The sequence below is a fragment of the Polypterus senegalus genome, chromosome 17, assembly GCF_016835505.1.
Source record: "Polypterus senegalus isolate Bchr_013 chromosome 17, ASM1683550v1, whole genome shotgun sequence".
NCBI lineage: Eukaryota > Metazoa > Chordata > Cladistia > Polypteriformes > Polypteridae > Polypterus > Polypterus senegalus.
The window spans coordinates 109,224-366,269 of NC_053170.1; the positions used below are offsets into that span (position 1 = coordinate 109,224).

General features: G+C 53.4%; 20 protein-coding genes and 1 long non-coding RNA gene across 34 annotated transcripts; 10 read left to right on the forward strand and 11 right to left on the reverse strand.

Moving 5' to 3' along the window:
• The first annotated feature begins 4,336 nt into the window (after positions 1–4,336).
• On the forward strand, positions 4,337–34,750 carry mrc2 (mannose receptor, C type 2). Of its 3 annotated transcripts, none has more exons than XM_039740045.1 (30): positions 4,337–4,618; positions 9,281–9,676; positions 14,192–14,365; positions 15,979–16,143; positions 17,113–17,226; positions 18,889–19,032; positions 21,084–21,272; positions 21,352–21,506; positions 21,626–21,730; positions 22,296–22,411; positions 23,567–23,715; positions 23,884–24,101; positions 27,372–27,514; positions 27,608–27,704; positions 27,908–28,040; positions 28,184–28,216; positions 28,685–28,851; positions 29,306–29,373; positions 30,823–30,923; positions 31,016–31,158; positions 31,229–31,343; positions 31,496–31,659; positions 31,754–31,862; positions 32,059–32,300; positions 32,423–32,588; positions 32,675–32,818; positions 32,955–33,074; positions 33,475–33,654; positions 33,727–33,753; positions 33,830–34,750. In XM_039740045.1, exons 1-30 carry the CDS (start codon positions 4,540–4,542, stop codon positions 34,048–34,050), a joined length of 4,377 nt encoding a protein of 1,458 aa, XP_039595979.1. In that variant the 5' UTR covers positions 4,337–4,539; the 3' UTR covers positions 34,051–34,750. The 3 variants fall into 3 exon arrangements, with proteins under 3 accessions (XP_039595979.1, XP_039595978.1, XP_039595980.1); XM_039740044.1 differs by having other exon boundaries at positions 4,338–4,618; positions 31,013–31,158; XM_039740046.1 differs by lacking the exon at positions 4,337–4,618 and adding an exon at positions 9,145–9,175 and having other exon boundaries at positions 31,013–31,158.
• becn1 (beclin 1, autophagy related) lies at positions 34,670–45,528 on the reverse strand. Its single transcript, XM_039740047.1, has 11 exons — positions 45,334–45,528; positions 45,147–45,247; positions 45,014–45,072; positions 44,755–44,845; positions 43,443–43,579; positions 42,732–42,926; positions 42,501–42,647; positions 39,330–39,479; positions 39,183–39,243; positions 35,467–35,609; positions 34,670–34,965 (listed from the first exon to the last, which is right to left on the reverse strand). Exons 1-11 carry the CDS (start codon positions 45,458–45,460, stop codon positions 34,797–34,799), a joined length of 1,380 nt encoding a protein of 459 aa, XP_039595981.1. The 5' UTR covers positions 45,461–45,528; the 3' UTR covers positions 34,670–34,796.
• Positions 45,529–62,243: 16,715 nt separating this feature from the next.
• Positions 62,244–75,400, forward strand: LOC120517681 (breast cancer type 1 susceptibility protein homolog). Its single transcript, XM_039740122.1, has 20 exons — positions 62,244–62,405; positions 64,601–64,654; positions 65,735–65,815; positions 65,946–66,034; positions 66,125–66,231; positions 66,427–66,532; positions 66,636–66,675; positions 66,823–66,911; positions 69,666–71,390; positions 71,465–71,553; positions 72,800–72,917; positions 72,997–73,148; positions 73,319–73,406; positions 73,486–73,563; positions 73,648–73,688; positions 74,334–74,417; positions 74,540–74,597; positions 74,683–74,756; positions 74,914–74,977; positions 75,093–75,400. The coding sequence occupies exons 1-20, from the start codon at positions 62,326–62,328 to the stop codon at positions 75,191–75,193; spliced, it is 3,318 nt and encodes a 1,105-aa protein (XP_039596056.1). The 5' UTR covers positions 62,244–62,325; the 3' UTR covers positions 75,194–75,400.
• Positions 75,401–75,854: 454 nt separating this feature from the next.
• On the reverse strand, positions 75,855–77,959 carry rnd2 (Rho family GTPase 2). Of its 3 annotated transcripts, none has more exons than XM_039740126.1 (5): positions 77,813–77,959; positions 77,114–77,201; positions 76,896–77,005; positions 76,418–76,552; positions 75,855–76,300 (listed from the first exon to the last, which is right to left on the reverse strand). In XM_039740126.1, the coding sequence occupies exons 1-5, from the start codon at positions 77,822–77,824 to the stop codon at positions 76,052–76,054; spliced, it is 594 nt and encodes a 197-aa protein (XP_039596060.1). In that variant the 5' UTR covers positions 77,825–77,959; the 3' UTR covers positions 75,855–76,051. The 3 variants fall into 3 exon arrangements, with proteins under 3 accessions (XP_039596060.1, XP_039596058.1, XP_039596059.1); XM_039740124.1 differs by having other exon boundaries at positions 77,723–77,959; XM_039740125.1 differs by lacking the exon at positions 77,813–77,959 and adding an exon at positions 77,448–77,617.
• vat1 (vesicle amine transport 1) lies at positions 77,823–88,272 on the forward strand. The gene is given in 8 exon segments (XM_039740536.1): positions 77,823–78,166; positions 79,854–80,431; positions 80,434–80,600; positions 82,131–82,338; positions 86,092–86,262; positions 86,379–86,468; positions 87,359–87,600; positions 88,110–88,272. Coding segments are annotated over 8 exon segments (1,887 nt in total). The 3' UTR covers positions 88,197–88,272.
• A 983-nt stretch (positions 88,273–89,255) lies between these two features.
• Positions 89,256–92,766, reverse strand: mettl2a (methyltransferase like 2A). The gene is made up of 9 exons (XM_039740123.1): positions 92,623–92,766; positions 91,011–91,099; positions 90,748–90,941; positions 90,625–90,674; positions 90,084–90,144; positions 89,867–90,006; positions 89,667–89,773; positions 89,529–89,594; positions 89,256–89,459 (listed from the first exon to the last, which is right to left on the reverse strand). Exons 1-9 carry the CDS (start codon positions 92,724–92,726, stop codon positions 89,290–89,292), a joined length of 981 nt encoding a protein of 326 aa, XP_039596057.1. The 5' UTR covers positions 92,727–92,766; the 3' UTR covers positions 89,256–89,289.
• Positions 92,767–101,440: 8,674 nt separating this feature from the next.
• Positions 101,441–109,442, reverse strand: itgb3a (integrin beta 3a). The gene is made up of 15 exons (XM_039740816.1): positions 109,295–109,442; positions 108,364–108,449; positions 107,505–107,706; positions 107,166–107,418; positions 106,932–107,100; positions 106,686–106,847; positions 106,017–106,112; positions 105,832–105,921; positions 105,608–105,742; positions 105,087–105,510; positions 104,790–105,012; positions 104,603–104,703; positions 104,400–104,519; positions 104,156–104,322; positions 101,441–102,340 (listed from the first exon to the last, which is right to left on the reverse strand). Exons 1-15 carry the CDS (start codon positions 109,350–109,352, stop codon positions 102,269–102,271), a joined length of 2,358 nt encoding a protein of 785 aa, XP_039596750.1. The 5' UTR covers positions 109,353–109,442; the 3' UTR covers positions 101,441–102,268.
• Positions 109,443–111,728: 2,286 nt separating this feature from the next.
• rprml (reprimo-like) lies at positions 111,729–112,726 on the forward strand. Its single transcript, XM_039740818.1, has one exon. The coding sequence runs from the start codon at positions 112,080–112,082 to the stop codon at positions 112,416–112,418; it is 339 nt and encodes a 112-aa protein (XP_039596752.1). The 5' UTR covers positions 111,729–112,079; the 3' UTR covers positions 112,419–112,726.
• Positions 112,727–117,631: 4,905 nt separating this feature from the next.
• Positions 117,632–120,262, forward strand: LOC120518179 (proline-rich protein 29-like). The gene is made up of 6 exons (XM_039740819.1): positions 117,632–117,815; positions 117,934–118,024; positions 118,828–118,940; positions 119,170–119,351; positions 119,465–119,535; positions 119,720–120,262. The coding sequence occupies exons 1-6, from the start codon at positions 117,768–117,770 to the stop codon at positions 119,749–119,751; spliced, it is 537 nt and encodes a 178-aa protein (XP_039596753.1). The 5' UTR covers positions 117,632–117,767; the 3' UTR covers positions 119,752–120,262.
• A 6,093-nt stretch (positions 120,263–126,355) lies between these two features.
• Positions 126,356–140,334, forward strand: psmc5 (proteasome 26S subunit, ATPase 5). Its single transcript, XM_039740217.1, has 12 exons — positions 126,356–126,455; positions 126,737–126,808; positions 137,988–138,057; positions 138,147–138,244; positions 138,649–138,705; positions 138,823–139,053; positions 139,129–139,255; positions 139,343–139,533; positions 139,611–139,709; positions 139,799–139,909; positions 140,029–140,115; positions 140,205–140,334. The coding sequence occupies exons 1-12, from the start codon at positions 126,432–126,434 to the stop codon at positions 140,256–140,258; spliced, it is 1,221 nt and encodes a 406-aa protein (XP_039596151.1). The 5' UTR covers positions 126,356–126,431; the 3' UTR covers positions 140,259–140,334.
• An 863-nt stretch (positions 140,335–141,197) lies between these two features.
• Positions 141,198–147,886, reverse strand: smarcd2 (SWI/SNF related, matrix associated, actin dependent regulator of chromatin, subfamily d, member 2). 2 transcript variants are annotated; one of them, XM_039740215.1, is made up of 13 exons: positions 147,729–147,886; positions 145,688–145,857; positions 145,369–145,411; positions 143,830–143,952; positions 143,126–143,245; positions 142,925–143,020; positions 142,586–142,687; positions 142,302–142,463; positions 142,123–142,220; positions 141,896–142,031; positions 141,706–141,828; positions 141,524–141,625; positions 141,198–141,447 (listed from the first exon to the last, which is right to left on the reverse strand). In XM_039740215.1, the coding sequence occupies exons 1-13, from the start codon at positions 147,855–147,857 to the stop codon at positions 141,394–141,396; spliced, it is 1,458 nt and encodes a 485-aa protein (XP_039596149.1). In that variant the 5' UTR covers positions 147,858–147,886; the 3' UTR covers positions 141,198–141,393. The 2 variants fall into 2 exon arrangements, with proteins under 2 accessions (XP_039596149.1, XP_039596150.1); XM_039740216.1 differs by lacking the exon at positions 142,925–143,020.
• Positions 147,887–148,346: 460 nt separating this feature from the next.
• LOC120517749 (acid-sensing ion channel 2-like) lies at positions 148,347–165,579 on the reverse strand. 2 transcript variants are annotated; one of them, XM_039740214.1, is made up of 10 exons: positions 164,771–165,579; positions 151,323–151,473; positions 150,583–150,710; positions 150,260–150,410; positions 150,114–150,170; positions 149,349–149,502; positions 149,171–149,262; positions 148,714–148,793; positions 148,555–148,623; positions 148,347–148,472 (listed from the first exon to the last, which is right to left on the reverse strand). In XM_039740214.1, the coding sequence occupies exons 1-10, from the start codon at positions 165,338–165,340 to the stop codon at positions 148,371–148,373; spliced, it is 1,554 nt and encodes a 517-aa protein (XP_039596148.1). In that variant the 5' UTR covers positions 165,341–165,579; the 3' UTR covers positions 148,347–148,370. The 2 variants fall into 2 exon arrangements, with proteins under 2 accessions (XP_039596148.1, XP_039596147.1); XM_039740213.1 differs by lacking the exon at positions 164,771–165,579 and adding an exon at positions 157,505–159,796.
• A 443-nt stretch (positions 165,580–166,022) lies between these two features.
• On the reverse strand, positions 166,023–175,178 carry hrob (homologous recombination factor with OB-fold). The gene is made up of 10 exons (XM_039740642.1): positions 175,089–175,178; positions 174,324–174,374; positions 168,272–168,883; positions 167,818–167,901; positions 167,446–167,586; positions 167,262–167,370; positions 167,090–167,175; positions 166,617–166,739; positions 166,413–166,524; positions 166,023–166,332 (listed from the first exon to the last, which is right to left on the reverse strand). Exons 1-10 carry the CDS (start codon positions 175,089–175,091, stop codon positions 166,274–166,276), a joined length of 1,380 nt encoding a protein of 459 aa, XP_039596576.1. The 5' UTR covers positions 175,092–175,178; the 3' UTR covers positions 166,023–166,273.
• A 1,687-nt stretch (positions 175,179–176,865) lies between these two features.
• asb16 (ankyrin repeat and SOCS box containing 16) lies at positions 176,866–179,552 on the forward strand. Its single transcript, XM_039740641.1, has 5 exons — positions 176,866–177,220; positions 177,610–177,877; positions 178,289–178,781; positions 178,948–179,061; positions 179,243–179,552. Exons 1-5 carry the CDS (start codon positions 176,908–176,910, stop codon positions 179,426–179,428), a joined length of 1,374 nt encoding a protein of 457 aa, XP_039596575.1. The 5' UTR covers positions 176,866–176,907; the 3' UTR covers positions 179,429–179,552.
• A 729-nt stretch (positions 179,553–180,281) lies between these two features.
• Positions 180,282–182,199, forward strand: tmub2 (transmembrane and ubiquitin-like domain containing 2). Of its 2 annotated transcripts, none has more exons than XM_039740643.1 (3): positions 180,282–180,827; positions 181,027–181,540; positions 181,674–182,199. In XM_039740643.1, exons 2-3 carry the CDS (start codon positions 181,032–181,034, stop codon positions 182,023–182,025), a joined length of 861 nt encoding a protein of 286 aa, XP_039596577.1. In that variant the 5' UTR covers positions 180,282–180,827; positions 181,027–181,031; the 3' UTR covers positions 182,026–182,199. The 2 variants fall into 2 exon arrangements, with proteins under 2 accessions (XP_039596577.1, XP_039596578.1); XM_039740644.1 differs by having other exon boundaries at positions 180,792–180,878.
• Positions 182,200–182,435: 236 nt separating this feature from the next.
• atxn7l3a (ataxin 7 like 3a) lies at positions 182,436–189,988 on the reverse strand. The gene is made up of 12 exons (XM_039740645.1): positions 189,335–189,988; positions 188,847–188,956; positions 187,519–187,651; positions 184,648–184,819; positions 184,297–184,394; positions 184,185–184,207; positions 184,033–184,078; positions 183,921–183,955; positions 183,761–183,829; positions 183,616–183,659; positions 183,088–183,221; positions 182,436–182,975 (listed from the first exon to the last, which is right to left on the reverse strand). Exons 2-12 carry the CDS (start codon positions 188,892–188,894, stop codon positions 182,815–182,817), a joined length of 963 nt encoding a protein of 320 aa, XP_039596579.1. The 5' UTR covers positions 188,895–188,956; positions 189,335–189,988; the 3' UTR covers positions 182,436–182,814.
• Positions 189,989–191,435: 1,447 nt separating this feature from the next.
• On the reverse strand, positions 191,436–201,232 carry ubtf (upstream binding transcription factor). 5 transcript variants are annotated; one of them, XM_039739213.1, is made up of 21 exons: positions 200,813–201,232; positions 199,648–199,726; positions 199,391–199,566; positions 199,223–199,306; positions 198,981–199,136; positions 198,720–198,784; positions 196,720–196,840; positions 196,534–196,644; positions 196,323–196,456; positions 196,103–196,244; positions 195,668–195,709; positions 195,480–195,587; positions 194,944–195,099; positions 194,736–194,870; positions 193,740–193,850; positions 193,576–193,655; positions 193,306–193,495; positions 193,123–193,170; positions 192,828–192,896; positions 192,597–192,749; positions 191,436–192,388 (listed from the first exon to the last, which is right to left on the reverse strand). In XM_039739213.1, the coding sequence occupies exons 2-21, from the start codon at positions 199,697–199,699 to the stop codon at positions 192,290–192,292; spliced, it is 2,232 nt and encodes a 743-aa protein (XP_039595147.1). In that variant the 5' UTR covers positions 199,700–199,726; positions 200,813–201,232; the 3' UTR covers positions 191,436–192,289. The 5 variants fall into 5 exon arrangements, with proteins under 5 accessions (XP_039595147.1, XP_039595150.1, XP_039595148.1 ...); XM_039739216.1 differs by lacking the exon at positions 200,813–201,232 and adding an exon at positions 200,769–200,791; XM_039739214.1 differs by lacking the exon at positions 200,813–201,232 and adding an exon at positions 200,616–200,746.
• Positions 201,233–207,220: 5,988 nt separating this feature from the next.
• LOC120517531 (band 3 anion transport protein-like) lies at positions 207,221–216,934 on the reverse strand. Of its 3 annotated transcripts, XM_039739924.1 has the most exons (23): positions 216,832–216,933; positions 214,272–214,376; positions 213,275–213,404; positions 213,129–213,169; positions 212,700–212,761; positions 212,505–212,599; positions 212,033–212,079; positions 211,776–211,959; positions 211,554–211,689; positions 211,373–211,475; positions 211,257–211,299; positions 210,982–211,166; positions 210,406–210,598; positions 210,112–210,315; positions 209,882–210,030; positions 209,608–209,802; positions 209,361–209,531; positions 209,198–209,287; positions 208,949–209,115; positions 208,211–208,452; positions 207,956–208,125; positions 207,683–207,856; positions 207,221–207,565 (listed from the first exon to the last, which is right to left on the reverse strand). In XM_039739924.1, the coding sequence occupies exons 2-23, from the start codon at positions 214,284–214,286 to the stop codon at positions 207,485–207,487; spliced, it is 2,877 nt and encodes a 958-aa protein (XP_039595858.1). In that variant the 5' UTR covers positions 214,287–214,376; positions 216,832–216,933; the 3' UTR covers positions 207,221–207,484. The 3 variants fall into 3 exon arrangements, with proteins under 3 accessions (XP_039595858.1, XP_039595857.1, XP_039595859.1); XM_039739923.1 differs by having other exon boundaries at positions 210,112–210,598; positions 216,832–216,934; XM_039739925.1 differs by lacking the exons at positions 213,129–213,169; positions 213,275–213,404 and having other exon boundaries at positions 210,112–210,598; positions 216,832–216,934.
• Positions 216,935–222,394: 5,460 nt separating this feature from the next.
• LOC120517532 (RUN domain-containing protein 3A-like) lies at positions 222,395–227,503 on the forward strand. Its single transcript, XM_039739926.1, has 11 exons — positions 222,395–222,618; positions 223,719–223,834; positions 223,917–224,050; positions 224,152–224,237; positions 225,234–225,323; positions 225,437–225,517; positions 226,348–226,513; positions 226,614–226,771; positions 226,865–226,984; positions 227,075–227,178; positions 227,251–227,503. The coding sequence occupies exons 1-11, from the start codon at positions 222,539–222,541 to the stop codon at positions 227,391–227,393; spliced, it is 1,278 nt and encodes a 425-aa protein (XP_039595860.1). The 5' UTR covers positions 222,395–222,538; the 3' UTR covers positions 227,394–227,503.
• A 465-nt stretch (positions 227,504–227,968) lies between these two features.
• Positions 227,969–233,005, forward strand: LOC120517533 (glycoprotein-N-acetylgalactosamine 3-beta-galactosyltransferase 1-like). The gene is made up of 3 exons (XM_039739927.1): positions 227,969–228,523; positions 228,610–229,268; positions 229,508–233,005. The coding sequence occupies exons 1-3, from the start codon at positions 228,064–228,066 to the stop codon at positions 229,646–229,648; spliced, it is 1,260 nt and encodes a 419-aa protein (XP_039595861.1). The 5' UTR covers positions 227,969–228,063; the 3' UTR covers positions 229,649–233,005.
• Positions 233,006–242,836: 9,831 nt separating this feature from the next.
• On the reverse strand, positions 242,837–244,183 carry LOC120518028. The gene is made up of 3 exons (XR_005631162.1): positions 243,940–244,183; positions 243,370–243,479; positions 242,837–243,185 (listed from the first exon to the last, which is right to left on the reverse strand). It is a non-coding gene; the product is annotated as an uncharacterized LOC120518028 (long non-coding RNA).
• Between the last annotated feature and the right edge of the window lie 12,863 nt (positions 244,184–257,046).

Genomic DNA, 257,046 nt, shown 5'->3' on the forward strand with positions numbered 1-257,046 from the left:
GCGGCCCGCGGCAGGGCTGACGCGCATGCGTGATGACGTCAGACGGCTCTGGAGCCGAGCTTCTCAAACGTAGAGGCGCGCGCTAAGATCAAAGTGCGACGATCGTCCGATCGAGTGGCATGGCAGCAATCCTTTTGTTTCCCCGGCGCTAAAATAGAAGAAGCGTCCCCAGCCTCCATCACACAACCAGTGAGGCAATCAAACTGCGAAGACAAAGACACGAAGTTGAGAGGAGGACACGACAGACAGAAGGGCTCGGGAGGTGAAGCGACCGCAATGTCGTCGTGAGACAGCAGGTGCGGCTCAGGGATGTGTCGGGGCAGACTGGCATACGCTATAGCGCCATGGCGGAGCGTCATGCGAAGGGACGTTTCAGGGCTCGGGGATACCCGCTTGGTCCCTCCTCGCGTGTAGGCCTCCATCTCCAAGCCGTACAATGAATGGAAATCAGCAGTGCAGGGGCAACGGGGACTTGCAGAGGAAGAATCCCTTCTGGTCCCAGAACTGCGAACAGACCACCAGAAAACAGCAAAGGGGACACTTAAAGGATTTTTAATTGAACTGCTAAGTCGAAATTCAACTGTTTACAAACTCATTTAGAAAAATGTATTGCTAATGGTGGACCTCACTTGAAAAAAACGTTTCTATGTTATTTCAGAGAAGGTAAATCACGCGGTCTTTCAGAACTCCTCAAGTCCTCGCGCCACCCGTTGAAATTCTTAAACAGAGCAACGACTCATCTCAGAAATCTCGTCCTGTTGAATGATCAGAGCAGTTTTGGGTTCAGGTGCTCGCTGTGTGGAGTTTGCATGTTGTCCTCCCTGAGTCCTCAGACACACAGGTTAGGGTGTGTGTGTGTGTGTGTGTGTGTTCACCCTGGAACCCTCTCCAGAAGTCCGTCCTGCCTTGTGCCCAGCGGAGTGCTGATCTAACAACAGCCTCGTCTCCCGCGTTCCTCTTTTATTCACATTCATATGCTTGAAAGAAAAGTGTTATTATATGGCCATTGTTATTTGTTGCTTTTGTCACTTTGATAAAAATCCTCTTCTGGGGTCCCAGTACTGTGCCAGTGGTCTGTATAATTTGGGTCCTCAGATTTCAACGTGCCAAGCGTGTGGTGGCGTCCGTCCGATTTGTTCTATTTAGGGTTACATTATCAAAAATATAAAGCTGTAGCGACACATTTATATGCCAATGCCAGCCAGTCATCGTCCAACCCGCTATATCCTAACACAGGGTCACGGGGGTCTGCTGGAGCCAATCCCGGTCAGCAGAGGGCGCAAGGCAGGAACAAACCCCGGGCAGGGCACCAGGGACAATTTAGGACCACCAATGCACCTAACCTGCATGTCTGTGGACTGTGGGAGGAAACCCGTGGAGAACATGCAAACTTCATGCAGGGAGGAGCTGGGAAGCGAAACCAGACGGGTCTCCTTACTGGGAGGCAGCAGCGCTACCCGCTGCGCCACCGTACTGCCCATATCCCAGTGTATTCATCGGTATTGAAGTTGTTAGAAACTGAATATGTAAACATTATGTTCTAATGCCATAATCTGCATCATTGGGAATTAAAATGGCACAACCTTAACACAAGAGACATTCAGCAGGGTCACCTAACGCCATGTTGGACTGTTGAGTCAGGGACACGCGTGACAAGGACTTTTACTTACTTATTTTAGTTTAAATAGGAAGGTCCATGGGGCACTTCAGCTTTTACGAGAGGACATCTTGCCCATTTACTTGTACTTCTGCTTCAGTAAAATGCTTGATTAATTCCTCCAGCTCTGCTCTAAAACAACACCCAGTCGAGTTTTGAGGGTCCCTGAAGTCCTGCTGTCCACCACACTGCTTGGTCACTCATTCAAGCTGTCTGTGCTTCTCTTCCTAATGTTTGTGAGAAATTTCCCCTTAAGTTTCCAACTGTGTCCCCGTGTTGTTGATGAACTCCTTTTAATGTCACCGTCTCGATCTGCTGGTCTCCTCTTCATCACTGTGAAGGCTCAGCTCTTTTAATCTTTCCTCATAACCCGCCCCCTGTAGCCCCCCTCAATCAGCCTCGCCGCTCTTCTCTGGACTTTCTCTGTCACTGCTGCGTCTTTATGGAGACCCCAACTGCCCCCAGGACTCCAGATGAGGCCTCACCAGTGTGTTAGAAAGCAGATGTCAAGGCGCTATATGACCGCACACTCTGTCAGCTTTCTTAATGGCTTCTGCAGCCGGGCTGGCAGTTGATAGCGCTGAAGTCCTTCTCTTAAGGTGGACTCTCAATTTTCAGACCCCCCTCATATTTTTATTTCCTACATGTCATACTTTACATTTACTGACATCAACTGCTGATGATTTGACGGATTCCCACCTCTCTTGGTATCATCTGCCAACTTTACCAGCTTGTTCTTTATATTCCTATCCAAGTCCTGTTTAGATATTAAAAACAGCAGCGGCCCCCTGCTGGTCACCACTCTTAACATCAGCCAGTCAATTCTGACGAGGACCCTCACAGCATCACCCCCTGCTTCCTGAGATTAGAAGCCTTTATGTCAGGGGTCTCAAACTCCAGTCCTGGAGGGCCGCAGTGGCTGCAGGTTTTCATTCTAACCGTCTTCTTCATCAGTGACCGGTTTGTGCTGCTAATTCGCTTCTTTTGAATTCTTTTTCATGGACTCGCCCTTGAAGACTTCGCCCCTAATTGTTGTAGCTGCATCTTCCCAAAATTAGCAAAGTTCTGCAGCTTCAACTCAAAAAATGGGATTCAACAAAAGCCTGACGCGCAGAAAGGATTCCACAGACAAAATAGCTTCGTTTTTAAAAGTTTAGTTAAGTTTGAAAGTAAAACAGTTCACACAAAAAAAGGAAAAATGAATGTTAAGAAAATGAATTCTAAGCTTAATCTCGTTACATCTCAGATCGTTACTTCTTACTTAACATTTCTGAACCATTTCTAAACTGAAAGTGGGTCTATCAAGACCCTCTTTACTGGGACCAGTTCTAAAGAACAACTGAGCTTATTATCACACCATAAGTTATGGCTATGAAAGAAATTGATATTCTATTCAAATTAAGCAAACAGCAATATGAGTTTAACTCAAAACTTGAACTTTCTGAGATTGGCTCTTAGGATTGTTGTTCTCCTTCATTAGCTGCCAAAACACGACCAGCAGACTGTGTCCATCATACAATATCTGAAAATAAAGGAAGGTGAGGGTCCCCAAAAGAGAAATTAGGGTCAGGGATACAAAAGAGAAAATCCACAACGTCGGACGTGTCTGCTGTGGCACAATGAGAGCAGCGACACGCCAAGCAATTAAAGAACGAGTTTAATGAACGACGAGACTCGGCACCTCATTAAGTTTGAGGCCCTGACTTAGGTGGTCTTCTGTCGGCTCCCTCACTTCACATTTCATTTCTGTTTAAGGAAAGACGTGAAGCGATTCAGAGGAACAACACAAGTCCATTAAAATGAACTCACAAGACGTTAATCGGCAGCACAAACTGGGCACTAATTCTGAAAAAGGTTAGAATGAGAACCAGCAGCCACTGCGCCCCTCCAGGCCCTCAGACCCCTGCTTTATGGCCATTATCGCACGTATAAGGAAATGTGTCGGAGTCAGTTCTGCACCCACCTGTGTGCCACACCCTGAACTGCCACTTCCTTTAGTTTGGTGCCCACCATCTCATGTGGCACCTTAGCCAATGCTTTCTGAAAGTCGTCCTGGTAAATAACATCATCTGCTTCACTCTGATCGTATCCTGTTGTTCTTCCTCATAGAATTCCAGCATATTAGTAAAACATGACCCCCTCATCTGAGCCCACGCTGACTGTTCTTGTCCTGTGGTGTGCCATCTTATTCCTTAATAATTCCTTCCATTAATTTTCCTCTGATGCCCATTAAGCTTACGAGCCTGTAGTTGCTTGAATGAGGGTTTGGATGAGGGTCTTAGAAAGCTCGTGGGCCTCCGGGCACATGCCAACTGTGCCCATGCCGTAATCTGGCCGCTGGTATTCGATCATGTTTGGGGTCCCTTGCTGGCACTGGGACGAGTTCGGAGAAGGGCCATTTGTCACAAGCGGTCTAATGCTGAGGACGTCTGATTTTCCTAGAATAAAAGTATTTTTTGGAGGGGTTTTTGTGTTTTGTGAGCACTTAGCATAATGAAAGACCACCTTGTATGTCCCTGCGTCCCCTTTTCTATCGCGTGCCCTGCGCCTGTCGATATGACCACTCGGAACCAGCATTCCCGTAAATTCGCCTCCCAGCGCCCACCCTGACCGAATCCGCCGAGTAAAGAGCGGCCCACGCACCCCTTGCGCGGGCACGAGCGCGCGCGTCAACGTCTCCTCCTGCGGCGCGTGCTGACGCAGCGTCTGCTCGGCGCGCGGCCACTCGGGGTCGGCAGGGGACGTGGAGACCGAGAGACGCTCACTCGCTCACTTTCCTGACTGGCGCGCGGTCGGTCGATCGATCGCTCCTTCCTTCCCTCGCTCGCTCTCGCTGCTCGCAGGCACTCACTCGTCGCCCTTCGCCGGTGGAAGCGTGAGCCATGAGGAGTCGCGGCCAGTACGCCTTCGCCTGCGCCTGCTGGGGATGCGCCGTGTTGTGCGCGCTCGTCGGCGCCTCAGGTAGGACGGGCTCGATTCGGTGGGTTCGGGTGGGCGGGTGGCCGCGTCGGAATGTGACACGAGCTGAGTGAAAACAGATGTGCAGGGGAAGGAAGGGAGGGGGGATGGGGCCGGGAGGACAGGGGCGAGTCGAGCGGCGGCCGCGCTTCGCACATTCGGTGTCAGCGCGCGGACACTTCGCCTCTGATGCTGCCGCCGAGTCCCGTTATGTGGCTCGAGCTTTGGCCCCGTGCGGGGATGTGGTGGTGGTGGTGACGCGGAGGGAGGGACGGAGGAGAGGAGTGCAGGGCAGGGCAGCAGTCTCGGGGAGCGCCCCCGCTTGGCGAGAGGCAGGACTCGTGAGCCGCTGACTGACTTCGGGGGTCCCCCAGGGTTTAGGGTTCTCTCGGTGGGCTTCCTGCCCCAACTTATCGGAGAGTTGGCACCTAAGCCTCCGCTGCTTTGTCTTACGGCAGGCAGCGTGTCCTCCAGCTCCTCCTTCCACAATTCTTGCCATCCCTTATCTGCCCAAAGGCCTGCTAGGCAGCATATGGCATGCTGGGTGCCTCCTGCCCTGTGGAATTGTGGGCTGCTTGGGTGGTCAGTGACGGAGGTTTTTTTTTTTTTTTTTAACCGGACTTTGTGCTTCCCATTGCCATGCCATGTGCAGCCAGTCACTTTGTTGAGGTTGTGCCCTCTTATCACATGGCCCACCTTGTTATGTAGTGCTGCATGGCACCGTATTCTGGTTTGCCCAGTTAAGTGCCCAACAGGGCTCTCAAATATGGATGTCAACGTCCGCACCATTCTGTGTCTTTAGGCCAACTTTGGGCCAGTCCCCCGTGAAGGGCGCTGTACAAAACTGAAGGGCAGCGCGGGTACGGTGAGGACTGGACTGCCTGACGGTTGCTTGGCTTGCTGCTCGCCGGTGGTCCTACACCGGTGGTCCGACATGCCTGCTGCTTACAGTTCTCATTGCTCCTGATCTCCATTGGCTGACCCAAACTCGAGTGGACGTGCCAATGCCCACCGCGCGTCCTCCTCCATTGTCCGATGTGGCGTCCTGCACGTTCACTTGAAACGCGTCTTGTTTTGTGGACGATTGGCCTTCTCAGAGTTGATGAACCTCTAGTCCAAGCCAGGCTGCCAGAAAGGGTAGCTGGCACAATGGGCTGCCCAGCGTTGGCGGCCACCGCACGATCACCAGTGATGCTCAGAAGGCGCGAGGTTTTATTTAATTGTGAAACATGTAAGGAACAAGATGGCCGCTGCTTGAAGGAAGGCCTGGCAAGATGGCCATTTGTTATTTTTGTGGCCTGGCACGTGACGCTTCTTCTCAGTCCTTCACTCCTTGATTTGAGGCGCCATTTAAACTGGCAGGGTGAGAGGAGTCCTTCAGGGGCCTGGCTGCCTGGGCGGTGGTCCAGTAGGGACGGCAGTGATGCCCCACGACATGCTCAGCCGAGCGGCCCACTCCCTGCACCACCGTGGGGTCCTTTTCTATCCCATGCAGTGAAGCCCCCTGCCAGTGGACAATCAACAGCGGTCTCACGTAGCCATTTGAACCGCGAAGTGTGACAATGGTGGGCAGTGGTGTCATCTGTCGAGCAGATGTGGTCCTGGTGAGGGCGGGTGGTCATTCCGACCGATGTTCTTCGTGGACCACTTGTGTTAAATGTGGTGGTAAACACGGGAGCCGGCTGCTTGGCACAGACCACCGGCACACCAGCTCTTCTACCATCAGGCCCTGCAGCCTTCCTGGCATTCAGACACAAAATGGTTGGTAATCGTGCCATTATTCATCATCTTAGTGCCAATGGCCGAGAGTCGGGGAGCCAGGCTGGACGGGTCAGCTGTCTGATTTCAGGGCAGACTCAAACGCTCGTCTCATGGGCGCCAATCAGCCTACAAAAAGCAAGAAGAATCGAGAGCCCCCAATGAAAAGGAGAGTCCAACCTGCAGCTGGGAGAAATGGACGTTAAGAAGCCGCAGCCTGGCGTGTCACCCTGGCATCGGTCAGTCCTGAGGCTCCTTCACTTCAGGTGCCCCTCGTCACGTCATTGTGCCGAGGCGGACTTTGGTCGAGTTGTTCTCGTCCATCATGGTGTGGAGATGTGCTGCTGAGACCTTAGCCTCGTAGAGGCAGCTGTGGTGACAAATCAGAACTGCATGACATGTCCGGACATTCGGGCAGCAGTTCCACCTGCCATTAAAAGACATTTTTGCTTGTGGATCGTCTTCCTCGATAGTCTGCCTCACTGGTTTCTGGGCAGCCAGGCTGCTCCATTTGGTGCCATTTTTTGTGTCCGGGCGTTGAGGACAAACGGCACTCGCCGCACGTCTGAGTCCCCTGACGTTCTCCTCTTCCTCACCTTGGCTGATCTCTTGATGGTTTCGGACCCCACTGACGCCTTCTCCTTAAGTTATTGTAAAGCCCCTGCTGGTCTTCGTGTTGATCTTTTGTCTTGTTTTCTTATTAAGGTGCCATGTAAGGCCAAGGCTGGTTATTTGCTATCTGACTGGCATTCCCGCCGTCGTCCGTCCAGATCATTCGCCAACACGCCAGCCGCGGGACTGGGCAGGACCACCCGGGCCTTCATTCTCCTCGTTTTTTTTGCTGTTTCTGTCATTTTCCCCGCACTGTTGGAAGCGACGATGGAGGTACAGTTGTCATCTCGTCATCTCATCATCTCGCCGTGTCCTGCAGAACAAACTTCCTGATTTGATGAACCCGAGTGGCGACTCCGCCAGAACTCCACCAGACAACGTCAAACCGTCCACGAAGAAATCTCAGATGCCGCGTCCGATATCGAAATGTCCGCTCTACAGTCGTATGCTGTTTGCTTAAATGTTTTTGAAGAAGTGAAGTGCGCTCGGCTTCCGCCTCGTTCATTGGCCAGGAGTCCTGCGCACTCATTGGCCATTCTGACGCTTCAGCTGTCGGACTTGGGGGTTACTGAATGGCACTTGGGGGTCTTCTGCTTGTTGAAGCCCCACAGATAACTTTCAATCTCCAATTGCTCAGCTCTCAGAGCACCTTCCGCCATGTTGAGGTGACATGAAGAGTCACGGTAGCCAATGAGACGCTGTTACCGGGCAGAACTGAGCAATGGAGGACAGGAGTAGGCGGGGCCTCTCATTCCGAAGCGCGATCCCATTGGACACACTCCACTGCTGAGCACCAGTGTATCTTCTGGAAATGATTTATTTGGCGACATTCGACTGTGAAGCACATGGCCGCCGTGTTTTTCACGGACGCTTTTCTGTTCGGGCTGAGCCTCCATTGAAGTCCATTTTAGCAGGAATTGCATCATTGCTGCCGTCCATCACGCTAAAAGAGAGTCTACAAGATATGTTTGGCGAGCACTCAAAACCGCGAGGGGTGAGCAACGAATGCAGCAAAGACCACTTTTGGGCGGTGAGCCCCTTGAGTGTGGCTGGACAAGTCGCCGGCTCCATGGCAGAGGCCTCCTGTCCGCACTCCCTGCTGCTCGCCACTGGCCCTGTCTTTCTGTGGGACCCTCTTACTGTGGGACCCTGCTATTGGGCCAGTGCTCAAGTCCTGATTGCCCTGCCTTGTCTCCTTTGGTGCCCCGCTGTTTTGAGACAATTCTCTAAAATAAAGGGTGCGCAGCTTTTCTTGGGGAGATCCCACCTTGGCATCAAATCCCCACCGTTTGTGATTGCCTGCCCTGCAGCTCTGGAGCTTCTCGCCGTTCGGCTTGGCACACTTCAAGCTCTGCTCATATCGCTCTTCGGTGATGGAGGCCGGCGCGCGCGTGCAGAGATGAGAGAAGCGTCGGAGGCCACTTGGGCTTCTTAGCAGGGATAATCGTGACAGGACGGGCGCAGAGAGGAGCGGGCAGCACAAGGCAGTGAGGCGTCTTGTTGCTGGCAGCTGTAAGTGGAGAGAAGAGGAAAAGGAGCCAAGAGACTCCGGGGGCGGCCCGAAATTCAGCGCGGATCCAACCAATTGGGCGCCAAAGGGCGGTGAGAAGCACCCTGGGTTAACCCCTCGCTTTCTGGATGCAGCTTCCTTTGCTCTCTGGTATCTCTGGCGTCCGTGAAAGCGTTGGCCGCTCTGCAGAGCCTTTTGTCCTTCTGCCGTCCTACCCGCGTTTGAGGCACTTCTGCCAGGTCTCGTTATTCTTCGACTAACTGAACAAGAAAATAACTTAAGTAAACTGCGGGGTCTCCACTGGCCAGCGTCCAGGAGGGTCCCCAGAGAAGGTGAACCTGCAGGCTTAGGCCCAGTCCTGCAGCGGCTTCTGCTTGGCATCTGACGTTCCTGGGTTAGCATTGACCACCGTCAGGGCAGGCTAAGACCCCCGCAGGCCCCTGGGTGGCTGATCGTAGCTTTAAGAGTGCGGTGTTGGCATTTTAAACTCTCGATTGTGGCGTGATCTCTTTACGGCGGGTCCCCCGTTGGTCTCGCGGATACTCAATCGTATCATCGAACTTGGCACACATCCCAAACTGGCTGAGAGATGGGTGGGCATGACTGGCATACGCTTACAGCTCGAGATGCCCAAGGTGCAAAGCTTCAGCAAATACCCAAGTGAATGAATGTGACCGTCTGTAAGTGACGTGTGGCCCCACTGGTGACACTGCTGTCGGTGTCACTACTGCTGCGGTGCCAGCCGGGGCGTCCCATTTAACTGCCTTTGTTCCTTTCCTCTTCAGATTCAGGTGTCTTCCTCATCTACAACGATGGCATGCAGGGCTGCCTGGAGGCCAGAGATTCCAGCGTGTCACTCTCACGGACCTGTAACGCTTCGGCAGGTGCCCAGCAGTGGAAGTGGGTGTCGAGGAATCGTCTCTTCAATCTGGGCACCGCTCAGTGTCTTGGGGTCTCCGGATCCAATTCTACCTCGGGTCCCCTGGGCTTGTACAGATGTGACAAGGAGTCGGCCAATATGCGGTGGAGCTGCGGCACCCTGGGAGATGTGCTCACCCAGACTATTTCCTTACCAAGCGCTAACGGCTCCTTCAGCCCACCCGAGCGTGGGGACAAGGGACACGGCAGTCAGTGGAGGATCTTTGACTCCAGTCAGGATCTCTGTGCCAAGCCCTACCAAGGTGAGTGGTCCTGGTTCATGCAGGTCCAGTCTGCACATGTGCCCACAGCTCGGCCTCTTTATCTGCTGGGATGAGAGGGTTGTTCAGCTGGCAGCCTGTTGGCGCCTGAGGGGCGTGGGCGCTGGCAGAGGACCTGCTGAGGTGGAGGGCTTCTCGGAGAGTCACTGAGTGTGAGGGGAGGCCAGAATTGGTGGGATGGCCGCATTACGGACCCTCGCCTGCCCGCTCACAGCACTGCTAAGCAGCGGTGGCTGTTCATTTGCCCGCTTGGTGGCGCCGTTTCCTTTACTGTTTAATGAGTTTCGTGTTGCTGAGGCTGAACAATATGGCGGACACAGGCTGTTTTATTGCTGTTGGCGCATTTGAAACGACACAAATATGGTTCAAGGCTCTTTTAATGGTGGGCTCTTTTTTAAAGGTGCTGTGGGGGGTGTGTGTGTGGATCGGTGCCCTTTGGGACTGGTCAGCTGTACCACATCCAGCCTGTCCTGCTTGTTGGTTACACGTCCAGAAATGTTGCAGTATAATGGCAGCTGAGTTGGCATCACCACTTGGTTTTGTGCCAGGTGCTTCTCTGTGGCACGCAGCTCCTGCCATTCCCTGCCCACTAACATGAGCACTTACCAGGTAAACGGGCACCGTCTGCTGGAATCAGAAAGCTCCCTTTGTGGGACCACCATGTGCGGTGAAACATCAGTCACCTGTCCCAGGACAGCAAGCCACCAGCACCCGCTAAACTGCCCAGGGCTTTTCAGATCGGTGTAATAAGTGTGGCGCCCGTCTCCCAGCATTCATTTCATTTCTTTTTGGATTTGTTAGAAGGGACCCTAAAAAGAGACGATTGACCCGGAAGATGAGCGTCCTGAGCTCTGATTGCTCCTTCGTATCTAATTCATAGGAAGTTTGGAATGAGGGGATATGCTAATTAGCCTATGGAGGCCACCATTTCCAGCCTGTCAGAAGGTCCACATTTGAGGGTCCCCAGGCTGTGCTCTGAGCTCGTTCTGGGTGGGCCTGTGCAGTGCGGACCCCCTTGTCCAGTCTTGTATTTGTTAAGCATGACCCCTCTTGACTTGTAGTGCCCTCTGCGCCCCAACATCTGTTTTAATGGAGTGTGCACATTGTCCATTTGGAGAGCAGTGATGGTGTAGAGTGCCAGCTGAAGACCACCATTGTCCTGTGTAGGGTTGGCCATTATTGAGATAATCTCTCCTTTGTCTCTGTTTCGTTACGCTTCCTATTTACGGCCTTTTCTTCCAAGTCAAGAATTAACATTAAAAAGACGCACACTCACTCCCCCCATAGCGCCGGTGCCCGCTCTCTGCAGTCGTTCACGGTTAGGCTTAGGGTGGCACCGCCTAACACCTCCAAGTCCAAGTCTGATGCTGTTCTGCACACCTCTGTAATCAGCAGAGCGGCGCCGCGCCGGAGTCCATTGTGACGGGTCGCTAAGGTGTGGGGGGCTCGCCTTTTGTAACGCCGCTATCCCAAATCTTTTCATTTGCCAACCAAAACTGGCATGCATTTCCAGCTGGTCACCGTTTTTTAACGTTTGTCGGGTTTTTTTGCTTTTTTAGTAAAATTAGGAGAACGTGAAACATGTGACAGTAGACCGGAGGCCATTGGGTGCGTTTGTGTGCCGTTCGCTCCGCGGTGCCCGTCTCTCTTCGGGGTCTTCTTCAGCTCCACGTCTCAGCCGTCCCACAATGCTTTGCGTAAAGAAGCGGCTTCACTTTTAAACGCACTTCCCCTTCACGTCCTCCGATGTGCTCGCGTGTCTCATTCACCGTTAAGCTGACAGGACGTTGCTGGGTTGACGCCTCGGAGGACTCTGAAGACCTGGATGAGCTCTAAACGGGTTGAACTCTCCGAGGGGTCCTCAAGTCTGCACGTGGAGTCTTCACTTCTGCTCGCTCTTGGATTGTTTTCTTTACCCGTTCCCAGCCTTCTGATTGGCCTTCGGACTGACGGCTCAGAAAGGCGCTATATTTTTGGTCAGTTGGCCCAGCGGGCCTCCTTACAGCATTAGGAGAACTTGGCTAGGCAGCCATGTGCCTCCACCCGCCCACTGAGATGGGTCCATGGCAGCTCACTTGGCGACGAGGGTGGTCTGCATAATAAAGAGCATAAAGGGGGGAAACCAAGTTGTCGGCCCCCCGCTCTTCTGCTGCCGTGAAGTGTGGGTTAGCGGGGTCTTCTCAGGCCGTTCTCTGCTTCGCTTGTTTTCAAATTGGTTTGCTGCACTGGAAGGTTGTGTTTCTCCTCCTCTTCCTCCTTCCTCCTCCTCTTCTCACTCACACACATCCTTCTTAGGGTTCCTGAGATTCTCCTTAGAGTTGTCGTCAGAATCCATGATGGCTGCCAAGAGGAACTGCTGGCTAATTAAGGCTGCGTCACTGCGTCACCTCAGAAGATGGTCATGCGCTTCATGATGCGTTTTAGTTGGCTTCACCATTGCATTGCAGGGTCTGAAGTGGTGCCCCCCCCAATCCTCCTCGGTGCTATTCTTCATTCGCTGTGTCTATTATGCAGTCATTTAACATACAGGGCACCCAACAGCCCACTTGTGCCTTTATGTTCTTGTCATCCCGATCCTTAGGGTTCAGCCAGTCGAGGTCCCACTCGCCCAGATTGCAAGGGGCCTTCACCACCCTGTCAATGCGTCAGACTCGTCCCTCCTGCTCAAGTCGTTTTAAGGACCCCAAAGACGCACCTCTGCCCGCCTTCAGGCTGCCTCATTCATTTCATGCCGGGCTCTTGGCAAGCGACGTCAACTGATGTCAGGGTGTCCACATTTATAATTCAGGGCGTATTCCTGCACGTCTGTTTGTTTGGCGTCCTGCTGTCCCACAAAAACAAAAAGTTAGCTCTGAAAAGTTGGGCAAAAGTGCCATGGCCATTGATGGGCACCGTCGTGTACTGGGCAGTATTCATATCGCAAATCCAAGTGTGCTGAAACGGTGGACACTTTACAGCTGCTTAGACTTCTGTGGCAGCACAGCATAAATGTTGGTGGCCTGCCATCCGCGATGCCCGTCATTATACAAGTATGGCGTGATACCCACCTGCGTCGATGACAGGCTGTCGGAGTACTGTTAGGGTGATGAGATTAAACTCGATGAGATCAGCCAGCCTGACTCATAAAAATGGATACCAACACGCAGAACTGACATAACGTCGCTCACATTGCATGGTCGTGACTGTCGCCTTGGTGAGAGCCCCTCTTTGGGTGGCCAGGGCATCGCACAGACGCTGTAGGCAGTGATGCCCTTCATGTCCTCCGCAGCGTGGTGTGCGGGGCCAGATCTGTCTGTCTATCTATCTGTTATATAGTGCCTTTCACTCTATCTATCTATCTGTCTATCTATCTATCTATTGTGACAGGCGCCTGGTGTCCATGCCCAGCCGGGACGCCCCTGCACACTGTATTCAGGGGGAGCAGCCCTGGACAGTGCAATACCTCCCCCTGGACGCTAGATGGCCACCCCCCTGGGCTGGTGTAGTGCCTCGGTTTCCCACAGGGCTCCCTGGGAATTGGAGTTGGGGGCAGCCCTGTTGGATCCCGCAGGTACCGCCAGGGGGTGCTGTGTTTGGGACTCCTGAGCCCGTGTGGGCAACAGCTTCATCACACCTGGAAGTGCCGCCGGATCTTGGTGATCAAACACCTGGTGCCCTTCCAGGTGACCTATAAAAGGGAGCCAGCGACCACCACTCATCGGCCAGAGTCGGGTGGAGGAAGACAACGTTGTGAGGGAGGAGTGGTGGTGCCAGGGAGGAGAAGAGTGTTTGTGCTTGTGCTGTACTGCTGGTGTGTGGGACTGTGTTGTGGCTGGTGGGAGTACGGGGAAGACATGCCCACCAGCTGAAGAGGAATAAAAAATTCTTTTATTTTACACGTGCCTCCCGTGTCCAATCTGTGTCGGGTCAGGCGCTATATAGTGCCTTTTACACTATCTATCTGTTAGACAGAGTGAAAGGCACTATATAACAGATAGATAGAGTGAAAGGCACTATATAACAGATAGATAGATAGATAGATAGAGTGAAAGGCACTATACAAGTATAATAGATAGATAGATTGGGTGAAAGGCACTATATAACAGATAGATAGATGGATAGATAGATGGAGATAGTGCCTTTCACTCTATCTATCTGTTATATAGTGCCTTTCACCCAATCTATCTATCTATCTATCTGTTATATAGCGCCTTTCATCTATCTATCTATCTGTTATATAGTGCCTTTCACTCTGTCTATCTATCTATCTGTTATATAGCGCCTTTCATCTATCTATCTATCTGTTATATAGTGCCTTTCATATCTATCCATCTATCCAAAGCCCTTGTTAGTTTTCATAGTTTCCAAGCTCCTGATTGAACAGAAAGACATAAAAGAGGCAAACAGAATTTCCGGCCAGTTGGCACAAAAAGTCCAAAGGTTGCCGTCTGTCGAGTGCCCACGTTTAGAGGCCAGAAGGCCATTTTCTCCTCTCATGTTATGTCTTTGACTTTTCAGAAATCTACACCATTCAGGGCAACTCGCATGGGAAGCCGTGCACCATCCCCTTCAAGTATGACAATCTGTGGTTTCATGACTGTACCAGCACAGGCCGCGAGGATGGCCATCTGTGGTGTGCCACAACTATGGACTATGGAAAAGATGAGCGGTGGGGCTTCTGTCCTGTTCAGGGTAAGCCTGCATTGTATCTGTGCCATCTGTTTAAGCGTGCGAGCTGGCGCCTGTGCCATCAAAACCAGCAGTGAGTGTGGGAGTGCCGCCCATCTGCAGCAGGTCTCCCTGGACATGTGGATAGGAACTGGCAAGCCAGGTCAGTACAAGAGGGTGACACCACGGCTGTAACCAGTAAAGAAAAGGTCGGTGACAGTCAGGTGCCACCTTGCTAACCTTAAGAAGTGAATCTGTGAGTGTGACAGGTTGTTGATGGCAGATGGACCTTGACGGGACTCTGCTGGTGCTCCTCTCGCTCTTGTGAATGGCTTGTGCCCAGTGCTGCAGTGATGGTCTGGGTGCGTCTTCTTGGCACCATAGCAAGTTATTTATCAGGTGAGGCCATTGGGTTCGCTGGGCTTCATGGCACTATGTTAGTCTGTGCTTCAGGGTCAGAGCCAGGCAGGTGAAGTGCATTTCCAGCGGTGACAGACGTGACGTGTTGCCCTAAAGCCAGTCTCGCGGGAGTTCATTTTCTTTAGCGTGTCGGCTTTAACGTTAGTTTTATGTGAACAAATTGGAGTTTGTAGTTAAATCGCAGTCCCAGGTCACCGCCAGATGGTAAGAGTCCTGTTTAAGGGCGGGCACCTATAAGACATGCGCTTCAGGGCCCACGTTGGAGAGGGCAGCACACAGGAAGGTGGCTGATGGACTAAGCGGCCCTCGCTCCTTCTTTTAGTTTTAGGGGAGACTCCTTCTCGGGTACCTTGAGCTCAACATGAACATCAAGCGCCATGTCTGGGATTAGGCCCAGTAGCTCTGCCATATGTAGTGAGCATTTGGCGCAGTAGCAGGGTTACGGTCAGCCACGCTCTTGACCACTGGCACAGTCTGGGCATTAGTGCTTGAGTTGCCCTCCGGTGTCACTGGTCCCTCGTTGGATCAGTTAGTGTTGCGCCAGAGTGCCACCTCAAAGGCGTATTGTGCCCTACTTGAGTTGTGAAAGCCCAGCACAACGGACTGTTTGTCCATTTTAGACGACAATACGCTGGACCGTTGCCCGTGAGCTGAGAGGCCAGTCCTGCACTTAGCGGTTGTGCAAACTGCTAAATTACAGGATGAGGTGAAAAAGAAAGCGCGTTTTCTAAAAATGGAAACCACAAAGAGGGTAGCGAGAGGCAATTGCTGTGTTGGCGGAGGCGCAGATTCTCGTCTTCTACTCGCGTTCCAAATGAAGAGCAGACTCGAGGTCTCTCGGTGGCTTTGCTGGCCTGACATCACTGCCAGCGGTGGCTTCTCAGGTCGGCGTGCTCAATGGTAACGGGGACAGCTTTGCCAGCTGCTGTCCAGCCCAACGGCCGCAGCCGTAAGATGAGCCCAAAGCGTCTTTGTCCTCCAGGAGACTGTGAGCCCCTAAGACGGGCACCGGGCGCTCTCGGAGGATTCTTGTAGCTATCGGCTTTTATTAAAAGTGTGCCAAGCGAGGTGGCTGAGGCAGTGAAAGGGTTATTAGCAACGCAGCCCGTTGTCTTCTGCCAGGCTGTTCCTGAGAAGTGCGGAGCTCGGGTGGCACAGGCTAAGGCACTGAAGCTGGCGTCCTCTTCACTGTTTGCTCTCCTGTGTTTTGTTTTTAGGTTCAGGCTGTGAGGCCTTCTGGGATAAAGACCTCGTGACGGGCAGTTGCTACCAGTTTAACTTCCAATCGACGCTGTCGTGGAGCGAAGCCCGGGTCAGCTGCCAACAGCAAGGGGCCGAGCTGCTGAGTATCAACGAGATCCACGAGCAGACGTACATCAACGGTGGGTGGCATCTTGCATGTGACTGTTTGGGCTGGCAGGGAGTTGCCCCCGTCCTGTCAAGATGAAGTTCACGGAGACCACACTGCCAAGGCTATAACTGCATTTGGTCTGCAGACTGTGGGCGGTGAAAGGCGCTATATAAAGGTGATGCGGCTCTCTGTGCAGTGCATTGTGGGTCTGTTGCATGTTACCGAGCTGGCAGGATTTCTGAGCAGTGTGTTTGGAGGCGAGGCGACGGCAAAGGGAATCTTCCAGAATGTCTGAGAGCTGCAGGGCCCTGGCAACTGAATGCCCGTCTGCCCGCTATCTTTGTCAAATCCTCATTCCCATCCCAGGGAGATTCGCTTCCTTGGGATTTGCACAACACAGCGAAGAACCTTGGCAGGGCAGCCTGAAACATGCCTGGCACAGCCAAAAGGTGGGGGGATCTGTTGCAGCAAGTAGGCGTGGGGCGTTTCAGTGGCACGGATAGCCTGGCGAGGCCCAAACTTCAGGCTTTCATCTCTGAGATCAGCTCAACAGGGTGAGGTAAACGGCATTTTATTGCGCCGTTGCTGTCGGCTGTGCCCTCGCCACCATATGCCCTCTCGAGTTGGCTGCTCTGAAGAGAAGATCAGGGGGTCTGCAGGGGTAGCCATGTGGGTGAGCCCTCGCCCACGATCAAGTGCATCATTCTCTCCTTCTCCTCCTCCTGTTCGGTTTGTGGCTTTATCTGAGGGGAATGCGCTCACAACGGGTGCCCCTTTACCTCCGGCTGGCATGCGCTGACCACGAGATTCCTTGTGGCTTCAGAAGCAACCTGGCATAGCTTGGACCAGAAGACGGTCAAATCTGAGAGACTGGCACCTATACAGCAGTGTGCGAGGCAGGGAAGTGGCACAGACGGTTCAAGGTGTGAGAAAGGAAATGTGGTGGTGGCATTAGCGCCAGCCTAACTGCCATCTGTCTTTTGTGTCTGCTTGCTTGCAGGTTTGCTGACTGGCTACAGTTCCTCCCTTTGGATCGGTCTCAATGATCTGGACATCAATGGAGGCTGGCAGTGGGCCGACAACTCGCCACTGAAGTACCTCAACTGGGAGGCAGGTGTGTGGGGGTCACTATTACTGGGACGGGGAGCTGGCCTGGCACCTGGGACAATTTACAGCCAACTGAAGGGAAGATCTCAGCGGCTGAGTAAGGAAGTTGCAGAAGGGAGAAGCTGGCTGGACGACTGGTGCAAGTCCAGTAAGACCAGTGCCACCCATAGGCTGCAGGAGAGCAAATGTGAAAAGGGGAACCCGAATGGCAGGTGAGGAGGTGACGTCACGGGGAGGTGACGCATGCGAGTGACAAGGTGACATCTTTGTGAGGCCTTTGCCGTGGCAGCGTTAAACTGCAGGGGGTGGATGGTAACGGAGACTTGGGTGGCGCTGCCAGCCTTCTGAGCTTTAGCTTAAGTGGGGGTCCCTTAGGGACGGGTGGGGGGAGGGGCTTGGCTGCCATTTTAAATGAACCCAGTGGTCTGCATGACGATGTCGGCAGGAAGCTGTGGGAGTTGAGTGGAAAGTCAAGAAAACCGTCCGAGGTGGACCTGACAGGACGTGCGTTTGGCCGCCACCTCGTGATGAGCGAAGTTCAACGTTTTGGATGGCGAGTGAGAACATCAGACTCCACGGGGGATGTGCCCCCTAATGACAAAGACAAGCAGGTCAAGTGCCCTCCACGCCAGCCACGCTTTGGCATTGGGCAGGATGTTACTTTATATAGAGCCCTGCTGTGCTGTGTGTGCCAGGCTCTTGTGGCATTTTCCATTGGGATACGCCGGGGGTACACTGAGGGCAGAGGGGGGTCTCGGGGAGGAAGACAAGTCGACATGTCAGTGTGGAGGTTTGCAGCCCCTCGATGGGCCAAGAGATGCTACCAAAGTGCTAAATAAGGACAATGAAACTCGTACGCATTGTCACCTACTGCCAGCCAGCTGAACGTGTGTCTGCCACACCGACAAACTGACAGGATTACAGAAGGAGCCGAGCGGACCACCGGCCCGCTGTCAGAGAAAAGTCCCTTAGTAGAGAGGACGCAGCGCCCTTTGAAGCCAACCGTGGCTGGCATGAGAACGTTGACGATATGCCAAGGCGTCTGCGATAGCAGGGCTACCTGGCACTGAACCATCGGTGTGAGGCGACTTGACATAAAGTGACCTGGGGACAGTCCCCTAATAGCACAGGTGCCATCGCTGCATAGAATGATACTCCTGCGAAAATGGGGAGCCGTCCAGGGCGGTCAAACGCACATCCCTGGTCTTGTGGTAGAGATGGCTAAGAGACCCCTAAGAGCCCCCCAGTCCAGGTCAGCAGTCCCCAGAGATGGACGTGGTGAGTTCATAAAGCATCAGGCTCATGTCGTACTGTGAGGACTTCGTGTCACACCAAAGCAAAGCCAGGGGAGTCCCGGGACGAGTGACCCGACTGACCGACCGCAGGACGGTGGGGCTGTGAACGTCTGAGGAAAGACTGAAGCTCTCGAACCTTCTCAGTTTGCGTGATTTACAAATGGTGATGTCTGCATGTGAGGAGGAGGTCCGCCCTGAAGACCACCTTACTGATGCCAGCCACAGGCTTACTGCACCCCCTGTTAAATAAAGACGCCGTGCAGTGGAGCAGCCAGCAAGCTGCTGTGGGCTGACACGAGAAAGCAGGGTGGCAAAGAGAGTGGCACAAAGCGAAACGTGGCGACTTGTAACACTTCGTCTGCTTTTCTTTTCAGACCAACCCGACAACACCGAGGAGGAGAACTGCGCCATCATCAGAACCGAGTCTTCTGGGCGATGGCAGAATAAAGACTGTGGCATTGCTCTGCCCTACGTCTGTAAGAAGAAGCCCAATGCCACCCTGGATCCGTTTCACACTGGTGAGGAGCCTTCACGTGGCTATGCCGGCCCGATCGTCTTGAGCCACTGCGGCCGTGGTGCTTGGTAATTCTTGACCAGTCTGTCCCACAGTTGCCCTGCCCTACAAAGTCCTCCGTCTCCCGAATGTGTGTAATCTGACAAAGTCCTGAAATGGTGGCGGTAAGAGACCAGATGTCGGCACCCCCCACCTACCGGTATTTACGGCTCTGAGAGAACTTGAAGGGGTCCGAGCCCACCCTGTCACGCGCCCGCCCTGTCACTCTCAGCGTCTTGGTGTTAATACACACTGACATCCCTCGTGTCTGCCACCTTACCCGTGTCACCCAGCAGGACACTAAAGGACTCGACGGCTCTAATGGCTGACCGGTCCTTCTTGGAGACGCGTTGCCCTCGTGCTGCCAGGCCACAGGACCCCCCCAAGCGCCTACCTCTCCAGGGTGTTTGGTGGACCTACGGGGCAGCAGGTCTCCTTATCTTGGGAAGCTCCGTGATAGCCCAGCATTGTGTCACTGGTACTGAGATGACCGATTTTCTTCCAGGTAAATGGACGCCACAAATGATGTGTGTGGTTAGACGTAGGGGAAGGCACGATGAGGTAGAGATGCCAGCCGAGTCCCTGGGAAGGCAAAGAAAAACCTTAGAAAAGCAGTTGGGTGGCACAAGAAGCCAAGAGGTTGGAGTCCGGTAGGCAGTCGCAGAACGAGGAACGAAAGATCAACGCGGATTGTGTACAAAGATCGGACAGGAGTGCCCTGATAGCAGCGGGCAGAAGGAAGGCCGTGTGGGGAAGCAGTTAGTATTGGCCAACATCCGACGTCCATGTCCAATTTAAAATCGGTCGGAAATCACTTCAGCTTCTCAATTTGTGAAACGCCACGGAGCAGAGGCTGGCGGTGACTTGGCATCCCATCCAGGGTTGTGTTCTGTGCCCTCCTGTGATTCCTCTTGGATGAAGAATGTTATCAAATGGATGGACTGAGGGTACCATCGGCTCCCTGGCAGCACCCAAGGAGAAGTGCCCGCGAGTTTGACCAAGCGTGAGTGGGCATCGCCACAGCCGCACTCGCGTGGCAGGCAGGGTGAGACTCGCACTCTGCTCCTCTTGGCCTTTGGTTTGCCAGCTTATTTGTGAAGGCCTCTCGTGGTCCTCTCCGCTGCACCCGAGCTGGCCCCCCACCAGTTTACAGGTCGCCCCCTGCCCAGGCCACGTTAGATTAGTCGCTGCTGTTGGAATACGACAGATGATCCTTCGGTGGGACACGGTGACGTGACGAGTGACACTGTGCCTGCGGCAGACGTTCAGGTCAGAGGTCGGCGGTTGGCCCTTCCAGAATGGCGGGTCTCATTGACTGAGTTTGGATTCACGCCCCTCACACTACAGCGCAGTGCGGACCCTCGAGCTGTCCGCTCTGCACCGCCTCCATTTGACCCTCCGTGGACAGGAAATTGCAGCGTGAGACTGGCTTGGGGACATTGAACCCCAAATGGTTAAAGTCATCGGACATGGCTGATGACAGTGACGCTCAGTAAACTGAGCAGCGCATGAGAAAGTGACGGTGACTTCTGAAACGGGGGGGCTTGGGGGGCTCTGGACAGAGCTGCAAATACACAAAGCGGTCTCTGGAGAGGAAAAAGCTGGAGAAGACCACCTGGGTGTTGTGGGAAGTGAGACGAGCCATAAAGTGGTGACACAGCATTGGCGTTTGATCTCTGCCATGTCACAGACGGTGGGGGGGTACATAGTGTGGCTTGTCCCCTTGTTGGGCTGGGCAGGTCCGCCTTCATTGAGCCCGAGGGTGCGTGCATTTAAGTGTTTGGGGCACTAAGAGTGGCACCGCTGGTGAATGTGAACAATGGCGTCAAGTCTGCTCCCAGAAGAGAATCGGAGGAGAGTGGCACTCATGCCAGGCGGTTCACATCTCGGACTTATTTTACGGTGACGGTGTTTAATCGGTTAGTACGGGTCCAAGTGGAGCTGGGGGGCTAATGGCCTGCTGGACCACCCTTGAGGGGTCTGTCTGATGTGCTTTCACCTTCCATTCTCCTGCAGACTCCTGGGCCGACCAGAAGACCGAGTGCGATGGGGCCTGGCAGCAGTTTCAGTCGAGCTGCTACTACCTTAATACACAGAAGCTGAACTGGCAGGATGCAAGAAAGAATTGCTTGACCATGGCATCGGACCTGGTGAGCATCCACACCCTGCCAGAGCTCGAGTTCATCATCAAGAACATGAAGCAAGGTGAGCGTCAAGTGTCGGCGTTGCGCTTGTGGTTGCTGTTCCTCCTGGGCCGGTAACCCAGACCCCCTGCTTTCTTTAGGTGTGGACGAGCTGTGGATCGGTCTGAGCGATGCCAAGCAGCAGATGAACTTTGAGTGGGCCGATCACACGCCGGTGCTTTTCACTTACTGGCACCCGTTTGAGCCCAACAACTTCCGGAATAATCAGGAGGACTGCGTCACCATGTGGGGGCCGGTGAGTGCCGTGCGTGTGCCCCGCGTGTGCCACTGGCGCTCCGGCCAGCTCGTCTCGAAGGGGACCTTGCATTCCCTTCCGAGTTTTGTTCTCAAGAAGTCCCCTCTTGTTCTTCCCAGGAAGGTCGTTGGAATGACAGTCCCTGTAACATGAGCCTACCATCGATCTGTAAGAAAAGCGGCCGGCAGAGCGACAAGGGAGAGGAAGAGCACGGGTGCAAGAAGGTAAACCCCGAGGTCTCGGCAGAGTCCCCTTTGCAGTTTGCCTGCCTTTCTGTCATTTGCTCCTCAAGCTGACATTCTGGCCATCGAATTCCAGGAGGCACCGTTTCCCTTCTCGAGCCCCCTTCTGAACTCCTCTCTTTTGAAATGCGGAAGTGCGCTGATGTGGAAGCACATTCCACTTTCATTGACTCCATATGTGGTGCTACTGGGAGCTGAAGCAGAGCGCAGCACGCGTCCCTTTGGTGGCCGCTGACCCGGGGCACACGCTCGCTTCTTGTGCCATCTGCAGACACACTTGATTGGGATGCGCCGCGACGAGACCACCTGCCCGGGTCTCTTACAGTGGCACCTTGCGCTGATTTGCCAGGCTTGAGGACGAGTGGTGCCATTCAAAGGCCGACTGCCCGGTGGTTTGTTTTCGTCAAACGACACCAAATGCCGGCGTCTCTTCAGACCTGCATGTTGTCGGGCCGGGGGGCATTTCACACAGCCTGGCGAAATAGTCTCGGCAGACCTCCGCTGCTCTCACTTCTTCTTCTTCTTCTTCTTCTTCTTGTGTCTGCAGGGCTGGAAGTGGCACAGTCCATCCTGCTACCAGCTGGGCGAAGAGCTGCTTACCTTCGAGGAAGCCAGCAAGGTGTGCAATGGACAGGCGGCGGGACTTGTCACCGTCACTAACAGGTACGAACTGCACATCAGTCACTTCACTTCGCACTCCGAGCTCTCACCTTGAATCCCACAAACCTTTGGGTTGGAAACTGGAAAGTGTACAGAAAACGAGAACCAACCGATCGGGGGGCACTCGTTTCTTAGGGGACACCTGGCGAAGCTCAAGCAAACAGGAACCCAGCAGACTAAGCAGCCGCAAGTGAAGCGCTGGGCCTCGGGTCTGAGGGTTCGAGGCCAGGCTTTGGGTATCGTTGGCATTTTGAGCACAGAGGAACGGCGGTGGCAGGGGGTCTCCAAAAACTGAAAGAGTGCTGCGCTAGGGGGCCGCGGCTTTGATTAGCGTATTGGACTGTGTGGACACTTTTTCTGTGAGGTGTCGCTTGTGTTCTTGTGACTGAAGACAGAGAGATAATTGAAGTCAGTAAAAATCTTTTATTGCTACACACCAGGCAGAGGTTAAGTGACAGAGAAGCACAGTCCGAGGACACCACCCTTCGTCTGCCCCGAGGGGTCCGTGTCCCAAATTTTTATAGGGCCTTTGTCTTATGACTTTAGCTGCACAAGTATTTCAAAACATTACATCTTACGACGTTTGCCTGGATCAGCATTTACGATATCTTTTAAGTTCATCGGTTGGTCACGTAGACTATGGACAAGACAGGGTCTGCATGGCTTTTGTCACGTACATCAGATTGATCAAGCTGTGTGGTCAGGGGAGCGGCTGTGGCCATCGTGTCGTTCGGACAGACCACCGTGATCTGAAATAAGTGGCGCACCGAAAGACAAGAGCAGGGTGAAGATGGCAGGAGAAAGAGCGGGCATCCTAAAGTGGCAGCTCTTTATTGTGCTTCAGTGCCGCCATGTCAGTCAGTTGTGTGTTTGTAGCAGGGGGCTGGCGTGGTCAGGTGACTTGTGCCAGTTGAATGTCAGAAGCCGCAGCAGGTATTGAGTGACATAGTTGATCCCAGTGCCCCCCCAGTTCACAGCTCATTGTCACTCCACACGGGGGACAGATGGACGGGCCAGGCTGTCTAAGACAGAATTGCTGCATTTTGTTTCTGTCCTTGTACTGCACATTGAGACCTGGAAGGTTATGCTCAAGCAAGCAGGCAGGCAGCGGGTAAGTGCCCTGTGCCCCCCGGTGCTGACCACACGTCTCTTTGCCAGGTTCGAACAAGCCTTTGTCAGCAGCCTTCTGTATGGCCGCTCGGGTGACTACGTCTGGACGGCTCTCCAGGACCAAAACAGGACGGGGACGTTTCGGTGGCTCGGTGGCGATGAAGTCACCTACACCAACTGGAACAGAGAGCAGCCAGGTACGCTTTGCCCAGTCAAGGTGGTGCTTTTCTCCCACAGGGTAGCGGAACTGCTGCATTATAAAGAAGGCCGGGACGGACCTCCTCAGGGCTGTCAACTGTCATGTCTGCGCACCTGAAGGAAGTGACCAACGCATCTCCCCCCGCGTCTTTCTTTGTCTTCCTCAGGCTACCGCAAGGGAGGCTGCGTTGTCATGGCGACGGGCAGCTCCACGGGCCTCTGGGAGGTGAAGGACTGCGACAGCGCCAAGGCCAAATACATCTGCAGACAGACCCTGGGGTCCGCCACGAGCCCTGCTCTCCCAGTGCCAGCTCCCACCCCCAGTGTGTCGGGCTCCTGCCCCCAGGGATGGAGCAGCTCTGGCATGCTGCACCACTGCTACAAGGTACGTTTGGACCGGTGGGGGTCTCTCTGTTGGGGGTCCTCTCTGCTTTGTCACGTCCCTGGCTGACGGGTCATAACGAGGGCATCAGTGGTTTATTTGTGCCTGTGTGACTCGGGGTTAGGGTGCCCAGTCTGGGGTGGACATAGTGGTGATGCACAGCCGCTGGCCCACCCTCATAGCCTCATGTTACCTGCGTCGCTTTGTTCGCTGCCGTTGTGCCCAAATGTGTGCCAGTGCAGACCCCCTTGGTGTCTTGGAAGAGGAAAGACCTGATTTTTTTTCCATGTTGATGGGTGGTCTTTGTCCAATGTTCCCAAAAATATATTTTGTCAAAAATTAACCGAAACGCTGCTTTCAAAGCCCCCCAAAAAACCATCAGGTTATGCTGAGGGGCAGCGGACCACAGACCGTTATCTGTGCCTGTGGTGGCAGACCCTTGGACCGTTAAGAGGGTCTTCATGTTAGTAAAGATGAGGTGTAGGCTGGAAAAAAAGGACCCCCGAGGTCACTTCGGTTATTGGTGGCAGGAGGAGCTCTCTGTTCCTCGACTTTCTGTCCCCGTTTGTGTTATTAATGTGGAGCCTTCCTCCAATCTCTTCCTCAGGTGTTGTCCCATATAACGTTTCCCTTGTCCCTTCTCCATTTATACCCTCAGGCAAATAGGGGGAGTAAAAGATGAGCAGGAGTGAAGTTACACGTTAAATCTTCAGAAATATTAACAAAAAGCAAAGTACAAGTGAACACTGGCAGCCATGCCACCTGATGAATGCTGGTGTGGAGCTTCAGACTTGTTTGTTAGGACACTCTGGACGAGAGCAGGCCATTCAGCCCAACAAAGCTCGCCAGTCCTGTCCACTTGTATCCTCCAAGAAAACATCAAGTCGAGTTCTGAAAGCCCCTGACGTCTGACTGCCCACCACACTACCTGGTCGCTTATTCCGAGTGTCTGTCGTTCTTTGTAAAGAAAAACTTCCTGATGTTTGTGTGAAATTCACCCTTCACAAGATTCCAGCTGTGTCCCCGTGTTCTTGAGGACCTCATTTTAAAGTCACCGTCTGATCCACTGGACGAATAGCCTTCATCACTTTAAACACTTCAGTCAGGTCTCCTCTTCATCACTGTGAAGGCTCAGCTCTTTTAATCTTTCCTCATAACTCATCCCTGTAGCCCCCCGTAATCAGCCTCGTCGCTCTTCTCTGGACCTTCTCTAGTGCTGCTGTGTCTTTATGGAGACCCAAACTACACCCAGGACCCCAGATGAGGCCTCACCAGTGTGTTATAAAGGTTGAGTGTCACCTCCTGTGACTTGTACTCCACACGTCAAGGCGCTATATAACCTGACAGTCTGTTAGCCTTCTTCATGGCTTCTGAACACTGATGGGCAGTTGATAGCTTAGAGTCCACTGTGACTCCTAAATCCTTCTCATAAGGTGGACTCTTGATTTTCCGACCGCCCATTGTGTATTCAAACCTAATATTTTGACTTCCTATGTGTAATTCTTCACATTTACTGACATTAAATTTCATCGTCCACAAATCTGCCCAAGCCTGTCTGTTATCCAAGTCCCTCTGTGATGATATAACGGATTCCAAATTATCTGCTAATCCACCTATCTTGGTATCATCTGCCAACTTCACCAGCTTGTTCCTTCTATTTCTATCTAAATCATTTCTAGATATTAAAAATAGCAGCGGCCCCCTCACTGCCCCCTGCTGGTCACCACTCTTAACATCGGCCAGTTCTGATGAGGTCCCTCACACCATCGTCACCCTCTGCTTCCTGTGTCTGAGCCAATTCTGCACCCTTCTACAAGCATCACCCTGAACTGCCACTTCTTTTAGTTTGATGCCCACCCTCTCATGTGGCACCTCATCAAATGCTTTCTGAAAGTCCACATCAATCATCTCATCTGCTCCTCTCTGGTCGTCTCCTTTTGTTGTCTCCTCATAGAATTCCAGCCTGTTAGTAAAACTCGACCTCCCTCTTCTGACCCCACGCTGACTGTCCTGTCCTTGCCATGTGTTGCTCAATCTTCTCCTTAATAATTCCTTCCTTTAATTTTCCTGTGATGCCCATTAAGCTTACTGGCCTGTAGTTGCTCTGATCTGCCGTGTCACCCTTTTTATATTATGGGATGATATTTGACATTTTCCAGTCCTTCGGAATCTCTCCCGTGCTCAGTGACTTCCTAAAAATATGTGTCAAGGGTTTATATCTGAACTCACTGGCCTCCTTATGAACTCGAGGATAAATCTGATCTGGTCCTGGTGATTTGTGTGATTTCATCTTATTTAATCTGAGCAGCTCTTCTTGGTTTGAGGGAGGGAGGAGTAAAGCCAGGACATTTATAGGCCGTCTGTCCACACCCTACAGCCAATAGGATGTCACGGTACTTATCAGGCTTCTGATCCAAGCCAATCCCAGAGAGCCTCACTTCAGACCACAGAATACCCTCACGCCTGCCACACAGAACCAGGTGTTAAGGTGACGATTGCCAGCTGGGCAGCCTGGCCAAACTGGTCTGAGGCGCTTCGCCCAACCCTGTCGTAAAGGTCTCTGTCCTGACCTAGTCCAAGGGGGTGACACGATGAGTTCCAAATCAACAGATATGAAGTATTATCAACTTGTCGGCGACATTTCACAGTCTGATGAAGGGACTTCGCTCGCCCCAATTTCAGTGCCTTGTGGTCCCCGTCTCCACGCATGTCCTCCATTTTTAAGCCGCCGTTATTTGAAGGCTGCTGCTGGGCTTTTCTCTTCGTTCATTCAGATTCCTTTCGCTTGTGACTGGCACTGAAGCAGCGGTGGGCTCTTTGTGTTTCTGCCGCAGTGACTGACAAGAGGATATGATGAGCCGTTGTCGTCGTCCTCACTAACGCCGCTGCTTCTCTTGCAGCCCGAAGTGGCTGTGCGTGCGGACCCCTTAACCGAAGGATATTCTCGTGAGCGGCATAAAGAGACGCGCGTCTCCCTTGCACCTTGAGGCCTTGCCTTTTGTCGGTCACTCTGGAACCCCTCCTTGAAATTCTCCATTTAGGGTCCGAAAGAATTCCCATGATTCTGGCATCCGCGTGGCCTAGAAGGGGCTTACGGCAGCCATCTTTAAAGGACGGAGAATGGGGTCTTCTGTTTGCCGATTCACGTATCACATGAACCCAAGATGCGACACACCTGCGCTCCTTTCCGCCGGGCTTTGCAAGGCCGATAGTCGCGGGGATCCGGAGCTGCGAGTCGAGTTCTGACGAGCGAATGCGACTTGTACTCCGCAGGTCTTCCACTACCAGCAAGTCCAAGACAAACTCAGCTGGCTGCAGGCCCACCTCTTCTGCCAGGAGCGCGGCGCCCAGCTACTGAGCATCGCCAACTTCGAGGAGGAGCAGTTTGTCTCCCAGCTGCTGCACGACCTCTTTGGGTGAGTCTCGACTCCGACCTCGGGCCAGGCTGGGGTGACCGTCCCAATCTAAAGGCCAGGCGCCCATCCTGAAGTTCTTCTGCTCCAACTCAGGTCGTCGGAGGACCACGAGCAGCACTGGTTCTGGATTGGCTTGAATCGCCGGAATCCGCTGGACAACGGGAGCTGGAAGTGGAGTGATGGCTTAGGGGTGAGTGGCCTTTCTGAAGGGCGTCTTTAGGAGAAGGCGGCCTGCTTGGCAGAAGCTCTCTGAATGGCACCACTTGTTGTTTTTTTGCAGCTCTCGCTTGTCGGTTCACCTTAGTAAGTCTCAAGCTCCCCACGCGCTGTCTGTCTGTCCTGGTGGCTCCCTGTCTTCACCGACGGTGACCTGTCCTCCTTTGTTTTCCACAGTTTGCCTACCACAACTTTGGGCGCCACTATGAGTACGACATCCGCCAGTGTGCGGTGACAGACCTGGGCACAATGCAGTGGCTGCCAATGCAGTGCGAGTCAGAGTTGGACTGGATCTGCAAAATTCCAAAAGGTAGCGCCACTGGGGGCAGGAGGGATGGGTGAAGGAACCACGCAGGCCACTTTCATCCCAGGGTGGCGATCATAGACATGGGCAGCAGGGGGGGGGAATGCTGACTGAGGTGACATCATGCTGCCATCTGCTTGTCTTTGCAGGAAGCATTGTGAAAGAGCCAGAAGTGCCAGAAGGTACGTGTGTCCGATCCGCTTGTCACCGCACCTCCGCTCGACTGCATGAATGCGATGACATTTAGTGGACTTGTCACGGGAAGGCGTTTTGTAGAAAAGCCGCAACTTGAGGCCTTCAGTCCGCGGTGACGCCTTAGCAGCCCACGCGCCAGTGTCTGTTGGCGATGTGATGTGACACGTTTCGTAAGAGTCGCTCACGCTGTATGCTCTCAGTGCGGCGCCACAGCGGGACGCTTCAGGGTCTTCACGGACCCCCGCTTTGGTGTCGTTGAGGAGAACTTGTGCTGCGTTAGCTCAAGATTGGCGGTCCTCTTACGGTGACAGCAGTTATTGGTGACCACCTTCAGACCCACCGCACAGCCGAAGCTTTTATCCCACTGGGGACTCCGTGAAGTTCGTCTCCCGTCGTGCCGCCGGTCGTGTCCTTGTGATCACAGGACTTTGCAGCTTCTCCTTTTCCATCCTCAGACCCCAAGCTCAAGGAGTGGGTGACATTCCAGGATGCCGAGTACAAGTTCTTCGACCATCACGCCACGTGGCCGCAGGCGCAGCGCATCTGTACCTGGTTTGGTGCGAGACTGGCATCCATCCACTCGCAGCAGGAGCTCAGCTTCCTAGGGCAGACCATCCAGAAGGTGAGGACTTGGTGTGACTGAGGCATGGAGGAGCTTCTCGCCACTCCTCGCCGCTCTTCTCCTCTCCTCTCCTCTCCTCACCGCTCCTCTCATCATCTTCTCCTCTCCGCTCCTCTTCTCTTCTTCTCCACTCTTCTTCTCACCTCGCCACTCCTCACCGCTCCTCTCATCTTCTCTCTTTTCTTCTTCTCCTCTCCTCTCCACTCTTCTCCTCTCCTCACCACTCCTCTTCTCCTCTTCTTCTCCTCTCCTCTCCTTCTTCTCTCCTCTCCACTCTTCTCCTCTCCTCTCCTCTCCTCACCGCTCCTCTCATCTTCTCTCTTTTCTTCTTCTCCTCTCCTCTCCACTCTTCTCCTCTCCTCTCCTCACCGCTCCTCTCATCTTCTCTCTTTTCTTCTTCTTTTCTCGTCTCCTCGCCACTCCACTCATTTGTCAGACGCTCTTCCTCCCACAGCTTTTCCGGACGCAGGACCAGCACTGGTGGATTGGACTTCACACGTATCAGAATGACGGCCGCTTCAGGTAACCCTCTGAGTTACAAAGATGGCCTCCCTTCACCCGTCAGCGGCACCCTGCTCTGCTGTGCCGTTTGCCGTCAGTGAGGAGTGAAGTTGGCAGAAAGCTCAGAAGTGCTGCTGAACAAAGGCAGACCCGTTTGTGTGCAGCAAAATGCAGTTGACGTGGATTACAGCAGGGGGCAGTCGAGGGTCTGAGAGCAAAACTGGTGGGCAGGGGGCACACTGTAGTTTGGGGCCCTGGTGCCAGCTGGCATGTGCTGGGATTTGAGGTAGGCGGCCTGGGAAGGGGACTCTTCGGAATGATGAGGGTGGCATTAGCACAGGCTGCCCGTCGTAGTGGGCGACTGCTGACCACCCTTTTGTGAGGGTGGGAAAGTCTCAGTCCAGGCAGTGTAAGAGTTAATTAAAGAATACCCTAACCCTCCAACGCCAATGTAATTACAGTGAAGGGGTGGCATTGTGTGCCCCATCACCTGAGGCTTTTTTTTGATTTCATCTCCCCCTTTGCCCCTCACTGACCTGGCATCGCCCGCCCGTCACTCTTGCATTTTTTTTTCGTTTTAAATTTGCTCTTCTGGGTTCTTTTTTTGGCTCAGATTCAGAGGTGTGAGGGGCTTCGTGGCGAGCGTGCAGCTCCCGTCAAACACACGGGCTTTTCTGGGGTCCCGGGGTACTGCGTGTCATGAGCAGTCACACGAGACAATGACAAGTGACAGTCAGCGACCACCTCGCGCTTGGGAGATTGTGGGGGCTAATGGTGTAGTGACTGGAGCGTACGCATTGCTGTGCCCACCACACGCCGAACCACCTGGATTGGGACCCCCGGGTGACCCCCTCGGCACCACACCAAGTAGTCGAGCGTGATGACAGTGAGACGCGTAACGTGCCATAAGTGAAGAGCACGGGGCGCTCAGTGAAATATCAGGGGGGCAGTAAGTGGCAAACCGGAGACCCCCAGGTGTCCCGTTTGGCTCAGCCTGTCACGTTTACGTGCCATGTGCCTTTCTTGCCAGGAACCAATGTGGCCACTTTGTGACACGGATGGAATTGTGACCTAAATGTAAAATGTGTGACATGCGTTTGGAAGTTCACAGAGGACCCCCACATATTGCTGCCACGGGGTACACTGTGAAGAGGATGTGGCACCAAAGTCCCAATGACCAGCAGCTCTGTAAGATGGCACCAGTGCTTGTGGTCAACCAATCAGCACAATCCCTTGCCCAAGCCCCACCCAACAGAATAACTTACACACCCTGGGGGAGGAGCTACAGAAAGTACCAGGAAGTGCCAATGGGCCGAGTCCCAGCGGTGCCACATGATTTGGGAGTGTGGTGTGTGAACTCAGTAACGGGCCAAGATGCCCCGCAGGTCTGCTGCCCACGTGCATCTGTCCACGTCTGATGTGCGCCTTCTGGGGTCCTTCTGCCCTTCATTTGCTCTCCGCTTCTTTCAGGTGGTCCGACCGCTCCGCCTTGAACTTCGTGTCCTGGGCCTCTGGGAAGCCACAGCCTCCTGGCAGGGAGAAGAAGTGCGTCTACATGACTGCCAGCAGGGGTAAGTGTGCGGTGCCCTCCCTCCGGAGTGACGCCGTTTATCAAAAGCCGCTACGTTTGGGTCGCGCTTCACGTGTTTCTTGTTTGCAGAAGACTGGGGGGACCAGAAGTGTACGACGGACCTGCCGTACGTCTGCAAGCGCAGCAACAGCACCAGCGACGTCCCCGTCCTGCCACGGCCGGCCTCTACGATCCCCGGCGGGTGTCCACAGGGCTGGTCGCCGTTCCTCAGTAAGGTGCGTAATGCGGCGGCGCTGCCCACCCCTTGCCTTCAGGCTCCCATGTAACGGCCCGCTGTCTCCGCAGTGCTTCAGACTCCACGGCCAGATTCCGCACGAGAGGGGCACGTGGATGACCGCCGTGGCCATCTGCGAGAAACAGGGAGGAATCCTGGCGACCATCTCCAACCATCTGGAGCAAGGTGGGCTCTTCCGCGTGCCCGGTGCCTTACCTGGCATGGCCTTTGCCGCCGTGGAGGTGCTGGGATAGCAAAGAGGGTCAGGACGAGCTGGCCCAAGCATGGCTGCCGAGAGGACGGCCATCTTAGCTGTTGTGCTTTCTGCCATTCCACAGCCTTCGTCACCACGCTCCTCCCCAGCGTCACCTTCGACTTATGGATTGGCCTGAGGGACATCAACAACGAATTCCAGTGGTTGGACAAGGAGCCTCTGACGTATGTGAACTGGGCGCCCGCTGAGCCGTCGGCACATCGCACGGCTGCCGATGTCCCCGGTCCGGTAAGTGACTTTCAGAGACCCCCGAGTGGCGTGGTGGGCATGATGCGTTCTCTTCGTCGGCCCTCATCAACCCTCTCGCTCGCTCTTTTTGAAGACGACGTGCACTGTGCTCCGCCATGGAGACCCCCTCCAGTACACGGGATTCTGGGATGACAGGAGCTGTCAGGATGACAAGCTGGGCTTCATCTGTCAGAGGAGAAAAGGTGAGCCGACGAGCCCCTCCGAGTCGCGTCTGCGGGGGTCCACTCAGCAATGGGGCACCAAGACGTGAGGTTGACCACCCTTCTATTGAAGTCGGGCAGGAGGGCCCTGCGGAACTTAGGGCGGACAGCAGCTGGCATTGTGGGGGCACCTACGTGGGTGGCCATCTATTTACTCTGCTCGCTCTCCTCTTCCCAGATGTCTCCCTGCCCAGCCCTGCGACCACCTGCTGCCCACCTGACCTCGCCTCCCCACTGCGTTTCCAAAATCAGACCTACTGGGTCATCCAGAAGCCACTGAGCTGGGAGGAAGCAGTGCTGCTCTGTGAGAGTCGCAATGGCACCCTGGCAAGCGTGAGGGACCCCTACCAGCAGGCGTATCTCAGCCAGCTTGTGAATGTCCTGGACGTGCAGCTCTGGGTGGCACTGTACAGTGAGGGGGTAAGAGTGTATGGCCACCCCGATGATGATGAGGAGGAGGAGGGGGGGGGCAGCACAGTGTCTCACAAACCCCCCGCCCCCCCGCCTTGTTCATTTGCTTCACTTGTCTGTTTCACCCAAAGGCTCAGAGCTTCTCCTGGCTGGGGGGGCACCCTGTGACCTACGCCAACTGGCAGGATGGAGAGCCCGAAAGGTTCTCGGGATGCGGCTACATGGGCGTGGATGGAAAGTGGGTTACCACCCTTTGTGAGGCCAAAGTGGGTGGGGCTCTGTGCCAGAACAGCACAGGTAGGGCTGCATTTGTAAAGGTGCAGGGTGGGCAGGTGCAGGGTGGGCAGAGCGGCCCTGACTAACTGCACCCATCCCCCAATCAGGCTTGCCCCACAAGTTCAGCTATGGCGGAGTCTGCCCGCACTCGCTTGCCGATTCATCCTGGGTGCCGTTCCGCGAGTACTGCTACGCCTTCCACTTGGAGAAGCTGGTGACGCCCAAGGAAGCTGGCAAGATGTGCCACCGAGGTATGTGCCACAGCTAGGAACAGAAAGAAATGGTGGGACTGGGGGCACGGAGCTCAAGGTGCCATCTGTAGTACTGTCACCAAGTGCCGAATGACCAATCAAAATCGGCCCCCTTTCTCTGTCCCTTTGTGCCCAGTGGGAGCGGACCTTCTGTCCATCAAGGATGAGACGGAGAACCTGTTTGTGTGGGAGCACATCCAGAGCGTCCCGTCCCAATCGCAGGGCGCCTGGCTCGGCCTCGTCTACAGCCCCAAAGGTGAGTCCTGGGCCGCGGGTAGCGGAGCGTATCCCACAATGCACCTTGATCACCTGTGCAGCGTAAGCCGCTTCCAGACCATGCAGTGTGTGTGTGTGTGTGTGTTCATTCAGAGCCAGCAGACTTCTCGGACCCTCGTCCCCCGTCTGCACTGGGGTGACAGCTGGCAGCTTATCAGTTCTGTCTTCACAAAGCACTGAGTCCTGGACATTGCGACTGTACCGCCGCTTTGTTCAGCCATTGTTGGCGCGGCCTCAGGCCTGCCAGCCAGCCAATGGGATTACAGACACACGGTGACTCGCCTGGCGTGATCAAGGTGCCTTATGGGATGCGGTTTCCAAAGCAGCCGTAGTAAGCAACTGAGGACCCGATTCTTGGCTTCCAAATGTTTGTCTTGCAGAGGGCAACCTGGTGTGGCCAGACAGCACGGCGGTCCAGTACGTCAACTGGGCCCAGATGGACACCAATCCCAGCATGCTCAGCCCCAACACCTGCTTCTGGATTCTCCGCAGCAATGGCATCTGGGGCTTGGGCTCTTGCACCAACGTGACCCTGGGCGTGGTCTGCAAAATGCCACGTGGTGAGTAAAGCCTCCGCTGAGCAGTCCGCGGTGCACGGGCCCGCCACTAATCAGGATTCTTCTCTCCCACAGTTACGGACCCTCACTTCTCCCGATACCGTAAGTACCCGCCTCCTATTTGACAATTTGCACTCTCGCTCGCTTATGGTGGCACTCACGAGGTCTCCTCCTGCAGCCGTCCAGGACAACAAGACGGTCATCGTGGTGGTCGTCCTGGCGACACTGGCTCTCTGCCTCTTCCTATTGGCCATTATCTACCTGTACAGGAAGCGGGCGGGCACCAGGGGGCGAGCGTTTGAAAGTGCCCGCTACAGCCGCACCAATTGTGCCCCTAGTGAGGCAGCCGAGAAGAACATCCTGGTGTCCGACATGGAGATGAACGAGCAGCCAGAGTAAAGAGCACTGGGCACGCGCCCCCTGAGGAGCACATCCATGGCCTCCAAGACAAACGGGACACTTTGTGAACGTAGGGGAGACGACGCTGTGCCTTGGTGGTGACAGCAAGCGCCCGCCTGCCTGCCTGCCTGCACCTTCTTTCTTGCTCCAGTGTATAGAATGCATGCATAGCTTTAGACGTTTGGCTTTACCTGCTTTCTCCCAGATGCCCGTGGCATTCCCTGCTCCCAGGTGGCGCTTGGGGGGACGGGCCACAGCGCCTGCCTGAACAAGTCGCTGTGGCACAAAAAGGACCAAATAGGAAGAATTGCTGTGAATCTTGGCAGAGATGGCGGGCCTGAAAGGATCTGCGGCTGCTGCTTCTCGTTTTGCTCAAAGTGGGCATCCAGCAGGGCGTGCTGTGACCGTCGACCTACAGGGGCCCACTTCCCAGCTGCAGGCACCGATGGGCACAGTCCTCTCCCTTGGGCAGCACTGTCAAGAAGATGAAGTGCAATATAAAGCGCCTCCTCCTCCTCGCTTGACGCCACGGTGCAAGGCACACGCGTCCTTCGGCTCTCCTCGTTGTTCTGGTCGCTGTGACTTTTGTATGTTTGCTTAAACAAACGTTTCAACGATGTCGAGTATCAAAGTGTTTTAATGCAATTTTCTACATTTTTTAACTGATCATGTTTTTAATAAAAATGTAAAGTCCTGTGAATAGCAATCTGTGAATGTGAGTCAGTAAGTGGCACGTCCTGGCATGACTACTTGTTATAGAACTGGGAGGAGACCCAGGCAAGGCCCCACTTCAGGTTGGTCAGCATGAACTTGAGGGCCTTCGTCCACTGCTCCTCGGAGTTGAACTGGGTCTTGATGGAGTACGAGCCGCCACTGCCACCCGTGTCTTCAATTTTTCCTTTTTCAACGTCCATTCTATAGCAAGAAAGAAAGAAAACGGCAACATCAGAATGATGGAGGCACCTTCAAGGAGGCCAGCAGCTGGTATGGGCAGACAACTCTGAGAAATGAGGTGCCCGGGCAAGGCCAGAAGGTGGCACTCATGCCAAGTAAGAGCCGACACAAAAATCACACAGTGGGACTTTGCAGCGTCCTCAACTGCTTGGGGGTCAGCCCAGAGGACTGGACTGCAGCCAACAGCGATGACCAGAACCTCTGAGGAAGAGCGAGGAGGGCAGTCAGGACACACAGGGTGGGCCACCTGTGTTCTAGAACAGGAACGTGACCTCAGGTTCAGGGGTCATCCGACTCCACAGTCCAGAGTCGTGTGGGCTGCTGCTCACTTTACGCTTTCATCAAACCACTGCTGTAAAGTAAAACGCACTTACAAGAAAATAGCTCCGCACCACCACGGGGGTCTCGGTGACCTTATGGGATGAAAGTGCCCAGTTAGCCGCCACCGCACGTCCAGCTCACCTGTAAGGCAGGCAGAAGCCCGTGTCCCCTTTCTCCACTTCCTCCTTAAACTGCTGCACACAGTCCAGAAACGCCACCATGGCGTGGTCAAACTTGTTATCCCAGAAGAAGCGAAGTCCCCCTGAGCAGTAGAGGGGCAGCTCCTGAAAAGGCAGAAAAGACATTAAAACAACCCAGAGGACAGCAGGCCATTCAGGCCAACAAGGCTCGCCAGTCCTGCCACTTCATTCTTCTAAAATGACATCAGGTCAGCTTTTCAAAGTCCCTCAGGTCCTCCTGTCCCCCACACTACTTGGTCTCTTGTTATTCCGAGTGGCTGTCGTTCTTTGTGTAAAGAAAAACTTCTTAATGTTTGTGTGAAATTCACCCTTCACGAGTTTCCAACTGTGTCCCCGTGTTCACCGTCTCGATCCACTGGACTAACTCCTCCTTATCATTTTAACACTACAAGTACCAGAGCCTACGAGAAAACTCGTAAATCCGGCCCACCTTAAATCCCTTCGCACCTCTCGTCAGCGTCTTTTGTCGTGTAAATGTGTCGATAAGCAGCCTGCTATAACCGCAGTTCAATTCGCACAGAAGTTTCTCAGTACTCCGAGTTTATCTTCGATCGAGTGACGTGCTGGAGCTTTAGTTGGAATACATGCATTTCACGGGCGTTCAGCGGCGTCAACAATCTGTGTAAAAACGCCGTTAACACAAACGTTTTTCATGTTTTAGTAACAATTGACAAAATGTAGACATGAAATGCACAAGGTGTGAAGCCTGAAGTGCGAATATGAAATAAACACTTTCATAAAAGGTCGAATAAAAAAAAAAAAAACCAAATGCACTTTTATTCAAGAATTTCACCAAAGAAAAAGAATGCAGGTTACGGTAGGCGGTTGATACGACAGCTTGCGTGGCGATCTCATCTCATAACAGGCTTAAGTTTCCAGTTTGCTATTCTTCCGTCTGGCTGTTTTAGCTTAAGTCCATCTTCGATGTTTTCAGTATCAGGACACCCTAAAACGTCGAGATCCATCACTCACAGGAGATCAAACTTTTTTTTTTTTTGATGAATCTAAAGTTTTCACTCCGTCCACACAGATGATGTTATGGTGGGGAGGGCATAAAGCAGAAAATAGCGGCGGCCCCCGCACTGACCCCTATGGACCACCACTCTTAAAATCAGCCAATTCTGAAAAGGTTCCTCACATCACGCCCAACCTCTCATGTGGCACCTTACCAAATGACTTCAGAAAGTCCATAAATAATTTTTAATGATGTTATAAGCTCCACTCTGGTCGTATCCGTTTGTTGCCTCCTCCCAGAATTCCAGCCTGTTAGTAAAACACGACCTCCTCTTTGGACCCCACGCTGACTGTTCCTAATAACTCCGGTCCTTGCCATGTGTTACTCAATCTTATCCTTAATAATTCCTTTCACTCATTTTCCCGTAACACATGTTGAGCTTTCTGGCCTACAGTTGCTTGGATCTGCCCGGTTATCCTTATTATATAACGGGATAAGATTTGCCATTTTCCAATCCTTCAGAATCTCTCCAGTGTGCAGTGACTGCCTAAAAATATGCGTCAAGGGTTTATATCTGAACTCGCTAGCGTCCTTCAGAACTCAAGACTGTCTGCTCCTGGAGATCTGTTTGATTTCAGCCTATTTAATCAGAGCAGCACTTCTCTCACTACAACTTCCCAATAAATCTGATGCTCCTTAGTAGTCCCTGCTACCACTCTGAGGTTACCCACTTGCTCATTTGTGTTTAGAGCATCTGTCTTTACCTTTTAATTCCCCTTTACTATTTCTGATGTACTTCATCTCCTCCTTGACTGTTCTTTTACTATTTAAAGAGTCGTCTTTCTCCTCATCTGCTATTCCTCTCCAGCTGTCCCCGATATCCTTCTTAATGTTTTCATACGCCCTACGATTCACTTTGGAGTTGTTGCTCTTGTACTCCCTAGTCGTCTGTTTTTTCCTTTGCAGCCTCTTTTTTACCTCTTTATTAATCCTCTGTGGAGTTTTCCTAAATTTCCTATTAATTCCTAATGTCGCTCTGTATCTGTCCTGCATTACATGTCAAACATTTCTAAACCTGTTCCACTGTTCCTCGACTGCCTCCACACTTAAAAGCTTATCCCAGTCTATCCTCCTTAGTTGCACATTTGTTCAAAATTTGCACTACCAAAGTTCAACCTAACAATTTTAGTCTTTGCATCTGTACTCTTACAAAATACGGAGAATTGTTATATTACGGTCACATGACCCTAGTGGTCCAATCACCTCTACACCCTCAATTCTATCCGATTATTACAAAATACTAAATCCAGACAGGCTTCAGCCCGTGTTGGTGCTTTACCGATTACTTCTAAAAACTCCATCGGCTGCACAGTAATCCCAGTTCACATTCAGGTAGTCAAAGTCCCCCGTGACTATAATATCTCCCTGTAAACTTGCCTTTCTGATATTCCTAAAAAGATGTGTGTTGACATGACTGCCTTCATTGGGTGGTCTAACACACCCCTAACATAAGACCCCTTTCCCTAATGCTTTCCAGGTGAAGTCAGACGTCCTCACTAAGATGGGCTCATCGTCCAACTGAAGAGGACTTGCGTTTAAATTCTGTTTGACATAAAACAGCAACCACATCTCCTTTTTTGTTCTATCCTTCCTAAAAAATGTGCAGCCCTCTGTGTTATACTCATCCCCATCATCATCATCATCATCATAGCAATAATGCATTATACCGGCCTCATTGTTAAAATTAGGTTTACTGAAACTGCCTTAACTTTTTTGTAATTAAAATGAAACATGTAATGTAAGCCAAAGCAATTCGACTACAGATCTGCTACAACTAGTTTACACCTTCTGGGCCCTAAACTGCTGTAATCTTCTCCCTCCCGGCTGCCGGCTGTTTGTTCGTCTGCGAGGTTAACTTTACTTTTCTCGGTCTGTTCTCCTAACTCAGCGCTCCTCTTACTCCTCAGCCCAAAGCTCTCCGGTCACACCGTTTGTACTCCGTCATATTGATGTCGCCCTCCGTTACAAACTGTTCAATCTAGGAGAGGATTGAACAACAAGTGCCCAGTGGGTATCTGCGGCCAGTTCATTTCCTTTTTTGCCTGATCGGGGGTCTTAACGCTGGCTGCCCGCCTTCCCCTTTTTTGCTTTGAAGTCAGCCGAGGCCCCTTTTCTTAACTATGGAGTCAGTTTCTGTTACTTAAGACGCTGGTTATTTACTTACAGATGCCAGGGTCCACTACTGCTGCTTTCTGCCCGATAGTTTGAATACAAACAACAAGAACGAGTGTGTGTACCAAGTAACTTCTAGAAACGCACCCCCAATCACGGTGCTGCTTTTGCTCCTGTGCAGATGGAAAAAAAGCAAAAAACCCTTCTAAAGGGAAATTAAGCTTTAATATTTCCACACAGATACTTACCAGCAACCAAATCTCAAGTTTACAAGAGCAACTGTATTTTTGAATTAACATCTGGGGGTTACACAGATTCACATTACCACTGTGCTTTTCATGGGCATCAGCCCTTCTCGTGTGCCATCCTGGTACCCAAGATTAAACGCTGAGGTGCACAGTTTTGTCGCAGTGGTGTCTGCACCCTCAACATTCTGACCTCGATGTCCGTTATCATGTCTCCTGGATGCCATTCAGATGAACCCAAACAACAACTGATGCCAGGCTCTACACAGCCCGAGGCCTCCTTACCTTTGATTTGTCTGTGAGAGACTCCAAATATGAGTGATTTCCATACGGGACAAGATGGTACCTGCAAAAACAGACCAAGAGCACACTGATCAGTTTGGTCTCCACCATAGGCTCTCCATTCTCATGGGAATGAGGAGCTGCTCTTACCGTTCAAACGTGAGGCCCATCTTGTTAGCAAGAGCATGAAGCAGCAACACCGTCTGACCCCAGGCCGCATTGATCTCATTCCATTCAACTGGCACACTGGGAAGGCGGCCCAACCTGAAATTGTTAATAGTACCAAACTGGCCGCTGTGCCTGGAGACAAAACAAGGAGGTCACTTACAGAGATGGCATCACAAAGTCCAGGAGATCCAGCAGGCCAATCCCCTTAAGTGGGAATTCACATAAAAAAAAAAAGCAGCCCAGAGAAGACTAGCAATGAATCGCTTTGTAAGATGGCAGCAGGCTGCCTGCTTGCTCATCGTGGTCCCTGCAAAGAGTTGCCAAACAAACAGTCAATGTGTACAGATGCCTCGGTGCCAACGTACTGAAAGTCGCAAAGCAGCAGTCAGAGGCTGGCACATGGCTAAGCCATCTGTGGGTCAGAGTCTGACGCTCACGTCTTTGGGAATGGACTTAACCTTTTATTGCATTGGTGCCCGCAGATGGGCTCCTGCTCGCGTCTGCCTTCACATTTCCAAAATGACTCGTCTTAACCCTAAGGACTCTGCTTTGGCATTCCACACGGTGCCCTCTTGTGTACTTCTTCCTCACACTTTGCCAGGAGAATGTTTAGAAAATATGTGCCAGCCAACTCTGAGGAGTCAGAAGGGGGTCTGGCATGACAAATAAGAGAAACAGCTACTGCTCACACACACTTGGATGTTTCTGCTCAAAGGGTCCAAGTGAACAAACTTAAAACTTAATATCATAAAGAGCAGGAGAAAAACAGCACCAACCAAAGGTCCACAGCAGGCAAGCAGCCCACAAAAGTCGGCTCCCAGCAGAATACAGTTTCTTACGCTGATTCGGTTCATCTGGACGTAGTTCTTTTCCACGGGGAGAAGGTACATCACTCATGTCCAGATGAACCGAATCGACTTTCTAGAATTTCCTTCCCTGGATTATTGAGCAAGCATCGAGACACAATACAATTTACTTTTGAGCAGCCCAAAAATCACACAGGAAGTGCCACAATGGGGGGGCTCTAACAGCTCATGACAGCCCCCCAGCCTTGACTCTCTAAGACAAAGAAAAACTCATGTGAGCAGTTAAGAGATGACAGAAGGGTGACGAGGACGGAGACACGGGACACCACTGTGGACCATGAGCTGCCAGAGAACCACACGGTGACCGCAACGAGGACTGGCAAGAGACACGCGTGTCTCGTTTGCTCCGGTGCGTTACGTAACACGTTTTATTTTCTCGATTGTCTGCACAGTTGATCCCAATAGAAAGCTTAATGTATTCGCTTTTCATTTCTTAACCTTACCAAGTAATGGGCACCGCTTAATTCTGTGCTGCCACTGGCCATTCTAAAAAGCCGTTTGTATTCAGCTTTGTTGTAGTAACGCTTTTTATCAAACACCCTGTGGTGTTATGGGTCCACAGCTCGTGGAGAAAAGGCCATTGATTTTAAATAAATAATCACCGCACCCGAGGCGGCTTCGTGAGGGGGCGTTGTTAGCGAGCAGCGGGGCAGTCGTCGATGTGGGCGTTTCTCACCGTGTGCACAGGTGAGGAACTGCCCACATTCGTGATTGCTCCCGTGGCTAATGCTGCAGCTGTGATGGCCCCTCACGTTTTTAAAAGAAGCGCAAGTCGGTTGGGGGGAAAAGAAAGAAACGTTCGGCGAGAGAATCGATTGGAGAGAAAGGAAAGGAGAGGACGGAGGTTACAGGGAGCGTGGAAGCAAGCGGTGCAGGAGAGAGACGGACACGCGGAGCGTCTGGTGAGGGCGCGATCGAGCGCTCGTGGGCAGCTGTATGGAAGCTGGGTGTTAGGCCAACACCTAGACGTTTGAGTTGAGGTTGCTCCCGCTGAGTGAGCAGGTAGCGGGAGTGCCTAGAGGAAAGCGACGAGCCGCAGAAGGCCGTGGAAAGGCAGCGGAAGTCGGGAGGCTTGGTGGTGGAGTCCCCAATGTGAGCGTCCTGGCTATTGGGGTAATCAAGTCTCGGGACTGGGATGAGTGCCAGACCGGCCAGGGATCGGGAGGTCTCCAGTCTCGAGCGTGTGATGTAGGAGGGCAGCTGCAGAGAGCATCTTGCCTGCTGCTAAGCCCGTACGGGATAAGCAGGTGAGACGCATACAGAAAATAGGCACCGGATTGTGTTAGTGTTTTAAGATTGATTCCATAAGAAGATTTAACCTCCGATTTTAAGGATTGTTTTTCTATTGAGTTTTAACCCCCACGTGTTCTTTTTATGGATTATTTATTTATTTAATGAATTTGAAGAACTGCACTATTTATTTGAACACTGTTTTTGTTTTGTTGACTGCTTTTAATAAAAGCACTATTGCACTTTTTACCTTCCCCTTGCTCAGATGCTTTATTTGCCTCCATTGACTAGCTCACTCGGTTACATTATCGACGGTGTTGGGTTCGAGTGCTTCCAATAGCAATGGGAGTGTGGAGCCAGAACCCACATCGTCACACACCCAGGATTCTCAGGGTTTCCAGTCCTGGCGCGATGGGCAGCTCTGCTCTAAATAAGCTTACCGGGTTTCGTTTTGTGACCTCAACTCTGATACTCTGCTGGCTTGTGGGACAAGAGACATCACGACTTACGCATGCGTGCAATCACTACAGTAACTCTAATGACGTGAAGCTAAAAGACCCGAAGTCATGCAGCTGGGGCACCCAAGATGAGCTGTGCTTATCAGGCAGTCCAATCGGGGGAACTGAGCGGAGAGTCACGAGGTGAGCCAAGAGCGATTGTACCAGCGGGGCGGACAAGAGGGAACCCTAACCCTGAAGTGCAAAGGGCACATTGTGCGAGTCGGCCTGCTCCGTCTATGAAGACGATGCCCACATGCAGGGCGCTGTGCGTTTCTGCTTGAAAGCCAGGTTGACGTTTAAGGGATGACCATTTTTAAAATGGCCTCCTTTGGAGTGAGACGACCCCAGCCAGCCCTCAGTCCAAGTGAACTTCTCTTTATCTTACATTAAGTGTTCCTGGGACCATCAGGCTTTTCAGTTTCCATTTTCCTGGCTCTGTGATGGCGTTTTTCACAGTCCGGACAAACGTCATGTTTAGGTGGGCCCCAGAGTCAATGCAATGGGCCAGGGTCTGTGCACACAAAACACCGAAAAGGGCTGAAGGTGAAGAAACCTACCATATGTGAAAGGTGGCGTTGAAAACGTTGGTCTTCTTCAGCCTGTCCAGCTGGATCTGCGCGTATCTCATCTGATTATCCACACTCTTGAGCTCGTCGTCCAGCTCCAGCTGCTGCCTCTTGAACTCGCTGTACTCCTTCTGATACCTACGTGGGAAATGAACAAGACCTGAGATGGCGCTGCCCCCAGCGCTCTCATCTCCCAAAAAGCCCCAGCTTAGCAGCACCTACTGGAGCTCCTCGAGGTCGAGCCGCTCACTCTCGGCCCGCACCTTCGTCAAGTCTTCAGCGGCTCGCTTGCGCTCACACTCAATTCCTTCCAGTTCTTCAATGAGCTGCTCCTCCTCTGTGCTGAGCTCCTTCAGCTCCGCCAGTAGGCTTTCCTCCTCTTCCTCTGTCATGTGCACAAGGAGTTCCAAGCAGTTCCTTTAACAAGCAAACAAACACCAAAGTGGACCCTCGCCACACATGACGTGAGCAGCCTGAAGAGGTGAGACACAGCTCTAAAATAACGCTGGGTCCCCTGAACATCCCAGCTGCCGTCACTGGTGCTCCATGCCCACCACGCTTGCTCCCTGGTGTCGCATTTACTGTCTGCTCCTTTGATCCTCCTCCTCCTCCTCCTCCTCACTGTCTAACATGCCTGCCTCAGCCACACTGCGAATTCCAGTCATGCCATGCCAGGCCAGAGTGCCCCAAGTAATTCACCGTCCAATCGCTGGTTTTAGCCCCTTGCTGGGTTTTGGGCAGCAGTGAGCCCAACAAGACCCCCAGAGTCCTTTAATGGTTTACTCTGACTTTTACAGACCACATTACAAGTCAGACAGACATCAGCCAAAGGCCAATCAGATGTGACATCACAATCACTGAAGTTTAAAGTGCAAACTCAACATGTCATGCCAACGGGGGGTCGCCGCTCACTTACACGAAGACACCACCCACCTGTAATTCTGACATTCATTCTCCGTGATATTCAGTTGCGTATCCAAGTGATCGAGTAGGGTGTCCGTACACTCCTCACAAAGTGGGTGATCCACATCGGTCTGACCTGACATGATGTCAAACAGGTCACTAGTCACCTGTGGCAAAAGGCAGAGATGGCATTAAAGTCACTCGTCTACAGAGGAAAAGCAAACAGAGCAGCTGGCACAAAGTGTGAGGCATGAATGCCAAAGGTCAGGACAAGCCATGCCAGGAAAGTGAAAAAGCATCAAGAAACCAGGGCGGGGGGGGGGGCAAAGGGCATGAAGCTGCACAGCTCTGAACAGGTGACAATGCCCAGCTAGGGCATCACGGGGTGCCCAGGCCTAACCGTGAAGCACGTCAATCACAGCAGGAGCTGCTAATGTGCACCGCCGTCTGTACATGGAGAGTGTCACACACACACACACACACACACACACACACACACACACGTGGCTTGTAACAAAGCAGCACATCCTGAAGAGCTTCGGTTTGCATGCGAGGTCAGCCATTCTTCTTTATTTATAATAAAAAGCTCAAATCTGCGTCTGTGTGTGTCGAGTGCCTGCCTGTGGCCACTTCCACCTTGTTGGTTTGGTCAAACACCACCGACACAGAAAGTGCCAGGCAAGAGAGGCGCACAGGAGGCTCAGTTCAGGACTGTGACAAGTTTACTTTCCTTAAACGGAGTAATTTAATGACAGCAAAGCCGTCAACGCGCCGATCTTCAAAGTGGCCAGGAGGCGAGCAACACGACGACAGTCTGGGAAATCTGAGCGAGGACACGCAAACCAAGACATCTTTTGAAATGTGTTCCTCACCCGTCACTGCTCACATTTACACAACTGCATTGCCTGTCAAAGGACACTCACATGAAATGATGGGCCGGGACGTGAACCCTTACTGCCAGGTGGCACCACTACCACTGTGCCAGCCAGCCAGCCAGCCAACGGAATATACGCTTAACTCGGGGTGCTCTGCACAATGGCAATGAAACATCACGCCCACGTATTCTGGGTCCTGAACGTCAAGTCCGCATACACACATTTGTCTTTCTGGGTCCCCGGCACCACCACCACGTCTCTGCTCCTTACAGCATCCGGGCCACTGAAGCACCCGTCAAACGAGAACCACGAGCCGCAGCGGCTCACGAGAGGGCTCATGGCACAGCCCCAGGCGGAACCGCTGACGCGCTGGACAGCTCCCTCCATCCCCGGGTTCAAACGGCCCCACGCACGCCTGGGCACCGGCAGAGCTACCAGACCCCCGGGGTGTCGGCCTCCTGGCTTACCTTGAGCCGCCGGCTCAGATTTTCCATGGTGGCGCCGTCGGACGCCTCCCCGATCAGCGTGAAGCTGTTGGCGCTCTCCGTGGACAGCATTCTGAAAGTCAGACAGCTTTCGTCAACAAAGCGAACACCCCCGACGGACGAGCTGGCCGAAAACACCGAGCTGCGGGTTTGGACACTCGGGCCACGCAGCGCCCCGTCAACAGAGCCGAGCTGGTCCGCCGGGCAGGGTGGGAGACCCCCGACACGCCGCTTACGTTACCTCGCTGGTGGGATGTACTTTCGCGTGACTCCATCCTGCTTGTTCTCCACGAACGTCTCCTAAACGACAAGGAGAAGGCAGTGAGCGGAGACACGAAGCGCTAACCCTGCCGACACGTCCACCGTCCCCTCACCTCCGCCGCCGCCTCGCTCTTCTCTCCGCTGCTCTCCTCCGCCTCCGCCTCCGCCTCCGCCTCCTTCTTCACCTGCGCCGCGGTTACAGTGACAAGCGGAGCTGCGAAAAGCCACAGGCAGAAAAGTGAGCTGCAGCCTCTGCACAGAGACGGCACGCCGGCCCCGAGGCCCGTCCCCTCCGCTTACCGGTCAGTTCGTGGATGGTCACCCTGTCCAGCACGTTGAAGGACGTGTCCAGCTTGAGCGGCTGACTGCAGCGCTGGCACACGAAGCTCACTTGCATGGTTGAAGTCGACGACTTGGAGGCCTCCATGCAGCCGGCGCCGTTCGCTGTTATTGCGAGTTCGTTGAGCCACCCTTCTGTGGCCGTGCCTCGACGTGATGCTGCCACCTGCCGAGCAGGAGGCGGCACAGCTCATAAAACGGATTGAGAAATAGTAGGAGTGCGTGTGCACGCGTCGGCCGCCAGAGGGCGCACGTGATCGCTTCCACTCAGATTATTAAATGCTGCCGATCGATTTATTGGGTCCTTCCTGTCACGTGCACGAGTCCAATTACTATATACTGTACTGTAAATACAATATAATCCAAAGGTTCATTTATACATAGTGTCATTAAAATACATATAACAAAATATACAGGACACAACAGTGAATAATAAATATAATGCCAGGGGAATATTGTCATGCATAACAGACAAAAGGTACATATACATGGAGAGCAAATGTCATGCTTTAATTGTCTAACGATTTTTAATATTTTTCATAGAGTATATAAAATTAGTAAGGTCAACAATAAATATATCATAGTTTGGAATTCTGTTACTAAGTCATTTTGTGGATGAAGTATTTTGCAAGTAATAAGAACAATACCTTTTATTTATTTGTAGGCGCCTTTCTAAACACTCCAGGACACCGGACAATAGACAACGCAGATTCTAAAATACAAAAGTTAAAATCAGACACAGCAATTACAACCAAAGAGAGTCTTAAACAAATGAGTTTTAAGTTTAGATTTGAAAAGTGGTAGTGAGTTCTAGAGCTGGCAGTAAGACGGACGAAGGGGACAGTCAAGTGGACGGAGGAAGAGGATCTGAGGGTCCGGGAGGGAATGGCAACATGGAGGAGGTCAGTTAGATATGGAGGGGCGGCGAGTCTTAGAAGTTAACAGGAGAATTTAGAGTGGAGCTCAGAACTGAACTGGAAGCCAATGAAGCTGCTGCAGGACGGGGGTGATGTGGTGAATAGAGGGGGTCTAGTAATGATGAGGGTGGGCAGCTGAAGCTTAGAAAGAGATTTGCGACAAAGAAAAGGCAATTGCAATAATGGAGACGAGGCTATGAACGAGGAGAGCAGTGGTGTGGGGCCGGGAGATGTTACTGATGTGGGACTGAGAGGATAAAGTACTGTCATGGATGACACCTGTGGGGAAGGGGACACAGCGGAGTTATCAGCAACAAACGAAAAGTGAGCACTTTTGGAGAACGTGGATTTGTGCCAATGAGGAGAACCTCCGTCTTGTCACTTGGTATTTAATTTTAGAAAATTTGAAGAAAACCAGGATTTGATTTCTGCTATGCACTCAGTAAGTGAGGAGGGCGGAAAGGAAGCAGCAGGTTTGCTAGTGAGACAGAGCTGGGGGGCATCAGCATGGCAGTGGAAGCGAATGTTATATTTAGGAGGTAAATAATGAAGAGGAGGGGCCCAGGACAGAGCCCACCTGAAGTGACAGCGCTGGGTTGGCATGTGAAAGTCTGAAGCTGAACAAACGGAGTGCGGCCTGAGAGGTGAGATCTGAACCAGTCTGGTGGAGTGTGGGTGACGCCAATCGGAGATCATCTATTAAGGAGAGTCGTGTGACAAACAGTGACAAAGGCCGCACTCAGATCAGGAGGATGACAACAGTGTATGAAGATATTTATTAAGTGGGTACTTCACAAGACAGGATATCACGATTCTCTGTATTTATTGTACTATTCATTTTTTGTCCAAAATCCTTCATTAAAGGAAACCAAAACAGTTACAGAAAACACGTTCAATAAATTCATTGTTTTCACCACAAAAGCTGCATACAGATAGAGAGAGAGAGAGAGAGAGAGATAGATAGATAGATAGATAGATAGAGTGAAAGGCACTATATAATGATAGATAGATAGATAGATAGATAGAGTGAAAGGCACTATATAATGATAGATAGATAGATAGATACTTTATTAGTCCCAAGGGGAAATTCACAATACATTTAATCCATCTGGGATACATTTGGATATGAAACTGTTATATGGATGATATTCATGAATGAAGTTTTCTTATTTTCCAATCAAACGGCACAGCAGGAGGGTTTTTTTTTTTTTTGGAATTAGCAGATCCTTAATAAACTCGCCGTTCAACTTTCTTTCTGCTATCGTAATCCCATTGACAGGAACGGTGACAAGGCCTTCAAGTGACGGTGACGTTTGGTTAAGCGCGTGTCTCCCACCCTGTAGTTAGGATATAGCAAGTTGGATACTGGATGGATGATGACATGTTATAAACTCTAGTGAGTCGAGCCCACCACCACACCACAGTATTGGTTTTTAATTACATTTAGTTTGGATTTTGTGATCCATTGTTCCAAATTGAACAGCATTTTATTTAGAGGGCACAAGCTTAGTGTAGCGACGACACTAAGACACGGGAGACACGGGCCCGGAGTTGCCTCTCCCTTGAGGACACAACGCCTGCTTTAGGGTCAGCACACTGTTGGCACTTCGGTTTTAAGGAATGTCACACATTTTAGGTCTGTCACTTGCTTTATGCCCTCCACTGGCGCTGCCTAACAAAGAAAGTCACGTCATCTGCCAGCTGTGAGATCTTTATGTCTTTTTATTGAGATTAACACCTTGAAGTTCACTTTGAGTGACCAACAAACTAAGAATTTGAGTGTTAAAGAGAAAATGAAGAGGGAATAAGGGAGGACTTTGACGAATTCCTCTGTGAATTTCAAATCGCGGGGAGCTTCCATGAGAAAGTTGAATTGAGCTGCTGCTTCCCTAATAAAGACTCTTTTACAAAAAACATCCCTGCATCCAAAGGGCGACTCCACAGGGCCTACAGCAGAAGGTGGCATCGCACTGCGTTCCCTACTGGATTGTTTTTGGGAGTTTTTCTTTGTCTTCTTAGAGAGTTGAGGCTGGGGGGCTGTCAAGAGGCGAGGCCTGTTAAAGCCCATTATGGCACTTCCTGTGTGATTTGGGGCTCTATAATAATAAATGGCATTGTATTGTATTGTATTGTGTTGTGTTTATTGTGTTGTGTTCCATTGTATTGTGTTGTGTTTATTATATTGTGTTGCACTGTATTGTGTTTCATTGTGTTGTGTTGTGTTGCATTGTAGTGTGTTGTGTTTATTGTATTGTATTGTATTGTATTGTATTGTGTTGCATTGTATTGTATTGTGTTGTGTTGCATTGTATTTTGTTGTATTGTATTGTGTTTATTGTATTGTATTGTATTGTGTTGCATTGTGTTGTGTTATGAGTGGAGTTTGGGGCTCTGGAATTGCCCAGAAAATTGTCAACAATGTCTTTGAAGGCTATCCAGGCCCAACTAACAGATCTTCAAACTCTTAACATGTTTGATTTGGGGGCCAACAAAAATGCCCTCTTTGATCTTGGCGTCAGTTATTCTTGGGAACATCTGTCTTAAATAATGAAAACCTTCGCCTTCCTTGTTCAGTGATTTCACAAAATTCTTCACGAGTCCCAGTTTTATTGGAAGAGGAGGCAAAAATACCTTTGGCAGGTCGACGAGCGATTCATGTGCCACATCTTTCTGTCCCGGATTAGGAACTGACTTTATACAGAGTGGCCGGTTCTGTCGACTCTTTGGCTCGGCCGTCCCGTTCACAGATGAAACAACAGTACTTTGTGTAGCCGAGCTGCAGTCCCAGTAACAGAGTGACGACATTAAGATCTCCACAGATATTCCAGTTGTACCCGCTGTACTGGACGGGCGTCAGCAGCAGGTCCATATTCTCGTACGTTTCTTTCATGTGTGCTGCACAGCCAACAGGTACTGAAGGAGAGACGCTGCCATTGTGTAGCAGAGCAGCTTTCAGGCTTAACATCGATGAATCAATGAAGAGGCTGAGAACAACCGTTCAATGTCACAACAGGAACAGAGACCGTCGACTTGGTTATATCGCCATGTCGGCCTCGAAACACAGAAATGTCCGTACCGGGTGACAGCAAACACCATTCCTGCAGTCTCGAACCAGCAGCTCGGCTTTTGCTTTTGACAGACCGACATCTCTGACCAAATCGTTCAGTTCGGACTGTGGACCGCCTGATGAGCACGGTTCAAAATCCGGGTCAATGTCACTGTCAGTTTCTTCATCTGCTTCGTCTAAGGTCCAATCCTCTGGTGGTTTCGGAATTGGCAGACTGGCGTCATGTGGCACGGGTCTCATTGTTGAAGGCAGATTAGGAGATTCAACTGGCAGAGAAACCAGACACATTAGTCAAACAGAAGTAACAATCCGTCCGTCACAAGGTCTCTCTGTCCTCGCCATATCATCGGAACAGCAAACGGCATCGAGTGCCACTGAGCCAGGCTCTCAGACTGGCAGCACATGGCACACATGTCTTGATCACCAGCTGAAATCCAGATGATAGGCTTTCTTCACGAGAGCAGCCCTCCAACGTCTCTGAGGCACGAGTGTATATTCGCCACCCACAGATAGAGCAGAATGTATGGCGGCCGTTACGACATTGACGAGACACCACAACGTCCTTGGCATCGAGCTTACTTCCTGTTCTATTGCTACAGATACTACACTTTACTATACTGATACTCGACACACATACACACTGACTATCGACATTAACCAAATGAACCGAGTTCATGAGTCGGTGTATGCCAGCCACCTTTATAGCATGCTGAGACAGCGCCAAGCTCGTTCAGACCTGCCCAGGATGCCAACTTCCACAGAACAGCTGCCAACCTGGCCTGATGCCATGCCGGGACATGCCCAGGCTGCACAAACCATTGTTAATAAGTCACTGACGGGAGCGAAAATGTTTGGATACAAATAGAAGAAAAAATCTGAAACGGCCCGTGACGGGTACATTGGTGTGATATTGGTGATCAGCAGCCAAACATCTATAAGAAACACCCAACAGGGTTCAAGTGCAGTGCAATTATCACTCACGCCAACGACCAGAGGACAATGAAATGCATAAGACATCATCTAAACTAATTATTACGGATTGTAGATTACATAAAAAGTACACACAGAGCGGCGTTAACAAAAATAACTTAATTTTTGTTCCGATTACCGATAACACGCATAAAATTCAGCTCTGCCCTTCAGAAACATTAAATATGGCACTATTAAATGTTAGAGCTTTAACTAACAAGACATTTTTTATAAACGATCTTATTAGTGATAGAAACATTGATTTTATTGCTAAATGAAACATGGCTTAATTCAATGGGGCGGCAGTTTTAATCGAATCTGCGCCCGGATTACAGTTTTACTCGTGCCGACCGCCAGGGGAAAAGGGGCGGTTTGGCAAACATTTACTCGAGCCGATTAAAATGTAAAGATGTTAGTTTTGGTAAATTTAAGTCCTTTGAGTATCTCGCCGTTGTTATTCATGGAGATTCTCACGTTCTCGTATTATCCGTGTATAGACCTCCTAAATATAACGTCTTTCCTTGAGGAATTCTCTGACTTAATGTCAATTTTAGTTACAAACTATGATGCACTCTTAATAGTCGGCGACTTTAACTTTCATGTCGACAATCAGTGTGACCAAAAGGTAAAGGAATTCATGAACCTCCTGGACTCTTTTGATTTGAGGCAGCTCGTAAATCAGCCTACACATAAAGCAGGTCATACGTTAGACTTAGTGATTACTAAAGGACTTAAAGTTGATATAAAGCAGGTCACTGATATCGGTCTATCAGACCATTTCCTTCTACTATTTAATATAGAAATAAAGATAGAAAACGCTCATGAGAAGCATTTTGTTAAAAAACGCTTCTTTGACTCATCAGCAGCTTTAAAGCTTACAACTATTCTAAGCAATCAGTCCGTTTATAATGCCAGCTATAATAGCGAGGATAATGTAAATAGTAAAGTGGAAAACTTTAATTCTAAAGTAAGAACTGCTGTTGACATAGTTGCACCTGAAAAGACAGTTAAAAAATCCTCTAGTATTGTTATTCCATGGAAGACCCAAAGAGTGTCTGATTTAAAAGAACATGTCGTAGAGCTGAGCGTAAATGGAGGAAAACTAAACTAACTATCCACTATGAAATATTAAGTTAAAATAACAGAATACAATAACACTGTCCGTCTTGAGAGGCTGCTATTTCTCTAATATTATAAATAACAATGCTAGTAATCCCAGAGTCTTATTTTCAACAATTGACCGTCTGTTAAACCCAGGTAACACAAAGGAATGCCCCAGAATACTTCCAGTGAAACCTGTGAGAACATTGCTGTATTTTTCACTCAAAAAATTAATGATATTAGAGATAACATAGTATATCTCCCCAACACTGCAGAACCTCCAAAGCCCCGGTACTCCGTTATAAACAAATTAAATGCTTTCACCAGGATAGATTTACCTGAATTACATAGTATAATCTCTCAACTGAAACCTCCACCTGCGTCCTTGACCCAATACCAACCAGGTTTTTCAAAGAAATATCAGGCGTGCTAATTGACAATATTCTGGACATAGTAAATTGTCATTAGATACGGGGTCTTTCCAGACTGTCTTAAGACTGCTGTAGTTAAACCCCTTCTTAAGAAACATAATCTTGACCCCTCTGCCTTTGAAAATTTTAGACCCATTTCTAACCTGCCCTTCTTAAGTAAAATTTAGAGAAGGCAGTCATTATGCAGTTAAATGACCACCTAAATAAACATGCTATTCTTGATACTTTTCAGTCAGGCTTCAGAACAAATCACAGCACAGAAACTGCACTTGTTAAAGTAGTAAATGACTTGGGTAAATGCAGACAGAGGCCATTTATCTGTTCTCATCCTCTTAGATCTGAGTGCTGCATTTGACACCATTGATCATAATATTCTTAGAAATCGCCTTAGTCAATGGGTGGGCCTCTCTGGCAGTGTCTTAAATTGGTTTGAATCCTACCTGGCAGGGAGAAAATTCTTTGTGAGTTGTGGTAATCAAATCTCAAAGACACATGATATCCGATATGGTGTTCCACAAGGCTCTATCCTGGGTCCGCTGTTATTCTCAATCTACATGCTTCCGTTAGGTCAGATTATCTCAGGTTACAACGTGAGCTACCACAGCTATGCTGATGACACACAGCTGTACTTATCTATAGCACCTGATGACTCCGACTCTTTCGATACACTAACACAATGTCTTACTGGTATTTCTGAATGGATGAATAGTAATTTTCTCAAACTAAATAAAGAGAAAACTGAAATTTTAGTAATTGGCAATAATGGATTCAGCGAGGTTATCAGAAATAAACTTAATGCACTAGGATTAAAAGTTAAGACGGAAGTAAAAATTTAGGGGTAACGTTGACTGTAATCTGAATTTTAAATCGCATATTCATCAGACCACTAGGACAGCATTTTTCACTTAAGAAACATAGCTAAAGTTAGACCTCTTATATCACTGAAAGATGCTGAGAAATTAATTCACGCTTTTGTTTTCAGTAGACTAGATTACTGTAACGCACTCCTCTCAGGACTACCCAAAAAAGACATAAATCATTTGCAACGAGTGCAGAATGCAGCTGCTAGAATCCTAACTGGGAAAAGAAAATCCGAACACATTTCTCCAGTTTTGATGTCACTACACTGGTTGCCTGTGTCATTCAGGATTGACTTTAAAATACTGCTTATGGTTTATAAAGCCTTAAATAATCTGCTCCATCTTATATATCGGAATGCCTGACACGTTATATTCCAAATCGTAACCTTAGATCTTCAAATGAGTGTCTCCTTATAATTCCAAAAGCTAAACTTAAAAGAAGTGGTGAGGCGGCCTTCTGCTGTTATGCACCTAAAATCTGGAATAGCCTGCCAATAGGAATTCGCCAGGCAAATACAGTAGAGCACTTTAAAACACTGCTGAAAACACATTACTTTAACATGGCCTTTTTATAACTTCACTTTAACATAATCCTGATACTCTGTATGTTCAATTCTTCATAATAACTATTCATGGTGGCTCTAAAATCCGTACTGACCCCTACTCTCTTCTGTTTCTTTTTCCGGTTTCTTTGTGGTGGCGGCCTGCCACCACCACCTACTCAAAGCATCATGATGCTCCAACAATGATGGACTGAAAGCCAGAAGTCTACGTGACCATCATCATCAGGTCCTTCCATGAAAATATGATGATTTATGTTAGGTAGAATGCCCAGAGGGGACTGGGCGGTCTCTTGGTCTGGAACCCTACAGATTTTATTTTTTCTCCAGCTTTGGAGTTTTTTGTTTTTCTGTCCACCCTGGCCATCGGACCTTACTCTTATTCTATGTTAATTAATGTTGACTTATGTTTATTTTTTATTGTGTCTTCTATTTTTCTATTCATTTTGTAAAGCACTTTGAGCTACATTTTTTTGTATGAATATGTGCTATATAAATAAATGTTGATTGATTGATTGATATTAGTACTGAAGAACTGAAGTCCTGCTTTGTAGATATGAGATCAACTCAATTATAATAATGTACCTGCTAACCGAAGTGTAGTGAAATCGAAACAGAAATCAGCAAAAGGCAGTCTGAGCAAATCTTTCACTGCAACGTTGTGTGCTGACAACTGAACCAGCTTGTTGACGTAATGCGGTATATGACTCCTTATAGGACTATAGAAATCACCGGACAGACAATGTTTAGTAGTTTAGAAAAGTAATTTGAATGTCAAACAGTAACCAGTACATAAAAATTACTTCATGAAATCGGCCAGACCAGAGTCCATGGCCCACCGGGCACTGCCCATATGCCCTAATGGCCAGTCTGCCCCTGGCTAAAGAGGACCAGCTGATACCAAAGCAGGTTACAGCAGTCCAGCCGCTGCACAACAAGCGTCGATAACTGTTTGCAGGTGTTTAGCTGACAAAATGGCTTCATTTTACCTAAGCCTCCAAGATGGAAAAAAGTCCCCCTGACCACAGCATTTATCTCTCATCAGAACAGAAGGAAGAATGAAAAGTGGCACAAAAGTTTTTTTTTCATACATTTTAATATGTGGGAGAACAGGACCGAATTGACTAGCAAGCCCACCAATAAAAACCGGAGGACCACGAAGCAGCACTTCTCTCTGTTATTTTCATTTATCTGGAGAAACTTCTCACAGTCAGGCATTTTAGTGCTGAGCCCACAACAGCACGTCAGATCGTCAAATAAGCGATCACAGAGGGAGCATATAAAGGGCAAACGTGGGCCCTTCAGAGTCCTCACGGGTCACTTCCCTTAAACTTGACATTAACGGGCAGGAGTGTTGATCTAAGTAATATTAAGAGCTTCCCTGTGACCCTCGTCAGGAAAAGACCTGCTTGAGCCTGAATGGAGAACATATTGTCGCGTAGCCCAAAATCACACAAGAAGTGCCGCAGTGGGCTTTAACAGGCCCTGCCTCTTGACAGCCCCCCAGCCTCGACTCTCGAAGAAGACAAGAAAACCCCTGTAGGGGAAAAAAATGGAAGACACTTCAGGAAAGGCAATTCAAAGAGAGACCCCCTTACCAGGTAGGCTGGGCGTGCAGTGGGTGTCAAAAAGAAAAAGGGGGTCAATACACAGAACAGGACAAATCCTCAATACAGTATAAAAATAAAAAGATTAGAAATACAGAGTAGAATTTAACAGTAGATGACATCACATAATAGGATTTGGATTTGTTTAGAGTCCAGGGGCCTCATGTATGAATGGTGTGTACGCACAGAAATGTTGTGTGCTCCTGTTTCCACGTTCAAATCGCGATGTATAAAACCTAAGCCTAAACCTAAATGCCGCGCACATCTCCACGGTACCTCATACCTTGTCGTACGCAAGTTCTCTGCTCGGTTTTGCAGACTGCCGGCACCCAGCGTCAAAGCAGTGCTGCTGTTCCTGTGTGGTTTCCCTTTCTTTTTTAGATCCACATCCCTGACGCGGCTTTATAAATACACCGAAATGAACCGCATATTGTTTATTAGTTTAAGGCATCTGATTGTAAATATCCTGTAACAATATAATGGTCCAGGGAACAGCCATAGTATTCTAAATAGCAGAACTGCTTTAGCGTTGTTACTCTCACTGCACCTTCTTGTTCTTCTCTCAGCTGCTCCCGTTAGGGGTTGCCACAGCAGATCATCTTTCTCCATATTGCTCTCACTGCACCACTCGGAGTATTTAAGTCGCTGTATCTGAGTGTGAATCACAGCTCTACAGAATCTGAGAAAGAGTATTATCAGGTTTACAGCACCAAGCACACGCTGCCTCAGCCATGCACACAGTCTAATTGAACTGCTCCCATACAGCAAACACTTCAGAGCCTTTCCTGTACGGACCTTGCGGTTCACAAAGAGTTTCATCCCAAGAGCTCTAAACGCACTCAGTCAGTCCATCAGGTGCTCCTCGTAGACCTGTTGGTACTTAAGTCCAATCACCTCACTGGAAACTTGAGATACAGTTAGAATATTACACAACCTGCACCACTTTATAAAGTGCGTATTTACATATGATGACGAGATCATTTTAAGATGAAATGCAGTGAAATATGTTTATTATATCATACAGATAAAACTTGAACTTCATTTAAATAATCTATATTGTTAATAATTGTACATGTGAGGACACGGTGTCGCAGTGCTAGCGAGGATCTGGCGCTCCGTTCACGGATTGTTCCTGCCTCGCGTTGTATTCTTGCTGGTGCTGACGCGACACTGGGTGGATAGACAGATAGAATAATTAAACACGTACTACGAAGATATTTCAATGTTTTGAAGAATTGGCGTTCTCAGCTGACAGATGGCTTAATGTCCATTACAGAGCTGCTTGTGTGGCGATTGGGTACTTGGAGAAAGAAAAGGACGGACAGGAATTGGGGGTCAGTGTGTTTGAGAGAGACAGGACTGCTAGAGTAAAGTATTTCACACATGGCGCAGCAGCATCTGAGACATGAACACACTTTAACTCCTATGATCATGAAAATGATATCACGTATTCATCTCAGTATTTTAATTATTCAGAGGGCTGGAATGTCACGAATGTCATGGATTGTGTGTCCATTTGGTGGAAGAGAGCCGGTTTAAGAAGCACATAGTGATTGACACACACAGGCACATAGAAGATCAAATACGAAACAAAGCATTTAACGTGCGACTTTAGTTACGATGGGATTGAGAAACTAGTAAATTAAATGATTTTAAGATGAAGTTTGATGTTCTACTTTAATGACAAAATAAACTACCTGATTAAAGTGGAAGTTTCGAGATTAAAGTTGACATTTCGTGCTTTTTTCCCACTGTGTGCCTATTTATTTTTTTTCTCTGTACCCTAATAAGCTGTCATGTGACACTCAGACGGTGGGCTACGACTCCTCTTTTCACGGCGACTTTGATATGTGACAACTTCTTTTTATTTCAGGCACGGTGTGACTTTGTGAACTTGAGCTTTCGAGTTTCTCTGACACGCTGTGTCACTCGATCAACTTCCTTTTGTTGTTTATCCCACTGTTTACGTTTTTCTTTACCTCCACTTGGTATTCACTGATCTTCTTCTATTTTCCGTCTGTGCTTTTCCCATTGTCTTTTCACAGAATGCTGAACTTAAGGGCTCTTTATATTGATTTGCATATTCAAAGAGGCGTCATTCTGGGAGGAGTTGGGGCGGGGCAGCAGGCACGTGCACGTGTGTTACTTTTCACGCTGTCCGTGATTTATGGAGCGGAAGAACGTGGAAGTTGGCGAACGCACAGATTTATGCTTTTAGATTTTTTTGTGTGTTCACACATTTCCGCTTTTGTTCGTACGCCATGTTACACTGTGAGTTCTACGCACTGCGTGAAGCATGAGGCCCCTGGACACCTCGGCCATCAAGCTGCCTCCCCCTATTGGCCATTCCACAGCTGAGTCAGTGCTGGGCCAGCCAATCCGATGACAGGACCCCTCTACTCCACGATTCCTGCGACCCTCTATTAGAGGTGACTTTACCTTAGGCAGGCAAAACAACTTGGCAGGTGGGCCGTGTCACCAAGTGCCACATTTAAGTACCGAGACGAGAAACAGAATAGCTGAGGGTGAGTAACAAGTTACAACGATCATGTGACTTGTGTTTTAGTGCTAATGACAGTCTGCACAGTTAATCAGCAGCTCTAGGCAGGGTGTGCTAACGTGAAGTCGTGAGATCGAAGGAGCATCGCCTGGAAAATATTAGGGAAGGGGGTCTTATTTTAGGAGTGTGTTATGGACCACCCAATTCAGACAGTCATTCAGTCAACACACATCTTTTTAGTAATATCTAAAAGGCAAGTTTACAGGGGGATATTATAGTCATGGGGGGCTTTAATGATCCAAATATTAACTGGGATAACCTCACAGATGGAGGAGCACAAGAGCAGGAGTTTGTAGAAGTAATCAGCGACTGTTTGTGAACACAGCATGTTAAAGAGCCAACACGGGGTGACGCCTGTCTGGATTTAGGATTCTGTAATAATCAGGAGAGAGTTGAGGGTGAGAGGTGATTGGACCACTAGGGTCACGTGACCACAATGTACTTCAACTCTGAGTATTTTATAAGAGTGCTGATGCAAAGACTAAAATTGTGAAGTTGAACTTTGGTGGGCTAATGTTGAGCAGATGTGACAAAGTCTAAGGAGGACCGACTGGGATAAGACAGTCGAGGAGCAGCGGATCAGGTTTAAAAAAATGAAATGCAGGACAGACACAGACCTAAAATATGGAATTAGTAGGAAACTAAGAAAAACTCCACGGTGGATTAATAAAGAGTTAAAAAAGAAGTTGCAAAGGAAAAAAAACTGCTGTATAAGGCATATAAGACTAATGACTGCAAAGAGAATCGTAGAGCGTATGAGAACATGAGGGCAACCATTAAGAAGGACATCAGGGAGGCTAAAAGACCGTTGGAGAGGAATAGAGCAGATAAGGAGAAAGACGACCACAAGAGACTCTTTAAATATTAGGAGGACAGTCAAGGAGGAGGTGAAGTTCATCAGGAATAGTAAAGGGAATTAAAAGATGCAGATAGTGAAATAGCAGATGCCCTAAACTTACATTTGTCTGAGGTGTTCACAAGTGAGCCAGTGGATAACCTCAGAGCAGGAACAGGGACTACTAAGGAGGGACTGAGGGATTGTAGAGAGAGAAGAGCAGCTCAGATTAAATAAGATGAAATCACACAAATCACCAGGACCAGATCAGATGTATCCTCGAGTTCATAAGGAGGCCAGTGAGTTCAGATAGAAACCCTTGACACATATTTTTAGGAAGTCACTGAGCACTGGAGAGATTCCGAAGGACTGGAAAATGACAAATATCATCCCATAATATAAAAAGGGTGACAGGGCAGATTGGAGCAACTATAGGCCAGTAAGCTTAACATGAAACATCACAGGAAAATTAAAGGAAGGAATTATTAAGGAGAAGATTGGGCAACACATGGCAAGGACAGGACAGTCAGGGTGGGGTCAGAAGAGGGAGGTCGTGTTTTACTAACAGGCTGGAATTCTATGAGGAGGCAACAAAAGGATACGACCAGAGAGGAGCAGATGAGACGATTGATGTGGACTTTCAGAAAGCATTTGATGAAGTGCCACATGAGAGGGTGGGCATCAAGTTAAAAGAAGTGGCAGTTCAGGGTGATGCTTGTAGAAGGGTGCAGAATTGGCTCAGACACAGGAAGCAGAGGGTGACGATGGTGCGAGGAACCTCATCAGAACTGGCCGATGTTAAGAGTGGTGACCAGTAGGGGGCAGTGAGGGGCCGCTGCTATTTTTAATATATAGAAATGAGTTAGATAGGAATATAAGGAACAAGCTGGTGAAGTTGGCAGATGATACCAAGATAGGTGGATTAGCAGATAATTTGGAATCCGTTATATCATCACAGAGGGACTTGGATAGCAGACAGGCTTGGGCAGATTTGTGGACGATGACATTTAATGTCAGTAAATGTGAAGAATTACACATAGGAAGTCAAAATATTAGGTTTGAATACACAATGGGTGGTCGGAAAATCGAGAGTCCGCCTTATGAGAAGGATTTAGGAGTCACAGTGGACTCTAAGCTGTCAACTTCTCATCAGTGTTCAGAAGCCATTAAGAAGGCTAACAGACTGTCAGGTTATATAGCGCCTTGATGTGTGGAGTACAAGTCACAGGAGGCTCTGCTCAACCTTTATAACACACTGGTGAGGCCTCATCTGGAGTCCTGGGTGTAGTTTGGGTCTCCATAAAGACACAGCAGCACTAGAGAAGGTCCAGAAAAGAGCGACGAGGCTGATTCAGGGCTACAGGGATGAGTTATGAGGAAAGATTAAAAGAGCTGAGCCTTCACAGTTTAAATAAAAGAAGATTAAGAGAAGACCTAACTGAAGTGTTTAAAATGATGAAGCTAATTAGTGCAGAGGATCGAGATGGTGACTTTAAAATGAGGTCATCAAGAACACGGGGACACAGTGAAGGGGGAATTTCACACAAACATTAGGAAGTTTTTCTTTACAAAGAACGACAGACACTTGGAATAAGCGACCAGGTAGTGTGGTGGACAGTAAGACGTTAGGGACTTTCAAAAGTCGACTTGATGTTTTCTTGGAGGATACAAGTGGACAGGACTGGCGAGCTTTGTTGGGCTGAATGGCCTGCTCTCGTCCAGAGTGTCCTAATGTTCTATAGTAGCAGGCAGACCAGTCCACAGTTTAGGGGGTCCTGTAACTGAAAGCTCGACCTCCCACTGTTATTTTATTAATCCTAGGAATTCTAAGCAGACCGGCAGGTTTGTAAGTCACGAGAAGTTCAGATAAGTAAGTCGGACCTCCGCCATTTAAGGCTTTATATGTTAAAAGGAGGATTTTGAAATCTGCCCCAAACTTAACTGGGCGCCAGTGTGAGGACTTGAGGACTGGAGTTGTGTGTTCATATTTTCTCATTCTTGTATTAATTCTTGCAGCAGCATTTTGGATTAACTGTCGGCTTATAAAGAACAGTTTGAACATCCAGTGAGCGGCGCATTGCAGTAGTCAGTCCTACTAGAAATAAGTCCAGGAATTCATTCCTCAGAATCCTGTTTATTTAGAAAGCACCTTAATTTGTCAACATTTTTAAGATGGAAGAAACCCGATTTGGACAACTTCATGATGTGAGCTTCAAATGACCTGCTAGATTCAAAGAGAACTCCTCGATTCAGTGAAATGAATGGGGACTCCAACGGAGTTAAATGATGACAGAATATTGTTGTGATCAGCGTCACTCGCTCTAATAATTCACATCTCTGTTTAAAGACGAGTCGTTCTCATCCATTCACTCCTTTAATTCACTAATTAAAGACAACATCGGAGAAACTTCATTTGATCTAAAAGAAGGTAGAACTGGGTGTCCTCTGCGTACGAGTGATGTGTCCTAATGAGAGATCCCAGTGGACGCCGGTCAAGTGACAACAGTGACAGTCCGAGTCCTGAGCCCTGCGGGACACCATATCTCACTTCTGTGTGTAATGATGGAGTCCTGTCAGCACAAACCATCATGTCGAATGAAATAAACACAGCCTTTACAATTGTCTGCATTACCCAAAAGGCTTTCTATTGGCTGCATTTTGTACATTTGAAACAAAAATTACAGCAAACATTACAAGTTTACAATGACAAATATTCTGGGTGAAGGGGACGTCTTGTCATTAAAGGTGTTTCACGGTGACAAACCTCTTAGGTGTAAATATAATGAAATGTCTTTAAATGTAAACCAAGAATACCAAAGAGCAGAAAATAGAAAAGTGTGTGCACCAAAGTGCCAGAAGGATGGGTCCGGCATGGCGCCTTGTGTTGGAGCAGACAGCAGGACGATATTTGACTGAACGGCCTGGCAGGGTGGCCTTTTGAATATTTCACCATTCTTTTAATAGTCAGAATAAAGTTCACTTTCAGGCCTTCAGTCCTTGCCACTGTCCAAACAACAGGTTAGATTGAGAGCGCAGATGTGCTGTCAAAGCAGGCCATTATGGAGAAGCGGACCACCACTGATCGTGACAAACTCCACGTTTTAAGCTAACACTGGGAAAGCCTTTATTTGTGAGTGTTTTTAAGTGAATTTACATTCCCTGACTTGTTCAGATCATGTGTAAGAGCGATTGACGCTGGCATCACTTATAACTGGACATCCTTATCTTTTTGACCATTTTCAGGGTATTTCAGTCTGAACTGTTGAGGTCATCCAGTCTGTTAGTCTATCCCACCCCATCCACTATGGCGTTCATCTCTCTCTCTCTCTATAAATATATGTTTTATTGTCCCTCCTTTCCTGGCAACTCTCTGGTCACATCTGCTTCTGTCTGGGTTTGGAGACAAAGGCAGGAAAAAAAAAGAACTCCTTTTTGGTGTCCTACAGTAGAAGCAGGACCTGAATGAGTTAGTAATGATAACAAATGCCATTTTTTCTGGTGCCAGGCTTCATGTAACTTAAAATACTTGGCAGCGCAAACAACAAGCACAGCTTAACTCGTCCGTCCATCCATCCACAAGGTCAGTAACCAGGCCAGGATTTGAATCCCAAACTTCGGAGCGGTGAAGCTGCAGAACTAAACTGTGCGCCACTCGGCATTCTCAAGAACTGAAAGAGTGAGAGGGGGTGGGCGCTGCCAGTTAACTAAGTTCATGCCTCGTCCGCTAGTTTTATATCTTCAGGTGTCCAGTTCTGTTATATTCTAGACGAAAGTGTTTAACGATTACTGAGCAGCGTTGTTTCCCACGAGGGCGTCCGTCGTCAGACTTCTCGGGTGGCTTCAGTCAGCAGCGGCTGTAATTCGCTGTTTCCGGATAACCTGGGACGAATCCCGTCAACGATAGGAGGGTTAAGGCGTGACGATGACGTCACGACGTTCGTACGTAACCTTCTGGCGGGCGACTCGAAGTGCGCGAAAAAAGACGGAAGAAGAAAGGTAAACAAATCGGCGCATCGCTGCGTTCGGGCGGCGAGTTCTTTTGCACGATGCAGACCTCCAGCTGCAAGATTGACGATGTCAAGCTGCTCTTAGTGAAGATTCACCAGAACCTGCAGTGTCCAATCTGGTGAGTAGCGCCACCCGTGTAGCCGTACACGAAGCTTCATTCTGTACACGTTCGGGAACTGCTGCTCGTTGTCAAATTCACTCGCGAGTGGCGTATCGTTTTCTACATTTGTGACTTGTCTTTAAAAACTGATGCAGTTAAACGAGATGGTAAACACCCGAGGACTTTGTGTTGGCAACAAATAATAATGAAGCCTATCGACATTACTGCTTTTTACACAGAGCAGACAATAATATCCTACTTCAGCTTCGCAAGTCGGCGGGGCTGTGGGGGGCTTCATTTGAGTTTTTCATCTGGATGTCTCCGAAGTAATGGCATCAGTTGTATATTGTTGCTGAGGTTTATTTTACTTCTCCTAGATTCTTTTCATAAATGACAAGTCTTTATTTTGGTGTGGATGTGCGTATTTTTAAAGATGATTTCACATTTACTGCCCAGGGATTTCTTCCTGCCTTGCGCCCTGTGTTGGCTGGGATTGGCTCCAGCAGACCCTGTGTTAGGCTAATGGTTGGATGGATGGATGGATTTCACATTTAACCAGACTTTCCCATTTTGAAGCAGCGACGTTTCCAGTTTTACACATCATGACATTTCAGAGTCGTGCTTCTGACACCAAAGCAAAGTTCACTAATCCAATTCCAGGTTATTAGTGCTACATTTTCAAGATCAGGTTGCCAGTTTTCTTCCCAATTCACGGTGGCAATGGTGGGTCAAAATGTTTGAATAAACATCCGTAAAAAAGCTGGGATACAAATGTACCTTCTGTGGTAGAACACCACCAATAATCGGCAGTGAAAACCTGCACACCAAAGCTATGTAGCGCTGTGTAGCCGGGCACTAGAGACATGTCACATCTGCCAGGCCGCACCGTAACATGCAAGAGTAAGCATCCAAACGAACTGAACATGATCAGTGTGTTGCTGCTATAAAGTCGTCCATTTGGCCGTTTACGCTTGGTGTCTCCTTCCAGTTTATTTGTGGGAATTGGAAAGAGGTCTCCAGAACTGCAAGGTTACTGAAAGCTTGAAGGTCGTCATTAGCAGAACTCCGAGCAGAGGTAGCAGCACTTGACACTCATGGCTGCATTCCCTTTTGTATTCCGAGGACAACACCATTAAATGAGTACCTTTAGGTTTCACTGATTGAAATTGGACCCTGGAGTTAAAGGAAATCGCTCAAGAATAGTAATGAGGGAGGACACCTGGACTTGCATCAGTAATGGTGTAAAGTCTCACAAAAAGGGAACGTCTCTTATGACTGCACTTTAGATTAGCAGTAATTGAACATATCAACATATGCGGTCCATTTTAGAATGTATGATTCACTTTAAAGACAGCTTACATTCCCTGCTAATGAGATAGCATTCCTAAAGACTTGTTTTATAAACTTATTTAAAATACTGACTTCAGTCAGGAAAACATATACCTGGGGCAAGAGGCAGTGTGCTCCAATTAAGAGACAAAAATACTTGAAGGAATACAGAATGTGTCATTTAAAAGAACACCGCGGTCACACTGTTTTAGTCTACAGAACAGCAACCTCCCTCATGTCTGATTTGACTCGAATGTCAGGTTTGTCAGAATTTGTTTTTGTAAGGCCTGTGGGAGGAAACCGAGAAAGTTCACTAATTATTCTTCAATTAGGAATTTATCGCCTTTAAACATTTTGGATATTTTGGTTGAAAATAAGTGCTTATCATTAAAAACCCTGGTGCCCTACCTGATGTTTCCAGTAATTTTCAGTTGTGGACGTCATTTCAATAAGCTTAGCAAGTCCAGGGCAGTGTGACGTCCTCAGTGATTTCTCGGTCCTTCTAATCTGCAGGTTTGACCAGTTCAGGTGGTCTTCATTCTCATTATTTTGTCCAGCTTTAGTGATATTACACTTCAGTTACTGAGAATGAATTTTAATATTCCATACCTGGGGGGCAGCATTCTGCTGAATGGGGCCATTAGGAGCTCGGAGGTCTATGGTTTAGTTTTTCTTCTTTGGCATTGTGGAGGATAATAATAATAATAACTTTATTTATATAGCACCTTATTATACATTTACATGCAACTCAAGGTGCTTTCCAAAGAGTAATGAACAAAAACAATAGAAATATACCATAGTTACTTAAATATTATCTTTGATTAATATCAACAACTAAGCCTGTAAGCCCTTGCACTTCCTAAGTGTGAAATGTCTTGTTTCAGCCTGGACCTGATGAAGGAGCCGGTTGCCACACGCTGTGATCACCAGTTTTGCAGGTAGGTATTGTGCTACCCTGAAGTGGTTTGGTGGGCTAATGAAAATACACGAGTTGCATGGAGGCTTTGTCACAGAATTAGGTGAGTGTGATATAAAATGAGAGACTGGATGAGTGGCAGGATGAGAATATGGCCCCTCTTCATGACAGAGATGAAGTTAGGCTGGGTTTTGGGTGACGTAATCCTAGCCATGGAGCAGTGGAAAGCCAGGCATGGGGAGCCTTTGGCTGTAATGCTGCTGTGTGGAACAGACAGACGGACGGACGGACGGACGGACGGAGCGAGCTCCTGGCCAGCAGCAAGACATCCTAGTGGCTGTGAACGTTTGGCATTAGTTTTGACAGACATGGCATTCAATCACTAAATAATCATATTGCAGTTCTAGATGCTCAAGTCTGTATTGATTTGGATAAGCAGGCCAGGAGAAATGTCACCTTTCCTACCCTAAAGGACCAATGATCCTCCAGAGGTCTCCCTTTTATGGAGTTCGCTGTTAACTGTCTTCCACTCATCAATCTTCTGATGATTACAAAATATTCTTACTGTATGTTTAAAAGGATATTTTTGTGTTTGTACTGTAAGTCAAGCAGTCATCTCATCGTCCAGTTTGCATTTCCTGATGGGGGGCACAGAAAGAAGAATATCTTTAAAGAAATCGCACTGCCATGACAAGTCGAGCACATCATCCGCAATTACAAATATAATAAAATTATAACGAAAGCAGAATAGTAAAGTAAAACAGTACGTAGTATGCTCTGTCAGGAATGCATTCAAATGTTTCGTTGTTGTCGTATTATTTATTGATTTACTTATTATTTTTCATGATATATGATCTTGTCTTTCAAGACAGTAATCAGTGTGATTTGGGTACATTTTGTCTGTGATTAGCTGTACTTGCTACTCCATCTTGCCTGAAAATGATTGCTCTACCAAACAATGTGGATGTCACTGCATGCTTGCCACCCCAGTCTTCTGCACAGGGTGCCATCTGCTCTCCGTCTTCTTGCCTAAAATGCTTCACTGTGTGACCTGTTTGCTAAGAAACGTCTCCAACTTTGCTTGTTTCTTTTCCCTGTGAAGGTTTTGTATGTTGAAGCTTTTGAGCAGAGCCAAAGGAGGACCAGCACAATGCCCATTGTGCAAAAGCCAAGTGACGAAGAGGTAAGAATGCTAGCTGCTGGCGCTGCCATGCTTTGTTTCACTGTGGCATTAGTGACTGCCGATCTACCTTTAGGCTCGGCCACACCTGAATTCACCAGGACGGACACTTTTTCATTGTTTGCTTTGACAGGAGTCTTCAGGACAGTCCTCGCTTTAAATTACTTGTCGACGGTTTGTTGAGAACGATTTGTGCTTATGAGCGTGACACAGGGAGTGACTGTGAGTAGGCAATACTGAGGCGTGCATCTGCTTCACGGGTGACAGTGGAGTGAAATCGGCTTTCATTTTTGATCTGTCTTCTGTCTACAGTCCACATCGATGTCCGGAGCTGTCAGCATGAATCCTCTCAGAGCTCTCATGCCAACTTCAGGAAGCATGTGCCCCCCACACGTAGAGAGAGGAGTGAAGCAGATGGGGTGAGGTGTCATACCTGTGCACTAGTAACGTGTGTCAGGTGGGGTGCTTGTAATGAAGGGGATCCTTTATCTGGATGTGTTGGAGTCCATTGTTCTGCTGGGAAGATGTGCAACAGACCTCCTGAAATAATATACCGTATATTATGGGGCACTTGACTTGGTGCGGGCTGAACTTGCTGTATTTTGTCTCCACAGGAGATTCCGTCCCCCACTGTTGTTACAGAAGTGGTCAGTAGAAAGTCCTCCATTCAGAGAAAGAGGCGCATGCTGGAAACAGGAGGGCTAATGTACGTCGAAACGGGTGAGTGAGGAGCAGCTTCGACTTGTGCTTCTTTTGCCCACTTTGTCACACGCTCTCCCATAAGTTGTTCTTTCTTGTATTTTTTTCTGTTTTGTGCCTTCAGACTCAAAGGTGTTGCTCTTTGGAAGGAAGTCCTCTAAACCGTAAGTCTGCTGATTTATTTTCTGCTGTGGTGTTTGTGTGTGCGTCTGATCATTTTGTAAGCTTGGCTCTGCATTGGCAGGATCTTGGCGATCTTACGTTAATGTCTGTCTGTGCCCCTTCTGAGTGAACTCTGCTTTTATTCTCAGACGACAAGAGCCTGGCTTACAGCATGGCGGAGTGGATAGCGCTCGGTCTGCTCGACGAAGTCAGAGGAAGCCCCGACCTCCTGAAGTGGGTATGAACTTCTGTGCAGCTTATGCTTTGTGATTTAAGTGATACTCCGGTCATTTTAAATACTAAGTGACTACATTTACTTTATTACTTGCTGTGGAGATGCTAGGTTTGTTACTTCACATCCGTAGTCTGCAGCTCGTTGTTTCATTTGCACTTCCTTTTCTGCTTCTGCAACTGTTCACTGGTGTGTCAGGAAGGAATCTGAAGGTTCAGGCATGTCATGTCATGGTCTGGTTTGGTTCCTGGCGCAGTTTGATTGTTCTTGAGGAGAGACACTTGTTTACATCCGGGATTAACTCTAAAGCCTTGCCGTGGAGTTTGGTCTTGTCTTGCGTTTAAGCAGATAGAATTGTAGGAATTCATATGCTCTTGGTGTTTCTGATGCTCCTCCTGTACTTCTCTGATGCCTTTTTCTGTGGAAATCAATTGAATTCTATGAGGGACTAATAAATATTATTAGAGTACCTGTACATTTCTTCAACCTTCACACTAGTGTTGCACATTTAAGGCTGAGGTTTCTGTTAGCTTGCAACACCTCAGGGAGTCTTTATGTTGTGTTTGGGTATAAGAGATTTGTGTCCAGGTATCACTTTTGTGTTTGCTGTAGTACCTTCAAGTCAAGTGGACATAAGAAGAAATTCCATGGCTGTGTCCTGACACATCGTTTAAGTCCACCATAAAGCACAGCTTGGAAGAGAGGAAACCCCAGCGATTCCATCATATCATCATCATCATCATCATGTCCTGAATGCATACCCTGCCTCAAAAGGTTCACGTAACACTGTGTTCCCAAAGCAGCCTAATTCAGTTCAGGCCCATGGGAGCTGGAGCCTACCCTGGCAGGACAAGAAAGGAGAACAGGTTAGGATGGCATTGCATGGCCCAATCACAAACGCAGACACGCAGGGCCAGTTTGGACTGCCGATTAACACGCCGGTCTTTGGGCAAAACCCTACACTTGAACTACAACTGCGTACTCTGCATCTGTGATGGAGCAGCACTAATCACTGGGTGGAAAAATGACGCTGCTACATTCATGTTAGCAATCCTTCAGGATTTCATGTGTGGCCTCGCAATTTAACGATTTGAGATCATTGAATTAGTTTGTTAAGGGTGCTGTCCCTTTGTTGTGTCATCGAGTTATTGTTATCAGTACGCTGTTTTAGGTACACATTCTGTCCAATGAAAATCTACAGAAATGCGTCCTTGCCGTTCAAGTGTACTGCGCAGCGATTCGGTGCTGTTTAGTACGCTAGTTAGACAGATACGTACGAGCTCACTCAAGCAAGGCAGGTCTTTGTGAATTAAAGATGTCGTCTTCTTAATATTATTGCTGAATTTGGTGTGAGGCAACTATTTAGAATCATATTTTTTTTTTATATTTTTGAACAATTCTGACCATCTTCTAAGACCTGTTAACTGGTCGGACTGTAAGACTAGACTATCATTGAGTAATGTGCCAGTTACTAAACTGGAGGAATGCTTAGAATATCTGATAGCTTGTGGAACCCAAACTTGCGTGTCTGTGTTTCCCCCAGTGCACCGCAGTGTGGCTGCACGTCCCAAATGCAGTTTATGTCGCTTATTCTTCCAGCCCTAGTTACGCCCTCTCAAAGCCACCGGCACTCTCCTCGTGTCTGTTAGTCCCGATCCCCACCTGGCAGCAACAGGAAATCTGCCCCACTAGATGCCCGTTCTCTTCCTCAGGGCTGGCAGCCGAGCCTGTTGTTGCAGTTTTGTGCGTCTGCTTGAGTTGGCCATGATGATTTACTTTTAGCACAAGGCCAGTAGCTCAGTCTGCACTTGGCGCTCTCTGCGTGACTCTGAGGGAGTAAAAGCACTTTATCTGCGTGTGCTCGAGATATAAAATCAGAAATAATTGAAAGCAGTCATAACTTCATTCCATGTACTTTAGAAACTGTGGGACAGTGTTCGCTATTGAACGTTGGCCTGTGATTTAATTGCATAGCTGCAGTGCTTGTACTTTTTTTTTACTTTTAACGCTCAACCACATGTATATCGACACACTGTTAATCGCAGCAGGAAGGACCCGATGAAGAAATTCCTAATTGCAACAATGAAACTCAACTGTAAATTCCTTAAACCTACGAGCTTCCTCAAAATGTTAGCTTTATGCTGCATCTTCTCCCTTGAGGAACTGCACAGTGTTCATTCTGCTTACTGCTTTACCTCGATGTGTATTCTCTGCAGTAATGGCCACGTCTTTTTATTAGTAGCCGTGGTCTTGTAGTCATTTGTCAAGTTATGATTTCTGTGTGCCGGTGCAGTGATGATGATGATGATGATGAGGAGGGGCAGTTTGACATTCCTTTATTATGATGACAATACAACTGTGGATACAATAACTACCATCATGAAGCCTGCCAGTAGCCATGTTCAAAACGTCACCTGTTGAAAATAACAAGTTGTAATCAGTAAAACCAAAGGACTTTGCTGTACATTGCAGAGAACACAGCTTAGCGTAACGAGGAAGAGTTTTTATTGAAACTCTGGTCTGCAGTAGATGCTGCAGGGCTTTCAACAAGGCATACGATCTCTCAGTAGCCAAGCAAGTCAAACACATGGACAATCGACACACGCACAGAATGAGTGGCACCTATGATGAATGAGCGGCAATACTGTAAAGAGAGAAAGAACCTTAGATTTCAGATTTCGTGGGATTACACGAGTCCTTGCACGGCTAGCAACTGCTGGTTCCAAGTAGCTCCTCATTTGTTTGTCTGTGTTCCTTTAGAGAGCAGTGGTCTGCAGGAAGGACGCAGGGAGTGTGCTGAAGCAGATTCATTACCAACTACATGGGCAGATACAGATCAGGATTACGTCAGCACCCTGAAGCAGTCGGAGAGCCCACATTCTGCAAGTGGAGTACATGACATGGCCGGCAATTCTGATAGAGGAGATCTTCACGTAACTGATAGGAGAACACTTAGTCCAATGACTGACAGAAAAGCAGAGCCACTTGAATCCACTGGTGATGCCGAGGTACGAGTGAGGAAGAGCATCAAGAGAGTTTCTGAGTGGCTCCTGAATGCCACCGAGAGTCCTGCAGTCTCCAGGACAGACGACGACCGTACAGAAAAGAGGAATGATTGTGAAGCTGGCCTGAAACCAGGGGCTCCGGACCCCCGGCATCTTCTAGAGGATGAGGTTTTTGGGAGAGTTTATAGAAGAGAGAAAAGGCAGAGTACTCGTTTAAGCAGGACATCGCTCCCAGACACGAAGAGCTCTGCTGAGTCCTGCTCAGCTTTCAATGAGGAGGAAGCACAAACGCTTGATCAGGTGAATAGCTGGGAATATCTGGATGATTCCGAGAAACCATCCATCTTGAATACAACAAGCATTCAGGCAGCAGAGGGTGAAGATAATGTTTGTGGGGAAGGCGTCTCCACTAAGAACACTGATGCTAGAAAGGAAGGTCTGGCAAGTTCACTGAGGAAGACGAGAGACACTCTGAAGAGTGAGGTGAAGACTGCCGGAGGAGCCCGAAAAAAAAAGAGCCAAAAGTACAAAAAAAAGTACAAACTTACCAGCAGATCCAGCAAAGTTGTTCCACCTTTGGCACTGATTAGTAGGCAGACATCCCAAGGCAGTGATGCTGGCGCTGGCACGAGTGATGGGCACATTAGCTACTGCCCCAGAAGTTCACTGCAGACAGTTGCAAGTGAAGGCTTGAGTGAACATCCTGGCTATCGTATTCAGGAGGCAGCCATAGATGTGGAAGTGGCACATGTGCCGAATCCTGAGAAGACGCTAGAAGTGCTGGGCGTGGAGCAAGTCATTCGTATTCGGTCAGAATCCCAGCAGGCGTCTAATGAAGAGAGGGAGCTAGACCTTGTGGACAGTGAGTTAGACACAGAGCTGCTGTTAAAAGAATTTAAATCTGCTAAACGCAAGTCTTTTCACCTGGAGCCACGTCCAGCTCGGGAACCAGAATGTGGTGAAAACCCAATGACTCGAAACGTCCAGGCTAGTGGGACTGCTGCCCTCGGTCCAGTAGAAAAGCTGCCTCACGTCACCACGGAGGAAACGTCCTGGCCAGGGGCCACCCACTCCCCTGAGACATCTGAGAGCAGTGCAGAGTCCCGGCCAGAGGGTGAGCTCTGTACTTCTTTGACCCCAGATGGGTTGCTCCAACGTCAGTCCCCAAGTGTGGGCCACCGAAAGAAGGCCGCGCAAAGGTTACAGTCCTCCGATTCTGGCTGTAGTGAAGATGAGGTGCTCCCTTCACTCAATGAGCTGTTTGGAAAAAGAAATCAACAAATGTTGACACCCAGGGGTGAAAGGTCAAACCCTGAAGGAGGAGAGACGCAAGAATCTTGCAGGAATGGCTGTTTCTCTTCAAGTCAGGACCTCTTTTCTACCCCACCTCTTCTCAAGCATCAACAACATCTTGTCCCTCGAGGTGTGTCCCAAAATGACACAAAGGGTGGCTGTGCTGAGAAAGGACTGGAGCATGCAGGTAGGTCTGTGCGCCAGGTTGGTGGAGGCAAGTTTGTGCAAAGTACAGCAAGTCATGATGGTTTGTTTTTGCAGACGTCGAGACTCTGAAATGCGAAAGGTCTGGCAAGAAGGGCAGCACGCTGGTGGATGACTGCTCTGGAGAGGAGCTCCTCACTACCCAGGTAAACGGCTTTTCACAAACTCTCGCTCAGTTCTTCTACCTAATACTGATAACTAAACGCATGTTAAGGGCAATCTAGTGAAGAGGATGGCTCCAAATTATTAATGATTAATATGATTGGCACAGTAATGATTGATTGATGAGACATGTGGAGATGTTTCTGCCATCGCCCTTTAACGTTTACTCATTTGGCCGACCCGTTTATTCAAGGCGATTTTCAACATTTATGATACAGTTGGTTGCATTTCTTTTGGCTTTCCGATTGGAGCCCAGGCAGGTCAAGTGACTTCTTTATGGTCACACGGTGTCAGTCGTGGGATTTCAAGTCCAAAGCCTTACCCACTACAGCACTCTACCACTGTGATATGCGGCCCTGTCTCTGTTTCGAACAATGGAGTAGAAGCTTACCAAGTAAAAGATGAGAAATCGATTGTGCCAACCTCTAAATTACAGCCCCAGGTTCAAGTGCCAAAGAAAAAAAAAAAAAAGCCCAGTGTTCATCCTGAGGGTTTTCCACATACTTGACATGATACAAATGTTGTCTAAGCCCCCAGCTCACTGGAGGAGCATCTCTACATAAATATTTATTTAGGAAGAGCCACGTCATCCAGAAAGAGAGCCACTGACGGGCATCTTATTGTGGACTTGCACTGTGGAAGGAGGTTCCTTAATGAACAAATCATTCAAGGAATCCTTGGCCATAACCAGTATGGTTTCAGACATAGCATATACTGCGGTGGGCTGGCGCTCTGCCCGGGGTTTGTTCCTGCCTTGCCCTCTGCGTTGGCTGGGATTGGCTCCAGCAGACCCCCGTGACCCTGTGTTAGGGTATAGCGGGTTGGATAATGACTGACCGACATATACTGATCGATGTTCATTTTCCAGGTCCGTATATTTCAATGCAGAGCTGCCCTGGGTGTTGGATAAGAACTCCTAGTAGAGAGTGAGACGTTCCCATCTCAAGTCATGTGATACGAGTAGAAATGCGATGACGTCTTGGTCATGTCAATAATAACACCGGGGGGTAAATACTGCATGATCGGGGGGGTCACTTCAGAAGACTGCCCGGGCGTCAGGCTTGTAGAAATGCATACTGCGGGTTGATGCCACTCAGCTGGAGCTGCAGCCCACCGTCTGCCCATGTGCAGTTACTGAGGAGCAGCCCAGTGCATTACAGACAGCTGATTGAGGCAATGCAGTCGAATGAACGTAATAACAGTCCACTTGTGCTTGTGATTCGTGTTTAGCAAAAAGTCAAAATGCAGCAAGATTTGCGACAAATTGAGCTGGAGATGGCAGTCCTGGAAGCGGCACTCAAGGAACAGAGCACACAGGACGCCGAGGGCCCTCCATCTGGAGAAAAAGGTTTGACTGAAGTGCCAGGACTGAAGTGACCCATGCCTGACCATGCCATTCATTACTGACTTGATCCTTTATTTAAAAGGAGCCGACCCGAAGAGAAACTTGGCCCATGACGTGAAAGAAGGTGGAGACCCCCGTGCTGCTGTCCCAGTTATTCCTGCCCCTGTGCCACCCCCCTCTGTTGCCAAGGCTAGACTGGAAATTGTGACTTCGGGGCTGAACAGAAATGAAATGGTGAGCTGGTGTTGGAGTGCATGGCTGCTGTGGGCGAGAGTTCCGCTGTCACCCGGTGCCCCTCTGCCACAGCACACCATGAAGCAGACTGTTGGGCTGACGTTTTTTTTTTTTTTATCCTTTGAAGGTACTTGCTAGGCTCTAAGATGTTTTCTTCTCTCTGATTGCAGTTGATGGTACACAAGTTTACGAGGAAGGCTCGGTGCACCTTGGCACCTGAAGTAACCCCACAAACAACACATGTTGTCATCCAAACAGGTGAGATGCTCAGATCTGTGCGATGCCAGCCTGCATGCCGCTTCCCTGTGTTCTACTTACTTATTGATCCTCTTTACAGACGCGGAACTTGTTTGTCAGAGAACCTTAAAGTACTTCCTGGGCATCGCAGGGAGGAAGTGGGTGGTCAGCTTCCAGTGTGAGTAGTGGTGGGGACGGCTGGGGCTGAGGAGAAAGGGGGCTTCTTTGTGACATGTGGCAAATTGCGGCTTGTGTGTTGCAGGGATTGAGGAGAGTTTCCGAAGGGGCAGGCGTCTCCAGGAGGTGAGTAGTTTACACGCAGAAGACGGGCATTTACAGAAAATAAATCATTAGAGGAGCAGGAGGCCACATGTGGGCCTAACGCTGGTGCATCTCCTGATGTCAGGATGAAGAACTGTTTCTCACACTTGTGGAACACCTGCCTGTCAGTGGGTTCCATTCCTGTTCTTGGTGATGAGATCACCTCCTTCCTAACTGTAAAGACACTTCTTCCTTTCAGTCGCTCCTCATTACCCGGACCCGTAGGGCTGGAATTATGTGTAGTCGCAGTCCCTAGCACTGTGATGTCCTCCTTGTAACAAGGCAAAGCAAGGCTACACGTGGGACACTCAGGGCAGTTTTGGTCTGATTTACATCATCAGCAGAAGCCCCCCAATTGTACCCCATTCAGTGTGGACGTTATGTGGTCCTCCTCAATCCCGCTGGTCTTTAATGACGTCGGTGAGGGGTCCACTTGGACAACCCGCACCATCTTAAGTATACCTTTGAAGCCTTTCTCTATCTTGAGCAAAGTATGTGGAGCTAAACTTCTGTAGCAGGGTGTGCCTCATGAATAAATAATGTCCAGCATACCTGAGTAACTGAATTGCAAGCTGCACTGGCCACGCAGACCAGAGTGGACTCAGATACGACTCCTCTGTTTTGCAGTCCGAGTTTGAGGTTAAGGGAGACGTTGTCAATGGACGGGATCACGGTGGCCCAAGGAGGGCGCGGACCCTGGCAGATGGCACGGTAAGCTCCGGTGGGAGGCGATGCTCAGATCTACTTTGTCTGTATCTTCACATCTCCAGAGCTGGCGCAGGTGGTCCTGTCCTCCTATAGGAATCATTCACTGGGTCTTGTTTCCCTTTCAGCTGCCACTCCGTGCTTATGAGGTGTGCTGCTTTGGCCAATTCTGTGACATGACTGCAGGTAGAAAATGGAAAGTCCAGCTAGTGTGCGGTAAGAAGGTGCTGTGGAGATGTTGCCATTCACGGGTGTCTTTTCTTGGTTTTAGGCCAGCTGGAGCTAATGGCTGAGCTGTGTGGCGCCAAAGTGGCTTCAGTCCCCTCCCTGCTGTCCAGCCATCCTGTAAGTAAGAGCAGAGCGGCTAACGGGCCAGATAGCCTCGCTTTGGTGGGCTTCTGATTTTAGAAGGCTGCCACTCCATTGTCAAGTGCCTTGTGCTTCTTAAATTGGGGACTTTTTTTAATGTGTCTTCTTCTTCTTCTTCTTCTTCATAATCCAGGGGCTGATGCCAGTGGTAGTTGTGCAACCGGACCTCCAGGGCGATGGTGCAGAAGATATTCAAGGTAAGCAGAGGTAGTAAAGCCTGCCGAGTATCAGAAACGACTGCCTTTCACCCTAAAAGTGGCTCCGTTGCCCGCTTTTACATTTTGATTTCCTTTCCTTAATTCTTCTGTTCAGCTCTCAAGAGGAAATTCAAAGTGCAGGTTGTGTCGTGGGAGTGGATCCTGGACAGTGTGTCCTGCTTCTCCTGCCAGCAGCTGTCTGACTACGTCCTGTAGCAGAGCTCCTCCTCCTCCTCCTCCTCTCACTTGGACTCTACAGTAACAGTAGAACTGAAGCCAGCCACTCGGCCCTTGCTGCCATCTAGTGGACACACACTATCATTACTGGTTTCAGGTGACCTTAGCTGACCAGATGGCTCTAACAATGCAGGATTCTACGGGTCAGGATGCCAGTTCACATTAAAAAACCTCTTCCTGTGCCAACATCTGAGTCTTTCTTTGGCTTGGGCTTTCAGGACATGAAGGTGCATTTCCAGCCTTAAGGGAAACACTTGAGGGAAATGAGAAATGCAAAATGGTGATACAAGCATGGCATCTGGTCATGGCAAAGTGGGCAGCAGCCCCAGTGGTGGCTCTGGTACACTGAACTGCATGCATGTGTCTAATCCCACCCAGGAGACCGGGGGCTGTCCAGCCTCTAGTGCCCACCAATGGTTTGCCACCCAGAAGGGCAACCTTGGCACGGAGAAGAGGAATTAACCATTGGGCCAGCAACCCTAAAGCTGCCAATGCCCAGACCCTTTCCACTTAAGTGAGACCACCCTCGGTGGCTGTTGGGGGACACTGCTTGAGCAAACTGGGGATTTCTGGCCTTGAAGACACACCACCCACCTGCACTGTGGGCACATTGCCCACCACTAAACAGACGGGACGCCAGTAAGGAGGAAGTGCTTTATTTTGTCGAGAAGCTCTCATTCCAGCTGACAGATGTAGCGATGCAAAGCCGGGGGTCCTGAGGCTTGGCCACCAAGTTTAGGATAAAAGCCATTAGTCTCTGCCTCTCCACTGTCAACCAACTGCTAGCCCCCAACCTGCTTCAGGACGCGGGACCACCAAGGAAGGAATGAGGAGAAGTCACATCAGCAAGCAGCTCCGCGCCCGCTCCTTCCTCATCTCTCCAGCCTCCAGCAAGTCCACGTGTCCGGCTGTTTGTGGCGGCCGCTTTGGCACCCGCTTCGAGTGACTTCTCTTCAGGCTCTTCTGAGCCTTGTTGACAGATGCCAGCGTTGTGAGGTGGAAGACGTCCCTCACGCTGTTCTCCGATACTTTGGATGAGCACTCTGCGTAGGCAGCAGCCCCGATCTGCCGTGCCAGTGCGCTGCCCTGCAATGCAAAGAGGAGAGCGGGTAAATCCCCTTGTGGAAACGGTGCCAAAGCCATGCCCGTCACGTCACTCGTGAAAGGCACTATACGAAAGCCGCGGGCCTGGCCGGCACAAACCTGCTCGTGTGTGATGGGGATGAGCCTCTGCTTGGACAGCTCGCGCAGCGTGCTCAGGTCTGTCCTCATGTCCAGCTTGCAGCCCACTACCACCACCTTGGCACTGGGACAAAACTCCTGGGTCTCGCTCTGCCACTGGAACAAAAAGAGGACAAGCTGACGGGGACCAGTGGAGGGGCAGCTTGCCAGACAAAAGTGATTAAACTTGTCCGGGGGACTGTGCTGTGTCCGCTGGCACGGGCATCTAGGAACACTGGGCGCCTTTGACTGACTGCTCCTGGACAAGTTAGGCTTTCATGGAGCTGGCAGCTGGCATAGTCTCACAAGGCAGCAGTTGGCATACTAATTGGCAAGGAGAGCGCAGGGGTATACTGAGCTGTGCCACTGGCACCAACCACTCATGTGTGACCCTGTGCCAGCTCTGATCCCAGTACTATGAGAGTGACCATCATGGGGGTGGCCTGCAGCGCACACTGACCTTCTTGAGAATGCTGTCCAGGGTCTCGGGGCGGCTGATATCGAAACAGATGAGGACGGCATCCGAGTCCGGGTAGGCGAGGGGCCGCACGTTGTCATAATACGCCGAACCTGGAATAGAAGCAGGCGGGGTGAGACACTGGGCATCAGATACCGGGCACTGTCAAGGAAGGAAATCTGCCAAGCCCATACCCAGGATTCCCCAGCCAGGAGGTTTACCTGAGGTGTCCCACATGTTAAGTTCAATTCGCTGCTTCTCAATCTCGAAACTCGCGGTGTAGTTCTCGAACACGGTGGGCACGTAGCTCTGCAAAGAAAGCAGCAGTCAAACGAGGGGCATAGACGCGCCCCGTCTCTGCCCATCTCCTCTCCGACTGTTCGTTTCCCTTTTCTGCCTCCACCCTGCTGGATTTTCTCTCTTCCCAGCTGTACCTCTCCATCACCCCCCTTTACTCCCGTTCTGTCCCTCCTATCGGCTCTCTGAGGTGTCTTCACACTTCTCTGCCCCGCGCAGCCCCACCTGTCCTTGCCCCCCTCATTTTGTTCATCTTACCAGAACTTGTCTCCCTGCCTCGTCCTCCTTCTTTTCTTTACCCTCTCGTTCGGTCCATCCTTCCATCGGCTTTCCCTTTCTCATTTACTTCCATTGCGCCCATCGGATCTTCCTCTCCACCCTTCCATCTCTCCATCCCTCTACGGTCCGCTCGTTGTCGTCTCCTCATCCCCTTCTCGGCCACGTTTGCCCCTCTCCTCCCTTCCACTCCTCCGTCTCTCCATCCCTCTCTCCCCCATCCGTCACTGCGGATCCGCACCAAGTGCCGGCTGTACCTGCGGGTAGCACTCCTTCGCAAATACGTGCAACAAGGCGGTCTTCCCGCACTGCGCGTCCCCCACCACCACGATCTTGCAGCGGCTCACCGGACTGTCCATGCCGGCGTGCGCAGCCAGGATTTCCCGCAGAAGCCCCGGAGCCCCGGCGGGCTGCAGAGATTTCCTGCAGAGCCGCCAACAGCTGCCTCACTGGAACTCCGCTCCGCCACTGCGGCCGAACGCGTTCTGGGGCTCGAGCGAAAGGCTTGGGCGTCGCCCCGCCCACTCGGACAAGCAGCCAATGGCGAGCCTCGCTTTGCCACCAGGGGTGTGGTCAACACCAAGCCATTCACAAAGCTGTGAGCGGCTGGTGGCCGGACTGGAGCAGACACGCGACATTCCCGAGACGGCGGGAGGGCTCGGCGGGTCCACAGCCGGTAATGAGGGTCGCCCCTCCAATTGGTGCGTCCGCATGTTAACAGACCCGGATCTGACTGGCACACCTGCGGAATGGGAGTGTAAGGGAAACTCAAATCACCCTCGTTAATATGCAATTGCAAGGCGGATTAAAGACGTTTGGGCGCCACAGCCTGCCCGGGCAGCGTCGTGCTGGAGGCAGGAATCAGAAGCTGATGGGATGCCAGCGCAGAGCAGACCACATCTATGCATCTGTACTCAGCATTTAGGGAACACTGGAGAAAAGCAACTGGGCTGGGGTTCAAAGTCAGCCACATGGACTGGTGAAGCAGTGGTAATGCCAAGTAAGCACTTACTGAAGCCAGCAAGGGCAACGTAAGAAAATAAACATGATCGCTCTAAACAAGGCCTTACGTGCCACTGGCTAGTGAGCACTCCACGTCACCTTCAATCAGGACCGAGAGGTCACCCCAGACACTGCGGACTTCCAGTCAGCTGCCATCTGTGTGCCCTCTAAGCTCCCCCAGCCGCGTCCATCCATGTCAGGCGCACGAGGCACACGCAGTAAGAGCTAGCTAGTGCCCGGTGTGCCTGAGTGATGCGGTTGCTAGGTGCTGGGCACATTGTCAGTGTCGACGTAGGCCTGGGCTAACTGTTGCTACTGGATACCGGAGTGCGCAGCTCAGCGCCAGCCAACATGTGGGCTGGATTTGTGAGGTGGCCAATGGCCGCCAGGAGTCTTCACAGGGCCTCACCGAGCCCAGGTGCACAGCATGTAGGGCATCAATGGCCGACGGTCCACAAAAAACCCACTCTATCTACAGGGAGGTGGCAGGAGTGCCATGGGGCATGTTGGCGGACTCGGCATCTCGCTGCAGTTGCTCCACAACTCAAGCGGCACTTCACCAAATGTCACAGACACCCAGCTGGCTCTCTCCAGTCTACGCTGATCCCAAGCGCCAGTAGGAGGCGTTGCACAAAGACAGACTGAAGAAGGAGGTGACACGTCCAGCACAAGCGGTCAGGGCCACGTGGTGGCGTTGACATCAGGAAGCCACCCGCCCCTCTACTTCAGGTCTGGACCTCTGCCAGGAATGCCACTCCGGAAAAAAACATCCAGCTTCCGGCATTTGTCTTGTGCTTCCCGGTCTGCTGGGCGGGATGCTTCAGATGCCCATGTTTCATTTCTTGCTTGTCAGACCTCACCCTGTCTGCCCATTTAGTGGATGTCACGGGAAGAAGTTTGTCCAGCAGCTCCAGGAACACTTAGCTAAGGGGTGACAAGGGACAGACAGGAAGTGGGCCATCCAAAGCAGCAATGATGCCAGTGTTTTTTCAGCAGGGCGGCAAGCACTCAGACAAAGGGGACCAGTTATGTCCACTCGATGACATTTTACATTCACGCATTTGTCCGAGGTGGCTCGCCATATCTGAGATTCATGCACTTGGTTCTGTTTCTCTTGTTGTTCCACAGGCAGCAGGTGAAGTGACTTGCTCAGGGTCACTCGGCGCCAGTAGTGGGTTTTTGATGACATTTTAGGGCCACGGGGAGATCCGAGTGGCAGGAGGGCACCAATCCCCCCTCCCCCCAAACAACACAGCACATCCTTGGGAAGGAATGAGAAATCGACAGCGGCCGGGGGTCCTTTGATTGAATCGATTCGTGCGCCCCGGAATGGGGGGGAGGGGGTCTGCCAGACACCTCCCTGCAGTACAGACAGTCCTGACTCAGGAGCCCTGGGATTCAAACCTCTCGGCTTTCATCGGCAAACACACACACACACACACACACACAAACACACACACGCACAAGGCGCGGACGAGTGACCGCCGATATCGTCAAGAGCGCGCGCGGCGCCTTTAAGGTTTCCGGAGCGCGCGTCCGCGCTCGCTCTTCCTGCCGGCCGGTCACGCGCCTCATTAAGAGCCGCCTGAGAGCAGCGGAGCGCGCGCTTCGCCCGCTGGACGCCGAGTTTGTCCGGAGGCGTCACTCGTTCGCTCGCGCCTTCTTAAAGACGGCCTTCTGTCTTCGGAGTTTTCATCACTTGAGCAGGGCGTCCTCAGTGCAGGCAGCATGTCCGGCGAGCAGGCTACAGCAGCGGAGCCTCCCAAAGCAGCAGCAGCAGCAGCAGGAGGAGGAGGAGGACAAGAAGCCGCAGGACGAGACGAAGCTGGAGGACGAGCAGCAGCAGCAGCAGGAGCAGGCGACGGCGACTCCCGCTCAGGAGGAAGCCTCGTACCGCGCCCTGCTTCTCTCCGGCTACGGCGGCTACGACAAAGTGAAGCTGCACACCAAGAAGGGCGCGCCCGCCCCAAAGCCGGCGAGCTGCTGCTGCGGGTCAAAGCCTGCGGCTTGAACTTCGCCGACCTGATGGCCAGGCAGGGGCTCTACGACCGGCTGCCCTCCCCGCCCGTTACGCCCGGGATGGAGTGCTCGGGGGTCGTGGAGGCGGTTGGCGAAGGAGTGAGCGAGCGACAGGTGGGCACGAGAGTGATGATGACGGTGATGGTGATGACTGGGTTTGTTTGTTTGTTTGAAGGGGTGGGTTTGCCCGGGGAAGCCCGCCGGTTTGCCCCCATTGAACTCGGCCAGCGACGCCACCGCCCATCGTTTGTGTTGGGGATAAACAGTGGTCTCTGCGCGCATGCGCCCTGTGCGCCTGAGCTCCTCCCTGCACCCCCCCTTTCCAGATGTAGCGCCAGTCGGACACCCGGCGGGGTCCCTTGAAGTTCTATTTGTGGGACCCCCGAGCGAGTGGTGAAGTGTCGGGGTCTTCCTTAAAGCCCCTGCCGTTTTTTTGCGTGTGTGTTTGAGTAGCTGCAGACGGGGGGTCGCCTTTCAGTGACACGTGTGTATCTTTGCAGACCCCCGTGTTGCCCCCAATGTGGACCGGTGCCCCGAATCTCCTCGTGTTGCTTTGTGAGCTTCTGGAGGCCCAGACGACTAAGATGATGGTGGGGTGTCCTACTGTGGTGGTGATGATGATGATGGGGGGCTTACGCTTTGGTGCATCTTGGCAGGCTCTTCTGAGGTGGCAGGGTAGCTGGTGTGTGCTGGTACACTTTGTTGAGCCCATTGGCAGAGCCTGAGAAGTGACTGGCACTGTATACCTTGGATGTGCCCTCGGGGGTCCTGGGGTGAGTTGACGATTCCTGTTTGGTGTGGCTGCAGTGCCCCCTCACGTGGACCTCTTGGTCTGTTTGGCCAGTATGGTAACTGGACTGTATGGGGTCTTGGAGGGTCCCAGCACTGCTGCTATTTGAAGACCCAATGAGGAGTCTGCTTGCTGCTCCCCCCCTCTTCATTTCTGCCAACAGATGCCCGCAAGTCGACTTGATTTTCAACGTGGTTACCTTATTGTGTCGCCTTAAGATTCTTGTGGGGGTCCTGATCTGCTGAATCGAGCACCCCTCTGTTTGATTGATGCATTGAGAATGGAGTTTGATTGGAAGCCCCCCGGGCCGGAATGACGGACCCTTGTGCTGGTGCCTCAACATTTTGAGTGCAGAGTTTGGCAACACGGGGGCTCAGAGGTTAGCCGTGTGAATTCCGTACTGTGGTCTCCACTCCTAGAGATGGCACCTCCATCCAGGGTTGTGCCCAGTGTTGCCAAGGTAGACCCCGATTGGGCTTAAGCAGGTTTGAGGCTGCTGTTAAGTACTGAGAGCCCCCCGAGCCACATGGCTGGCAGAGACCCTTGTGGTCTTCGTGCCCCTCGCTCTCTCCTGCTGCTGTGACTTTCAGGTTTTTCTGCCCAAATTCAGTTGCTTTTTCAAACCTTTTCTTGTGACCAGATGTTTGGCAACTTGATGCCATCTGCTGGTCCACTGATTGACTGACTGGCAGAGTCGGGCACAAGTGTCTCGCCAGGAGAGGGGCTGTTGAGGCTCATGGGGCACCTGTAGGCTGCTGGGTTTGGTGCCCTTGGTGGTCGACTGGCATAGAGTGGTGCCCCCGGTGGACCATCGTCTGTGTGTCACCGACTCTCCTTCTGCTGTTTCCACACAGGTTGGTGACAAGGTTATTGCGATGAACAAGTTTGGCATGTGGCAGGAGCTGGTGGTTGTGCCAGTCAGCCACACTTTCCTGATGCCAGATGGCATGAGCTTTGAAGAGGCCGCAGCCCTGCCAGTCAACTATGTGACCGCCTACATGATGCTCTTCGACTTTGGAAACTTGCGACCAAACCAAAGTGTCCTGGTGCACATGGCGGCAGGTAAGGACGTGCCAGGGGTCTCGCCGTTTTCCTGACTGTGCATTTTGGTGGGCGCTGCACTCGTGGTTTGATGTGCCCCTACTTTTGGGCCCGATTGGTTGGTGTGTTTGTTGCGACGAGCGTCAGAGTGACGTTTACATCTGCGCCGTACTCGTCTATGCGTGGCAAGGCTACGTGGGTCACGTGAGTGACAGAGTGCGAATGCTCGGTGACAGGCTGGCACCCGGTGCCTCTTCCTGCTGTGCGTCCGGGCTCTCTGACTGTGAATTTGAAGATGGCGAGGTGAAATAAAGGGGTGTCACTTGTCACGTGTTGGGGGTGTCACTTATCACGTGTGTGGACGACCCTGGGATCCTCGGGCTGTTAAACTGGGTAGGTCAGCACAAGGACGTGTGCCAGCTGGTCATTCATTTCATTTCTTAACGCTCCAGGAGCACAAACTCGGATCAGCGCGGGCACCAAGGTGAGGCCATTGCTCCAAATCCTGCCATCCTCATGGTCTCTTGTCACAAGAGTGGCATGGTGTGCCAGAGGTGTTCAAGCAGGTCCTCTTTCAAACCTTCCTCATCACTGAAACCCAAAGCTTTGGGCACAAAGGGGTCCTGGTGGTGATGGTTGGTGAGTTGGTCACCGTGATAGGCCAGCAGCCACTTGAGTGCCCAGGGGTGCCAGAGGTTCGTTTCACCCACTTGGGCACCAAGGCCTCCCTTATGCTGTTCTGTGCCCCCGTTTAGCCCCCTGCTGCCATCTCACCTCGGCCCCTTTGTACATTAAAGCAGGGTGGCGCCTTCCTGGGGGGACTCACCGGTGTGTGCCCCCCATGGACTCCCCCAGACTGGTTGGTGTTTGTTCAGGATGTGGATGGCATGCAGTTGCCTGTGACTCTTTGTCTTGCATGGCGCTGCCCCGTCCCACGTTCTTTCACATTTTTACTGCGGGGGGTTTGCTTATTCCACTAGTTTAGCCCCCTTCCCTCGTCCCTGGTGGGCTCATGGCATCACTCTGCCTAGTCGTGTTATTTTAGCCCCCTCTCCGTTTGCCTTTTAGTTTTGGTGGTCTGTTTGGTGACGGGGCCCCTCTGTGGCCTTCACCTGCCCGCCATTGGCCCCTCAAGTGGGCCGCCTTGTTGCTTTCTGTAAAGCGGTGGGCCTTGAGGTCGGAAACCCGCCACCACACTGAAGAGTGTGAGGGGGCACAGCTAGATGGCACTGCTCTTGGTGGCACACTGCAGACAGAAGGTCAGAATGGGGTCATGCCAGCCCCCTGTGGTTACAGTGGAGAGAAGCCGAGCCTGCTGGGAGTTTCAGTTAAATGTTACAGTTTGGGGGTGGTGATTGGGGGGGGTCTCCTGTGTAGGGCACACAAGGGCGAGGCTTCAGTTTCAGAGCTTGAAGGACTGATGGGCATCTGAGGCCTGTGCCACCTGCTGCTCTGTTTTATTTTGTGGGTGTGGCACATCTCCTCTGGGCAGTTCTCATTGAGTCCTACCCGTTGACCACCGTGGGCACTTGCTGTCGCTGAAGGAGGTCGGCCCTAAGGAGTGCTTGGGATGTGGCATTTGGGATTGGGCTTGCAGACGCTGGCGGGTGGTCCTTGCCCATCTTGATGTGGGTGGGCTGACAAATGATTGATTGTATTAAGCCCTCTGTATGTACAGAGCAGTGCCATGTGACCCCGCTGGGCACTTGAGCTTTGAGGTGGCAACGCCCCATCTGTTATTTCAGTGGCCCTTTGTTTGTTTTAAGGCCCCCCTACTGAGTGTCGTATCCCGATGTCGCCCCCTCTTTGTTGATGTTCCTGCCATGTGGCATCATCGTCTTGATGTTCGTATGAATGACACCGGTGACACCATCACAACATTCAATACGGTAGCAGTGACAAAAAAGTAAGACAATAGGAGAACAGATTTGCCCGCTGCCAGTCGCACAGAAAATAAAACGCTAAATCGCCAAGCCCGAGATGGGCGTTACCAGCAGTGTGACTGCAACAGTCTGTGTGTCCAGTAGGGGTCGCTCTTAGTGACGGCTCCCTAACGTGTCCTCGATGGTGACGGGTGACCTCGGTTTCCTGACCCCCTGAGGTCTACGGCACCTTCGTGGAGTCGAGTTTGGCGTGAGACGATGCGCTGCGGCACCAGACTGTTATGGAGGACCCCCTCAACGGCAGTCGGCAGGGTGGTGAGGAGGTCCTCCTCAAATCGGCTGTCATTTCTGTGATTTTCAGACTTGGGGTGACCTCGGCAGTTTGGTGTGGGGACAGAAGATGACCCCCGAGGGGCCCGGACTGATATTTGGAGACCCAGAGACGTGTCATTTTGAGACCCCCGAGGAGGTGTTCATGGCACCCTCCACTGTCCTGTTGGCATGGTGGGTCAAGGAGACAATCGAGTGTCATGGTGGCCGTGTGCCTTGTGTGTCCGTTTCAAAGCTGCCCGCTGAGCTGAGCCAGGTGTTGCCCTGCCACAGGTGCCACCCCAGGCGTTGACTTGCGTTGTTTACATTTGCAGGACAAAGTCAAAGATGCCCTTCAGTTTTATGTTCTCTTCCCATAATGCCCTGCTGTTCATGGAGAGCCCGGCTAGGGGTCCCGTGATGGCGAGGGGGCCGGGCACAGCTGGAGGGTCCTGTGTTGTACAGTCGTGTTTATTGAATTCTCCCGGGGTCCGAAGGCTCAGGTGAGGGGAAGGGGCTGGCCGAGGTGGCGTGAAGTGAGCGCCAGGGTCAAACGTTCACACTGAGCAGGAATTCCCAAACAATGGCGAGCGGAAGTGGCGGTCCTCCCGCGGCGACGCGGCCGGTAACCTGATCTCCTCACTGCCGCAGATGTGTGCTGACGCGGTGCTGCCGGCCGCTGTGCCAGGACTCGTGATGAATTTTTCATGCCCGCTCCTCCTAATGTACTGCAGCGAGCAAACAACAATGAGGCATTGTTCCTTGGGGGCGCGTTGCCTGGAGCCAGCTGTGCGGGAAACCCACTTGACAGCTGTGCGCCGCTCTTCATCGGAGGTCGCCTGAGCGGCTCTCGAGTGGACACGGCGGTCCCGCCCCCTGGCACGGTGTCTGGCTTAGGCCCGCTCCGCTCAACTGTGCCGAGTGGGTGGGATTGCTGTGGCCGCCCTCCTCTGCGTTGTGAAGCGGACGTGTGTGGGTCTCCGAGGTGGGCCTCGCCCACGCGGCATGGCACTTCGATGGCCGTGTGGCCTTTTGGATGTTTGTGCACCCCCCCCAACTCCCCCCCCGGACTCCAGGGGCCCAGGCCTGGGCTTCATACCATGTGATCGGTCTGCAAAGCGAGAGACTAAATTTACGTGACTGGCCTCCATGAGACCCTCTAGGCTTGGAGGACTGGCAGAGACCCTCTTGTTGGTTGACGTGCCACAGATGGAGTGGGGCACAATTAGGGCTTGGGAAGGCAGAAAAAAATGAAAATGAAAGCCTGGCTTCATACCAAGGAGGCCAAGATGGAGGCCTTAAAGAGAGGGGCTCGGGGGTCCCATTGAGCAGCAGACCCCCTATGATGTTCTAAGGCCTCGTGTGGACAATTCGGCAGGGCAGAAGATGGAAGGAGCTGAGAAGGTGACGTGGGTGGGGTCAGACTAGCGTTACGAAGAACTGGGTGGGCGCTGGCACTTTGGGGGCATTCGCCTCTCCCCTTGATACTTGATGAACTCCGTTTGCCCTTTTAAATGGCAGCCGTTTTGCATGATTGCCCGTGATGGTGACGTCTCTAACTGTCTGCATTCGTGTCTCGAAGGTGGCGTGGGGATTGCTGCCACACAGCTGTGCCAGACTGTCCAGAATGTCACCGTGTTTGGCACGTCCTCCTCCTCCAAACATGAAGTGATCAAACAGAACGGAGTCGCACACGCCATTGACTACCGGACCATGGATTACGTGGATGAGATCCGCAAAATTTCTCCCAAAGGTAAGCCGGTGGCGCGCGGCACCCTTCTGTTGGCCTGGCACCTCGGTTGCTTGCCGTGCCATTGGCCACTCGGCTCCTGGTGTTTGTTTTGTCATCTTGCACTTTTCTCTTTGCAGGTGTGGATGTCGTTCTGGACCCTCTTGGGGGGTCCGACACCAGCAAAGCCTTCAACCTGCTGAAGCCGATGGGAAAACTCGTCACGTACGGTAGGTGCTGCCAAGCAGGGTGGGCCAAGTCAGTCCTTCTTGCTCAAGTGCCACTTGGGCGTTGATGGGGAGCTGCCCGCCTGCTGCCATTAAAAGCGAGAAGCCGTCGTTTAAGAGTTAAATAAGCAATCGGGCATCAGAGTATGAACAGGCGAAAATGAAGCCCGTCTGCCTTAATTCAATAAAATGAAGAAGGCACATCCGGAGAGAGACCGGACTGGCACAAAAACCTGCAGCCACCATGGCCCTCCAGGACCAACTGTGTCCACCCCAGTCTAAATGGCTGGCATTGCCATTGTCGGGCATAACTTGAGAGAAGTGATTTGGAAGGTGGGGGCATGAGCCGTTTGCCCACCTGCATATTGGCACACACTACACTCCTGGTTGTCTGTCTCCTGAGGGGAGCCGGGCACTGGGCTAAACGTCGTGCACCACAGGGAGGCCACCCAATGTAAACGGCACTTGTTGACTTAACTTTGGCGTGCCAGCAATAGGCCGGGCATGTGATATTGGAGGGCGTCGTATCAGGGCTCACTGGCAGACGTGGCGCACACAAATGCTGCTGTGTGTGACGACGGGGTGCTCACTGGGGCTTTTGTACCCGTTCTGATGCGGTGGTCGGGATTCTGTCTGGTTTAATGAAGGTGGGTATTGATGGCCCACCTCGGGCACATCTGTTGCCCTGTGGACTCTGAAGTGTGCTTTGCCACTTAGTCCCTCAGTGCTGGCACCACATTTACTCTGAAGCTGTGAGTGACAAGACCCAGCTGTCTGGATGCCACTTTAAGCCCACCCTGGGAATGAGTTCAGTTTGGAGACCACCGATTGGGCTGGCAGCCACTTTGAAAGGCCCAGCCTGCTGCTGACTCCCTCCCACTTGTCTCTTTCAGGTGCTGCCAACCTCCTGACTGGCCAGAAGAAGAACATCATGGCACTGGCAAAGACCTGGTGGAATCAGTTCAGCATCAACGCCATCCAGCTGATGCACTCCAACAAGGCGGTGTGCGGCTATCACCTCGGGTGCCTGGACGGCGAGATGGAGCTCATTGGCACCGTGATGAAGACTCTGCTCGAGCTCTACAAGCAAGGCAAGGTCAAGCCCAAGGTGGACTCGGTGTGGCCTTTTGAACAGGTCAGTGTGGGTGCCCCCTGGGGTCTCTTGTACCAATGACTGGACCCAACCGTAACCACGCAGATGCCAGGCGGCCATCCTGCTGTAGTCTTCATAATGTGGACCTGGGCGGTGATCCTCCATTTCAGGCAAAGGGCCGCCTGGCGTTGGGACGACCGGACCGGTTCAGTTTATGGGCACAGTGCCATCACCTGCGCTACCAAGAAAGCCCGTCGGAGGAGGTCCGGCCTGTTTGTGTTGAGCCCACCGTGGCCTGCTCTGGTTGGCCGCTGCGTCTCTTCACACTGAGGACGGGGCTGGCTGATTGGCTGTAGAGGTGGGCATCGCCTGCTCCAAACAAAGCTAAAAGGACGAGTCGCCAGAGCAGGTGGCACCCCCTCGACCGCCTGGGTCTTTCAGTGCCCCCCATCTCCTGTTCTTTGCATTGGTGTTTCTTGTATTCGGTGGTGTCCTCGTGTGTGGCGCCAATACGGCAAATTCTGATTTACCTGTGCCTTTTTGCCCTGCAGGTGGGAGACGCCATGAGACAGATGCAGGAGAGGAAGAACGTTGGCAAAGTCCTTTTGGTGCCCGAGGTCAAGAAGGAAGAGAATTAAAGCCAACTGAGTGGTGGTGTGTGGCTGTGGTAATGAAGGTTTCACTGTCGTCCGCTAATCTTTGGGACCCCCATTTGTTGCCATGTGCTTTACTTGTCCAGGTGCCAATTGTGACTTTTGTGGCAGGGGCACAGCAGGACCCCAACCCCCGGTCCCTGAAGCTTAGCAGCAAGCTGACTAATCAGATGTGTGCCCGTCTCGTGTTGTGCTGCATGTGGGTACTCCTGTCTTGGCATACCCACCAGTGGAAGCATTTGTCTTGTGGTGGGCAGCTCCGTTTTCTGTGCACGATGCCCTACTGTGTGTCTACTTGCACTCTGCTTGCCAACTGCAGAACCTTTTGCACTTAATGTTGTGTTGCTGTGGTTGAAGGTCCAAATAGTGTGCCAAATCGGGTGGTGCTTGTGCCCAGCCCATGGAGCCCCTGGTGCATGCCACCATTCCCTCTGCGTCCAAGCTGAACAGGAAGTGCCTTGTTGTAGGGGTAATTCTTGTGCCTTCTGCCACTGTGGCAGTTAAACCACTAAAGCCTTGCCATCTTTGCCAGTCACAAGCCCTCCTACAGGATGGTTGTGTGGCATGGATTAGGAAGCGCTGGGTGAGGAGTCTGTACCACTTGGGGTGCGAGTGTGTGTGAGTGAATGTGTGTGCACTAACTGCTGAGGAGGAATGGCAGAAGGGTGGTGCCACCCCAGATCAGATGGGAGATTCCACTTGGCACAGCCAAACCCGAGGGAGCGGAACTCTGCCTTTCACTGCACTGGCAGGACCTTGTGCCCTGGTGTCTGGGGCAAATTACAGCCGCTCTTAGTGTTGCAGATTTGTGCTTGTGCCAGTGTTGTGCCAATGCCGTGTATCACGTTTACTTCAACTTGTACCGCTTTCCTGCCTGATGTTACCATGAGCCTTATGCGTTTTCCAGAACGGATAAATAAAGAAATTAAATGCAGAATGCGAGTGCCAACGTCTCCTTACTCACTCGGCGCCGACCACCGGGGGGCACTGGTGGCTGATTCTGCCAAACCCATCGCGAACAATCAAGACAAGCGGGACACGACGCTTATTAGCAAAAATTTAATTCAGTTCAGTTAATTTATTGTCGACTTGCTACGGGGGGGGCAGTGCCCGGGGGCTTCTGGTACTTGCACTGGATCCACACGCGGTACATCTTGAGCTGCTTTCCACGGTTCACCTGGAGTCGCCTGTCCACCACGTTCTGGACCCTCGTCAGACCAGCTTGTGTCAAGAGCCCGTCGAGTTCATCTGAGGAGAGACCCCGCAATTAGGGCTGGCACTGGTGGCGCGTCAATCTGCGATTCGAGATGAACTCACCTTGCGTGAAAAAGTAGACCCTCGTGCCATCGCCGCGGGCATAGAAGTTCTCGGCCAGACAGCGTCCTGAAATGGGAAGGGGACACGTGTGGGTCAGGGTGGCAGGGACTCTTGGCGCCGCTGCTGGCGTCTACTCACCTTTCTTAAAGCGCAGCTGTGCCATGTCGTAGCGGCCGTAGTCCCGCAGCAAAATCAACCCACCGGGCCGCAGCAGCCTGGCTAATCTGGAGAGGGCAGCAGCCATCCTGCGTTTTGAAGTTTCAAAAATCAGTGAAGGCCCGTGGGCAGGCATGCGCTCAACCTGGCACACTGTGCCAGTCTGTGTGACTTGTACTTACTTGTCAGGGCGCAGTGCGGAGAGGACAAAGATGAGGATGACGACGTCCACACTCTGCTTTGGCACGGGAAAGCTGGAGGTCTCCTCGCACAGGTCGTGGACAAAAGCGTGGCACCGGCTGGCATCGTAGTCCGGATGAGCCTGGAGAAACGAGAACTCTGAGACCACGGGACGAGACCCCCGCCCAAGCGGACCCTCGCTTACTGACCCCTCCCTACCTTAAGCAGCTCCACTGCGGTGCTGGAGAAGTCACAGGCGTAGACGAAGAGCCCGGGGTCACTGCAAGGCAGAAAGAGCGGAGATTGGTGCCAGGCTCTGGGTGAGACCACCGAGCGCGGGCTGTGGACTCCATGAATGGCACTTTGGCCCAGTGCAGAACCTGCTGTGCCACACTGCCAGTCATGTGGGTGGGATTTATGGTGCCTTTCACAGCAACTGAAATTAGCAGGAAACTTCACAGGTGGAGCCCAAGTTAAGCCCCTCGCTGGCACTTTGGCTGGCGGCCAAAGGGGTCTCCATGGTCTGGCCCAAGCTCGTGTGCTCCAGAAGCGGTGAACGTGAGGGGGCTATGGAACCATCCAAATGAATGCAAAGACGAAGCAGGTGGCACCGTCCCTTACCAGGACGTCGGGTACTCCGGTGGGTATCTAAGCCCCCTCTTGGGATTTAACAGAAACAGCAGGCCCTTGAGAGCTCAGGTGGCCCGCTGTTACTGGGTTAGAGGGCAGGGGGTGCCATTCACCGACGTGGGCAACTCACTTGTTGGTCTGTAAAATGGGAAGGACGGTGTTTCCAACACCACAGCCGACCTGCGGGAGAAGCGAGCGACACGTTAGAAGAGCCAAGTGGGCTGTGCAGCCTGGACGAGGGAGCCGTACTCACTTCAAGGACGCGGTACGTGGCACAGCAGCCTGGGAATTGGGCATCCGCTGCCCCGTCCTGAACGCCACCCGCCCCGCAGGTGCGATTCAGCTCTGGGAACTCTGTGAACAGCCAATGGCGGTCCTTGAAAAACCGATTCTCGTGGATCTTGTAGAAGTCGTCCCAGTAGTCTCTGGCCCTGCTCTCGTACTCCTCTGAAACAAGTCGCGCAACCAGTCAGTGGGGGGCCGAAAGGGACAAGTGCGGCTCTGCGGGGGGCTCACCTTGCTTGTCGGCGGTCAGTGGCTGGCTGTTCTCCTGGACCTTCCTCAGGGCGGCCGCTTCCTGTTCTTCTGTCCACTCCACGCTGTCCCTAGGAGAGAAGACAATGGACAGCAGGCTGGTGCCACCATCAGGGGAATTGGCTTTTAACAGAAAAATAAAAGGAAAGGAACAAAGTGCAGGCCCAGTGTGGCACCACGAAGGGTGGGCGCTGGTGGGACGGAGGAGGCTCACCGAGAGGATGTGCCGCCGCCGCCACTTCAGTTTGGTCTTCATGTTCTCCTCCTCTGCCATCTCCAGCAGTGCCACGGCACATCACATAAGTGAGTTTTTGGTAGGGCATACAATGGGCATCACTGCCCACCTTACAGACCTTTCGTCTGTGGTGCCCCTGCATTACGAGATCAGTGATGTGGACCCCCAAGTACCTGCAGCTGTGTGCCACCTCTATGTCCACTCCCTGAATGGTGGCCCGGTGCCAGGGTTTTGCACTGAAAAACAAAGCTCTGCGCCTGCTTTCAACGCCACGGACCCCCAGAGGCAACTCTCTGAGTGGATGTGGCCCTTCCTCACAGGCAGACCCCAGTTGTCACCCTCAATACAGCAGCCCCTTAAGGTTGTGTTCCCTTAAAACTTATGATGGCGAGGCCACCCATGGCTCAATGTGAACTTCATGGGAGGCTCATCTCTAACAATGACGAGATGGATGGGCAGCCTGGCATCGTGGTACCAGGCACATCAGCAGCGCTAAGGAGCTGCTGCTCATGGATTGCAGCAGCCGGGCCTTCACTATAAATGGGTGGAAACGGAGCAGCCTCGGGTACCTTGGAGCTCATATGGCGTCTGTACCATCTGAGGGGCTCCCCCGTGGTCCACGCCGGACATCAAGTCCTGGTTTGGCAGCTGCTCTGTACTAAGGTGAGAAATACCAAAGCCCAGCTGGATGTGAGCCTCCTGCCTCCATGGATTTCTAGATCTTTCCATCTGCAGTATTCCTACTCGTGTGTTACTCAGTGGGCCTGTTTGTCATCATACGATAATCGCCGACTTACGCCTTGTACATTATTCATATTTAAAAGTGTTGAATGCTCCGAGAAGCCATCGTGGTGACATTTCTCTGCCTACTGGCCACACAGACGGCTGCCAAGTCCTGCCTGCTCAACACAAGCCATCAGCGCACAATCCGCCGAGGGGCTCTGCCGGTGACTCCTATTGGTCAGCGGTGTTTCCCTGCGCAAGCGGCTCTGACACCTTAACGGGGGCGGCTGGTTGATGCCAGCTTTATGGAGCCTTCACGCTGAAGGGGCTGCGACGGCCACGACGCCTCCAGCCGAAGGGACCTCCCGATGGGCGGCCGGCCGGCCCGGATCTGCGTTTATTTGCGCGGCCACACCGCAATTGGGACATGAAGTGACCGCCGGCTTGTCTGTATGACTAAAACAAACGTCCACTCGTCCCCGTATAGCGCCTTTCAGGAGCTCCGCCGGCCCCCTCCTCCTGCAAAAAGGCACGCGAGCCGAAGATCTACGAGAGGAGCCGCCGACGCCCGCCCCCCCTGCTCTGCTCCCCCCTGCTCTGCTCTCCCCTGCCCTGCCGCGGTGGGCGCCGACTTACCAGGCGTTGTGGCGGAACACGTGGCTCGGATCCACCAAAAGCCGACTTCCAAACTGCGGCCGCCGTTTACCTTCGTCTGCATCTCCGGCCGCGGGCGCCGCCATGACGATGATCGCTTCCCGCGAGAGTTCGAGCGGTGACCCGGAAGAGGAAGTGCTGCGGGGCTTCGCGTCGCCCGACTGCGCCTTTCTTATTTATTTCTTTTAATCACACAGCGATTCTCACACCTTTTGAATACACAGAATAACGAAAATAATATCCTGTGCTTTTGACAGTTTTAGTAAAATCCTAGAAACGGCCGTCATTACGCAGCTCAATGATCACCTCGATAAACCTGCCATTCTTGAGAAGCTCCAGTCGGGTTTCAGAACAAATCACAGCACTCGTTAGAGTCGTCTAACTGTCCTCATCCTCGGAGATAGCATTGATCACAACATCCTTAGAAATCGCCTCAGCCAGTGGGTGGGCCTCTCTGGCAGCAGGGTCTTAAATTGGTTTGATCGTTAGTTGTGGTGATTATACGTCAAAGACCCCTGATATTCTATATGGCGGTCCGCTGCTCTTCTCCATCTCCCTCATCTCGCCACCACCGCTCTGCTGACGACACACAGCTGTACTCCTCAGTAGCGCCTGAGGACCCCGACTCTCTTGGTTCACAGACCCCCGATGTCTTACTTGTGTTTCCGAAGGGAAGAGGAGGGAACAGAAATGGATATAATGAGGTTATTAGAAATAAACTTGGTGCATTAGGATTAAATGTCAAGACGGAGGTAAAGAACTTTGGGGTAACAGTTGACGGAGCAGAATTTTAAATCACATATTCATCAGATCACTAGGACAGCAGATAGCAAACGTTACAAGATGCTGAGAAATGAGTCCAGTCGGCTGGATGAGCGTAACGCACTCCTCTCAGGACCACCCAAAAAAAAAAAAAGACATCAATCAGTTACGACGAGTGCAGAATCTGAACTAGGAAAAGAAAATCTGAGCCCATGACGCCAGTCTGAGCGTCACTACACTGGTGACCTGTGCCATTTAGAACTGACTTTCAAGTACAGCTGATGGCTTACAAAGCCTCCAGTCATCTGCTCCATCCTGCCTGCCACCTTACACCCCAAATCGTCACCTCAGATCCTCAAATGAGGGTCTGCTTAGAATGACGAGAGCAAAACTTAAAGGAAGTGGTGAGGCGGGCGGCCATCTGCTGTTAGGCACCTCAGATCTGGAAGACGAGTTGCCAGGCTGGTACGGTGGGGCTCTTTAAGAAACTGCTCAAGCCCCCGTTGTGTTATCATGGCGCTCTCAGAGCTTCGTTTTAGGGTAGCCCTGATATTCATTGTTAGCGTCTCTCTGCACCCCCACCACCTGATCAGGGCAGAAAGAGAGAACGAAAGAAAGAAAGAAAGAAAGAAAGAAAGAAAGGCTGAGAAGTTGTGGGAGGTCAGAGGTCGCTGGGGGGCCGCCGTCTCATCTGATGGTGGGCTTAGTGGCTCTCTGCTTGAACAACAGGGGGATACGATGTGCTTTCAAACATGAAGGACATCACATAAGTGGCAATGGTAACGAGTCTGGGGGTCCGGCGCCCTCCTGCTTTAACTCCTAGTGACGTAAACGCCGTTCTTCAGTCTCTTTGTGGTTCTTGTGGTTGAGTTTCGTGTCCTGATCTGAAACTCGTCACTTGGGCCAACGCTAATAAAGCCCTTAAATCCCAATCCACTAACAGTGTGTGGTGGGCTCACGGAGGGGCCAGACTGCGACGGCCTTTACTCCACTGTTGGCACACAGGATGCCAGCCCACCTCGTTTAAGTCCCTTGGGGGGTCTGATCAGTAACGCTTTACGAGTCGCGTTTCAATTGGGGAGGCGGATGTTCTTCCGGTTTTCGTGTTTCCTGCCCTGCCCGTTGGCGTTGCTCTCCTTGGCTTTGTCAGGCTGACTGACCGATTTCTATGGAATGTTATTCAATAAAACGTTTAAAAAAAGGAAAGTCTTGTGGCTCACGTCGCGTTGTTTGAGTGCGCAAGTCAAGAATTCTGAAGCGGAGAGCGTCGAGCTGGCGAGGAAAACCCGTAGAGCTTACTGGGAAGCAAAGCTCAACTGGGAGAGCTGCGGCCACCGAGACGAGTCAACATTTAAATGAGAAGCGCGGAGAACAGGAAAACGAAAAGGATGTTTCAGAACGATTAGTAACTTATTAGACTAACAGCAGCGCCTTAAACCTTAGTGAGAGAAATCAAGAAAAAGCCGAAGGCGTCTTTGTTTGGATGAGAGCAAAATGGGGGACTTGGGGAGAAGAATTCTGCGTATTTCTTTAATTTGGAATAAACGCGGAGCCTTCAGAAGTGCAAGACGTCTTTATATGTCAGTGATACCCGAGCGGCGGATTATTCCAGAATGTCAGCAGGCATTTCTCATTTTGATCCTAAAGTATACGATTATCACAAAACGTTATAAGTGACGCATTACGAGAATGAAACGCTTATCATTCAAATGTGCCGAATCGCCAGGGAGCTTCACACGCACTTCTGGGATGGCGTCCATCCATCCATCCGTCCGTCATCCAACCCGCTATATCCTAACTAGAGGGTCTGCTGGAGCCAATCGCAGCCAGCACAGGGCGCAAGGCAGGAAAGAAACCCCGAGCAGGGTGCCAACCCACTTCAGGGCACACACACCAAGGACGCGCCAGGGACAACTTCGGACCGCCAATCCACCTGACCTGCACGTCTTTGGACTGACACCGGGAGGACATGCAAACCCCACGCAGGGAGGGCCTGGGAAGTGAAGCCAGACGGGTGTCCTTACTGCCAGGCAGCAGCGCTACCCACTGCGCCACCGTGCTGCCCTTCTGGGATGACATTAGAAGAGAAAATGGAGAGTTGTCTGTGGCAGTGAAGGCGGACGTCTGAAGTGAACTCACAAACTAAATAAGAAATGGCGACTATGAGCCAGTGGGCCTGCTTTGGGCCGAAGTCTGGGGGGCCTTCTGTCGGGGGGTCGCAGGTCACATGTCCGCGTTTCGCTTTTCTTTGTCGAGGACCCCAAAGCTTTGTCTTCGTTTGCTTTTGGAGAAACAAAATGTCAGGAATGAAGAGCATGCAGTGTGGCGGGTCTTACGGGACCACCGCTCAGGGGAGGAGGACCTCAGCTTGTCCTTATCTGTCATCGCACACAGCCATTGTGGGGACTTGGGATGAACATCAGGGGCCAAGTGCGTTAAATGAAAGACGTGTCTTTAAAACGGAGGGGCTGCTCAGGACTCCCGTGGGCGCCGAGACGGGCAGACGACACGCCACTTGTTCAATTAGACACATTCCAGGTGTGTGTGTTTAACGTATTCAATCGAGTGCCACGTTCAGAGGTCAGAGCACCGTAAACGAATAAGCGGGCGCTGACGCCGTCCGTGAAATACTCGACAAGTGCTCAGATACTCGTGTCAAACACAGACTGGCGTCGCTGCGCTTGGCGTGTTCTCTCCTATCAAACGGGCGTCACCGGCCGGTCAGTAAATGTGCTATTAGTCAGTGCGAGTGCGTTCACGTACTTCAGAAATCAAAATCAAAAGATCGCACAATCTTCACGGGTCGACTGCTTTCTGCATTGCTGGTCATCAGTCGAGAAACGCTAACTAAGAATACAGACAGCGACATAAACCACCCGCGTCGCCAAATCTGCTCGTGTATGCCAGGCAGCAACCTCTGCACTTGATGTTTTACTATTGCTTGACATTTCTTCTATGATATATCCAGTTACAGAAATACCAAAGCACGTGTTTTAACACTTTGTGTTCAGACTTAGTTCTCTACTGGCCATGGCATCCTGGCACCGCCAAAGCAGCCGTGTTGTTGTACAACGGGGGACATTTCAGCTTTTTAATGGGCATCTTTTGTGTTTTTTACCAAGTAAATCGAGTTTTAGTGAAAGCAGACGTCTTTATTTCTTCTTACAGTTTGTCTCAGTTGCTTTGCTGCAGTTCAATTCCACAACCGTTAGTCACGTGGCCCGAAGTGCAGGATCAGAAGCAATCGTAGAGCATTTAGACTTTCTGGACGTACGTATGCGTTGTTTTCGATGGCGTCTTTTTTTTCTTCTCTTCATGCATAAAGTATTGAAATTCATTTTCTTGCTGGACGCCAAGTGCAGCTCATGCTATGTCACCACAAAATACTCTTCTTGAATCAAACTCACGCAATCGTGTTTTGTATTTTGAGGTTTCCTGCTCTTGTCATTCAGATGTTTTGTGCATCAGAAAATGTTTAGATTGTGCCAGTTTTACATTGACAACGTGACTCGGCATCTTGGCATCGTGGACGATGATTCAAGGACTTGGCATTTTGATGGCACTGACATGTTCAGCGATGGAGATACTTGATTTTGAGGTATGGACTGAGGATTTGGGAGAGGTCACCTGCTTTTGCTGGCTTGTCATTCGTGTTTGGAGAAATGCAGCAAAGCAACTGAGAAAAACGGAGGAACTTTGAACTATAAAATGACACTGGGACGGAAAAAGTGACACAAAGTGCATTGTTAAGAAAACAATTCAAATTCAAATGTTCTGCGTTCTGGACGTGTTCATCTATAGTAATAAAAGGCAAAGTCCTGACTGACCAACTGACTGACCGACTCACTGACTGACCAACTGACTGACCGACTGACTGACTGACTGACTCACTGACTGACCAACTGACTGACTGACTCACTGACCGACTGACCGACTGACCGACCAACTGACTGACTGACTCACTGACCGACTGACCGACTGACTGACCGACTCACTGACTGACCAACTGACTGACTGACTGACCGACTGACCGACTGACTGACCGACTGACCAACTGACTGACCGACTGACCGACTGACTGACTGACTGACCAACTGACTCACTGACTGACCGACTGACTGACCGACTGACCAACTGACTGACCGACTGACTGACTCACTGACTGACCAACTGACTGACTGACTCACTGACCGACTGACCGGCTGACTGACTGACCAACTGACTGACCGACTCACTGACTGACCAACTGACTGACTGACTGACCGACTGACCGACTGACTGACCGACTGACCAACTGACTGACCGACTGACCGACTGACTGACCAACTGACTGACTGACTCACTGACCGACTGACCGACTGACTGACCGACCAACTGACTGACTGACTCACTGACTGACCAACTGACTGACCGGCTGACTCACTCACTCGTCACTAATTCTCCAACTTCCCGTGTAGGTAGAAGGCTGACATTTGGCAGCTCGTTCCTTACAGCTCACTTACAAAAGTTAAGCAGGTTTCAGTTCGAAGTTCTACACATGACGGTCATAACGGAGTCCCACTTACGTACATACATACGGCCATAGCCTGCAGCTCGGTCGCCGTGGGAGGCGGAGTTACGTCCCTCATCGTCACGCCTCCCACGTAGTTGAGTGCCTGCCCATATAAGGCCGTCCGTCAGCAGTTATCCAATAGAAACTCTGCCACTAAATATTCGCGGGTTTACAGCTGTGCTTATGTTCCGTTATTTTTAAAAGGTTTCCTTTTCACTTCCTCTCCGCTGTGAGGCGCGGGTATTGTGCCAGTTTACCGTAACGTGATTCATGAAGAGAGTTCTGTATCTTGTGAATGTTGTTCCAGGTTTATTATTAACCCTAATTCAATCATTTTGGGTCAAGCAGCTTTCTGATGTGCCACGGAGGTTCGTATTTTTCTGTCAATTTGCTTTACTCTCCTGTTTGTGGCTCGGCTCTCCTGTGCAGTCCTAAGGTGTCAGTGAAGCGAACGTCCGATCAATCAGACAGCGATGGCCTCCTCTGAACTTCGCGTGGACCACAAGGCGCGTCTCTGATGGCAGAGTCTCAAGGTTTTGGTTTCCCTTTTAAAAAACGTGGTGGCCTGAACTTGTGGCAGTCGTGTCCCCAACGCCCCAATTTTTGTGGTTAAAGATCTCTTTTCAGAAGGGGGTCTCGATGAAGGGTCCTGCTTTGCGTCTGACCTCTGCGCCCCTCGTCAAGTGGCAGCAAACGCGCGCGTGACGAAGGCGACTTTGTGCCCCGTGTGACGTCACACTCGCTGTATTCTCGGACTGAGGAGAAGGGTCCACCTCACATTTTAGGGGGCCTGGTCCTCACCTTAGCCCAAATCCTATGACCCAAGCGACAAGTCCATGTCTACGTATTGCTATCTTCATTCGGTGACCGACCGTCGAGAATGACGTCACCGGTGTGGCCCTGGCCACTTCATTGTTTGTAATTTTAAGACAAGATGGAGTGACCGTGTCTGTGTGAGAGCACCGGCGTGGCGGCCATCAGGAGAGATTGAGGGGTGAATGTGCGGCGAGGAGCCACTCTGGGGTGACGAAGATCCCCAGGCTGAGTGACGGTCCCTGATGAGGGGGTGACTGTCCCTTACAGATAAGCGGTGGGCTGCTCTTAATTAAGGAGACGCGCCAACGTTGTGCTGGAACGGGCGATTAGGGGTGGATATTCTCCCCAGATGACTGAAGTCTTCTCACTAAGCCCCAGTTCATCTGGCCCGCTGCACGTCCTTGTCACCCTCAGACTGGCCTGCTGTGACGGTGACAGACGGTCTCCTGTCGAAGATTCGTTTTGTGTCCGGAAGTCCACAGCAGCTCTCTAAAAGTAACTGTGAGTGCCAAATCAATCAAATCCGCGGAGCGAGGGTCACGGGGCGACACGGGCAGTGAGCAGGAGCCCACCCTGGGCAAGCCGGTTTGCAGTCGCCAGTCAGCGAGGCACATGCCCTGGGACTGAATGAGGAAACCTGGCAGGGTAAAGTGGCAAAGCAGAAATGGATGTAAGGGACGCTGACAGATCGGTAAGCCGAGACCCCAAGTGATCGGCCCCTCACTGCCAGTGTGCAGAAGAAGCAGAAATTAGAGAACAGACCCACCGTGGAAGTGACGTTTGCCCGCTGCCCGCTCACTTTGGGCACAATCAGATTTGGACGTCCCTCTCCTGCTCCTCCGCTGTCCCGGGTGGGCCCTCAATCCCCCTCCTGAGCCCACAGTCCCCTGGCCTAAAAACGGCCCCCGGTATTCTTCTGGGACATGAAAGACAAGCCCCCAGTGGTCTCTGTGTGCCATGTGGATGTGTTTGTCCTGCTCAGCCACACCAGGGGTCCTGCATCAGAAGGAATCGACAAACTCACTGCTAGTCATTCTTTGGTTTTCAAGTGAAAAGGCGGGCAAAGCCAGGGGATGCCAAGGCAGGACCAGCGTTGCAGTCAGTACCACTGGGGGTCAGCAGAGCTTCTTTTAATAAGGAATGCCCAGAAAGAAGACAATTTAGGGCATGGGCAAGGGGGATGTCAGGTGATGTCTGAGAAGACCCTGACACGGGGCACATGGTGGGCAGGTGACCTTTGAAAGGGTGCAGGGAAGTGTGGGCCCAGTAGGCAGAGCTCTAAGATATTTCGGGGGCATTCCTGGTCCCAGCAGTGGACACTGGAGGTGCCACTGTGGTACAGGTGGCATACATGAGGATGCCAGCTCCATCCCCATTTCCTGGTCCTTCATTTTCTTTGGGCCGATTGCTTGTTCCTCTGAAGGGGACTTGAACCCGAGCACTGGGCCTCCAAAGCCTCAGCAGAGCTGGAGTCCTGCATTCGAGCCCCAGGCTGGCGCTGGATTGTGAAGGACGATGGCGTAGTCGGCGGGATCCAAGGAGCAGACAGACGACTTGAGAGGAGTTCAGCTTTTTCACAGCCAGGGCCCGTTTATACTTGACGTTTAGAACGCGAAATGACCGTGACGTCACGATCAACGTGTGACAGACAGACAGCTGCTTTGAGGACCTCACAGGGTCGATGTGTGACATCGAGGTTTGATGAGGTGACGCCAACATACAAATGCTTTTATATCCCCGATGTAACGACGCGACACGTTTTAAAGTCTCACGTGACGTCTTTGGCTTTTAGAGTTAGGGACACAATGACAAGGTCAGCGTTGTGATTACATTTCGACCTCGTAGTTTGGCATTCAAGTAGAAGGTCGTAAACGTCACCTTAAAACCGAGCCACTTGTCGATGGCCTCTGGGGCTGAGCCGACACCCAGAACACGTCGCGCTTTCGATGTTCACCTCTCCTCAGTGACGTTTTCCAGACAATCGTCACCTTCATTTAAATAATGAATACTGATGTGGAGGTGACACGTCCCTGGAGGTCCCTGCTGGCAGTTTGCATGTTTCCTGGTGGGTTTCCACAGTGGGCTCAGGTTTCCTTCCAAAGACATGAAGGTTTGGCCGTTTGGTGACACTAAAATGACACCAGTGTGTGTCTTGTGTTCGCCTTGCAATGAGCTGATGCCCCAAGTCCACAGACTGGTTCTGCCTCACGCCCGATGCTTGTATCCCTGGACATATCGTGGCGAATGGACGTTTCAGGCGAGTCACAGCACAGCCAAGCCGAACAGCATTGCCACATAGCAGGAGCGCCCGCTGGAGCAGGCATCAAATCGTGTCACGTCACGTCACATGAAGTCTTCATGTCACGCATTCACAAGAGAAGGCAGCCAGCCAGCCAGCAGAAGCACGCGGGTGCAGAACATCCTGGCATCGTGTGGCCAAACACCTCATGACGCCAATGTGAGCGCAGCAGCAGGGGGCATTGTGGGCGAGGACATTCCCTCTCCCAGGATGACACCATCCCCATCTTCCCTGGGCTTTCCGGTCACTGCCCACACTGGGCTCTTTACTGATACTCCATGCACTGCATTCTAAAGGAACCACAAGCTGGCACTAGCAGGACATTCCAACATGGCAGCCACCTTCTAGTCACTCACAAGGACAATGCCACGTTCGATTACTCTTTTTTATTGACACACGTAAGATGGCACTTGTAGACACTGGAAGAACAGTTGCAAGTGTGTAAGACTGGCACCTCACCCCAACATGGCACCTTGGGAATCCACTGTGCAGGACGCCTTGTACTGGCTGTCACTTCGACAGGGCAAGGCTCTCAGACTGGCACAGGATGTAGACCATGAGTTGGGCATCACTGGCAGTGTAATGTTCCCAAAGTGGCACCTTGAGGAACACCAAAGCAGAAAGTACAACCTGGCAGGACAGAAGCTCCAGTGTCACCAGTAAAAGCTGGCAGGGAAAATGCAGTCAAATGCCAGGCAGTAGTTGGCACACATGGTTAGTATGAAAGGCTCTATATGGGAAGACCATTTGTGACCAAGCCTCCTTGTTTTCCTATTCCTGAGTTGAGGCTGGCCATGCGAGATGTTTAGGGGTCTCTGCTGGGGGCCCTTAGTTTTATATAGCGCCTTTCATAGTAAGTACCATTACAGTGACATTAAAAAAAAAAAAAAAAAGAAAAGCAGTTCAGTGCAAGGCTGACAGACAGGCCTGGTGGTCCTGACCAAGTGGCCAGTCGAAAGACACAGGTGGTCCGTGCAGTCCCTTGGTCAGCGGCTTCTGGTCCACAGTGCCACCGGTCACTCTGTTGGTCACCATTATTCATTAGGCAGACATGAGGGCGCCATCAACCGAAACAGGAGCAGCAAGGGGAGGAGTCAGGCCAGGCAGGTCAGGGGTCATCGTATTGAGCAGAGCAGCACCCTGTGGTCAGCAAGTCTCGCCTGGAGGGCAGGACGGTCACTTCCATCTGATGGGCCCGGTCACTCCGCATTGCCACGGTATGTCACATTCGTGAAGGTGGACGTCGCCCCCTTGTACAGCGGGTTGTTGGCCTGTGGGCAGAAGAGAGAGACGTGCAAACGGTCTGGTCAAGTGCGGAGGATACACACGTGCAGGTGGACTCGCAAAACACACACACACGGCCTGCCACGCTCACAAGCCCCCCTCGTTCGTATGCTGCACTACCTTTACCGGCCACCAGATGGCAACAATATCACAGCAGTCGGGCGCCGCGTTCACTGACGGGAATTCCGAGCCTCTTAGCGGGAAAATTCCAGGAAAACGGAGGCACCGAGCGAGTCGTGCCAGTCGTGTCCGGGCAGCAGGACATCACACAAGTCCAGCGGCTCTCGGGTCGCTTCTGGCGCCCCCTTGGACTTGCTCCGCACGTTTACTTCTTGGCAGGGTGGGACTGGACGTGTAAACTCCACGAGGGAGAAGGAGCGCGCGTGCCGGGTGGGTCACAATTCCTTCTTTCTGCCTTTCACCGTTTTGTTTTCTTTTTTACAGAGGTGACAACGGAGAGCATTCGCTGTCATTTGCACCCTGGTCTGCTCAGCTCGCCCGTCTCTGTCCGTATCGGAATGTGACCCCGAGAGCAAAGTCCGGATAAAGGGAACGAACAATCAGTTAACACGAATGCTGCTTACTTTATGACGCACCTCTGCGCCCTTCCAAATGCGAAACGAGGAGAAACGAAGTCATCAGGCGGGGGGGCATCGCAGTCAAGGCGTTCTGAGGCTGTCAAAGTGTCACCCTGAGCGAGTCACCAGAATGACAGAGCAGCACCTGCAGGGCCACCGCAGGATCAAAGGACACGTCCCCCTGCGGCGGCCTCGGAGAATTACACCTGATAAGAGGGGACTGCTTGGGGACCTCATCGATAAAGATGAGCCAGGAAGGGCTGATGGAATCTAAACAAGCGACTGGGAAACCTCGGGAGCCTTTAAAAAGGACCTGGAGGAGCTGTGGGGACATCTTTACAAACGAGTGACAAATGATTCATAAAAGAAAAGAACAACAAGGGGACCAATGAGAGGACCAGACTGGGAAACTGAAGGGCAATTGGGGGAGTTTGGCAGGGCGTCCGAGGACTGCCCAGTGCATGCTATGCTGATGCTGTCCCTGTGGCAGCCCACCATAAGACCCCCGTCCACATGTGCTTAAACCTTAAAAAGTAAAACACGTTGGACCTCACGTTGTGACATGGTCTTTGTGAACTTCCAGCTGCTTCTTTACCAGTGTGCCCCCCACTTAAATGGACCCTCGTTATCTGTCACTTGGCCCGTGTGGTTTGTAGTGGCTGAGAAGAAATTCTACGAAGGGCGTCCTGACGTTTGTGATCGAATTGGAGCCATCAGAAAAAAAACGTAAAAATGTCGGACAACTCGCGCCGCATAATCCGCGTGTCTAGTCGTCCAGTGACGTGTTAAAGGAAATCAGCGGCCTCAACTGTTATTTTGAAGCCCCGCCTCTCCCCTCATTCATTGGTCTCGAGTCCTGTCTGCTTTCATTTATGTGACATACACGACGAGACGCCTGGATTAGGCAACACAGTAACCCGCCATTTTTAAGTTTTTTGCCGTTGTCCAGCGCCGCTCTGTCATGATGTCCTTCCTCCACAAAAACACAATTTCACATTTTTTTCTCCGGGGGTACGTAGCCCATGAAGAGCTCATGTTTGGGTGGAGTGTCCATCCATCCTGTCACAATCAGTCGTGACTCCTAATCGGCCCTTGAGATCGGGCCACCGAGCTGTCCCTGCTGCGGCCCCCTCACTTGTCACGCTGTCAGCCTACGTGCCTATGCCAAAGTGAGATGGCAAACCCTTCTAAGGTTAACTCCCCAAACACATCCCTAGAGCTCACCGTGTCCCATTTGGCGCGTGCCCTCTCCTCCTCAAACTTGGCAAACTCTCTCCGGTCGTGGATTGTGATGAGCAACTTCCAGATGAGCAGGGCGGCTAAGCCAATGAGCAGAACGGCCGCCATCACAGAAAGTAAGACCACCAAGATGTCCGGACCCCGGGGACACTCTGCGTGACAACAGAAGTGGACAGTCAGAGACAGCTAGCCGCCACTCCACGCCCCACCTATGGTGCCCAACGCTTACCAGCCTCTCGCACGAGGTAGAGGATGGACTTGCCGCTGGAGTCCTCGTAGTACTGGAACCTCTGGACGCAGTCGTCCTCGTCCTTGTAGGTGCAGTTGACGGCGCTCCGGCTGTCCATGCCTGCGCACACACACAGAGCGGGTCACCCACCACCCTGCTGTACACCGCCTCCCTCCCCGGCCCCCCGGCGGCCCCCCACTTACTCAGCTCTTCCACCAGCTCGATGTCATCCCGGCAGATGCGCCCACAGGCCATGTCCTCCATCAGTTTGCCCCTCTTGAAGTTTTTGCATTCCACGCAGTCCCTGAAGGGTGAGCGACAGAGCCATGTGGTGACAGACTGGCACAGGTAACCCACCACGACCGGCTCCCCATTAGCAGTGACACTCACTTCTTGAAGGTGCAGGCGTCCGGGCAGGTGGGGCACTTCTCACAGGTGTCTCCGTAGGCCCCGGGCTGTGTGCACTGGCATCGGCCGCATTGGCACTGCCCACGCCCACTGCACAGGAGCCCAATGCCAGACATGCAGGTGTCGGTGCGAGTCGAGCAGTTGCAGTAGTCGCCCTTCCAGTCGGCATTGCATAGGCAGTCACCACAGCTGCACTTGCCGTGACCTGGGGAGGTGGAAGTCAGAGGGGTGAGAGTGGGCATGGCGGGTGGGGGCGGTGGGGTGGTACAGTTGACTTACCTGAGCAGAGCTCGCCCTTGTAGCGCACACATGAGAAGTCATCACACTCGCAGAACTTGCCCCAGATCTTCCCGAAGTCGCTGCCATAGCAGACGCACTGCCCGCAGATGCACTCCCCTCGCCCATTGCACATGGGGCTGCCAGCCCGTGGGCTGCACTGGTCCAGCTGGCTCGGGTTGTAGTCGCCCTCCGAGCACTCGCAGTGGGGGCCCAGCCGTCCCGCCGGGCACTGACAGATGCCACACTCGTACGTGCCATTATTGCAGACGGGGCTCTCGACTACAGCCTGGCTCTGGCACAGGCACTCGCACTCGAAATTGACGGTGATGTGCAGGGCGTCTTTGAAGCCCACCGGCTTGATGGTGAAGCTTTTGCTTTTGTCTTTAGGGCAGCCTCTGGCCCGGGCCTCCACGCTGAAGGAAACCTGCGGGGCACCGAGACATTGTGAGCACCCGTCGGCCCGTCAGGGGGTCTTGGGGGGTGGGGGGGGTGGGGTGCCATCCAGGCTGCTCACCACTTACCGTGTCCCCTATGGTCAGGCCCGAGCAGGCCTTCTGGCCGTGGATGACCTCTCCTTTCAGGCAGGTGGCATTGAAGGACAGCGAGAGCTCGTCAGGCAGGTCCAGGATCTCCAGCTCCACCTTGGAGCGAATTTTCTGCAAAGACAAGATGGGCCCATCGCCTTGTGAGATTGTGTGGTCTGATGGGCTGGTGTGCCAAGGAGAGGCAGTCCATGCCCACTCACCGCATAGGCATCGATGATGAGCTGGATGACATTGTCAGAGTTGCCCGACAGTGTGCCCACTGTTGTTCCTGGGATCAATTCGCTGTAATTCTGTCAGAGAAGGAAAGATGTGAGGATGAGCAGACAGACCGGTGGGTGGACGGCCTGGCATAGCCCCCGACTGCGGGACCAGGGCGCTTACTCACCCGATACAAGTCCACCACTGGGCTGGTCACGGCGAAGATCAGGTTGATGTTATTTTCGGACATCTTCTCCGTCAGTAGCGCCAGTGACGGGTAGTCCTGCCGGACATCAGATGGCTGAGTTAGCTGGGGGGCTTGGGTAACTGAACCCCCCCCACCATCCCCCCACACACCCAGCTGTAGATGCCACTCCTGTGCTCTGCCGCTGCAGCCCTCGAGTGCCGACTTGCACTGGCAGGCCTGACTCAGCGGCTCACCATCGCCTCAGGGGGGCTTGAGGTGGTGGGCGTGTCTTCAGCGCCCCACCCCATCCCCCAGCGCACAGAGGCTTCAGCTGCTCTGACTGGCGCGGCACACCTGGGCCAACCCCACAAAAGCGGAGACTTTCACACCTGATCTGGTGCCAGCTCAGCCCGCCTCACCCTCAGAGCAGGTCCAGCCCTCCGCCCCAGCATGTCCCAGTGTACCCATACATACGCAGCCCCCCCGACAGCCAGGCCACCCACACAACTGGGCCAGCACCCCATCACCTAAAGCACTGCACCCTCAGACCAGTGCATCGCTCTGATACCTGAACCAGCACACCCTCACAGCCCAGAGCCGGTCCAGCGGTGACACACTAGCAGATGGTCACTGCCAGGCCTGAAGGCCCATAATGAGAGAGACTCGTACCAGAGTGGTGGACGCCAAGTAGTTGTTATCTAAACCAATGTGGCATTTGCCATCATTGGGCTGCACGATGCCAGCCAGCCTGCCGTCCAGGGCCACGTGAGTCTTGGCATCGGTGGTGAACACCAGGAGGTGGGATGCTTCAGGACGCCAGCCAATCTTTTCCTGAAATTCATTGGAATCCAAGAGTCAGCTAAGCCAGATCTTTGGTGCGTTTGAGGACAGGTGGGACCTACAGGTGACACCTACCTTGCACACAGCCGCCTGGATGATGGCATCAAATCCCCCTTCGGGGGCGTCCCTGTTCCTGGAGACCGACTGCTTCTGCACCTCGTCATGGAAGAGGTTCACTTGGTCTGTCAGGGTCAGCACGTGCTTGAACCCAAACTGAGGCAGGCAGGTCTCGCCACTCATAAAGCTGCAGAGAGACACAAAGGCATCAGGACGGGCACCGTCGCGGGCAGCTGCCCTAGCCGGACGTACCTGAAGCAGGGGTTCTGGATGACCTGAGGGGGGGACATGAACATGTAGGGGGACATCGGCTTATCCACGAAGGCTCCGAATCCCATGCGCAAATTGGTGGTCAGCTTGCCCATGGAGGAGGCCAGTTCATTGGCCAGACTGCGCAGCTTCTCCAGGTCATCCTTCATGGAGTAGGAGAGGTCCATCAGGTAGTACAGGTCCACCGGGTAGTCCTCCACCTGCCGCACCTGCACTGTGAACACCTTGGCGTCATCTGTGGAGGAAAACGTTCCGAGATGAGGCCTGGCCTGGCCGCGCTCTCCTGCATGGCCTTTCTGCCCGCGGTGGTCCAACTCCTACCTGGCCGCAGGTTGATCTCCAGCCTTTGAGGGTAGATTTGAGTGACCACTCCACCTGCCCCTGACCCCTTGGTGCTGAGGGGCTTGTTCTCCTGCTGGGTGAAGGTGCTTGTGGGGAATTCAATGGAGTCTGGTGAGCAGCCCTTCTCGAGGAGGTTAGACTTCAGGTCACAGCGAGAGGAGGTGGTGGTGGTGCCAAAGTCCTGTAGATCAAAGAGACACTCTCACCCACTGATGGACCCCCACTACTCCTGCTCATCTCCCACACACTCCTTGGTCCATGGTGGCCGCACGACCCCATCTGTCTTTATTTCTTTCTTTCTTTCTTTCCTGCGTTTTTTGTGTTTGCTCTGAAGTTCTGCCCAGCTGCCCAGGGTGGTCCAGCACACTGTGCTGTCACCATCTAGTGATGGACCGTGGAGAACACGAGCTTGGCTGCTGAAGGCAGATCTCCAAAAGATGGAAGGTGATAGGACGGGGTGGGGATGTCCAGCCTGCGCTAACTTGCTGGCAGAGCCAGCTGGTGACCGTCCTTGTGTCTCAGTGACGCCGCTGGAGCGGACACACCTTTGCTGTTTATGGCCTCCCTGCAGCTCATTTTGTATGGAGACCCTCGACAGGTCAGCCTCAGTTTGTGCCACAAGTGCCCAATCACCAGCTGGCAGATGCTGCCCTCTACTTCTCTGCTGGGACCCCAAACGCGCTTGAGAAATGAGGCGAGTCACGTAAATATTATTGTTGGCAGCTTCTCGATGGAGCTGCGCCTGACGTAAGACAGTTAGGGCGCTGCTGAGCTCCATGTTAGGAGTGCACAGAGAAACAATCCTCCGCCCACTTGCCCCCCATGCCCCCCCTCTTACCTGCTGAAAGCACCAGGCGCAGGTGGGGTGCACTGCCAGGCACTGCTTGCATGTGCTCACACCCCGGGACGTGCAGATGTTGGCACCTAAAAGCGGGTAGAGGACACACACTCAGACCACCACAGGACAGTTAAAAGAGAGCGCCCGTGCCAATGTGCTGCCTTCCTGTTGGCTCTTCTGATAAAAGACCACAAGTGACAAGGGTGACAACAGGAAATGTGCTCTGTGCCCTTATCACCGAGCCGCTCCGCTGCTGATTCACCCTGACACAAAACCACTTGTCCCATTCCCATCTCAGCTAACTGCACCACCGACACTCACATGGGCAGTGAGGCATCCATCGGCGGGTGACGTCCACCGATTCACAGACCTGGCCTGACATACAGGAAGTGAGCAAGACGAGGCAGGTGACACACAAAGTCCAGCTGCTGGACATCACACCCGCGGGCCCCCACACCGCCTTAGTGGCCGGAAACCAACCACTAGGCATTGGTTTGGGGGGAGTCAGGTTTGGGCAAAGGGACCCTGAAATAAAACGGAGGCGCAGTCCACACGCCAGCCACCCCGAAGTGGCCCTGCGCTCTCTAATGTCCACACCCCCCCCCCATTTCAGACGGGACCACTTCCCGTCCGGCCCTCACCTCTCCCGCCCCGGGCCTCACTCTGCTAACTCGGCGCGTGTCCCGACAGGCTGAGTCTGAACGGGGCGCCGCCTCGGGATTAAAGGAGCAGCGAGCCGACGTCTGCCGGAGTCCACGGTGGGATGGACCCTCGACCACCGCTCACTTCGCTACTGGGACTCAGCGGTAGCGCCCTATACAGCGCCTTGCGCCGCGGGGATAGGACACCGTAGAAGGGGTCCGAGTGAGAGGCGCGTCGGCAAGGGCAAGAAAAACAAAAAAAAAAACAAAACGGAACGGAGGACACTCACCCTCGGCCAAAGAAACGGCCAGCCAGAGGAGCGCCGCGGTCCAGGGCGCCAGTCTCATCGTGTCCGGTCAGTCAGGCAGCTCGAACGTCTCAGGAGTGAGTGAGCGAGCGAGCGAGACGCGACGGGACGGGACGGGACGGGGCGAGCGGACGGGTGGGCGGGCCAACTTTAGAGCCGAGGCTGAGTCAGGGGCGGGGCGAGACAGGGCGGCTCCTCCCGCCGCGAACGCCCCCGCGCGCGCGCGCGAGCACGAAGACGAGGCGGTGGCCGATCAGGTGTCCAGGTGAGGTCAGCGGTGGGCGGCGGGAGTCACGCGCACGCGCACAAGCCCAAAGAGAGACACAGACAGACAGACAGACAGATGTGACACGCGGGACACACAGCCACACACACACACATGTGGTGTACCCGCACTGAATGACAAACTGAGCTGTACAAACACAGATGTGACATGCAGACATGGGGGGCACACACTGATCTGGAGTTGGGGTCCCACCCAAAAACATGCACACATACACACACGTGACACACAAAGAAGTTCTGATCTGGGGCTGTGGACACCCACCATGGGACACACGCCTACAAGAATGACATGTTACATATTAACAGGTACACGTGACACACACGCACACATATAATGACACAAAGCACACACATCAGTCATGAATACACTGAGCTGGCCACGCGCACAAGTGGGACACACACTGATCATGAACATATTGACACACACACAGCCATGTTCCTGTGCTGTCACATCTGTCCACATGACACACTCACATCAAATGTCACCATGTCTGTGACCCGTACCCTCCCCCATTCCTGCGTGGTCACACCTGTCCCCATGTAGCACACCCACACACACCGTCCTGCTCAAAGTCGCTGACCGATGCACACAGGCGGTCAGCGGTCACTCCGGACGGTCACTCCAGTGGCTCCTTCTCACTGATTGGCATCGCATGCCATTGCTGGGCTGCTATTTTCTGCTTTGCGGTTGCTAAGTTACCGTCAGAGCCACACTGGCATTGTGCTGCAGCCCCCCACCCTCCTGCGCCCCTCCGGCTCTAATTTTAAACTTGGCTTCTTCAGCGCACGCCTTCTTCAGTGAGGCGCCTTCACTCAGCTCGAACAAAGGAAGGCCGAGTCCAGAACGCGAGCCGGCGTGGGGGGCCTGGAGAGTCTGTCCAGGGGGTCCGGAGGCGGGGGCCAAAACACACTTAGGCAAGGTGAGAGAGACACGTGTGGCCAGATGAGGTGCCAAGCAGATCGGCGGCCAGCACTCCTCACCCTAACCCTAACCATGTCTGTTACGCACACAGCTAAGGTCCTCTTTCTTGGGCACCAAAGGCACTATATACAAGGCAGAGAGCCACACTGATATGCAGAGCTGGCATGTGGTGGCACTAACATCGGCCGCCAGTGCTTTCTGTTGCTAAGAAACTCCTTCCCTGAGGGCGAGGCGGCGCTGACAGGTCCCCTCGTTTGATGTCACTCAGATGTGTGGAATCTGAAGGAGAAGGCGATGAGTGGGCATCGGTGATTTCAAGGTGTCTCATCTGCCATGGTGGGAGTCACGCTTGCCACTCCTGAGCCCCACCATCTTCTCAGCTCCTGGCAGCTCTGGCCTTCAATACGTGTACCGTACGGGGGCGTTAGATGGAGGACCCTCACTGTGCAAAAGTCGGGGACCCTCCACATGCCCATCATGAACAGAAGCCCCATATAACTTAATAAAGTGTCCCCGAGTCCCTTATTAAAGGCCCAGAAGGGTTGAGCCAATGTCCATTGTGCACCAAGTGTCCTGCCCAACAGGACTGCTGCCATGTCCAGACATCCTGCCCACCTCACCCTTCTCAGTGGTAAGACCCCCAAGTTAGACAAAGACCTCATTGATTTTGTAGAAGAGCAGCTCGTGCCTGGTGCCAAGGGTCAAGGAGCAGCGGGCACTGCTAGACACAAGGCTGTCGTGCTGACCGTTCCTCTGGACATCGAGTGCACATTCTGGAATCTCCTTCTGCAGCACTGGCTCACAAGATTGTGCCCATGTGGTTCAGTACCATCCTCACCACTCCGTGCCCAGTTCCTGCTCCAATGCATGGCAGGAGGACCGTGGATGGGCTAAGGAGCCCAGATCTGGAGACCGCTCAGCCCACCGAGCTCCTTAGGTCAGCTCTGCTGTAAGGGGATTAGCGGAGGGTCCTGGACCCTCTCCGCTGGGTTCCCATGTGCCAAAATCGTGCCGACTGGATGGACTGCGACCACCGACGGCGTCCCTCCCGGGAAAGAAGCTCTGCAGGACGCGCGGAGCCAAGCACCGGGGTGCCCTTCGCTCTCGTGCCCTCGCCAGAGCCCCCCGTGCCGCAGCTGAGCCGGAGCCACCAGCCCCCTCATCCTCGGTTTGGATGGCTGCGCCCCGCCTTCCTTCCTCCCTTCCCTCCCCGCAGCTCCCACGCGCCTCTTCTTCGCAGTAGCAGCAGCGGCGGCAGCTGCCAGGCGCAAATCTTCAGTCCAACGCCAGAGCGGCAGCGGCTCGCCTTCCTTCGTCCGAGGGTGCCCAGAGCTCCGTGCCCGCCGCCCCTGCAGGAGACCACCGAGGAGAGCGCCGCACTGCGCCTCACTGCTCCCCCATCGCGCGACGCCCGAAGGTGCGAAGGTGGGCTATGCCAGTGCCAGTGCCCGCACCAGTGCCAGCCAGCAGCGCCGTCTTCCCAGGCAAACGGCTCGCGGGGTCTTCTCGTCGCCCATCCGCGCCGCCGCCGCCGCCCGAAAGTTTCGCCGCGCTGCGAGGATGAACGCAACTTTCTTCAACCAGTCGTGGCTGGCGCCGGGAGCGTTCGGCGACGGGAGCCACGAGCTGGCCGGCTCTCTGGTGGACTGCTGCAACGGCACGTCGGCGGTGACCACGAGCGACGGCGGCCCCCCGGTCCTCGTCCCCGACGAGCGCAGCCTCTTCATCACGCGCGTGGTGCAGATCGCGGTGCTCTGCGTCCTGTCGCTCACCGTCATGTTCGGCATCTTCTTCCTGGGCTGCAACCTGATGATCAAGTCGGAGAGCATGATTAACTTCTTGGTCCGCGAGCGGCGGCCGTCCAAGGACGTGGAGGCGGTCATCATCGGACTGTACTAGCGGCCGGAGCCGGACAGCGGGGTCCACGAGCGGCGCTCCTCGCTACTGTCGCATGTTGCATGGCTTTGTGCCGGCGGACCTTGTCCTCTGATGCTTCTCTCAGCATGGCCAGTGCCCGTCCACAAGTGACCTCTCCCTCTCACTCGTCCTGTGAACTTTTTCTGGATGCTGCTGCCGCCGCTGCATGCGTTTTGTAAGAAGAAACTTGAAAGCCGAGCCGGCGTTTTCAGGAGTCCCCCCGACGTTTCGCTCCCTTGTGTGGTTTACACGTTTTTGGGAAACCGAAATAAAGCCATTGGAGTGCCAGCCGTGTCCGTCTGTCTGTCTTTCTGTCTGTGCGTGGGTGGGTGGAGCCGTGGAAGACCACCTGGCAGACGGCCTTGCCAGGAGCTGCCCACTTCCATTCTTCAGGCATGGAGACTTGCTGGGCGGTGGGCTTGTGGTCAAGAAGAGCGGAGGGATGGGGTGCCCACCCCAGATATGGCGCTGTATTGATGCCTCGATTATGATGCAAGTAGGGAGTTGGGGGGTGGGGGGTTACCAGCGGGCAGCCGACAGATGGACACAGACAGACGCATGGCCCTGGCGGACCTTCACAGGTTCACTAGCTGCTGTCTGTCCATCTGCTGATCAGTTTTCTTTCCCCACCCACTGCTCAGTCCAGTTCTTGGGGTCACAGAGGCCTGCCCAGACCTGTGCCAGGAGCCACCTACGCATAGGGGACCAGGTGAGAGGGCAGGCTGCAGCCAGTCGGCCACAGGCCCCTGATTTTCTGCCTTGTTAATTGGCTGATTTATCGATTTGTTCCTCTCCTCGTTTTGTCCTTTGCTTTGATTCTCCCTTTCTTGAATGACCTTACATTTTGCAGTGGCCATTTGTCCCATGGCAAGTGACCCCCCTGGACAAGGCCAGGCAGTCCATGCAGAGTCACCTTTCAAGGTCCTTTGAAATCTTTCGGGGACATTTACAGGATGGGCCTGAGCTGGTGACTGGCATTTCCTTGCCCATGTGCCCTTTGCTCAACTCCATTTGTGGATTCTGGGGTCCTGAACTGGCACAGCTCTCTTAAAAAAGTCAATTCCAAATGCCAAACCAGGAGGCCCACAATGAATATGAGATGCCCGCCTGGATACAAACCCTGTGAATGTAATAATATGACAGGCGCTATATAAACCTAAGATGTATGTGTGCTTGTTTCATGCCATGAGGTGTTTTGACATTTGTGCCAAGCGCCCATGGGTGGACATTCATTCGGGGAGTCACACAAGATGGCCACCAGCTGTGGGCATTTGGCTGCTTCTTGGCAGGTTGGTCCCTGTACCACCACAAATGCCACTGCCAGCTCTGTCCCAACTGATGTCTCCTCACTCATTCTTTGATCGTTGTGCTCTGTTATAGCGCCTTTCCACAGTATCCAGCCATGCAGTGGACGTGCCTTCTGGAGCCCTCAGGTCATGAGATCACGGGGTTATTGGTTAGGGGTTATATAGCGCCCCTCCAGAGCTCAATGTCTCCGATCTGCAGGGGGCGCTATTCTCACAAGGATGGGTGGCATTTGACAAGAGCATGGGCTTTTGAACCTGGCATGGCTGCTGGGGAAGATGGAGGTGCCCACCATAGTGCCATGAGATGGCCAAGGCACATCGTTGTGTCACTTGAGAAGAGGTGATGATGAAGGGACACAAAGACCGTCTGGGTCATCATGGCCCTCAAATGACCCCCTAAGGCCACCTGAGTCTTTAGAGTCATTGAAAAATGGCAAACTCTATAAAAGGCACTATATAAAAACGGGGCAACCAGCGAGCGCTCGAGAGGCCTGCCAGTGTCCACTGAGGTTCGATTGGCTCTATTTGTACTGACTTTATTAATTGACTTAATTCAATCTTCATAAACATTCAAAGAGGCAGCGACAGGACGTCCGAGAGAAGACAACGCAGAGAAAAACAAAACCCCGCGGCGCTAAGGACCAGGGCAGTGGCAAGAGGGGAGTCACGGGATTGGATTATGGTGTCCCTTCTGTGGTCACTTGGCTCAGCGTGGGCACATGAGGAGGATTTCTGTGCCAGCTTGTCTTCTCCTTTGTATCTGAAGGACGTCAGCAGACCCGATAATGTGGGCAGATTGCCTGAGTTGGCTTTATGACCATAAAGTTGGTAAGACAGCCTGGCAACCTGTAGGACAAAATGGTGGGCATGACAATGACGGATGGGCAAGTCAAGCGGGACACGAGCCTTAGATGAGCCTGCCATGCCCGATGAGTGCCCATGTGAAGGCCAATCCTGGTGACGGGCAGCAGGGTCTGCTTGGGGACGCTTCAAATCCGCCAACCCCGTCTGGCGTTTAGTGGGTCCCCGGGTCCAGGGTCTAGTCCGGCTCATATAGCGCCATACAACTCCACGCCAGGTGTGACAAGGTGGGTGGCACAACCTCCCGAGCATCTCGAGGCTGCCCTTTTTGTGCCGTCAGTGTGCATATCGACCCAAAGTATTAGCTTTTGTTTTAGAATAATAATAAAAAAAAAAAGTTCGCATCCAGTTCGCGGTTTTCTCAAGCCCACCTGGAACGACCGCCGGCAGTCAGTGGGTGTGAAGCGACAAGGACGTGAATTATGAATGCATTTGAAACCGGAACGAGACGGGACTATATGACAAAAAAAAGAAAAGAAAAGAAAAGAAGACAAAAGAGTCAAGAAGTGCGTGTGGTGCAATAGAAAGGGGACCTTGATGGGCAGCGGGAGCCGACAAAAGACCACCTTCATCTCGAAGCGGACCTCCCAGAGAACTTCGAACCCAAACTGTTGGAGCGCCCAGTTTGTGACCTCCGTGGCTGCAGTGCAACCCCCCCCCCGCCCCCCCAACCCCAAACGTTCCCAGTCAGATTCCTGCCGTTGACGAGTGACGATTATTCATCGCTGCGGGCGGCTTGTCACCGTGTCGAGTTGAAGACGACAATCCTGCGGTCCCCGCTAATTGCTGCAGCAGATGGGCGCAGTTTGACGACCATATGCACCTTGGCTGTCGAGTGGGCGCTACATAGCGTGCGTCTGCTCTAACGGACAACCGGAGCTCGCGTGTTTGGGCCCGGAGAGTCCAGCCTCGCGGCCAGGCAGGCTCTGCCAAATGACAACACCCAGCGGCAGCCCCCCCACCAGCGCCACTCCATGTGGGTCTCATTTGCGCAAACACACACGCACACACGCGACACCGCGCCCGGAGTCACATCGGAGATTCCAGGAACATGACGACAAACAAGCCAAGCAAAAAACTCGAGCCAAACTCCACCGACGCGGACCCATCTGGCGGTGGTCACTTAGGGGGTCCTGAGCCCCTGCTGGAAAAGTGCGTCCGCCAGGAACTGTCATCGCGCACAGCCAACATGCCGTCTCCCATGCCGCTCGTTTCCCGAGGGGTTCACTCAACTGAGACTCGAAGGAGTCGGAGCCCCGGGAGAAAGGCAGGGGGCACTCACACTGGGCAGCTGAGGGGCATCAAATTCCCCACGTCAGTGGAGCGCACAACACGAGAGGTGTGGTGCGGCTTTGGAACAGCGTCACCTCGGGCTTCGGAAACAAATTTATTTTAAACACGCCAGGCACGAATGTCGCATTTCAGGTGCCAGCGCCAGTTGACTGAGTGTGACCCGGAGTCATTTCAGCCCCCCGAGGTGTCTCTAGCAGCGCGACAATGCGGCTCTTCACGAAAATGCCAGACTTGTGGGTGCCGCCGCCATCCGCGCGCCTCAAGCGATTATCTGGCGGGGTTTCCATAGTAACTGGTGCCCCTAGTAGGCACTGAGAAGGAGCAGCTCGCCACCTGCCAGAGAGCGCTGTGCCCTCCGCCCTCGGGCTCTTGCTTCTTCTTTAGGACCCCCGGGTCTGCTGCTCGGCCCCCGGTGGCTCCGCCATCCTGTAGAAGAAGCGCAGCGCAGCCCCGCCAGAAGGTGGCCTGCCGTCCAACTGCCTGTCACCGAGGCTCATTAGCGAAGCGACAGGGAAAAGCGCCGTAATGAGAGCCGCCAGCGGTGCCCCCACCCTCGCCCGGCGCCAAGGGGCACTTTAATTGACGGCAGAGCTGAGCCGCTGAAGCGTGGTGACCGTGGCCGGAGCTTCTGCAGTGCTGACAGCATAGAGACGAGCGGCAGGCGAGTGCCAATCGAGTGCCACTTCCAGCGCCAACTGATTGCCTTCAAAGCGCCTCTTGAGCACCAACTGAGTGCCAATCGGGGACCAGCCGAGTGCCGACTGAGCAGCAGCTTAACACCAATCGAGAGCCAATCAAGCACCACCAGAGCGACAACCCAAGTGCCACTCGAGCACCAATTGAGTAGCAACCAAGCGCTATACCTGAACAACAACTGAGCATCGCCCAGGTGCCCAGTTGAGTGCCAACCAAGCACCATCCAAGCTCCAATTGAGCGCAGATCTTGCCGATATCGCACGTCCACTTGTCTCACCGGTCCATATCAGAACAGTGTGCCACTGCAGACCAGTCAACACTTATACTGGGTACCTTCTGCCTGGCACTCATCATCTGTTGAACACCATGCGGCGCTCGCGCCGGCTGTTTGTGCCCGCTGCATGCTGTCTGTTGTTCGTTGCCCACTTTTCAGCACTTTGTGACGATGCCATGTAGCTCACTGCCTTCTGTGCCTGCTGCCTGGTATCCAGTGCCCACTTTTCTTAATGAAGCGTTCTTAGCCTCCAGCTTGCTACTTCTCTGCTCAGGGCTCCTGGCCCACCGCCGGCTTTGCCGTGGCCACGCCATTTGTGCCATTTCATCTCCACTAACGTGCTGATGTGGACGGCGACCCTCACCTTATTGTTAAAGTGGCAGGGTGCCACAGGGTGCAGGGTGCGCTGCTTGCTCATTTCAGTCTTTCGCCAACATTTTCCTTTTCCATTCATCCCAATTCTAAATGTGAAAGTCAAAAAATGGCACCACGATTGCTGTTGGCCACACAGCGGAAACCACGGGACAAGTGGCCCGGTGCCAGCCAGACCTCTAAAGATCCGCAGTTTGGAGCCCCTGATTGCCCGCTCAAGTCGGCCCTGCATGGCGTCTGTCAAATCATCCGTCCAGCCGCTCCGGGCCTGAGAGTGGACAGCTGCCCTCTGCTCGAGCGCTCCGCCTGGACGGGCTCCGAATGCCGACCCCTAAAGGGGGACCAAGACCCCCGAGGCACGCGCAGAGCCACGGCACCGAGAGCCAGTGAACAGGCGCCCCGTGCGGAGAAGCGCAGCGCAGCTCAGCGATCAGTCCGGCCACTTCCGGCTTGAGCGTCCATGGCAACCGCGGCCGCGCAGGCGACTGTGTTTATAGCAACGCGGCTCTCGGACTGGCAGCGGGCACCATGGCGTTCGGCGGACAGCAAGGCGCGTGGTGGCGGTCTGACGCGGAGGTGAGCTCCTGGTGGTGGCTGTCACTGAGCACGGGTTCAAACGGTGGTGGGCTTCCGACTGCGGCCGAGAGGGGGCAGCGGGTGACAATCGACGTGCTCAGTTCTGCTGTCTTTGCAGGTTCCCCAGCAGCCAACGACCATAATACAGCAGTTTCCTCCTGCGATGCCCCCGGCAGCTTTCCCTTTCAGACCAGGACAAGTGAAAGAAGGTAGGAGGTCGTGAGACCAGCGGGCAGTGCCACATCCTTTGGGGGGATTACAGGATTAAAGCAGACCTGAGTTCATGGGCATAGAAGTGTGAGGTGCCAATGACAATGGCTGGGGATCAGTGGTGCCCATCAATGTTACTGCATGCTGCCAGTGGGTGTCACCATCTTTACTCAGGGCATTTCTGCCATGCTTGTCGGTGCCTGGCATTAGAGCTCTCTCATTCTGCCAACTGCCTCTGCATGTTTTTTGCCCACCTGGGCTCATGCTGTCCTTTATGCCCTGTTTCGTCACGCTTGCCCAGATTACTCCTCACTCTCACTGTTTTATATTCACGTTTCTCTTTTTTTCTCCAGGCTTAGTTATGGGCTGCTTTGTTGGCACTGCCCATTGCGCTCTTTGTTTTCTGTCTTTCTTTCTGCATTGGCTCTTTGCTCATTGATACCCGCTCAGTATTGTCCTGGTGCCACTTGCCATCTTCTGCTCTCTTCCTCTTCACCCCTTGTTTACTGCATGTGCTCCTCAGGGAGTGACTCCATTTTTCACATCACTCTTTCTGCTACTCTTTTGTTTCTCTTTATGTCACTTTCATGGTTACTGCTGCTGTCACACTTCATATCAATCTGTGTATTACTGCATGTTAATGTCACTCTGTGTGACTCTTAGGCCACCCCTTATTGTATTATTCTTGGTGTCACTCCTCTTCCTCTTTCTTGGTGAGCACAGCTCTCTGAGGCGTTGCATGAGGCTGTGTGCCCACTCACCCGCTGGCACTGCTCTGTCACTCTGGCCCTTTGTCTTGCAGATCTGCTCGAGCTCATGATGCTCCAGAACGCGCAGATGCACCAGCTCATCATGAACAACATGACCATGAGCGCCTTACACTCATTCGGCTACACTGCGGCGCCTCCTGTTGAGGTGGGTGCCAGGAATCAGAAGTGGGTGGCATTGCCATGTGGTTAGAAGAGGTGCCATGTTGGGCTGACACGGTCCACTTCATACACTTGTTTGTCACTGACTGGTATGAAAGAAAGGAAGTAAAAGTTTATGAGGGCAGGATGTGCCAGAGGGGAAGTGGGCATGGGGCACAGGGGGCAGGTGTCCATTAAACAAGGAAGTCTTTGTGACTGGCAGTGTGTGTTTCCAGCCCCCTAGGGTTCCTGTGATAATTGAGGAGGAGCCAGAGCCAGTGTACCACCACCACTACCAGCCTGTGCCCTTCCCTGCCTATCCAGCATGGCAGCAGCCCTGGCGACCTGCAAAAACACAACCAGAGGCTGCAGTGCGCCACATGAATCAGGACTCACCCGCTACCACAAACAGAGACAGGTGAGTGTCGGACACAGCAGGTGAAGACACACTGGCACACTTTAGTGCCTGGGCGCAGCTGGCACAGATGGCTCTTGATCACTCATTGATTGTTTTGTTTTCACTTTTTCCAGGAAGGCTGTGCCTCCTCCACCACCCCCCAGTGCAACAAGGACTGTAGGAGCAGACATCCCACCGGCATCAGGTACGCCAGGGCACACATGGTCGACACTGGGCATTGTGTGTGTTCTAATTGGATTTGCTCTTTGATGAGCTTTGTGCTCACTGTATTAGATAAGAGGTTAAGGAGATTTGTGAGGCAGGGGATCGATGAGCTTGGCACAAGTGCCATTGATGCCCCTGACTCGTGTGTTTTTGGGTTCTTACAGAGTATTACGATGTTACCGAGGGGCGGCTGTAACTGGATGCCATCCCAGAGACTGCCGTGAAGGCTTGAGAGACAACGGTACCAAGTGTCCCTGGAGGGACATGCCAGCAGTGACAGTCCTTCACTGACAGAATCCAGTTAGATAGCTGGCATCATACCCAAAGGCCATAGTAGTGACATAGCAATAAGGACACAATGGTGACAATCCAGAGGCTCCTCGGTGACCCAGCGACTGTGGCAGCTGGATGGAAGGGCATGGACACTCAGCAGGGTCATCCTGCAGTGCCACTGTGCCAAGGAATTAGTAAGTGGGCATCCTGGGATAGTGTGCCCAAGCACAGGCTTCTCTGCCAGTGGCACACTGAAGGGCACAGTATCTCTACATGACATCTTCTCTCCTTTAAAGCGTCGCCCATCCTGCTTTTGCTGAGGTCTGCACTCAATCAGCAGACGTCCATTTCTCCTTCCTGGAATTCCCACCCGGCCATGGGCACAAGGAGACGCCTGTGGGGGTCTTCTTACCTTAATAAACACACAAACTGTCCGGCTTTGTCCCGCGTCTATTCATTGCCAAGCCCGTGGGGTTTGCCCAAAAGGTGGCACTCTTCTGTGGTGATGAGCTCAGAAATCTGACGTCTCCCAAGCCACAGCCTCATAGTGCCTGCTGGAGCCTGGCAGACATGACACATGTGCCACCACACATGCAGAACGTCACAGTCCAATGTGCTCGGGGTCACTTCGTCCTCCCAGTGTCTGCTCTACGGAAACAAAATGGCAGCTCAGCGTCCCAAAGCAAACGGCGTAAAGGTCGAGCCCACTGGTACTGAGAGGCTCCAGTCCAGCAGGGCCACCATGGTGTCAGAATATGTGCCATCTAGAATTGTCCAAAGGGAGGGTACGACGCGGTCCCAAAGTGTGTGGACATCAGGCTTTGGAAGTTCCCAAGAAGGTGGCCATGCTGAGCTGCTCCAAATGACACTTCACGTCATATTCACAATGGGGGCATCAGAAGGGGCTGCCAGCGCATCCCTCCTGGCCATTCTTGTGCTGACCTCAAGTTGTGGAGGGTCACCTGGCCTGCTCAGGGCTTTAAGGGCCAATGAGCCATGAAGAAGGACGCTGGCTTTAAGACCCAAATGTCAGGGCTGGAGAACCTTGACAGTCTGTGTAAAGTCACAATGGAATGACATACCTGGAAGGACACACGGACCGGGATCTCTTCATCCAAAGGGTGGCGAGGGCAGGCGTGGTCTTCAGCTGAAAGGGGCCGTTAAGTGGCAATGACGGGGATGGCCGCGGATCCAAAGTGCTAAGAGTTCCACATCGTTCACTTCACTAAGGGTGTCTGTCCATCTCGACATTCTGTCCCCACCTTACATGCCCCCCGTGTGTGTGGACATGTGTGTCCTTCCTGCAGTCTGAAAGCCCATGAGGGTCTGCCTGGCATGTTCTTCAGGCAAAACAGATGACTAACGCAAGACCTACCACATGAGCCAGGTGGCTTTGTGAGAGGTGACTTTGGGCCACAGGCTGCTGGGGGGTAATCTGGGGGTCCCTGAGAAAATGCTTGATCATCAAACACGCAAGGAGGCCACCGAGCTCAAGTGGACACATTGGCATTGTGACCCTTCAGGTGCTTTGGGTTTGACCCACCATAGCCTGTGGGGACTTTGCAGGATCTTCCTGTGACCATCAGGCTGTCATTTTCCAGGGCATGCAGGTCAGTTTGCTGCCCAGTGTGAACAGATGCACCATGTGAAGGATTGGCACTCCATCCTGGTTTGGGTTCCATTTTGAAACTGATGTTACAGAGTCGTGCAGATTTCTTATGCCACCTCAGGGTCAGCTACATGTTTTACCAAAGACCAGCCAGTCTGCGCTGACCACAACAGCGTTTCACTTCCAATGATTCTGCCTTCTTATAAGCAAACGATGAACTGGACATGCGTGTGACTGCGTGTGACAGGTGGCCTGGTCACGGCTGGCCCTGAAGTGGACAGAGCTGGCCGGCCGTATTCTGCTTGGATTTGACTCGGCCGCGGCTAGTGACCATGCTGAAGTGTGCACAGGGGCGTGGCCACTGAAAAGGGGGCGTGTTCTTATGTGGGAGAGGGGGCGTGTCTCTGAGCCATTCCTAAATACAGATTTGCATAACTGAAGCAAAGGCATCTTCACTTGGACAGATTGACCAGTCGTGAGGGGCTGAGCTGTGGCCCCCAGTGCCAAACTGAATGACAGGGAAGCACAATAGGGGATCCGAGGTCACCAGAAGTGGTCTCCTTTATGACAGCAGATATGCAGGCAGATATGCAGGCGGACAGCGAGGGGACGACTCAGGGGGATCTGACAAGATCAAGGAGTTCCTGAGCCCATAAAGGCGTCAAAGGTAAGAAACACAAGTGAGAAGGTCCTCACCATGCCAACACCTTCAAGAAGTGAATGCTGAGCCAGCGTGTGCCCAGTTGGCATCCTTTGTTACACAACAAGCCTTGCATGAACGTACGCAGGTCTTAATAAGAGATAACAGGAAGTGCGGACATATCTACAGTGGGGTCTGTCACGTCTGGCTGTGTGGCAGCCTTGTGCTAAGTTTGGTTTTTCTTTTGTCAAGCAACACCTCATCATGACAGAGCCAAGTCAGAATTTCAGGAATGTCTGCAAATTCATTAAAGATAAAAATTGTGAAATATGCCATTGGCACGAGCCCACTCTAGTGATCACCACCGAGATGTTTCTACACCTTGTCCAGGGGCCTACCTGTGGTCAATGCAATTGAGTGGCCTCATTAGTAAAGGTGGCACCCACCTGTCTGCCGAAGCTCCACCAGGAGGTCCAAGGTGGTCCGAGGATTGTGTCGAGGCGCAGATCTGCAGAAGGCTCCTTCTGGGACGGTGCGGAGTGGCTCCCTGCTCCCTCGCTCGACCTGACACAGACGAGCAGGGTAGGTGACATCATAAATAATCCAAAAAGTTAAAACCAAGTCAAGTCAAGTTGGGGAGCATACACTGGTACAGCGTGTTGCCGCACCCACCACACGTCGAAACAGCTCGGCATCCCAGTGGGCATCCCCCCCAGGCAGACACGCTGTCCAGTCCCACCCTCTATCTGCCGCAGCCAGGTGTTACATGGGCGACCCCTTGGCCTGGTCCAGCCACTTGGGTCCCCAACAATGAGGATCCTATGAGCCAGATCACCCTCGGGTAACACAAAGTCAAACCAGCGGCACGCAAGGAGACCCACATGAAGGAGTCCAGTCTTCGTCTCAGGTCATTGGATAGCGCCCATGTCTCACCAGCATATAGTAACACAGGAAGCACCAGGACTCTAAAGACTTGGACCTGAGACATTGGGATCACCGCACACCCCTATCCAGTGACCTCATGACCCCCCAAGCTCTCCCAATCCGTACTGACTTCACAGGAAGAGTCCCCAGAGTCACATGAATGTCACTGCTGAGGTAAGTAAACCTCTCGACGACGAGGTCGACACTCTCTCCGCAGACAGACACGCTGCTGATGGCCGTGCCCAAGAGGTCATTAAAGGCCTGGATGTTGGTTTTTATCGGACCCTCGCAAGCCCAGACACTCAGACTCCTTACTTAGTCTCTCAAGACCCCCGATCAGAGCCTCCATTGACTCCACGAAGATCCCAGCATCGTCAGCAAAGTCAAGATCCGTGAAACTTTCTTCACCTACAGATGACCCCCAGCCGCTGGACCCCACGACCCTGACCAACACCCAGTCCATGTGATCACTGAACAGAGGAGGAGCAGCACAGACCCCTGACGGACCCCAGAATCAACTGGGAAAAACACGGAGGTCCTGCCTCCACTCTGCACAGCACTCACAGTACCAGTGTGCAGGCCGGCCATGATGTCCAGCGACCTCGAGGGGTTCCCACAAACACTCGGGACGTCCCACAGGGCAGCTCGATCAACTGAGTCGAATGCTTTGCAAAAATCAACAAAGGCTGCTAAGAAACTCAGCCGATATTCGTGTTTGCGCTCCATGAGAACCCTCAGTGCCAGGATGCGGTCGATGGCTGACTTCTTAGGCGTAAAACCAGACTGTTCCGGTCACTGGAAGGTGAGCAAGTGATCACGGATCCTATCGAGGACGACCCTAACAAGGACCTTACCTGGCACCGAGAGCAGTGTTTTCCCCCCGTAGTTGCCAGGTGATCACCCTTCCCTTTCCAGATAGAGACGACAAGTCCCGTTTTTCAGTCAGTTGGGATGATGCCAGTCTCCCAAATGGAAGCAAAGATTGCTTGCAGTGCCAGCAGGACAGCCTTACCACCAACCTGGAGAAGGTCACCCCAGATACCACAGATCCCTGCAGCCTTCCCCCCCCCAAGCTGGTTCACCACCTGTGCCATCTCAGTGAGACTGGGGGGTTCACAGCTAATTAGAGGATCAGCCTCAAGGACTGTGAACCAGAGATGTCCAACGTCCTAGACGGAGGATCAGCTCTGAACAACGGCTCACAGTAGCCAGCCCAGCGGGTCACAACTGCAGTGTCATCCGTAAGGACCGTCCCATCAGCCACCCTGACTGCGACTCTCCGAGGATCAGATTCGGATGTGCGTAATGCTTCGATTCCTCTGTAGGCAGGACGTGGGTCGCTAGACCACAGATGGCGTGTCACCTGCTCACAGATTCCTCTAACAGACGCCTCTTTATCTGCCCTCAGGCCACTCGCAGTCGTCCTTCTCAGTTCCTGGTCCAGACCAGAGTTGCCATTGAGCCGTGCGCTGCAACTGCTCTCGATGATATCCAGGGTGCCCTGTGAGATGAAACACCAACACAACCCTCAGCAGCCTTCAGGGTCTTGTCACGGAGGGTCTCCCACATCACATTAGGATCGGGAGTCGTACCCAAATCTGAAAGTTCACAACACAAACTGCGTGCAGACTCGTTACAAACAGCCTGGTCATGGAGTCTCATTTTCCTAGTAGGTGGTCACCCACTGGACCTCAGCTGGATCCTAAGAGTAGCAGCAACAAGTCTGTGGTCAGAATTCACAAACTGGGCACTTCTGTAGACCCTACAGCGATGTGATCGATCTCCTTCATCGCACCACCAGTATTGGAGTACCAAGTCCAACGATGCGGTCCAGGGCACTGGAACCAGGAAATCATAAATATTCCATAAAGTTAAAACCAAATTCAAATAAATATCCAATAAATCCAGCATCAAACACTCGTTTAAAAACTCATGAGCTCGGGTGCGGCCCCCTAAACTCCGCCGGCTCTCCCTGTTAGGATCTTGAAGGGAGTGTGGAGAGACGTCAAGCAGCAGGTGTCCTGGCCCTGCTGCCAATACCCCCGAACGTTCCACGGGCTACCAGCGAGCCCAACTCCCTCCACCTCCCGCTGCCATCCCCGGCCTTGTGAGGGCGCCCACCTGGAGTATCTCAGCCCCTGCCATCCCAGGAGCTCTTTGCTCTCGCTCTTCTCCCGTCTTTGACCTCCATCTCTGTTTCTCTTTCTGTCCTCTCTTCATCTGGTGAATCTGCCTAACTGGGTGCAGGTGTGACACGCTGCCACCTCAGGGGCGCGAATGAGGTACCATCCCTGGAGTGGCACCCGCTCACACACCCGCTCATGTTGGTGTATTCAGAATCTGCCATTTATCACACCTCCGTAGTTCTTACATGGAAGAAGTCTGGAACGATTATAGCTTTACTCAGAGCTGGCCAAAGTCAGCAATTGGAGGAGAAGCACCTTGGAAAGTAAGATGGTCACTCAGGCCAAGCTCCAAAGAACCCGTGTAGAGAAGGAGGAACACACGGATGGCCATTTGGAGTTTGCAAAAAGTTACCTTAAGGACTGTCAGAGATCCTCTGGTCTGTTGAAACCAACGCTTGCGTTGTGAAGCACTGGTGTCTGCAGCCACAGGGACTGGGAGACTGGAGTGGGCTGAGGGGAAGCTGAATCGGGATCTCTTTGATGAAAACCTGCTCAGAGTGACGAAGGGTCACAAAGGAAACACAACTCAGGGGACAGCATAGGGACAGTTGCCCAGCCAGAGCCGAGACTTGAACCCCAGTGAACATCTCTAGAGAAACCTGGCACTGGCACTGCACCAATGGTGCCCATCCAACTTGCCAGAGCTGGAGATGATCTGCAGAGAAGAAAATCCACAAATCCAGTTGAGCGAAGCTCATGGTGTCCAACCCAACAAGACTCCATGCTGGAATGGCTGACAAAGGGACTTCAACTAAATGCTGCGTAAAGGACCTGAACGCTTTTGTCATTCGGATATTTCAGTTTTTGTATTTTTAATAAATTTGAGCAAATTCCTAAAATCCTGTTTCCTCTTTGTCAGTTTGGGAGGTTGTGTTGCTTGATGAGGGAAAAAAATGAATTGAAACAATTTTAGCAGAAGGCTGCAACATCCTTCATTCCTCAATATGTGTACAACGTGAAGGCTCTGAGTCCTTTGTGAAGGCGCTATATGCTCAATAAACCTTCTTTCACGATCACCGCCTCTGAGGCACCCGCCTCGCGCTTCGTCATCCAGTCAGCGGGCCTTTCTTAGCGCCCAGGTTGACGGACGGCTGCGCTAACAAGTTAGCCTCCCGCTCGAGCTCCTGGTCACGCCTCCAAGCCACGCCCCAGCCACGCCCCTGCCGCTCTAGCTCTTTCGGATGTCGCTGCTCGTCTTTGTTCCGGTGCGTGACTGAGAAGGCGGCGTCATTGCGATTAGAAAGATGGCGGTGGACGGGCCTGAACAGGTAACGCTGTGCTACTCGTCGTCCGGAAGTCTCTCGTTGTGACTTTCCTCCCGGTGTTTATCTTTTGGCAGCGGCAGATGAGGCCCTCGGTGCGAGTCGAGCTTGTCGCTGCCGCGCCAGTTGTAACGGAAGAGCCTAAAAACCCTTATTGCCGAGTCACGCTGCCGCTTTGGATGCGACTGCCGGCTCCTCGGCTCAGAACTCCTCCCGCCTCGTCAAATAAGGCCGGCACCGGCCCGTGTGTGGTGCTGACACATCTAACGACTTGCCTTCTGTTGCAGATGGAGCTCGAGGAAGGGAAAGGAGGCTCGGGACTGCGGCAGTACTACCTGTCCAAGATCGAGGAGCTCCAGGTAGGGAGGAGTTTGTGAGCGACCGGTCGGGGCACTGCGAAGATGCGGCTTGGAGGAAGTGGGCAGCCTTTCGCCTAGGCAGGGTCGCGTAAAGGGGGGTGGTGGGTTGTTGGACATTTGACTTTGTGGAACTTAAATTGGGCCAACGAGAGGAGCTCATTCTGTCCTTCAAGCCCGTTTGTTAAAGACCTAAATGAGGGCTCACGTAGTCTCGTCTGCCCAAGACTTGACAGATTCAATTCTCCGAGTCTTAGACATGTCCTCACGCTCCTGGTTGAAGTCCTCTGCGCGGCTTCAGGTGCTGCCGAAACCTCCCGAGACCTTTTCAGAAGTTGCTTTGTTAGCTCAGCGTCCCCCGTCTTGTGTTTATAGTTGACGTTCGTGTAGCACTTTGCAAGTTTCTCTGTTGTTTCGTGACCCTGTAGTTAGGATATAGCGGGTTGGGTGATGGATGGATTTCCCGAGTGTTCGTCCAGTTCTGCAGCTTCTTCAAATCTTTCTGAACTGTTTTTCCTACCGCCTCAGTGTCTGCCATGCTCTCCGTTTAGTATCGTCTGCGAATTTCACAAGTTTACTAAATACAGCCGGAATCAAAGTCATTAATGGAAATTGAAAAAAGTAACTGTGGTCTCCAAGACAGACCCTGAGGGACTCCACCGGTGACCTCCGCCCATTCTGCTCTTATCTGCAGTCTTTGCCAGCAGTGGCAGAACCAACTTGAGCTCCAGCTTTGTAGGTGACCTCTGAACCCTGCAGTTTCTAGTTTCAAAGTTAATTCTTGATAGGTGATCATCTGTCCTTTCGGGGTTTGTGGCATGGAATTCAAGTAGGGAGGGTTTTTTATACTAACAAAATAAATAGTTTTATATTTGGTGGTGTTAGGTTAAGGAACAAGTGCATTAGAGGGTCAGCTCAGGTTGGACAGTTTGGAGACCAAGTCAGAGAGGCGAGATTGTGTTGGTCTGGTCATGTGCAGCAGAGAGATGAAGGGTGTACTAAGAGAGCAGGATGATAAGGTTGGAGCTGGCAGGGAAGAGGAGGAGAGGAAGGTCTAAGAGGAGCTTTATGGATGTGCTGAGGTGGTGGGTGTGACAGAGCAAGATGACGAGGACAGGAGAAGATGGAAAAAGATGGTCTGCTGTGGCAACCCCTCACGGGAGCAGCCACAAGAAGAAGAAGAAGATGTTTTGTTGGTTGAGTACAAGTGTGCTCTAATATTCGGCAGGTGAATACCACAAAAAGCAAAGTATGAAAGAAAACCATGAGGCCCAGTATTGTGCACAAGCAGAGGGTTTCTTTAATTCATTCGATCCACCACATCCTCTGCAGCTCTTGATTCAGCTGCTCTGCCATTAAAGAGCCGTAATTACTGAGGTACAAATTACCCCATGTCATCGTGTTTATTTTGCATTGCGGGGTTCTGTCACTCGTCAGCCTACAAGAAATGGATGCAAGTAGTGGAGGATGAGTGGCGCCGTTTAGGATTTCATGAAACACTTTTAAAAGCAAATCTACATAAGAGCTGTTGTGTGGGGCATTTGACCATCCCTGGTGGTGGCGACGGCTTTGGTCTCCAAACACACGGCCACGCTACGCCAAAGGCACAAGCGCTTCGCAAGACGGATGGTCGACATTTGTAGAATGCAGTAGCTGGTGCTGAACTCGCTCTGTTTATACTTCCAAGTTCGTCTTGGTTGAAATTCTTTAAGCAGGTCCAGGGCACAATTGGCACACCTCAGATTATCCTGAATTGAAATTCCCAGACATTGTTGGGTGGGACTGTCTGGACTGATTCTCGTGTCTTTTTTTTGTTCCACCATCTCTGGCTATGTGTTGAAATCTAGAAAGCAAAATCCCGGTGCTTAGCCTGACTTGGCGCACGTCCTGTATGCTGACTTCGGCTTGCTGGATGTGCTGCTTTAGCTTCTGAAAATGGCAAATTAGTCCTGAGGATACGATAACGGGATGCTGAAGATGTTCATTGCTTTTGATCGCCTGAGTACTTGCTGACCTTTCCCAAAAGTCACTGGAGACTCCAAAGCCTACTGAAATTTGGAATAGCTTATGAGATGTCTGTGCTGACCATCTGCACCCGTGCACTGGCTGATGGGCTTTCTCGGGTTTGCATGGCGACGTAACTACATGAGCAGGAGCGAGACTCTGCTTTACCTGCTTCAGGTGTAGCTTTTGTTTGGTCTAAAATCCGATTGTTATCAGCCCAGCGGTATACTTTAGTCAGGCCGTTTGCAAAGGGAGTCATTGTCGTTACCTTTTGGTCTTATACAATACAATACAATACAGTACAGTTTATTTTTGTATAGCCCAAAATCACACAGGAAGTGCCGCAATGGGCTTTAACAGGCCCTGCCTCTTGACAGCCCCCCAGCCTAGACTCTCTGAGAAGACAAGGAAAAACTCCCAATAAAAACCTTGTAGGGAAAAATGGAAGAAACCTCGGGAAAGGCAGTTCAAAGAGAGACCCCTTTCCAGGTAGGTTGGGCGTGCAGTGGGTGTCAAAAGTAGGGGGTCAATACAACACAACACAATACACAGAACAGAACAATTCCTTAAGACAGCATAATAAAACATTTTAGAAGTATGGTTTAACAGTAGATGATTTGACATAATTAGGTTTGGATATTTTTAGAGTCCTGGAGACCTCATCCTTGTAGGCTCTGGTTGGCTGGAAGCCCTGCCAGGTCGCCTTGTGTCACTTGTCCTGTCCTAGTTTCTCAGTCGCTCCTTATTGTTTTTCTGTGACTTTCCCAAACACCGATGACACTTTTTTTCACCTTTAGCTCCAGTTGTTTTCTTTGGAAGTCCCCACACCCTGTGGACAACTGGGAATGCCTCAGTTAGGGACGGTGATGTCCCTGTCACCAAGTGTATACCATTCTAAGTAGCCGATACCAAGTGCCACTGTAGGCCAACATTGAACAAAAGAAACAAGAACAGGAAACAAGCAGTTCCCATTAATCAGAAGGGTTAACGTATTGCTGTTAATTTAGTAATAAAAATCAATCATTGTAAACGTATAGTGACAGCCGTAAATCGGGGTCTGTCTGTGGAGGAGATTGGAGCTCATTGGCCCTCTCCCTCTCGTGGGTAGAATGGCTGCTCTGAATTGGAATTCAGATTCTTCTGTTATTGTCGTCCTGTTTTGTTTTCACATTGAAGGCCAGTTGGTTTTATGGTGTTGTGTCTGAGCACCAGACACGTGGAACGCATCAAGAAAACAAGACCCGCAGATGCCCAGTGGGTGATTAACTGGCCCGCCCACCACAGTGGTGGTGATAAAGATTTGGACGTGAGCGTCAGTAGGCTTTGTGCCCAGGGGACCAAGTTACCCGACCTCTTGTCTGACATTTCAGTCATCATTTACTGCTCTGACGCTGATCTTCCTGATCATAGAGTCACTTGTTATGCTAGCGGTTGATGAGAAGAATTCAGAATGAATTAGGGTGTTTGAGGGGTCCTCTAAAAACTAATCTGCACGTCGTCCTCTCTTAACAGGCTTAAGTTTCCAGTTTGCTGTTTTTCCGTCCAGCCGTTTCAGCTGTGACACACACAGCCATCATCCAGATATCGATGTTTCGGTGGTGAGGGACCCTAAAACTGCGTCAGTCGAAAAGCGGAGATTGAAATTTTTGATGAATCTAAAGCTTTCGCTCCTCCTCCATAGATGATTACGGTGGGGGAGGGCGCAAAGCACAATTGGAAGATGGCTGGCGTTTTGATTTACATGGAAGATGGCTGGCCAATCCGAGCCTGGCATTTTGTGGAGGGGGCCTGTAAGATCAAAGGTCAGAGTCTGCATGCAAGTCAAAAAAGACAGAAACCGAGGCTCCAGTGTTAGAGTGGCTGGCTGCTCGACTTGCACTGGTCTTGAGTTACCCCAAAGATGCTCCACCATCTTGCACTGTTTTGTACCTCTGTTGCTGCATTGTCACTTTGTGGCCAGCGTGTTGGCCTTCTGCTTCTTAACACTGTACCTCTGCCCCTGGGTTTGCAGTAGGACTCGGACCCTATTTTTCAACAGGTGCCTGGGACCCTGAAGGTATTGATGGGCCGCTTATCCATTTGGGGTTCACTCTTGAACCCGAGATCTGTGCTACACATGTTCAGCACTTGTCACATCAAGCACAAGTTGGATTCTTTCTCATTAACTAGAATCCCTGAAGCCTACAAGAAAAAAAGCTCGTAATCCTGGCCCACCTTAAATCCCTTCGCACCTCCTCATCAGCGTCTTTTGTTTTGTAAATGTGGTGATCTGCACAAGCAGCCTGCTGTCCCATAATCCCCAGTGACGGAGCTCAAGTCTGTTTATCTGCGTGGTGTGAGGTGCCTGGAGTTGTAGAGGCTCAATGATATCTTGTTATTTGGAAGACAAGCATGTCATGTGAGCTCCGTGTCTACAACGGTCTGTAAATGTACAGTAGGGTGACCGGAAATGTGAGGCACAAATGCTGAACACGCAACTAAAACAACGTTTTTCATGTTACATTTACAGCGGTTGTTGCAGAGTCAAATCAAATGTAAGTTTTTATTCTATAGCAATAATAATAAGAGCAGTTCACTACACGAAAGGTTAATTCTGGGAGGCCACTGGACTCGAACCCGTGACCTCTGGATTACTACCCGGCAGACCCAAGCAGTTGTGTCGGCGTCGTAGCTCAGCCCAACTTCTTTTTCTTTGGTTATATTTTAGTGTAAAAGCGCACTTGTTTTGTTATTTGTGTACCTTTCGTGAAAGTGTTTGAGATATTTGGACTTCACTCTTCACACCTTCTACGCTTCACGCTAATATTTTGTCATGCGTACTGTAACATGAAAAACGTTGTTTTAGTTACGTGTTTGGCATTTGCGCCTCACATTTCCGGTCACACTACTGTACATTTACAGGCCGTTGTAGACACGGAGCTCACATGACATGCTTGTCTTCCAAATAACGAGATATCATTGAGCCTCTACAACTGCAGGCACCTCACACCACGCAGATAAACACTTGAGCTCCGTCACTGGGGATTATGGGACAGCAGGCTGCTTGTGCAGATCACCACATTTACAAAACAAAAGACGCTGATGAGGAGGTGCGAAGGGATTTAAGGTGGGCCAGGATTATGCATTTTCTCGCAGGTTTCAGGGATTCTAGTGTTAAAGTCGTTAGAGAATGGCTGCCAGCCTTGTGATTGTCCTTTTATTATTTTGAGAGGCGTTTCTGTTCTCTGCTGCCTTGAAGTGCGTGGCCTAAAATGAGGCGTATTCAGGGGTCTAGTGTTACATGAGGACTCGGCCCACTTCAGTCCCTTCTGTTATCGCTTGACTGCCCGCTGCTGCCCATGACACCCGCACTCAGTGGTCCCACGGGTGCTTCAGGCCCACCGCGCCATGGAATGCTGTGATCAGGCTGTTTAAGGCCGATCACCGATTTTAAGTTACTTGATTGGCTGAATCTGACTTTCTTATTTTTTTTTTTTCTTCCTTCTTTATCCCTTTTTAAACTTAACATTAATCTCCTGCATAACCAGAGAAGTTTTATGTCCAATATTATAATTCTACTATAGACCACGTGTTAACATTTTATTAACAAAATGAAGTTCTGAGACCATAAAATACTAAAATAAATCCAAATATCCTTAAAATACACACTTTAACTAATATGTACAAAAATATGTATCCATAATACGTGTGACATAAAAGGAAATAAAATGCGTCTCTTAATTGCAAGCTGACATTTTTTAGGTAATGTACGTGTGTGAAACAAGGCGTCTTCGTCACTCTATCGGTATCGGTACGTATTCGCACAGTCCGTGAATTGATGTTGGCAAGTAAACGTCCGCACCCCACACGTCTTCATGTGAATCACTTGAACTCTTTAGTTGCATGACAGCGTTTTGCTGTCTTTATTATATTTATACAGCTGTGCGTTTTTATTTTAGCTTTGTTCTGTTTATCAGTTAGACATTCGTAGTTCTTGCGGTGTTGTTATGAACATTAGGACCACCTGGACGAGAGCACGCCAGTCCTGCCCACTTCATTCTTCTAAAATGACACCAAGTCGAGTTCTGAAAGTCCCTCAAGTCCTCCTGTCCACCACACTACTTGGTCTCTTGTTATTCCAAGAGTCTGTTGTCCTTTGTGTAAAGAGAAACTTCCTAATGTTTGTGCAAAATTCACAGTGAACCAACTGTGTCCCCGCCACGTGTTCTTGATGAACTCCTTTTAAAGTCACCATCTCGGCCCACAGGACTCCTGGTCTTCATCATTCGCAACATTTCAGTCAGGTCTCCTCTTCATCCCTGTAAAGGCTCAGCTCTTTTCATTTTTCTTCATAACTCATCTTTCTTCTCTGGACCTTCTCTTGTGCTGCTGTGTCTTTATGGAGACCCAAACTTCACCCAGGACTCCAGATGAGGCCTCACCAGTGTGTTATAAAGGTTGAGCAGGACCTCCTGTGACTTGTAGTCCACACGTCAAGGCGCTATATAACCTGACACTCTGTTAGCCTTCTTAATGGCGTCTGCACACTGTCTGGAGGTCGATGGCTTCGAGTCCTCTACGACTCCAAAGTCCTTCTCATAAGGTGGACTCTCGATGTTCAGACCCCCCATTGTGTATTCACACCTCACATTTTGACTTCCTATGTGTCATTCTTTACATTTACTGACATTACATTTCAAATCAGCCTGTGCCTGCCTGCCAATCCACCAATCTTGGTATCATCTACCAACTTCACCAGCTTGTTCTTTATATTCCTGTCTGAATCATTTCTACATATTAAAAATAGCAGCGGCCCCTGCACTGCCCCCCTGCTGGTCACCACTCTTAACATCAGCCAGTTCTGATGAGGTTCCTCACACCATCGTCACCCTCTGCTTCCTGTGTCTGAGCCAATTCTAAAAACATCACCCTGAGCTGCCACTTCTTTTAGTTTTGATGCCCACCCTCTCAGGTGGCACCTTATCAAATCCTTTCTGAAAGTCCAGATCAGTGATCTCATCTGCTTCTCTCTGGTCGTCTCCTTTTGTTGCCTCCTCATGAGCTCCCTCTTCTGACCCCACGCTGGCTGTCCTGTCCTGTCCTGTCCTTGCCAGGTGTCACTCAATCTTCTCCTTAATGTTCCTGTGATGTTTCATGTTAAGCTTACTGGCCTGTAGCTGCTTGGCTCTGCCTGGACCCCCTTTTTATTTAATGGGATGATTTTTGACGTTTTCCAGTCCTTCAGAATCTCTCCAGCGTGCAGTGAGCTCCTAAAATATGCATCAGTGGTTTGTATCTGCACTCGCTGGCCTCCTTAAGAACTTGAGGGTCCGCATTACCTGGTGATTTGCGTGATGCCAGCCTATTTAATCTCCGCTGCTCTTCTCTCTCAATGATTTCCAAATCCCTCAGCACCTCCTTAGTAGTCCCTGTTGCTGCTCACTTGTGAACACCTCAGAATGATGTAAGTTTAGGGCGTCCGCTGTTTCGCTGTCTGTATCTTTGAATTCCCTTTTACTATTCCTGTGAGCGCCTCGAGCATGAGAAAGGCGCCATATAATGAAAATGTATTATTTCTGATGCGCTTGACGACTCCTTCACTACTACAGAATCTCTTAAGGTCGTCTGTCGCCTTCTCTGCTATTCCTCTCCAGCTGTCCCTGATATCCTCCTTCATGTTCTCATATGCCCTACGATTCACTTTGGACGTCTTAGTCGTCTGTTTTTTCCTTTGCAGCTTCTTTTTTAACTCTTTATTGGTCCTCTGTGGAGTTTCTCCTCCATATTTTAGGTCTGTCCCTGGCCTGCATGACATTTCCAAACCTGCTCCACTGCTCCTCGACTGTCTTATCCCAGCCGTCTTCTTTAGACTTTGCCCTACCAAAGTTCAAGTTAACAATTTTAGTCTTTGCGTCGGCACTCTCACAAAGCACTGAGCATTGTATGATGACGCGGTCACGTGACCCTAGCCGTCCAATCCCCTGGGCACCCTCAGTTCTATCGCCCGCCCTGCTCTGGCGCTTTAGCGTGAACACTCGCTGATTACTGAAAGACGGTCGAAACCTTAAAACGCCTATCGTGTACTGAGCCTCACTTTCACATTCGTCTTTGTCTTTTTAGTTTGTTGATCCCTTTGTTTAAGCAGGAAGTCCCATTCTGGCCAGGGTGGCGGCCGCCCTCACGTATTCGGTGTGACGCGCGGTTCATTCCCTCGCTCTTAAGAATATCAAGTCCATGTCTCCTTCGCTGCGTTCTTTATGATTTCCTTAAACTTAATTTTTGGTCTTTCGAATGACTCCCAGGTCCAGCCAGCCAGCCAGCCAGTCAGCCATTATCCATCCCGCTACAGGGTCACGGGGGTCTGCTGGAGGCAACACAGGGCCCAAGGCAGGAAACAAACCCCGGGCAGGGTGCCAGCCCACCGCAGACTCCCAGGCCTGTGCTGCATAAGGAGACGATGCCAGGGTGGAGCGCAACTGGGACCTACCAGGACTAAGAAAGAGCTGGACGTTGAGCCCGAATCGCTTTATAGATCCAAATATGCCAGTGGTGCCCAGCCCACCCAGTCCTAAAGGGGGGTTTCTGCATGTTCGGAGAGTCGCAGGCCGGAACGGCGCGTCCTCGAGTTGAAGTGACGTCCTGACTGATGCCACTCAGTGTACTTGTATCTAAAAGATCCTCGCTGGTATGAAGACCCCCTTCAGTAGATTTGTTACCATCAATCCTCTGACAAGTGCGAGGGACCCTTTAAAGGAGCCCACCCTGCAGAGTCTGCTGGAGTTCATCTCAAAGGTGAAGATCAGGGCCACTGGCGAAAATCAAGCTGGGGGGCTTCATTTTGTGCTTTAGGCTTTAGTCTTGTTGGGGGTCTCACTAATGAGATGGAAGGCATCTGAGGCAGCTGATAGCCCGTCTCGGTCTGTGAGAGTCCTTTGAGCCCCCCACTGTTCTACAGGCAGACAGACATTGGCACGGGTTGGCAGGCTCTCCACCTCCTGACAACAACCAAACCTCTCAAAACGTGTATCGTCATCGTCATCGTCGTCACGTGGAACGTTCAGCTCTGCAGATTGGAGACCTCGTTGAGCTGCTGATGTAGCCGTCTGGTGGGCCACAGGAAGAGAACGGCCCCCCGCCGTGTGCATTCAAGTCAATTCATCCTGAGCTACCCCAAGAATGTGAAAGAGCAGCTGGCAGGGGGTCTGAACTGAGCCGTCGTGGGCATCACATCCGTAGATCACGAGGCGTTGCTTGGCATTCTAGTCAAAGTCACGTGGTGTCATCACGTTGTAATGTGAGGGTCTCGTCTCTTTCTTGTCCTTTGCACAGGACCACTTGTCTGATTCCTTGTTCTGGTCTTACTCGGCCCCCGCGAAGGGGCTGCAGCTGGATTGGCGGACAGCAGCTTTTGTGGCCCCCCGTCGAGTCTTTTTACGTTTGGAGCGATGGCCTCCCTGCTTTGGCGGATCAAACACGTCAAGTCTCTGTCCGGGATTGGCGAAAGCTGCCACCCCGAAAGCAGACCCTGGTGGGCACAAGAACCCCGCCGAGCAGAGGTGCAGCACTTCACGGTGGACTGTCACCAGCTTACAGTCATGTTGTGGCTTTGCCATTCCCTGCTTGCCACCCAGCCGTGTCACCCCTCAGTGGTCCCAGCATGGCCTTCTGATTCCGTGTCACCGTCCGCAAGTGGGGGGCTTTGAAGCACACGGTCGGCCCACCCGGGACGCGCTGGGCTTTCATTTTAGTTTGAGATTTTCAACTCCACTCTTAACGTCTGAAGCTTTGCGTTCCCATTAGCAGACACTTTCATCGGACTTGGTGACTCGTATGGGTGGCAGCAGAGCTTGTTTGTTACCCAGGGTACCATTTGAAGTGAATGTCACACCCAACTTGTGCCCAGCGTGTGCCGTGCCAGCACTGATGAGAGCCGCGCCACGTCGGGCTCTCGCAACACTTGGTCAGCACGGCGGCGGGACGGCCGATGTCATCAGACAAACATCTTGAGGCTTGTGGAGTGGCAGACTGTGGGATTAAAACCAACCAAAACAACGCAGTGCCCACCTTCAGCCTGACGGGTGGCAGCACGTTTGAAAGGATTTAAGAGACTGGGAGTGGCGAGAGCGCAGCGCCATGGCAGTCACGGACAGTAATTACAAAATGACTAATAAAGGGTAGTCGGCACAGATCTGCACATGCCCGTGGACTGTTGGCAGACGTTTGGTGCCCACTAGGCCTTCACAGCTGCTTTTGTGACGAGACGGCAAGTCACCTGATAAGCAGTTTAGAGCTGGTGAGGCGAGTTTGTCAGCCCATGTGACCCCCAGTCCTGCCCGTCGTGGGGCCATTGCTCCATGCCAGGCAGTTGGGCACCCAGAACCAGAGCCCTTGTAGCTTTGAGAAAGTTCTTTCTTTTGTCACATTTGATTACTTTTGGCGTCTTTAGAACTGTGACAGCGCAAGTCACCCGTGACGGATTGAAGACCCCCAGCCCCTCGTCTGCTCAGAAAGGGGGCCAGCGTTTAGTTTGTGGGCGTCACCTCGGGAGCAGGCGGGTCACACACTCGCACTCGCTTACGTTTTATGTTAATATTTCCCGGTGCCAACCGTACCTCTCAAGTGGCGTTTTCTCCAGGAATTCCCGGTGGGCTCCTTTCCTGGTGAGTGTGGCTCCATTGACGTGAAAAGCCGAACATCTTAACAAGCGAGGACCCTGAGGAGGGAGTGGCATGCCAGCTCTTTGTACTGCCCGAGACCACCGAGGCGCCCAGTTGACGAGAGCAGACGTTTGAATCTCTCCCTGCCATTTCAAATATCGAAGCCGTTAAGACGTTGGGGTGACACTGTTGGGGTGACACTGTTGGGGTGACACTGTTGGGGTGACTGGCGTGTGTTGGTCCAGAGTGCTGCTCAGAGGACCTGCTGTGGTCTCAAACTCGGGTTTCGCCACCATGCCCAGAAGTGGTATCTTTGTGACGTGAGGATTGTGCCCTTTACTTTGTGCTGCCCCCAAACGGTGACCCCCCCCCATCGAGGTCCGCTGTCGGTGACGTCCCTGGAACCTTGGGGTGTGTAAACTGCTGCCAAAATACGCCTCCTGTATATGAAAGGGTGGCATTCGGGGGACACTGCGGTGACCTCGGCCCCTCGTGCCACCCGCTGTGCCCCTCGCGCTGACCCTCTTGTGTTTCTTTTTAAGTTGACAGTCAATGAAAAAAGTCAGAATCTGCGGCGTCTTCAGGCCCAGCGCAACGAGCTCAACGCTAAAGGTGAGACGACGGAGTGGGCACCAGCTGCCCGGCTGGCCTGACCCCCTCCCATGATGCTTTGCTCTCACCGCCTCTCTCATTTCTTGCAGTGCGACTCCTGCGTGAAGAACTCCAGCTGCTCCAGGAGCAGGGCTCCTACGTCGGGGAGGTGGTGAGGGCCATGGACAAGAAGAAGGTGCTGGTGAAGGTAGGTAGGCAGGCAGGTAGGCAGGCGCCACCATAGCGGGTCGGGCCAAAGTGACGAGACAAACGACCGCCATCAGCTGTGTGACTTGCTGGCACGCATTTGTGGTGTGGGTGACAGGTCCCCATACTGGGTTTTGGCTACCTGGCATGTTTGCCATGTGAATCTCCGCCCTAAACGGTGGCCCTGCCAGCCTGGAGTCATTCGTGCCACGGCAGGTTTAATTCCGTTAATCCGACTTGAGTCCCAAACAGCACGTTTACGACGTCGGCGAGTGGGGGCAGGCCGAGTGGCCGGGCGCACAGTGTGCAGAAACGGGGCTGGCATTCAGCATGGCGCCGACTGCCAGGTTTGTCTCCACTCCTGCCTTGGCGTCTCACGGTTGACCCCCTCGCTTGTCTTTCCAGGTTCATCCTGAGGGGAAGTTTGTGGTGGACGTCGACAAAAACATCGACATCAATGACGTGAGTGCACCCCAAGTACCTCTGCTGGTCCACTTTGGGGTGCCAGGCAGCCCGACTGTGCCCCCCCCTTACCCCTCGGGTGTTTGAGCCAGTGCCCCTCATTGTCTCTGCCCACAGGTAACTCCCAACTGCCGCGTGGCGCTGAGGAACGACAGTTACACGCTTCACAAAATCCTCCCTAACAAGGTGGACCCCCTGGTGTCGCTGATGATGGTGGAGAAGGTCCCCGATTCGACCTACGAGATGATTGGCGGACTGGACAAGCAAATCAAAGAAATCAAGGAGGTCATCGAGCTGCCAGTCAAACACCCAGAGCTGTTTGAGGCTCTGGGCATCGCACAGCCCAAGGTGGGTGCAGTGGTTGCCGGTCGGGTGGCACTTTGTCGGTTGCCCGCTCAGATGACTCGAGGTATCTTTACTTAGGGCGTGCTGCTGTACGGACCGCCTGGAACCGGGAAGACCCTGCTGGCCAGAGCGGTGGCACACCACACGGACTGCACCTTCATCCGCGTGTCGGGGTCCGAGCTGGTGCAGAAGTTCATCGGAGAAGGTGAGGGGTGCCAGCCTGTGCTGCCATCTGAACGCGTCAGGAGGCGGGGTTGCTCTCGTCTCTCTTGACCGCCCGTCTGTTTCGTAGGGGCACGCATGGTGCGGGAGCTGTTTGTGATGGCGCGGGAGCATGCGCCCTCCATCATCTTCATGGACGAGATCGACTCCATCGGCTCGTCGCGCTTGGAGGGGGGCTCGGGTGGCGACAGCGAGGTGCAGAGGACCATGTTAGAGCTGCTCAACCAGCTTGACGGCTTTGAAGCCACCAAGAATATCAAGGTACGTAGGTTTGTGACGCTCGGGCTTGGCACCTGAGCCGGGCTCATGGCACCGTCGCCACCCTTTTGTCTTTGCAGGTTATCATGGCCACCAACAGGATCGACATCTTGGACTCGGCGCTGCTCCGGCCCGGCCGCATCGACAGGAAGATCGAGTTCCCCCCGCCGAACGAGGAGGTGAGTGTCGGCCGTGGCCTGGCCGGTCGCCGTTTCCACCCCACGGGTGTCCGTCCAGCACTCCCCCGCCTTGTGTTTTTGCTCCGCAGGCCCGCCTGGACATCCTGAAGATCCACTCGCGCAAGATGAACTTGACGAGGGGGATCAACCTGCGCAAGATCGCCGAGCTCATGCCGGGCGCGTCGGGCGCCGAAGTGAAGGTAGGGAGGGAGAGGGAGAGGGAGAGGGAGGGGCCGTCGTGCAGTTCGGCGGGGGGGGCCAGCAGGTGGCGCCGAAGCACAAGCAGTGCGAGCTACCGCCTCTTCGTTTTGTCTTGCAGGGCGTGTGCACGGAGGCGGGCATGTACGCGCTGAGGGAGAGGCGGGTGCACGTGACGCAGGAAGACTTCGAGATGGCCGTGGCCAAGGTGGGTGCCAGCCTCCGAACGCCGCTTACGGCCCGCCTGGGCGCTCCCTGGGATGCCCGCACCATTTACCTTTTTTTTTTTGTGCGCAGGTCATGCAGAAGGACAGCGAGAAGAACATGTCCATCAAGAAGCTGTGGAAGTGAGGGGCGGGCGCGCGCGCTCGTGCTCATTCGTGTCTCGTTTCATTTGCTAATAAACGTCTGTGATGTCGGGTCGCAACTTTGACGTGTCGTTGTTGTTTTGCTGCTTAAGCAGTAAGTGATGCCCACTCACAGTGTGCCCGCTGGGGACCTGGCATTGCTGTCGTTTTGAGAGGGCCAGGTCCTCAAGTGGAGTTGAACTGAGGAATCGGCGCAGGCCAGGAGGTGACAGTTGCCGGATGTCCCCTCCGTGTTCTCTCGGCCGTCAGCACTTCCAGGTAACGCCAGCAGCAGCAGCAGCCCGATTTCAGGTGCATTGTGGGTACTTAGTTTTGACTTGGGCAGGGCAGTGACGTCCACTTTTGTCACCCGCCGTGCATCATGTGACCCAAGGGTGGCTCACACTGAAAATACATCCTAGGAATCGATGGGTGGTCTGAACTGCCCCTTCTGTGCCACCGGCGGTCCACTGGGTACGGGTCCATGTCACTTGTGGACCATGGCTGGTCAATGCAGCGCCTCTCTGTCTGTGTGTCTGCCCACTTCTCAGCTTTCAGGGGGTGAAGTGTGCAGCCAGCACATGTCTGTGCCAACCAATGCCCATGGTGCCCATCCTTTATTTCTGACATAGAGCTGTGGCACAACACTTCCTCGAACGTGTGAATCAAATTAGAAGGGGGCACGTGTCCGTCGCGGAGGGCACTCCAAGGCAGACATTTTCTAATGCCACGTCACTTGATTTCTGGCCTGTGCTACTGGACGGGTTGCTCTTCATTTTGTGCCCCCTTCCATGTGCTGAGGTGGCTCTTTGTCTCCATTGTCACAAGTGTCCCCAAGTAAATGGAGGGCTTGTACCAAACCCAAGGTGCCCACCAGACCCCAAGAGGACCTGAGCTAGTGATGGTCAGGGTGCCCACCCGATGGTGATGCCAGTTAAATGCATTTGGTTTCTTTCCATTTTATTGCCCAACACCGTTTTACAAAGCACGGCCCGGAGGCCACAATGGTAGCGCCATATTGCTAAAGATAGAAAAGGCTGTGCCCACGCCAGAGTGGCACAGGAACTTCTAGGAAATATCGAAAGTAAAGCCCAAGTGCGAATGAGAGAATGGAGACCTCCGTCATCGTCGGCAGGACTTCAGGTGAGTCGGATGCCCAGCACCTGCTCCAGTTCTTGCCTGCGTTGCTGGACCTAAAGCAGTGGACATGCGTCAGTGGCGAGAGCCCACGGTGGGCACAGGGCCCTCCCATCCGTCCCCCTCCCTTACCTTGGAGAAGATGTACCTGCCGACCGCCTCCTGCGCCCAGGATGCCTCGTAGAACTCGGTTCTCCTCTCCTCCTCGGCGTTCCCCGTGATGTCCGTCATGAGCTGCCACACAAAAGACACGCTGGTCACAGAGGGCAGAGGCCCGCGAGTGGCACAGCCGCGCCAAGCCAAGGGCCAGTTACCTTGAGGTCGTGACACTGAGACTTGAGCCAGTCTTGGATGAACTCCTGGGGGCTCCCGCTGAAGCTCAACATGAAGTCCCTCTGAATCTTCAGCTGGTTGATGGACTCGATGGTCTCGTGGATCTGGGACAAGAGATGAGGTCACTCGGTGCCACGGGGCTGGCATACGGTGCCCTCCACCAAGACATACCTTCATTTCGAGGGCCGCGATCTCCTGGTCCTTAGTGGTCGAGGACAGGAAGCCGCTCATCTGCCCCTTAAGCGGGTCATCCACCTCGACGTCGATGTCATAGCAGGCCGTCTTCTTTTGGTCATTGGGGTCCACGCTGAGGGCACCAGGGGGGGCAAAGAGAACATGGCAGGCCCACCATTACACACAAACCAAAAGCCCAAGCGTGTGCGGACCACCCGACTCACCTGATCATGTGATTGATGATGATGGGGTCCGGGTGCTGCAGGAGGCTGGCCAGCTTCATGGGAATCTCCGAGAACTTCATGCGCGTGCAGCTAAAAATCTACGAGAGACATGAGACGCGTGACAGAGCGACACGCAGCGAGCCCACCCGGTGCCCCCTCAGCACGGGGGTCCCGCTCACCTGTCTGAAGTAGCGGTTGCAGTTGATGTACTCTTTCTCGTGGCCGTCCTGCAGCTTGTTGGTCTTGATGTAGAGCCACAGCGCCTGCATGATGCTCGCCCGGGTCTGAGTGTGGACCCCCAGCAGGCGGGCCAGGCGGGGGTCCAGTTTGTACTGAGGGGGCTGCAAGAACAGAGCCATTAGGAAGGGGGCAAAGCGTCTTTTCTAGAAGTGCGGCACGGCATTGGGGACCCCATGATGGATTATATAGCGCCTTCCACGCCCGTGCCGCTTGGCACACCCACCTGGTGGTCCAGCATCAGCAGCAGGGTGCACTTCACGTTGACATCCCCGGGTCTCTTCACCTGAAAGCCATCGGTCTCCTGTGTGGTGGGCATGCGATGCCACTAGTGAGCAAAACAAAAGGGAAAAGGGTGCTGAAACTGGCACTGCCCGCGCGCTTTGAGAAATCACCTGAGGGCACCGTGTCATTGGGCAGAGGATTACAGGAAGTGACAAAGAGAGAAGGCGGTGCCAGGGTCGCCGTGTGCCACAGGCCTGGCTGCTCCTCTCCTCCGTTTTGGTAGCGCAGTGTGGGCGCCCCCTGGTGACGACCCTGGCACAAGTGGCGTGAGCTCGTCTACCTCCACCAGGTGGTTGTCGGGCCCGTAGAGGTCCTTGTCCAGCTCGATCACCAGGCTCTTGAAGAAGGACGAGAACTTCCTCTTCTGCTTTCCTGGCTGAGGTAAGCAAGCAAACAAACAAACAAACAGAGCAGATTTGTGGCCGGACCTCCTGGCAGGGTGCCAGTGTGCCCCAGCCAGATGCCACCCTTCAACACTCACGTCTTCCAGAAGTTTCCCTTCCACCCGGAGCTCCCACGACGAGATGCCCTCTGCCTCCTCGCCCTCCGCTTTGCCCGGGGTGTACGTATTCGAGATGTAGATGCGCAGCTTGCGCTTTTGCTGCGGAGGAGAGACCACCCGGGGGGTTACCACCTGCCACAAGGGGCACCGTCACGTGACTGCAGGAACACGACCAAGCGAGGCCCACTCCAACCCGGGGCGGACCCCCGCCATCTCGGGCGCAGCTGATGTGTCCCTCAGATTTCAAGAATGTCTTCGCCCCCATCCCACAGATGACCCCTTTCACGGACTTCTTGTTTAAATGGCAGATGGCACAGTGGGTTGAATTCCAAGCCCAGTTGCCCAATGGGTTTAGCTGGCAAGTTCTTTCTGTGCCCGCTTCAAAGGCTTGCATGTCTGACAGACTGCCAACTCTGCATGTGCTCAGTGTGCCCTGCAACAAACTGGCACGGCCTTGGGAGCCACCTTCTGCTTTGTCACCTATCCTGGTGGCACTGGGCACAACCCTCCACAACGGTAGAAGATTCCAATAAAACAAACCCAAGAATGAATGAATTTAACTTTGGGAATGCGGGGCGCTGGGAGCCGAGCGGGTGACGTTTAGGTCAGTGCCCACCTGCTATGCACCGCTACATTCACCCAAGCCGGACGGGTCCCTGGGCCGGTGGTCTGCCTCGACTTACCGTGATGGGCTTCTTGATGGCCTCCTGGATCTCCATGCGCTTGCGGGCGATGGTCTGGTCCAGTTTGCGCTCGAAGGCCAGCAGGTCCATGTAGGCCTGGGATTCAGGAACCAACTCTCGAATCTGTGGGCACAAGGAGCACATGTCTGGGGGTCTGCCAATGTCCGGTGCCACTGGCAGGCCTGGCAAAGGCGCCAGTAGCGACAAGAGCGGGAGGAGGGCACACACAGCCTCTGCTGCCCACCTTTTTCTAGGCACTCCAGCTGAGCCTACACTGGAGGGGCACAATGGTGGAGATGCCAGCCGGCACTGCTGTCAACGTGCCAGACTCTCAAGTGGACGTGACCTGTGTGTGTCAGGCTCGGGGGGCACCTTGAGGGGCTCTCATTATTAGCATGCCCACGTTTTTCATCCTGATGGCACCCGTCACGTGTACCGCTGCTCTAAAGGCTCGCCTGGCGATCACTTCATGCTTTGGGGAGCGTCACAGTGTCACAGCAGCCAGGACAGCTGTCACCTCACTCGCCTGACTGAGCGGTTTGTAAACGAGCGCTGAAACGACGGAAGCGAACTTCTCACTCCTTGGCTCGAGGGGCTGGCGCTCAGGAGACCACCGGTGCCAGCTGTCACTTTAAAGCAAGAGGTGACGATGCAGCTGATGGCTGCCAGGGAGGAACGCGATGACATCTCACGAGAAGCGCTGTGACGTTACACTGAAGAAAACGAGGAGGAGGAGGAGAAGACGATGGCGGGCAGACAGTCGTCTGCCACTTGTGACGTTTTGGCCATTGGTCCTCGGCTCTGCCCGATGTCTTTGATGGCTCAGGCAGAACAGCCTGTTGGTGACGGTGACACACGCTGGGTGCGCAATGAAGCACTTGGGACAAGTAAGTGAAGGGGGTGCACAGGAGCACGCGGCGGCCATCTTTGAGCGCAGCCCCTCATTACTGCATCAAGGGTGGGATTTGCATTCAGCTGTGGGGTCTCAACAAAAAGTGCAAGTAAAGCGGGTGACAGCAGGGACATCAGGAGCGGGCACTCGCTCAAGAAGGAGGAGGGCACTGATGGGCTGACATCACGTAAAGGCCCGGGAGACCACAGAAGACAAGTGTGCTGCACCCCTCTGGGACAGCAAGATGCCCGCGTCTACCCGGCCTGCCCACTTGTGTGACGGGCGTCTGCGATCAACGTGTCCCAGAATGACAAGGGCACACGGCAGACATGGCATTATGGCACAGGCCAAAGCAGGTGGGCCACAACTGGCACCACACAATCGGCACAGACAAAGGCTGCAAAACTGAGAGGACCGGCGGGCAACGACCCAAAAACACAACAACAAGAACCCAAGGGCCGCAGTGGAGGGTCCCAAAAACGGAGTCACTGGTGTCATGTGACTGTCTGTGTACACCGAGTGACAGTTTGGATAGGAAGTCCACGACGAAGTGTCAATCTGTGTGAGAGTGGCACACTAGTGGGCTAGAGTGGCACAACTGGGGCAAGGACCAAGAGCAGAGCAGAGCCTCACACACAGAACCTTACCCGCTGAGGAAGTATTCGGTCTGCCATCTTGCGTCGCTTGAGACTGAAAAGAGAAGAGGAGATGCAGACTGGTGACATGCCAAGCACACAAGGCTCACACTGGCAGCAGAATCGCAGGGGCACAACGCCAGCTCCCTTACAGGCTCCACCTGCAGGACTGGCACCCCCGGACAGGCCCAATCCCACCGGCCTTCAAAAGCCCCTCTGCGTGTGGCTCTTCACATCAAGCACTGCAGACATAAAGAGTGGCAGCCTGCCACACAAAGGGGCACGGTGGGTACCGGAGGGCCACTCCCACGGGTCACCACAGGACACTTACCCCTTCCGTTGGTTGGCCAGTCCCTGCTGCTGCTGCAGAAACCTCTTGCGGAAAGGATCCATTCCAGACTGCGGGATGCCAGCTCTCATGGGAGGCCCGGCTCCAAAGGAGGGCCCAGGGATTGTGCCCAAACCCATTGGCATGGCACGACTGGGGGACATCCCCGGGCGCTGAAAAGAAACAGACATTACTGGTGAGAAAGGCACACGATAAGAGACGGCCAACTAAAGAGATGAAAAGACGCGAGTGTCCTGCGAGCTCTCGGCCCGATGGCACCTCCTGAACTTGAGGGCGGCCAGCGTGGACGTGGCAGCACCTCGGCCCGCCGCCCTGCTGGTGTCCTTTCCCGCTCGTTTTATATTCCTGATGCTCCTTTGTGCCTACAGTTTAGTTCTGACACGGGGGCAACGAGCAGAGTAGAGGAGCGTAAAGTGTCATGCAGCCTTGGGCACCGTGCCACCCCACATTTGCAGATACCACACACCTGGGGCATGCAGCTCAGTGACCCTGACCTGGCACATCCTGCCCAGCCCCCCCAAACTCGACTGAGCAGATGCGGCCATCTTGGCTTCGCTGGCGCCTTCGATGGCTCCTCCCTCCTGTTGTCCAATCACAGCGAGTCACAGGTCACATGTTCAGGGGAATCGCAATGACGGACGTGAAAGGAAACAAAGCTACTAAAGGGCAGAGTCATTGTGGGCCGTGGAGGCGACAAGAAAGCCGTGAGGACAAACTGCCCAAGCGGACCCCCACCAGCCCACCCAGAGCTAAATGACAGAGGGTCCCCAATTTCTGGAGCCTCCTATCTGCCAGCCTTATCGAGGACGTGGCTCTGAACTGGGACCCCTCGATTGCAACGCTCAAGAAATGGCCACTTAAGGTCACCCACCGTGCTCCACTCGGCCGCAGTCGTCTCGTGTAAACTCAAGCCGAGACCCCTGACGGAGGGCACCGGGGCTCTCAGAATGTCACGATCGACGTCCCCGCGTCCACCACACGTACAGCCGATGTGCTCTGGCCGTCTCCATCCCATCCCACGGGACCCTCTAACTGAAGTCACCAACACGACTCGTGTCTGCATTAAGAGGACATCAAGGTCTCCTTAAATGGCTCTGCTTGACATTTGGGGCTCCTGTTGCCATCCGTCGCGTCCTTCTTGCCCACCTTCACACTCTCATCCCACGATGCCAGCTGGGTCATCCCTCTCATACATGGCGGCTCAACCGGACGTCTTCCAAGTTCTTCGCCCCAGGTTTATGGCATCTGAATGGGCACGTGTAGGCTGGCAGTGCCACTCACGCTTGAGGTGCACCAAGTGTAGACCAACAAAATCCCCGTGCCCCTCGGCTGTAGGTGGATGGGCTAAGATTTGGTGTCTTACGCCCCCCTGACCTTGACCCCATTTCTGCCACCCCCTCCCAGCTCGCACATTCAGGGGGCCACACGCATGGCTGCCCAGGGCCAGAGCTGTTGACCCCAAACCGCCCCCCATACCTCCTAAGTCCCTTCTGGCCGGTCAGCCCATTGACTGGAAGACGTGGAGCAAAAACACAAGACACAAAGTTATCATGAAGTCCAATTTTATAGGAAAAGTCAATGGGGGAAAAAAAAAACCAACCAAACCAAACCAGGGGAGCAAAGCAAAGGTGCCATGGCAGGAGCTCCGTGCCAAGAAACCCGTGACGGAGAGCGCGAAGCGGGCAGGAGCGCGGGGCTGGCGGCCGCTCGAGTCCTCCTCTTTGGTTTCATTCTCCGGCGTGTCGGCCCGCTCCGCATGGCGAGCTCACCAACGCGAGCCCAAAACGCGGAAGTCGACGGCGGCCACTTTCAGCCCCGTGCCCATCCAAAAGGCGCTGCGCTGCCTGTCTGTCTGCCCTCCGGGAGAAGGCAGGAGGCCAACCAGCCGGCCGGCCAGCCGACGAAGGCGCTATATAAAATGCCCACGGAGCCCAAGCGGGCGCCCGCTCCCTAGCTGAGGGTCCCCCGAACGCGGAAGTGCGGAGCTTCGCCCGCCTTTACGACTCGAAGCCCCCCCGTTTACCTGCTGAAAGGGGGAAGGCGAGGCGGAGGAGGGCCCCACGGCTCGGAATGCCGGACTCTGCTGCACACTGGGGGGCACTCGGAGACCCCCGGGCGCCGCGCTCATCGGGTACCCTCCCCTGGACGCCATCCGACTGCAGTTGCTGCTGCTTCTGTGACGTCGAGCGAGCCAGCGGAGCGAGCGCGTGCGCGCCCAGGCTTCAACTTCCCGCCCTCTGACGAGCGCGCGCGCTTCTTGCGCAACAGGAGAGGGAAGAAAAGAAAGAAAAAAAAAAGACGCCCGCGGAAGGGTCGCGCGCGCGCGCGCTTGCGCACGGTGGGCACGAGCGAACTGACCACCGGACCAGCACCGTCCTCTTCGTCGATGCAGGGTGCACGTGGATGGTGGCGGGTTTGGTCAACAAACGAGACGGACCTGAAAAGTCGGACACGGCGGCAGCCCAGCGTGCGCCGCCCCGACCTCATCATAGAAAAGTGTCCAAAGGAGGGACATGCAAGAGCGCCCCCTGCCGCTGCGGCGGGCGACACTCCAAGAGGACGACATCGGAGCCATCCGGTGTCCACGAGAGGGTGAGTCTCTCCCAGAGTGGGTCACAGTGCAAAGTGCCAGTCTCTTCCTTCGGCATCTGCCAGCCTGGCACCATCAGCAGGCGATTTCCTCCAAAGTGCCCAGTGTGGTCTGCAGTGGAACGCTGACTGTGTGGCTGATGGTCTCCGAGTGGTTTGGCAGGGGTTCACAAGGGCCCTGAAGTAACAAGAGAAAGATGTACAACATTACGGCCGGCGCTGGCATCAGAGCACTGGGCCCGGATGGGTACGCTCCTTACCACGTTCTCGTCCCGGCTAGCCTCCTCTTCCTCCTTGTTCAGGAAGTCCAACAAGCGCTCCTTCAGCACCTGGCAAGGAGACACAAGCGCCAATGAAGAGACAGCAGGGTAAGCGGGAGACGACTGGCTGGGCGCCTGGCACAGAACCACTGCACTGACCTCGTACATGTAGTCAAAGAGCTCCAGGATGGTCAGGATGCTGGCACCCACAAACAGGCCCATCTGCCCACCGATGTCACCTGTAAGATACACAAGCCACACTCATGATGGGCACGGCCAAGAAGAGCAACTTTGAAACACTAAAAACTCACAGAACAGTCTCTGCTTGGGCACTCCTGCTGTGGCAGTGCCCGGCCGACCATGTCTGAAACAGAGCAGAGGAGCACAAAGCAGATGGGCACCACCTAGTGGCAGAAGAGTGCATTGCAGCCCATTTACAACTTGAGGTTCATGCCAGCCGAGTGCCACTAGAATACACAAACACATGGCACACTGGGGGGCACACAGCAACTGACCACATCAGACCATGGCAACACCACGTGAAGGGAGCTGGCACTGGCAGCATGGTCGACAGCAGAGGCGTAATAAACTGATGGCGGCAGAGGGCACAACTTACCAAGCAGGCCTGCCACCTCGTAGGCCTTCTTCTGCTCGATGGTCTCGTAGTTGAGGGCCTCAAAGAAAACGTCCAGGACCAGGATGTTGTCCCTATGCGGGCAGAGAACACGCCCAGGGTGAGCATAACGAGCACAACGAGGAGCTCTAGTCATATAGCGCCTTTCGGGCGTACTCACGTGATGTACTTCTCCGACTTGTTGAACTTCTTCTCCAGGTACCTGGCCGAGGTCTTGCTGGGGATCTTCACCATGGACAGCTCCTTGTTGTACCTGGTCAGGTTGCACGGGGTCCTGCACACGCAGTAGTTGCCATCCTTCTCTGCCAGCATGACTGACAAGAGACAAGGCAGAGGTGCCAGTGAGCTCGGCTCTTGCCTGCCCGTAAGGGGCACTGCCTGCCACCACCAACACACTTCAATAACACAATAAAGCCCGGCGAGGCGCTGATTTTAATTCCCAGAATCCCGCTGCTCCCCTTCATACGACGAGCCGCCGAACGTGCCACCGAGACGTGAGCGGAAAGTTTAGGCAGAACGATCATTACAGATGCAGCCATGGAAACGGGCAGACGTTCACTTGATGCCTGGCGCGGCAGAGACAGTCAGCCGGCAGCTGGCAGCCTCGCCTATCAGCCAGCTTTGGGCGACACAAGTGGGCAGGGCAGTCAGGGATGAAGGTGGGAGACCAGCAGCTACCACTGACGTGGGGCCACGCCGAGCAGCAGCTGGCACCAGAATGTCACATAAAAGGAGGGCACCGGCGACTGGCCATTGGTCTGAGCCCCTCTACTGGGGACCACCAGACGGCTGTGATCGCTTCACTTCAGCAGGACGGTGGAGGACGCCCAGGGAAGGGCACTCAGACGAGCTGGGCGTCTTTAATTGGGTCACTCGTGGCATGCCGCACGAATGCCAACCCACCCCCCCCAAGCACCACACTCACCCAGAGTTGGCTCGGCGCACTCCTTGTACTGCTCTGGGGTGCAGAAGTCGGCATTTCCTGCGGGTGAGAGAGACGTGCAATGAGACCCCAGCACTTTGGGCAGGGGATACCTGGCAAAGAGCCCATAAGCGGGATGTGGCACCAACCTGGCATGTGCACCATCCTGCAGTTGCAGTTCTCAACGAGGTATCGGGTTTCACAGTCGATCCTGCAGGCTGTGATGCTGTAGACGCTGAAGAAGTCCGAGTCCGACGTCACCGACTGGCAGTCACCCCATGGCGGGGGCAGATAGGTGAGCTGTGAGGAGACCAAGGCAGGGTCAGACACAACGTATGGTAGTGCGTGCCATCGCACGAGGGCAACGAATCGGACTGAGGACACAGATCCACGCCAAGCAATCAGCACTGGCACAGCGGGCAGGTGCGGGTGTATCGACCCTCACGGCCCCGGCCTCGACTGGCATACGCACCCTTTGCTCCTGTGTGGACACAAACGTCTGAAAGCCCGGGGCGACCCCAAAGCCCAGCTCGTGCACAAAGGGGGGCTCCGCCTGGCTGTGAATCTGCACCCTGACGCCCGCTTCAAATGTCGTGTCTTCTGCAGAAGAGGAAAGAAAGACAAGCAGAGGATTCAGCAAGGGACACTCGGGCCACCGAAAGGACGGCCTAAGGCGCTCTGTCACTTTGCCCACGTCTGACACGCACACTGTGACCCACAAGGCTTCGCTGCTCTGCTCCATGCCCCCAGTGGGTGTCCCTTCGTGTTCTCCCGGCAGTGGCATCGAGCACAAAGCCGCGACTGAGAGCTTCTGGACGTGGCCGTCTACGCCACTGTGCCCACTGAAGGGACACACATGCAGGTGTCTGTGCCCATGTGACCTGCAGACAGATGGCATGTTTTACATTCTGGGAGACCACTAGTGAGGACCGGGTGGCTGCACACTCTGACGAGTCTCGTCCTCCTCCATCATCTCTGGCACATTAACAACCAGAGAAGCGTGGCACCGAGGCGACACACGCGTGCAGACCCCCGAGCCGTTACGCTCAGCTGACTGAGGGGCTCAACGCCCACCCGCCTAACTGCCGAGACGCCAGGTCAGCACGTGGACAGCAGGTATGGCGGTCACCTGAAGCTTGCAGACGAGGACTTAGAGGTTGTCTGTGTGGTCAAACACGACCCTGGCACCAACTGCCCGCCCCTGCCACTTACCAGTCTCCCCCCACACTGGGAGGTACTCGTCCTGCTGAATGTCCAGCATGATCTCCAGGCCGTTGCCTGTGCCACCCTTCACCGTCGTGTGGAGAGCCTGGCCGTCTTGGCCCGAGTTGAAGACGTAGCACTTGCCGTATCTTGTGAAGACCTGGAGGGGACACACGGGCAGAGTGGTCAGTGCCAGGGAGGCCAAGGGACACGCTGAGCACTCAATGAGATAACCAGACCGACCCACCCACAGGCTCCTGGTGCACAACAGGTGCCACTCCTATGCCAGGCCTCTGCTGTGCATGGCCAGCGGCCCACCACAGGCCTCACTCTCCGATCATGCCGGGGGCAGATGGCACAAAGTCTCAAGGCACCTCATTCAGGGCACAAACAAACGAAGCCTAAAAGCCACCTGACGTCAGCAACAAAAGCAATGCCAAGGGGCTGCCAAGGAGTTTGATGGGTGAACACAGAAGAAGACAAAAAGAGGACAAAGTGCCCACACCCGCCAGTGCCAAGAGAAGCGGGTACAAGCAGCCAGCTGGCCTGTGTGACGTCATGACTTGGAGTGGCAGCAGCACAAATGCACTGGGGGACTGAACCTCATGCCAACATTCTCAGCCACACTGAGTGGCATGCTGCCTAGTGACTGACTGGTAAGCCGACACATCGTAACATGGACTCAGGTACAGAGACCGAGGTGCCCCCTGCAACCCATTCTGCCAGTGAAGGTGAAGCGAGCGCCAGTGACGGCCACTCCAAATAGCAGATAATCATGAAGGCCCCAAGGAGACGAGGACAGCGGTGACATCTGCCACGGCCCCTCAACTTGCCTGTGCTCACCGTAGAAGATCTCATGACCGTAGCAGCAGGTGGGCTGAAGGTGACCCCCCACTAGATATGTCCAATCAAAGCGCTTCGTTTCCAACAGGCCCTCAGGTGGTCTTAAGCCAAGTCAAGTCACCTTTAGGTAAAACAGCAGAGGCTGCCCAAAGTGCCAGTGCAGCTGGCATGAATACAAGAATATGGTAAATAAAAGCACCAAAACGTGGCACCAACTTACAAACTGCAACAATGAACTGCAAACAGCCCCTTCACCTCACTGCACCAGGCCACGCCCCTCTCTCACTGCACCAGGCCACGCCCCTCACCTCACCACCCCCCCTCGCCACGCCACTCCCCCTGGCTTTGGCTTGCACCGATTTGGCCGCTCCTGTGCTCATTCGTCCCACACAAGGACCCCTCAGCCTGCCATTCCCATGTACCCGTTGTCCTTGGCATTCTGACTCCAAGTTGCCGCTTTCCATGTTTTGCCTTTCGTTAGCAGGCTTTGTTATTATTATGAGGGTTAGGGCCGGGGGGCTTTGGCAGCTCCCCTCTCCCTTTTTTGGGGTCACAAGCCTGTCTTTGAGTTTAGTCCTGGGCATACTTTGGGGTCTTTGTGTAGCCTGGTGAGTCTGATATGTGGCAGGTGTGACAGTCATTGAGAGTTTGACCACACTGGCACTCCGACCACAGGGCAGATGTGGCTGCTGGCAGAAAGGCGTCAGTGTGCCCAGTACCACATCCACCCTGATGTCCAGTTTTGTGAGCAGGTGGTGGGCGGGTGTCTGGAGCTCAGTCCCCCCGGTCTGACCTGACCTCATTACCCATCACTCAGATGAGCTGTCAGCAAGTGGCAGATGCTGGCACCAACACTGACCGTCATCTGGGTGAGCCTGTGAGGTTCAGATCCTGACTGAGGGCTCAGCTGGCAGTGGGTGCTCTGCCCTCGAGGACTGGGCACTCACCCTTGGCTTTTCTTGCAGCTGTCAAGTTTCACTCTACTGAGGATTTTGTAGGGTGGCATCATCGTTCCACATCTCTAAGTGGCAACTCTGAACTGGCACAAAGCCCATGCTGGGCTTCTGCCTTGCGCCAGTGCTGCTGGGACTGGCTGTGGTGGCCCCAAGTTGGTTAGTGGCTTTCACTGAACCCCCTCACGATTAATTTGAGAGTGAAACAGGTGGCACATCGTTGACTGCCACTGTCCCCTGCTCGGCAGTCCTGCCATCAAAGGGTGGACTTCCAATGCAGGCTGTGTTACTCTTCTGTAAGTAATGCCCACCGGGGGGCAAGCAGACTGGCAATCCACAACCACTTCTTCATTCTTTTGTTCCCCTTGTGTGCTGTCGTGTACAGGACCTGCAATGGCCTGGCACCACCCTAACCCACCCTGTGCCCAGTCCTGCCATGACAGGTCCTGTACACGACAGCACACAAGGGGAACAAAAGAACGAAGGAATGGCTGTGGACTGGCAACATCTGCTGCTGGTGCTCAAAGGCGCCGTATAATGAACATTAGGACTGGCCAGGTGATCATACCATCTGGCGTGGGCACACATTCTGAAGAGTTTAACAGCTGAGCACACCCCACTGGCACAGAGCACCACATCTGCATGTGCACCAATTGTGGCAAATCTGGCACCAAGGCCGCCTTCTCCAGTATTCATCAATTCATAAGTGCCCATTGCTCCAGTGTGGCATGACTGGCATCTTGTGAAACGTAGCACCAGATGAAGGGCAGGGAGAGTTTGGAGGGGTTGAACTCTGAATGTCTGCCAACAGGGATGTTGACGTGGCGTCCCCTTTAACTCTGTAACGGAGGGCACAGCTCTGAGCTGGCAGTTGCCCACCATGAGGCCTCCATGGATCTCACTCTTTGCTCTTGCCGAATGGGCATGTTTTCGTTTGTGGAGCCTCACGGCAGAGCCCACTGATGCCAGCCTGAAGGAGTCGGGCTCGTCACATCGGCTTTACGGCTCTTGTGGACGTTTCTCCTCCTAAATGCCAAGCGTCCTTTCGGCTTTCTTTTCAGTTGAGACGCTTGACTTGTCTTGCCACTGCAAATACCTGGGCAGCTTTAGAACTGACTGACCAAGTCTCTGCCCACCGACCCATGCCACCCAAGTTCGCACTCATGCTGTCCCAGCTCCTCGTGACAGGACATGGCAAGCGGTGACTAAAGCGGTCGGCACCACCTCGCTGTCCCCAACCCGTAAGTCACAGCAGGTCGCCAGCTACTCTTCACCCACCTATGCACTCTCAATAACTGGCCTGGCAGTCCACAGTGGGCACCTGCCTTAGGAGCCCCCAGGCACACACAAGACAAGGCTACCCAGGGGACACAGTGGCTGACACAGCCACTGCCCACTGGCACCCCACACTTCCCACAGAAAAACAAATCCAACGGCGCCCTCTGCAGGTGGGCAGGCAGTCCCACTAAAACCCCCTGAACTGAGAAGGGGATGCCATCCATCTTCGATAAGCACAGACAAATACACAAAGTGACACGCGAATGACAAGGGCAGTGGGCCTCCTTCAAAATGCCATCTTAGCGCCCACAGGGCACCCCAAACAGAAAGCCAACAAAAATGACTGGCGTAACGTGCGCGGTCCCAGGCAGGTGGGTGGACTGCTGTCACAAAAAACTGAGAAACGGTGAGCAAAACAGAAGTGAAGACACCAAGGGACTGGACAGACTGGCAGGAAAGGGGCAGTACAGCAACGGGCACGGGGAGGCAAGGCCACAAGGCACTCAGAGAGGCTGCCAGCTGGTAGGATGGGCCATAAGAAAGCAGGCACTGAGCAGAGACTTGGTCACTGCTGGTCACCACTGGCCAAGCCAGCAGGGCAGCCATAACGAAACGTCCGGGATGCCCGGGCAGAGATAACTGCCCCAGTTAGACAAGGCCCACGTCTCTTACCTTCTTTTTCTGTCACAGTTACTAGGGCGGGTGTCACTGTCACTACCCAGCAGAGACCCCTGAAACGGAAGGAGCAGTTCGCAAGGTGAGTGTGGCACTGGCTGACCGGCCACTGAATGGGCATTGTGCCAGTTTACACTGAGAACAGTCAGGCACTGCCAGCTTGTCCTGTGAAGCACAAGGATGGCCACGAGAACTTCAAGACACTCACACGGGCAGATCCTTAGAAATGAAACCATGGGGTCCGACGACATGAGCACTCAGGGGACTGTGGGTCACGGGGGGCAGTCTGTCAGGCAGAACGAGTGTCAGTGCCACCAGGGTGAAATCCTGTCCTTGACTGTGTGTCTGTGGGCGACGGCCGGCACTGCCTGGCACGCTAGCTGTAGTCTGTGGTCCCCTCCCTCCACCAGCCTGACCAGATGTCCGTGACCCCTGGGGTACGAGGCAAGGACCACCTCTGGCTTGCCACCAGGGCCACCAGCAGCAGGACTTCAGCGCCATGTGTGACCCTTTTAGTGGCCAGAGTGGACACTTTCCACCTGAACACACAGAACTTATCAAAGCAGGCAGGCACACCGATAGCGAGGGGGGTGCCCACCCTAAGCTGGCCAAAGATGCAGACCCCCGAGTAACGCAGGAGAGCTCTGCGGCCATCTCCGATCTTCACTGGACAGGGGGCTATTAGCCTGACGCACTGCGTGGTCTCCTCGTGTTTGTCACACGTCTCATCTTCTACACAGCTATGTTGCCCATAATGCCCACTCTCCTTCCTCGGTGGTCCGTGGCGTAGCAAACCAATGAAATCCAAACAACTAGCGTCAACAGTTAGAAACGGCACGGAGAGAGAGGAAGCCTGAGGCCATCGGACTGGTGACACAGTGGCAACCAGTCAGTGACCGTGACGTCCCTAAAGGCTGGCGACGAGTCCGCAACTGGAGTAGGGGCCTCAGCAACACTAGCGGTCCCATCATGACGGAGGTCCTCGTGCTTCACAAGAAATGACACCTGGCACAGGGGGGCACTCTACCGTCAATTTCACATTAAGACCTCCATGTCCACATTAGGTGGGCCGCTGAGCCCAGGTCAGGGTCAACACTGGGTGGGATGCCAGCCCATCACAAGAGCAAAGGCCCAGCTGGCATATCTCGAACTCTAAAATGGAGACAGAGCAGCCGCAACTGTAGGGTGGAGACCACCGAGCCCCCTCATTAGTGCCACGCCTGGAAGTTCGAGGTGAGACGGCGAGTTGCAGCTTATCTTCCGCCCACGGGTTTGAGGCACCGTCCTCAATCGTCACTCGATGAGCTGGAAAACACGCCAAGGCACACGAGCGCACACATCCAGTGCTCAGGATATTCCTGGAACTGCCAGCCTGAGGCCATCAGACATCTGGCAGTGGCACTCTCTGCGTCCCTGGGAGGGCACTCGGTGGGCTGAAGTCATCGCCAGCCTCCTGCAGACTTCAGCAAAGACCTCAGCGGGACGGCGAAAACCCAAAGAGGGCAATTTAAATGAGCCACTCTGCAGGGCTGCCACAGCGGGGAGGACGTGCCATTTTAGATGCCCGGCTCAGTGAGCACTTAAAACGAGCAAAGTGACCAATGCCAGGAGCAGCACGCATGAGGGCACCCCACCTCAAGGTGTCAAGGTGCCAGTGGGCAGAGGACAAAAACAGGTCCACCTGTGGCACCTGACAGCACAAAATGCCAAGTAGGACACAACCTGTGGTCCTGTGGTCCATCAGCCGCCCCGCTTTAACTGGCACTGCTGATTCAGAGGTGACATGACAGGGCTGCTGTGGTGGCCTCGGAGAGCCACAGAGGGCCACCGGGACTGAAGCACGAGGTCACTTACCAGCTGTACGGCCCACTCGCACTGCCCACCCCGTGCCCCCGTCTCACTACAGAAATCAATGAACAGTTTGTCGCATTCGCTTCACGAGAGCCGCAAGGGGGCCGCAGCCAATCCACAGGTGGCACATGAAACAGGGCGACCGGCGTTCCTACCGACTACACCACGCTAAGAAGGCCTGGCGAGACGGGCAGCTGCTCTCCCTCCAGCCTTGGACCCCGAGCCTTCCCACTACCGGAAAGCCAAAGGTTGAGTACACTGAGCCGTACACGGGACCCCCAAAGCAACCAGCCAATGGCTGAGCCACAGCCAGTTACACCAAAAAGCACAAAGTAAGGAGGCTGCAGAACATCACGCCAGCCACGGTCACACATGCATATCCCGGGGGTCCGGTAAGACTAGGAGTTCACCAGTGCGGGGCACACGCTACTAAGGGGCGAGACCCCAGCATTGGTTCTCTTCTCAGCACAGAGAAGACCACCGGCCAGGCCATTACAGAGGAAAACGCAGCAGTGCCAGCACGCACCAGTCCAGCTGCCCCGACAGACCCCCGCGCCCAACCCGACCCAGAAAGCCAAGAAGCAAACTCACAGAGGAGAAGTTGTGAGGGCCGCACGCCTCCCCCCGGTATTTACAGGAGAGCAGCATGTCGTCCAGCTGGTGGCCCAGTCGGTCCAGGAACGCCAAACTGGTGCCCTCAAAGTTCCGGGGGGGCAGGAAGAGCCTGAAATCCGAGAGCCTCTCGAACCACTGCTGCCGCTCGTCGTACAGCAGCTCGAGCACGATGGGCCGGGCGGTCCTGTTGGCCAGCAGCAGCCCCAGCCAGTGGCCGGCGAAGTACAAGTCGCTCTTGGTCATCTTGGAGAAGCGCACCGGGTTGTTGTTGCAGATGGTGACGGCGGGGAAGGCCAGCTCTTTGGCCCACTCCATGTGGAACTTGGTGTGAGTCGGGAAGGAGAGCAGATACAAGAAGCGGTTGGAGGACCACGAGAGCAGGCAGCCCAGGGAGGTGCAGAACGCCAGGAGCCACAGCGCCCGGTGCTGGAACGACGAGTTCCTCGAGTACACGTACCGAAGCCCGTGGATGCGCGTCCGGGCCATCAGGGCGACCGTCAGGGCTCTCCCGCGCCTCTCTCTCCGCCGGGACGGCGGCCTCCCGGTGGCTCCGTTCCCCTGCGAGCCCTCCATCGCCATGGCCGTCCAGAGCGTCACCCCCGCGCAGGAAAGGGCATCTCCACAGGCGGACTGCAGTGCCCACATCCAGCCGCGAGGAGCTCCGGCGCCGATCGTCCGAGAGCCACAAGTGAGCCCGCCCGGAGGAAGGGAGCCTCGCACGACAAGCGACGGGGGCTCCCAGGCGGCGACCCCATACGAGACAAGCCCGCGAAGGACAGACGAGACGCGGCAGGCAGCGCGAATCAGCGGCTCTCCCGCCTAGCCGTTCAGCGACAGCACCGCTCCATCCCGCTCCCGCTCCCGCTCCCGCACCCGCGCTGCGGCTCTCCGCTGGAACTGGAGGGGACGCGGGCACGTGCGCGCGACCGGGAGTGGCCCGTCCCTGCAAGAGACAGCTGTCTGCTCGCCGTCCACCAACCGGAGTGGAGGGGCGGGCTAAGGAGAGGGCAGTGAGGGAAGGGCTATGCAAATGACAAGACAGGCGCGGGGATGACAAAGAAATGGACAGACAGCTGGGCTTGGGGCGGGGGGTTTTGAAGGGGAGAGGATAGGAGAGAGGGGTGGCAACAGAAGAACGGACAAGGGGCACCTAAAGAGGAGGAGTACCAGTGTGATGGGCCGGGGCAGAGACGGGCACCAACCGGAGGGCAGCACGCTGAGTCATTAGCAAGTGGCGCTCGGCTCTGCGCTTTTCCTACCAGTCACCACGGGGCATTACGTGCGCAGGCTTCTCTAAGTGGCGATTAGAGCTGGCATTGACGGAAAGAGAATCCCCGTCACCGGGCACGGCCAGCTCACTGAGATCCTTCTCACTCGTTAACTTATTTATTTACGGTGCCAATCAAGCCGACGCATCGACGGATGCGCTTCTGCCTGTCAAATCCAATCTTCCCGGTCCGTAAAGCGCGGCTGTGCACTTTGCTGCTGCTTGGTGGCGTTGCCATGGTAGCAGAGGGAGCACACTGGGCCTGGGCAGGCGGCGCGGAGGAATGGGGCTTGAATGGCGCCGGTCTCCATGGCCCCTGTGCCCAGTGACGTCCAGGCTGGCCGCAGAAGTGGGCGTCGGACGACGTGAGCCTCTTGTCCTTCACAGGTGCCGCGCTGGCCAGAATTCGGCCGTTTCAGCTGCGTTTACTGGTCCCCACTGAACAAACCACAAAATGGCCCTTCTCTGTATGGCGTGGCACTATGTGCCACCGGGGGCCACAGAACATCCAGGGAGCTGCAGGACGCGAGAAACTACCTGGAATGTGAATTGGGTTCAAGGAGCGGCAGCGGAGTGTAGCGGGAATGAGCCTAAAGAGCGAGAAAAGGAGGGGCCATGGAGGGGAGGCGGGGCCCCGAGGCCAATCCTCGAAAGAGGCGGGGTCTCAGCAACAAAAGGGCAGGGCAAGGGCTGAAAGGAGCAGTGTGTCACAGAAACCTGGGGTCACTGAGGCTCTGACTCCTTGGATGGCAAGCCTGGCTGGTGAGCCCACCTTTGGGCTGCGTCTTTGCTCTTTGGTTTCATATCAGACATGTGTGCCTCCATGTCCACTCGCTGCGGAATGTTCTCTCTTCATTCCAAGTCTGGCATCAGGGAGCTCAGCAGTCAGAAGCATTTGGGTCGCCGGGCAGAAGGATGATGAGCATCAGGGTGGCACTGGCAGGCCCGTGTGCCCCCAAGTCACACACATGGATGCGAAGTGCCGAGATTTGACTCGGCTCAAAGGCAAACACCAAAATAGAAAGCGGCATTGCCTGTCACTTGGAGGTGCCATCTTAAATCTGCTGCTCTCCGTGCTGCCAAGCGGAATCAGCTTTCTGGAAGCACAAGACGTTGAGGCGGGAGGCTCTGCAGCTTCACTCCAGCACCATGCCACCTGTTCTCATAATTCGGTGCCCGCTGGTGTCCGGGTGTCATTAGCATTTCTGAACTCGAGAACCAACTGTCCGTAGGTCAGACACTGACGGCCATTGCCTGCTGCTGTCTTTACTTGAGCTATGGGATAATGAAAGGCACTATATACACCCGTAGGAATTGCCAGCCACATTTGCTCTGCTCTCATTCCACTTTTCTTCAACGTGACACAAACATTGTGGCCCGTGGGCACCTGGCAGGGTGACCGTGCGAGCGTAGTGCCCACACCCAGACACCAACAGGCACTCTGCTGCTCAACCCCCCCAAATCTACAGGCTGCCATATTGGCGTTCTGGGCTCAATGCTCCTTCTCCATGTGCCACAGGGAATGAATTCATGCAACGCTGCCCTGACATGATTGTCATCTGTTAGATGTGACAGGCAGAGGAGACTTCTGGGAAGATGGCCTGTAGCATGTCGGCTGCCCATCTCTGCCAGCCCTGAGACACAGTAGTACTGGCAGCAGGCAGTGCTACTCATGCCAGTCTTCCAGCACACTGTTCTAGAATGCGACCTGGGTATGGGGTCAATGTGGCCATAGTCTGGATGCCTTGGCATTTAGTGAAGATGTGGCAGCAGCCAGACAGGCAAATGCCATGAGAGGAATGCCCCACACATTCCATTTCCAGATCCTGGTGACTTGGTAACTGCAAAGGCGCTTTACAAGTAGGACAAGTAGGCAAAGTGACGCGCCTACCCCATGTCACCAGGTGACAAACGTGGCATACACATCTGCCAATCAGTCTGAGCTGCCCTGACTCCACCTTTCACCTGTCTGTTGCCCTGCTTGGGGGTGGGGGGGGGATAGTGCCTCAGCTTTTTTTAATAGTGACACTCCCGTAAGGGCACAAGGGGCAACTTGGACACGTGGGTACACCAGCTGCCGAGAGGCTTTCAGCAACAAGTAGGCGCCAAGCCCAGGTGCCATTATTGGACTTTACAGTCACTGTGGCTGGGCGGGTACAGCTACTACTATGGCATCCCCGCCACAACAGATGGCAGAGGCAGAACATGCCATTGGCAGGGGGCAGAAGAATTAGAGAATGCAGTGCTCAGGGCAAGTGCCAACTCATTCTGCTCACTGCTGATGCCAGCTGGCATCAATGTCTTCAATGGCAAAGTGCTCTTGGCACATGTGACAGGAATGTGGAAGGGTGCAGCGTGCCAACACCATGAGCATATCAAGGATATGCATTTGGTGGTCCAAAGCACAGCAGCAGGGGAGACCATGCCAGAGCAGCTAAGGTCATTGGCAAAATGGAGCCCTTGAACCAAATTAGGAAGGAGAAGAGAGAAACACACCGCATGGGGCCAGGGGAGGGATGGCATAAACAGATGAATGCCCAGTGAGACCACACACAAGGGACAAGCACAGCCCAGCAGTGAGCGCTGCGTCGGAACGCATGAGGTGGCACCGAGCGGCAGCAATGTCACTGAGCCTGCACGCGCGCCTGTCTGCCGCTGGACTGCGCCACCTCAAAAGTCTTCTGAGCATCCGGTGCTATGGAAATGGTTACCATGGTGACCAGAGGGTCAGGTGAGCTCCACAGCAGTCCCATCTCCATCACAAAGCCTGAAAAGGGGAGGGGGGCGGGTTTAAGTGGAGGCGGTGACCCAGGGGACATCTTGGTGGGCCGCTTCTATCCACAGCTCACTGCCCAGTTAACTGCCACTTCAGAAATCAAACAATCACAGACCACGCCACAGCCAAAGAAGGGACAGGCAATACCCAAATGCCAGCTTGGCATTGTGGTCACACTGGCATGGCCCAAGCAGATGGGGGCACTGGGGAGGGGAGAGGTATTGCCTCATTGCCAGGTTGAACAGAACCCACCTGTCACCAACACCCCTCACTTCAGAGCTCAACTCTAAACTCCTGTAGCCACACAAGCGCCCCCTGCTGGAAGGGGCTGAAAGGACACATGGGCCTGGGTGCCAGTTGCAGCATAAGCATCGCCATGGAAGGTCCTTGGCTATTTTTAGGTTTGCCACCTGCCCACCATTATGCAGACGTCATTAAGGGTTGGGCCCTCCACCCGAGTACTGCAATGCAGGTGCCCACCATGTATGGGTGGGGCTTCCAGATAAGTTGCACGTGAAATGGGGGTGGAGCCTGGGACTCAATTCCAGGGCACCGCCTCTGCATGCTTCCTGTATTTGGACTGGATGGCTAGGGGAGATCTCTCCTTAGTGTGCCATATCTGCTCAAAGGCTGGCAGCTCCTTGGTGGGTACTCAGAACTGGCACCGGAAACGCACACATGAGGCGTGGAGCTCGACCGGATTCACCTGTGCTTGAACTTGTGGCTGCAGTGCCCACTCATGGCCCGAGTCACAAACAGGACTGAGGAGCCGAGCCCACCCACAGTATGAGCTGTGGCCTTCAGTCCCCATGATGGCACAGTCACTGTCTTCTCCATTTCTGCCATTGCCCAATTCAAATCGCTTTAAAATTGCAGCAGGCACATGAAATATTCACGAATGGTAGCGCCAGGCGACTTGTCAGGAAAGGGGCAGCACACTGCAGCTGCCCATGATGCCAGTTTCGGGTGGGGGCAGACCTGCCTCATCCTTTGTTTGACAGTCAGAGGGGAGGGAGATGCCATGCCTGGGCAGTCACCTTGTCACTTATTCTGATCTGCCAACTCTGATAAAGGCACCTGTCACACACAATCTTCATCAAGATGGCATGGAAATCACACGCATGGCAGCAGATATTTTAAGCAGCACCAAATTTTCTTCTTGCTCCTCATTTTACTTCTGCTAATGGAAAGGCTGCTTCTGTGATCTCCAACTGCCCACCACTCACCATGCCAGGGTCATTCTTCCCGGCTCTACAGGTGACTTGTGCCATGAGAGAGCACCACACTTAAAGGGCCACCGTCACTTTGTGTGCCAGGGGAGCACTCCTGAATGCATGAATGAGTGGCCCCTAAGACGACTGCTGGCTACAGGAGCACTTGGCACCCTGCTACATTCACAAAAGGCCCTTTTAACATCGGAGGACAAGTTAATGCTGGGCAGTGGCAGCCCTGGCAGTCAGTACTAACACCAGCACTGCCATAGCTCCGTGCCAGGGGTACCCGGCTGATTGGTTCTGTGCTCCGATTTTCAGTTGAAGGTCTTTTAACGTGTGGCCGCCGAGCGCACGGGGAAAGCCGCCATTTCTTATTGTGCCACGTGCAGGTGCAAAGGAGCCTGTTGGGTCTCATTAATATGCATAAGCTGGCCCGGCTGTATGCAAAACAGGCCAACAGGAATTCTGGGAACTTGAGGCACACCATTGAACAGGGTGGTCACGGCTCACTCGAAGGGCTGCTGAAGATTTGTGCACTAAAGCCTTGTGGAGTGAAGATGAAAAGTAACTTGATTAACAATCAGCCAGGCCCCCCCACCTAATGATCGGGGGTCTCAGTTGGCGAAGGGCAGCCAGTGGCACACTAACAACTCAAAGGGTTTTAAAAAGGCCGTGGGAGACAGAAGGGTCAATGCCACGTAACCCTCGACCACTGCCAACTGGCACAGCTGGCTGAATAAAACAAAATGACCACAACGCCCGAAGGTACAGGGACCTGCGAGACCCCAATTTGAATTGTTCACGTTGTCCGTTTTCATGGCAAGCCCAGTGTGCACAGGGGGCACTTTATGAATGGCCCAGTTTGGTGAAGGCGCCATGTATGACGGGCTGACCTGTAACGCACATGCTGCTGCATAAAAGGCGCTATATTCATTGGGGACTACTTAAAGACACTGCCATGTCAACCACAAGGCAAGGAACTGGTTCAAAGTGGCATTAGGGCACCAAACAGGCGGCTCTGCTGAGCTGGAAAGACAAAAGCCACATAGCACCTTGCACCAAACTCCTGGCACTCCAGACAAGCTATGGCATAGTCCACTAGGGGCACAGTGCCAGCACTGCCCCGGCAGCCATCTGGGATTCACAGCGGGCAGCAAGGAGATCATTGCCTGTTACTCTCCAGTCTGCCTTTAAGCCTTTCATGTGGCACTGCCTGGCAGATGGGTCAGAACTCATCACCCAGCGCTGTAGTTTCTGGAGCCTTGCGGTCGTCTCCATTGGGGCAGCTCCTTGAGGAGGGCAAAGACTGGCATTACAGATGGCAGCCATGATCGTACCTGCCGAGGAGGGCCGTTGTCATGGAAACCGCACATCTGCTTATGCAGTACGAGTAAGAGAAGCTGCCCGAGATGACACAAAGATGGATCCCACTCAGGCAGGCAAGTGTGGGCACGAGGGCAAACAGGCGGCAAAGGATGAACAAAAAGGTGAGCTTAAGAGTGACCAGGTGTCCACCTTACTGCACAGCTACTGCCACCCACTCACACAAAAGTCTCTATGCCCACCACAGCAACCTCTTGTCTGGCTGTGCCACACGCTCTACACAGACCGACACTAAGTTGCCAGGCTTACAATGTCAGTAGGGCAAAGCATCTTCAGACGCAGAGATGGAGCAAAACGTGTGCCAGCAAAGCCACCAACCTTCTGTTCCTGCTCCACGGGCATCAGCTATGGCAATGCTAGACAGGCAGAGACCTCTGACCGCCTGTGGCAGTCGGAGGAAAACCAGGAGACCCAGACTGAGGCAGGAGTAATGGGCACAAAACTCTGCAAAGCAATGTCAGCGGCATGCTAGCTAGGGCAGTGGGCGACCCCACCATCAAGGCAGCCATTACAGCAGGGGTAAGAATGGCGCCCCCCGTGTGAATTGTAAAACAAGAGCAGACGACTAATCCGCCCACCCGCCCCGTCGCCCACCGACTCACGGTTCTGAAGTCCCGCGGGCCACACTCCTGCCCACGGAATCGGCAGGACAGCAGCATCTCCCGGAGGTCGTGGCCCACGCGATCGATGAACTCCCGCATGCTGAACTGGTGCGGCTTGTAGTTGGTGAAGTTGGCCTTCTGCCGGAGGACCGCCAGGACCTCTGCTTCCACCAGGTGGGGCTCCGGGATCTGGGCGTTGACGTCCAGCAGCGCCAGCAGCTCACCCGCGTGGTACAGGTCATTACGGGTCAGCTTGGAGAAGCGGAACTCGTTCAGGTTGCAGATGGTGACGGCCGGGAAGACCAGGCTGCCAGAGACCACCTCGGCCACCTTGGTGACGTGCGGGTACGACAGGAAGTAGGCCAGGCGTTCGGCGCTCTCCACCAGAAGCAGACCCAGCGAGGCCAGGAAGGCCAGCGTCCAGAGGAGGCGGCGCACCGTCAGAGGACCGTAGGCGAAGATGTGCCGCAGGCCGTGCAGCGTGGAGACGTCGGCAAAGACCTGGATGGCAGGGGCACGCGGGCTGCCCTCACCGGGGCTCTCCTCCTCCTCCTCCTCCTCCTCCTCCATGAAGCCAGAGAGATGAGGCAGCGTGCTCAGATGCCAGCCGCCACCGTGCCTCCCCGCCGTCCAGAGAAGCGTCCCCCAGACGTGTGCGTATGGCCAGCTGAAGACATGGGGACAGGAGGTGACAGCAAGCGAGACACAAGCCGGCTGCTCTGCCACACGTGCCTCGTACAGTCCAGACAGGCAGGCAGGCAGGCGGGCAGGCAGAGCGGACGCGGTAGAGGCTGTCTTGTGCAGAGCGCCGTGTGTGAGAGCGTGTGTGTGTGTGTGTGAGGCGCGCGGGGGACGAGGGGGACATGGGGGGGTGAAGTGAGCGAGCAGGCAGGCGAGCGAGCAAGCAAGCGCAAACGGTGGGAGGAGGGGCACATGGCCCAAAGAGGCCTTCAGAAAAAACGCAGCAGCGAGAGGCCCACAGTGGTGGTCTCCATCGCGGGGGCGAGAAACGGCGACCAATCGGCGGACTGGCGTGGTGGTCTAGAGCACAACTCGCAGATGTAGTCAGCCCACCACAGTGGCCAGGAGGACAACAAAAACACAGACCCCCTTCTGTTCCGACTGAAACAATCGCCAGTGACTGCCAGGCTTGGGCGAAGGGTCCCGGGGGGCAGCAGTACAGAAACCAACACACGCCTGCCAGCCAGCACCACTCGTACCAGTCAACACACGGCCTTGCCCTCGTCCTCCACTTACATGGCCTAAGAGTGGGCAGATGGACCCCGCTCACTCCTCACCCTTGGCTTTGGTGGCCTCCTGGGTCAGCCCACATCTTGACCCTGACCGCCGCTGCCCAGTCCTTTTTCCCTCTCCACATGCCCTCGGGCCCCAAGATGAACACCACAAGACAGCAGCGGGCAGCGAGAGTCGTTTACTCGATCCTGCCAGTCACCCACAATCTTTACAAATGAAAGTCCCACTCAAGATGGCCGTCCAGCCACTCTAGCACTGGAAGGTCATCGACTCCTCGGGCAACTGTCCCAACAGGCTGTCCAGGTCATCTGTCAAGAGAGGACAACTCAAGTCATCGGCGGGTCATCGACTCTCAGCGGGCAGCGGCTGACCTCTGAGCTCTACTCACCCGACTCCCAGTCACTCCAGCGGGTGGACGAGCCCTCTGTTGGCGTCTGCAGAGGGGTGAAGGAGGGGCACCTGACGTTGGCAGAGCTACACGGCTCCAATTCGCAATCGTTCTGCTCACACGACACAATCACAAGCAGAAAATGAATGCCACACATTGGCATGTGACAAGTGGCCGGGGTTAAGTCACAAGATGGCTACCTACCAGAGGATTCTGGGACTGCTGACTGGAAACCCAACAAGTGCCATCTGCCGAGTAGACTTTGAGCAAGTTGTTGGCAGTTATGTTCAGGTAATGACTTCGATGAGATGGCGAAAATACTCCAACCTGGAAGACAAGCGGACGGGCATGAGCGCACAGGTTAATCAATCAACATTTATTTATATAGCACATATTCATACAAAAAAAAATGTAGCTCAAAGTGCTTTACATAATGAATAGAAAAATAGAAGACACAATAAACATAAGTCAACGTTAATTAACATAGAATAAGAGTAAGGTGGTCCGATGGCCAGGGTGGACAGAAAAAACAAAAAAAAAACTCCAAAGGCTGGAGAAAAAAAAATAAAATCTGCAGGGGTTCCAGACCAAGAGACCCCCTGACCAGTCCCCTCTGGGCAATCTACCCAAGTCTAGCACGGGTGTATGCTATACTACAGTGATGCCAGCCTACTCACCTGTTTCAGAAGGAGGACCGTGCCCACTTTCAGCTCTGCTTGCCTATCCTCCAGAAGCCGTCTGTGGATGGTGCCTAGCATCTCCCCTGTGGCAGGAGTGAAAGGGCACCAGGGTTACTCGCCGTGCACATTGCACCCTGGCATCAGCACATAACTACTGTGTTCTGCCTACCTGTGGGGTCACTGAAGACCGCTTTGGCGTCGCCACTTGTGTGGCTCAGAGATTTCACTGCGACGGCCATGCAGGGGACTTTGTTCTTGGGCAACTGTTTCAAAGCAGCCTACAAGAAAACAAGAGGGCGAGTGAGAACGGGCACAGTGCCCAGAGAAGCCAACCTCAAATTAAGCGAGCAAACCTTCCGGAGAACCATGGCGACACTGTAGGTGTGCAGAAAGCAGGGTGGGCTTCCCTCCTCTGCTCCAAGGTCCTCCTCCATAGCCGTCCACGCTGCTGTGTGGAGAGGACCGCCGTCCACGGGGTGGAGGTGAGTGGTCTCCTGCCAAAGAGGGAAAGGGACAGCTGGGCAAAAACCAAGACCACCACACAAGGGCATGGGAGGCAGCTGAAAGTGGCATTTCAACTGGTTGTGTGCCATTGGACGGTGGGCTGGGGGCTTCAGCATCACACCACCATGGGCAGTGGCCAATTAGGCTTCTCCTGAAAATTGTGGGTGGCAGCAACTGGCAAACTTGACTCTCCAGCACGCGCCAAGGTGGACACTTCTTACCTGCGGTGGCAGCTTTGCCCGGGCACCATGGACAGGAGTGTGAGGAGTGCAGACGAGGACCTCATCCAGATTTCTGCCAGGAATCTGAAAAGACAAGAGCATTGCAGAAGAGGAGACATGTGGCACCATCGCAATCTCAACTGCCCACCCTTAAAACCAGCTGTGACGAGAGTGGGCCGTCCAGTCCACCACTCAAGTGCTGCCTTCCACCCTCCCGGCCCATCTTCTAACACTGAGTGAAAGCTGCCCTCAATTTGCCAACTGCGTGCCCGTGTGCCAACTTTAAAATCACGGCGAGCGCCAGGTCTTCTCTGGACCTCCTCCTGTGCTGCTCTGTCCGTTTTCCATTCCAGCTGCGGCCCAACCTGGACTGACCAGGGTGCCATGTAACCCAACAGCCTTCCGACATTCCAAGCAATGTGCAGCCACATGTGCACCCCCTGTGCCCACTCACCTGTCTGGGCAGCATACCCGCTGGTCCAGGGAAATGCCTTGTTCTGGCCCGTGTGGCGTTCCACACAGAAGGAGGTGGTGTCCTGCTGGTAGCTGTCACCAGCTGCACTAAGTGATTGGTGACAACAGGTGAGGCAGTGGGTGTGCACGGTGCCATCATACCGGAGTCGCGGGTGGGTGGCGGAGGACAGTGCTCCAAGAGCTGGGAGCTGTGCCTTCCTTGTCTGTCCTGGAAGGCACTGGTGGCAGTTTTGTCTGAAATGTGTTGGCTTAAGAGTGGGCTGTAGTGTGGCACTGCCAATGTATGCAGACTTGGGAGCGGTGTGGCCTCAGAGTTCAAGTTGGTGACACGCGGCCTTTTGGCAGCAGCTTGGCAGGTGACCGAGTCTGCTCGAGGGCGTATGCTTTTAAAGGCGAGGGCAGTGGGCACTTCATTCTCCTTTGCCCGGTCACTGCGCTGGCAGTCGGCAGGCAGCATCATTCCTTGCACTTCTCGAGTGTGGCGAGGTGTGCAGCGTGTCGTCTGGCGGAGCAGCTGCATGGCTGGCATCGGTGGCTCCCTCACTGAAGGCTCACGTTCACTTTCGACTTCCACCACGGCAGACAGAAAGGCCTAAGGAGGAGAAGGAGAAGAAGACGACGACAAGCAGCGTTAGTGAAGTGGCAGAGCCCTCCCTGGTGTGAAACTGAGTGCCGGGGGCTACCACTGAACCTGCACAATGGGGTCCTCACAAGACCAGAAGGACTTCTTCAGTACAACTCCAGGAGGCAGCATGGGGTCCCAGCCTCGCACCCGCTCTGAAACCCCCCACAGTGCCAAGCTGAAGGCACAAACGCTAATCTGCCACGTCCTTCAACTACTTCAGGGCAGCGGTGGGCTTGGCCCCCCACACACATCATGACGAGAGCCAGAGGGGGCCCGGCAGACAAAGCACAGCTCAAAGCGGAGGCCATTGGCACTCATCATCATCATCATCACTTCATGGAATGTCATGACGTCGACGCCCTCGCTGCTCTAATCTGTCAGACACACCTGACTTTGTAAAAGTCTGAGAATATTGGAGTCCCGGCCAATTGGGCCATTCAAAGTGTGACTGGTACATGCGGGCAAAATGACGACCATAAAGACCCTAGAAGCCCACTGTTTCATTGGTGGGGACGCGTGTGACATGCCAGAAGTTAGAAAACAAAATCCAACCGGCAGCAGCACACGTCGAACATGACGCGGTCTTACATATGGTGGGCACCAGCGTACCAAACCGTGTGCCCGCATTTAACGCGAGCGTCGGGGGTCACGATGGCAGCACAGAATGACTTTCCTCCACACGTATCGGCTGATTTAAAACCAAGCAATGCCAGAAGCCCAGGGCTGCCAATCCCCATGCATGGATGCCATCACAGACCTGGGCGGAAGGGCGAGTGAAGGTTCAGCTGCACCAGCTGAGGAATCCAAGAGCTTCGGAATAAAAGACGACGCACCACCGGACCCCTGAGCAGCAGCAAACCCCACGGATACTTCAGGGGGGTCCGAGGACTCTCTATTGGGCCACACGACCCTTTGGAGCGAAACTACTTCATGACAACACGGCCACCCAAACGACCAGCTTCATGTGGCTCAAAGCCATGCCATCTCCACTGGCAGCGAAACGGGTGACTTTAAACTGTCATCGGGTGTCCCCTTGGCCACAAGTCACCCATTATTGTGAAGTGCGAGCGTCGAGGAGCAACAGCAGCTCAGCCATGAAGTGGCAGGCCACGCAAAGTCAGGCTGAAAAAGGCTGCGGCATCACTCACCACCGAGTGCCCACTGCCTCCGGAGGCAACACCAGCAGCACCACTAAACGGGTCATCACGGCACGCAATGCCAAGTGTCAGCTGGAGTGGCATACATCAGGCACGCTGGGCGCCATTGGTCTCTGGAGTGCTGGGGCACACTTCACTATCTGGCCATCTGATGGTGACAGGAGGTGCCAACTTGCCATAATAACGCCAGGGGTTCTGTTCTAGTTTGACTGTGCCCTGCTGCCCTATGGCAGGGAGGAGCTCAAGCAGTCCGCACAGACCCCGCCCTCACCCCTTTGAATGCCGACACTCAGCCAGGTTGTAACAGGTGTGTGTGTCACTGGGCGCTTGCACCTTCCCCAGTCCTGCTATTGGTGGAAAGGCTGAATCTGTAAGGCCGGCCAATGGCTGATGGGGAGGGGAGCACATGGCGGGGAGGGCCCAATAGACTAAGGGGAGGAGCCAACGGTATGTAAATGGGAGGGGGGAAAAAGGAGAGAGAGAGAGAGAGAGAAAAAAGAGAGAGAGGCGGACGCCATATAAGGAAAAGGAAAGGGGGAAGAGTCCGGAAAGCGTCAGGTGAACCCGGGTTCAATTCGGGGTGAATGATTAACCCTCTCTGGTGAAGACACTGGGGAGGACCTGACGGGCCAGTTGATCTGGAGGTACGGGTTGGCACATCACCCCCACCTCGGACTGTGGATGGGCAGCGCTGCAGCGTGATGGTGTAGTACAAGTTGAGTTGGTCGCCCGCGCCCCGAGTATCTCTTTTTTCTTTGCTGCCACTCTAGGATGGCAGCGCACATTATAATTGTGCCAGCTCGAGGAGCGGCACAAAGTCTTAATGGGCCCTCACGTCTCAGGTAGGAGCCCCCCAGTAGTGGTAGCAGGGGGCGCCGCAGCAGGCCGAGGCCTTGACCCTCATGTTTGATGTGAGGGTGCGTTTGGAATTTCACATTTTGGGTGGACGGTGATCAGCCTGTCATTATTTATTTACACTGGCACGCTGCGACGTCACAGATCACCAACACGATAATACAAACCCACAGAACGTAACGTTTATTCTCAACTGGGGCGGCACAGCAGTGCCCGCTGATCAGCGCTGCCCCTTAGCAGGGTCTCCTCCTCTTTGTGCTTTTCTGCTGCCCTCCAGTTTCCCTCCCATGTTCTCAAAGCCACTGACTCGAGGGTCCGCGTCCAGACTCGTCTCCTGCATTGTGCCCGGTGCTGCCAGGACTGGCTCTTGCTCCCTGCCCTTCTGAATTGGTGTTAGTGGGTTTCAGGAAGCCAGGGACGATCATTGGCATTTGGTCCGAGATCGCCATGAAAAGCAGAGTGACTTGTGGCATCAGAGAGGAAACGGCGACCAGCAAAGTCCTTCTGTGTCTGCCAATGGGTCTCACCAGGGGGCAGAGCCGAGTGACGCGATTTGTGTCTCACCGATTGCACTTCAATGGCCGTCACATTTGACAAACAGACAGCCAGCCACAATCGTAAAGAGGAGCCGACTCCGCACACAATCTAAGCCAAGACCCCCAAGTGTGCCACTCATTTCCACACACGTGAGCCCACCAAGCTTAGGCGCAGGTGTGCACAGCGGAGAGCCAAAGGGGTCCAGCGCCACAGCAACAAGACGGGGGCATCCAAGGCAGGGGACCGTCACAAAAAAAAAGAGGGAGGGAAGTCAAAGGTGACAACGAGATGGAGACCTCGTGCAGACATCACGAAGGAGCGACTACAGTGCAGTGCCACGCTGGCAACTCTAAGGCCGACCAACAGGCAGTGCTGCACCAGGACACGCACGACGGGCTCACAACAGCAAAGGAAAGCACAGGCGAGGAGGGGACAAGTGACCAGTTCTTACCTGGGACGCACACTCCTGCAACAGGTGACACTCCCAACTGTGTCACTACAAGTGATGACGTCGTCACCAGTGAACCTCCAACAGTAAAGAATGCGTCCCGAGTCATAAACGTCTACAGAGAACTGGGACTGCGGGGACCGCTGTGTGTCACCCACTCAGGCAGTCAGTGACACGGCAGGCGCTGCAGCTGTTCTGGGTTTCACGAAATGCCTGGCATGGCATGGCATGGCCCTTCACAACTCATTTCTTACCCTGCTCTGTTACAGACGCTGCCCGGCCCTCTTGTACCCTCACTGACACTTTTGTTTCTCCGGTCACTTCTGGACGTGAAGTCGATTTTAAGTTTTCTCCATCAGTCAAGCATGCCAAGTGGTGCCAATTTAACGTGTGCGTGTGTGTGTGTCACACCAGCAAAGAGACGCTCCTGAAATCAGCTGTCTGTCGGGACATTGACAGATGGCGACGTCACCGGTGGGCACCCTCCAGTCTGCTCGGCGCCCATTCACTGCCACTTTCCTCCCGACTTCCCTGCCAATGACGTTTGCCTTCTAAACGAGTAAAAAGCCGACTTTAAGGAAGCAAATGACAACCACGGCACAAACCGTCACTCATTTGAAACTGCCTTTGACAACCTGAAGGACTTGCTTTTACCACACGTGCCACTTGTGAGTGGGTCACCAAGCCAGAGGGTCTGCGGAGTACAATTCAAAGGGGCCATCTTCAGGTGGGCCACACTTTCTTACACCGAAGCCAAGGGGCTGATCTTCTTGTGACCATCTTAATAAAGGAGGCGCACTCGGACCGCCGAGGAGCCTTAACGGCTTGTGACGCAACCAGCCAGCCTTCATTGAACAAGAATAATAATAACGGCTGTCAGAGGTGGCGACCCGGCCGGGATGCCCAGGAGGACCGGAGGGGGGCTTCTTGCGCCTTCCCCAGACCATCTGGGGGTGACTGCCCTGGTTCCTTTGGGGGCTTTGAAGCTCCACCCTGTAGAGGCCCGTGGTCACCCCGGACCTCAGCACTTCCCCATGTGGCAGAAGAGCAGGGTCACCCGGAGTGCTTCTGGGGATGCAGCCGGCACTTCCGCCACACGGGGGCGTGTTGGCAGGTGATTGCCGGAAACCCACCTGGAGCACATCCGGGTGATAATAAAAGGGGCCGCCTCCCTTCATTCGGGGCAGAGTGGCGTGAAGAGGGAGGTGAAGGCACCGTTGTGAGGCCAGGACTTGGGGGGTTTTGAGGGGCACCAGACTGTTGTAGATATTGTAATAAATAAAATAAAGCACGTTTGTGGGTGACGTGAACGGTTTGCCTGTCTGTGTCAGCTTCCGCACGGCGTAGCATCGAGATGAACAGCAACGTTCAATAGCAAGTGTCTGAAAAGTGCACTTAATGCAGAAAAGCCAACAATGAAACACACAACATGTCACAATTCTCTTACGAAACACAGGAAGAAAAAGTGAATTTGCAGAGACGTTGAGTCAAAGTGACTCAGTTCAGGCTCGAAACTTCATAATCGACCAGAATGTGAATTTCCCCTTGGGATTAATAAAGTATCGACCAGAATCCTGTCGAGGATTTTAAAAATTCTAAACATCCGGGCCGACTTCTAGTTTGACCTTTACATTTAAATAGCCATCGATTTTAACTGTACAACTAACTTTCAAGGTGAAAAATTGACTACGTGGCACTTCTTGAACAATAATAAAGTGGCAAGAATCCCCAAGATATTGCAAAAAAAACCGCAGCTAAATTACTAAGAAAAGTGTTTAACGTAAAATTGATAGCACTAACTTGACAATAAACACGACGACGTTACAGTTACGTCACAGCGCAAAGAACAATAGTAACTGTATAATAAGGAACGCGGTCTCGAGGCGTCCCAAAGTCGGACTCCAAATTTCATCCTAAGAATTTTTTTGAGGTAAAGGAAAACTCTTCAGCTTCCGGAATATTCTCGCCCGTTTTCATCTGGGCCTAATGCTGCAGCGCCAATAGCACCCACCTTAATCCTGCCCTGGTCCCGTCAAAGCGGTATGACAAACGGACAGAGAAGAGCACAACTCAAACACCCCACCATGCCAACAGAAACCAGGGACGGGCACTTTCACAAACGCTGTGGGCAGCCTAACCAAAGGGCTCTTCTTATTGTGCCTCTCGTCCCCCCAAATTCAGCCTCACGAAAGCTGCACTTAAAGACAAAAGAGAAGTTTCCACTGAGGTGTGCACCGCCATCTCGCTCCTGCTACCTGCCCACAACTACAGTGGTCTGCCCTGCTGTGACCCCCTGGCACTTCAAAGTCTTGTGCCATGCAGATGTGGACAGATGCCCCAATGATAAAGAGCCCACCTACAGTAGAGCAGAGACACGAGAAGGGCCACGGGGCCCACGGGTTGGTCTCACCTCATCTTCAAAGTCTTCTTCGACGTTAAACAACGCTGGTCCCTTGTCAGCCTGCAAAATGAGGTGAGAGGATTAAAGTCAAATGTGAGGCACGACGGAGCAACAAAAGAGCAGCTGGCAGGCATGGCATGGCAGCGTTACATCAGACCCACGACCACCCCGTCACCCGGAGCAGGCCATCAGAAGCACCCGCTGAATCCACGGGTACATCAGACAAGGTGTCACTGGGAAGGAGCAAAGGCGGCAGGCAGAAAGTGACAGGCCACCGAGGACCTCCACACGGCCTGCGCTCGATCATAACGAAAAAAGGTGGGGACCCCCAGAGCCCAGGCGAGATGAGGGTCTCCAATGACGAGGCCTCAAGTCAGTCAGTCAGTCAGCCAGCCAGCCAGCCTCCCTCAGCCGACTTTTCCTTTTGTATTTCTTCCTACTTTTTCCATTTCGTTTCGCTCTCCTGAGCCCTCATTAAAGGCGGCCGCTCGCTACCTCCAGGACGGACAATGCGGTTAGTCTGCGCTGCGCGTTACGGTCTACTCGAGCGGCCGAAGCCCCACACGACGTTTCTCATTGAGCGGTCCCTCCGTCGTGCCTGTCATGGGGCAGTACAACGGGCTGGACGCAGGCTGGACACGCCGAGGCCTCAAGTTTTCCCGGTCCATTCCACCGGAGACGCTCCCCGCTTTTGCTCGGCTGTAAATGTCTGTCTCTGTTAATAAGATTCGTAGGCACAAACAAACAAACAAACAAAACACAGCACACTCCTACCATGGCACTCCGAGGCTCTCCGGCAGCGTCCTTCCGACTTCGAGCAATACAAACAGCCCGCGCCACGCAGCGTGATGACGTAAGAGGCGTGGTCTACGGAGCTGCGTTACGCGCGCGTCGGCAGTCGTGGTGACGCATGGGGGCGTGGCCACAGTGCACCTAGCGGTCGGCGCTTCGAAGTTGGTGATTTTGAGCTTAAGGCTTTGACTTTACGGTTGTGCCACTTTACCGCAATACACTGGTGGGACAGCGACGCAGTCTCAGGCAGGTGGCATTCGGTGCGGGGCACCAGACCCAGCACTGGATGGGACACTAGCACATTCCAACCCCACCTACAGACCAGGGGGCAGCTCAAGCACCTCTCTGTATAATTTCGTCCGTCCTCTTGGACTCGGCCTGAAAATTCGTTTCTTTGTCAGACTTTCTTCCTGCAGATCCGACATCTTTAACGTGCCAGGCAGTTTCTTTACGAGCTTCTTCTTGTAGTCTGTTTCAGTTCAAGCCTTCAGGCCATGTCTAACGTCACCTTTATTTGACAGGATACAGCGTGGAGCATCTCAAGACACACGAGACACATAAAGTGACTGGCGCCACACAACAGCGCAGGACGTGCCCACCTACGCAGCGAGGCGCTATATAAGTGCCCACCTCCAGCTGGCTGAGCCCAGTTCAGGCCCGGGCCTCCCATCCACGTGTTGATTTTTCCTCCTTTTGCAGTTTGTAATTCTGATGCCTGCCACTAGAGGCTGCTGTATTTCCTTTTCCAGCACTTCGGTGTGTCTGTGACTTTGGACCCGAGCTCAGCTCATTGGTGTGACTGGGGCCTTCAGCAAGGGGCCCAGTGCCAATGGAGGTGAGCCTGCCTTCCAGTGTGGTGCCCGCTGGGGTGTGGCAGGCATTCCTGACGGGCTCTCTGATGTGTCTCACCAAAAGCTTCAGGACTTCAGGGCTCAACACCCATCCCAGCTTTGTCATCTTATGGCTTAAGGTTGCTACCAGCGTGTTCCTTCTGGTTTCTTGGTGGGCTTCGACTGGACATCCTTGACACTTTGTGACCTTAGTGTGCAGCTGGGACTGTGCTGTCATTCCAAGTCATCCACCTGCCTCCTAAAGCCACTTGTCACAACTGTCCACTCGGCCAGTCCAGGACAGGACACTGCCAGACAATGCAATGCCCATCCTTACTGCGAACATTATAGTGCCTTTCAGAGTGCCTGTTAAGAGGCCTTGGGTAGTGTCCGTCGTCAGATGTCTGACTGGTTGGTGCCAGCGCCAATGTAAACGCGCCATTCAGATCCTGGCATTAGCCATCGTCTGTGGGGGGTTGCTTGTTCTCTCTCTGCCCACACAGTTCTTCCAGTTTCCTCCAGCCTTCCAAAGATGCCCAATTCAGGCCAGTCAGTGATGTACTGCTGCCCCGCCTTGTGCCCAGTGCCAGCAGGATAGGCTCCAGTCCCCGTGGCCGTGAACTCGATTGAGCTGATTAAGCGTCTTCCATCAATGCCCGTCTCTGTTCTGATTGCGGTGCCTCCAGGAGCCACAAAAATAAAACTTAATGGGAGGAGAAGTACAGGGAGTGAGAAATATGGGCAGGACATGGCAGGAGCGCCAGCAGCACCGCAAATTCAGTGCAAAGCCCGAGGTGGAGGTGCCAGCCACATCTACAGGCAGCTGATCACGAGGAGGTGATGGCCCCGCACTGGCTGTTAATGGCCACCAGAGGGCAGCCTCTCACCCTACGCTCGCTAATAATAGCCGGCTGTGCCGTGTGACCGGGCAGCTGTGCCCGCCAGTCTCACCCGCTCACTGCGCCGTGCAAATGTCCGGAGAGACCTTCGTCTTCACGTCTGCCACACTGCGCTCCCTGAGGCTTCAGCAGGAGCTCCTCGACTGGGATCAGGAGCGCAGGGCCTTGGCGAGGCGGCACCGTGCCTGGAAGAGGGGCATCCGTGATGGACAGAGGAGTGACCCCCTGCCTCGGCCCGAGCCCCAGTACTGCCGAGACGCCGCGGTGCACAACGCCCTCTTCACGGGGGACCTGCTGAAGATAAAGTCCATCTTTAGGGACCGAGCTATGGTGAATGTCATCGTGGAGGTGGCCAGCGACGAGCTGGTGTGGTCAGCAGAGCTGGGTAGGTACGAGCCTATGCCCCCCGTTGGTGGTCTCCCCCCTCTCGCTCTACCTGGACTCTGTTTCTGGGTGTCGTGCTGCTGCTGCCGCCTTCATGTTTCAAAGACCCCAGTCCTGTCTTGAGGGGTGGCACGGTGTCCTGGGGTCAAATAGCAGCTGGTTGCTGTCTGTGCCTGTGACAGATGGGCACCCTGGGCAGGGCCTCTTCTAGAAATGGATGGACGGGTGGACAGATGGAAGGATCATCTCGCCACACTCTTCTCTCTGGCCTTCTGTTTTGTGTCTCTGGTGACCCCCTCTGTCACACCCGTCACCGTGCCCCCCACCCCTTTACTCTTCCCTCCACTCCTGCTGCTCTCACTGCCGTCTCCTCGTCCTCCTCCTCCGCAGGCCTCTGGACGCTGTCCCCTAAAGCGAAGCAGACGTCGGCCCTCCGCATCACGGCGGGCAGAGGCTACACGGCCTGCACCAAGCATCTCCTGATGGCGGGGGCCAATGTGAGCGCCAGTCCCGGGGGGCAGTGTGCCCTGCACGATGCCACTGCCGGAGGCCACGCCGACTGCGTCCAGCTGCTGCTTGCCTACGGTGCGGACCCCGATGTGCTCTCTGACGACGGCCGGGCTCCCTTACACCTCTGCAGCACCCCAGAGACCTACCAGTAAGAGTGTGTGGGGGGCACCAGGACAGCAGGGTGGGCACTCCTCTAGTGTGAAAGGCGCCATATAAATACACTGCATTATGTGCTCTGGTGGTCCGCAGCTCCATAATTCTCTTTCTAGTCCTCTTGTAGGACCCTGGGCCGGTCTCACTGGTACCCGCCAGAGGCCATGGTGACCTGCGCTTGCCTGCTATCTGCAGATGGACAAGCCAACTGGGCACCCATTTTTTGGTTTTACCTGCATGGCCCACCGGTCACCGAGAGTGGGATGTCATCATCCGGTTCTTGGGCTGTGTGGCAGCGGTCACCAAGCTTGGCCCCTCACAACTGGACAGGTCATCTGAAGGGAGGCAGCGACGTGGGTTTCCATATAGCGCCTTTCACACTCTGTGCCTGTCTCTCTTTCTGCAGGTGTGCCCGGCTGCTCTTAGAGCATGGCGCAAAGGTCAATGCGCCCACCAAAGACACCCAGGCAACACCCTTGCACGTGGCGGCCACCCGTGGCCTGGAAGAGCACGTCAAGCTGTACCTGCGTTGCGGCGCCAACGTGTCCGTCCGCAACCGAGAAGGAGAAACACCACTCAACGTTGCCTGTGCCTCGGCCGAGAAGCCGAATGATGGCGGCCGCTACTACCGGGTGGTCCGCAAGCTCCTGGAAAACGGGGCAGATGCCAAGGTGGCGGGCAGGAAGAAGCACAGCCCCCTGCACAACGCCTGTGCCAACTGCAACTTCAGGATTGTCGAGCTGCTCCTGGCACATGGCGCTCCAGTCAACGACCCCAACTGCGCTGGGCACACTCCGCTAGACTGTGTGCTGCAGGCGCTAGATGACTACGCCACCTGCTGGCCAGAGGGCATCGTGCGGTCCCTGCTCAATCACGGAGCCTCTCCTCCACGGCCCAAGGTCCACACATCACCCCCGGTGTCTCTGAATGGCCTCCAGGGGGCAGCACTGTGCTACTAGTGGCGACGCCCGTGGCACCCTGCTCACCCAACTGCTGGCCATGAGGACAGAACAGCAAGGCGCTATATAAACTCCGCTCTGACTTGTACCCTCTCATCGTCCACAGGCACTCAGGCTATGCGTGTGCTCGCCGGCCACCATGGAGGTCGTACTCAACTGCTACCAGAGCTTGCCCAACGTCGAGTCCTGGATGGACCTGGTGCCCGCACCCCTGTGGCAGGTAAGAGGAGCTAAATGGGGGCCTTTACAGGACAGCCGAGCAACACGGGCCGGGGGGGCAATGTGGCCACAGTGACAGCAAGGAGAGGGCGTGGGGTCTGGATCTGCACTAGAGCTGTGCCACCTCGCCTGCCTGTGCCCAGGGGCTCTTCTTTTCATGCCTGCGCTTTGTCCATTTGCAGGAACACCAAGCGTTCTACAGCTCCGTTCTGCAGATGGCCGTTCGGCCTCGGCGCCTGCAGCACCTGGCACGCTGTGCCCTGCGCCATCACCTGGGATCTCTGTGCCATTGCACTCTCCCCAGCCTGGGACTGCCACCCTCCCTTTTGAACTTTGTGCTGCTGAAGAATGAGGGCCGCATCGAGTGAGGGAAGCCCCCCTGGACAGACAACTGGGTGGGAAGGCAGTATATGACAGAGAGCTACTGCGCCAGCCTGGCATTCGCTCGTCTGACCAGTAAACTCCTCCAATAAATCGATGAGTCCTCCAGTTTGTCCGTAGCCTCTTTAAAACGAGTGCGCCAAAGTGACGCGAGGGCGCGTGCCAGCCCCACAGAGACACGTCCTGCCCAAGGTTGGCTCCTGCTTTGCCCCTGGGACCCTGACCTGGATGAAGAGGCTTTGAGGCTGCCACTTTACACACAAACCCTCACCCGGGCTGACAGCACTGCCCACAAATGTCACCGCTTTTCTTGCCACGTCACTTAAGTTTGGAGTGGCGTTGGCACGTTGAGGCCCTAATGTTTGACGTTCCTGTTGAAAGGCCAAGGGGCCGATTCTGCCGAGCACCCCACAAATGGCCACTTCGAGGACCTCCTGGAATTGAAGAGAAGGAGTCGGGAAGGGCGCCGCAGCCTCAGCCCTGTGCTGGCAATGCGAACACCAGGGGGGCACTGCTGGCCAGGAGGCACAGGCACCATTTGAGTAACAGGCTCACCTAGGAAAGGGGTGGGGGGGGTCTGTAGACCACCCACTGCGGCGGGACGAACAGCCAAACACAGTTAAGACAAGGAAAAAAAAATCACAAGGCATCAGGAGCTCCACGAGGGGTCGAGCCCACCAAGGCTCGTATTTTATTAAAGGAGAACAAAAGAAAATGAAGGAACAAACGGGAATGAAAATGCCAGGCGACCACAGGGGACAAAGGCCACAGGACCCCCGACTTGGGTGTGGAGGACTGACATCAAGTGGGCATGGGGGGTGGTTGCGGTTTGTCGTATCTTAATGACATTTATTCACCAAAGCCCACGTTCCCTCCAAGTACAGATGCAGTGCCACCTTTTTATCTGTCAAGGTTCAAAACTTGCTGTTGTGGGTGGACGTCAGCCAATGAGAGTGAAGACAGCAGGACATGTGACAAGCCAAGCTTGGATGAGTGACAGGCGTACACTGAAGAAGCCCCCCCAACTCACAATCACCGCTCAGTTATAATAAAAAGCAAAACGGCAGCGACTGTCGGTGGTGGCGGATGAGTGAAGATGCCAGCTGCCGTTGATTTACAGTGACACAGTGACGCTTCAGCGGGCACGAAACTTAAGTAAGCCGCCTACCCGGGCCGCGACAAGTGGGTTCACACGATTGATTCCCGCAGCCCGGCCTCCCTTCTCCCGGCTCTACCGCCCGATGCCTCCCAAGGCACAAGTCAAAGCGCGCGCGCCCTCGAATGAAAGAGGCGGGCTGCTCGCGAACTCCGGTGACGCCACGCCCACGTGACGCTCGGGCTGCGCACGCGCGCCTTGATGACGTAGCGGCGCCATGGACTTCTAAGGTAAGCGGGGCTGAGGGTCGTTCCTGGAAGATGGGCCGAACCGGGAAGCAGGTAAAGCGCGCCCGGCGACAGTCACGGTGACGGTGACCGTGACCGTGAAGTGCGCGCCGGGGAAGAACGCAGCGCTGCGAGCCCATAAAAAGCGGGCCGGGCGTGGAGAGACGGCCTTTGTAACTCCGCTGTCGTTGTGTTTGCACAGATGTGATGGAGCGGGCCATTATGACATTCGTCGAGGGGGTCGGAGATGAGGTGACCATCGCCGGAGGGGTGCTGCTTCTGGGCCTGGCGCTGGTGCTGGCCTGGTTTTCCACCTACGTAGCCGACCGCGGAGAGCACCTCCTAGGAAGCGGCCCCCACTCCTCCTTGGTGGGCTTGGGGGGCACGGACAGGTACGTGGGGGGTGCCCTCCCGGCTGAGCTGGTGGAGGCTCAGGCTAACGCCCCGAGCCTGGCGGACAAGCCGGAGGACGAGGAGGTGGTCAATGGCAGCCCTGAACAGACCCCGAGTGAGGGGACCCCCGAGGCCAGCGCCGTGGACCAGCTCTTTGACATCCAGGGGCTGCGGAAAAGCGGCGCTTTGGATGGTCACTTGCAGCCCACTGCGAGTCACCCACCTGCGGAGAGCGGCTCGTTCAAAATTCGGCTCAAGTTCCTCAACGACACCGAAGAAGTGGCGGCCGTGAAGCCCGAGGACACCGTCGGCCTGCTCAAGAGGTACAGTTTGAGTCGCGTCATTCACTTGCCAGTGGCCACTCGGACTGCTGACCGGCCGGGGTTTTCACATGCCCGGTGTCCTCTGTCTGTGCCAATCTTTAAAACTCGCCTCTCTTGTTTTCTCCCCACCCAGCAAGTACTTCTCCGGACAAGAGCAGAAGGTAAAGTTCATCTACCAGGGGCAGCTGCTTCAGGATCACTCCCGGACTCTGCTGTCACTCAACATCACCGAGAACTGTGTCATTCACTGCCACCTGTCGCAGCGGCCACTCGAGTCTGCCTCCGAGATGCCCGTCCTGACGGACCAGGGGGCTCCCGGCACCAATGTGGGCAACTTAATGATCCCACTGTTCATAGTCATGCTGGCAGTCGTTTGGTATTTCCGCATCAACTATCGGCAGTTCTTCACGGCCCCCGCCACGGTCTCCTTGGTCGGCGTGACCGTCTTCTTCAGCTTCCTCATCTTCGGAATGTATGGACGATAGACGAGGGGGTGTGGGCACCAGCCCAAGCATGCTTGCTCCATGGCACACTCTTTACAGGTGCTTGTGTGAGCCAGCCGGCTCGTCCGTCGGTCGGTCGGTCAGTCTCTAAGGTTTGTCCATCTTCATGCTGTTCTTTATTTATTTTATTCCAAATAAACAAAGCGATCAAACCTCCCCCTCTCTCTGTGTCTGCCCGGGCCCCCCAGAAGGACGCAGGGCCCACCGTGAGTGTATGTCGTTTATTTACATGGAGGCAGCTACAGTTCACTACAGAAACGGGACTTTACACTGGAAATGCATACAGAAGAAAAAGAAACAGACCCCGACCCCCAGTCTGAAAGCACCCACCCCCTTCCCGATGCTCTCGAGACCTTGAGGTAATTTGTCCCTTAGTGACACTAGCAGCACGCGGGCGGGCGTAAAGTGCAACGGTTCCTCAGCTCGCTGCCTCAGACCACCAGACCTCCCAAAAATAAAAACAAATCCATTTCACTGTCAAAACACGGAAAGAAGCAACACGACCCCCAAAAAACAGTGCCCTGCAGCTTGTCACATGGAGTATCCACCACCGTCTTAGTGTTCACTTGGGCGGCACCTGGCCAGCAGGGGCCGCTCACACACATGCACCAGTAGCCTCCCCACTGGAAACCAGTCTGAGGAAGGAATCTGCCGGCCCTCCCATACGCTTGGCCACACACGAGCCTTCCAGACAACGTGGCGTGGCGGGCGAAGAACAAAACGAACGAAAGTAGAAGGAGGGCAGCTTGTGCCAGCTGCTCCCCTCGCCCTTCAGTTGATGTCATCGTAGATGTTGGGGTTTGGTGCAGCTGGCGGTTTGGGCTTCTTCTTCTTGCTCGACGACGAGCTTGGCACCCCCGGCTGCGGGGCACTGCCCAGGCCCATGTGTGGCTTCTTCTTTTTGGTTTTCTTGGACTCAGAATTGTTGGTGCCTGAAGAAGAAAAAAAAAACACAACACGTCGGGATCAGGTGGCTCAGTACCCCCATCGTAACCGCCCCCCCCCAATGTGGTCTCATACTTACGCCCCCCAACAGCCACTTACTTGCTTTGGAGGAAGCAGAGTCAGAAGGTGAAATGTCGGAGGAACCGTCCCACTGAAGCCGGCTCAAGGGGGCCTGACCCTCGGGGGGCTCATAAGCGTCGTTCTCTCCACTGCCTTCTGCGTCTGGGAGGGCGCTGGGAAGAGTGGACAAGAGGTGTGGACACGCTGAACAATCGTACACTGTTAGAGCTTAAGGGGGCACAACAAAGCACCCCCAGTGCAAGCTATTCAAAGAAATGAGCGGCCAACTCGGGCACAGTGCCCTCTGACCCAGACCAACACCCTAACGCGGTCTGGCCTCACCACTCTGCTCGCCCAACACCACTGGTGGATTCCTCCTGCAGTCCTAAAATTACATGCAAAGGGCAGACGCCACCCTGTGCTGCAATCGGTGGGTCTGAGGCAGACAGAGGTGAGCTACCCAACATCAAGTACTGGGGTAGGATGCCCAGGATTGCCACCAACTGCCATCTGTCTGTCGTCTTGCAGGAAAGCTGTGGAGATGCATGGCGTGCCCCCCCCTCTTACCGTGGGCACATCTTCTTGCCGTGGTCCGAGAGGACTCCGCATTGCTGTGAAGAGGGAGACACGGGTCAGATGCCAGCCTGCCTGCCAGCCAGCCAGCCAGCCCGCCCGCTAGCTCCACCATCGTCAGCCTTGAGGGCACACTCACCGTAGTCAGCAGGGAGCGCAGCTCCTCGGGGCCCAGGGTTTCATAATTGATTCCCGAGTTGTAAGCATACTGGGGGAGACAAAATAAAGACCACCAAGTTCAGAGGGGTCAAGAGGTGGACAGTGCTGCAGGACATGGCGCTCACACCTGTAGTGCCTACCTTGTAGGGCTCCGCGTTGCCAGCACTCAGCTCTCCTGCAAGAGACACCTGGCATCAGCATCTAATAGGCACACGTGCCAACGCAAGCTATGAGCGCGCTCGCCACACTTACCGTTTTTATGCTTAATAGACTTTGACCTTCGGGGAGAATTTGGATTCTGGAAGAGAAGCAGACGCCGATGGTCATTTCTAACAAAGACTCATAGCAAGGCACAAAGCCAATGACACACGGCGGCACCCCCGGGGGGGAGATGGCACAAGTACCTTATCAGACTTCCTCTTCTTAGCTACAAAAGATGAAAAGAGGCAGACTGTTAGCGGCGGGCGACAAAGGAAGGGGGGCAAACACACCTGTGCCACTCTGGCCAGCGCTCACCTTTCTTTTCTGAGCCATATGACCAGTCATTGTCATTGATGTCATCGTTGTCCTCCTGGTCACTCTCCGATTTGTTCATGTTGTTACTGCTGGCGATTCTGTTGGCAGGGGCGCAGACAATGAAACACTGCAAGTTAAAGCCCACCACGCCACGCGGAAGGAAGCACAGCTTTCACCAGGTCCCCTCATACGTCAACACACCTGTGAAGTGCCTGGCAGAGAAGTCCTGGCATTTTAGGCGAGGCTCCAAACTCCAAAGTGAGGCGTGCCAGTTGAGTGTGTGGTGGGCACCGCAGGCTGGTGCGATCAACTTGGTAAAAAAACAAACAAGAGAGCCTGGGGGCCACTCACCTGCGGTTGGCAATCCGGCTGCTGTTTCTTCCCATGCCCAGACACTTCTCCAGGTGAGGGGCAAAGCGCGAGGCAGCAATGCTCCGGTTACAGTTGGGACAAACGCACTCTTTGTTCTTCCACTGATTGTACACTTGGCCAAAAATATCCACACCAGGCTGGTCCACAATTTCTTAAAAGAGAAACAACGGCAAGTCAAGCGAGTTGGCAAATGAATGGAGAAGCCCACCTGGCGGCCACCGAGGGCACAGCTGAAGCCACCGCGGCCTGCTTCTCCTCCTCTACCTTTTGTTATTTATAAAGCAATTTCGGAGCAAAGGGGGACGAGGGGGTCCAACCGGCCACTTGGGACAGGTGTGCACAGGTCACTTCTCAAGACAATGTCCTCACTCTCGGGCAGCAGAAGTGGCATTGTGTGCCACCCACTCGCGTATTCTGCACTCACTTTGCCTCGTCCAGTGGGCTCTGCTCCAGCTGCTACTCCCGACTGCCCCATGCAGCTCCATCCTGCCCGCCATCTGCAGCCCCTCTGCCCAGACGTACTAAAAGTGGGCACCGTTTCTCAGAGGGTACTCCCAAGCATCCCTCGGGGCTCTCTTCGCATGCCAACATGGGGCAGCCCGGCTCTCCTCTCCCCCTGCAGCTATACTGACCCCCCAACCAAACTGGACATGTGTCCCCCTGCCAGCACCAGCTATGCTACGCCTGGTCCCAACATTTATAATTTTATTAGCATGACACAGCGCCCGCTCATTAAATTGTGTATAATGGTACAACGGTAAGTCACCGTGTTTACATCACGTGGCGCTCCGACAGACCTCTGCTCGCCGCTATGACCCACAGTGCGCCCCCCTTTGTGCGTCTACACTTCACACGCCAGCCCTGTTGGGGACGCTGGACGCACACCACATAGTTTACCATCTTACACAGGCTGCGTGCTTTTTATTCAGCAGACATTCCTGCCCTCCTGTAGATGCGGGGCAACATTACGCCCAGGGCAGGGAAGGGCAGGGCACCGCACTGATGGACGTCTTGCCGCCTTTTATTTTTCTTTAATGTAAATTAGCTGCTCAATCCATCTAAGACGAGTTGAACTGTAAATAGTCAACGCACACCTCATCATTAAGGTTTGCAATGCACCCCCTATTGGAATGCACTCTGTATGGAAATGCACTGCATTTGTCATTCCAACAGATGGCACATCCGCAAATCATTACTAGCAAATATTTGTGCCACAGCACCTGCTAGAATGACAAACGCAATGCGCATGTCGCCGTTAGGTGCCACTCAGTGAGCACGTTTGTGATGTGAAACACGTGCCATCTACTGGCACGACAGGCAGACACTTTATTACGGTGATCAGATACCCCCCGAGTGTTCAACTTTACATTGCTTGCCGAGATTCAGCGATTCTCCGAGTGGTTTGCTTGTGTCTGCACTCGCATCGCCGGACTCTGGTAAAAAGTATGTGAACCCCTAGGAATTCCCTCCGTTTCCGGCCAATTCCCATATAAAACTTGTCAGGCCCAATAAGGAACACACAGAGTCTCCTCAAACTAAAGATGCACAGATTTTCAGAGAATTGCTGACCAAATTGAACAAATCATTCAAACTGTGAAACTGAAGGTCGTGAACCCTAAGCGGAGGACTCACTGCACACCTGGAGTCCGAGTTCAGAGGTGCGGCCCAGCTTTGAGCTTTGGACAAGAAGCACGTCCAGATGGGAATCACGCCTCGCACAAAAGAGAATTGTTACATAATCTACAGAAGGCTGGAAAGGGTTACGCAGTCATGTCAAAGGTCTGAGATCTTCATCAGCCTACCGCCAGGCACGTTGTCTAGAAATGGAGACAAGATGGTATTGTGGCTACTCGGCCTAGAAGTGGGCGCCCTCCTGCCAAGATGAGTCGGCAAGGAGGTAAAGAAGAACCCTGGAGTGACAGCACAGGACTCGAAGAAGTCATCAGAACTGAACTGGCGAACATCTCTGTTCACAAAACAAGGACAAGAAAGGAGCCCATGGCAGGACACCGAGAAGGAAGCCATCGCTATCAAAAAAGAACATCGCCGAACGAGCGCTTGGACCCTCCACAATGGCACTGGGAAAATGTCTTGTGGAGTGACGAAACCAACACTGAACTCTCTGGGAGGAACAAGCGTAAAATGGGCACCGCATCTCAACATCAAAACATCATCCCTACGGTAAAGCACGGTGGAGGGAACATCGGGATTTGGGCCTGCTTTGCTGCATCAGGACCTGGACAGCCTGCCATCATCAAGTTTATCAAGAGATTCTCCAGGATGATGCGAGGGTCTGTCCGTCAACTTAAGCTCAGAAGAGGCTGGGTGATGCAACAGGACAAGGACCCCAAACATCGCAGCAAATCCACAGGACAAGTTCGGCCTTGTGGAGCGGCCCAGTCAGAGCTCAGATCTCGATCCTACTGAATGACCTGAAGAGACAGCGAGCGAGCGAGCGAGCCACACAGAAGACAACCGAGGAAGACGGAGGAGTTCAGGCAGTTCTGCAGGGAAGAACAGGCGAATATTCGACGTGCAGGTCTGCTCTGCAGTTACAGGAAGCGCCTGCCAAAGGAGGCTCAACCAGTTCTTTAATCCCAGTTACTTGTTCCACTCCCACTGTGAACGTTGAATGCATTTGTAAAATAAAGACATGAGAGAGTAGAACTGTTTGTGTGTCATTGGCTTAAGCTCATTGCGTCTATCAGGACCTGGGACTCGGATGAAGATCAGGCCACTTTTAATGACCAACTCCTGCAGTAAACCAGATCTTTCCAAAGGGTTCACACACTTTTTACTTTGACTGTACATCATCAACACACCAGAGACCACCCAGGTCCAGGCACTTACCGAAGTCCTTCATGCTCTCGGGGTCAGTTTCATCCAAGAAGAAGTAGCCGCACTTCACAGCTCGATGAACGTCGAAGCAGAGCCCCAGACAAGCGTCATCAATAAGATCATTGAAGATCTCGTGTGCGATGGCCTGTACAAGGAACGGGTGCAAAATTAGAAAAGAAATCAGGACAAGACCCTGCCAAGTGAAAACACTAGGGTGGGCTTGGGGGCAAAGGACAGCCGAGCTTTCTCCCAATGTATTCTGCGTGCCACGAGACAGCACGATTCTACAATAAACAGCAGGAGGATCTTCTGCATGGCGAGCTCACTTGCAGGCAGGGGTCCGTCACTGCAGTAGAGCCGGCTGGTGCCAGCGTCAGACTGCCACGCTGGGTGACAAGAGGCCTGCCCCCAGGGGCCTGTGTGAAGCCGAGGAAGGCCAAATTCAGCGCATTGGACCCCCGTGAAGAATGGTGGGCTCACTGGGAACACAGTTGTGCCTTTTTTTGTTGTGACAATAAGAGAACATGGTGGATATTTAGCAGGCTCGTGTGGCCAAGTAACACCGAGGACGGAGCAAAAACAATTCACAGACGACACCTGGACAAGCTTCAGAAGTGGACAAGTAAACGTTGGAAAGTGCAAAGTGCTCCAGTGGGCAGACACGGAGATAGAGGAAATGACCTCTTTGAGGCATTTTGGGTTTGGTGTTGGCAAGATGTTCTCACTGAGCAGAACCAATTAAAAACACAAGTGTCAGGGCACTGGGGGACAGTAGTAACACACTGGCGAGACCACCTCTGGTCACCACGTCACAGCAGAGCTGGGCGAGCACCCCAGGACTTCCAGACTCGCCATACTGTGACAGACTGAGCCTGAAGCCCGCTTAGGAGACGGCATGGGGACCTCATCCACGTCTTCATAGAGAACTCATACTGGCGAATCGCATACTCGAGGACATCAGTGGAAACAAATGGAAGTGCGTTTAGGATCCACGTCTTTATGCCAAGAGTTATGGGAATCTGAAACAAACCACCGAGACACGGACTAGAAGAGGAAATTCTTGAGGACCTTAAAGGCGGCTCTGGGTGGGTCACCGGGCCAGCTTAGCTAAACCAACACGCCTGAAGGGTCTCTCGTTTGCCACATTTCTTATGTTCGCCAATCCACTCGCCATCACTTCTATCACATGTCACCTTAAAGACACCCAGGCCTCCATCAGGACCTTAGGGGTCACGGCAGACCCTCACTGTGGGGCCACCGCATGGTGTGGCTGGCCAGTCTGGAGGGCGCAGATGTGTGCAAATCCACCGAGTACACCAAAAAGGCGGTGCCGCTCTTACCTCTTGCTTGCTATCGGGGCCAGACAGAGTCATGTCCTCCATTTTCATTTGCAAACACTATGGCAGTCCGATTGCTTTGCACATATTCGAGATGCTGCTGACAGTAGACACTAGAAGAAGGAAGCAGGACAGTCAGTGATGAGCCGGAGGTGCGGGTGACCTCCGAAGGGGCGATGGAGCTGCCCGAGGAGCCCTGCGCCCAGCTCGAGGGGAAGTCAAAATGAAACACGAAGAAGGAGAACAACAACAAAAACGGCGGCGGCAACAACCACCGCAGCAGCAGCAGCAGCACAACCCCCGGGCTCGCGTGAGGCTCCCTACAAGTATAGGGAGAAGAGGAGCGGGGGGGCCGGCGCCCTGCAATCCAAGGCGGCGGACCAGCCTGCGTGCCCTGCAGCCTGCGCTTCAGGGAAAAGTGGCCGAGCACGGAGGGGCCTGTCCGTGCCGAGGCTTCCGTGGAGGCCGGCGCCGCGCTGACGCTCACTCACCCCGCCTGCGAAGCGGCCGACTCCGGCAGCTCCTTCCCTCTCATAAAGCCGTCGGCGCCATCGCCGAGCTCAGACAACACCTCCCACCCGGGAATGCGTGCGAGCCGCGGGCCGCGCTCACGCATGAGCCGCCATGTTAGCGAGTGGGCAGCGCCGAGGGGAGACTCGGACGGGGGGCACCAAGCGCTGCGCTCTCCGGGCCAAAGCGAGCGTCCGCAGCAGGGGGAGAAAGAAAAAAAAAACAACAACACACAGAACAAAAATCGAGCAACGCCGCCGTCCGTCAACAAAACCAATTTCTGCGGCCCAGTGCAACCGAAAGTGCTAGGCCTCTTGCGCCACTCTTCCCGTTTGACGCGACGGCTAGCCAATCGCGATGGCTGGTATTCGGCGGGGCCCAATGAGAGGCGTCGGGAGGCGGGGCTTAATACTCCGCCCGCCCCGCCGTGCTTTAAACAACTGCACGCCTGAAGGCTCGCGAAGAAGAAAGCGAGCAGAACAAAACTCGCGATAAGGGAGCGCCCCCGCTTCCAGGAGCTCCGAGATTTCACGGACGTGCCAGCGTCCCCCTGCACAAAGATGCGGTCCCACGGTCCCGGGATGCGCTCGGCCACCGGCCGGACGTAAGGGGCGCACGTGCCGGCCGGAGCGCGCGGATCCTCGACACAAAGAGCCGCGTGCGAGAGGAGGGGGGGGCGTGCGCGCGCGCCAATCGGCCTCTGTGCACGGCGCTATATTCGAGCGAACCCGAATCACGTGCTGGGCTCCCGGTAAACCTGCGCCTTCCTGTCCGAGATGCCGCCCGCCTACCAGGCTGGTAGATACCAAGTTTAGGGCTCCAATTTTTTTTAATAAGTGGTGCGGACGGAAATGGCGTTGCCAGCTGCTTTCCACCACCTGAACATTTCTCCTTCTCATTTGTTCATGTCAGCCGAGTCCAGAGCGAGTGGCGCAGTGGTTAGTACTCCTTCGTCACGGGTCCAGCTGTTGTTTCAGATCCCGCTGCCGTCCTCCTAACATCCCCAAAGTTGACTGACAGTTTTAAAATTGCCCCTGCATATCAGTTTGTGCGTGAGAGGGTCTGGCACCCCACCCAGAGTGGGTTAGCCCAGGTGAGCCCAACCCTGAATTAGGGGAAGAGGGTTTGAAAATAGTGCTCTTTTGTGGCAGAAATCTTGTAAGAAGAGGAAGTGGCATAGCAGGTAGGCACCATGGTGCTATCAAATGAGCCCAAGTGCCAGGACTGGACACTTGGAACATATTTCTCTGTCTGTGCAGCACAGGAATCGCAGGCACTCAGTGTATGGCGACAGCCCTAAAGGGGGCTTGCTTTCCTAGTCTGTCCTTCCACCATCTTCCTATCCCTCTTGGCCAGGCCAGGCCAGGGCACAGGGCAGCTGGAATGACACATGGATAAGGGGGCACCAGACCATCCCAGGGTGATCACACACATACCAGGGGATAATCTCCAGACATGGGCCCTTGAATGTTACTGTGCTGCCCAGGTTCATAGTCAGTGGTGTGGTGCAAGTTGTGGTGCCAGTGCTGCACCAGTGACTCATCTACCTCTGTGCCACATCACGTCCTTGAGGAAGTTGTGTCAACAGGATGACTAAAGCCAACAACCCCAGGGGTCACTGGTTCTCGAATCCACCCTAACCCCATGGGGTGGCGAGGTGCACGAGAGTGCGGCATCACCACGGTTGCCTTGAAGCCGGTGCCCAGCTGGCCTGGGGAGAACCACAGAAGATGGCATCTGTACTGACAGATCACAAGTGTGCCCGCCGAAAGCCAGCCTGGCCTAGGCAGGAGCCTTTGAATATGCCAGCTCCTCCAGGACCAGTAGTCACCCTCCATGCTTGGTAAGAATGTGGAGAACAGAAAAGAAAGCTGCACATGCCCAGTTGATCTTTTATAACAAAAGTTTAATTTCCCAAATTGGAAGAATTTGAAATAAAGAACGACGGCTATAAAACATTTGACTCTTTGAAATCAGCAATACAAATTTGCAAAGCCTTTTTGCTTATGGTTTCTACAAAAAACAAAGTGAAATATCTGAAAGAAAAATCCAAATTCTGGAACCCCCAACCCGTAACAAGTTCTTTCATTAGTGCCAAAATGCACTGAAGGTGGTCTCTTACAGCACCGCACCCCGGGCCCCCCATCCCACCAGCAATACTGTAAGACTTCAAAATAAAACATCCAAATGTAAACCAAAGCCACTTGTTACAAAGAGCGCTATATACACATAGCAGACCACAGCGTCCGTGTTCTTGGGGGTCTTCAACCAAGCCATTCTTAGTATTCACAGGTGGAGGAGCAGAACAACTGAAACGGCGCGCCCCCCACCTCCTGAGGCTCGGTCAAACTGGCTTGGCTGAAACGCCAGTTAGGACGGGTGCCGTGCCATGCTGTGCAGTGCCAGAGAGCGGTCCTCCCCGGTCCGTCCGTCGGTAAATACTGTTCAGCTATGTCATGATAGCGAGAGGTGCGTGGCCCCTCAAGGTCCATTCCAGCGCCACTGCGTTCCGACGGAGTCGCGCCAGGTCAGCCAGTGACGGGTCGATTGTGCGCACCCGCGCCCACACACACCTCCCGCACCCACACACACCTCCCACCCCCCCTCAGCCTGGCTTCAAACAAAACGTTAAAAGAAAATAAAAGCAACGTAAAAGTGGTTAAGAATGTATAAAACAAAAGGGCACCTCCCTCTGGCAGGAGTTTACAACCCGCTGGAAGTCGGGCATGTGCCAGGCAGAGCGGAGAGTGTGCTGTAGAGTGCAGCGCTCCTCTAGGACCCGTCAACACAGACACACACACACACACACACATACCCAACCGCTGCCAGGGTCACCAGGGGAGGACAGCCTGGGGTTACACAGGGCCTGCAACAACAGTGGCGATGCCAACTCATGCCATTGTGCAGGCTGGGGCTGGCAGGGTCAGGGCCGCCCTTCAGTCCGACTCCGACTCCGTGCTCTCCTCCGAGCTGGAGGAGCTGCTGTTGCTGGACTCCGACTCGTTCTCCTTGTCCTCTTCCTCCTCTTCCTCCTTCTACAAAACAGAATGAGGCCGCTCATGTTACTTAACAAGACAAGGAAACCACGCTAAGGGTGGAATTGGCACGAGTGGCAGAAAGTGAATGAAGCACAGACACGGCGGGGGAAGGGGACAGAGGGGCTTTTGGGACCAGCGAGGTCAATGACACTGGTGACCCTGATGGCTCCACTCTAATTGCTGCTGTTTTGCACAAAACCTGTACCTCTTCATCCTCCTCGTCATCATCATCATCATCACTTCCTTCACTGGAAGACTCTTCTTCTGAAGACTCCTTCTCTTCCTCATCTTCTTCCTCCTCCTCGTCCTCATCATCATCATCATCCTCGTCGTCGTCTTCTTCGTCATCCTCTGACTCCTATCAGTAAAATTCCATCAGTTCCTGAGCCGCGTCACCACCACGACCCCCACCCCCACAAAAGGGCCGCCTACTTACCGACTTCTTGGAGCCGCTGGCCTTCACCTTGGCAGTGGGACCCCCGGGCTTTGACGTGGTTTTCCTTTTCTGTGAACGAAAGGCACCTTTGGTTTAACCTTCAGACACATCTTGGACTGGATGGCAACCCGGACGACTTTTAAGAAGGGTCCCGGTGGGCTCGACTATGAGCTAACCAGAGGAGCGACTGCCCTGCGCTCTCGTTTCTCCAAATCCTTACGTTGTAAATGTCAAGCCCCCAACAGGCCCGACACAGAGGAGCGGCAGCAGTGTGCCAGCGTGCCAGCATACTCACACTTGACGTGTACTCCTTATAGGCCATTCTGTCGGTGGAGGACAAGGACTGCGGGAGAGACAAGCAGATAAATAAAAGGTGTGACGACAGCTCCAAGGCACGGGCCCCCTTGGTGACAGGCGCGAGTTCCAAACACGGAGGCCGACGCGGCTCGGACCCCCAGCACCCCCGCACAACACGCACCTTGAGCCAGTGCTCCAGCTGCACCTTATATTGCTTCTGCCTCTCCTCGGCGATCTTCTTGTAGCGGTCCTTTTGAGCCTGCGTCAGTTTGTGCCAGCGGCCTCCGATCTCCACCATGCGCTCCTTCAGCGGTAAGTGATTGAGCTCCCCACTGGACAGCAGCTCCTGAGAGAACTTCTGGTATCCGTTCCTGGAAGAGACGACAAGTTTGGGCCTCGCCAGCTCACGTCACACACCCACCACCACGGTGGCATCCACGGTGGCACTCACATGGGAGGTTTCTTGGGCTCCCCTTCGAATTTCATCTTTTTGCCCGAGGGAGGCGGGGCTCGCATCTCACTGAGCTCTCTCTGCAACGCACGGACAAACACGTCAGACCCCGGCATCTCCAGGCTTGCTCTGGGTGGAGACCCCCGGCAAGGACGGCTGCCTACCTCGTATCTCTTCTGATCCTCGGCAGCTTTCTTGATCCACATCATCTTCTCCTTCTTCTCCATCGTGTTCCAGGTGGCCTCCATGGCTTTGAGGGCTTTGGCCCGGTCATTCTGTAACGGGAAGAGACAGAGTCAGCAGCTTTTACTTCACTGCCAAGTGCATGCCAGCTAGTGGCACCCTGGAGGGGTTATGGAGGGATGTGCCCTGCCCTGCCTCTAGTGACGGGAAATCCAAACTCCCAAATGCACACCGACGCTTACACTGAGACGCCCGCCTCCAGCTCCGTGTTTAACGGGGGACGCCACGAGAATTAAAGCGGCCAAACTAGATGACAAACGCCACTGCTGCCCCGATGGACCCTGAACCCTGGCAGGGCACAATGCCACGAGCACCAGACACTTCGCTAGTATCCTCTTGCAGGCCTCTTCGCCCAACTCATCATCGGGGTGGGGGGGCTTGGGGGGTCTTGTGAGAGCTGTAATTACTTTGGAGTTTAGCTTCAGGGACACATGGCCTCACAGGCCTTAAAGAGGACTTCCCTTAAACCGCCACCACTCTTGTGCCCACTGTGTGACCCCCGAGCTGCCTGTAAACGTCCTTGTGCCCACCTGAGCTGCCTGTAAACATCCTTGTGCCCACCTGAGCTGCCTGTAAACGTCCTTGTGCCCACCTGAGCTGCCTGTAAACGTCCTTGTGCCCACTCCAGTGTACATTTGTGCTGGGTTACCTGCTGGCTACCACCTTAGGGGAATGGGCAACCTCTCCCTGCCCAGTCACCCTTCATGGCCTCCTGGCACACCCTAAACTGTCAGTGAAGCTTGTCCCCTCGCTGCTATGGCCTTGTTCTGTGCCAATACCATTTCTGGCAATGCCAATCAAGGCACCTTTGAATGTCAAGGAGAGGAGAGGAGAGTGGTGGTCCCACATGTCTGGCCTCCTCCTCGCCTGCAGACCCCCTAACTCCCACCCGCCGGCTGGGCAGTGCAGTTACTCACCCGGTAGCGGGCCAGGTAATCGCCAATGACACTCTGCTGCCAGATCTCCTCGGCCGTCTTGGGGGACTCGGGTAGACTGCTGCGCTCCTTCTCGGACTCGGCCTTCACCACCGCCTCCAGGCGCTTGTACTTCTCCTGCAGAGGACAACTGGGAGCGTCAGCCCACCGAGCGCCACGGCTCCTCAGGCCCGTTCACACAACATCGTACCTTCTTTTTATCCGACAGTTCATTCCACATCCGAGCCAGCAGGCGGGTCAACTCATTCTCTGACAGATCGGGACGTTCCTCCTGAAGCTTTTTGCGTTTCTCCTCAGAGAAGATGAACATGGCAGAGATGGGCCGCTTGGGCTTACCTGAGCTCCCCTGCAAGGGCAAACGGGAAACACGAGAAGAAAGTCAAAACCCAGGGCGGCGGGAGAGGTGGTCCACGGGTCTTCATCCTAACATGTGGCCAACTTCTTCTCTTTTTAACATTCCAGACATTCGCTCCGAGCGCATGAGGGGTTTGGAATGGATCGACATGCTGGCTGTGTGCCAGGGTGTGCCACGGCAACAGCCAGTCACAATGAACCCTGGCACACCACTTTTTACTTTTCAAGCGTGTTATTCGTTTTCTGCCAAGTTGCCTTCCGAGGGCCACATCAGAGCTCTTCAGTGGTCGGGGGGGCTCACCAGACTCCCACCGCAGCTGCTGCTGCTGGCGGGCGAGTGGCCTGGGAGGCCGAGACGGGGGTCTACAGTACCTTGGCGTTGGAGTTGCTCCTGGATGAGGGGCTGCTGGTTACTCTCTTGTTGTAGCCCTGCATCTTCTCCTCCTCCAGCACACGCTGCTGCTCCTTTTCTGGCAGAGACTGCAAGTGCAGGTCAGGAAGAGGGGCAGTTAGAGCCGGAAATCGGCAGGGTGGGCCGTGCAGGTGGGCCGAGTACTTACACACAGGTAGCGGTTCAGCTCCACTTCATAATCCTTCTTTCTCTGCAGAGACAGGCGAGATAAAAGTCAAAGACGTGGACGGGCGCGACCGGGGTGCTCACCCGCTCCCGTAGCCATGGGATTGCCCGGCAGGCCCACTGCCTGCCCTGTGCCATAGTGCCAAGGGGTCGACTCCCTGTGTCTTTTATGGGAGACTTTTAATGACTTTGTCCACTTGAAAGCATTCAACTGGGGGGCAGCACATCTGCAAGCTCAGCCAAACCATTTCAAGGGGCCACCAGAGAGTGGCACGGACCCCCTAACCTACCTTCACTCCAAATGTACAGTGATTTGCATTTCAACTGGACTTCTTTCCAACCCGAGTCCACTCCACGTGGTCATAAGCTGCCACTACATATTCTAAAGTGTCAGCCCCCCGACCCCCGGCCTCCTCACCTGCTCACAGCGCTTCTGGTAAACGTCCTTCTGCTTCTGGGAGAGCAGCTTCCACTGCTTACTGCACATCATCATCCGCTCGGTGCTCGGGACGTCCTTCATGTTGGACATGAGCTCGGCGCAGTACATGGAGTAGCAGTTCCTGAGGGCACAAGACAAACCAATGCTACAGTAGCCAGCCCTGCCAACCACATCGCCACTGCCCTGGACTTGGACTTACGGGGGTGGCTTGGTGGGTCGGCCCGCAAATTTGTCCTTCAGCTGCCTCTCTGCTTTGGTGAGGGTGGACTTGCTGATCACCTCCTGAGAGATGTTCAGCTCAGGGTGCTGGTGAACGTAGACCCGCATGAGCTCCTGTGGGCACACCAGAACAGTACCATGTGAGTCAGGCCCTACCACTGCCAGCAAGACCTCCCAGGATGCTCACCCACCTCATACTGCTTCTGCTGCTCCAGGGATTTGTTGATCCACTTGAGCCGCTTCTTGTCAGACAGCTGCGTCCACTGCTTGGCTAAATTCTCTTTAATCTCTTTTGTTGTCGCCTAAAGGGGACGTTACACAGCGTTAAGCCACCGCGTGCGTGCGTGCGTGCGTGCCGCCGAGACATGCCCACTTACGTCTGGGTAATTCTTCAGGTAGGCCTTCTTCTCGTGGTTGTACCAAAGCTGCTGAGGGGTTTTTGGTTTGTCCGGGACGTCCGAGCGCTTGAGGTTCTCCATCAGGTCCGGGTGATCTTTCCTGAAATGAAGGCAAAGTGACAGAAAACGTCACAAGGACCAGGCTGGGGATGTAGTTAAGGCTGTGTGACGTGTGATGTGCCCGAGCGCGGACCTCCAGCAGGGGCCACAGTCACAAAACATCACCCTGTACCGCTGAGGGTCAAAGACGGTGAAAGTGAAAATCCTTTGTACTCCGATGCCGAAAAAAAAAAAAATTGTGGCAACGGCGATACAAACGAACCGCGTCATTACGATGGGACACACGTGACACTGAAGAGAAGCCCCTCTGCGTGTCAGCATTAAAGTAGGACGGACCAATCATGAAACACCAAGGCTGATTGGAGGTGCATGGCGTCACCGAGGCGTCAAGTCGTGTTTGCACTGGTGCTGCAGCTCGCCCACGCGTCACGTGAAGATTCTGAAGACGAGCTCAGAGGACGCCATGATGGCGAGCCAAACCCTGACACTTGGGATGGGTGGTCACACACGACTAACACAAGGGGGCTGCTTTCCAGCGCACCAAAAACGAGCAGCTACTCGAGACCCTCAGTTACTGCGACGAGCGAACGCGGGTTCTCAAGGATTCCCAGTTGGGCCGACGCGTTACGGACGTCGGCTTTTACACGGCGTGGGAAAAGGAGCTCTGAAACACGGAGGGTCCGGCGGACAGATGGCACTTGTTGGGTTTGTGTGTGGTGGTCTGCAGTGGCGCCCCCATAAGGCTACCTCTGGTGTATTTGGCGCAGCCGAGTTCACCTCCGAAGCACAAGAATGAAGCGCCTCGGACCCCCAGGAGGCCTGCTCGTGCCCGTCACCACTCGGTCAGTTCTCAGCTTGGCGGGCGAGCTGCCCCTCGACTCACGGATTTGGTTTCCTAGCAAAGCAGAAGTCCGGGTTTCAGTTGGGGTCTCCCACGTCGTTAGGTCGCCGGGGTACTGGAGGGGACTTTTGGATGGCGTGATGCAGAGTGTGCCAGCGAGTGCCCCTTCACTGAACGAGCTCAGATTCCACGGATTTGCGAGTGACGGTCCCGATGTCGCGATTGGCCTCCCCCTGTCACGTGGGGGCGGAGCCGAACCCAAATACGGTATTCGGAGAAGCGCCAACAGCTCATTTTTACAGATTTATTTCGCACAAATGTTTTACCATTTAGAGAGAAAATAATCAAGTGGGCGCCGTCCGCGTCCCCTGCGACCCCAGTGACACGAGCGCGCGGTGAAGCTTCGCGTTTAGGAAAATGTCGGATTGCTCCCCGTTGGACGTGCAACATGTGACATGCAGGTCACCACTTGTGTCAGACGGGCGATCTTTGCACTTCTGGTCAAGCGTGTCTGCTGCTGGCATTTAGACGAAGTCCTCACGTCACTGGGACAGCTCCGGGTCGCTTACTGTCACTCCTTCAACAGCCAAGATGACCTGGGGAGGCGTGACCACCCTTCTCGACACCCAATGACAAAGGCCCGGGGAACATAAGCCCACTGTGCCCACCGAGTGCCAGCTCTCCTCGGGACACTTTGGGTCGTCTGGTCAAGTCTCACTTTTTAGGAGCGGGTACAAAATAAAGGCAGCTTCCTGAGCCTTTGCCACCAGCCAGGCCCGCTCCCTTGGCGCCGTCAATGGTTTGGGACCCCCGAATAGCTAATCTCAAGAGGAGCCCCCCCCCCAGCGTGACTCTATACCGTGACGTCGTGCCCTTTGTGTACAAGGGTCCTCCTCACCCACTGGATGCCATAGGAGGTGGGCAGGGCAGGTGGTCCGTATGGCGAGCGTAAAGCACATCCAGCAATTTGACACAAAAGGACAACCCGACCGACGTACTTCAGGGTGACCACCCAGGCCCAGCAGGAAGGGGGTGGCAGATGCCAGTTAGATGGCGCCAAGGGTTCCAGCGGCCGTACCTGAACTTGTCCATGCTGCGCTCGTACTCTTCCTTCTCCCTCTGAAAGTCTTCGATGTACTTCATCTGCGGATAACGAAGCCCACTGTAAGTGACACGGAGCCCCCCAGAGTCCTCCACACACACAAACAAACACAGCAAGGGAAGGGAATGGCAATGGGTAAGCCGGGTAAAGATAAAGAGGGCATAGGGAGAGACAAAGGGTCAGCTCTAAAATAGCAGCGGGCGGTCCCGTGTGCCCCCCGCACCTAAAACAGCTCACCTTCTTCTTCTCCGGCAGCTCCTTGTACTTCTTGGACAGGATCTTGGTGAGGTCCAGGCTGCTCATCTCGGGGTGCAGCTTGGCATACTTGGCTCTCTTCTCCGTGAAGAACCGGAAGTACGGAGTCAGCGGCTTCTTTGGGAAGTCGGGATGTTGCTGCGAGGGCCGAATAGAAGAGCCAGTCAGCGCGGTCACCGCCAACACCCGTGGCACCGCCACCCCCCACGCCCTCTCATACCAACCTTTAACTTCTTGCCCTTGTAAGGATTCTGGACTTGGTCTTCAGCGTCCACAATCAGCTCCGTTAGCGTGCGGAACTTACGGATCTACAAGGAGGAGGAGGAGGAGGAGCAGATGAAGAAGAGCCGACTCCAATGGCAGCTCAAGCTCAAGCAGACTGGCAGCCTCACCTTGTTTGAGATCTGAAGCCACTTCTGCCTGCACACGTCCCCCGTGTGATGGTTGAAGGCCACCTTGTCCCAGTTGAGGTGCGACTCCGACGTCTTGAACTTGCTGACGTCATTCGGGGGGATGTTGAGCTTCATGTTCTCCAGGAGGTGCAGCAGGTCCTCCTTCGACCAGGCGTCTAAACCACCAGAAAAGAGGGGATTGGAGGGGGGTCGGGGGCCGCGAGTGGAAAACCAGGCGGGCCGCGCGGCTCACTTACCCTGCTCTTTGGCCAACACGTCCCGGGCCGGGGGCTCCGTTGCTCCGTTCATGTCTGCCCTCTACTTGCCAACACCTGCCTGCGAGAAGACAAGTGTCACACGGCGGACATGGCACAGGGTGCCGTCGTCACCCGTCCCACCCCGCCATGCGCCCACTTCCCTCGGGTCGCCCAGTCCACGCCGCCGAGCTAACGGCGGGGGCGGAGGGGCTCTCGAAATGGCCGCTCCCTCCCCTCTCGTCATTCTGTGGCGGACAGCGAGACGAGGAAGGACGGGGGGTTGGGAGGGAGAAGAGAGAAGCGAAGCTCGGCAAAAAAAACAAACAAACACACAGAAAAAAGCGCCAGAAAAGCCCGTCGTGCGGCGGCCACCGTGTCGCCCCTCTCGCGACGGTCACCTTCAACATGGCAGCGCGCTCTTCCCGCTCCGCACGTTCTCTCCATTGCAGGCGCCGCCGCTCTAAAATGGCCCCGGCGCGGCGCTGCGCTGCCTGCGTTGCTGCTCCGACTTCGTGTTTTCCTTCTCTCCGGATGACCGGAGCTCGCGGCGGTGGCGCTGCTAATGTCCTTACCTGTTACGCGCCAGCGGCGCTTCGGGGAGTACGAGGCTGTCAAGCGGTTATGGCGGTCAAGGACGAGCGCACGGACCCTCAAAAATAGTCCGATAAACGAAAATGGAAAGAAAGAAAGAGAGAGAAAGAGACGAGTCCAAGCGGCGAGCTCCGCCGCGCTCACGTCCCGCACGACAGATGGGAGGCGAGGCGAGGCGCACTCTGGGGCACAGCGTAGCGTGGCGTGGCGCAGCGCAGCCGACAGCGCGAGACACACAAGGGCTCAGGCATGGCGGGCGGGCGGCCGCGGAGCAGGCATGGCGCCCTCCTCCCTCCTTCCTTTCCTCGCTCGCTCGCTCGTTCCCTCCCCCAGCTGCACAGCCAGCGTAGCCGAAGCACGCAACACACTCGACTCACCGCAGCGCGAAGGCCGACGCGACGGGGCGAAGCGAAAAGAAAGGAAAGCCAAGCTAAGCTAAAAGCCCAGCCGCTCTCCGCTCCGCTCGCTTTCAGCAGCTGCTATCGCTGCTAGTGCTGCCCTCCTCCCGTTGTGCCCGGCCGCGTGCTCACTTGCTCGTCCAGCGCCGAACGCCACTCACTCAGTCCTCACTCACCGGCGGCTTTGTTCTCTCGTCGTCCGTGCGGAGGGTGCGCGTCTAGCAGTGGCAGCGGGTAGAAGGGGAGGCGTGCTAAGCTGAGCTGATCCGGTAGGTGCGTGCGCGGCTCGCTCTCCTGCTCGGGAAGGGCTGGCTTGAATGTTAGCCAGGTCTGCAGTAGTAGTAGTAGTAGTAGTAGCAGCAGCAGCGGCTGGCCCTCGGCATCGAACCTCCAGTCCCCGCAGAGAGAGACGGAGACTTCCCCCGCCTCCATCCCTCACTCTCTTTCCGTCTCGTCTTCCAATCAGTCCAGCGCGGCGCCGTAGCGGCAGCAGCCACAGCCACAGCCCTCTCCCGGGCGTCACGGACCGGCTCGGCTCGGCTCGCGGCTCGGGTGGGTTTGTTGCTTTAGTGTTTTCATTTTTTTAGCACAATACGTTTGTTTTTTTTTTTTTTTGTATTTTTATGTTGGATTTTATATTTCTTTGTTTTTTTTCCCTTTTTTTACTTTGGTCGCTGTTGTGTTTTTCTTTATTTCTGTTCCCCCTTTTTTTTTTTTATTATACACATTTGTCCCGGTGACTCCTGCGGGTTTGCGATCGCGTCGCCCCGCTAAAACGAGGAATCTCCCGAAAGTTTGCGGCTCCGGGTAGCTCGGCAGCGGCCGCTTCATTTTTCTTTCCACATTTCGCCACATTTTCACTTCATTTCTTCCAACTCCACCTTTCTTGTTTGTGGGCGTCGCCTGCCTTGTCCAATGGGGTGTCCGCGATCTGCTGACAAGTGACGGCGGGGAGGCGAGTCTCGCAGGAGGGAGCCGGCCGCGCGGCTGCGGGTGCAAACCTTCCCCGGGGGTCGGCTGAGGGTCTCGAGTTCTTCCTCCTCAGCCTGCTCTCTTGGTGCCCGCGTGCTCTTTGTGCAGGTCAACGGGGGGCACCATCAGCCCTGCCACTCTGAACTAGACTGAGGCGGATTCAGGAAGCGGGTGGCTGATGGCCTGTTTTGTGACAAAACAACAGGAGCTCCCTTATGTGGTCTCCGTTGTGCCATCGCCTTTGTCACCCGGTGAGCCTTGAGGCCCCCCGTGTGTGGATCTTCCTTTGGAGGTGACGCCAGGCTGGTGTTCCCGGGTTTGGTGTCTGTCTGTGTGGCGTCGCCCTCACAGGACTTGAAATCGGGCAGCGGTGACTTTCTCGAGCAGCTGGGGGCCATTGTAGTCACAACATGGGGACACGTGGCCTCTCAGTTCGTCGACCTGCCTGACCAGTCGTATTACTGGGCCCTGGGGTGTGAGTGCCCACGATGCCACGCACTGGGTGTATAGGTGGAGTCGGCTCAGTTGGCACTGCCCTACCTCCCTGTGTGGCATTAACAGCACCGAGGTGGATGCAGCAGACTCTCACTGGCAGTGGGCTCTTTCTGTGAAGCCGGTCACTAGCTGGCGATGGTGAAGTTAGGGGGGCACTGACTTTCTCCTAGCCCGCTCGAAGGTTGGCATGAGGCACTCGCTGAAGTCCACTTGGGCAGCGAGCAGGCCAGCCCTTGAACCTGGGGCCCGGCAGTCAGCCGCTACTGAGGTGTGCCAACGTGCCACCGCCTGGCAGCTGGTCCTCCTCAATCCACCGGATTGGAGGGAAGACACGAGAGGGTCTCGGGGACGAGTAAACAACGTCAGTTATGGTGTGGGCAAGACGTGGACCCTGCTGCACCCCTGTGACCGCCGTGGCACAGCTAGATGCTTACCTGTGCCCTCTACCTGACCCCAAAGCCCACCTCGTTGCCCTCTCTAGCAGGATTTCCGGTGTCACATTGTGTGCCACGGGGGACCCCCTTAGGTCTCTCTGGGTGTCTTCAGTCTGGAATGCCCCGGGTGGTCTGCACTGTCCCTAGAGGTGGCGAAGTGAGTCTTGGTCACTTTTCAAATGTGGCACTTTGGCTCTTTTTAAACAGATGTTGAGCTGCGACCAGCAGGTGGCACTGCAGTGGGTGAATTTAAGAGGCTGCTGGGCACACAGACCCCTGAGATGAAAAACCTAACTTGGTGAAGGAGAACAGGGGGAGCTGGGAGGCATCCAGCAGTGCCAGGGAAGGTGAAGCGGGTAGAGGTGGCAAGGCCAGCCGGGTGACAGTTCATGACACCAGAGAGTGACAGGTGGCCACTGAAGGCCACATGGATGTCCTGTCTGTTGTCCTGGCTGACGTGGCAAAGGCGCTATATAAATACAGGTGGACTTGGTGACATGCTGTCATCGCCACTTTTGTGCCCCCTGGCATCTCTTCTGGCGCTCCTCAGCTGTTTTAGGGTCGGCCTGATGAATTCTGAGTGTTTGAGAAGACCACTGTGGCCATCTGTCACTCGGTCTGTCCTTGATGTCACCTGAGTAAACAAACCCAGGGACAGAAATCCTCAAGTGGCACCACTTTCAGAGGCAGGGGTAGAGTCTGGCATGCTGAGCTGTTGGGGCATCCAGAAAGCCCACCCATCTTTATGCACAAATACGTGACAAGTGTCACACCAAAAGGGTACAACGGGGTGCTCAGCTGGCAGGTGTCCCCTCCATCGGTCACCAGCTTGACACCACCACCCTTCGGCACTCCTTCTCCCTGAATGCTCAGCCGGGGCACCGTCCTCTCGCTGCCACCGGGACCACCTCCACTGGGCACTTTGTGGGTGCAGGTGGCATGGTGACGACCCACAGGGCATCAATGAGGAGACCAGCTGGAGTGAGCTCATCCACACGTGAGTGCCCGGTCAGCCGACTCCCCCATCAAACAGCATGGCATTGCCACCCCACAGTGGCCAGAAGTCACGTGCTGGCACCCTGTGCTCCGGTCCTGTCTGCGTCATGCGAGCAGCCTGTTTGGCCGACATTGGGAATAGGGTTGGGTGCCAGCCCATTTCTGGGCACATTCTGTCCCTCAGTGATGCCAGGGTGTCTTTTGAACCTGAGAAGGTCCGCCAACATGAGGAGCCCACTCGGTCCATCTGGAATTTGAGGGCACAGGGAGCACACATCAAGCCCCACGCCGCCCTCCTGGCACTAGTGCTGACAAGACCAGCCTCAAGTCCAGGACTTCAGCCAGAAGGGGGCACCAGGATGCCACACAACACGCCTGGCCAAGCCCTGGAGCGGGCTGGGTGTCTGAGGCCAAGCAGATTTGCCCGTGGAGCGTGAAGGTATGCGGACCCACGGTGACACGCGGTGACGTAGGTGTCAAGTTCCTCTTTGTTCATTCACATCGGATTATGGTGCCTACTGCTCACGCACACAGCCCTATGACAACGGCGGGTGTGCAGAGCTGGCATCGAGAGATTAAAGCTGATGCGGAGTTCGAAACCCAAAGGTCCACACGTTTAGGCCAAACCAGCCAGGTTCACTGGCAAGCCTGGCACACAGTGGTGTGAGAGTTGGCTTACTGCCGAGGTTTAGGCTGGTGAGCGCACCCTGATGCTGGTTCAGCTGACTTGTAGAAACCCAATCCTCTTAGAACACAAAGCGTGTGCCAATGAGCCCAGGGCGGGTGGCATTGGAGCGTTTTAGGATCCTTGAAGACTGTGCCAGCCGACCTTTTGTTCCTTGGTGTCTCTGTGGCTCTCTCTTTAGATTCTTCACTCTTACAGCTTTTCAGACTTGGCACTGCCATCTTCTCGATTCCATTTCAAGAGTGGACCCTTTAAATACCCCTTAAGTGTTTTGTCCACCCACTGGCTTTGGTGCCCATCATGCCTCAGTCCTGTGGCCGCCTCTCGCTGAGCGCCCGCTCGCCCATCACTTAACCTCTGATTGCTTGGTGGGCTGTGGCGGTCAGGTGGCTCCCCACTGGCACACAGATGGCATCAAACCGTGCAGGCTGGCATATTTGCTCCATCCATGAGACCTCAGGACAGCACATCTGATGTGGTCAGACACGACATTCTAACTGTCTGGAACATGGGGCACCCTGGCTGGCACTGCTCTGCCTAAGTGACAGGCCAGTTTGTGCCCATCTTGGCAGCAGCAGGTCCAGCATAGTGCCAGTCATCCAAGGCTCTCTCCTCCATATTTTCTTGTTCTTGCTTAGGGCACTCCGGTATATCAGTCAGTGGCTTTTTTGGCATGAAAACTGTGGTGGGCCACCCCAGAATTGCCCACTTTACCAAGAGCCGACCCCCTAATCATGTTTTGCCATCTTACACTAACGACCAGCAAGACATGCAAGTCCAGTCAAGCAGTGCGGTTCTGGTGCCCGGTCTGACTCAGCTGGCATCAAGTCATTTTGATGTCCTCATCACCTGATTAAACTCAGCCACCCACTGCCCAGCTGGTCAAGTTTACCATTGAGTGGCTTTGAGGTGACAAAGGACAAGCCACAATGACGCATGCAGACCACCCAGACGACACAAACAGCACGACCCAACCACGAGACTGGGGCTGTTCAGTCGCAGCACTGACCAGTGTGCCACCAGTGCCAGTCTGGCAAACAACTGAAAAGGCCATCTTCACCAGGCAAGGACTCTGTGCTTCTTTAAGACTGCCAGGTGGGTGCACATGGGGCTTCATTGGTGGCTTTAGTGCCATCCTCTTGGGTGATGGCTGATGATTACAATGCCACTCAGCCCTGTGCCTCCCATGCCTTTATGCCACCTTTCTGAGTTCCTCGGTGGCTCACCCTCCCCAGCCTGGTCTGCAGACACCTGCTGCACAAAAAGGGTGGCATGGTGGCTGTCACCTGCAGTCCTGTGGCAGAGCTTGATAGTCCAAGGCCACTGTAGGGCCAACAGAGCCAGTGCCAGAACCTGGCACCAGATGATGCCACAGACTGCAGAAAGCATGAAGTCGCGACATGGACCGAGGTGGCCAAACACGGCTAAGAGGACGAAGGTAAGAAGTGACGTGACTGGCAGACCTAGAGGGCTGTGCCACTGGTGCCAGGCGGGCTCCCTCATTAAACTCAGGATGGCACACACTCCTTAAGCTGCCTGTGACGCCATGTGAGGGTCCAAGCCGTGAGCCCCCGCCATTCCTGACTCCCATCGAGCCTTGGCTTCTGTATTGTCACTTGAGCGAGGCTCTTCCCCTACCGTGTGACATCCCGCTGAGCAGGTCCTCCGAGTTACAGGGAGCACTCAGGGGGTTGGTGGCAGGAGTGGCACTCCAGCCGCCATGAAGCGCCTCCCACTGTTCCACCTGCTGCATGGCAGTGCTCGGCTCCTAATTAGGGTCGTGGGGTGGGCGACCCTGCTGACTGTCGATTATCTTCAGTTTTCTTCGTTGCCACGCTGACGTTTCATCCTCACAGGTGCTGCCATTTTAGGTGCCGTTCACGTCAGCGGCCATTTTGTTTCTGCTGCCACCATGGGACTGAAGGAAGTGATGTCGTGTGATGTCATCACTTGGCCTGCACGTGAGATGGCAGGGTGCTGCCCGCGGATTGTTCAGAGGCCTAACCGAGCAGTTCCGCCTATGGAGTCCTGAGTGCGGTCCTGGTCACCACGCTACAAGAAATGGGACTGAGGGGCGTGTCCCGCTGTGACAGTTAAACTGGGGGCGGGGTGACTTGGGACATCTGGGAGGCCACCGATTCCACTTGTTCTTCTGTTGTTTGGGGCACAGGCGGGAGAAGTGACTCGCTCAGGGCATTGAAACCCACAGCCTCAGGGTCTGACGGCCAAAGTCTTACCGACTACGCCACACTGATAAAAGAGGGGCCATGAAGAACAGGAGGACGAGGTGGTGGTCCCGGCCAACGCACACCACACTCAACCTGAATGCCACCAAGCCCTTTGCTTTCTCGCACAAGGGGGCCAGACTCCCGGGGGGGCACCTTTGGAAGCTGGTGAAGCAGAAGAGTCACAGGGACAGAAAAGGAGGCAGGACCAGGAGGTGACCCCCACAGAAGACAGGGGACCCGGGAGCGGAGGTCTGAGCACCCAGCAGATGCTCCATGCGGGGGACACACACCCTGGGAAATTAAGGAAGGGAAGAGCAGAGGAGGAAAGGCACAGGGGCAGCCAGCGGACAGACTGGTGACAGTGGCTCGAGTGGTCTCGGCTGGCACATCCCTTATGTCCTTGTGTTTTGTCTGCAGGAGTTGAGTGGCACGATGGGCACCACACACTCTCCATGGCCACCCCTTTCGCCTTGGCAGTGACTTTGGCCGATCCTGGCAAACATCACCTGGAGTCACACATGGGCCCCCTGGTTGAACCCCACCAATAGATCAGGTGTCCTGGGTTCAAATGTGGCCTCTCATGCTCATTTGGGCGGGTGATTGGTGGCCTCAAATTGGCACTGTGGCCAGGCCCGCTGACGGGGCAGGTGCTTTGGTCCCCCGGGACCATGATGTGGGTCTGAGGGGGGTCCGTGCCTCGGGTCACCTCATTAACCCCCTTCTTCCACTCCCACCTCCAGCTCCCCTTCCCACTTTAATAATCTCAAAAGAACAGAAAGTTTAAACCAAATTTAATGGGCATGAAGAAGAAACTGGAAAACACACCAAAATTCCACAGCACGGCGGCACTTGAAGGGGCATGGGGTGGCGCTCCTCTCGAAAGGCACTATATCAAGAGCGAGAGGAGCGGCGGACTGGCCATCGTGTCCAGCTGACGTCCGGTCACAGCGAAGGGCAGAGCTGAGCGAACACAACACACCTGCGGCCGGCGAATCGAGAAAGCAAACTGGCTGGCACCACTTGGGGTCTGGGCGAGCCTCACACTGGCATCTGGATCTCGTCGTACACGTCCTGGCCTTCCTTCTCATCGAAGTGGACTTTGGCGTCGTCGGCGTCCAGCTGTAAGGCAATGCCAACATTAGAAAGTGGGGCTTGGGTTGGCAGAAGCAGCCCAGCCGCCTGTGCAGAGGGGGGCACTGAGCATTGGCACGCATGCACTCAAGGCAGGGCACTTACACATTTGAGCTCCCTGTCGCTGAAGATGTACGGGAGCAGGAAGCGGCGCAGAGGGATGGTGAGGATGAGGATGAAGGGCAGTGCCAGGGACGCCGGACTGGACTTGACGGCCCACAGTATGGCGAGGCACAGGACCTGAATGATGGTGAACACGTGCATGCGCCAGGTCTTCACCTGAAAGAGAGGCAAGAGTGAGTGAGTGAGTGAGTGAGTGAGTGGGAGCCAGTGGGTCCAGCTGGCAGTGGCAGCTCGGGTGAGTGCGCCAAGTCTTACCCAGTGAATGTAGGCCTCCTCCGGGTGGTATTTGTGGGGCACCAGCAGGAGCAGAATACGGTCGAAGAGCTGGATGCCATTGAGTGAGGTGACCCCCATGTACAAGAAGATGCCAAAGAGCACGGCCAGCGGGATGAGCTTCAGGATGGGCTCCATGAAGATGGAGAGGCCTAGCGGAAAGAGCACAGCCACGTCATCTGGTGCCAAGCACCACCAGGTCCTGCCCGCCTCTGGTCATCGGCGCACGCTGCTTACCCACGAGGATGGCCACCAGCAGCCCACTGATCCGCTGCTCCAGGACCTTCACAATCTCCGGCTTGGCCCCCTTACTCATGATAGTCAGCGCATTGGCATGGGTAACAGAACGCACGGTGGCTGCGCTCAGCCACGGCAGGCCGAACAAGGCACCGATGCCACCCATGCCCACCACCAGGAGCAGGTCTAAGTGGAAGCCGGAACCCTTCACCATCTTCCTCTCTGGCTTGCTGACAATGAGCCTGTGGAGGACATGAGAAGAGGGTCAGACCACAGCCCAGTTCTGCCAACCTACTGCCATCTTGCCTCAGATTTCCTCATCTCTTCATTCCCCAGCCCTCAGGACTCAGAGGGGCACCAGTGGAGGGCACCAATCCATTCAACCTTTCATATTCAAAAGCCACTTCATCCAGTCGCAGGATGATGGGTAGCTGCCAGCCATTTGGACATCATCAGACCCAGGATGGGATGCCAGGTGACAGAAGGGCGGGCACACTCAGTTAAGAGTTACCAGTTAATGCAATCCATATGGCACCAGGACGAAGGATGGAGGACTGCAGTTGGTACACAGATGGCAGCCGTCTTTTGTCTGCTTTGAGCAGAAGGTGAGCCACCTGGATGTCACCTTCACAAGCCCCACGTGAGGTCCCAGTGGCCCAGTCTGCCCCATAACTGCCCGCTGGCTCCCCAGGTCACTCGTCCCCTAGCCTTGCCATGCCACCCCACCCAAGGACTCACGTTGTGATCTGAGACTCGAGGAAGATAAGGATGAACACCAGTAGGGCTGGCACGATGGAAGCAAACATCATCCAGATTGGGAAGTCACCAGTGGAACCCATGGGGTGGATGAACCATGTCCTGTTGTCGGGGTTGGAAACCGAGAAGCCGCTGGGGACACTGAGTTTCTGTAAGGACAGAGAGTTTTGTCATTGGTCACCCCAGACCTGGACGGCCGGCCAGTGGCTTGTCATCACCGGGTGCCCTTACCTGAGTGTAGGTGTCTCTGATTGAGAAGTCCACCCCGGCCATGATTAGGATAGAGATGGGGACACCAAAGTCACCGATGATCCGCCGGATCTGCAGAGGACGGTGACAGTGAGCATCGGTGGGCAGAAGGAGGGCAGTGGGGGGATCTATGGGGGCAGCTTACCTTGCCAGGCAGGTATCGGCTATTCTTGAACTTCCGGAGGAAGAAAGCGATGAAGAATGTGCCGGCCATAAGGACAAGGGACAGCAGGGCAGTGTTGGGCAGCGGGCCGCTCACCACCTCGGACGAAGTGGCATTCTTGTAGGTGGCACGAAGGGGATGAGTCATGAAAATCTGCAAGGCGAGCAGAGCCACGATGTATTAATGGGTCCCTTTGGGCATCCCCAGAGCTCCACCTGGCCCCACATACCGTGATGAGCTTGGAGAACGTCTCGTAGATGAAGATGAGTGAGATGAGGAAGGAGAAGATCTCCTGGGTAAAGCGGGAGATGAAGCGCACCAGGAAGCTGCCCTCGAAAGCCACCACCAGCAGGACGATGACGATGAGCCAGAAGCCAATCCAGACGCGGCCCACGATGTACTCGAGCTGATTGTCCTTGCAGAACTGCAGAGACGAGGGGAGACCGGTGAGCGTGACGCCTCCCCACGCAGGACCACCCACCCAATCCTCCAGCGGGACGCACCGAGTAGAAGGCCTCCTCGAACACCAGCAGCGGGCCCGAGAAGCCGATGACCAGCAGAGGCTGAGCCCCCAGCAGGCTGAAGAGCACCCCCTGGATGGCAGTGGACACCAGCAGCTCCGAGACCCCCATCATCTTCTCCGTCTTGTCCCCTGTCCAAGCAGCCACCCGTTAGTCCGGGTCACCCAGAACGCCTACAGTCGTCCTTGTCTGTCACACGAGAGGATACTCACCTAGCAGCCCCCCGAAGGTGATGGCGGGCGACAGGGCTGCGAAGTAGATGAAGATGACCGCGGCCAGGGCCTGTGGGTTGAGGGCGTCTGTGATGTCGCTCAGGTAGTGGGGGTAGCGGCGCCGGACGTCTCTGGCCAGACCACCAAACAGGCAGCCCGTTCTCTTCAGGGGGTCTTCTTCTTCGGCCTTTTCCACAAATTCCTCTGCAAGAGATGAGAATTTGGAGGATCGGCAACTTGAAGGGCAAGCCCTCCGGAATGGGCGAGGTGGACAACAGAAGGACCACCGCCTACCTTTGTGCACTTTGGCCTCGGGAAGCCGGTAGCGACTCTTCAGGAGCCTCCTCTGGAAGCCCACCAAGGACTGCAGCATCTCCTGGTCTCCGATCTCGCAGGGTGGGATTACGATGCTGCAGTTCATGAACTCGGCCACGGCTTTGGTCAGATCTTCACGACTGTCTGCCAGGTAGGCCGCCGAGCTGAACTCCTGGGGGCAACGACAAGGAGACGGGGGGGCTCAGAGGGGTCTGAGGGCAGCCCAGCAGTTGGGGGGACATTAGAGAAGTGGGAGGGGTTAGTGTCTGCTAGGGCTTGTCTAATTGAAATGGAGCTCTGCTGGGGGTCCAAATACTCGGGCTGGAAAGCTGGTTGAACTTTACTTGATCGGTTAAAGGTGTCTTAGTAAAATGTTTGGCTTGGGTGGTTTGGGGGTCTCATCGGGGGTGGCTAGGGAAGGGGAGCTGGTATAGGGGTCCAATCAGAGAAGTGGGTGCGTTTAATTACGGGGGCCGGTGAGGAGAGTCCCATTACTGGGGGCTGCCGCTGCTGCCGCCGTCCTACTAAAGTGGTTCCCCTAATTGTTTTGCTCACCCGGTCTGCCATCAGGGTGGCGATGGCTCGCCCAATCTCGTGGTATTCCGTGTTGGGAATCTTCGGCCCCAGCAGGATGAAGACGAAGCGCACCAGGTGGCTGACCTCCAGGACGGAGTGCATGTCTGCTGGCTGTTTGAGGCGCACAAATCCCATGGTGGGCTTCTCAAGGAAGTCAACGGGTCCTGAAATGACAGAAATGAGACCCCAGCGTGATCGAGTGGCCGGCTAGTAGTGCACGGCCAGCGTCGTGAAGGAAACGGCCGTCCACTCACCCACGAGCACCAACGTGGCGTCCACTTGCTCCTGTCTGTCCCCCTGCAATGACACACAACGTTAGCAGACTCGGGTGACGAGGCGGGCCGAGCAGATGGCGGCGGGTCAGACTCGCCTCTCCGGTGACGGTCAGGGTCTCCATCTCGATGCGGTGCTGCTCCACGAGGGGCGTGGACGTCTCTTGGGCCTCGCCTCCTGGCGACTCGAACGGGCCGGAGCTGCAGTGAGGACAGACGAGAGGTCAGATGGGCTTTGTCAGCGGGTGTCCCACCCGGGCGTGCTGGCACTGGCCTTACCCATGCCGGAGCAGCAGGGTCCGCAGGAGCTCCTCGCGATGCTCCTCCTTCACCTGGTTGCTGCTCACCATGCTGTCCACCACCTCCTTGGCCACTCCGGCGAGACTGGTCTCTGCCACGTCGAGGAGGACGACTCCTGGCAAGGCAAGCGGATGATGAGCAGGCTGCTGAGGTTTGGTGGCAGCCCACCGAGATGCCGCAGACGGGGTCACGGCCACTCACCGTTGCTCATGGACCTGCGCAGCTCCAGCAGGCTCGTGAAGGTCAGGTAGGACACGTGCTGCTTGCCCCAGTTCTGCCTGGGCACGCTGAAGTCCTCCTCGTGCTGCAGCCAGCGGGCCGACTCCTGCCAGTAGAGCTCCTCCTTCCGGCCGTCCATCGTCAGCTCGTGAAGCTCCACGTATGGCTGGGGCACAGCAGGGCACACGTTATGACGACCCTCCCACACCCCTCCGGCCGCGCCCTGCGACTCTACCCACCTGGTGACTTCCTCGGTCCCGAGAGCTGTCCAGGTCAGGACGTCTACCTGCGAAGGCGTGACAGACGGTCAGCGCGTGACATCGTGTGGAGACCCCCGCGCCCGGACCAGATCGGAAGGTGACCCCTGGCGGAAGGTCTCCACAGTGGACGCTTGGCAGGTTGGGCTTGGCCTCCTCCGATGTGACATCAAAGAGGGGCACTGCCCGCGTGCCGTGTGGCCTCGCCCCCAGTATGTGCCCATCGGTGCCAGTCGGCCCGAGTCCCAAACCTACCTGAGGCGCCTGGTCTGCCCGGGTGCGTCCCTTTGACTCCTTGAGTGCTGCCAATTTATTTGGAGTGGTTTGTGTTTATAAAACACGCGTGACGCTCGGCCTGCGCTGTTGACAGTAAACGGCACCTCCTCACAAGGCGGAGCGGCGAGGTCGGCCAAGGAGCCCACGTCCCACCGCCGGGTGTCAAGGACGCCCTTACCTTCAATGCCCAGGTAGCTCGCCCTGTCTGGGGAGTCGGGGTCCATCTTCCTCCTTTTCTCAAGATCGTAGGCTCCACGGTGCCCCGGCTGTAACCTGCCATTGGAAAGAGGCGGGCATCACAACAAGGCCAAAGGGCACAGAGCGAAACTGCATGAGCTGCTTGAACTAGGTGGGGCCGGCTGCATTCTCTCACCCTTTGGGGTCCAACTTTCTGAAGGGCGACTCCTCCTCCTCCTGCAAGGAATCTTCTAGACTCTGTGGGCAGAGAGACACGGCTGAGGAGGTGGCATCCACAGTGTCTGGCACACATGCTGCCAGGTGGGCATGCTTCACAGACCTGCTCAGGTAGTGAACACTAAGGGAGGCTGTGCATGAGTTCATATAGCGCCTTTCATAAGGGGCCCGTGTCTGTAGCTTGTTTGGGTGGTCCTTCACCTTCCATAACGGACCCTGCTAGTGAGCCCCTTATGACGCTCCTTTCTTTTATATAGCGGGCACTGTCACAGAGCCCTTTACGAGGGTCCCTTCTTTGTTAGTTAACATTAAGCCTTAACCACCAGACCAGAGCAGACCCCGGGCAGGGCACAATGCCCACCTGGGCTCCCCTGCCCTCCAGTGTTACCTGTGCATCAGGTCGGTGCCTCTTCATCGCCCCCTTGAGATCTGTGGGAGAGATGATGATTGAGGAAAGGCCAGCACCTGAGGGGCTCTCGCCATTGTCTCGGGCACTGCCCAGCCGGGCGGCCACCCGCTCCCTCCGCTACTCACATTCCAAGTCGTCATCCTCATCGTTTATGCTAGGGGGCTTCTCGTCGAGCAAAGACTCTTGGAAGTTCGGCCCATTCAGGGTTTCGTGGAAAGTCTCATCATCCATCAGGCCCGGCGGGCCGAGCTCACCCTGCGGCACAAAAATGACAAACAGCTCAAGGTGAGCCGCCTGCCAGGCCGCCAGTCCTCGTCAGACACCCCCGTCCCGAGTCAGCTGGGGGGCCATGGCCGAGTGGGGGTCAGAAGGAAGGACACGTGGCAGCATGGTGTCTGAGGTCCTTCTGTCCAGCCACTTGTCACCCATGTGTCCCAACTCCTGTGCATTTTGCTACTTGGTTGATGGGTGGGCATCACGCCCATCCACTCATCTTTTGGTCACTCTGTCTGGTACCCATTCGGTCATCTTGTGAATGACTAAGTGAGTGGACCACTGGACTACCATTGACTGAGCATCATGCCCCCTGTCATCCAGCTTGACTAAACACACCGAGGGTCTGTGGCTTGGACCACCAGGTGCTGTGACAAAGCCAAGTGGACCTCAACACGTTCTGCTAAAGGGTCACAGGTCCCCTTGACTGAAAGTTTGGCCCGTCATCTCAGACAATCTGAATGGGCACTGGGGACCACCCACCATGCTGACCGCGTCTACTTGCTGTCATTGTCAGAGAAGATAGAATGAGGAGGACATCAGCTGAAAAATGGCAGTGTGGGACAATGTGGAGCCATCTGAAGGTCTGAGCTCAGCGAGGAACATGCAGTACAGGGGACAAGTCCAGAGGGACACCTGTCAGCCCATTGTGTGACTTCAAAGACAAAGTGACAGGACAGAGGCCATCAGGTGCCCCTCTTCTTTCACGACTTCACAGAACGAGATGGTGCGTGGCATTTAGAAGTGGCTGGGTATGGTGACAATTGGCACAAGTGTCTTTCCTGGCCAAACCTTAACACCCGTCTGCCTGTCTCTCCCTGTATGGCTACCATGTCACGGGTCACCTACCCCAGGGGATGACATTTGTCCACTGTGACTCTTCAAGGCGTGCAGTCGCTCGCGAGCTGAGGTGTCTCACAACAGCCTGGCACTGCTGGCACTCTGACGCATTACCTGAGGGAAAGACAGATGGACAGCAGAATCAGACCTTTGACCACCCACTTATACCCAGACCATCGGATTAGTGGACCCAGCATACTGACCTCAGGAAGCCAATGTGGGTCATTCAGGCAATAGCATAGACTGGCCTGCGGTGGGCACCTTAGACAGTAACAGCTCGTGGGCACTCCACCATGCCACCTGCTGTGCCACCCACCTTAAACTATCTGTTACACTAAGGTGGGGAACAACAAGCTGCTTGGGCGCCCATTTGTCACACATTTCATAAAGCAAAGCGTGTGCAAGTGCATTCTTGGGGTGCCTAGTGGAAAATGATGTCCACCATGTCACCACCGCCTGGCACATGTGACACGGTCAGCCTTTATCTACGTTGAGATCGGGCGTGGCGCTATATAGACATTCACTAAATGAAGTGGGGCTGAGGGTCGCGCTGTTTAGAAACCACCTTGACAGGACAGGAGTGCATGACATGAAAATAACCGAGGCGGGCGACGGTGTCACGTCGAGCGACCTTCGTCCTCCTAATATCTACCCCCGCTTGGTTCACTCTATTCACACGGACTTAACTTGGGGTACGTCGGGACCACCAGGAACTGACAGGGGAGACGCCCAGAGCCCACGGGTGGACAAAGCCTCGGGTTCAACCCGAAATGTGACACCGGCACCAGATCGGTTTGTTACTGACTGCGCGTGCGCATAACTGTAGGCAGGTGTAGGGGGTCCGTGCGCGTGCATGTGTTTATTTACCAGCCTTCCGCCCTCCTGCGCGCAGCCGCCACGGTGATCTCGACTTTCATTTTTTTTTTTTCTTGGGGTCGTACTTTTGGATTTCGGCTCAGCGTGCTTCGTGTCGGGTCGGTGGCTTCGGGTGACTGAGACTCATGAAGAGCGGCGACCCGTCCAGGACCGGAGGCCGCCATTACGACACTTTTATTCGCGAATGCCTGCCGAGCAGATGCGCTGAATTGGAGGGCGACAATAAACGAGAACTTTTAGGAAGATCTCAGCAGGAAGATCCTCGGGGTTTGTGTCAGTGCGGCTTTTTACTGCTTGGGGCAACGAGACCCGACATCACAATCAAAAACTCGGCTGTCAAAGAAACGAATAAAATGGTGACGTGAGCGCCAACATCACATCACAGTAAACGACAAGTGACAGCCGCTGAGACGAGGGGCCATTTGAACCTGCGACCGGAGAGCCACAAGCCTGGCAGTGCGGCTGCTCGTCCCCCGTGTCCCAACTTCACTGGTCTTTCACTGTCCCCCGTCCCGGCGCAGATGGCTCCGTTTTGCACACGATTCGTAAAGCGGATCGCGAGAGAGGAGGCGACAGAACTCGAACCAGGGGCGCTCGCTCGGCGGGGAACAACAAACCACATCGGACACTCAGAAGACCACCTGGAGGGAGCGAATCAAATATCTCTGTACGCCCCGACATGACCGCCAGGGGTCTAAAGTGTCCGGTGAGCCATTCAGCGAAGCGTACAGGGCCCCCCCGTGGGAGGGCGCAGCGCCTTTGGGGTCTTTTAGAGTTTTTTTTTTTTTTAATTGATAAATAGAAAACGCGGTACGTTGGAGTGAGATAAGAACATCGCACCGTTAATGGCGGAGTTTACCCGGTGAACGTCATTTAAAAAACGTTAGTTAACGCGCATTCAGGGGGACCAAACCGACGTCACGAGTCAACTGACGGAGTTTTTAAAAATCAGCACCCCCAAAATGTCCCCCAGCGGTGACGGACCCTGTTTAGAAAGATAATATTAAAATGAAGAATACATATATAGGTTTGGGTGGCACCCTCTGCTTCTGTAATGGCGCTTTACCAATGACCCCCGCTTCTGTGGTGGGCTCTTTGCACATGACGCCCTGAAGAAACAAAATCCAAAAATCCTCAGCATCGGGTGGGCGACTGAAGGACCCCTCACTGGCACCTCACTGTGTGCAGTTTTCATGTTCTGCCCGTGTGCAGGTTGGTGTCAGGATTGGCAAAGCTAAACCTGCCCGCCCCACTGTGTGTGTGTTCACCTGGGGTGGCCTGCCGTCCTGTCTTAAATGGGAGCTGCTGACCCTCTGGTGAAGTCCCCAAGGGGACAGACGAGGCAGGCCAGCTGCCCTGTCGAGCTTGGGTTCAAATTCAAATGAGACATCTGTTGAGTGGAGGCTCCCTCTGCCACTCTGCCTGCCCACACGTCCTTTTAGGCTTTGGGGTTTTGTTTTTAGCTCATGGCGCTCAGCTGCCTGGCATAGACTTTAATTTCTTTGCCCCTTTGGCACGTCGGGAGGACTTGCTTAAGGAGCCAACATGACACTGAAATGTGGGCACTCGGGGGCACGTTCTCCTAAAACAAGGGGATTGGCTCCAGATGTGTGCCAGGCTTACTCCCCACACCACCCTGGCCCTTGCCATGCCAAAGTGCCCACCCTTGCCCAGTGATACCCGCGGCTCCTACCTGAGTGGTGGCGTCTCCCGATGTGCTCCTGGCGGCTCCCCGGCTCGCTCTCCACTGCCAGGTGTCCTGTAGCACTGAGGTCTTGCGCCCCAAACGCCTGAGTCATTGCCCGCGTCGCTAATCAGCCCCCTGCATGTGAGATTAGGGACACAAACAGAGTTATCAGCGCGGGACACCTTGAGGTGCAGGGATATCCCAGACCCACCCACCGGCCTGCGTGGCTCACAGTGACGAATGTTGGCACAGGGCAGGGGTTCCCTCAAGGTGAGGGGCTTCCAGCACCCTGGGGTTCCCTGGCTGCCTCCTTGTGACATGAACTGGGTGCCCAATGGTCCCTCTCAGGTTGGCACGATGAAGCCCCTGGCACTGGGCATTAGGGTTGTTGCCATGGCTTTTTAAAGGTAACAGGCACATCCATTTTATCCATTAGTGCCCTTCTCATCACTAAATACCAGTGGGAGTGCCCTGACATTGGTGCTGGGTGGGCATTTGGAAACCACCTGAGGGGAGCAGACAGTGAGAACCAAAGAAAAAGAAGCTCACTTGAAAAACATCTGTGGTGGGGCGGAGGGCAGGAGCAGCAGCCGAGTCTGACAGCCTACAACCTGCTGCAGCAGATGGAGGCACCAGCAGGGGGTGTCCCAGGACACTCGGGGTACACCTCACCAGTGGGAGTGTTAGTGGCATTACCACAATATAGTGCCTTGCACACAGGCGTGCGGAAGGGCAGAGGCGGTCCACAAGAAAACACAAGTGTGGCCAGACTCAATTGTGGGGAGACCCCTGGCACCCTCTGAGATGGGCTGTACCATGCAGGGTGGTATCCTCTGCTGCCAGCACCTTGCCACCTCTGCCCACTCTGATGGGTGCTTTCTGCTCATCCAGTCATCCATTTTTGTTAAGTTTGTTTCAGCTGGCCAGCCAGCCCGCCTGCACTTGCTTTTGCTCAGTTCTTCCCTCATGTGAAAGGCGCTATATAGAAGTAGGGGCATGGCGTGTTATGGCCCGCTGGGCTCCCATCACATGTGCCTTGCATGGAGTGTTGTTTGGGGTAATGCCAACTGTTAAAGGCGCTATATAAACTGAAGACTGGTCTGAAGCTGCCATGGCGTCAAGTGAAAGTCGCTATATAAAATAAGGGCAGGCTGACTGCCAGGGCCAATGGCAGCGTGTGAAGCATCTGCTGACTTCTTTATGCTAGCAGATGCTCACTGTGAAGGGTGCCATATCAAATCCAGACTAGGTGAGCCAGTCACTGGCATTACGTAAGACTGGCGCTATATTAAATATGGCCATGCCAGGCACATTCCTGCTGTGAGACCCCCAGCTAGTAGCGGCCGAGGTGCCTTCTAACGGACTCAGTGTCCGTTGGAGTGAATTTTAAAAAGATCTGAGCGGGTGGCGCCAATGGCAGGCTGGAGCAGGACTTTTAAACTCTGTCCTGCCCGTTGAGCTGCTTCTCTTATCTTGGGTGACAGTACAGCCAGCGCGGTCCCACCCAGCCGACAGCAGCAGGGAGCGCTGATGAGGGCGCCTGGGATGTTTGGCCCCCTTGAGGGTCTCGGCCATTTGTTGCTGTCACCTCTCGGGGTGACACATCAATTTCAGTCAAAGAGATCACCCTGCAGTGCCCTCACCCCCTTGTGCCAGTTGACCATCCAGTGGATGAAAATCCTTCTGACTGTGCCAGTCTAAATGTAGGCAATTCAAATAAAAGAGAGAGAGATGTGCTATGTGACCAGAGAGGGCGCTGTGCTGTGCCAGCGCTGGCTGTCCCCCATCAGGCCTGTCTTGATCTGCGCACCTTCTTGTGTCCCCAGTGAGGTTATGGCGCCAGTCTTTGTCACATCATGCTGCCCGCATGCTGACACTGAAGTCTGCCTAATCTGCGAACCACATGGGTGACAAATGAAATCTGTGAGCAGCATGGCAGCTCTGGCTCTCATGGCACATTCTGTGTTGCCATTGCTTTCAGGAGCACAAGAGTAGCAAATGCATGATGGAGGGAGAGAGGGAGAGGGAGGGAGAGTGCCAACCTGGACAGACACTTCGACACCTTGGTAGGACAAATGCTGATTGGCTTCCACATGTGATCTTCTGAAGGGGGCACATTATCTGGCAGCACAGGGGGCCCTGGGGCCCCTCTCTGCTACTCGTGCCCAAGATTAACGAAAACTAAAAGAATCCCCCAAAACTGGGAGTCCTCGTGAGCTGGCAAACAGGCCTTCTGGTCATCTGCCTGCCTGGATGGTGCTGGAAGGTTGGGTACCCCAGGGGGCACATGCAAAATGCGACCAGAACTGACTGGCACACACATGACCAAACACTCCACTCGAATCATAAAGGATCTGGAATAAGCCTGAGGTGCCCATTCAGTCCTGGGCCACACTTGATGAATGTGACGGACCCCCATGGGGTGGAGCCACCAGGGACACATAGTGCTGGGCATGCTTGGCCACTTGTCACCTGCACGGCACCATGGACCACTGGGTCATGTGTTAAGGAGCTGGTCCGCCATGAATCTTCATTGATATCTACAAAATGAGACTTCGGTGGGCATCAAAAGACCACTAGTGCAAGTGATGATGATGATGGGGACACCGAGGAGTGTTCATGAGGACCACCTGATTAGAAGGAGATTCTGAACCTCAGCATGAAGACCCACCAGAGGGGGCCATAAAGATCAGCAGCATATCCACCACTGACCACCCCGGACGTGACGTCACACTGTCCCCAGCATTAGACCAGCAGCACAGCTGAGGATGCCAACTCACCACTTTGTATCGCATCCTAAAGAAGGCCCGGCTTTGGTGCCAGCTGCCCTCCTGCCCACAGCTTCAGATTTTTGTCCTGTCGTTTCCCTAAACAGCCCCAGTGAGGCCACCAGACTCGGTGGTCCGCTCACCTTTAATATGCTGAGACGTCCCAATTCGGCCCCTCAGCCCCAGTGTTCAGACTGCGGCCTTCCTCTTTTTGCCGCCGTTGAGAGATGCTGATGCCCACCATCAAACGCACGCCACGTGCCACGAGGTGACCTCCAAGTGGACTGAATGACCAGAGACGGAGTCGTCCAGTGGCCGTCCACTCTGCTGACACTTCAGTTTGTGGATTCCACGCCCAGCGGTGACACTTTTGGTCAGGTCACCTTCGACGGTGGAGTTCCAAAAGTTCTGGGACGGCAGCCTGAAGTGTCTGAGGTGGTCGATGTCCTCAGTCCTCCCTCTCCAGCGGAGTGATTACGAGGGGCTGATTTGTCCCGCAGTCCACAGGTGAGACCACCAGACAATCCGCTTCATCCAGGCTCGTTGCTGTAGGAGATCAGGCCCACCACAGCTGTGATGAGGGTGCGGCCCACCGAGCCTGGTGGCTTTATGGTGTTAAACTGCAGTGGATAAATGGCATTGGCACGTCATGCCCTCTGCTGATGTCCAGGTGGGCGGGTACTGTGTGGAGGGTCTCCTCTGGACCCTGTCCTTTGGTAGTGAGGAGCACAGGGAGGTGTCAATGTGGAGGTACGGGGACAACATCAACGCCTCTCTGTAGGACCCGTGGAGCTCCAAGTGCTTAACAAGACGACGAAGAGGAAGAGAAAAGGCGAGAATGTGAAACAGGAAAGTCAGGGGGGAGAAACAACAAAACAAACTGCAGGGGGGCAAAAGACCACCTGGCCAGCCCCCTCTGGACATTCTACCTAACACAAGTGTGCGTGACTATAGGGCCTGATGGACGGCTGAGACCCCCTCCTTCATTCCATCACATCGGGGGGCTGCAGGGGGCTTTGCATGGGATGATGGGGAACCTTTGAACACACAGACTGGCTTAAGAGAGATTGAACACGGGTTCAAAACGATCAGCGCTGATCTTAAAAAGAGGTCCAGACCTGCCGCCACCCTGCTGTTCACTTTCAGGAGACGTCCCCCCTACGATGGCTTCGGACAAGGTCAGCGGCGTGTCATCACTGTGCTCTGGCGTGGCGAGAAGAAGCCGTTAAAACGTTTCTAAATGAAGGGGAGTAACACACCAGCGTGACCCCATCTGGGCTCCTGTGTGCACTTCAGAGGAACGCAGCCTGGCGCTGAAGGACACGTCCGACTGTCACAGGCCCTCACGGTGACACCTGATCAGTCCGAGCAGAGGAGACAGCGGGGGGACCTCATCCTGGTCTTTAATGTCCTCAATGGCATCCAGCAGGACCGTGTCATCGAAATGACGAGTGGAGGACTCTGAGACAAACACGGACCTCCAAGATGGACTGAGTGGCCTCCTCTCGTTTGCCAAATGTCCCGTGTTGTAAATCTGTCTGCCAGAGGGGTGCCAGAGGGCACTCGTTGTTGGTGGTCAGTTTATCTGGTGTGCCCTTGGCAGACAAGTGATGGTGTTTTGTGTGCAGCGCGCCCTGATGTGTGCCATGTGTGGTGGCACTGCAGTCGGCTGAATTCCAGACAGAGCTGTGGTTACTTCAGGAGACCCTTTGCCCCCACCTTTGAGATCCCTTTGGGTGCCCCCACTCGTCTTGATGTCCAGTGATGCCAGACATCAGGCTCACTTATTTTGTGCAGGAGATGCCACCTTTCTGATGAAGAGTAAACTCCGCTGTCAGTTGGCCAATAGGGGGAGGCAGCTTGATGGCCGAGGTCTCCAGGACTCTAAACAAATCTAAATCATATTATGGGATGTCATCCCCTGTTACATTCTGCTCTGTACTTGTGAAATTGTTATTATTATACAGTACTGAGGATTTCTTCTGTTCTGTGTGTTGTGTTGTATTGACCCCCCACTGCACGCCCAGCCTACGTGGTAAGGGGGTCTCTCTTTGAATGGCCTTTCCTGAGGTTTCTTCCATTTTTTGTTAAAGCCCATTGCGGCACTCCTTGTTTGATTTTGGGCTACACAATAATAAATTGTCTTGTATTGTGTTAACCTTCATCAAAAATGATCAGAAGGACCTAAAGGTGTGCAGACCCCAGGGGTTCACCTTTAATGGGATACAAGGAGGCCACAAAGCATCAACAAAACGGCATGTTGTTTAATTTTTGACATTTCATTCATTACGGTGGTCCCAGCCCACTGAGAAATGCAAACACTAAGCAGGTGGGATGTCGTTTTCCACTAATTCAAGGTCAGTGGTTACGAATTGGGTGATGTTTTTGATCTTTTATTACGGCTCTGGCCCTCTGTGCACCTTCTCCAGAGGGTGACAAATGGCACAGACGAAAGCCACACCTGAATATTTTGGATATTTGATGCCACTGTTCTTGTTTACGATGAACTTCTAACCTCCTGAAGTCAAGCATCACATTTATTTCTAGCGCACCTTCCGCCAATTCCGACTTCTTCCGTCTTAAGCCTCCGGCCGGCACACCCCGCTACATCCCTCAGGAGGCGTGGCTCCCCAGTGCGAAGCCCCGCCCTTTCGTTTTCTAACCAATGGCAGGCGACGTCCCCAGCGCTCCGCGACTCCCCACCCCTTTTCCGTCACGTGGTTATTTTTCCACAATGACGTCATCCCCTTCCCGAAGAGAGGCGAGCGCCGCTGCGGCGCAGAGCATGCCGGGGAGCCCCACCGGCTGACGCCAGGCGCGCGTGACAGGCGCTCGAGAGCGCGCGCGCGCGGGGCCGGCACTCGCATCGCAGCACCACGGACAGCGCCGGGATGCGGAGCCTGAGCGGCCTGACGCTGCGTCCGGGGCCTCGGTGAAGGGAAGCGATGGCAATGGGCTTGTCCTCCAAAAAAGCGTCGAGTCGGAGCGTGGCGGTGGAGCGCAAGAACCTCATCACCGTGTGCAGGTGCGCGGCTCGGCTGTCGACTGGGCGGGCGGGCGGGCGACGGGGAGTTGGGGGACGGATGATGCTGGGAGATGTCGGGGAGGTGGGGGTCTTCAAACGCGTCCGTTCGCCGTCACAAAGCCCGCTCCAGTCAGGCCGTCACCATGACGATCGCGGGGGCCAGCGGATTCCGTAGAACTGGGCCATTCGTCGGGGTTCGTGACATACGGCGCCTGTGGTGACGCGCAGGGCGGGTTTAACGGGACCGCAGGTCATCACAAGGGCGATGGGTGAAAGGGCAGGAGCAGGGGGGCTGGGCAGAGAAGGAGAGAAAGTCGAGGGGGTACAGGAGTCTGCCCTCAGGCGCTGAGTCACCGTGAGGTCATCGTGCCCCTGGTCTGGAGCCACCCAGAGGTCCGTTAGCTGTGGGCATGGACCACTGCATGGCAGCCCAGCGCAGCACTACAGGGTGCCCATGTCCAATTCACAGGTGCCCTTGGTGCTGTTTTACTGGGCTTACCCGCTTCTGTCATCTGCCCAGGCCTGATGACGGGTTCTGATGCCTAAGCTTCCTTTGCCCACCCACGGTGTGTCCTGCCTGCAGTTTCTTGCGTCCCATTCTGATGCCCCTCCCTGCGTTCCAGGTGGTGGAGTGCCCTGTTGTTTGCTCTCTCCCTGCTGTGCCAGGGCGTCAGTCTTTACACCGAGTTTAGAGGTAAAGTCTCAGCTTGTGCCAGCCCACCACGATACCATCTATGTGCTATGGGAGCCGAGGACAGCGAGCCTTTGTGTCGCTCAGACACACTTTGTTCTCTCAACACAAGCAACAATGGCATACAGGGACAGAGGGCACGGGATGAAGCTGGCATCACAGTAGTCAACTGACTGCTGCCCAGGCACTCCGGCCATTGTCACAGCTGGAGGGACAGTAGTTGCTTGCGGGATGTTGATTTGTACAAAGTGTGCTGCCCGTCTGTCACCTGCCCAAAATGCCCACCCCGTACGCCGTTGCCGGCTGCTGGTCAACTTCACTTGTCGTGCGTTGTCCAGCCTTCCGGGTCACACTGGCCACCGCTTCATTAAAGTCGTGTGCCACTCACTCTCGGTCTTATCGGGCACAGGTTTTCGGTGAAGACCCTGCTAGAGAAGTACACAGCGGAGCCCATCGACGACTCGTCAGAAGAGTTCATTAACTTCGCTGCCATCTTGGAACAGATCCTGAGCCACTGCTTCAAAGGTAATAAGCAACGTGTCCCTTGAGGACACCACCACGGCCTGCCCTCCCGCTTCTTGACCACTTTTGTCCTCTTGCCTTTCAGGACCTGGCACCTGGTTCAGCTATGACAGTCAGCGGAGTTTCTGGGACTACATCAGGTTGGCATGTGGCAAGGTGACCAATAACTGCATCAGCAGCATCGAGAGCATGGAGAACATAAACAACTCGCGTGCCAAGGTGAGTGCCAGGCGTGCCAGAGAGTGTCTCAGAACTCCTTAGCCGAGTGGAAGTGGGGCGGGGGCTGCCAAGTCTGACGGCGTACCTGTGCTCGTCTGTAGGGCCGCGCCTGGATCCGCGTCGCCCTGATGGAGAAGCGCCTGTCCGAGTACATCGCCACGGCACTGAGGGATACCAGGACCACCAGGTGTGCACTGCTGACCCTTTTCAAGGGGCACGTTTACAAAAGGCGCCAAGTGAATTTGTGATCCACAGAGAGACGAGGTGAAATTAGGGGGTCCGACATCTGGGGTGGGGCTGTAGGAAGCTGTCGGCTCGGACGTAGGGTGGCTTGACTATCAGATCAGGGCACCCGGGGCGGCACAACAGGGCTCCGTGGACTGACCTGGCCAGAGGTGCTGCCAGGCAGTCAAGATTCCTGCATGTTGTCACACAGCAGACCTTTAAAGTGGGGGGTTTCTGCAGACCCTCAGGGTATCATTGAGGTGAAGCTCCCTGGCCAAAGGTTAAATGAGAGGCCGTGGACAAGTGCCAAGGTTGGGGCTCCTGACATATGCCAGGATCACCCTGCTTGGGTTCACCTGCTGGGTTCTGCAGAGTGTTACACAGAGGGCATGCAGGTCTGGCAGGAACAAGCCACCTCTAGTGATGCCAGGGCAAGGCCATGGAGTGTAAAGTAGAAGCAATGGATGGCTAATTGGGTGAAGACCTTAAAGGGGTCTGAGCACCACTGGGGGCTAACAGCAGCCACCTCCTGGGCTACGGCCACAGAACTGACTGGCACAGGACAAGACGGTGACAGCTGAAAGGTGCAAAAGTGACACGGAGAAGAGGACGTGGAGGTCCGACAGGATCAGAGTTTGAGGGGAGACTTGCAGGACGCCCACCTCACGTAGGGTCCGACTGGCAGGGCAGGCCGAGAGGTGACAGGGTTGAACCCTGTGTGTTGGGTTCTGGCACCCTGTGACCAGCGGGCTTATTCCTGTACAGCTGAACGCAGAGTGACTGGACCCCAGAGAGGGACCCCCGGGGTGTGCCACTGGGCACTCTGGATCTGACTGCACAGGTCAGTGAGTGGGTCACAGGGTCAGGTGTCTAAGAAAGCCCCTCGAGGGGCACACGGCTGGCAGCTTGCACCCAGATCCCATTGTGCCTACTCACAGCTTGCGTGTGGCTCTTTCAGGAGGTTCTACGACGAGGGTGCCATTATGCTGCGAGAGGAGGCCTCAGTGCTCACGGGCATGTTGATCGGCCTGAGTGCCATCGACTTCAGGTAGGTAAGAGGGGCCACTGGTGCCAGGTCTGGGCCTCACCACAGGGGGGGCAGCATCACGCAGACGAGGACTCCAGCCAGTCTCCTCTCTCTCTCTCATTGTCTCTTGTTAGCTTTTGCCTGAAAGGTGAGGTGCTTGATGGGAAGACCCCGGCGGTGATCGACTACACCCCCTACCTGAAATTCACCCAGAGGTAAGGATGGAAAGACGAATGACGATCTGGTGACTGGACACATGGGCTGGACTTTGTCACCTATGTCCCTAAGAGCTGACCCCAAATGCTCTGGCCTTTGTCACCTCTGTCCCCATGACCTGACCCCTAGCACGCTGGCTTTTGTCACCTCTGTCCCTAAGAGCTGAGCCCAAATGTGCTGGCCTTTGTCACCTCTGTCCCTAAACGCTGACCCCAAACGTGCTGGCTTTTGTCACCTCTGTCCCTAAGAGCTGAGCCCAAATGTGCTGGCCTTTGTCACCTCTGTCCCTATGACCTGACCGCTAACACACTGGACTTTGTCACCTCTGTCCCTAAGGTTGAGCCCAAACGTGCTGGCCTTTGTCACCTCTGTCCCTATGACCTGACCGTTAACACACTGGACGTTGTCACCTCTGTCCCTATGACCTGACCATAACACATTGGACTTTGTCACCTCTGACCTAATGAGTTGAGCCCAAACGTGCTGGCCTTTGTCACCTCTGTCCCTATGACCTGACCCCTAACACGCTGGCTTTTGTCACCTTTGTACCTATGAGTTGAGCCCAAACGTGCTGGCCTTTGTCACCTCTGTCCCTATGACCTGACCCATAACACGCTGGCCTTTGTCACCTCTGTCCCTAAGGTTGACCCCAAACGTGCTGGCCTTTGTCACCTCTGTCCCTAAGAGCTGAGCCCAAATGTGCTGGCCTTTGTCACCTCTGTCCCTATGACCTGACCCCTAACATGCTGGCCTTTGTCACCTCTGTCCCTATGAGCTGAGCCCAGCCTGGCCCCTCAACCTGCCCACCTCTCTGCTCTTTGCCTGGCAGCTATGACTACTTGAGCGATGACGATGACCGGCAGAGCGTTGACAGCAGCACCAGCGATGAGAGTCTTCCAGAGCACCCCTACTTCCCCCTGGTCACCGACGACGAGAGCTGGGGCAGCAAGTGCCGCAAGATGGAGCAGAAGTTCAAGATCGTCTACGCACAGAAGGTAAGCGGTCAGCCGGTGGCCTCGGTCAGCCGGTGGCCTCGGTCAGCCGGGCAGCGCCGAGTGCCAGCTCCTCACCCTCGGGCCCTCTCTCCTCACCCAGGGGTACTTGGAGGAGCTGGTGCGTCTGCGCGAGTCTCAGCTCAAGAACCTGGAGGCAGAGAACAAGCGGCTGCAGCTGCGCCTGGAGGACCTCAAGGTGCAGAACCAGCTGGAGAAGAAGGAGCTGGAGGCCATCGTGCTGGAGCTGCAGGAGCAACTGTGAGTGGCCGTGCCCGCCAAAGGGAGGGGGGGTGCCATGCTATGCAGCGTGCGGCCGCTCTCATGCACGCTCTCCTTTCGCTTCTTCCGCAGGACCGGCTTGATTCCCTGTGACTCCAACCATCTGTCCAAAGAGATGACCATCCCGCTGGCCAGCCAGTGGTCATCGCTAGGGGCCTTCAGCGGTGAGGAGGATGTCAAAGTATACAGGAGGTTTGTGCCAGCCTGGCGTTGATGGTGCCATACTGGCTCTCCCGGGGGCCTCTTGCCAGATCCCACTTTTGCTTTCTCCTTTCTCTGCAGAAGAAGCTTCCACAGTGTGGACCAGCTCTCCGTCGAGGTCAGCCTGGGTTCGGACTCGCAGAGGACAGAGGGGAAGCCCAACGGGGAGCCCTGGTGCTCCACAGGTGGGTATGACCGCTGGCGCTGATGCCCGTGCCACCTGTGCCTATCACCTCACGCTGCTTTTCCCCTTGCAGGCAAAGACTACACGCCGTCCATGCTGGGCCTCTGTGGCTCCCTGGCATCGCTCCCCAGCTGCAAGTCTCTGGCCAGCCTCAAGTCCAGCGAGTGCCTGGTCACCGTGAGCACCGAGGCCAGTCCGGCCATCTCTCCCAGTTAACTTTACATTACCCGCCCCCCTCGCTGTCTGTCTGTCTGTCTCGCTGGGGTCATCTGGACGCCCCCCCCCCAATTGAAGTGTCCATCAATAAATCTGTCAACTTCCCTCCAGTCTTGCGTGTGTCATTCTCTCGCCACCGGGGGCATCGCGCGCGCACGTGTTGTTGGTGTCCGCTTACTGTGTGTGGCTCGTAGTGACCTGTCAGCCGGCTGGCGCTTGGCACTCGGGGTCCCTGCTTCCAAGAGACTCGAAAACTGAAGATAGTATGTGCGGTCCTAGTGAGAATGGCTGGCACAAGTGACATGCCACCAGAAGGGACTCAAGGTGCTGGCCTGCTGTCAGACCTCATGCCAACTGTCCTTTGATGCGAGTGAGAAGAAGCCAGCGGCAGCGAGTAAGTGAGACCCCCCCCAGGTGCCCCTCCCCCTGCTTCCTACTTCAGTCCATCTAACCCTGGCATCTTTTCGTCAAGTCGAGTGCCAATTATCGGTCAGCAGATGTCATCAGGTGCCCATCTTCTCCGAGCATCTGCGCCGCGAGGCGCTGCCCTCAGTGCTGCAGGGCATAACGGAGTGCCAGTGTCAAGAGGAAGCGGCTCCCCGCGCGCCAGGGCACGCGACGCCTGCCGCTGCGTTCCACCTTAACACGCAGCCTCCGTCAGGCGTGCCGTATGCAAATGAAGGCTCGCGCGCAGGTGAGCCTCATCAAGTCGGCCGTTTCTCCGGCTCAGCGCCGCCAGTCGCGCCTTCTGCTTCGGATAGCAGAGCGAAGGTGCCAGCGCGGAGACAGCCACGACCCCCGCGGCGGTCCCCGTTTGTTTGCTTTCCGATCCCGTTGTTGCCGAGAACGGGGCTCCTCGCAGGCGGCACGGCGGGCTGAGTCCTGCCAGGTTTGGGTGGCCACTACCCCGAGCACCGCTGTCGCCGTCCCTTCTCCGGAGGAGATGCTGCCGCGGTTAGCGGCGACACGCCTCAAGTTCGCCGCAGGTTTCCTGCTCGGCTGCCTCCTGTGCTCCTTCACGTTCCAGCAAACGAGGCTCGGCAGGGAGCTGCGGGGCTGGCTGGGGCCCTCCAGATGGCAGCAGCAGCAACAGGGCATCGAGCGGCGGCGCCCGAGCAACGCGACCTCAGGTGGGTAGCCGGGTCTCTGACTCGCCCAGGTAAGCGCCAGCTGCCGCTACCGCACATTCACCTGAGCCTTTCCTGTCTGTTTGCAGAGCTGCAGGCCCCTCAGGATGTCTCTAGTGCCCTTAGGGTCCTCTGCTGGGTCATGACCTCGCCCCAGTCCCACCGGAAGGCGCGCCAAGTCCAGAGCACCTGGGGGCGCCGCTGCACCGTGCTGCTCTTCATGAGCTCCAGGGCAGACCCCAGCCTGCCGGCGGTCGGGCTCAACACGTCCGAGGGGCGAGGCGCGCTCTATCGGAAGACGATGGCCGCCTTCACGCTGGTCCACGACCGTTACCTGCACGCGGCCGACTGGTTCCTCAAGGCGGATGACGACACGTACGTGGTGATGGAGAACCTCCGGCTGCTGCTCTCCAAGCACGACAGCAGTCAGCCGCTCTACCTGGGCCGCCGCTTCAGCCCTTACGTCCAGCAGGGCTACATGAGCGGCGGGGCGGGCTACGTGCTGAGCCGGCAGGCCCTGAGGCGCTATGTGGCAGGCCTGAAGGATGGCACCTGCACTCACACGTCTTCGGTGGAAGACTTGGCCATCGGCCGCTGCATGGAGAGCCTGGGGGTGCGGGTGGTGGACACGCGGGACGTGCAGCGTAGGGAGAGCTTCCACCCCCTGTACCCCGAGCTGCACCTCATCCCGGGCATCCTGGCGCCCAGCCACTGGTACTGGAAGTACAGCTACTACAAGGCCCGCAACGTGAGTGTGCCGCCGCCCACTCGGGCCGGCGACGTGTGCCCGTCTGCTTTCTGCTGGGGAGACTCGCTTCTGGGTGCGGAGTGGCCTGTGGTGGGTGCGTGGGGTCTTCTTCTGGCTGTCCTTCTCGCCTCTGCACCTCTGTCTGCCGGGCCTGCTGTACTCTTCTTGGCACTTTATACTCCTCTGTCTGTCTCTGCCTGGCACCCTGACCTGACATGATGCCCTTTCTCCCACTGCAGGGTCCTGACTGCTGCTCCGACCTCTCCGTTTCATTCCACTACATCACCCCGGAAGACATGCACATCCTGGAGTATTACGTCTACCACCTGCAGGTCCCCGGTCACCATCGAGACGACACGGTGGACTTCCTGACTCCCTAAGGACAGGGCCATGTACTCGCCTGTGCCCACCTTCCTCTTGCCGGTTGCCTTTTGCTTTCCCACCTTGGCTTTTGTAGAACCTCCTACCGAGGTGAGCCGACCTTCTTGCCCTGATGAGCTCTTTGATTGCCCCCTGAATGTTTTGTGGCACCTGCTTGGTTTGACTTGGGCACCTCAAGGACCGACCCCACGTGAGAAGTGTGGGCTTAATCAGCTCGTCACCTTTGATGCCTTATAGCGCCTTGCACTCCATTTTAGACATGTTTGCTCGCTGGTGGCTGCAGTGGTCACCCTGGGTCTATCTGAAGGTGTCCTGCTGCCCACCTGCTGGTGGTGTAAAGTGCCAGCTTGCTGGCTCAGTTCTGTGTGTTACGCACACAGAAGGCGCTATATAAAGGGAACGGTTAGACATTCACCACGACGGGTCCCACCCTTAAAGTTTAGCAGTGAAGCTCGCAGGCCGACCGAGTCAACGCGCCAACGCTGAGCTTATCTCAGAGCCCCACCCATGCCAGCTGGGGAGCTGCTGTTTATCTCCTTGGCCCGCCAGCTGCTCTCTTTCAGCGTGCGCTGAGCCCAAACAGAAGGCAGCACAAGGCCTGCGCTGTGACCGGGGTTCAATCGGGCAGGAAAGTGCCAGCCTCTGGGATGTCACTTGGCCACCTGGGAAGCTGGCAGGGGTGTGACCACACCTGCCATGTCCTAACTGGACGACGAGTGTGTCTCGGGAGTCTGATACCGTGTCACTTGGCATCTCTTTGATTTTCACGATTGAAGGGCTGTGTGCCACTGATTTTGATTAATGCCAGGTGTCCTGTGGTGCACGAGCGCCCTCTAGTGGCCACACTTCAGTGGCTATGCTTGGAGGGCATCTGTCCGCCGCGGTCCACAGTGGCCACATGCAGGTCCAGTTCTGCCTCCAGTCTCATCCCACCAGGGGGCGCTTCACTTCTGCCTGAGAGAGCCTGGAGGGAAGTTTAGGGTGAGGAGCTCTAAAAGCAGGGCAGCCTCAGGGTGGCACAGTACTGTGCTCGGTTGGCAAGGTGCCTCCCACACATGTGGGCCTTGTTCGGGCTTCTGGGGGCAATAGGCATGCCAGATGTTGGCACTTTGTGTCTCCGCCTGCATTCAATGCCTCCTCCTACCACGCAGCAACAGCTTGAGCAGTCGACAGGAGAGTCTCTGGTCGGTAGAACTGAGCCGTGCTGCCCGCCTGCCTGCCAGTCACGGGGTCTGAAGACTGCCAACCAGTGCTCCGAGCATACTGATGGCAGCCCAGTGCCCGCTTTACCATCCTGTTTACAGAAATGAGACGAACGAACGATGCAGTCCCCCACGAGACCCTTTCAGGACGGACAGATGCGTTTGGTGGCCTCGGTGGTCCATTATTCCCGTGTTACAGGTCTTGGGCCGGACCACCGCCGTCTTGGGTCGTACGTGGGGTTGAGGCTGAGTTACGTTAAGCATCTCAATACCCGCCGAGCTCCTTTAATGTGAGGCGCCTTCAGAAGGTCTTCACCCCCTCAGCTCTTTGACATTTTGGGATGTTGCAGCCTTCTGTTAAAATCGTCGCCATGCGCCAAGCAACACTCAGTGCAGCAGGATGAGAAAACGAAAGTGGGCAACGTTTCAAATTTATTACAGAACAAAGCAAACGAACCTGAGCCGTCCCACTGCCCGAGTACTGAGGGTCTTCACTGCCATTCCAGCCTGCAGTCGTCACCCCGAGCTTCGCTCAACTCGATTTGTATGGATGGGCACCACTGGGGTTCAAGTCTCAGCTCTGGCTGGGCAACTGTCCCTACGCTGTCCCCTGAGTTGTCTTTGCTTTGTGACCCGTCGGTCACTCTGAGCAGGTTTTTCATCAAGGAGATCCCCATTCAGCTTCTCCAGTCTCCCAGTCCCTGTGGCCACCGACACCAGTGCTTCGCTACTGGAACGGCACAGCGATGAGAGGTGCCTGCCGTCCTCCAGACACGACGCCAACGTTGGTTTCACCAGGCCAGAGGGGCTCGTTTCGCTCGTGTCCTTAACGCAGGAGCAGCTTCTCTCCGGCCACTCTGTCCTCAAGCCCACCTTGGTGGAATATCGCGGTGGGGAATGCAGAGAAGAATATTCCTTAAAAATCCTCGGAGAGAATCATCCATCAGCATATATGAAAATAACGCAGCAAGGGTTAAACTATCAAAAGCCATCGCCTGTCCCTCTTTACAGCTGTAAAGCCCCCAAATCGAGTGCCCGTTGTTTGAGGCCTTGGCAAGGAGAGAAAAACCAGACGGGCGGCGTGTCTCCAGTTACAGGGCCTGCCCGTCTGGACGGGTGAGGACAAGTCAAGAGAAAGGAAGTTTCCAAGAGCCAGCCGCCTTATTGCTTTAGGGGCACAGCTGCCCAGCCTCCAGCCCAGCGTCACATGAGTGGGTCCGCCTGACTCCGACTTACTGGTGGGATTCGATTGATGAGCAGGTTTCGGACACCTGCACGGGATAAGGAGCCATGTTGGAAAGTTTAGGCTGACGGGCATTAGGTAAAGAGCAGCCGAGTGGGCAGGACAACGCGCCCGTCTCATTAAGCCAAAAGGTATTGGTGGGCCTACGTAGGGGCAGCAGGTCTAAAGCTGCGAGATGACTGGGCGTCAGATGAGGAGGATGATGATGATGATGAGAAGAAGTGTAAGACTAATACGGTTTGCCCAGCTTTGGGCGCTCACTTGATCGGGGTCCGTGTTGGCATCACGCAGTAACGCTCGATTCCGTGTGCCTTGTTTGAGCAGCAGCGCCTTTCAGCCACAACAGGGACTGTCCTTCTGGAAGTGTCTGCCACCTCCACATGGGGTCTCTGGAGCTCGGCCAGAGTGACCGTCACATTCTTGTCCATCTCTCTTCTCTGGTGGGGTGGTTGTTCCTAAACTTGAGGAGGCCACTTTGTCCCTGGGGTCCGTCAATGCTGCAGGACATTCTGTGCCACCTGCCTGAAGGCTCACGGTCTGTCATCGGTGGGACGTTCTGCAGACATCTCGGCGATGATCAGGAGAATGGGATGCAGCGGCGCCAGAGCTAAGGGCCCGACTGCGCTTGTCTTTTTCTTAAATGTTGAAATTCGTCTTCGCTTTCCCCTTCTGAGCAGTTTGTGTTGCTTGACGTGCGAGTAAAGAGTTTGAAAGACGAGAAGACGTTCCAAGTGCGCTGCCGTGTGCCCCTCCCGGGGGTCTCCTTTCCCAGCATGCCATCGGCTGGAGTTTGTCTTTCCCTTCAACTCGATTGGCGTCGTTTCCATTTTATTTTATTTCTTGTTCACTTTTTGTAATTGTTACTCTGAGCCACCACTTTGAAATTAAAATGTTCTTTCAATTTTCAAAAAGTGCTTTTGCTGTTGTTGTCAATGACCTTCTGCGCCACCTTCACCTGCCATGACTGCCACCATTGACCATCGGGCTCTCGGGGGAGGTGGCACCTCAGACACCCAGCCCCTCACTTCAGGTCCCACCCGGGGGTCCCTACTGCCGTCACCCCCTGGCCAGCCCAGCACTTCTGCAGACTTGACGTGGTGTTTGAGGTCCTCGTCTCCGCGCGTGACGTGACCACTCTGAGGCTTCAACCCGCTGGCAGGCAGACGTCCTGATCCCTTTGATGACAGCAAGTCCTGCGGACCCCAAGAAGCACATGCAGCATCCCTGCTCCGTCACACACGGGGGGGGCTCCATGTTTGCTGGCTGCCTGATTGTTGGATTTCTGGGTTTGATTTGCGCCAACACAGCTGAGAAGGTTCCTCCAGAGGTTGGTGGTGCTGGCCCTCGACGCTCTTCATGGTTTCCAGCCTGCTGCTGGCCAGTCCAGTTCCCTTTTGTCCTTCTCGCTGTGGTGTCCCGACGGCCGAGCACAAGTAAAGATCTTTATGCCTTGGCACCCTCTTCTACTGTTGGCACATCGTGGCTCCCACTGAGCTGCTGCTCTAGATTTGGCTGGCAGGCCGCTGCAGTTTTCTGAGTTTCATGGCGTGCTTTTTGAAACTCTGTGTTGGTGACTTCACACTAATGGTAAGCCCACCTTATATGGAGCGGGCCTGGCTGTGTTCAAGCATTAGATTTTAAGTGGGGGGGGCAAGTACTTTGGCACACCAAGAGCCAGGTGGTGTCTGTAACATCACATAACTGGCAGACGGTCAGGACACGCCGGCTGTTTGTTCTCTCCGGTGTTTACTCAGCCATTCAAAGCTTCCTGGAACTTCTGGGAGTCTCCCGGAAATCCGCATCTCCTCCCTGACCCCTGCAAGTGACCCGTACCCAGTCTCCTGCATTACTTGTGCAGTTGGCACACCGGTCTGAATGCCCGCTTTTTTAAGAGAGTGAGTTCTTGTCATGCCCACCTGCCACCACCCTGCCATCTTTGTATTATTTATTTCTGCAGTGGCGCTGGAGCTGAAGCTTTTAACTAAAGAGTTGCCTCACACCCGAGTTCACCCACGAGGCAATTGCAGTGCCCAGGCTGCCACCAGGGCACAAAGCCCGGAAGCAGCTCAAACCGTGTTCTGGAGACCCGGACCGTGGCTTCCCCCTACTTGAAATCAGACGGAATGGGACGGGCATCCGCGAGCAGCGAGGCCACGATGCGACCTTCTGGACAGCGTAAAGGACCCTCCGACTGGCACGGCACGCATCAGAGTGCCATTGGGAAGAAGTCGGCGCAAAGCGTGGCAGTGGGGAGGCTGCGTCGGTCCGTGTCAGTCGGCTCTGCTTTAACGGAGTCAGTCTGGTGCCCGCAATTCAAGAAGGCGTAACGTTGTGGGATGGACGGCAGTCGGCACGGAGCAAAGTCTCAAGCTCTGGGCCAGGGCGCCCTGTCAAAGGGAGAAGCGCGGAGCAGGTAATCCCAACAGGGGTCAGCATGGCAGTGGCGCCATACCTCTGGCGTAACACAAACGTTCATAGTCCTAACTCACGCCAATGCGGTAATTTGACTGGCGACTTTAGTATGCCAGTCGTATGGATACTTACAGTATTGTTACGGTTGATAAACGTCTGAAATATGAAAGACTGTCCATTATATGGCGCCTTGACGTGTGGAGGGGTCTGCTGAAGCTTCACGACACACGGGTGAGGCCTCGGCTGGAGTCCTGGGGCAGTTTGGGCTACAAAAAGACAAAACGGCACAAGAAAAAGTCCAGAGAAGAGCGACAGGCGGAGTCCGGGCCGTCAGTTAGGAGGAAAGGAGATGAAGAGGAGGCCCGAGTGAAGTGGGCAACATGATGAAGTCCACTGGGTCAGGGTGGGACTCCTCTCAGGGGTCAGTCAGTCATCATCCAACCCGCTATCTCCTAACACAGGGTCACGGGGGGTCTGCTGGAGCCAATCCCAGCCAGCACAGGGCGCCAGGCAGGAACAAACCCGGGCAGGGCGCCAGCACACACACACACACACACACAGACACACACTAGAGACCATGTAGGATAACCTGCATCTCTTTGGACTGTGAGAGGAAAGCCATGCAGACACGGGGAGAACATGCAGACTCCACGAGGGAAGCGAACCCAGACGGGTCTCCTAACTGTGAGGCAGCAGTGCTACCCACTGTGCCACCATGCCACTCCTTTTAAGGGTCAACTTCACCCAAACATTAAGACGTTTCTCATCACATGGCAAGTTAAGGATTAGGGTTCGCTCTTAGTATGCGCGCGATCCTGAATTCAGTAAGAATGAACTGAATGACCCGCAGGACACGTGAGTTACTGGCGTAGAATCGGGCGCAGGACACGGGTTCAAGAACTCGATACTGAGCCATCTGCTCTGTCAGGACAGCCAACAGAAGAGGGGCAACTACAGTGTAAGACCACCCGCTTGGATTTTAGACAGGCGACTGGCACAGCAGAACTGGGACTCCCTGCTGGTGTCATTTCATACCCAATCTCTGCAGCACTCACATGGCACAATTACGAGTTCTGTGCCAAAGCTCATGTGTAACCACAGCAGTTTTACTGTATTTGGGTTGAGCAGGCAAATGCCACACCCTTGGCATAAAATCGGGGTCTGTGGCCACTCATGGCGGTGCCCAGTTGATGACAGCAGCTGAATATCTCGTAAAGGGTTTTGCTCGCTTTATGGTGGGCATCTCGCTGTCTCATCACCAGTCCAGTGGCTTCAACCTCCATGCTGCTGCCTGCCCTCTCACTGCTGATGTCACTGCCCTGGTAACACACTCGGCTCGTTTCAGTGGACTCACACACTCGCACTTAAACACACTCACACTCTCTTACATGCACACCTACTCACACACACACTCTTACACTCACACTCTCTTACACACACGCCTACTCACACACACACTCACTCACTCTCTTACACACTCACTCTTACACTCACACTTACACACACTCGCACAATCACACTCTCACTCTCTCACACACTCACTCTTACACACACTCGCACTCTCTTACACACTCACTCTTACACACATACACTCACACTCTCACTCTCTCACACACTCACACTCTCGCACACTCACACACACAATCACACTCTCACTCTCTTACACACTCACACTTACACACACTCACACTCTCTTACACACATGCCTACTCACATACACACTCACTCTCTTACACACTCACACTTACACACACTTGCACACACACACGCTCTTACACTCTCACTCTCTTACACACACACTCGCACACTCACACACACACACTCACACTCTCACTCTCTTACACATTCACTCTTACACACACACACACTCTCTCTCACACACTCGCACACTCACACACACTCAAAAAAATATTTGGGCCTAATCTTTCAGATTTATGTGTCTTATGTCTTCTTATCTGTCTATTTGGATTAGGGTTTGAAATGAAGCATGAAACTAATACGCTTAATGTGATGTGAATTCTTCGTCCAACAGAGATTTCTGTAATTGTATTACAGTTTTTCCCCTTTGCTCGGGCACTATAGACACACACTTAAACCAAAGTAACAGAACCTGAAGTTGTTGTAACCGTACCTTAACCACACACACACACACACACACTCGCCCCTGCACACTACTTCACACATAAGACACTTTGTTCAAAAATGAAATCTCAGGGTACCATTGGGAACACCCAAACCACACTGTGTAACTGAAAATACTTCTAGCTCTAAAGAGACCTCGCTGAAGCCATTTTGAGAACTTTGCAAGCATGGAAGCAGGGAGAGCTCGAGGAAGAGGAAGACAGAGAGTGAGAGAGAGTGGGGGACGAGGTCCAAGAGGCCATGCAAGGACATTTATTTCTGATGACATAAGAACAACTTTGGTGGGCCGCGTCATAAACTGTGGCCGGACTGTGAGGGCCGCTGGGCAGAGAGTCCAGCCTAATGTAAGATGTTTCCCAGTTTCATCCATCATAAGGCCATTCCGATGTCTTCAACTCTCTTCCCCACTCCGACTGTATTTACAGTACTGTGCCATCTCACATGGACTGTACTTCAGGGTGGCTAATGCTCCTGTTTGTATAAAAGTGTGAGTTCTGTGAAACACATGATGATAACGTGTCGAGATGGCTCAGTACTGTGTGTGGTATAGACAGTACTGCAACAAAGAAGCCAACCAATAACAATTTGTGGTTGGTATTTTTGTGCAGAATGGCTAGAAGACCCACTGGGGTGGATGCCAACACCTGTTCACCCAACAGCAGGAACTTGCCATTGTGAACCTGGTCAGAGCAAACAATGCAATCCGACTCCACCAGTTACAGCGACAAATACTGGAAGATAGACAGGAACTCAACAACATAAGTGGAGTGGGCATGACCACAATCAGACTCCTCTGGTGTGGCACAACATGACCACGAGGCAGCTGTTCAGGGTCTCAGGTGAGAGGACCAGTGTCCGGGTCAGAGGACGTCGACATGAATATGTCCAGGTAATAAGTGTTACAGTCCATCACATTTACAATACAGAATGGGTGCAGTCCAGTGCCAGCTGAATATGTGCCAGTGGATCAGTGCCACTCACATATGCCTGTGTGGTGTGGTGTGGTGTGGTGGGCGCTTCTGTATGTGTACTTGTGTGTTTTGAGTGATGCCATCCACGCTATGTATTTCTTGTTGCAGAGAATCCTGGACATGGATGGAGCGGCTCAGCCTCATGAATTTATTCACATTGACGAGGATGGATTCAACCTTAGCAAAAGTAGACGACGGGGACGTAATATACTTGGCCAAAGGGCGATTGTGCACATCCCGGGGCAGCGCCAGGGAAATATCACATTGTGTGCCACCCTAAGCCCCCGAGGGCTGCTGCACCGTCATTCCAAACTGGGTCCCCGCAATGTGCAACACATAATCCCATTTCCAGATGCCCTTGATGATGCAGTTGTACGGGACAGAGCAGAGCAGCCCGGCTTTGAGGTCGTCAGTTTCCATCGTCCCGAACTGCTTCACCAGCCATGATCAGTTTGAAGTTGTGTATTTGCCCCCTTACTCGCCATTTCTCTGCCCTATAGAGGAGTTTTTTTCCACTTGGAGATGGCGCGTATATGACTGCCAACCTCATGCCCGCATGCCTCTTCTGCAGGCACTGAGGTAAAGTCGGCACACAAGCTTAGCGAGAGGAGACATGGCTTGTGCTGTGGAGGAGACCCTGTGGCCGGACCCCAACAGAGGGCAGGACGCGTATGCCCACTTGCGGCTCACGGTAGTGTGTTGCTTGTTTTCTGTTTGCGTTAACTGAACGGACCGTCCTGTAAAGTACACGAGTGTAACGTCCAGTATTTAGTATTTCATTTTCTGGGTGTCTGTGGCGCCCAACACAAAGCGTGCAACCGAAGGCCCGCCTGCCTGCCCGCCCGCCTGCCTGCCGTGTTTGAGATGGCGTCGTTACGTCATTAGAAGGCCGTCCTGACAAACGAGTGCTGGCTTTCGACACACGTAGATGGCAGTGGCTTCTGTCCCAGCGTTGTTTGTCATTTACTTGAGTGCAGAGCTTTGACCCGATGAGCCCGCTGCCTGTTAATGTAAGATGGCACACTTATGTGTTCCTCCTCAAGTCGAGTCACGGCTGCCCGCTTGACGTGTCCAGTTTTGTTTAAACCGCACATTCCTGTTAATAAACCGTTTCAGTTTAAAAAGCTGCCTAATACTCCGCTAGACTCGATTTACTGACTGCAGTGGCTTTACTTTTTCTTAGTATTTGACATTCATAACCATCCTTGTCACCCAACAGACCGCAGGACGCCATGTTTTTACATTTAATCATTACTCAACACTCAAGTCTCAAAGGCCGCAGCATCGATTTAACGACTTCAGTTCAGATTTAGAAATGACGTTCACAGATGGCATCAGGGTGGTCAGGCGGGCCGCTGGGAGCCGTCGCCTTTAACCCTTTGCTGCCCGCCTGCTGCGGTGGCACAGTGAGTACAGTTCATATTGTGAAGAGGCTTCAGAGATGTGCCGTAGAACGTGACGTAGACAGAAGGACCACCCGAAAAGGCTGACGATGAAAACTGTAAAGAGCGTCAAAGGAATCCCTGACATCGATTTTTAAAAAGAACGAAGGAGACAAAGCAGAGCGGCAGCGAGTCAATCTACTTTGATAGACAAATTAAATGGCGGGTGGCGGGCCCGTTGCCTGACTTTCAGTGCCCGCTCTTCTGGTGAAAGCCCCGTTGTGTTGAGTTCCATCGAGGTGTTCACTTCAGGGGCCTTGGGCATCACGCCGTGCGGTGAATTCACACTAAAACACGGACAAAAGCGGGAATGTGCTTACGCACAGAAAAATCCGGATGTAGGAATCTGTGCGTTCTTCTGCTCCATAAATCCCGGTCAGCGTGAAAAGTAACGCACGTGCACGCGCCCGCTGCCCCGCCCTGACTCCTCCCACAATGACGCCTCTTTGAATATGCAAATCAGTATAAAGGGCCCCTAAGCTCAGCGTTCTGTGAAAAGACAACGGGAGAAGTACGAGGAAAAGCAGAAGAAGAGCAGCGAATACCAAGTGGAGGCAAACAGTGGGATAAACGACAAAAGGAAGTTCACCGAGTGACACAGCGTGTGGGAGAAACTGGAAAGCTGACGTTCACAAAGTCACACAGTGACTGAGATAAGAAAGAAGTTGTCACGTATCAAAGTCGCCGTGAAAAGGGAGTCGTAGCCCACCGCCTGAGCGTCACATGACAGCTTATTAGGGAACAGAGGGAAAAAAAGGCACACGGCGGGGAAAAAAACACGAACTGTCAACTTCGATCTCGACATTCCCACTTTAATCACGTCGTTTATTTGGTCATTAAAGTAGAACATCATAAACGTCATCGTTTAATTAAGCAGTTTCTCAAATCCCATCGTAATTAAAGTCGCACGTTAAATGCTTTGTTTTGGATGTGATCTTCTGTCTGCTCTGTGCGTGTCAATCACTACGCGCCTCCGTTCTTCCTCTTCCTCCGACTGGACACACAATCCATGACATTCGTGATATTCCAGCTCTCTGAGTAACTCAAATGCTGAGATGTCATTTTCATGACAATAGGAGTGAACGCACGTTATTAAACAGGGCACATGGTGGCGCAGTGACTGTTCATGTGTCACGTAAGATGCTGCTGTGTGACCTTCGATGAAATACTTTACGGCAGCCGTCCTCTCTCTCAGACACACTGACCTCCAGTTCCTGTCCGTCCGACCCGATCGCCACACAATCAGCTCTGTGATGGACGTTCAGCCATCTGTCAGCCGAGAGCGCCGAGTCTTCAAAACGTTGAAATCTCTTGGTGGTGCGTGTTCGATTATTCTCTCCTTCACGCCAGCCAGCCCAGTGAAGCACACAGCGGCAGACCCTCGCTAGCACTGGCGGCACCGCGTCCTCACGTGTTTGATTATTAACAAGTAGCTTAAATACGCGCACTTCACAGCACGTGTTAATGAAGTCACGAAGAAGAAAAGGAAACACTTTAAAAATAACGTCACCTGATCGTCAACGTCACCGTTCTGTCACCGTTCTGAGTGTCACTGTCATCAAGGATCGGATTCTCATGATTTCTGTCAGTCAGGTTCGTATTTGGAGGACGTGTTGTGTTCAACTTACATTCCGTGTTTGTCAACCGTTGTGAAGATAAGAGGTTTCATTCATCGAAGTGTTCGCTGCTCGTGAATCTAAGATGTTTAACAGGCACTCCCGGTATTAACTTGTGGATTTGCCTGCGAATATTTAGCGGCAGCGCGTCTATGAACGTAATTTCAACTTAAGCTTCACACCGTGCTCTCCTATTGCTGTCCTCAAAGGCTTGTTCAGATCCAGAGGGTTCTTCCTCTCTTCCTGCATCAACAAACAGCTCGTCTTCCTCTTTATCTGAGACGTCACACACTCCACGCACAGGTTTGGTTTTTCTTTAGCTGACATTCACTTTCTCCACCGTGTGCTTTGTTTCCACAGTCGCTGCACTTCTGAATCTGCGTGTATGCGTCACTCGCTTCGTATTCTTTTGCTGCCTCCTCAGTTGTGTTGCGTGTTTTGTTCAGCGCTCTGTGGAGTTCTCGCTTGTTGTCTGCGTACTCGTTCACAGTCAGTTCACGTGAGCCGCTCGCAGCACATGCAGTGAAGGTTCTCAGCTGTGCCTGTGCTGTCTCGTGTGATCTCGCGATGTCCACGGCTTTATTTAATGGCAGCTCAGACTCGCCACTTCAAAGTTTCTCTCGCAGTTTCGCTGAGTTTGTGCCAAACACCACCCTGACCATCTCGTACAAAGTGATCCAAAGTCTCGTTTATACCCTGCGTCCTCTCATTAAACTTGTATCTCGCGGATATCGTAATCGTCTTAGGCATGACAAAGTCCTCAAAGCGGTCATAATAAGTTCAGTCAGCACCTTAGCTTCCTCCTGGGTGAGAGTCCATGTGTTAAAAACGTCTCTTCCTTGTTCCTCAGTCCACAGGAGCAGGTCGCTGCTTTTCTCCCTCTCGTCTTTGCCTTTTAGCTGGCCAGAGAACATCAGCTCCACGTGCTGTCGGACCTTCCTCCATTCTCCCAGCAGGTTAAGAGAATCCCAGTCAATTCTCTGGATTGCCGCCGACGGACGTCCTTATATGGGCAGGCACTCAACTACGTGGGAGGCGTGACGATGAGGGACGTAACTCCACCTCCCACGGCGACCGAGCTGCAGGCTATGGCCGTATGTATATATGTACGTAAGTAGGATTCACAGTTATGACCTTCATGTGTAGAATTTCGAACTGAAACCTGCTTAACTTTTGTAAGGAAGCTGTAAGGAATGAGCTGCCAAATGTCAGCCTTCTACCTACACGGGAAGTTGGAGAATTAGTGACGAGTGACGAGTGACGAGTGAGTGAGTGACGAGTGAGTGACGAGTGAGTGACGAGTGACGAGTGAGTGAGTGAGTGAGTGAGTGAGTGAGTGAGTGAGTGAGTGAGTGAGTGACGAGTGAGTGACGAGTGAGTGAGTGAGTGACGAGTGAGTGAGTGAGTGACGAGTGAGTGACGAGTGAGTGAGGGCTCTGCCTTTTATTAGTAGAGATACAGATTATTTAAATGAAGTTCAAGTTTTATCTGTATGATATAATAAACATATTTCACTGCATTTCCTCTTAAAATGATCTTGTCATCATATGTAAATACGCACTTTATAAAGTGGCGCAGGTTGTGTGATATTCTAACTGTATCCCAAGTTTCCAGTCAGGTGATTGCACTTATAAGTCCTCACAGATCTACGAGGAGCACCAGATGGCTGACTGAGTGCGTTTAGAGCTCTTGGGATGAAACTCTTTGTGAACCGCGAGGTCCGTACAGGAAAGGCTCTGAAGTGTTTGCTGTATGGTGGCAGTTCAATTAGAGTGTGCGCATGGCTGAGGCAGCGTGTGCTTGATGCTGTATCCCGATAATTCTCTTTCCAATCAGCTGCTGCTGTGATTCCCGCTCAGATACAGTGATATAAATACTCCGAGTGGTGCAGTGAGACTAATATGGAGAAAGATGATCCGCTGTGGGATCCGAGGTGCAGTGAGAGTAATGATGCTAAAGCAGTTCTGGTATTTAGAGGAGTTTGGCCATTCTGTGCCCGTTATATTGTGACTGGTTAATTACAATCAGATCATTACTCTAATAAATAATACGCGGTTCATTTCAGTGTATTTATAAAGCCGCGTCAGAGATGTGGATCTGAAAAACAAAGATAAGCCGCACAGGAACAGCAGCACTGCTCTGACGCTGGGTGCCGCCAGTCTCCAAAACCAAGCAGAGAACTTGAGTACGCCAGGGTATGAGCTACGGTGGAGAAGTGCGCGGCTTTATGCCACATTTAGGTTTTACACGTCGTGATTTGAGTGTGGACGCGGGAGTACATAACGTTTAGACATGAGGCCCCCGGTCCTTAGGAGAGTTTAAGTTAAGTGCAAACAGCATCAGACATCCAAAGGTATGCGGACACGGCGGACGTTTTGTAGAGCCTCCAAGTGCAATGCCAACATCTGTGGGCACCTCTTCTGACTGGTGCCCGCTGCACAAATGATACAGATAGATGCCCAGCGTTGTTTGTGTGATCTCTAACTTGGCATCTGCACAGTCACAGACCTGGAGGACAAGCAAAGTGTAACCATTTCTTACATTTACAGCTGACAAGCATCTCATTTAACTCGGACGATCAAACTCCAAACTAATGCTGCATTTCTAGTCTTTCAGAACACAACACACACGGGCAAAGCTAAACTATGACGTCAGTTAAAACAATGTAAATACACGTAGAGGCGTAACTTACACGTAATGTACAGAGAGCCGGCCGACGTCCACTCGCCATGGATTGTTTGACGAGAGTCTCCGTGTCGTCATTGAGGTGGACGCGGCCTGTTTAAGGTTTCTGTCTTCACTCTGAAACAAGCAAACCAAGAAGATGCCCAATAAAACGACGTTAGTCACTGCTGAATTAGTCAAATTAAAACTGAACTTAAAGTACTGAAGTCAATGAAGTCGTGACCTTAGCTGATAACACCCAGGGCTGTACTTGGCAGAGATATCTGTGAGCATGTTGTCCTAATGACTGATCCTCATATAATGAGATATTCTCACATACGATACACGATTTCGATTTCCTTTGTGTGTATTAAGCTGCTGTAATGCAAAGGTCAATAAAAGATCTACGAATCACAATGGGAATACTGGGAAATATAAAGTCCTAAAAACATACAAACACATAGGGAGGCCTGCAAATCTGTTTCACTTTTACAAAAGGACATGCGGTGTTTTATATCTCTCTCCTCCTAATTCATTCCAAGAACTGCAAAAGCTTACTGCTTGACTCAAACAAACACAGAAAAACTGAAAGGCTTACTGAAGCTGCCGGTGCCAGGATGGCGTGGATCTTCTGTCTCGCAGATCCTCCTTTGGCACTGAAACCTTCATCAGGCTATCGGTGTGGCTGTCCAGTGAATGTGGACATCAGTGGACCTGTCGTTATACGCATGAACTCCTGGTGGGATGAAGGAGAGGAGAACAGAAAGAAGAAGACGTACAACATTGAATACAATAAGTAGGGAGATTTAGAGAGAGAGAGAGTGAAAGGCGCTATATAATAGATAGATAGATAGAGTGAAAGGCGCTATATAATAGACAGATAGAGTGAAAGGCACTATATAATAGATAGATAGATAGATAGAGTGAAAGGCACCATATAATAGATAGACAGATAAAGTGAAAGGCGCCATATAATAGATAGATAAATAGAGAGATACTTTATTAATCCCAAGGGCGTCCCCATTTCAAACTAATGGTTCTTGAAGTTCCTTCAGCTACGGATGACGAGGCCCTTTCTTCACTTTCTTCTCCACGACTTCCAGATTCGCTCGACTGAGCAGAGTGTTCATCGACACCCGCCTTATCATCTTCAGAGTGCGGATTGCGTTTCTGATTTTCGTGCGAGTTGAACGTGTCCCATGTGTTTGAGTTTCATTTCGCCTGAGATGTTGATTTCCGTGGATGAAGGATTCCTTGTCAGTTCCTCACATGCACATGTCTGTCGTTCACGGACTCCGTGCTGTCGCCGCCTTCCTACGTGTCTGATTTGTGCGACTCAAAGGGTTCCTCCAGCTTGTGAATGTACAACGACAATCTGCACACTCAGGGCTACCGGTATTTACGTCCACAGTGGATCTGTTTTAGGAGCTCACAGCTGGTAGACAATGAAACGTCACACACTCTGCATGGCCACATTTATATATCTGTAACCAAAAAAACAGAAACGAATTAGTCGTGTGCTGATTAACAAGTCACGTCTTCAAGCTAAAAAAGTAAACGTTTTTCAAGAAATGCAAATCTGATTTATGGCGTACCTTTTACAAACTTTACAAGACTTTGAACTAAGCAGCGGGCGCGTTTTGTTTCTGTTTTTGCTTTTACTGATTGATTCTTCTGAGCCTCACTGCTGCTGTTCATCTGATGAAATCTAATTTCTTGGTTTTTAAATCAAAGTTTTGTAGCCTGCATACTCACAAAACCTAAGAGGTTACCCGGGTATTCACGGGTCTGGAAAAAAACCTTCATGAGAATGAGGCGCCGGTAAAAGACAAAAGGTTCAAACTGGGCACAAAGCACACTGAACTTGTCATTTTGTCAGCTGGAAGTGTTCTGGCTTATGAAGTGACAAAGACAGTGGTGAGCTTCACAGATCGTCATCTTCATTCAAAGTGGCTGCAGCAGCTCAGGCTTTTGAAACACAATACAGTACTGCATCACGGACTGGCAGTCCAATCAAACTGGCATGGAAAACGTCTGTGCCGCCCTGAGTCTAGCTAACATTTACACACTACGGACATTTCGTTTTCCCAACTACAGTTACCATATTTATTGATTTGTTTGTTTGTTTGTTTGTTTGTTTTAATTGACTTATTTATTTTTGGCATAGTTGCCTGTTGCCTAATTTTGCTGCTTTTAATCGTAAGCCAGTGATGCTCAGGTAATATTCTACAATAAATGAGAAAGGTTTCTAAAATATGCACACTAGGATATCATGCTGGTAGTCATGAACAGCCCAGTTGTCCTCAGCATTCTGTCTGCGTGTTCAAATGTGATGAAAATGTCCAAAAAGAACACAACATTTACATTTAAAACCTCAAGTAAAGTTAGCAGCACCACAAACATTAAAATAACGACGTAGCCAACGTCTTAAGCTGACAAATCTCCTCAGCGCTGCCACTGCTGCCCGCCACGTTCTTACCAGCACAAACTAAACACGCATTGCCAGCCCCTACGTCTGTGACGATTACTTTGAGTCATGCCAGGCCGTATGTAACGGGACATTTTCAAAGCGCGGTAACCAACGACGGTTTTAATGTTCCTTAAAATCTGAAATGGCCGGGCTAACCGTCGGGAGCGTTGCTCCGGTGTACCGTGAAGCAGTCGCCGCCTCAGCCCTGCTTGCAGTCTGCACAGTTAATCAGCAGCTCTAGTCAGGGTGTGCTGAACTGAAGGGGCATCTCTTCTACTAGCAGGCAGACCACCCCACAGTTTAGGGGGTCCTGTAATTAAAACCTCCCACTGTTATTTTATCAATCCTTGGAATCATTTGTCCTCCTTGTGCTGCATTATTGGTTCCGACAAAAAGAAGCTCCGCTTTCAGTGCGCGCGACTACATAACATAGCTGATGATACCGTCGAAAAAAATCCGTTGTCTGTCTTTAATTACAATCTCTTTTTAATTTCGAATACGTGGAGTGTCAGCTAATGAAAAAGAGGACTTCCTAAAAGTGGCGCATTGTTTCTTAGAACCGAGTGCAAGTCGAATAGCTAAAGACAAAGACAAGACAAAACTGGATCAATATAATGCTATAAGCCAGCCATCTGTCTATCATGCAACCCGCTCCGTCCTACCTACAGGGTCACGGGGGTCTGCTGGAGCCAATCCCAGCCAGCACAGGGCGCCAGGCTGGAAACAGGGTGCCAGCCCACCGCAGACATTGACGAGCGGCAGATTAAATACGAGAAGTGCGAGAAGGTGTAAGTTACCGGTCCGGTCACAACTTGGGGACAGTGCAGGCAGCGAGGTGACCTTTACGTCAGCTCCTCTTTCAAATGAGTCCGTGTCCAGAAATGTTCATGTAGTCCAATCTCATACATTCTCGTGAATTAAGCCGACTTGTTTCACTGCTACACATACTTCAAATATTGACATTCCTTTGAACTGATTCAACTCAATTCATTTTACAATTACGAGGTTTAGACGGATTTGAAGTCATCTGAATACATAAATGTCGAAAATATTAGCGTTTACATAAAATACGTAATAGGAAACTACGCCATGGTTCATTTTTTTGAGTGCACACTCTCACACACTCACACTCTCGCCAGACGTGGTAACCTAACCCGCCGATGCTGGACCCGGCTGGCACTGGGCTGTTGTCCCACCTTTCACAAGCATGCCAGCTGGTGTTTGGCTGTGCCCTCTGATGGGCAGGCCTCAGTGTGTGAACACTTTGATTTCTCTTTTGTTTTATTCTCTTTAAGACACGACCTTCCAACGTCCTCGTCCAAGTCCAGGGAGGGCCGCACTTCTCGGGTGGTCCCAGGCTGTCAGAAGGGGAGGACGTGCAGGTAGGCATTAAAGAGAAGGCTGGAAGGGTCTTCAGGGGACTTTATTGCAGCCTCACCATTTACATTGTCCACAGTCAATTATGGCAAACACAAAACCAAGACGAGGCGTCTAGTCCTTCATTCCATTCATTTCTCTTCATCCCAGAGTTCCTTCTACAGAAGGCTGCTGTTACGAGCCTAGGAGTGAGACCACCAGAGGGCATCAGGTACGATTCTGGCTTTGGATCGGCCCACAGCGCTGGAGAAGTGTGGTGGCTGGCACTGTGCCCAGGTGATCAGTGTGAGGGGCAGGCGGCCAGGACTGTGTGGAGCTATGGAGCCGTGAAAAGGGGCACCACAAAGGTCTTTTAAAGGGCCAACCGCTGGAAGTCCATTCCTCCGTGTCCTGCACAAAATGAAATCAACAATAAAAGGCTTCATTCTGGGATCCAACAGAACCATTTTATGTGGTGAAGTAACACTCCGCTAAGCTGCAGGCGGTCTGAGCGGCCCACGGGACACGTTATAGGGGGCCCGATTGTTGAGCTTGGCACTTCAGAATGGTCTCCTGAGGGGTCCCTTTGAAACGGACGATCAATAGCAGGAGCACTGGCGCCCACTACAGGCGGTTTAGGGACACTTTACACCCGCGAGCTACAAGTTACTGCAGAGTCAACCACAAGAACAAATGTTGCAAAATAATAGTCTGTGTGTTTAAATGTGAACTCGCAAATACATCTGAGATAAAAAAAAAAATCCAACGTCTGTCTGTCTGTCTGTCCGTCCGCTTTTCACGAGAGAGCCGCTTCACGGATTGAGATCGGCTTCAATATTCCGGTTGATTTTGGGACTTCTCATCGCACTCAGTATCGGAGTTCGCGCGCGTCACCGACTCTGAGAGAGAAGCTGCGGCCGAGAGAGTGGGCGGGGCCGCGGGGGAGGGGGCGGGGCTCTCCACACAAACACGCCAGCCTTCGTTCGAGTCGCCACTTGTTGGAAGGCACTTTGCCTCCACTTAACGAGCTGTTATGTCTGTTTGTTCAGCAGATGTGATTATCTTGAGCTTGGGAAGGTGTAGCAGTTGATGTTTGGAGATAAGAGATCAGAGGGCACCTTCTGACTGGCAGAGATATCACGGCCACGTGGAGGACGCTCTCCCGTCAGAGCTGAACACTGGCAGATGCGCTGGCGACGTCTATTGATTTGTAAAGTTTGTCCTGTTTCACTACTACGTGGGCGCAGACGCGGGGGGCACAGCTACTAACTGCACACGTGTTTTTATTTATTCACTCACGAGCTCCTTCTGCTCTGAGGAGATACGTAGCTGAGACGTAACTTAGTGTAGCTGCGTACACGTGACCCCTAAAGTGGGTGCAGGAATGGTGACCTGGTGGCGCAGGGGTAGCCCTTCTGTGTCACAGCATGGAGGGCGCAAGTTGTACCTATGTCGGTGTCCTCCGGGTGCTCACAGCCCAAAGACACGCAGGTTACTTGAATCAGGGAGGCTTAACACTGGCGGCTGATATGTGTGCGCGCATATGTACCCGTGTGTGTGTGTGTGTGCGCGTGCGCGTGCTCACCCCGTAATGGCACCTTGTCCGGGGATCGTTTCCGCCCTTCAGCCTATTGTTTGATGGAATTGAGTGCAACTTTCATGCAATCCTGCTCTGGAAAAACAGGTTTGGAGGGCGAAGTGATGGGTGGGAGGAAACGGATCGACTTTCACAACACCAAAGAGCCGCCACACTCGACTGCTATTACAACAAGGTAATTAAAGGGGCAGGACCCCTGGAGACAACAACAAAGGAGATGGCGAGAAGGCCATTAAGAACAATGCGGCACCTGCTCGCTCCAGGGCCCACCAACATGGAGGACGTCCAGTCAGTGAACAGCTGGGGTCTGTTTAATTATTCTGGTGTGTCTGTCTACCTATCTATCTATTATATACAGTAGTGCCTTTCTATCTATCTATCTATTTATTATATAGTGCCTTTCTATCTATCTATCTATTATATAGTGCCTTTCTATCTATCTATTTATCATTATATAGTGCATATCTAACATTATATAGTGCCATTCACTATCTATCTATTATATAGTGCCTTTCACCCTATCATTATATAGTGCCATTCACTATCTATCTATTATATAGTGCCTTTCACCCTATCTATCTATCTATCTATCTATCTATCTATCTATCTAATGATGGGGTGAAAGGCACTATATAATGTTAGATATGTAGATAGATAGATAGGGTGAAAGGCACTATATGATAGACAGATAGGGTGAAAGGCACTATATAATGATAGATAGATAGGGTGAAAGGCACTATATAATGTTAGATATGTAGATAGATAGGGTGAAAGGCATTATATAATGATAGATAGATAGAGTGAAAGGCACTATATAATAGATAGATATATAGTGCATTTCACCCTATCTATCTATCTATCTACATATCTAACATTATATAGTGCCTTTCACCCTATCATTATATAGTGCCTTTCACCCTATCTATCTATCTATCATTATATAGTGCCTTTCACTCTATCATTATATAGTGCCTTTCACCCTATCTATCTATCTATCTATTATATAGTGCCTTTCACCCTATCTGTCTATCTATCTATTATATGGTGCCTTTCACCCTATCTATCTATCTATCTATCTATCATTATATAGTGCCTTTCACTCTATCTTATTTATTAAATGAGCTTCTGTAAAAAGCCAAATGCCCCAAACCCCCCCGTTGACAAATAAACTTGTGTCTGAAAGCAACAGCTTTGGCTGAGGTGCCAGCCGTTTACAGGGCACAAGCACAGCTCTTGGATTAACACTGAGGGCGCCATTGAACTCCAATGTCACAAAGCAGAGCGATGCATGTTCATAAGGAGGGGACAGAGGCAGCAGTGGTGGGTGACGAGAGAGTAGACGTTTGTTTCTGTAAAATGCAAATGTGAAAGGCCAGCCGGCTGCTGCTATGCAGGTGAGGACACTTTTGACAAGATTTGGCCACCGGGCCCGATTACCTGCTGTCCCCCGAGTGCTCCTCGGTCACTTGCTCCGCTTCTTTGTGTCGTGTTTACAATTCCTGTCACCCTCCTGTCATTTGTTGGCCTCTGTCCTCCTGCCCCACAATCCTTTGCTCCGTCTCGTCGCTCTTTTCTTTTGATATTCCAGGAGAGGTCCTCTGGTGATGATGGCCTGTTGTCACTGCCGTCTGCTCCAATGTCACTTGTCACCGGTCAGACGGCTAATGCTCGTGTTCATGGCATCCCGTGGAAGGTCCAGAGGAGCTGGTCTGTCAGAAGATGCCATGTCATCCATGACCCTCCACATACTTGGACTGGACTGGCACCATGACATGTACCCTCACCTTGTTTTGGAGTTGGTCTGTCTCTTAACTGTGCACTACTGCGCCTTGACACTTCACTCTACTTTATTTCACTTCATTGTCCTTATTTATTGATTTGTTTATTATGTTCCATTGTATTGTCATCTCTCTATCTAGGACTTCCTGTTCACCTCACTGATATTCTCCTAACTTTGCAGTTTTTGATAAGCGGATCAGGATGCATTTCACTGCGTGTTGTCCTGTGTAACTATCTTGAATCTTGAAATCAATGTCGCTGTCACTCGTCACCTCTGTCACTCTCACATTTGACAAATTAGTCGCTCAGACCGGTGCCTCGCCAAACACGACTGTGGCTTCTCACACGGATTTGCTTTCATCTTTAATGCCCTCGGTTTTCAGCCCACTGAACGTGCCACACGTCTCGCCATTCGCTTCGCCTACCAAGTCCTCAACGAGTCGTCACCTGTCCACAAGTCACGTGTTCCTCATTCATCACCTGAGAGTGGCTGTCAGAATTCGCCGTTTTCTGTTAACAGGGAAAAAGAGAAAAAACCAAAAGAGGAAAGTACAAAAAGAGAAGCAGGTGCCCAAAGTGCCACCCTGAGGGACGGGATTCGAGAACAAGGAGTGCCAGGTCTTCTCACATGTGGAACTTGAACATCTCGTCTTATTTTAATTGTGCCTTTTCACTACGTTGTCATCTTCTGTCCTTCACACGGTCTGAGCTGGATTTGGATCCCACTACTGACACCACTGTGCGACCCTGAGCCCTGCCTGGGCACACTAAAGAAACGGAACCCACTGACTCTCAGCGTGCCAGTCGCCATCAGGCAAATCTCTCCCTGACCCCAAAGAGGACGTCACCCTTCACAGCAGGCAGAGCCCACCTCAAGCAGGGGCTCGAGGAACAGGTGACAGACACAATCTGACTGGTGCCAGGACAACGCCACCCTCAGGAGTGCCCCCGTCAAGTGTGGTGGTGGAGGGACGATGGTAGGTGGACAGTAAAGGGTGGCACCCCCTCCAGCTACTTTTGCTCTCAAGTAGTCGAGGATGGACCACTCAAGTGCATTAGGGGGTCAGCTCAAAGTCAAAAGGGCGAGATGGTGCAGAGGAGACATGCTGGGTATACTGGGACAAGGAGGCTGAGGATGGAGCTGCCATCATCTTTTAAAGCTGCTGCACTAAACCCCAACACTGCAATAACCTGCGGCGCCAACCCGACTATCTTCAGTAATTTGCCCTTCATTTCCAGCTTCACCCCCAGTTATCCCATAATAATTTGTATGAAGAGTTCCAGTTTGGTTTTGCCCCCCCATTAAAGTTACCAATGACCTCCTTGTGGCCGCTGACTCTGCTTTAATTACCGTTCTCATCTCCTTGACCCGAGGGCGGCCTTTGATATTACTTGTCATGCCAGTCTCCTTAATAGATGACCTTCGATTGGCATCACCCACATGCCACCTGACTGGTTCAGATCCCACCTCTCACTTCATTCAGCTTGAAACTTTCACATTGCATTGCAGCCCACCACTGTCCCTTCTGGTGGGCTCTGTCCTGGGGTCTCTTTTTCTTCCCCTCAGCAATGTCTTTCGTAAACAGAATATGCTGAAGACCCCCAGCTCCATTCTAGTAAGCCCACCTCTTCTTTGCCACCATCTTCACTTACTGACTGCCTTGCTGAAATGAAGCCCTCCTTTTCTTCAGATTTTCTTAAATTAAACACTGAGGTTCTCCTCGTTGGTCCACGATCTTCATCATCCAAAGCTGATAATCCTTCACTCGTCACTGATGACACCTCGGTTTCCCCTTCAGCTCAGCTCAGCAGTCCGGGTGTCACCCTTGACAGTCCTCCGTCTTTCCAATGTCACATTAATAACGTCACTTTACCTCCACTTACGGAATATTAAATCTCATCTGCTACCCCCCCCATAGCGCCGCCATTCTTGTCCGGACTCCTCTCTAATAAATCTCCCCATAAGCTTCAGCTGCCCTCATCACCCCTCGGATGCCCGTCTGTTCACCATGCCACTCTTGCCTTGCAGCAGCCTCATTGGCTCCCTCTTAAGTTTCAAATTGATTTTTAAATTCTGCTCTTAACATTTAAGGCCATTCCTAACCTCGCCCCTCCATACCTGTCTGACCTTCTTCATGTCGCCATTCCCGCCCGTAACCTTAGCTCCTCCTCTTCCTCCATCCACCTGACCTCCATGGTGAGCGGAGCATTCAGCGGCTCTGGGACTCGATGCCTACTGAGCTTAGAGATACGGAATCATCTTCAGCCTTCAAATGGACACCTGAAGGCCACCAGCTTCAATGGCCTTCTCTCGAGGGTTACGCTGCCTTTGTGCGGCTTTAACTTTTAGATTTGTGATGTTTTAAATTTTGATTATAATGTGCTTTTTATTTATTGGTGCTTAGAAAGGCTCCTTGTAGAAATAAAATGTATTATTATTAAGGTGGCTTGCCACCCAGCGACAGGGGATTTAGATCCACTTATACACTAATAATGGCAATTATTAGATAACAATGATAATTATTATTATTGTTGAATAATTCCTACCACCGCGCCACAGGGGATGCACAAACCAGTGTGTTTCTTCATGCCAGTCCCAACCCCGGATAAATGGGGAGGGTTACGACAGGAAGGGCATCAGGTGTCAAATTTTGCCAAATTAATATGTGGACAACAATACAAATTTCCATAGCGGATCGGTCGAGCCCCGGGTTAACAACGACCGCCACCAGTACTGCCAACAGGGTGCTGGCAGAAATTGGGCTACTGTTGGCCAAAGAAGAAGAAGAAGAGGAGAAGAAGAGGGGGAGATGAGTCCAGAGGAGAGGAGGAAGGTATTGAGAGCGGCACTGAGGGTAGGAGCTGTGAATGTTGGCAGGACGACTGGTAAGGGGAGAGAGTTGGCAGATATGATGGAGAGAAGGAAGGTTGATATATTGTGAGACTAAATGGAAGGGGAGGAAGGCCAGGGGGACCAGAGGGGGATTCAAACTGGTCTATCATGGTGTGGATGGGAGGAGAAATGGAGTAGGAGTTATTCTGAAGGAACAGCACGTCAAGAGTGTTTGGAGGTGAAGAGAAGGTCAGACCGAGTGAGGATGATGAAGGTGTGATGATGAATGTTGTTAGTACATAAGCCCCGCAAGTCGGGTGTGCAATGGGTGAGGAAGAAGATCTCTGGACGGAGTTGGAGGACGTGATGAACAGAAAGTGGTGATTGGAGCGGATTTCAATGGTCATGTTGGTGAAGACGAGGCGGGGATGGGAAGGTCTGGTGTCAAGGAGAGGAATGAAGAAGCTCAGAGGATAGTGGATTTCACCAAAAGGATGGACATGGCTGTGATAAATAATAAGAAGAGGGGTGAACACAGGGTGGCGTACAAGAGACGAGGAAGATGCACACAGGTAGATGACATCCTATGGAGGAGAGTCCATCTGAAGGAGACTGAAGACTGCAAAGTGGTGGCAGAGGAAAGGGTAGTTAGACAGGATAGGATGGTGGTCTGTAGGATGGCAGTGGAGATCAAGAAGAGGAGGAGAGTGAGGGCAGAGCCAAAGATCAAATGGTGGACATTGAAAAAGGAAGACTGCAAGGTTGAGTTTAGGGAGGAGGTGAGACGGGCACTGGGTGGCAGTAAAGAGTCACCAGACAGCTAGGCAACTACAGCAGAAGTAGTAAGGGTGACATCTGGAAAGAGGAAGGAGGTAAAGGAAACCTGGTGGTGGAATGAGGAACTACAGGAGAGCATACAGAGGAAGAGGATGGTGAAGAAGAAGTGGGATAGTCAGAGAGATGCAGAAAGTAGACAAGAATACAAGGAGATAAGGAGCAAGATGAAGAGCGAGGAGGCGAAGGCTAAAGAAAAGGCGTATGATGAGTCGTATGAGAGGCTGGACACCAAGGAGGGAGAAAAGGACCGGTGGGCTACAGAGAGGGGCCGAGCTGGGAAAGATGAGCAGCAGGTTAGGGTGATAAAGGATAAAGATGGAAACAAGTGAGGAAGAGTGTGATGAGCAGATGGAAAGAGTACTTTGAGAGGCTGATGAATGAAGAGAACGAGAGAGAGAAGAGAAGGTTGGATGATGTGGAGATAGCGAATCAGGAAGTGCAACGGATCAGCAAGGAGGAAGTCAGGACAGCGATGAAGAGGATGAAGAATGGAAAGGCTGCTGGTCCAGATGACATACCTGTGGAAACATGGAGGTGTTTAGGAGAGATGGCAGTGGAGTTTGTAACCAGATTGTTTAATGGAATCTTGGAAAGTGAGAGGATGATGAGGAGTGGAGAAGAAGTGAACTGGTGGGCTGATATTTAAGAATAAGGGGGGTGTGCAGGACTGCAGTAATTACATGGGATAAAACTGATGAGCCACAGCATGAAGTTATGGGATAGAGAAGTGGAAGGTCAGCTAAGAAGTGAGGTGATGATCAGTGAGCAGCAGGATGGTTTCATGCCAAGAAAGAGCACCACAGATGAGATGTTTGCTCTGAAGATGTTGATGGAGAAGTTCAGAGAAGAACAGAAGGAGTTGCATTGCGTCTTTGTGGACCTGAGAAAGAAAATAACAGGTGACTGAGAGGACCTGTGGTATTGGATGAGGAAGTCGGGAGTGGCAGAGAAGTACATAAGAGTGGCACAGGATATGAACGAGGGGAGTGTGACCGTGGTGAGGTCTGCGGTGGGAGTGACGGAGGTGGGATTACATCAGGGATCGGCTCTGAGCTCTGTCTTATCTCCAATGGTGATGGACAGGCTGACAGACCAGATCAGACAGGAGTCCCCGTGGACTGTGACGTTTGCTGATGACATTGTGACCTGTAGGGGGAGTAGGGAGCAGGACGAGGACACCCTGCAGAGCAATGAAGGTCAGTAGGACCACCAGGACAGAATTACATGTGTGTGAATGAGAGGGAGGTCAGCAGAGTGGTGAGGATGAGGGAGGAGAGTCGGTGAAGGTGGAGGAGTTTAAATACTTGGGATCAACAGTACAGAGTAACAAGGAGTGCGGAAGAGAAGAAGAGAGGAGAGCGCGCAGGCAGGGTGGAGAAGAGTGTCAGGAGTGACTGGTGACAGACGGGCATCAGCAAGAGTGACAGGGAATTTCTACAGGACAGTAGGGAGACCAGCTGTGTTATATGGGCTGGAGTCGGTGGCACAGGAGATAGAGCTGGAGGTGGCAGAGTTAAAGACGCTAAGATTGGCATTGGGTGTGATGAGGATGGACAGGATTAGAAATGAGGACAGCCGGGAGACAAAGTCAGAGAGGCGAGATGGCGTTGGTGTGGACTTGTGCAGAGGAGATATGAGGGATGTTAAGGATTGAGCTGTCAGGCAAGAGGAGAAGAGGAAGGCCGAAGAGGAGGTTTATGGATGTGGTGAGAGAGGACATGCAGGTGATGATGGGGGTGACAGAACAACATGACGAGGACAGAAAGAGATGGCAGAAGATGATCTGCTGTGGTGACCCCTAACAGGAGCAGCCGAAAGTAGAAGTGGTGGCTTACAACAACAGATGTCGATGGCTTTGCTACATTCGCACACTTCACAGCTAGAGCTGCTGCTTGGGGTCACCCGGGTGGTCAACAAGACTCTCCGCTCTAGTAACTGAGGACGAAAGTCGATGCAGTGGTGAAATGTGCCGAACTCCTGTACCCCCTAAAACGCTCTTCTACTTTAACTTCAGCCCCCAGCATCGCTCCAGTAAGAGACACAGAGAGAGACCGGCGGTCCCCTGCAGTCTGCCAGCTTAACTTCCTCAAAATTGTGTCGCTTTATTGATTTCTTTTGTTTCTGCGGACCATCTTCTGATGAGGCGCTCCGTGTACCACATACACCACCACCGAGGCGCAGTTAGAGCGCCACCTGACGGACAGCGGCGAACGTGAACGATGGCTGCGGCCCGGGAACTCAGTGCTCGCCTCGCGTTTTGTCCCACCGACCCCCAGTCTACGGATCCGCTTACGTTCTCTTTTATCGAACGACAGTGACGTTGTCGTTCACGGGTCGCTTTCAGTTCCTGACCAGCAGTGACTCTACAAAAAAAGGCTTTCGTTGTTCGCGCGATGACTACAAAAGCTGCTAAACCACAAAGCCCTAATTGATAAAAATGAAAGCAGTTTTGAACTTTTGATGTCCCGGCTGTAGACGCACCTCATAAGCCACAAACAAGGTCGGATACACGCGTGATACGCAAATTCCTCCAAACTATTGTTATGACTGCCCGCTCCGCAATAACAGGCAATTAAAGAATTACTAAATCGTCAGCCTGCTGCTTCCGGCTCCACTGTCTGGCCTCATCGGCCCGCCCACCAGTGCCACCAATGGCTATCAGCCACATTCATCTACGTCAGCAGTGAGAGCGGCGGCCTTGCCGAGAAGCCCCGCCCTCCTAATCGGGGCGGCTGTCCGTCTTAGTGCCTGAGCCGCTCGCGGCATTTAGTCTGACGTGTTGCCAGGGCCGGGAAACTCTGCCTTTGGGGGGGCAATATGCCCCCTATCCTTA

What these genes read in the sequence shown, in the direction of transcription:
- rprml (XM_039740818.1), top strand. Translation starts at nt 112,080, where the DNA reads ATGAACGCAACTTTCTTCAACCAGTCGTGGCTGGCGCCGGGAGCGTTC.
- psmc5 (XM_039740217.1), top strand. Translation starts at nt 126,432, where the DNA reads ATGGCGGTGGACGGGCCTGAACAG. An exon ending in CAACGAGCTCAACGCTAAAG is followed by an intron (nt 138,058 to 138,146) that starts GTGAGACGACGG and finishes CATTTCTTGCAG; the next exon opens with TGCGACTCCTGCGTGAAGAA. An exon ending in TCCCCCCGCCGAACGAGGAG is followed by an intron (nt 139,710 to 139,798) that starts GTGAGTGTCGGC and finishes TTTGCTCCGCAG; the next exon opens with GCCCGCCTGGACATCCTGAA.
- hrob (XM_039740642.1), bottom strand. An exon ending in CGGGTATGCTGCCCAGACAG is followed by an intron (nt 167,902 to 168,271) that starts GTGAGTGGGCAC and finishes TTGTCTTTTCAG; the next exon opens with ATTCCTGGCAGAAATCTGGA. An exon ending in CTGGAGTGACTGGGAGTCGG is followed by an intron (nt 166,333 to 166,412) that starts GTGAGTAGAGCT and finishes CTCTCTTGACAG; the next exon opens with ATGACCTGGACAGCCTGTTG.
- LOC120517749 (XM_039740213.1), bottom strand. Translation starts at nt 158,173, where the DNA reads ATGTGGGCACTGCAGTCCGCCTGTGGAGATGCCCTTTCCTGCGCGGGG. An exon ending in GTGCGCCGAGCCAACTCTGG is followed by an intron (nt 149,503 to 150,113) that starts GTGAGTGTGGTG and finishes GTCTCTTGTCAG; the next exon opens with TCATGCTGGCAGAGAAGGAT. An exon ending in CGAGGTGGCAGGCCTGCTTG is followed by an intron (nt 148,794 to 149,170) that starts GTAAGTTGTGCC and finishes TGTATCTTACAG; the next exon opens with GTGACATCGGTGGGCAGATG.
- atxn7l3a (XM_039740645.1), bottom strand. Translation starts at nt 188,894, where the DNA reads ATGAAAATGGAGGACATGACTCTGTCTGGCCCCGATAGCAAGCAAGAG. An exon ending in AGCCGGATTGCCAACCGCAG is followed by an intron (nt 184,395 to 184,647) that starts GTGAGTGGCCCC and finishes CCCTGCCAACAG; the next exon opens with AATCGCCAGCAGTAACAACA. An exon ending in AGAAGAGGAAGTCTGATAAG is followed by an intron (nt 184,079 to 184,184) that starts GTACTTGTGCCA and finishes CTTCTCTTCCAG; the next exon opens with AATCCAAATTCTCCCCGAAG.
- smarcd2 (XM_039740215.1), bottom strand. Translation starts at nt 147,857, where the DNA reads ATGGCGTCCAGGGGAGGGTACCCGATGAGCGCGGCGCCCGGGGGTCTC. An exon ending in CTGGCCAACCAACGGAAGGG is followed by an intron (nt 145,412 to 145,687) that starts GTAAGTGTCCTG and finishes TTCTCTTTTCAG; the next exon opens with TCTCAAGCGACGCAAGATGG. An exon ending in CCATCAAGAAGCCCATCACG is followed by an intron (nt 143,246 to 143,829) that starts GTAAGTCGAGGC and finishes TCTCCTCCGCAG; the next exon opens with CAAAAGCGCAAGCTGCGCAT.
- becn1 (XM_039740047.1), bottom strand. Translation starts at nt 45,460, where the DNA reads ATGGAGGCCTCCAAGTCGTCGACTTCAACCATGCAAGTGAGCTTCGTG. An exon ending in ATCTGAGCCGGCGGCTCAAG is followed by an intron (nt 43,580 to 44,754) that starts GTAAGCCAGGAG and finishes CTTTTGCCACAG; the next exon opens with GTGACTAGTGACCTGTTTGA. An exon ending in AACGCCACCTTTCACATATG is followed by an intron (nt 39,480 to 42,500) that starts GTAGGTTTCTTC and finishes TTTTGTCTCCAG; the next exon opens with GCACAGCGGCCAGTTTGGTA.
- itgb3a (XM_039740816.1), bottom strand. Translation starts at nt 109,352, where the DNA reads ATGAGACTGGCGCCCTGGACCGCGGCGCTCCTCTGGCTGGCCGTTTCT. An exon ending in ACTTGGCGTCCACCACTCTG is followed by an intron (nt 106,113 to 106,685) that starts GTACGAGTCTCT and finishes GATGTCCGGCAG; the next exon opens with GACTACCCGTCACTGGCGCT. An exon ending in CAAGGGCGAGCTCTGCTCAG is followed by an intron (nt 105,013 to 105,086) that starts GTAAGTCAACTG and finishes CCACCTCCCCAG; the next exon opens with GTCACGGCAAGTGCAGCTGT.
- LOC120517531 (XM_039739923.1), bottom strand. An exon ending in AGAAAGTTGGACCCCAAAGG is followed by an intron (nt 212,600 to 212,699) that starts GTGAGAGAATGC and finishes TTCCAATGGCAG; the next exon opens with GTTACAGCCGGGGCACCGTG. An exon ending in GCCGATACCTGCCTGGCAAG is followed by an intron (nt 209,288 to 209,360) that starts GTAAGCTGCCCC and finishes CGTCCTCTGCAG; the next exon opens with ATCCGGCGGATCATCGGTGA.
- LOC120517681 (XM_039740122.1), top strand. Translation starts at nt 62,326, where the DNA reads ATGCAGACCTCCAGCTGCAAGATTGACGATGTCAAGCTGCTCTTAGTG. An exon ending in GGAAGGAAGTCCTCTAAACC is followed by an intron (nt 66,676 to 66,822) that starts GTAAGTCTGCTG and finishes TTTTATTCTCAG; the next exon opens with ACGACAAGAGCCTGGCTTAC. An exon ending in ATTCTGTGACATGACTGCAG is followed by an intron (nt 74,598 to 74,682) that starts GTAGAAAATGGA and finishes TCTTGGTTTTAG; the next exon opens with GCCAGCTGGAGCTAATGGCT.
- mrc2 (XM_039740044.1), top strand. Translation starts at nt 4,540, where the DNA reads ATGAGGAGTCGCGGCCAGTACGCCTTCGCCTGCGCCTGCTGGGGATGC. An exon ending in CCTGGATCCGTTTCACACTG is followed by an intron (nt 19,033 to 21,083) that starts GTGAGGAGCCTT and finishes ATTCTCCTGCAG; the next exon opens with ACTCCTGGGCCGACCAGAAG. An exon ending in GGTCGCCGTTCCTCAGTAAG is followed by an intron (nt 31,159 to 31,228) that starts GTGCGTAATGCG and finishes CTGTCTCCGCAG; the next exon opens with TGCTTCAGACTCCACGGCCA.
- asb16 (XM_039740641.1), top strand. Translation starts at nt 176,908, where the DNA reads ATGTCCGGAGAGACCTTCGTCTTCACGTCTGCCACACTGCGCTCCCTG. An exon ending in CCTCTCCTCCACGGCCCAAG is followed by an intron (nt 178,782 to 178,947) that starts GTCCACACATCA and finishes CATCGTCCACAG; the next exon opens with GCACTCAGGCTATGCGTGTG. An exon ending in TGCCCGCACCCCTGTGGCAG is followed by an intron (nt 179,062 to 179,242) that starts GTAAGAGGAGCT and finishes GTCCATTTGCAG; the next exon opens with GAACACCAAGCGTTCTACAG.
- LOC120517532 (XM_039739926.1), top strand. Translation starts at nt 222,539, where the DNA reads ATGGCAATGGGCTTGTCCTCCAAAAAAGCGTCGAGTCGGAGCGTGGCG. An exon ending in CCTGAGCCACTGCTTCAAAG is followed by an intron (nt 223,835 to 223,916) that starts GTAATAAGCAAC and finishes CTTGCCTTTCAG; the next exon opens with GACCTGGCACCTGGTTCAGC. An exon ending in GGAGCCCTGGTGCTCCACAG is followed by an intron (nt 227,179 to 227,250) that starts GTGGGTATGACC and finishes TTCCCCTTGCAG; the next exon opens with GCAAAGACTACACGCCGTCC.
- LOC120517533 (XM_039739927.1), top strand. Translation starts at nt 228,064, where the DNA reads ATGCAAATGAAGGCTCGCGCGCAGGTGAGCCTCATCAAGTCGGCCGTT. An exon ending in CCCGAGCAACGCGACCTCAG is followed by an intron (nt 228,524 to 228,609) that starts GTGGGTAGCCGG and finishes GTCTGTTTGCAG; the next exon opens with AGCTGCAGGCCCCTCAGGAT. An exon ending in GCTACTACAAGGCCCGCAAC is followed by an intron (nt 229,269 to 229,507) that starts GTGAGTGTGCCG and finishes CTCCCACTGCAG; the next exon opens with GGTCCTGACTGCTGCTCCGA.
- rnd2 (XM_039740124.1), bottom strand. Translation starts at nt 77,824, where the DNA reads ATGGACAGTCCGGTGAGCCGCTGCAAGATCGTGGTGGTGGGGGACGCG. An exon ending in TGGACAGCATTCTCAAGAAG is followed by an intron (nt 76,553 to 76,895) that starts GTCAGTGTGCGC and finishes TTTTTGTTCCAG; the next exon opens with TGGCAGAGCGAGACCCAGGA. An exon ending in TCCCCATCACACACGAGCAG is followed by an intron (nt 76,301 to 76,417) that starts GTTTGTGCCGGC and finishes TTTGCATTGCAG; the next exon opens with GGCAGCGCACTGGCACGGCA.
- tmub2 (XM_039740643.1), top strand. Translation starts at nt 181,032, where the DNA reads ATGGAGCGGGCCATTATGACATTCGTCGAGGGGGTCGGAGATGAGGTG. An exon ending in ACCGTCGGCCTGCTCAAGAG is followed by an intron (nt 181,541 to 181,673) that starts GTACAGTTTGAG and finishes CTCCCCACCCAG; the next exon opens with CAAGTACTTCTCCGGACAAG.
- ubtf (XM_039739213.1), bottom strand. Translation starts at nt 199,699, where the DNA reads ATGAACGGAGCAACGGAGCCCCCGGCCCGGGACGTGTTGGCCAAAGAG. An exon ending in AGGATCAGAAGAGATACGAG is followed by an intron (nt 193,656 to 193,739) that starts GTAGGCAGCCGT and finishes CGTGCGTTGCAG; the next exon opens with AGAGAGCTCAGTGAGATGCG. An exon ending in CCAGCGGCTCCAAGAAGTCG is followed by an intron (nt 192,750 to 192,827) that starts GTAAGTAGGCGG and finishes TTTTACTGATAG; the next exon opens with GAGTCAGAGGATGACGAAGA.
- mettl2a (XM_039740123.1), bottom strand. Translation starts at nt 92,726, where the DNA reads ATGGCGGCGCCCGCGGCCGGAGATGCAGACGAAGGTAAACGGCGGCCG. An exon ending in GTGTTCCGCCACAACGCCTG is followed by an intron (nt 91,100 to 92,622) that starts GTAAGTCGGCGC and finishes CTTCTCTCCTAG; the next exon opens with GGACAGCGTGGAGTGGACAG. An exon ending in GGTCTACTTTTTCACGCAAG is followed by an intron (nt 89,460 to 89,528) that starts GTGAGTTCATCT and finishes GTCTCTCCTCAG; the next exon opens with ATGAACTCGACGGGCTCTTG.
- LOC120518179 (XM_039740819.1), top strand. Translation starts at nt 117,768, where the DNA reads ATGGCGTTCGGCGGACAGCAAGGCGCGTGGTGGCGGTCTGACGCGGAG. An exon ending in ACCAGGACAAGTGAAAGAAG is followed by an intron (nt 118,025 to 118,827) that starts GTAGGAGGTCGT and finishes TTTGTCTTGCAG; the next exon opens with ATCTGCTCGAGCTCATGATG. An exon ending in GCTACCACAAACAGAGACAG is followed by an intron (nt 119,352 to 119,464) that starts GTGAGTGTCGGA and finishes CACTTTTTCCAG; the next exon opens with GAAGGCTGTGCCTCCTCCAC.